General features: G+C 46.5%; 4 protein-coding genes and 1 long non-coding RNA gene across 7 annotated transcripts in view; 4 read left to right on the forward strand and 1 right to left on the reverse strand.

Moving 5' to 3' along the window:
* The first annotated feature begins 6,235 nt into the window (after window positions 1–6,235).
* LOC119180349 (transmembrane protein 114) lies at window positions 6,236–150,624 on the forward strand. The gene is made up of 5 exons (XM_037431536.2): window positions 6,236–6,896; window positions 117,430–117,537; window positions 137,968–138,105; window positions 148,849–148,946; window positions 150,223–150,624. The coding sequence occupies exons 1-5, from the start codon at window positions 6,656–6,658 to the stop codon at window positions 150,487–150,489; spliced, it is 852 nt and encodes a 283-aa protein (XP_037287433.1). The 5' UTR covers window positions 6,236–6,655; the 3' UTR covers window positions 150,490–150,624.
* A 10,784-nt stretch (window positions 150,625–161,408) lies between these two features.
* Window positions 161,409–179,738, reverse strand: LOC119179559 (uncharacterized). 2 transcript variants are annotated; one of them, XM_037430663.2, is made up of 5 exons: window positions 179,471–179,728; window positions 178,974–179,055; window positions 172,296–172,414; window positions 166,721–166,786; window positions 161,409–163,239 (listed from the first exon to the last, which is right to left on the reverse strand). In XM_037430663.2, the coding sequence occupies exons 1-5, from the start codon at window positions 179,535–179,537 to the stop codon at window positions 163,187–163,189; spliced, it is 387 nt and encodes a 128-aa protein (XP_037286560.2). In that variant the 5' UTR covers window positions 179,538–179,728; the 3' UTR covers window positions 161,409–163,186. The 2 variants fall into 2 exon arrangements, with proteins under 2 accessions (XP_037286560.2, XP_037286561.2); XM_037430664.2 differs by lacking the exon at window positions 166,721–166,786 and having other exon boundaries at window positions 179,471–179,738.
* Window positions 179,739–180,255: 517 nt separating this feature from the next.
* Alr (Evr1_Alr domain-containing protein Alr) lies at window positions 180,256–192,789 on the forward strand. Of its 2 annotated transcripts, none has more exons than XM_075868799.1 (3): window positions 180,256–180,398; window positions 182,762–182,973; window positions 192,392–192,789. In XM_075868799.1, exons 1-3 carry the CDS (start codon window positions 180,258–180,260, stop codon window positions 192,552–192,554), a joined length of 516 nt encoding a protein of 171 aa, XP_075724914.1. In that variant the 5' UTR covers window positions 180,256–180,257; the 3' UTR covers window positions 192,555–192,789. The 2 variants fall into 2 exon arrangements, with proteins under 2 accessions (XP_075724914.1, XP_037286614.2); XM_037430717.2 differs by having other exon boundaries at window positions 182,774–182,973.
* Window positions 192,790–216,355: 23,566 nt separating this feature from the next.
* On the forward strand, window positions 216,356–218,581 carry LOC142766830 (uncharacterized). The gene is made up of 2 exons (XR_012884608.1): window positions 216,356–216,679; window positions 217,090–218,581. It is a non-coding gene; the product is annotated as an uncharacterized LOC142766830 (long non-coding RNA).
* A 48,032-nt stretch (window positions 218,582–266,613) lies between these two features.
* The window catches only part of LOC119179352 (somatostatin receptor type 2), a 152,982-nt gene continuing 131,237 nt past the window's right edge, over window positions 266,614–288,358 (forward strand). Inside the window, exon 1 of the mRNA XM_075868801.1 lies at window positions 266,614–268,035. Within this exon, the coding sequence (XP_075724916.1) occupies window positions 266,914–268,035 (1,122 nt within the window). The 5' untranslated portion in view covers window positions 266,614–266,913. The remainder of the gene's footprint in view (window positions 268,036–288,358) is intronic.

Below are 288,358 nucleotides of genomic sequence, written 5' to 3' on the forward strand. Positions count from 1 at the left end.
GGGACACCCAACGGACTTGGACACTTTTGTTTCAATGTGTCATGTATGTAGTGCTTTGGCATCTGTTTCTTATTGTGCTTGTTGTATAGACGCTCGTTCCATAGTATTGTTGCGTCCCACGATAGAATAAACTTTTTTATAAACACATGAGCGATCGCCGTGGCTTATTTCTAAAGGACGGCCCACCGCTCTCCGATAGTTGAGTACGAAGAACTCGAAATCGTTAAACACCTTTTTTCTAAACACCAGCAGGCCTCATGAAGACTGATACCCACGGGAAGGCTTTCAGCTCTCCTATATTAGAGTACCTGGTACTCTAAATCCGTACCCACTTTTTTTAAACACACACAAAAAAACAGGAGGACCATGAATTCTTTCCTGCGGGCAGAGTTTCTTTTTTATGTTTAGTTTCTTTTTGCCGTCCCGCTAAAGAAAACTCAAAGCTCCACCCTAAACGGTACCCTACACAGATGTGTGTTTAGGAACCTTCAGCAGTTAACGATTTAGAGTACTTGGTACTCTACTATGGGAGAGCCTAAAGCCGTCCCGTTGTCCACCCGGTGTGGAACCGAAGGACATGGCCTTGGAGCACGGATAGGGGGGGGGGGGGGTAGGAAAGTGGGTAACGATTTAGAATACCAAGTACTCTACTATGGGAAAGCATTGGGGGTGTGTAGAAAAAGGGGGCAACGATTTAGAGCACGAAGTACTCTACTATGGAAGAGCTTTAAGCCGTCCCGAGTTGGAAAGCATGGAAGAAAATTGCTTGCACCCAACGGGTGCTTCAGTGCCTGACCTGTAAAGATATTGTGTACGGAAAAGTGAAGCTGGCTTCCTTCAAATCGGTGGTATCATTATGATCACACATGTTGGAGCCGCTGGTTTTTGATAAAAAAGAAACGTTGATTTCCTGTGCGATTGCCGCACAGACGTCTAAGTTATCTATGTCAAACGTAACGTTTCAAGCAAGGACGTCAAACTTTTAGTCATGATCTCACGTATTGTTAATGTTAGCAGCAGAAAAACGTACTTTTCGTTGCTAGGGAAACGACGCAGCCCGACTCTATCAGACGACTGGCTCGTGAGCTGCAGCTTTGGGATTGGCACTTGTACTTTTATTGGTACATAAATTCCTAGGGGAGAAGCTCCTTGTGCCGTGGGTTGTGCGTCCGCGATGTATGTAGTAGTAGTAGTAGTAGTAGTAGTAGTAGTAGTAGTAGTAGTAGTTGATAGTCGTCATCGTAGAAGTAGGTAGCCACCTCTCGTTTAGTCCTTGGAATGTCTGCTGGATGGTGGTACTTCTACATGATGTTACATGATGGAGAGGTGCGAGACGGCTGTATTTGGAGTGTTCACTAGATGGACGGACCAATGAACGCAGGGACGCACAGACGGGCGGAAGCGCGGAAGCACTGACGGACGCTTCGCCTTACTGATCACATATTCCTGGGTATGCTCTGATTTTTATTCTTATGTAGGTTGTAACCGACAATCACGTGTTCTTGCTCAGCCTCTAAGATCGGACGCACGCAGCGCGGGCTGTCCGCACCTCCACTGGGTTTGCATGGCCTCCGTGATTACTTCCCTTTTTGTAACGAAGGAACGTCGCGTGATGACGTCACCATGTGACGTCACGCCACAAGCACGCCACAGTGACGTTCCGAAATCTTGTCATGTGACGGAAAAGGTGACGTCATCGCGCGATGCCTTTTCGCATCACTGGTGCGGACTCCGCCGATGCGGGGTGCCTTTCAATTTTCGAGTCTGATCGGACATCGTCAGGGTTGTATGCAGTAATTTTCTGCGGAGGGAGAGTCGGGGCACCTGCTTGATCTAAATGGGGGCCAGCGAATGGTCATTCGGGGTTTATTGTACAAGGTGAAACAAACTATTTTTTTTGGGGGGGGGCGGAGTGTCACCCCTTGGCTACGCCACTGTACATCATTGATGCATTCGCGGTACCGCGGGCTTCTGTTTCACCGCTTTGAAGCTGCCCAATGCGTGTATGAGGTAGCTAGGTTGCCATCAAGCTGCTCAATACACTTTTTTCCCAGTCATCCTCGCAGCCTTGTAGTCAATACACTCAATTCAATTAAATCTAAGGATTTCGTCTTAACCCTTGCGGCTCTGGTGGTGTCAACTGACGCAATCACACTAAATGTCCCCCAACAGCTCGGAAACGAAATCAAACGCGCATAATAAACTCGGAGAACACCAAAGGCCAGGCAAATAACAAGCCCCAAAGGTGGCTCCCCCCACCCCCCAGAACACGAAACTGCGAACGAAGGTGAAACCGCTGGCATATTGGCATATGAGAGCCGTACTCACCTTGGAGTGCGAACCTATACACGAGAGAGGGCGCTGCCTTCTCTGCAAGGAAAGAATTCGGTTGGGTGGGGCCGGCCGTCCGAACACTGAACTTGACCAAACAAGGTGTGTGTCCTTTTGTAAGTACGTGCCCGTGTAATGCAGTTTTTAAATGCGAAGCATTTCTGAGCAATCTTCAGTGACTTTGGGCCTATCTATCTATCTATCTATCTATCTATCTATCTATCTATCTATCTATCTATCTATCTATCTATCTATCTATATAGCCGCCTATACGACTTTCAGCTCTCCTGTCCATTTGGATAATGGTATCAATACCAAACTTCGTATGATATACTATGACTGTGAGACGACCATATTTGACTAGTCATAACATGAAGATCATGATATGTATGTCATCAACGTCATGCTTTACAACTCATGGTCTTGCTGCTCTCGCGGTGGCTTCGTTCACATGACATGTTGCGAAACTGACATGGCATGATATGATTGCATGGCAAACACAAGCGAAATACCCGAACGTGAAAATTATCACATGCGTGCCATGTAGCAACATGACTACATGCCACGCTCATAATGCGCTCGCATCCATTTCGCTATCGTCACACATACAAAATTTGGTATTACGGTACGTGAATGGATGACGAAGGTATGAGACTGGTGCAAACACGATAATCATGAGATGTGTGTCATGTAACGACATGACTACATGCAACACTCATGACGCACTCACGGCCGTTTCGCTAGCTGCACATGTACCAAACTCGGTGTTACGCGACGCGAATGGACGCCATCGGTAAATGACACATCTAAACATGAAAAACATGACTTGCGTGTCATGTAACAACATGACCCCATGCCGCACTCATGATGCGCTCGCGGCAGTTTCGGTAGTGCTTCACATTTGCCAAATTTGGTATTACGTGACGTCAATGTATGACTAAGGTATGCGACTGGTGCGAACGTGACAATCATGAGGTGCGTGTCATGTGACAACATGACTATACATGCCAAAGTCAAGGCGCCAATACACTTCGACGTGACGCGCCACGCGTGCGCGCCGGCGTTCGTTTCGTCGCGTCACGCCGGCGTTGCCACGCCAGGCGCCAGTCCTGCCATATTGCTTCGACGCATGCGTATTTCAGCGCGTCCGGCGTCCCTCCGTCACGAAAAGAGGGAGACGCAGTGCTGTCTGGGTAACGCGTCGGCACGAAATGCAGCATGTCGCATTTCGCGCCGGTCGCGCATGGCGTGAGACTGTAGAGTTCTCGCGTTTTGCAAACGTTTGGTTTCGCTGTGCCTGGCGTGCGCGCGCGTCATCGTCACGTTGGAGTATATTGGGCCCTTCGTGAAGCACTCGCGGCCGTTTCGCTATAGCTCCACATATGACACATTTGGTGTTACGTGACGTCAATAGATGACGAATGTATATGACTGCAGTGCAAACATGATAATCATAACGCGCGTGTGATGCAAGAACGTGACAACATACCAAATTCACAACGCGCACGCGGCCGTTTCGTTAGCTTCCCACGTACTAAATTTGGCATCTCGTCTTTCTTGTCCCCTTCCCTAATCCCCCAGCGTAGGGTAGCCAACCGGATGCCTTTCTGGTTATAAGCTCCCTGCCTTCTCCCTTTTGTTGCTTCCTCGTCACTAAATTTAGCATCTCGTCGCGTGAATAGATGACGAAGGTAAAGGACACATCCAAACTTGATAATCATGACAAGTCGTGTACGGCATAATTTACCTCTACTTCGTAACGTTGTGTGGATTTTAAAGTGACATATCAACCTTCCTCATTCGTGCTTCGCATATCGTCGATTCACACTGTACGTGGGATCTGCCAATTTTTTTTATTATGTTCTTACTTTCGTGTAGACCTCGATTATTTCGAACTAGCGAATCAGTTTAAAAATAGACAACACCCGATTACAGTGGCTGCCCTATAAAGTAGACAGAGAGATGGCCACCCCCGTAGCTCATTGGTAGGACACCGGATGCGCTATTCGGAGGTTTCCTGCTCGGTTCCTGTCAGCAAGAAGTTGTCTTTTCGTCAACCTTTCTTTCTTCGCACTTACACTACAATTACTTCCAACAACATCTTCTATAATTTAATTGCCATCTGTTAGTTCTCATTAAAGGGACACTAAAGGGAAACAATGAGTTGTTTTACATTGATAAACTAAACTCAGACAACCCTAATGTCATACGTTCCACTGTCATAAGTTCATTATTAGCGGAGAAAATCAAGGTTAAAATTTCATTTTTTTTAAATTTCGCACCGTAATCTCCGCGCGTGACGTAAGAAATTCCACAATGCATTTTTCGTAATTAATCGACATTAGCTCTATTAACTTTTCTAAGACCTCGTATGATAAGTCTATGGCACCCAAAGATTACAATGTGTTTCAATTTTATGGATTAGAAGCTACGTATGGCCGAGTAGACCCCTTCAAAATTGATGACGTCACATTGCGGGAATCTCAAGATGGTGTCACCAAGCGCAGTTTCTTTTTCTCGCGTTTTCTCACTTACGAAGTGTCGTGTCACGGAGTAGTGTTTTCGGGATTGCGAAAATGTACTTTGCCAATACGATAAAAGGCGTTTTGCTCTTTAGTGTCCTTTTAACATTACATTGCCACTGCCGCAATGCATGCGGGTGTGGCAATACGCTCACAATCCGCCACTACGTACCACTGCGCAAAAGGTAGTGACGCAATGCAAGGTAATGAAGCAAGGTACACGAAAGGGCTTCAACTTGCAACAAGGTTAGAAGTTCTTGTGTATACAATCAGGTGCGCAGATACATTTGAACAGAACAATGACGTACAATGTCACAAATTGTACTACTGCCCAACGTAGGGTTAACGACCTGTCAGTGATACAAAACATTTCGCTTCGCATTGACGAAATAGGCATCCATTAGTTCCCGTGTCGCGGTTTTCTCGCTTGTTCAGAGCACGAGATTAAACGTAAGATCCGGTCCACACATGCACGATTCACAGTGCATATGTACACGATCACCGATATAAAATTTGACGTAATCCTCGTGCAGCCGCTACATCGCACTGGACAGGCTTGCATGATGTCATTGCGAAGAGATCAGCAAGAACAGGGGCGCGGCATCACGTCCCGCTCTAGCAAAGCCATGTGCCTTCCTTCTCCCCCGAATTCTTCAGCTTTTTCCGCCACCTGTACACACACGCCGCAGAGATGCCGCCGGTGCGCACCAGGTGGCAACACCTGACTTTGAAAACAGACGACCGAAAGCAGCAGACGACGTCGTGCGGCGTAGCAGAAGGCGTCCAGAAGACGGACAGAAAGTTTGAGTGAGAGAGAAAGATGGCCGCTCGGGCATTCTCCTCTCCTGCCCTGCAGAAGAGTGACCTGAGAAGGTATTTTCTGCCTCCCCCTTTACTATCCCCCACCTCGTGAAGCCAACTGCGACGTTACCTCCCCTTGCACCCCCTCACTATACTCCCCCCCCCCCCCCTAACCTCCTTGATGCCGCCGCCAGGGTTACTCTCTCTCTTGCAAATACCCTCGTGTTTTCCTTCCTCCTCCCCGAGCCGTACACCATTCCTTCCCCCTTCTTCCACAGGGGAGCGTACAGCCTCCTACGCTATGAACGAGGAAACCTGCCCCAACCGACGCCTCCTCTCCACCGAAATCCGGCCCAAGCACGGGCGACGCCACAGCGGTGAGTCTCGTTCCGCTAGTAGCGTGGTGGCCTGCCAACCCTTGGGAACAAGTGTCTGTGCGTGTGAGGTTACTCCGGCTGAGAGTGAAGAAGACAAGGTTGCTTCCAAGCGAGCGAGGTTCGAAAACCGAGTGTCGAAGCCGCCGAATAGCTCGGCGTTGCCTGCCAGCGAGGGCAGGCTACCACCGGGCACCCCGACCACCATCGAAAATTCTTGTCTCCTTTGTGTGTGTGTGTGAGTGGGGGAGCACGACGTCGACACCAGCGCTGCGGCGAAATTACGAACGACTGTACGACGGGAGCTAGCAGCAGGTGCTCGCCGCAAAGCGGATGTCGTTGTAATTAAATCCTTCGTAAACCAACTACCTCAACGTCCGCGCAAGCGAACTACGACCGTCTGTCTCAGGGTCCTGTTGTTGTGTTGCGTGTCTTCCGAGAATCGGGGCGAAGCGTTCCGCTACTTCTGCTCTGCATCTGTTGCCATAAGTGCCTTCTGCTTCTTCGCCTTCTGCTAGACACCCCGCTAGCAGACGTGCAACAGACGTCGTCTGCAGCAAGCCGTGTATTTAGTGTGCTTCCGTAACAGTGTGTTTCACCCCGCTAAATAGACCCTTCGAGACCACAATGGCCTGTTCAGCGGTGACCCTGTCGATATCGACCATTACGGCCGTACTGGCACTGGCATGCCTGTCCATTTCGTTCGGCACGGATAACTGGCTTGAGACGCGCGTCAACCGGACAGCCATCAGACAGACGCTGCAGAAGGACACCGATGAGTACAGGGCGTACGAGACGAGAGTGGAGTACTTCAGCCGGGACACGGGACTCTTCAGAATATGCTTCCCAGAGAAGAAGCCTAAAGGACGTGAGTAATTGTCGTTTCTTTTGTCGCGAGACCAAGAAGTCATCAGTTCATATAAAGTATTTTTGGCAAGGGCCCCACCGTTTCATGACGTGCATAACGGCTGCCAGTAGTAGCCGTATTAATGCCCAAAGGGTTATTAGTAGCGTCAAGTACAAAGTCATAGGTACACTTCGAACAAAACAGCTGCTTGTGGAAGCCTTATTTATGACCGAGCGGTAAAAATAAAATCCGGATGTTTTTTTTACAGGTGTACTTAGTTCAATGACCACCACAATGGCTGCTAGTAGTGGTCACATTAATAACGCAGTGGCAAAATAAAAACCAGGGTGTATTGTACACATTTAGTGACCAGAAAAAATGGCGCCTTGTAGCCATTTTAATGACCAAATGGTTAGCAGTACTGTGTTGTACGGGCCCGTGCTTCAATGGCCGCAAATATCACTACTTGTAGCTGTCTCCATGGCTCAATGACTTGCAATAATTTGCTTTGCATGCATACAGTTCAAATAACTGCTAGTAGAACCCATTATTATAACCAATTAAACAGACGGAAGCAGCACTTTATGTATGTCTACAGTTTGATAGCCAAACAAAATTTCTAGTAGTAGCTACTTCAATAACAAAGCGGTTACAAGAAAATCGGCGTTTGTTGTACAGCTACCTAGTTCCGTGACCGGCTAAACGGCTGCAAGTAGCCGTTTAATGACCAAGCGCTTAGCATCAGAGTATTGTGGGCACCCATAGTACCTTGATCAGCAGAATAGCTACCAGTGGCAGCCTTTTTAATGACCTGAACTGGTTGTAAGTAAATCGAGGTGTGTTGTACAAATACGCACTTCATTGACCGTCAAAATGGCTGCTAGTAGTAGCTATTTTAATGACCAAACTATTTGCAGTAGTGTCTTGTAAAATCGTGTATATCAATGTCCGTCGATGTAACTACTAGTACTAATCACTGCAACGAGCAAATGGCCAACAGTAACGTTTCACAGGCCTACAGTTACGCCAACAACCAAATGGCTGCAAGTAATAGTAATTCCATTTACCAGAAGATTCACTGTCACGTCTCCTACAGGCCTCTAGTTCCATACACGGGGCTGTGAAGCCCCAGAAAGAGCGTGCATTTCAAAAAGCAGCGTGATACCTGAAATAGCAACAGCAGTCAGGTATGAAAATAGGCCTGTCAAATTTGACGCGTGCAGCTGCATTTTGATAATATGGAATTCTTTCGCTTGCCAGGCTGTGTTATGCAAGCTCCCATGACGAGCACACATGTTTTGAACGATACTGTGCCGACGCAAAATTAAAAAAAAATGAAAGCTATAATATGCGCGCTGTTGCTTCGATAGCCTGCAATCTTTCACTTCGTGATGTCAGTGTGACGTGTGCTTTTCACAAGAACTGAAAAGACGAATTAAAAAACAAACAAAAAAACAGCGACATATTCGAGCACTGGACAACTATCTTTGTCAACTGATTACTTGGAATATATTTGCCAAGCTTGCAGAGACGATAAATTTTTTTCTGTATCAATAAAATATCATTTCCCGATACCAATGGCGCAACTTTGTAAGCGAAAAAACGCAAAAAAAGAAAAAAAAAGGCTTGGGGCGACGCCTCTGCGTGGTTCTCGCACTAACTGGCAGTGACGTCATAGACTGTGACGGCATACGTTGCGGACATGTATGGATAAGAAAATGGGGGCAAAGTATCACACAAAAAGTTTGGACATCAAGATCTGTGACGTCACACTGACATTCGGGTGCTAAAGTTTTGGTGCCGCGGGAGATTTAAAAAAAAAGCATTAACCATCAATTTCTCTTTTAATCGTGAACCTATTGTGGCAAAATTTGAGAAAGCAGTTATCTAAGAATCATCCGAGATTATCCTTCCGAAATATTTTGTTTCGCGTGTGTATATGCATCAGAGGTATATAACAGCCGCATCTTAAGGTACTTATCTACGGAGCAGAAACCTGGAGGATTACAAAGAGGGTTCAACTTAAGTTCAGCACGACGCAGCGAGCAAAATAAATGAAAATGATAGGTGTAACCCTAATGGTCAAGAAGAGAGCAGAGTGTGTCAGGGAACAAACGGGTGTTAAGGACATCATAGTCGAAATCAAGAAGAAGAAATGGTCATCGGCAGAGCACGTAGCGCGAGGGCAAGGTAGCCGCTGGTCATGTTAGGATCACAGACTGGATTCCAAGAGGAGGCAAGCGGGTGACGGGGATACAGAAAGTTCGATGGGCAAATGAGATTAGGAAGTTTGCGGATGGCCGCAGCAAGCACAGGACCAAATGGACTGGCGGAAGATGGGAGAGACCTTTGTCCTGCAGTGGACGTAGTCAGGCTGATGATAATGGATATACAAACATGCGAACGAACATACATAAATGTAGGTTGAACGCCATGTTGTCCAATCGGCCATTTTGCTAACTTCGGTTGGCCCATAGGGTTTACCCGGCCTATCTGATTGTCTTAAAATGCCGCCATCACGCAGTAGGACAACATGGCGGAATTTAACAGCGTCCAGAATTGAACTCGTGCCTTCGCTGAGTAATTGCCACAAGAAAATAAAAACAACACGTATGCACGGGTCACGTGACAGTCACCCGCGTATGCTTGACTCTGGATTCAGTTCAAGTGCCTTGTACTTCCAGAACAGGTCCCCAAGCTTTTGCGTATAAGCTTTAATTTTTTCAAATCAGGCCTCAGAGGATTAATGACTCTTACGTCGGTGGTTCGGCTCGACCTTCCGGATTTTGGCTAGCTGGCGAAAGCCGTATATACTGCGCCGGGGGTTGTCGAACCGCTTCTAATCGCCAACGCGTCGAACTCGTTTCCCAATCGTATTTGTTTGTCTGTGGTTTTGCCTCGTAAAACAAAACTGGAGCGCAGCTGTCTGGCGCCTTTACCGACGCCGTATAGGCGCCGCGGGGAACCGTTTGGATCGGGTCGACCCGTTAACTAATAAGGAGCTGCGACGGCGTGATCACGTGACTAGCGTTCTGAAGAAATTTCAGCGCTGCACAACACAACACGCGAACGACAAAGAGGACAGGGACTGGCGCTGACTTCCAAATGTGCCAGTTTATTGAAGAAACCGTGCTATGCTACGCTGTCTCGATAGGTCGAGGGTCGCTGTCCCGAAGAAGCCCAGGTGCATGCAGTCGCCAGCAATCCTAAAACGAACGCTCTATAGCGTGTGCTGAAGCAGTTTGATTGACCCTAGCGCCGCGTAGCTTGGGGCTCTGTTGCCTAAGTGTTAGCCATGCATGCCAACGTACTTTCATAGCATACTGAGGTGATGTCTCGGTGATTAAGGGTAACTAACTGGATTCCCAGAGAAGGGAAGCGAGTTAGGGGGAGACAGAAGGTTAGGTGGGCAGATGAGATTAAGAAGTTTGCGGGTATAAATTGGCAGCAGCAAGCACAGGACCGGGTTAACTGGCGGAACATGGGAGAGACCTTTGTCCTGCAGTGGACGTAGTCAGGCTAATGGTGATGATGATGATGAGGAGGTGATGTCCCGGCAGTGGCGCCCAACGCTTCGCAGCTAGCATGCCAAAGCAGTCTATATATAGGTGGCGCGTCAGAGCGTTCGTGTTAAGCTTGCTGACGACTGTATACGTGTAAAAGCGGAGAGGAGGAGAGGTGTCATGGCGCCCGCGATAATCACTCAGACAACTAAGAGTCACCAGGAAATCATATCTAGAAACATCACATACGTCACGCGATTTTTCGTGCCTGCTCGCATGTTCGACTAATTGCGAAGTGAGCAACTAACCCGACTAGCAGGTCGCTCTACTTGTTGGTCCCGCAATTAGGGGCAATAATAATTTGTGGGGCTTTACGTATACCGAGACAGCGATATGATCGCGAGAGGCACCGCAGTGGAGGGTTCCGGAAATTTCGACCGTCGGGTGTACTTTAACGTGCACCAACATCGCACAGTTGGTATTGGCACGGGCCGCCATCCATTTCGTTTCCACCGATATGCGACCGCCGTAGCCGGCATCGAACCCAAAACCTTCGGTTCGACAGCCGAGCGCCGTAAAAGCAGCTGCTCCAGCGTGGCGTAGACGGCTGTCTTGATACAGACGATGAATGGATCATCATCATCATCAGCCTGACTACGTCCACTGCAGGACAAAGGCCTCTTTCATGTTCCACCAGTTAACCCGGTCCTGTGCTTGCTGCTGCCAATTTACACCCGCAAACTTCTTAATCTCATCTGCCCACCTAACCTTCTGTCTCCCCCTAACCCGCTTGCCTTCTCTGGGAATCCAGTTAGTTACCCTTAATGACAAGCGATTATCCTGTCTACGCGCTACATGCCCGGCTCATGTCCATTTCCTCTTCTTGATTTCAGCTATGATATCCTTAACCCTCGTTTGTTCCCTAATCCACTCCGCTCTCTTCTTGTCTTTTAAGGTTGCACCTATACCATTTTACATTGCACGTTGCATCGTCCTCATTTCAAGCTCAACTCTCTTTGTAAGTCTCCAGGTTTCTGCTCCGTATAGCTAAGCACCGGCAAGATGCAGCTGTTATATACCTTCCTCTTGGGGGATAATGGCAATATAACTGTCATAATTTGAGACTGCTTGCCAAACGTGGTCCACCCCATTCTTCTAGTTACTCCACTCTTGTGGTTCGGCTCCGCGGCTATATTACCTGTACTAAGTAGACAAAGTCTTTTACAAATTTAAAAGTGCACTATTACCTACCCGGAAAGCGCTGATCTCCTCCGAGGATGAATGGATAAAGAAGTTTTATTAATTGCCGTTGAAAATTAACAATTTTAACTACTAATGTGTGATGAGATTGTCGTTAATTAGCCATGGTTACCTCACATCTAGCCTAACGGTTACGCTACTCGGTCGCCCACCACAAGGTCGCGGGATCGAATCCAGACTGTGGCGGCCGCATTTTCCACGGAGGCGAAAGTTATCGAGGCCCTCGCATAAGTAGGATTGGGTACACGTTAACGGAGGCTTCTCAGTTAACTGCGTTAAGCACTGCGGTGTCCCCCATAACCATATCGCGGTATCGGGACGTCATACACAACTTATTATTATTATTATTATTATTATTATTATTATTATTATTATTATTATTATTATTATTATTATTATTATTATTATTATTATTATTATGTCATATCGTTATAGCTTCACAGCACAGAACTTACACAACAGACGAGGATATATATATACGCGACACGTACAATCGCTAACTTGCATGTCAACGTTGAGGACGTCAGGTGGAAATTAGCACTTATTTTATCTTTCATGCATTTTTGTCTGCAATGCAATTTCCGTGCTATGGAGGTAATAATTAGGCATTTTAACCACTTGTTTTTGAAGTGTATGCTACAAGCTAGAAGTGTATACAATCAGACGCCTTTGTAACTCTCTGCGTTTTCTGCGTACGTATATGTTGTTGAGATAACGACACCACTTTGCAACTCCTTGAATCCTGGTGGAAAAAGTAAATAAGTGAAGAGATAACAAAGTACCTCAATAAAGAACATACAGACGAACAAGTAATATAATATGTAACCTAACTAATAAAGCGAAAGGCAGACGAAATGGGACACACCGAACTTTAAAAAATGGCGGGGCGATGATTTTAGGGATCGACATGCTCATGGGCGGTCGTAACGAACGTATACTTAGTTAACGTGTACCTCTGAGCATGCCGACCTTTCAGAAACTTTGAACTTATGCAGAACACCTACCATAGATCTAGGACTTCCTAATGGTGACACAATGAGAAAAGTCAGGACGAGCGAGAACGAAGGTGCTCGTCCTGCCTTCGCGCTCGTCCCTTCGCACTCAAACTTGCGGCTATGCTACCGCTTCAACGCGACCAGATTTTGAATACTTTTGAATGAGAGAGTACACAACTGACGCTTAATGATGATAAGTGCCCAGTCTACCGATTCCTCGCGCAGACGCAAGAGAAACCGCGAGTCGATTAGGCTTAGATGTCGCTTTCTTTCTCGGTGTTCTCCGCGAGTGATTGCATTTATGGGCGAAACGAGCAGACGACAGATCCGGGCAGGTGCACTTTCTGTATTTGCTGTTATCTCTTTATCGAGCAGACGACGCCGGGAATTCCGCGTATTCGAAGCCTCGGATCACGTCGTCTGTTTCCACGAATCTCCGAAGCCATTCTCGCAATATCTCGCCCGCAGTGCGAAATAAAAAGAAAAGGGAAGAAAGAAAGTAATGAGGGCCTGACGATCGCTCTCGTGCGTGAGATGATGTAGGTATTTCGAGATTTATTATGGGAGTGGGCATGGAGAATCATTTTACAGTTATTCGCCCCTTTCTTACCTTATTACTGATCAACATTATTTGCACAAATGCAAAAATGTACTAAATTATAGAGAGGAAAACATACACAAAACACAGTAATTGGGTGATGTTTAACCAAATAGCTAATTATCAAGGTTTGCTAGAATTTCACGTGCTATACCTGCATTAGGTAAATGGCATTTGGTCTGTTTCCGCTGACATAATGACAGTAGTAAAAGTTATGAAACGAAATTTTTCTGTGCCAGAAAGTTGTTTAAAGATGTAGAGATCGAAGCTTAAACGACATCGGAATTCGCTCAGAATTCTATATATGCTATACCATAATATACATTGCAAAGCTATGCTTGGCTATCCTGACAATAGATAGCGGAGCAGATACGATGCTATTCTGACATTCAAATCGGTGTGTACCGCTCGTCTGTTGCCTTATTTATTGTGGACCACTGGTGAGTAGTGAATTTGCCCAGTTCTTGTGGTACATTCCCGTTTACGATGATTGTAGCTTGTTTGGGGGTGGGGGGGAGGTAATCACTAAACTATAACAGCTACACAGGAACGCAAGTAGCGTCACCAGCATCACCCTTAATTCGGGCATCACCGTGATCCTTTCGTTTTATTTATTACCTTTTATATAATTATTCACCCTCCTCTTCTTTGCCTCTTAGTCGTGTGACATGCGTGAAGTCCGTGCTATGCTCTACTGCAACTTTGAAAACGACGATGAAACAAGGCAGACTGAAACAGCTTCTATGTAATATATGTGTTAATATTAAGTTCCTCCGATATAGGGATGCCGAGATTTTGTGAAAGTGCCACTTTAGCCTGCTAATCCGGCCAGCGTTATTGGACAAACTAAAATTCGTGCCCAGTCAGCGCATATTCGTCGTGCATTCGTGCATAAGCGGAGCGGGCCAAGGTAGACGTGAGAGATTTTCGGTCGGCATGGCGACGAGGAAGTGGCCGCCGCTCCCCTCCCTCCGACACGCTCCAAAAGTAAGGCCCGCCACGCGAAACTTGTTCTTCAAGATTAGAAAAGGATGGGCCCAAAGCGGGCACACCACGTGCGCTTCTTCCTCTTCGGTGAACGAACAACCGCTATGTACGATGCCCTCGGGTTGCAGCGCGGCAGCGGCCGAGTGTCATGGCGGCGCTTTCTCTGCCCGCGCTACGACGCGAAAGAAGCGGCAGACGACGTCTCCGTTTTTGCGTCGTCTGCTCCGTGCCCGTTTCTGCCGTCTGTTCAAAGTTGTTGCAGATACTTAGCATTCGCAGGAACAGAAGCGAATCGGATGCTGCCGTTATTTCGGTCATCTGGCGCATAACAGCGAGCAGGCGACCGCTTTCTGTCTCGTCTGCTCAAGTCGACTGTTCTTACATAGGCTATGTCGTCTGTCAAACGTTGCTACGACGCCACATTTCGTTCCCTACGCGAACTAAATGTCGTATTTCCGGTCGTCTGCTCACTGCATGCTCTTTCGGACACTGCGGGTAGCGTGTGCAAGAATAAGAACACGTCGTATGCTGGTGTTATGTCGTCTGTTGCATGACCTCTGCTGAAGAGGAAGTAGGCGACCGCTCTCTTTCGTATACTTCACACAATTACAGTCTGAGAAATAAATGTCGGTTCCGCCCATCGCTGTCCGTCACTTGTTTAGACCTAATGTTCCACAAGTTTGAGCACGATGCACTCTACAATATGAGAGCAAGAAGCTGTTCCAGTTTCAGTAATAAATGAAATACCGAGATGGGATGTCACGTGTGTATAGAAAAGTGCTTTACGATTCAAAGAGTTTGGTACCCTACTATGGGGCAGTGAAAAGCCGTCCCATTATAGTGCCTAGAATATACTTCTAGGCCCTATAGTCCCATGTAACCGCACACAAAGTTGTGTTCAGAAACAGTGTTCAACGATTTCGAGTACCTCGTACTCAACAACGGGAGAGCAGTGAGCCGTCCCGATGGTAAAAATCGTGTCAATGATGTGCTTTAGGCATAACTTTAACACGCTTACAAGTGTTTGTTAGAAAAAGTGGGTAGCGATTTAGTGCACAGCTACACTGCGATGGGAGAGCATAGAGCCGTCAGGGGGGGGGCGGTTAGAAATAGGAGGTAACGATTTAGAGTACAGGGTACTCTACTATGGGAGAGCTTAAAGCCGTCCCGAGCGTCAACACAACCAACACAACATTTGCTAACACCTTCTACGCCCTAGTACGTTTATGACAATTGACTTATTCGGACAGGCTCATGACTGTGTCACGGGTTTTCGACCTTAAACTCTAACGTGTTGGTAAACTTCTTCAAGGATTCTGACATAAGTGCTCAGCCAAATGTATTGTTTCAAGTAGTAGCGACGAACCTTTTAACCTCTAATATGCGTGGCGCTTACACTAGTTTTGAAAAAAAAAAATGTTAGTTTGAGCGGTAGCGACATCTTTTAGATGCGAAGGGCGCCACGGTTATATACGCGGAGGATGGAAGCAAGCAAAATAGCTTGTTTTGCCCTGCGCATCGCGACTGGGCGATGGAGGGGTGGGGATTGGATTGGATAAACTTTATTTGGTCCTCCAAAACACAGATCACTGTGTTGCAGGCAGCTCCCACGTGGGGACTGAGATGCCAAGCTCTTCAGCCGCCTCGCGGGCTTGGTGGACAGCCCAGAGCTGATCTGCCAAGGACGAGCTGCGGATTGCCGCCTCCCATCTGGCAGAAGTGATGTTCGATAACTGAGCGAATTTGGTGCACTGCCAGAGCATGTGTTCTAATGAAGCTATTTCCCCACAATGTGGACAAAGATTACTTGGGTATAGGTCAGGGTACATGATGTGTAACATTTTCAAAGTAGGGTACATCCGCGTTTGCAAAAGCCTTAAAGTAAGTGCTTGGGGCCGGGTTAGATTTTTGTGAGGTGGAGGGAAAATCCTTCTAGACGGATAGAAATGTTTAGTGAGCTCGTTATATGTCGTAATAATTTCCCGGTTATCCCCTTCACCGGTAGAACGCATCCCCAGGGAGGCGCGGTTGGAGAGTTCTCGCGCCGCCTCGTGTGCTGCTTCATTGAGATTGGGAGGGGAATCGTTGATTTGCCCAAGGTGAGCTGGGAACCAACTCAGAAGATGATGCGTTATGTTCTTGCCTTGCAGTATTCTCAGCGTTAAGGGGTGGGGATGATGATGTGATTTTAAATGAAAAAAAGAGAGAAGTGAGCCCCGTAACTGTCTCTCTGGGGCAGGGCACGTCAACTCACGAGGGATGGGGGTAGAGAAGAGAATTAAAAGATATGATTAAAAGGTAAAGAGATAGAGAGAGAGGAAGGAGGGAGCGAGGCGCAGGGACAGCGAACGACGGAAGTAAGAAGAAGACAGGAAAGATGGACACGGTTGCAGGAGTCCGAGGACGGGGCACCACTGGCGAGAGTTCTTGTCGGCGTCAGGAGATGGAGTAGGGCCAGCCTAGTCGGCCAAAGCTACGCTGATGTCGGAGATCGCGAGGGCACAACCGGTCGGCACGAAATCCAGTGAGCGAGTCCGGGTGATAGAGAAACTTTATTTACACCTAATGCGGAGCATTCAAAATGGTTGGGCCCCTATTCCAGGGCTCTACTGGCCCTTACCATCATCTCTGCCCGTTGGACCAGCCAACGCTGATCATCAGAGGCCGAGCTGGACTGCATAAGAACCTCACAACAATGTAACGTGCGGCATCACGCAGAATCTCAACAAACAAATACACGGACTTACACAGGCTACATGTATTCTACCTCACAGCATACAGAGATACATGTCCATGGGGCGGGGCCACACCAAATCCGTTACACATTACGTGGGAGTGTACACTTCACAATGAAGAACACCACGACATGAACACCACAGAGGAACAATGAAAGGCACTGCTGTCCAGCGCGACTGGGTGACATTTTTTTCCATCTAGGTTGCAACCGAGTGTAGTCGTCTGTACCATGGATTGTCCACCAAGCATTGCTATGACGCTAAGCCTGTAGTGCCTAGAAGTATATATTGGGCACTATACTATGACAGAAAAGCTACCATATCATCTGCTGCTGTTTTCTATGCGAAGAAAATGCCATCTGCTGTTTGAAGATCGCATCGTCGTTTCAGTCATCAGTATATTTGTCGTCTGTTTCGTGCTCGTCTGCTAACGTTGTTTCTGTCCACGACGGGAAAGCAAGACGATCGTATGCTACTGTCCCTGAGGCGAAAATAAATGACGTCTGCTAACAAAAATTGGGACGCCATTGTGGTACCGAGAAAGCAGACGATCCGTCGTCGTTGTGCGGTGCGTAATTATGCCCTACACACCGAGAATTGACACATTTAAAAACACTTTTCTTGTCAGAACGATTGTCGACTGGAACTGTCTTGCCGCCGATTTCTTTGAGAATGTAGACACAGTTGAATCTTTTGTTGGTAACTTAGAATTGTCATTGTATGATGTAGTTCCCACTCTGTAACAGCCCGACAGGGCTTACAGTATTGTGAATAAATAAAAATAAATAAAGGTACAAATGCTGTCCGCTTGTGTCCAACAGGTTACGTCATCTGCTCGGCGGCAGCGTTTCGCCACGACGAGAGCGGCGCTATTGTGTATGCTGTTTTAGAAATCAAGCTTACGTAGACGCTGCTAATTGGACGAGTGTTTGTGAAGGTTCGGGAGTTCAGCGAATCGCGACGTTGGCGTTGTGGTGGCGAGGAGACGAAGAATTACGGTTGCACAAACGGTTTACTCGAGTATAGTTCGCTCCCTTTCTGTATTATAGTTTTCAGAAAGAAATGACCACAGAGCAGTTGAAAGTCGAATTCGAAACTATGTCTCGTCTGTGTGATCACAAAACGAGGCGATCTATTTAGAGATTGGTTTGAATCCGGTTTAACAAAAACACCTCAAATACACCTGCTAAAATAAACATCGCGTTCGACTGCTGACCTGAAGGTCGTAAGATCGAATGCCGACTGTAGCGGCCACACTTTGATAGATGATAAATGTTATAAGCCCGTGTGCTTAGACTTCAAGTTGTAATACGTGCACGACAACCAACCCATGGTGCATGGTCGAAATTTCCTGCGCACCACGGAATCTCTGATAATATCGTGGTTTCGGGAACTAAAACTCTCACAAGTATAGTATTGCTGAGCCGCAACACAGTGATCTGTGTTTTGGAGGACCAAATGAAAGTTTATCCAGTCCAATCCAAAGTTCGGAGTCGAACGAACTACGAGACACTGCGTTATTTACCGACAAACGAAAACAGAGCTGTGCGGAAACTTGTATAGCACCCGGGGACTGCCTGCACGCCTTGAAGACGAGGAATGACCTTTTCTCTTCTTCCTTACCACAGCGTATACAGTTGCACGTTCCAGACAACCATCTATCTTGCTAGTAGCCAAAAACATGTCGAAGGAAATGGCCCAACTGAAATATACTACAGCGGATAGGATTCGGGCACTTCGTATGATTTTGTCTGCGGTTCCCCGTTGGCAGCAGACGGCGCCAAACAGACGGATATTTTGCTGCGTTGATAAGACAGCGCCATCTACTTGCTTTCACCAAGTGTATCGTCTACTTATCCGGCTCGCTGTTCGGCCTGAATTGCGGATCCAATTTGGGCTTTTGAAGTAACGGCTCATTTTGAATGTGACTGGTTCTGTTCCTGTGTGTATTGCTATTTTCATGCGAAGAGTACAAGAAACAAAAAAAAGGCAACGTCTTCTGAGCTATAAGTGGAAAGACAAACCAGTAATGCTGCAGGATGTACAAATCGCCATACAAAATTGTATACGTCATATATCGAGCGACACCTCGCGGGCCAAGGATTTTTTTCATTTCATCGTTCCACCTTCCCCTGAACGTCTGTCTGCCTTAATGAAGACGAAATGTATGCAACACAGAAATCTTCAACAACTTGGAAATTTGCATATTTCACGCGGAGTTCGAATTTGTTCCCACCGCTGAATATGGTCGGTAACAACAGAAGACAATATATGAGCTTCGCATAGCTAAGGTTCGCCTGGTCTTCCCACCCGTGAATTTGCATAAACTATCCATCCTCAAAGGAACGTTTACTCCACCCAATACAGGCAAGTTTTTGGTGCGCTTATCACACTGCACACTTATAAAATACGTAAATATAACCTTTACACATGCAAAACGCCGTCTTACAAGGAATGTGGGTGTTAAAAAAAGTATTTAACGACTTAGAGTACTACGTACTCTACTATTGAAGCCGTCACATCAACGACGATCTTGGCACTAGCTTTCTACATGCATTCTAGCATGTCAACGACCTATTACGACATTTAATACGCCTAGCTACAAAATATAACAACATCAAACACTTCTGATGAGTTTTAAATTGATCACCATACCGACCCACGTTTGTGTCACTGCTTCTGGGTAGAAAACTTTAGGATCCTCGTAAAGTTCGTCGGAGATTCTGACCTTGTTACGAAACCAAATTTATTATTTATAGGCAGTAGCGACGAAGCTTTAGTTCGTAATACGAGTAGTATTTACTATTTACACGAGCTGAGAAAATAGTACTTATGATTTGCGCAGAAACAAGCTAGCACGACTATGTTTAACGGGTGAAGACAGGGGTCAATAGCAGTTTATGCTTATGTTGTAACATAGCCTAGGAGGCTATGGTTGTAACCAAGCAGGTTTGGATGTAACCGACAACAGCGTCCTCTATCCGCCGTCGCAACGACAACGTTGATTTCACCCGATTTCGTTCGAATCGTGGAGTTGTATGCCAATCATTTCTTGGAATACTTGGCGATTGCCGACGTCACGTTAGTGTACGGTTAACGGGTGAAGCTGCGCTCAGGAATGCTCGTCCGCGCTAACGGATGCAGCGCGTTTCCCGTGTCCGTCTACGCGTTTTGCGTGACGCCTAGCTAAGCTCGGTCGACAACGCGATGAGGGAGAGATGTGTCGTTCAAACCGCCAGTGACGCTACGGCAGCTGGGAGCAGACGACGCCGCTCGCGCTGCTGCCAGACGACGAAGCGCGTGTGTGCTCTTCTTGCACGGTTCACTGAACTCGCGCCTGCCTCCGCCGCTTGGGGCGCTTCTCTCCTTTCAGGCGTTTGCAAGCAGACGAACGCCTCTGTTCTCTGGCGTGCTATTCTGGAGAGCGTGGAATTCTGCCGTGTTGTTAGATTCCGCAGTTAGTCTATTCTGGTTGGTCCAGATGGCAGCTGCGGCATGTATAATTGGCTTACAATTCCGCTATTAGGAAATTAGGCAATATGGCGGTATTCGACAGTGCTCAGAATCATCATCATCATCATCAGCCTGTCTACGTCCACTGCAGGACAAAGGCCTCTCCCATGTTCCGCCAGTTAACCCGGTCCTGTGCTTGCTGTTGCCAATTTATACCCGCAAACTTCTTAATCTCATCTGCCCACCTAACCTTCTGTCTCCCCCTACCCCGCTTCCCTTCTCTGGGAATCCAGTTGGTTACCCTTAATGACCAGCGGTTATCCTGTCTACGTGCTACATGCCCGACCCATGTCCATTTCCTCTTCTTTATTGCAGCTATGATATCCTTAACTCCCGTTTGTCCCCTAATCCACTCTGCTCTCTTCTTGTCTCTTAAGGTTACACCTACCATTTTTCTTTCCATTGCTCGCTGCGTCGTCCTCAATTTAAGTTGAACCCTCTTTGTGAGTCTCCAGGTTTCTGCTCCGTAGCTAAGTACCGGCAAGATACAGCTGTTATATACCTTCCTCTTGAGGGACAGTGGCAATCTACTTGTCATAATTTGAGAGTGCCTGCCGAATGTGCTCCACCCCATTCTTATTCTTCTAGTTACTTCAAGCTCGTGGTTAGGCTCTGCGGTTATTACCTGCCCTAAGTAGACATAGTCTTTTACAACTTCAAGTGCACTATTACCTATCGCAAAGCGCTGCTCCTTTCCGAGGTTGTTGTACATTACTTTCGTTTTCTGCAGATTAATTTTAAGACCCATCTTTCTGCTCTCCTTGTCTAACTCCGTAATCATGAGTTGCAATTCGTCCCCTGAGCTACTCAGCAATGCAATGTCATCGGAGAAGCGCAGGTCACTGAGGTACTCTCCATTAACTCTTATCCCTAACTGTTCCCATTCTAGGCTTCTGAAAACGTCCTGTAAGCACGCAGTGAATAGCATTGGGGAGATTGTGTCCCCCTGCCTTACACCCTTCTTTATTGGTATTCTGTTGTTTTTTTTATGAAGCACTATGGTAGCAGTTGATCCCCTGTAGACTTCTTCCAGAATGTTTATATATATTTCATCTACGCCCTGATTCCGCAGTGTCTGCATGACGGCTGATATTTCTACTGAATCAAACGCCTTCTCGTAATCTATGAAGGCTATGTATAGTGGTTGGTTATACTCTGAGCATTTCTCTATTACCTGATTGATAGTATGAATGTGGTCAATTTTTGAGTAGCCTGTTCTAAATCCTGCTTGTTCCTTTGGTTGATTGAATTCTAATGTTTTCTTTACTCTGCTAGCAATTACCTTTGTAAACAGCTTGTATACTACAGAGAGCAAGCTGATCGGCCTGTAATTCTTAAAGTCCTTGTCATCTCCTTTCTTATGTATTAAGATGATGTTAGCGTTCTTCCAAGACTCTGGTACTTTTCCCGTCAGGAGACACCTCGTAAATAGAGTGGCTAGTTTTTCTAACACAATCTGTCCTCCATCTTTCAGGAGATCTGATGTTACTTGATCCTCACCAGCAGCTTTGCCTCTGTGCATGCTCTCCAAAGCTTTTCTGACTTCTTCTATCATTACCGGTGGGGTGTCGTCTGGGTTACTGCTAGTTCTTATAGTATTAAGGTCGTGGTTGTCTCGGCTACTGTACAGATCTCTGTAAAACTCCTCCGCTATGCTCAGAATAGCAACCGTCAAGCCATGTATTACAGCGCTGTATGACTACAGTCGGTTACAACCTGATTGATTGATTGATTGATTGGTTGATTGATTGATTGATTGATTGATATGTGAGGTTTAACGTCCCAAAACCCCCATATGATTATGAGAGACGCCGTAGTGGAGGGCACCGGAAATTTCGACCACCTGGGGTTTTTTAGCGTGCACCCAAATCTGAGCACACGGGACTACAACATTTCCGCCTCCATCGGAAATGCAGCCGCCGAAGCCGGGATTCGATCCCGCGACATGCGGCTCAGCAGCCGAGTACCTTAGCCACTAGACCACCGCGGCGGGGCTCGGTTACAACCTAAAATTTAACGTGAGGTCTTCCACAGCTGCTGCTTTCCCACTACGCGAAAATTTTCACAGACATTCAACCCCACCAAGAGAATTCGCTTATTTTCGTGACGTCAAGGACGTACAAAATGGCCCCAACATGACGGCTTAGATGACGTTGGGAGGCACAATAACTACGCGGCTATGAGCCGGATTCGGTGTCATAACGATGTCGCCAGAACATTTTTCGGCCTCTTAGCACGAAGAACCAAGGAACCAGCGTGCGATGCACTGAAAATACAAACGTGACATTGCAGTATTTGCGTCCAACCATGTCGGTGCTTTAACGTGGCTATTTTAGGGACGTCATTGCAAGTCATCTAAGGACGGTTACAAACTAAGAATAAATGCAAACTCCGCCCACAGCTGTTGCTGTCTTACCCTGAGAAACTCTGCACAGATGCCCCATGCAATCGCATTCACTCATTCCCGTGATGTCAATAGCCAATGGTGAATTTTGGGCATGTGATTTTTCCCGAACCAAGACGTGTTCTTTTTGCTGGCTTTCGGCCAAAAGCTTGGGATTGCTGGCAAACTTCAGCAAATATTCCGACATGACTGCTCGGGGAAGCGCAAAATTTGAGAAGGCGAACTTTAGATTTTAATAATGCGCGTAGTACTGGCATCCGCAACAACAAAAAATTACGTATTATTGCATCAAAAAACACCTGACACAGCTATATTGCACAGATCAATGGCAGAAACGCTGCAGATCCGGGGACGGAACTTTCTTTTTTTTTCTTTGGTTGTAAGAGACTATATGAACCCGTGTATTTTTCCTGCCCGTCAACAAAAGCGTATAATGTCCACCAAAAGTTGGGCAAGTAGTACTCATCACCAGTGCTCTGACCATCAGTTCTTTTTTTAACTTGCATCTTGTCATAAGCGGGTGTTTTTGTATTTCGGTAGTACGCCGCCATGACACGGAATCAAACCCATGCCTTCTATAGTTTAGGAGCGAGAAGCCATGCAAGACGTATAATCTTGAAAACAATGGAAGCGGAAAAATAACTCGGCAAACGCAGCCGAAAAGTTCCGTGCATATGGTGCACACAACACTTCACGCGAAATATGTACTTATTTTTCGCCATACTTCCGTATCATTCGTCGTTTACGGATAGGTTGGGAATGTATCGAACGCGGGGTGTTGTGGGAACTAAGTGCTTCCGAATCGTTCGAAAACGACAGAGTTTCGTAATATATTGAAAATTAGGCTACAGAACAATATGTATTGGCGCATGTAAGCGACACTACCACAGCAGAATTCCAGGGAGATGTAGAGAAGAAAAAAATACCGGGCATACGTCACAAATTTGATCAGTGAATTTGTCTGCCGATGCCATGTGCCCTTGGATGACGGCGTCGTTCTCAGCGATGACGTCACTCGTTGTCTGCTTCGTGCTGTCTGTGCCGTCTGCTTTTGCTGCGACGCTGTTGCAGTATATAGGGGAATCGTCTGCTTATCGTCTGCAGTGTTCCGGATTGTCGTCTGCTTGCAATTGCGACTCCTTTGCAACAGAGCTAGAAGTGTCTGCTTGACGTCTGTTTCGGTCTGTATGTCGTCTGCTTGCATTACTGCGACACCACTGCATATATAAGGCAGACGATCATACTTTTGGGCATATATACTGAGCTCCTGCGAACCTAGTCACCTGTTGGCGCTGCAATATTGCGAGGTCCCTGAACGACGGGCATAGCCGGTACTCTACAGGGGGAAAATGGGGGGGGGGGGCATATTGCACGCAAGAGAGCGATCATTGATCGGAAGGCCCGGTACTCGAGTTTTCAATTTCGAGAGCGTGTAATATGATCGTTGAACGGCACACATTGTTCGAGTTCCGACGGCTGAAAAGGCCCACGTCGAAACAAAACACGGGACGCCGGCGTTCCTGTGATGTAAGCTTCTGGAGCACGTCATGTGCGACCGTAATTACGAAACTGTGGCAAAAAAACTACAAAACTGGCAAGGTGAAAGCGCAGACCGACATGGAGGCAGACAACCTTTCAACGACAATGGGGCCTGCTAGCAACCGTGGCAGCTTCTAATACGTTTCTGAACTCCAAAAGCGTGCAATGGCTATAGGCGTCGACTAATCACGTCTCGCCGACAGCGCGCTCAGTATTATAGAGCCAAAACGAACGGCCGCATCAGCCAATCAGAGGAGAGAACAGAACAACGGGGCGCTCCACCGTGTTATCTCTGCGCACGAAGCCCATGATGTCGGTCCGACAAATGATCGAAACGCCAAGAGCGAGCGGTAGGTTTTATAACTCCAGAAAAAAAATATGTTTTTGAACCTCCCTCCTAGGTTTTTATTCTTCCATCAAGTAAACAACGTTTGGACGTAGAGAAAAAAAATAAAGAAAACACGTTTGTTGGGCGAAACCTTCGCGAAGCCAGCAGAGTCCACCCAACACGCGACTTTATGCGCCGAGATCACGCAGGAAATGAGATCTGCGGGTATACTTCGTGACTTGTTGATCGGCAACTTTCATTCGAAAAAGTGCGGGCGAAGTTCTGTCACTTCACGGAGCAGGTTCCTAAGCAGAACCTAAATGAGTGTACGAACATCCACCACGCCATTTCACGTTTTCTGTTGGACAGTAGGTTTCAATGATACTGCTGAGTACTCATCTCTCCATGACAATAATTCAAAGTAATTCTGAGATTGTGGGACCCGTGATCTCGGAGGCCGTGATGTTAAAAGCCGATCGTATTGCTCGACCAATCGTCGCTGTTTTGCGAACTGTATTCCAGCTCACCAGTTGCATCACTTCGGTGCAGCTAATTAAGACTGGTGTCAACCAATCAGCGGCGGGCACTTCGCCGCTGATTGGTCGACACCAGTCTTAATTAGCTGCACTGAAGTGATGCAACTGGTGAGCTGGAATACAGTTCGCAAAACAGCGGCGATTGGTCGAGATAGCGCCCGCCGCTGATTGGTCGACACCAGCCTTAATTAGCTGCACTGAAGTGATGTAGCTGGTGAGCTGGAATACAGTTCGCAAAACAGCGGCGATTGGTCGAGATAGCGCCTGCCGCTGATTGGTCGACACCAGCCTTAATTAGCTGCACTGAAGTGATGTAACTGGTGAGCTGGAATACAGTTCGCAAAACAGCGACGATTGGTCGAGCGATGCGATCGGCTTTTAACATCACGGCCTCCGAGATCACGGGTACCACAATCTCAGAAGCCGTGCGCACTAATCAGGTAGCGCTAATATTCCTGCACGCGGTGTCAGTATAGTATACACCACTCGACATCGCCATCATTTCAGATATTCCTCTGGCAGCTTTCGCAACGCTGCCCGCAACTGAGCGATTAAAAAAAAATGACTTCGATCCGCTCAGTCAGCATAGTGACCCGTTGAACCACTAATCAACGCGCAAGACTGTTACGTCCGGTGAAGGGCGTGGCCTCTTTAGAAGCTGGCGTCCAATCTCGCAAGCGGGAGGACATGTTACGCCAATGATTGACAGGGGCTTTGCGGTATAGTATACAAGAACGCGGCCAAAGGCCGAGCAGGTCTTGAGATGAATGAAGCCGAGGCACGTCAGAGGGTGCGCCTCACGTTATACTGTGCGAAAATAAAAAAAATAACAAGAAAGATACGGCAAAGCTAGTTACCTGGAGAAAGCTCCGAAAAAAAGAAAAACGGAACAAGCAGAAGTCACGTAGGAGAACCTACATTGTGAAATTTTTACCTGAATGGTTCGGAACAAATCCGGGACACACAGCTGTCCCAAGGGATTACGTGGGACTCGGCACACTGCATCGAAAAAAAAAAACATTCCTGCAAAATCCGGGACGGTTGGTAAACCTAGCCCCAGTAGCGCTTTAGCGACGTACTGAGGCAGTCTCGTGTAAGACTATGCGAAAAAAATAAGAAAAAAAATAATGAAAAGACACTGCAAAGCTTGTAACTTGAAGAAAGCGATCTTAAATAAATGGACAGACGAAACGACCACATAACACTCAAATATCGCGCGATAATACAGCCTCGACATCGCCGAAGACGCCATGTTGCAGACATGTTTCGCGTCTGTAACAACACGCGCAACGTGTCAGCGACAACCTAACAATAATAACAATAATAACAATAACCATCACTGTCCCACTAGGACGGCATTCGCATAGGAGTCCCAATCGCCAACTCACGTGACGTCAAACACTTGAGTAATTTTCGTTTGAAAACATAATCGAAACAAAACGCATAAGTTCACCGTTTCCCTGCTCCCCTGATTGATTGATTGATTGATATGTGGGGTTTAACGTCCCAAAACCACCATATGATTATGAGAGACGCCGTAGTGGAGGGCTCCGTAAATTTCGACCACCTGGGGTTCTTTAACGTGCACCCAAATCTGAGCACACGGGCCTACAACATTTCCGCCTCCATCGGAAACGCAGCCGCCGCAGCCGGGATTCGAACCCGCGACGTGCGGGTCAGCAGCCGAGTACCTTAGCCACTAGACCACCGCGGCGGGGCTTCCTGCTCCCCTGAAGGAACTCGCTTATCGAGGGTGCCGCACCCCAGGAAATAAATCCTGGTGCCACCCCTCGGGACTTGTAATTTGTGTAGCAGGTGTTGTATTCCAGAGGACGACATCGATTAAACATAGCAAAAACAGACGCCATCGTTCAGTGGAATACTGCAATACACGAAATCAAGTGCTGAATTTCGCCTATATTATTGAACGCGTCACTGGTTATGCTATCGGCTGCTATTCGCTCCGCAACAATACATAGCTGACTGGTCGTCGAAATAGCTTGTATATATATCTGCGTGGCGTCACGGCATAAGGTCGCAGCGGTGGAGGGCAGAGGAATGAACCACGGCGAACGTGAGAAGAAAGAGAGAAAAAAAAAGATAAGTTGAAAGAAGGCGGTAAACTTGACCCAGATGGGAAAAAAAATCGAGAATCGCTTCTCGAAAAAGAAGCTCCGTTTCGATTGTTCTCTTCCTCGTTGAGAGGGAAGGAAGTCCGATTTGCTGCGTACGAAACAGGCCCCCTCCCCTTCTGGTCCGGCCTCGGTGGCTCGGCCGGACCAGAAGGGGAGGGGGCCTGTTTTTTAGGCGAAACTTTTCTTTTATCTAAATGGACGACTCTGTGACATCACAGATCGTGGAAATCTGCGACGACATAGCGTCAGTGTGACGTCACAGAACGCGACGTTATGTAATGACTCATAACGCTTGGTGAAAAATGGGCTGATCTCGGAGGCAATGTAAAACAATTACAACGCCCACCGATCTCGGGGGCACTCAGAAACGCGCTTAGTTGAAGAAACCTTTCGGAGGGTGGCGCGGGAGTTTCAATACATCGAATTTGAAGAAAAGGAATCAGAAGTCATAACATAGTACATATAATGCAGTTGAAATGATGCAGTACACATAATCGTCATGATCTGCCTGACTGCATTCACTGCAGGGATAATGCATCTCATATGCTCCACCAATAAACCGGGTCCTGTGCTTGCCGCTGTAACGTTGTACTCGGAAACTTCTTCATCTCATCGGCACAACTAACTCTCTGTTTCCCTCTGGTACTCAGTGCACATAATACGTTACGCGATTCGAAGGCTGTGTGTTCGGATTCCACCGAGATCTTTCGTCCTCTTTCAATCGGGGGTGCAGTCAAGGGGTTGGCAAACCGAAAACGTTCCCCAAGACACCCATTTTTTTTTTCGCCATGGCATACATAGCGTAATATAACCATTTGCCCGCCCGGTCCATTCTTTAGGTAATAAAAGATCTGTCCTCCCCCCCCCCCTCCCGCCACCCCGAAAAACATTTCTGCCTACGCACTGCTTTCAACTTATTTCAGTTTGTTATATACAGTTCTGTTTCCTTAGTTGTGTAAGATATAGTACAAACACATGTGGCTATAAGATTCCTCGACCTTGATGTTTTTTGTTTACACCGTCTCGGCCCATGGCCTCCGAGATAGCCGGCGCGGGGCGGGAAACCCGCCGCGCGCGCCATCACGGAGGCCATGCACGGTTATTACTCTTCTCGCTGTTGTAGAGGAACATTGTAGAGGGCGCTTAGAACGGCGCTCGCTTTGCTCACTGTTTCATTTAATGGTTTCGTCTTTTTTTTGTAGTTTCCTTACTCGCTTGGTGTAATTCCGCAGACGCGCTGAGAATGCATTGTCTTACGTGGAGGCTACCGGAAACGCATTTACTTCGCGGCATTGTAAAGGTCGTTTTGGTTAGTTTGGGGTGAGCTTGAGTAGACTTCTTTCTTTCTTTCTTTCTTTCTTTCTTTCTTTCTTTTTTGTTTTTTTTTCAGCGTACGCTTAGGCTTCCTTGATCGCTGCATTCCGCTAGAGATTTTGAAAAAGGGGACCTCTTTTTTAGAATATTAAAATTATCTGCTCGTGCGCTTCTAGTTTTCGATTAATATGCCCTCGCGCTTCCAATGGCTAGCATCCTGGCGAGCTCTCTGTAGTTAACGAAGGGACCGCCCCGGAATGCCGTTTGGTCCCAGGCTCGATTCCCGGACCAAGAGAAATATTCCGTCAACTGAGTAGATTTCTTTCTGACAAATGTGAGAAAAAGGATTCGTCGTACGAATCCTTGTGGACTCGTACGACGAACTAGCGAGTCAGTTTCCTCTCATGAGTGCATTCTAGCGTAACCAGCTGTTTCACGATGTATCAGCATTGTCGACGACAGGAAATTATGTAAAAAAAAACAATCAAACATGCGGTACTTTGTTTGGTTGTCACTAGAGTGCATTGGTTGCCTAATTCAGGGAACCGCGTTTCTTTTTTTCTCTCTAACGAAGAAACAAAGTGCCACATCGGCGATGGCAGCTCTTGAAGTCGGTATGTACGGTGGCGCGCCCTAGCAGGTGGCGACCCGCTTCCGCAACTCCGTTCGTGGCTTCTGTGCCAGCGCCGAGCCTTTGTTTTCTCGTCGCTCACCCTCCCGCCACTCGTTAACAAAGAAAAAAAAAAACGCGACCCGCTCCTCCCAAAGCTTGCCCCCGTTTTCCTACAGCCGTGCCGAGCTAGGCCTAACACAGCGATACACAAAGCGCAGGAATTTGCATACGCTCACTCTCGCTTCATCTGGCTTTTTCACCTCGTCGCAGACGACGATTGGCTAACCGTGGGCGGTATGCATACGCTCGGCTTTTCACGTCGTCCGCTTTCGCCGTCCCGTGCGTTATTATCGTCTGCTACTGCAGAGCCAGACTCTGTCGTCTGCTAGCTGGTTCCCCTACGTGTCGTCTGCTACGGCCGAGTCAGTTCGTTGTTCGAATATGTTTCGACACAAGCGCCGACATTGTTCCGATGCAGTTACTTACATAAAGGGACAACAGATGCAGTGTTGAAAGGGGCAAGAAGTCTGTGATTTAAACGCAGTTTCCCGGGCCCAACCTGAATCAACACCCTATAGCTAGTCTAGAGGGTGTTGCCTGAACTCGCTACAGCCGAGTTGACTTCGTCTGCTAGTTGGCCCTGTGCGTTATTGTCGTCTGCTCCAGTCTGCACCCTGCTCACGTTTTCATCGCCTTCGTGTGCAGCCGTGAGCCACTTTCGCCGTTTGTCGCCTGCAACAGCACTGTCTCGTGCGTTAACATTATTCTTTCGGCGTCGTCTGTCGTCTGCTACAGTCGATTGCAACCTAAGAATACACTCAAAAACTCCACCTGCAACCTTCACGTTGGCAAATGTCTATGTTTTTCCTAATAAAGAATTTCTCTTTCTCTCTCTGCAACCATCATGCCCCACGAAGAGATAATTCGCACAGACGCCTTATTCGTCGTCTGCTACTAAATTGCGCACCGTCTCCTGCTACTTGCGTGGTTGCGTGCCAACGTCTGCTACTATTGCGCGATGGCGTCTGGCAACACTGCGCGGCTCGTCTGCTTCTCTCGCTCGCTTGTTGTCTGCAACGGGAGCCGGCTGCAGCAAACGCTCTCATTATTATTTTTTTTTTTGTAAGCCTTCCGCCGCGAGCGTTGCTGTGGGTGTGTTGGTTCGAGGCAAACTAAGGCGTGGAATGAAAAAGCGGCTGCGGTGAGATAACAAAACAAACCCACTGCGAAAGAAAAGAACGAGACAAACACGGAAGAAAGTCGCGACTTTCGCTTCGGCTTCGAAGCGCTTCCCAGCGGGAGTTCTCTTAGTCTATACCGTTATTCCAAGTTATGCGGTTAGATAAGGCATTGTTTGGCGGAGGCGGTTGGCGCTGGCGAGTACGCAGGTCCTGTTTCGTTTAAGTTCTTTTTTTTTCACACATCAGCGTCGTCGCGCGCCTTTTTTGCATGTGCATAGGGAATGGCGCAGCTTTCACTGAAATCATCTGTTATCGGCACCGAAAGAGTGTTTGATCAGATACCGCGCTGCACGTTCACCGTTTGCACAAATAACTCGAGAAAGGAGATAAGAAGTAAATAAGGGAAGCACTTACGAGAATTCGAAGTGCTTTCAAGGAACACGGCATTCTGCTTCGCGGAGATTGGTTTCTCGAAAAATTGTCAGCGACCAATTTTTTGTTGCCGTCTGTCGCCAACATTGATTTAAACAAAAAAAAACGTCCGCAAGAAATTGTTGTGTTGTTGTTGGGAAGCGATAGATACAGAACCAGCCCAGGCGATAGAAGAAGTGGAACTGTTTTTTTTTGTATTCTACAAATACAGATTTGGGAGCGCAACGTAGGTGGCGCTAGTTGTTCTTTGTTTGAAGGGCGATGCATAGATGGCAGCACTAGAAGAATAGCTGGATTACTGCACGCATATGTAACAGAAATAAAGGCAACAAAGTGATGAACACACACACACACACACACACACACACACACACACACACACACACACACACACACACACACACACACACACACACACACACACACACACACACCTTTCTACGTCGAAAGATAAGACTGATTGTTGGCCTAGTTGGTACTTGCTTACTGACATGATTTGGCCGCAAATAATACGCACACAAAGTAAAGAAACACTCAACGACAAGCCGCTTGTGCTTGTGGTTGAGTGTTTCTTTACTTTGTGTGTGTATTATTTGCAGCCAAATCATGTCAGTAAGAAAGCTAAGACACCCAAAAGTGTAATGCGAGTGTGTTACGCATTCACCGCAGCTCACCTGCGGACTGGAACTTACTGATACGGTTCACCTGCCTCCTTTACGGAGCCCTGCAGCTGCTTAAATATGCAGTATTGCCTTTATCAAGGATGCGATATATTAATGTGCTAAGATTATGTGCCGTATACGCATGAACTGTTGAAACTAATGAATAAATTAAAAGCTGCGCTCCTCTCGTAAGTCACCGCCGAACTCAGTACCAGTGCCTCAACCCCCCCGCCCTTTTTTTTTTCGTGTTTAGGCATTTACCTACAATTATTTTGTTACATTTATTTTGTTTATGAATAGCGCACATCATCGGTAAAGCGGCGTTCCTTAATTGGTGTCGTGTAATCCATGTACCGGATTATAGATCGAACGCATTAAGGACATTATCAGATGTTGTTGTTGCTGCTGTTGTTTTTTTTTTTTTTTGAGGGGGGAAGGGGCAGAAGGTTACATCAGAAATCCATGATGTCATTATGAGACACGCCGTAGATGAGGGCTCCGTAGTTTTTGACCATCTGGTGTTATTTTACGTGCACTGAGATCGCACAGTATTACACGGGCTTCTACTATTTCGCCTCCGTTCAAATGCGACCATCGCAGCACGAACCGAACCCTCGACCTTCGCTGTCAGCAGCCGAACACCCTAAGCGCCATATAACTGTTACGCCATATAACTATTACGCCATATAACTGTCGAACAGTGTAGGTTAATGTGTGGGTATTACAGTTCAGCCGACACCACGACGCGAATACGAGAGACACCGTATAGTGGAAGGCTCCAAAAATTTCGACAACCTGGTGATACTTAGCGCGCACCCCTATCGAAACGATCCGTGCGCGATGTTCAATAATTCCGTGTGTTTCCGTAAGAATCTTACGGAAATATATGGAAAATATAAGGGAAACAAATGTATTCATACGGAAACATATGGATATATTGAACATCGCATACGGATCGTTTCGATAGGGACCTAAGTCGGTGCGCACGAAATAGCGTTTTTCGTATCCATCTAAATGAGGTTGGGACTCGATCCCGCGACTTTTCGGTCAGCAGTCGGGGCACCGTAATGTGTAGGCTATAAGATAGTAAGGTGTAATTACGTTTGAACTTACTCGCTCGAAATGGTTATGTTACATCGCTAAATTACCGGCCCACGGAAGCAAGTAACTTCATCAGTCATTGCAGCTGGCAGAAAACTGTAATTACCGTTATTTCTTTACCCCTGAAGCCTCAGCATATGTCGGCGTCATCGAAAAGGCAGCGGCTTATATTCGAGTAAACGCGGTTCTATCGAGGAGCTGCTCCAGCGGTCTCTCTTTTTTTTCCTATTGTTACGCAGCTACGCAGCGCTGTTATTTCACGCTCCTATATCAAAGTGGATGTCAATTCCACGTTTTATTAACGATTTTTATTTTTCAAGAAAGGGCTTCATTAAATGAGGCTTTCGTCTACGAATGCATTCGCACGCTTCGGAAGATAACGTGCGGACTCTCCCTCTTTCCTCCCTCTCTCCCCCCCTCTCTCTCTTTCTCGGTCTTTGTAATCTCTGGAGACAATTTAATTTTTTATTACAATCCAATTTCTTCTGAAAAGCTCGGATCTCGATGAGGCCCAATCAATTTCTTCAATGCGGCAGGAATCGAGCGTGAAGAGCCCAAGACCGGAATAGGAAGAAAAAACAAAAAAAAAAACAGGGGAAGTGAAAATCGAATTGTTGCTAATCAATTTTTTTTTCCGTGCACGCATTGACTCTAATCTTTCTATCTCGCATTCGATTCCTTCTTTTCGGGAAAGGCCTTGCTTGCACGTTTCTATCAAACGCATTTCCGTGCACCCGGCATGAATAAATAAACTAAGTCTAGCAAGCGTATACATCAGGATCGAAAACCTTATTTCAGTAGACTGGAGTTGACTATATATTATAGATGACGTCGTCTCTTCTGACTGCGCAACGTGACATGTGGAGAACATTCCGGAACAAAATCATGCTCCTCTTATCTCTTGTTTAAAAGCTATTCAGGAGAAGATTCCCTACCAGGGTGAAAAAAAAAAAAGGGGGTGGGGCGGAGCCAGTGCTTGGCGTGCGCTGCTTGACCTTGTCTTGTCTTGTCGCCTAGATGATCATGGCTCGTACCCACAAGGGGGATGATTGGCCACACTGTACCTTATAGTGGAAATCTTTAATACAACGCCTGCTAATAAATAGGGAAGTTAGATAAGAACAATTACTTTCTTTCTTTTCTTCTTTCTTTCTTTCAACCTGTTAACTAATGGCCAATAATCCACGGCATCGATTCCTTGCGCATAGCACGGCGTTTCGTTGTTGGCACAATCACTCAAGCATTCCATGCTCACACACACACACACACACACACACACACACACACACATATATATATATATATATATATATATATATATATATATATATATATATATATAGAGAGAGAGAGAGAGAGAGAGAGAGAGAACGAGGAGGTATGCACATTATTAAATTAATGAGAAAACGGAACGGGTGAAGAAACCCGTTCGCACGACTGGTTTTCCGTTTATGCCAAAGCGAAGTTAATATGCACAGCAAAAAAAAAAATACATGCACGAGAAAGAAAAACAGGCGAGAACGTTTGACGACCTATAGCTCGTAGAGATGTCTTGAAACCGTGCCAAAAGTTTACATGCACGTATTTCCTGCGTGCGTATTGCGTGTTTCTCGCGTATATCGCCCAGAGTGGTCATACGTTCCAGTTAGGCCTAACAGCGCGCCTCGTACGAAACTGAGGAAGTCGTTGTTCGCGTTCCCTGCGAGCAGACGGCAGATCGACCACTTCGCACGTTGCCGTCTGTTCGTGACGTCACACTGCGATGGCACGTCACCGGAAAGCCGCCGCCCCGTCGGTAACAAAACCAAAAATGTTTTTTTTTAGGGGCGAAGCTCCTTAGGGCGTGGGCTGTGCGTCCCCTGTAGCCTGTATCAGAGTCATTGAAGGACTCTGCCTGTATGTAGCCACCTCTAGTTTAGTTCTTGCTGTGTTCACTAGATGGCTGTACCGTCCCCTGTATGTAGCCACCTCTAGTTTAGTTCTTGCGGTGTTCACTAGATGGCGGTACCGTCTCCTGTATGTAGCCACCTCTCGTTTAGTTCTTGTCGTGTTTACTAGATGGTGGTACTTGTAGCTGATGATGAAAAGATGCAAGATGTTATAAACTAGAAAGCGGTACTTGTAGTTGATGAAAGACGCGAGATTTTATAAAATAGGAATGATGTCACATATGGCGCGTGTCATTGGTTGAAGGCAATCGTTCAATTTATTGCGGCGACGTACGCTAGGGGGAGCGATGTAATAAAATCGAGTGGGCAAAATGTACAGAGGATTCATGGTTTACCAGGTTTACCTCCGGAGCTTCGCCCACTCATCATCATTCACTTCGTGGATATGGCGGAATTTTTTTTTTTAGGCGACAGCATTAAAAATATGTTCACCGAACTCCCAAGCACCAGATTACTCTTGTTAGGGTTCTGTGGACGTATAACGAACTGCTATTCCGTGTTCCTTATTCGGTTATGGCCCCCATTGGCGCTCCCTGATTGGTCGTTAAACCTGTCAGTCAAGTGACGAGCCAGAAGACCCAAATCGTGGTGACGTCAAAATTGCAAGCAAGCGCGCATTATGCAAAAATAAACGCTCCCTGATTGGTCGTTCAACCTGTCAATCAAGTGACGATTCGGAAGCCCAAATTGTGATGACGTCAAAATGACAAGTATGCACGGAAAAAAAGAAACGGAATCGGTGCCGCGCTACGGCGGAACAGCCAGCGCTGGACATTACTGTTTTTACCTAAAGCGAGAATCCTATAATGTTATAAAATTCACGTCAATACTGCTTTCAAGAAATGCGGCTGATTTTATTCTGAACTCTATAACTGTCGGGTGTGCGAAGTATTAGGTGCAGATGCAGTGCTCCGGGAACAGCAACCGACAGTTATTTATGGCATTAAAAGCGTATGAAGTTGAGCGTACTGGTGCGCGATCAACATAAGAAAAACCAACTAAAGATACATTGCAATAGAAACACCACTCGACCAAAGAGGACTAGCGCTGACCAAGGAGAATTAAAAAAATTGCTGGAGTGGAAATGATTGCGCAGAAGTGAAGCCGTTCCTCTGGCAAGATGGCGGCTGTAGCGGCCATCTTACTAGGGGCATGGTACCTTATCACCGTTCAGCGATTAAAAACGAAGCGTTTCCCTTGCACGCCAAACGAGTTTAATGTGGGAACTTTTTGGGGTCACATAGTGCTCCAAGTGCGTCTTACAGTGACTAGTTTTGTTTAGTGAGCCTCTAATTGGAGGCAATGATATTTGAATATTGAGTCATCGATACTCCTTTCTGGGTGTTATTTCGTCGGGAACAACTATCTTTTAGTATAGAACTAACGTAGCATTTACATAACAAACGAAAGCCACTTTATCTTTAAGTGGGCACTATCAGAAAAGAGAATAATTCCGCCAGCTTGGCAGTGGCAAAAGGTGGCTTCACTTCTGCTGGCAAGGCATTGCGGGAGCTTCCACTCCAGCAATTTTTCTTTAATCCTCTTTGGCGCTGACCAACACCGACTGAGCTTGTTTTTGCTTCACAAGTAGAATGTTTGCTTTTTGTTTTTGTTCTGCGCCATGATATCCGATGCTAGTCCACATTAAGACAACTTTTAGCCAACTCTAGCCTACAGTAAAACATCCGTGGTGCACGGGCACTGATGATGTGATTAATAATAATATCAGCGTTCGTCATAATAATATCGTGGTTATTATTATTATTATTATTATTATTATTATTATTATTATTATTATTATTATTATTATTATTATTATTATTATTATTATTATTATTATGTGGGACATTGCCAAAACAACGGCTTCATTATGAGGCCGCGCCGCACAGTGAGGAGTCCGGCTTAATTTCATCCACCTGGGGTTTTCGAAAGTGCCCGTATGTGCGTGCACACGGGTGTTTTTGTTGTCTTTCCCCCTCACATAAATTCGATTGCCGTGACTGGGATTCGAATTTCGCGCCATCGAGCACATAGCAGCGCGGCAGCGTACAGTTGCTATTCTGCTGCCACACGTGAACGCAACGCTTACGCGACACAATTAATTTTCTTTCCTCGCTCGTTTTTCTTTGCGAAACAGACGCGCGATGAAATTGTTATCTTCCTCCGCGATAGCACGCGGGCCTCGCCTATACTGTGATTTTTGTTATTTGTTTCCCCAAGTTGGCTTTGTTAATCCGAGGAGTGTCGCACATCTCTACTTAACATACGGAAAACGCGTTGCAGTTGCTACCAGAGCGTGATGATTCACAACTCTTTCCTATAGGCTCGTTCGTTACGTCACGTGGTTTCGCGAGTTACGTAACGCCGCAGTTGCCAAGGGAAGCTGCATCCGCTCGTTGCCTTATTATAACAGCGTCATGGGTCGTTTCATTTGCGTTCTCGAGTAACTCGCCGCGTGGAACCATTATTGTAACACCTTTCCATCCACCCCTTCTTCCCCCCGCTCTATTTCTCAGAACCACGTGAGGACAATATGCTTCTCCTCGGCCTTTGCGCCACACTCACTTGCGCCATGTGCTTCCACCACGGTGTAAGATGGCTTCCACCGCGGTGTTAGATTGCTTCCGCCACGGTGTAAGGGGGCTTCCACCACGGTGTAAGATGGTTTCCACCACGGTGTAAGATAGCTTCCACCGTGGTGTAAGATGGCTTCCACCGCGGTGTTAGATTGCTTCCGCCACGGTGTAAGGTGGCTTCCACCACGGTGTAAGATGGTTTCCACCACGGTGTAAGATAGCTTCCACCGTGGTGTAAGATGGCTTCCACCACGGTGCAAGATTGCTTCCACCATGGTGTAAGATGATTTCCACCGCGGTGTAAGATGACTTCCACCACGGTGTAAGATTGCCACCACCACGGTGTAAGATTGCTTCCACCACGGTGTAGGATGGCTTCCACCGTGGTGTAAGATAGCTTCCGCCATGGTGTAAGATGGCTTCCACCACGGTGTAAGGTTGCTTCCACCATGGTGTAAGGTTGCTTCCACCACGGTGTAAGATGACTTCCACCACGGTGTAAGAATGCTTCCACCACAGTGTATGATTTTTTTCTACCGTGGTGTAAGATGTCTTCCACCACAGTGTAAGAATGCTTCCACCACAGTGTAAGATTTCTTCCATCACGGTGTAAGATTGCTTCCACCACGGTGTAAGATGACTTCAACCACGGTGTAAGAATGCTTCCACCACGGTGTAAGATTTCTTCCACCACCACGGTGTAAGATGACTTCAACCACGGTGTAAGAATGCTTCCAGCACGGTGTAAGATTTCTTCCACCGCGGTGTAAGATGGCTTCCACCACGGTGTAAGATGGCTTCCACCACGGTGTAAGATGGCTTCCACCACGGTGTAAGATGGCTTCCACCACGGTGTAAGAATGCTTCCATCACGGTGTAAGATTGCTTCCATCACGGTGTAAGATTGCTTCCACCACGGTGTAAGATGACTTCAACCACGGTGTAAGAATGCTTCCACCACGGTGTAAGATTTCTTCCACCACCACGGTGTAAGATGACTTCAACCACGGTGTAAGAATGCTTCCACCACGGTGTAAGATTTCTTCCACCACCACGGTGTAAGATGACTTCAACCACGGTGTAAGAATGCTTCCACCACGGTGTAAGATTTCTTCCACCGCGGTGTAAGATGGCTTCCACCACGGTGTAAGATGGCTTCCACCACGGTGTAAGATGGCTTCCACCACGGTGTAAGATGGCTTCCACCACGGTGTAAGATGGCTTCCACCACGGTGTAAGAATGCTTCCATCACGGTGTAAGAGTGCTTCCACCACAGTGTATGATGACTTCAACCACGGTGTAAGAATGCTTCCACCACGGTGTAAGATTTCTTCCACCGCAGTGTAAGATGGCTTCCACCACGGTGTATGATGACTTCAACCACGGTGTAAGAATTCTTCCACCGCGGTGTAAGATGGCTTCCACCACGGTGTAAGATGGCTTCCACCAAAGTCTGGAGCTGCAGCCGGCGCTTTCCGGATCTCGCAAGCGTCGGCGAAAAATATGTCAGAAGTGTTAGCTCCATTGCCGAACGACACGTGTGTCACGATGTAATTGAAAAAATCTGCAAAAACGAGTTAAAAGCGAGTCAAAGGTGGGGTATGTAGTGTGAGTGATGAAGCGCCACGTTAGTTTACAACGTCATAAGATAAGGAAAAAAAGTCAGTCCCGCCCACGCTTATCGCTGTCGAATTTCGCCGTCTTGTGCAAATATCCATCCTGTATAAATCTTGTCGTAAAAACCATCTCGTTAGCTCAGAGGGCTGGGATTGCCGTGACTCTACCGTAGATACCGTAGCGGCCCTCTAGCTCAGAGGGCCGCTACGGTATCTTTCGCTTCCATTACAGAATGAAATACCGCGACGCCACACTCATTTATCGAAGTATAATATTGTAGCCTAATTCTGTAAACTTGAATTGTGGCTGGTCGAGTGTTTTAGAAGATGGATATGTTTATTTGAAAGTCATCAATGACAACTCTTACAATAAAAACCCTACTTGTTGACGAGAAAACCCATACTTATACGGGCGAATCGTACAGCACGAAGAAAAATAAATCGGTCATCTTTGAGACTGCCGCGAATTTTTTTCGAACTTTCTCAGCGGTAGTCCCTGTGTATAACTCTTCCGATTCGACGTAAATGTTGGAGGTACGCAACCACTTAATGGAATGCAGAAGCGTCAGGTAAGGGGGCAGGAAGTGGCTAGGCGGGGCCAGTCCTCGCCGCCTTGTACTTGCGCAAGAAGATGACCTTGCCCCACCATGCCACATGCCGTAGAAACCCTCATTTGAGGCTGACTTTTTTTTTTCGTTCAAGACACGCAAATAACGCCGCAGTTAATCTGCGTAAAAACAACCTCCAAACACTCGTAAAGTTATTTAAAAATGATTGGATTATATTGTGTTCTTCGCTACTAATGCATAGTTAATCCGGCTTGACTCCCAACTCATTCCAAAAGTGAATGCATTTCATTCTGGTGCAATTTCATTCATTCGTTTATCCATTCAAACCTTCTTATATTTTTTTTTACAAAGTGTCTCACAATGGTGACTTTAAACCTGAAATATGACGTATTCGTCGGGATACGTAGACCAGACATCAAAGAGGAATTTGGCAAACTATGCTATGAGTAAGAAATGTGTGGCCACTGCGGCTGATGCAGCGAGCACAGATTCATATTACGTCAGCGACTGGAACGCCCTTCCTATAGCTGCGTGTCCTTTTATCTACTTTTCTTTTACTATTCTTTGAACGAGCCATTCCGATCCACTGAAAGAAGCCGTTTATTCCTTCTCGTACGTGCCCCCTCGCATACCAAGCGGTGCCCACCCCTCGGTTAAATACCTGCCGGCCGAGCCGCATGCCAAACCAGGAAGCGTCCGCGCATGCGCACATACGTCGCGATGTGCGTACACGTCACAGACCCCGGAATACCGGATCTCTCCGCGATGCTTGCGGCTGTGGGACGCAACAGGGCCTTGTGCTTCTCGGTAATATCTGCGTCGTCTGCTCCGAGGCGATCCAGACGAAATGACGATGCGGAGCACGCGGAACGTAAATAACGAAGAAGCCAAGATGGCGGCTCGGGAAGGACGCGGACGGCAAGGGTGGCGGGAAGAGGCGAGGGGCTTCGGCAGCGCGCGCCCTTTAAGCAGCCATAGAAATGTCAGCTAAAAAAAAGTTTCGTTCGTCTTCTCGTCTGTTCGCTCGGACCGGTGAAGATGCGTAGAACGAGCGTTTGGAGATGGGATCTTCTATATGCGGAAGCCTTTGCTAGGAAGGGGAGCTTGTGCTCATCGCGACGACAGAGTATAGTCCCCCTTTTTGTTAGCTACAGCTGCACCAAGTGTGGTATGTGCTGCAGACGCGTAGCCAGGGAGGGAAAGGGGACTAGCCCTTACGAAGTTTGGATGGAGGTGTGTTTTACCGAGGAGATTTATAAAGAATAAGTGTTTACAAGACCTTCAACAGGTGCCCCCTCCCCCGAAAAGACTTCCTGACTACGGTCCTGCGTATGTGTTGTGTATTTAGCAGTTCTTTCGCCGAAAACAATAAAGTAATTTCCAAGCTTGTTGAACACAGAAAAACCGTAATTCGAATGGGCTTACGCTCAAAGAATTCGGCATCTATCTATCTATCTATCTATCTATCTATCTATCTATCTATCTATCTATCTATCTATCTATCTATCTATCTATCTATCTATCTATCTATCTATCTATCTATCTATCTATCTATCTATCTATCTATCTATCTGTCTGTCTGTCTGTCTGTCTGTCTGTCTGTCTGTCTGTCTGTCTGTCTGTCTGTCTGTCTGTCTGTCTGTCTGTCTGTCTGTCTGTCTGTCTGTAAAACCAATAGAGAAAGTGTTTCACTTTTACTTAGAATTCATAACCGAACTAAGCACACAAAGTGGTGTCCAAACCCACGAACATGTATATCAACTTCACATCAAAAGCGATTCAAAGCTAGCGAGCAAACGCCTCTCGTAGACAGGCTGAGCCATTAGTAACTTTGGCGTCGAGAGTAAGCACGCAAGCACACGTACGCGCATGCATGAGCACATCAAACACACCAGCGCGCGCACACACACACGCGCACGCACGCACGTGACAGCACAACAAAGAGACGTTGGCCGCATTGAAGCCACGAAGCTTCTAATCGAAACTGATGGGCGAGCTAGCTTCAAGGTCCGCCTTGGCGTTTCGACGGCGTATTCCCGTTCTCCGTTCAAAGTCGTCCTGTCCAAATGGACCCTTGTACGAACGCCCCCCCCCCCCCCCCCCACGGGCTGACGTCCAAGAGCCGCAATTATGGTTTGCGACGTGAACTTGGGGCGCGCAGAGAAACAAACCATTGCCTTATCGTGTGTGGTACAGGAGGAAAAGGGGTCGTGTTGTCTAAAGGGAAATGAAAGTTGTTTTGCGTCTATAGGATCTCGCGTGCCAGCGTTCTCCATGCGAAAGTCATGCAAATGAGGGACTTTGTGCCCGGTGGTGCTAGGTTGCTTCAGCGTTTCACATTGCGCAAGTTGTTATTAGAGGAGAGTGCCCACAGACGACTTTACTTAAGACATACCGGTGCCGCCATCTTGAGGTGCTAAACGAATGTTTTCTCACTTCTCTATACCGCGAGGTGAATTTATAAGACCACGAAACGTTGAAAGTGCCAACCCAGCCGTTTTCATACGTATGCACCTATACCCTATAGCACTGTTGTAATAACATGTGGGGTTTATCGTCAAAAAAAAAATAATCACAGCATACCCACGGAGTGAATGATGATGAATGGGGCTGAGCGTCCATCCATCCGTCCGTGCGTTCGTCTGTGCGTTAGTAAAAATATTCTTCGGAAATCTTTGTATGGCAGTCTTTTTCGGGGCAGCTTCGTACACTTTTTCGTTTCGCGAAATACCAGTATGGCCTGGTACCCAGTGAAAAGAAGGAGACCGAAAGGGTCTCGAAACGTAGGCGAGATTTTCAATTTAACTTGAAAAAATACAGATTAAACGTGACTTGATTCGCATCAATGTAACACGATAACACATGCATATCACTATTCATCACAATTCGTCCCGTTATCACTCGAACTAGCAGATAAAACTGACCGCAATGTCGATAATCAGCAGAACTCTTAGTTATGAACGTTTCTGCCAGTCTATCTGGTAGTACAAGTCTACGGCGCAATGTGTCGCTACAAGCATTTATCTAGTGAATTGTCCAGTTCTCTAAAGGATTTACTGCGCGTAATACTTCCATTCAAGGATCACCTTGGGTACACCCACAGAGACGGATTACCCATCACAGGTCAGCAAGCTCAATCATCAGTTGTCGACTCAGACTCAGTCTGAGCCGCGAGTCTCGGTCCGAGTTAGTCCAGCTGGCTTTTATTTTGGCGGCTCATATTAGGCGGTCCGGGTGAGCACGGTTGGCCATAATATTCGTGAGTCTGAGTCTGAGTGAGGCTCATAGAAGAAAAAAAATTCGTGAGTCTGAGTCCGAGCGAGTAGGTTCGAGGAAAGTTTTCGTGATCGACTCCGAGTGAGTCCAGCTTTCGTCTGTGATTCTTAAAAGAGAGAGAATAAGGTAAAAGTGAGCACCGTAACTGTCTGCATCGTAGTGCGACACCTCAACAGTAGCTCACGAGGGATGGGGTTAAGGAGGGATTAAAAGGGTATGTATATATGACATATATATGTCAATGTATATATGAGAGCGCTATCGTTCAATAAACGTTTTTCGACGCACATGACCCGTGCAAGCCACATGGTGTCAGAAGTGGTCGGACCGCAGCCGATGCACGCAGCCGGCGAACGAACAGCGGACGAGTAGCAAGCCAACAGGGGCGGCTCGAAGGTCCCAACCAGCTACAAGCATGCAGAACGGGGAACAGCGCCAGCAGGCCAGCGGACCAGTCACCACGCTATTGCCACCGCCGAAAGCCCTGGACACCACAGGAGACGTATGGCGAAGCTGGAAGACATGGCGGCAAGAGTTCGAGCTCTTCGCAACGGCAACATACCTGAACCAGCAACCGAAAGAGGTACAGGCAGCCACCTTTCTTATGATTATCGGAGAGGACGCACGCAAGACGTACAGCACTCTTGATTTTGCAACTGACGAAGAGAAGTCGGACGTAGAAGTACTGAAAATGAAGTTTGAGGCATTTTACAAACCAGCTCTAAACTTAGCCTACCATGAGTTCCGCTTTGGAAAGTGCGACCAAAAGGACGGTGAAAGTTTCAATGACTGGCTGACAGACCTCAGAGTGCTAGCAAAAAGCTGCGAGTTTGGGCAGCTTGAAGAGCGTATGCTGAGAAGCCGTATTATTCTCGGAATTAGAGATAAAAAGCTGCAAGAAAAGCTAATCTCCGAAAATGCTTCTTTCACGAAGACCGTAGAAATGTGTCGCTCTCGTGAACATGGCAAAGAACAGTGTGAAGAGATACAGGCGCGCCCGAAAAGCGATTACGCAGCCGAGATGAACGCGCTATCTGAAGCGAAAGGTCAGCGTTGTACAAAGTGCGCAAAGGTTCATCAGACCGACCGTGTGTGCCCAGCAAAGGGACGCACGTGCAGGAAATGCGGTGGCAGAAATCACTTTGCGATAGCCTGCAAGAAGATGCAAAAAAGATTTCACTCGAAAGAGCACGCAGTAGCATCTGTCGATGCAGAAGAAGGCGATTTCTGGTTAGAAACGCTATCGCATGCCCGTGGGAAAGACGACCGCTGGACGGCTACCGTTGAGATAGAAGGAAAGCCTATTTTTTGCAAGTTAGACACAGGCGCAACATGCTCGGTTATAGCACGCAGCCAGCTGCAGAAAATAACAAACAAGCAGCCACTTGATTGCAACGTTGTTTTAAACACATTTTTTGGCTTCCAGAAAAAAGCGACGAAACAAGTTCGTCTTGAAGTGGCAACGAGAGAAAGCAAGATTCTGACAGAGTTTTTCGTCGTGGATGACGAAATCGCCGTGACCTTGAGCGGTACAGTTGCCGAAGAGCTTGGCTTGCTCCAACGTGTCTGCTCTGTCGACCAAATAGAGCTTTACGGCACTGCCAAGCCTTACGAAGACGTGTTTGAAGGTCTGGGTCAACTGGAGGGTATTGTCTACCATCTAAAGCTCAAGCCCGGGTCCCAGGGAGTAGTGAAACCAGCACGGCGGATTCCAATAGCATTGCAAAGCAAGGTGAAAGCTGAGCTCGACCGCATGGAGACTGCTGGAGTCATCGTGAAAGTGACCGAGCCGACAGAGTGGGCCAGCAACATGGTCGTTGTTACAAAAGGAGAGAAGGTACGCATTTGTCTTGATCCTTCCGACCTAAACAAAGCTCTGCTTCGCGAGCACTATCCAATGCCAACATTGGAAGACATAGCACCTTCGATAAGTGGGGCCCAGTACTTTACAACTTTGGACGCAGCCTCCGGTTTCTGGCAAATCAAGCTGGATAAAGAAAGCTCTAAGATTTGCACTATGTGCACTCCATACGGCCGTTATAGATTTTTGCGCATGCCCTTTGGAATCTCGTCGGCGCCGGAAATATTTCAGCGGGCCATGCACCGCGTGCTAGAAGGCCTCGAAGGCGTAGCGGTTGTCATGGACGACATTCTAGTGTGGGGCCGATCCAGAGAGCAGCATGATGCAAACCTTGAACACGTCCTACGACGTTGCCGAGAGTACAAACTGAAATTGAACAGAAAGAAATGCCGTTTTTTACAGGAGTCCGTCCGGTACTTGGGACACGTTTTGACGCGCGACGGCCTGAGCCTGGATCCACAACGGCTAGAAGACATCTTGCAAGTCCAGACGCCAAGCAACCAGAAAGAGCTGCAGACGTTCCTGGGCATGGTAAATTTTGTCTCTCGCTTTATTCCGAATATGTCGGACCTAACAGCACCACTTCGAGAATTACTAAAGAAGAATGTCGCGTGGCTTTGGGAGGACCGCCAAGATGCAAGCTTCAAGGCTCTGAAGGAAGCGCTTGCGACAGCCCCTGTACTAAGCTACTACGAGAAGGGGAAACCAATCAGGCTGTCGGTAGATGCCAGTCAGAACGGAGTTGGCGCAGTGATCATACAGGACGGGCATCCACTAGCGTATTCGTCGCGTTCCTTGACAGAAACACAGCAAAGGTATGCCCAGATCGAAAAGGAGATGCTGGCAATTGTCCACGGCTGTGAAAGATTCCGCGACTATCTTTTCGGGCAGCCTGAAGTTGTGGTAGAATCCGATCACAAGCCACTAGAAATTATATTTAAGAAGCCGTTATGCCAATGTCCTCTAAGGCTTCAGCGCATGCGCCTCAGCTTGCAGAGGTACCCGATAGTCGTCAAATACACACCTGGAAAACAGCTGTTTGTTGCTGACGCTTTATCACGGTCCCCGAGCCAAGCAATATTGAAAGAACAGCGCCTGAATTATCAGTTGAACACCATTGCTTGCCTGCAGGTTTCAGACAGACGGCTGAGCCAAGTTCTACAAGAGACCGACCAGGACCCTGTGATGGTGAAACTTCGACAGTACGCAAGCAGTCAGTGGCCGGAGAGCAAAGCTGACGTCAGCAGCGAGCTACGATGCTACTGGAGCTTCCGCGACGAGCTGCATACGCAAGATGGCCTAGTATTCAGGAGCAACCGCCTCATCATTCCGGCCAAGATGCGCAGCGAAGTTCTTGCCTGCCTTCATGCAGCGCATGGGGGAGCAGAAAAAATGAAAGCACGTGCTCGAGCTGTACTTTTTTGGCCTTCTATAAACAGCGATCTAGAAGAAGTTGCTCGACGCTGTGAGACCTGCCAAAAGCACAAGCCACGAAATCTGCGCTTGCCATTGATGAACCATGAAATTCCTAGCCTACCCTGGGAAGTTGTGGGAGCCGACATATGCTATCACAATGCTACCGAGTACTTGGTGGTTGTTGACTTTTATTCTTTCTTTTTCGAAATCAGGCCCGTGAAGACGACAGCCGACAAGGTGATTGCTGCCTTCGCAGACATATTCGCCACTCATGGCTTCCCGCAGCGCCTATGCACGGACAATGGACCGCCATTCAGCAGCCAGGACTTTCGTGAATTTGTCGGTAAGATTAGCTTGCACCATGTTCGCTCCAGCCCCTATCACCCTCGATCAAACGGAATGGCTGAACGTGCGGTGCAAGAAGCCAAAAAATTGCTGAAGAGGTATCGGTACGGCACAGTGGATTTTTGTGCTGCATTGCTTGAATGGAGAAACACTCCTCGCGATTCCTATTTGAAATCTCCAATGCAGAGACTCATGGGCCGAAATGCGAGGACGCTGCTGCCAGTCACGGAAACCCACCTGCGACCGCAGACCATACCGCCGGAGGAGGTTCAACGGCGGCTCCACGTTATCAGAAGTAGACAACGTTCCTTCTACAACAGGGGTACAAGGCCGCTACCAGGACTTCCTGAGGGCTCCCGCGTCACAGTGTACAACGTACCATCAAAGACCTGGTCCCCTGCTACGGTTGTCAAGCCTGCCAACAGTCCGAGAGCCTACATTGTTGAGACCGAAGATGGGCTCCAGTTGCAGCGCACCAGAGAACATCTCCGTCTGGCCCCCACTCCACTGGTGCCCCCCCACACAAGAACATCAAGCTGACGTGGGCCCCGCCGAGCCACAACTACGCAGAAGCGAACGCAATCGCCGGCCACCGCAAAGATACCCCATGCCGGAACTTTAGTCTTTTTGTTTGTTTAAGAAGGGAGATGTGACAGTCATGCACACGCGCGCTAGACTGGCGGCAACGCCCCTCGGCATAGAATGTATATATGAGAGCGCTATCGTTCAATAAACGTTTTTCGACGCACATGACCCGTGCAAGCCACAGGGAGGATTAAAGGTATAGAAATAGAGAGAGGCGCAGGGACATAGAGACCACATACGGAAGTAAGAAGATAGGAAAGATATGCTGCGCACAGTTGCAGGAGTCCGAGGACGGAGCAACACTCGGCGAGAGCTCTTGTCGGCGTCAGGAGATGGCGTGGGGCGAGCCAGTTGGCCATAGCTGCGATGTCGTCGGAGATCCCGGGGGCACAACCGGTCGGCACGAAATCCAGAGAGCGAGTGTCGTTCAGCTGAGGAAATGTGGCAGCTTGAGCTAGTTCGTGTGGCATGACGATAGTTATAGCACGAGAACAAAACGACGACACAGAGACAAGAAGGACACGGAGGAGCTGAGGAAAGCTTTAGCTAGTAACGAGTGTTGAAGATTGGGCGAGTTGGTTCGCCGTAATTGAACTGGTATAGCGCATTACTGGTATAGCGCATTCCCCGTAATGCGCTATACCAGTTCATTTAGCTAGTAAGAGTCCGAGTGAGTTCAAAGCAAAGAACATACTTCTTGAATGAACCTAAGTGGGCTCACTTTATCTGGCGACCAATTAGTTCATGAATGGCAGGGGCTGCCGTGAGGGGGCGGCGACGTGCTCGACGCGCCATCTCTGTTCTTTCGAGGAGCGCGCAGCGGCCATTACGAGTGTACACTCAATGACAAGGCGCAGGACCTTGAACTGAAATGAAAGGAACGCGCGCCGGCCGCGGTGACTCTCGAAGCGACGAGCAGCCACTGAGGAAGCCGCGGTAGAGCGACGAGGCCATAACGACTGCGCATGCGCGCGAGTATGATACTGCATCAAACCGGCCGATGAGTAACGTTGGATGCACTGCGAGGTGTGCAGGAGGCCACATCGAAGGTATACACGGAATCGTGTCTTCCGCGAGGTCGGTGATGAGTAACTGTGTGCAGCAGCAAAAAGAGAGAAAGAGAGGGAGAAAAAAGAAAGAAGGGTGGGGAGTTCGATGATGAGTGCAGCAGCAAAAAGAGAGAGAGAAAGAAGGGTGAGGTAGATGAGAGAGAGGCGGTGCTGAATGACAAGGCAAAACTTAGTAACAAAAAGTCCACAGTGGAAAAAAAAAGAAGAGAGTGGAAAGACTAAATGAGACCAGCGCTATTCTTGTGATCTTTCTGTGGTGATATTTATTTTTCTTCCCTTTTTAAACTATGCAGAAGTACCAGCAAGCTCAATTTCATACTCTTTTGTAGTACATACTTTACCGGAGAATGATGTAGCACTGAGCGAGAGGGAGAGGGAAAAGGACAGGGGGGATTATTTACACATGTACGTGGATGGGTAAAACAGGTTCCGAAATATGTACACGGGCAAAATGAGCACAGGTAGATAGGCATAAAACGAGGGCTTCCAGCGCTGTTTACTGATGTATGTACGTGCGTACGTACGTACGTACGTACGTACGTATGTATGTATGTATGTATGTATGTATGTATGTATGTATGTATGTATGTATGTATGTATGTATGTATGTATGTACGTATGCATGTATGTATGCATGTGTGTATGTATGTGTGTATGCATGTGTGTATGTATGTGTGTATGTATGTATGTATGTATGTATGTATGTATGTATGTATGTATGTATGTATGTATGTATGTATGTATGTATGTATGTATGTATGTATGTATGTATGTATGTATGTACGTATGCATGTATGTATCCATTATACATGTATGTATGCATGTATGTATGTATGTATGTACGTATGCATGTATGTATGTATGTATGCATGTATGTATGTATGTATGCATGTAAGTATGTATGTATGTACGTGCGTATGCATGCATGCATGCATGTATGTATGTATGTATGTATGTATGCATGTATGCATGTATGTATGTATGCATGTATGTATGTATGTATGTATGTATGTATGTATGTATGTATGTATGTATGTATGTATGTATGTATGTATGTATGTATGTGTGTATGTATGTATGTATGTATGTACGTATGCATGTATGTATCCATTATACATGTATGTATGCATGTATGTATGTATGTATGTACGTATGCATGTATGTATGTATGTATGCATGTATGTATGTATGTATGCATGTAAGTATGTATGTATGTACGTGCGTATGCATGCATGCATGCATGTATGTATGTATGTATGTATGTATGTATGTATGTATGCATGTATGTATGTATGTATGTATGCATGTATGTATGTATGTATGTATGTATGTATGTATGCATGTATGTATGTATGTATGTATGTATGTATGTATGCATGTATGCATGTATGTATGTACGTGCGTATGCATGCATGCATGTATTCATGTATGTATGTATGTAGGTGAATTACAGCTTCCCCAGAATACGAGATAATTAACTCTGTGTTATTTCGTATTGCGGTCCTGTAGCATGGGCTGTTTTTCCAATTGGCCCACTGTAGTGCGCCCCTGAGAAACACTAAGCTTCAATAAGGTGTTTCCCAGTCCAGTCCAGCAAAGCTCTCTATTGCTCGTATGAGCTTCGCGGTGATCCAATCTCTTTCTCGCGGACCCCTCTGTTCTGTAAACACTTACGGCCCGTATAGTGCGCTCGTATATTTGCCGTACAGGTGAGAGCGAATACATTAGCATAATCTCCGTGGCTGACCTTTTGACAATCTTTCCGTTGAGATATCTCCATCGCTATTGTCCCTAGACCGGATTTACATCAGCGAGCCCTTGTTCACAGGTACAGACACCTTTGTTTTCCTTCTTGCTTGCTTTCATTTTAATGTCCGCGCTTGTACAGCTTTACCATCAATGCACTGGTCACGTCCCCTCAAGCTTTTCCCGTGGAAATATTTTTGTTACAGTTACGGCTGTAGACAGAAAAAGACCGTGTTAACATTTCCTCCGACCCCCTTTTTCCCCACTTTTTTTTGTGTATTCAAGGCACCTCTCCGAGGCCTTCCTTTATCCGAGTTTGATTAAAAAGGAATCAAGAATCAAGCTTCTTTGAATCGGTCAGATGCAGCGTTTTCTGCTACGCAGGCCTGCGTGAGCAACCTCGCTGGGATACATACATACATACATACATACATACATACATACATACGTACATACATACATACATACATACGTACATACATACATACTTGCATACATACATACATACATACATATGTACGTACATGCATATACATACGTACATACATACATGCATACATACATACGTACATACGTACATACATACATACATACATACATACATACATACATACATACATACATACATACATACATACATACATACATACGTACATACGTACATACATACATACATACATACCGGAAAATATCACAGAAAACACTGGAACTACATTTAGATGTTATAGATTATAAAGACAATTGGCAAGCACATACAAGTTCCATCATAACGCTACATTTTCTAGCGGAGAGGTACCCTTTGCAATGCAATGTTTCCCTTTCGTATCGGTACACCACAAGTCATCCGTGAATAATACACGAATTAGGTATTTCCACTCACATTGCTGTCGACTCTAATAACACACACACGCACACACTCACTCAATAACCCGGGCCTATTTACAAGAGCGCGAAATGAAACTTCAGCAAATGTTTCTTCCAGCTTTATTACCGAGCGAAATGCGTGGTAGCAAAGCAAGAGGTAAAAAGAAATTAAGGGGCTCCACGTGCACCTCGTTTGCAAGGCGGGATAACATAGGATTGTGCCTTTCCGTTTAAATGAAGTGGGGGCCAACTGTATGTAGGACGGAGAGGTACACCTTATGCAAATGTATACGCATAAGACGACTCGCCGAATGGATATTATTCCACCCTCCGAAGCGCAAACACGAGAGAGAGCCCGTCAAATTGAAATACCTGGAGTGTGGTGTTGAAGGCTTTATTTGGAGTGAAAAGAAGGTGTTATCGTACGCTGCTTCAATGTGCTATTTTTTTTTCTTCAGACGTGTGAACAAACACGGAAAAATGAAGCAAAAGTGGCGAACGTGACCCAGATATCGCCAGGTCCTTTTCTTTACTGGAGCGGAAAAATCAAACAGCTTCTCGGCGGCGACGGTCAGTATTAGGGATTTCGAGTCCGTCCTAGATTTCCCACTTCAGGGGCACCATTCTCATTTTGTCGACCGATAGAGCGGCGCCCGCAGTGTCTGAAGCCGCCGCGGGCTGTCACGTGAAGCCGGGACGATAAGTAAACTCGCGAAAGACACGGTTTCTTTCGTGTGCCATCGCATTGGTGCGAACAAAAAAAAAAACCTAATATTTTGTGCAGTTTTCGAGCTATTTTCATGCCGCTTTTCTCCCTACTTTCCCGTCACTGATACTTGAAACGTCTTTGACTCTGCTTTGTTGTCGACGTGTTTAGCTTTCTTGTGCTGCCCATAAGGTAGCAGTAGTTGTGATAGTGGTAGTAGTGCTGGTAGTAATACAGCAGTATAGTGTACTAAGGGTATTGGTAGCAGTATTAGCAGTAGTCCTGGTGGCAGTAGTTGTATAACAGTACCAGAACTAGAGTAGTAGTAGTAGTAGTAGAAACAGTAATACCAGTAATTGTGTATCAGTAGTACCAGGGATGATGGTAGCGGTACTAGTATAAGTGTAGTTGTTGAGGGAGTACTAGTAGAGGTATTGTACTGGTAGTACTAGGGATGGTGTTAGTGCTAGTAGTAGTAGTAGTAATAGTAGTAGTAATAGAAGCAGTAGTAGAGCGGCGCTGTAGTAGTACTAGGGATGGGGGAGAGAGAGAGAGAAACGAGAAAAGAGGAAGGCAGGGAGGTTAACCAGATGCTAGTATCCGGTATGCTACCCTACACTGGGGTTGGGGAATAGGGGGTTGAAAGAGAAAGGGGGAGTTAAAAAAAATAAATAAGAGAAAAACACCGACACACACGCACACACAAAATCAGTTCACTCAGAGGCGTTCCGACAGGCCAGTAGTTCGTAAGAAGCCCAGTAGCGCTTGCACGGCTTTCTTCTGTGACGATGAGTCGTGACGATGGCGCAATATCCTTTCTTCTGACAGCGGCTGGTCATCTAACCTGTTTAGTTTATTAGAAAGGTGTTGTCTCTCCAGGTTGTATTTCGGGCAGTCACACAGTATATGTCGAATTGTTTCTTCATCTCCGCAGTGTGCACAGTCGGCGGTGTCGGCCATACCTATGCGGAACGCGTATGCACGGGTAAACGCGACTCCCAACCATAGTCTGCACAGAGCAGTAGCGTCGCCTCGTCGAATTTTTGTTGGAAGCTGCATGCTTAACGTTGGATCAAGGGATCGTAATCTTGCATGCGTAAAGAGAGGCTCATTCCAAAGAGCCATGGAGCGTTGGCGAGCAAGCATGCGGAGCCTCCTAGCAGCGTCCGTTCTTGATAAAGGTATTGACTGGTCGTTGTCTTCTGTATGGGCTGAACGGGCTGCTTGATCAGCTCGTTCGTTACCGATAATTCCACAGTGGCTTGGCAACCACTGAAATATAACGTGGTGCCCTTTCTCTGCTAGTAGTAGTAGTAGTAGTAGTAGTAGTAGTAGTAGTAGTAGTAGTAGTAGTAGCAGTAGTAGTAGTTCAGTGTCTACGGCGCTCTACTAATGGAGGCTATACGGTAGATCCGCGTTGGCAGAGTGGTGTTAGTGTGCCTTAGCACCAGTTGGTCGAAATTTCCTGAGCCTTCCACTATGGCGTGTCTCATAGTCATATTATGGTAGTAGCACCTGAGGCTGCAGGTATTATTATTATTATTATTATTATTATTATTATTATTATTATTATTATTATTATTATTATTATTATTATTATTATTATTATTTTCCACTTTGGGCACCATTTTATTTTGTCGAGTAGCGTGGGCAGTGTCTGTAGCTGTCGCGGGCTCTCAAATAAAAACCTCGCTGAGAAAGTAAACGGGCTAAAAAAAGCAAAACAACAATAACAACAAAAAAACTCGTTTAATTCGTGTGCCCCCGCATCGGTGCGGACAAAAACACTCGGCCATATACACATTGTAACTGCATGACTGCGCGCAAGTCGAGCGGTTCGAAATTACCACCGCTCGAGAGGATATTCGGACAGGGTTCGCAGTCATGCGAATAGCCCAACTGTAGTTATGGGCTAGCTGTTTACCTAGTGCAGACGAGTTTAATTGAAATCTGCAAGGTTAAAGGAACTCTAATAATAATAATAATAATAATAATAATAATAATAATAATAATAATAATAATAATAATAATAATAATAATAATAATAATAATCAGGCGTTTTACGTCCTAAAAATACGATATGATTATGAGAGACGGCATAGTGGAAGGCTCTAAAAATTTTGACCACCTGTTTTTTTTTTTTTAACGTGCACTGAAATCGTGCAGTACATGGGCCTCTACCATTTATTTCGCCCCCCCCCCCCCAAAAAAAAAATGCGACCACCGCGGCCTGGATCAAACTGTCGGGTATAATTGAGCACCCTAGCCACTGTTCTACCAAGGCGGACTCTAAAGTTAAACAGTGAGTTAGTTTGTGCTGATGAATTAGACACTGAAAACCCTGGTGTAGCTAACTGGTCCACCGTGGGTTATTAAGGCGGGAGCCTCGGGTGCCTAATCATATGCCGAAAATTCACTGGCGTCGGCGATGTCAACACGGGCGATGCAAAAAAAAAAAAAGGAAGTTTCCACGTGATGAGGTCACCGTATTGCCACATTCCTCCCTCAAATTTTGTTATCGCCCCGTTGCACTGTAAGTAATGTTCAGCGCAAACCGCGCCTGCAGTGTTCGAGAAGCTTGGGGACTGTAGTAGATCGTTTTGTTAAGATTACGCGTCCAGGGTGAACGTTACATCTTATTCTGGAACTTACGTGGCCACTAGCGATAACGCTAGAATACTCGACGGCACATGCATAAATGTCGACGCGCTTCACCGCTTATCAGTTGATCGACAGCCGACGCTCCGTTCGCCGCTATCAGTGCCAGTGCGTATCGCTGTAATCTGACTTTCCGTCCACCGGTCACACGTCAGGCCAAATAAGGCTGTGTTCTAATTATAAGGCAGCATGTAGACAGTCTACGCAGACTGCTTTGAAGACCACACCGACCCCATGCTGTCCGAGAATCGGAACACTTCTGGACGGCTTTTGCGCAACGATGCGCCACCTCGCGTCGAGAAGAAAAAGCTAAAAGAAACAAACGTAACAGTTGTAATTTCTGGCTTATTTCGTGTTAAAATCAAAAACGAATAATCGTTACTCACATTGAGTGTCTGGGAAAGCGTCTGCTTGTGTGCAGACGGCCATTCTGGCGAGATTTTCATCTATATGAGCGATTCGCTGAGCCGCCATCTTGTTTAGACAGCAAAATAGTCTGCATCGTATTTGTCTACGATGCGGTCTTCTCGGAGCTGTCTACTTTGCCGGCTACGTTAGAATTGGAATGGGACTTAAGATGGCCGCCGTCCATTTAGCTGTCTATTTAGCCGTCTTCGGTGAGTATTGGAACACAGCCTAAGCAGTTTCATCTTGTATCTACTGTCTGCTCCCTTCGTCGACGTCACTACCCCGTGACAATACGATGTGGTGATGTTATGGTGACGCGACGTGACATCATAACTTCATCGCTGACAATGTCACTTGGTGAGGAAGGGTGGACGTGATCACGGAGGCAATATAAGATGAGGCAGAGAGTTTGCTATGTCTCTGATCCTGAAGGCAGTGCTAAACCTGCGTTGCCTTTGTCACTAGTTCCACTTTTGTATTTCCCGCCGATATCTGCGATAATGATGTCGTGGATTTCAAGGCGTCTTTTCATGTTTTAGCTTAGTATCTTAAAAGAAATTTACTGAAACTTCGTGTGTTATGTCTGACTAGCCACCTCGGAAAATATTGCAAGCACATTTTCTTTTTCGATTAGAGAATACATATACGCCAAAATCTGTGACGTCATGGTGTCTAGTGCAAGAACCTCTAGGTGGCGTCGCCACGCTCGTTTCCTTTATGCGCATTTATTTTCAGTTTACCAATAATCTTCTCGAATCAAGCGTGACGATTTAAATATCACGAAAAAGATACTTTAATACTACGAGAGAACGTCGCAGTTTAGCTACACTGATTCATTTTGCCGTGTGCTCAATGGTTTCAACACGTAGAGTAAAAAACGCGCTCAAAGTCTGCAATTTAATCGAGAAAGGACTTCATTCGTGTGAACGAAATTTGAAAATAGTACCCCCCTCTAAGCCTGAGCTATGCGCGCGCGCTACTACTGCTGGTCTATTCTAAAAAAAGGGCCTTTGTTTACCGAAGTTTTTTTGATACGAAGCAGTTCAGTTTTCCAGCGAACGTGGAAGCGACTGCACGCAGTGGCCTATAGCTTCTCTAAGAGTCGTCGGATTTCGGAAGACGAGCGCATTTTGTTGCATCTGCAGCGAATACCCCTTCATATGTAAGCAAGCCCCCCCCCCCCTCGCCCCCACACCTCCACCAAACTTTTCCGAGGTTTGTTTTCACGGACTCGTTTCCCTTCCACAGATCAGGCACTTTTCGTGAGACACTTCAGTGAAGCCCATATTGTGCGCATTTACATTTTTTTTATATATAATGTGCAGAGAAGCCCTGCGCACGTGCCCACATAGAACCAATCACTACCGTCTCGCAGTTTGTTTAGAGCCAATCATTTACCACAGAGGTAGAGCATGATGGCATGAGCCGCTGCTTCCAATGAGGGAGGTGCCGGGTTCGATACCGTCCCGGTGCCGGCCGAAGGCCACCGGATTCAAAGGCAGAAGGATGGTGTACCCGAACATGAAGCCAATGTTACCCACTTAAGCGATTTTCCGCACCTATCAAAAGGAGAGTAGCGGCGTTTCTATTTATTCTCACTAACAGTGAACATCCATTACAATCCAACAGAACATCGCGACGGACCACAACATCCACAGACACAGCAGTATTGTTACTCACAGATTGAGAAAAGTTTTATTTACTTCAAACACGAGACAATTACAGCACTACTGGTCAATAGCATTGCGCATACAAAAGTGGATCTAATTACAATTCAACACATACTACGTGACGGAACATGCTTATTTCCTATAACACTCAAGCTTGTACAACAGACACGTTTTTCATGCAACTTAACAATGCTAGCTTGTGACAACAACAAAAAAAAACTCACAGATATGTTCACATATGGAACACAACATACTGCAGAAGAGGAATAGACAAATTGAATATAGATAGTTCGAAGTTAACGATGTCGATGTAGCTGGTCGTACCAGACGGTTCGTGACCTCTAATGTAGGCCTCGTTAAAGGCGACGTTTTACGCTTCCTCCTTTCCACTCGACGCTCGCTTCGTTCTTCGACGTTTCGTTCTCGCGGCGACGTATGTCCTTCGCTTCGCTACCTTTATTCATGTCCCAATGCATCTCAATTGTTCATTGTGTTCTTTCAAAATGTGCCAGCTTCAATTTGCCCAGTCCACGCCGTGGTCTCGTGTGGAGATGCTAAGCTGTCGCGTCTACGAGACGGGCAAAAGAAAATAATTTCGCGACGATGTCATATGGTGACGTCTTTATGAGATGTACGACGATGACCACGTGACACTACAAGCCACCGAAATTTGTGACGGCGCCATGACCAGATGTTACGTTGTTGTTACGGCGAAGGGCGCCTATAACTGGAAAGAAGAGCTCGAAAGTTGTACTGCACGCATCACTCGAAGTACGATTGTAACGGCGAGCCCGGTCATCGGTCTTCGATAATCTCAATGACGCCATCGGGGGCGTTACGTGATGAGGTCATCGCATGACATAATCGATTGTTCAAAATTGGGCCGATCACGTATAGGCAATATTAAACAACGCCTGTTTCAAAAAAGCCTCCAATGGCTCCGATCTCGAAAGCAGTGCAAAAGCACGTTAGGCTTGATGAGGAGGGCTCAGTACAGTCCACTGGGTAGAAAAAGATGGCTTGGGTCTTCCTGTCGTCTCGTGCAAATGCACGAGAAACCATGTGTCTTATCCCTGGACTCCTTCAGTACAATATTAGCGTAAGAATCGCTTCTAACCAGGGACTTCTCCGAGGTGTCCGGGCTTTTCGTTAACGAAGCCAATCCGAATCCGACACATCCCAGCATTCCCACGCTTACAACAGCGTGACAATGTCTGTGGGTACCACCATAGTCCTCTCTGGTCTGTTGTTACCGTGCGTGATTCCCCCCCGCCCCCCCCCCCCCAAAAAAAAACTGCAAATTGCACTGCCAATGCCATGACGTCGGCTTTTGTACTCCGCTGCAACATCCCAGAAAGAAAAGGATCATCCTTTTCGTAAAAAACAAAGGGTTTATATGCAATAATAAGAAGCTCGAAGTGTCGAATGCTAAACAGAGATCGGGCAGCGGCCGTCTTAACACCGATTCTAATTACGATGGGTTGGGGATCGCAGCCTACTCGCGTGTATATACATACGAAGAACTTAAAAATAGCGTAGAAGGAGGGGCAACATTTCCTCAGGCTGGCCACGTAATTGAATGTTTTATGTAGGTTTAATTAGCGAGACCACCCAAGTTCAAGGCGAATCATCGTGGTCAACTTGTAGCTTTTTACCCCGCCGCGGTGGTCTAGTGGCTAAGGTACTCGGCTGCTGACCCGCAGGTCGCGGGTTCAAATCCCGGCTGCGGCGGCTGCATTTCCGATGGAGGTGGAAATGTTGTAGGCCCGTGTGCTCAGATTTGGATGCACGTTAAAGAACCCCAGGTGGTCGAAATTTCCGGAGCCCTCCACTACGGCGTCTCTCATAATCATATGGTGGTTTTGGGACGTTAAACCCCACATATCAATCGATGCGAGACACGACATGCATATCAGACGCCTTAAGCAGCACTAAAGTTGCTCCCGCTCGTCCGCTCGTCAGTCAAGGCAAGGTAGCGTGTATATCTGCAGAGAGCAGCGACCGGTAAATACAGGCGCAAGAGACACATATCTGCTGTTCGTTAGTTGCAGCTTTACAGAAGCCACGGATGCGGGAGCACGACTAGATTACTTGCTGCGCTGATGTTGCTTGTTTCTCTGACGTCACGACGCGAAACGTGACGCAGCACCGAAAGGTAATGCACGCCGCTTTCGGTCGCGAACCCTGGCAGACAGAAGAACCGTGCGAAGCAGACGACGTGGTGGCGTTGTGTCGTCTGTTTGCTGAAACCTGGAACAGCGGCAGACAACACCGTCTGCCACTGCTCCCACTAGGTTGCAACGTCAGAAAAAAAAAAAGTCAGCTTCTCCCACAGAGAATTCACATAAGTACTTAGCATCTTTTCAAACGCGAAGCATTTCTTGGCGTACTGCAGGCATGCTTATGAGCATCTATCTATCTATCTATCTATCTATCTATCTATCTATCTATCTATCTATCTATCTATCTATCTATCTATCTATCTATCTATCTATCTATCTATCTATCTGTCTGTCTGTCTGTCTGTCTGTCTGTCTGTCTGTCCGTCTGTCCGTCTGTCCGTCTGTCCGTCTGTCCGTCCGTCCGTCCGTCCGTCCGTCCGTCCGTCTGTCTGTCTGTCTGTCTGTCTGTCTGTCTGTCTGTCTGTCTGTCTGTCTGTCTGTCTACGTTTGGGAGCTCTTGTAGTTACCCCCTTAACTTGGAGTAAACCAAAATTAGTGTCGGAGGGTAAGATGGTTTGACGAATATGACTCACTGGCCATGACATGAATAACGTCCCTTACGTCGGATAAGTTGCCAAACCCTTTCCTCTAGACGTGTGTCACATACCCGCGAGCGGTTATGAGTTGCAGTGCTGCAGGCTATCATTTTATAAACATTACATATGTACTCATAAGGATATATCCATCACGTCGGGTTAACATCAACTGTAGTCGGGTGTCATCCGCTGAAGTTGATTTATGTAGCAGTGACCAGGGCTACCATCCTCGCGGGCACCAGCGCTTCATATCAGCTTACCGCTTCTGGTGTTGGTAATATCCATGTTTCTGTTGGCATCATTTGTAAACTGTAAAATAACTGGTTAAATAAAACATATGTGGCTATTTAACGTACGTATGTGCGTGGATTTGTACATATCTATCGCGCCACTTCGTAATGTTTCGCACAATAAGAAATTGACAGTCACTTTTCATTTGCACGCATCGCATAACGTCGATTCCCAGGGCACGTGGAACTTGCCGAATTGCTGCTTCAAAAAGGTTATTTGTAGAAAACAAAGATATCATAACATTCTAGTAATAAGGGCACATACACTTCGGCCCATCTATGTGTTAAAAAAAAAATAGTTGGTTGACTATTTGGAGCACTAAAAAAAGCTTAGTTAGGCTTAGCTTCTTTGTTTATGGGCTTCGCATCCAAGCAAGTTGCCTAACTATGTGTTTAGAATAAGTGGTTAACGATTTTAGAGTACTAACAACTATACTATGGGAGAGCATAAAGCCATCCCGTAACTATGTGTGATTAGAAAAAGTCGTAAACGATTTAGGGTACTAGGTACTATATGTTTATAAACAAATGTGTAGCGATTTTGAGTACTTCGTACTCAACTATGGGGGAGCACTGAGCCGTCCCGCCAAAAGAAAACTATGCCAACATTGTTATGACTTTCATGTATCGTCAAGCGCTCCAATAGTGTTTTAGACAGTTGGCTTTACCACAGAGACTCGTGTTTGTGTCGATAGTTTCAGGTCGACAACTCGGACGTCCCGGTGAAATTCGCCCGTGATTTGGACATTGATGCTCAGCCCAGCGTGATGTTTTCGGTGGTCATGACGAACCTTTAACTCATTATATGCGTAGAGTTTACAGTAACCGAGAAAAAACTTCTTATACGAAGCACATTTCGGGGCTAGTCGGTGGTACGTTCTTAACAAATCATCGCACTACATTAGACTAGGACAAGACAGAGGACTACATAACTGCAGCACGGGCCCCGACCTGTTATGTACTCCCCTGTCTTGTCCTCGTCTAATGTAGCACTGCGATATGTTCGGGAGCATGGGCAAATAAATTTGCATACTCAGTCTCGCTCGTCACTTGCATTGTACACTCACGAGTCACCACACATTCATGTTATGGCAATTAAGATACAACATTTACTTACCACGTGGCGTCGCCGAAGCTTTACTGATGGCACTTGCTTACGAAAGTTTGGATACGTGCGCAGCTTCAACCCGCAGTTCCCGCGTTTTCTCGTTTCGGCGTTCCAATAAAATGGCATTGGCGTTGAAAACGGGCGTGCACCCCCGACGTCAGCCAGGCGTCGGTGACGCTACCCGATAAGGAAATGTATCTTGCCATAAGGCAGAGAAGGTGCCGTGATATGTGCCCTGGTTGCTGGGCGCGATAAGGTGTGCATGTTTCTTTGCACATGCTTCCTGCGGCATGGGGCTGTGTATGCATGCATGTTTCACTTCTGAATAAAATTTCTTAGTTGGAAGTTAGCGCTTGTTCTCAATTTTATATCCCGTCTGTTCGTCCAGTTTTCTTTTTTTTTTTGTGCTTGCTATACCTTAGATTTTTACCAGTCGGCCCAGCTATCTACGCTTGTCCTGAAATATTTACACAAGTAAATTTGGCGCTGCGACCGTTAATCCACCGTGGGAATTATGGGTATAGTGCGCGGTTTTGCCTAGTGTACCTGCGCGCGGATTCTAACGCACTTGCGACTTGGATTGGATTGGATAAACTTTTATTTGGTCCTCCAAAACACAGATCACTGTTTTGCGGGCCGCTCCCACGTGGGGACTGAGATGCCAAGCTCTTCAGCCGCCTCGCGTGCTTGGTGCTTTGCGTAATGTTATACTTTGGTTTTTGTTTCTCATAAAAGAACAGCTGGTTGTGAAAAATCGTGAGCTGATTTGAATTGGTCAGCTTAAAGGTGTCCAGGTGGTGAAGGAGGACTGCTGAACTCTGCCTAACTTGGTGTCACAACAAAACGACTTACGACAAAACTCACGACAAAACGACAAAAAAAAACTAAGCTTATGGGCAAATCCATGCACTACCCATCATTCGCGCATTGCTTGAAACGCCATGCGTTGCAGATCCAATAGAGTTTCCCACAATACTTACTAGAAGGAACTCTGGCGCTAGTGTCTATGGTAGCTGCAACGCGCAGCGCTTCAGCGAGCATTAGAATGATGGGTAGTGCACACATTTGTCTAATATTCGTACTTCTGGCCTGCCTTTGGCTCCGTGTGTGTTCGTGTGGCTTGGAGCTGTTTTCTTATGAAACAAGTATTAGCAAATGTTCAGCGGTTGCGCTTCACCATTTTAAGTTTTTTAAGACTTACTTTCCAAATTGGCTTACGAAGTTCAAAAGCATTCAATCTTTCTTTCAAAACAAAACCGAAACACAGCAATAAACGAAGCCGCAAGTACGATTCGCCGCCCGCAAGTACGAAGACTAGGCAAATGTGTGTACTACCCATCATACCTTTCCTTCCGTGATTCCCATGGTCGCTGAACGATCGCAGCGCCAGAGTGCCCTCTAGTTAATTTTGAGAAACTCTATGGCAGTTCCCGTAGACACTAGCGCCAGATTTCCCCCTAGTGTATTACTACGAAACTACACGGCCCTCCCCCACGTTTAAGCCGGCTCATTGGTGTACACGTGTGTGTGGTAACTACGATCTTTTTTTTTTCTCCTATTTTTTTTTTGTCCGTGCTTGTTCAGCAGAGCTCGTGTCATCTACCTGCACGCTTAGACGACCGCCTCGTGCGTTGGCGTGTTTTGTCTTCTAGACACGATCTCTCGCCGTCTTTCGTTTCTCTCTTTGTCGACCCTTGCGTGACACCCTCCTGGACGCCGGTGGCGCAGAGATCGCGCAACTCGTTCTCACGATTCGTAGCTGCTTGCCTTCTTTTCAGTGCGATATTCTCCTTCGTCACTTGTTCTTCTCTTTTTCAGGCAGGGCGTTCTCCTTCCGCTCGCTGTGGCCACGTATTTCCTTCTCTCTCTCTTGTTCTCCTGTCCTGTCGCTAAGCGTGAGCAAACTTAACGCGCCACAAAAAGCTCGTTACGTCACACCTAACTGACGTAGCTGCGACGATGAGCCATAGGTAGAAGTTGTGGTGCTTTGTTGCACACGTAACGAAAGGAAGGCGAGAGAAAAAAAAAACGGAATCGAACAGAACTGAGGTTTGTTGTCTACGTGAGACACTACGCGGACTCCGAGACGTGTTGCGACGCACGATTTTTGCCTTTGGTGGCCTCCGCAGTCAATGTTGCTGCTGCAACAGCAGCGGATTGGCAACAACGGCCCACACATCGTCATTATTCAGCTATCAGCGGCTAACAGTCGCAAATATTAGGTCACCATTATCTAGAATTGGCCAACATTGGGCATTAGATAAACAACACTAGTCGTCGCTAGGCAACATTTAGCCGATATTTGTTATCCGAATATGTTAAACAGTGCTGGTTATACACCAGTAAACGTAGAAGGCAAGGACACAACTAGTGATATTTTACGTAAAAAAAATTGCAATATCTATGCTAAGGGGAGGGAGTGAAGTTCGAGCCATGATGGCTGGAGAGAGAGAGAAATAATTAAAAGGAAGAGACAGGGAGGTTAACCTAGACGAACTGGTTTGCTACCCTGTACGGGGGTGGGGAAAAGGGTCGGAAAGATGATAGCTATAGAGAGATATAAAATAAATTAGAAAAAAAACACATGCACACACATTAAGGGAGTTCCAATCACAGTCGTTTGGACAGGCCGGTTGAACGCAAGAAGCGCATGAGCGCCTTCACAGCTGGAACTGTTCGTTGTGCGTATCGACCATCAAATAACCAAGCAAAGAATCCTATGAAGTATTGGGATCTCAACGAGCACATAGTTTTTTTTTTTCTTATTCGATCGCTGTGTTACTACCCAGGTATATTGGTGTTCTAATGAAGAAAATCGTAGGACTGCCGTAATACCACGTAGGCAATGAATGCATGTCCGTATATAGGGTCACACGAACTATCGCTATGATAATTGCCCTAGTATTTTTAACCCCCGGAAGTCCTGGTTTAGGCTGCTGGTACAGGTCCTTTGTCGCTCTACACGTTGATTAGCACCTAGGCACGTAGCAGAGTCCCACGTGACCTTTTTAAACTTAGCCAACGTTTTAGAAGCACGCAGTAACGCTTAATTCGCGTAACTAAGTCAACAGCGCCGTCTGCTACCGTTCCCAGGAGCAGACGACGGGTGAGTGTTTTCCTCATTCGTACGTCATAACTTGCCGCAGCGCTTCCGCAACATGACACCGGTTTCGTGATGCACTGCAAACGTGTAACAGCTTTTTTTTTGTTTTTTTGAGTTCGTGCACCACGCGTTGGTAAAGAACGATGGCCGGACGACAGAAGCGCGCACGTCATCACAACGTGCTGTGTGTAATGCACCTTTCCGCATACGTCATTCTGCACCAGCCGCAGACGGTCATGATACCTTGTCTGACATGTTTATGTTCTTCTGGTGTTTGTTTTCAGCTTGACAAGCCTGTCAGGAGAATACGTTACGCACGATAACGGCACGACACCTGACTTCTGTAAGCGCCCCTGCTGGGGCTGTTGCTAAAAAAAAAAAAAGCTAACTGTAGGGTGTGCATAGGTGACCGACAAAGTTACAGGTTGTCGAGGGAGCTGCTGTATATGGCATCAGAACTGCACGCGTAATTTAAAGCGTCGTGCACGTTCTATGGGGTTCCAGAAGACGCTTCTGGGCCATCATGAGGTTGGATATGTGGGGTTTAACGTCCGAAAATCACCATATGATTATGGGAGAGAGAGAGAGAGAGAGAAAACATGTCTTTATTCATAAAGGCATAGAAAAGGAGGGTGTGGGAGGAACCTTTAGTCCGGGGTCCCTTGGACGACTCCAGCGACGATTCGAGCCCATGTGATTATGAGAGACGCCGTATTGGAGGGCTCCGGAAATTTCGACCACCCAGTGTTCTTCAACGCGCACCCAACTCTGAGCACACGGGCCTACAGCATTTCCAGCTCCAACGAAAATGTAACCACCGCAGCCGGGATTCGATCCCGCGACCTGCGGACATCATAAATTTTATTTTTTATTATTTTTTTCCTAAGTAGAATTGAGCTGCCTCAGAGCATGCTAACTGTTGACGTTCTGACTGTGTCAGGTGCCAGAGTGATTGACCTGCGAACGCATTGGTCTCGGGCACGAATCCCTGACCAGCACGAATTTTTCGTCTGCTAAGCGGCTATATGAGCCTTTCTTTTATTTCAGGAATCTGCGTGGATTTTCTTTCTGGTAGAGCGGTAAAAGCTTTCGGGACAATCTTATCTCCTCTTGGAAATACGGTAGACTTCACAAAACAAGACTGGGAAAATACGTACACCCCCCCCCACCCCTATAACTCTTTCAGCACCTACTAATGCAAATACGACTAATTAACAGCGTAATTAAACAACTCTCACCTCAGCACCACCAACAACTCCCTCCCCCATCCGCTCCCAGCGTCGTATAATCCACGCATACCGTCTTTCCATCTTTACGCTGCGATCTCCAGCATGTCATTAAGCAACGCCGCAAGAAGGGCCCTCCTTAATCTCTTAATCTCGCTAATCTCTAATCCGCTCCGGTGAACGCGCGGTAGGTAGTTCTTGCAAGACCCGAGTTTTTTTCTTGCGTTTTGCAACTCTTTAGCGCGAGTACACTGCGAGGCCGTTCTGAGCTCCTACTTTCAGAGCTTCAAAGCGGATGTTCACACGTTCATTCATTCGTGTAGTATTGCAAAGTTCTTCCCGACAGCAAACCATGCGGACCGATGCCATCCGATTCGCGCGCCCTCTGTGGCACGCCGGCGGAACGAGCGAGATTAAAACTTTTCGCTCGCTGCGCCGCGGGGCTGGAACCGCGCTCAAATACGTGCAGCGCGCCCAGAGACACGGAGCTGTGAGCGGATCAGTCTCTTCGCGCCTGCTATGTGTTTATGGTTCGGGCTGATGATTTGTTTTTTTTTTTCATATTTTATACCTCACAATAAACAATGTTCGTGCTAACGCGCAACCGAAAGTTGGTAAACCTATAGAGTTTCCTAGAGAAAAATTTTTTCCCCGCGCCGTCAAGGATTGGAACGACCTTCCCTGCTCCATTGTTTCGACCACCTGCCCGCATCATCCATCGCGACAAATGTTACAAATCACCACCTTTGCTGCGAAAATTAACGTGTTCAAATGTTCTCTTTTCCCGTGTATCCACGCCTTATGTAATACCCCCCAGCGGGGTCCTTGAGAAAATAAAAATGAATGAATGAATGAATGAATGAATGAACGAACGAATGAACGAATAAATGAATGAATGAATGAACGAATGAATAAATGAAAAACTGGTGCCATTGGCTATTGGTGCTGCAACACACGGCACTTAAGCCAGCATAGAAATAATGGGTAATGCGCAAATTCGTCTAATTTTAAATCTTTCGGCTTCATTTGGTTTCGCGTGCCTTATAGAGACGCTTTGTCACGAAACGACAATCAACAAGTATGTTCAGCTGTTGCACTTCACCGCCTTAATCTTTTAAAATCACCAATTCAAATCGGGCCGCGCAGATCACAACGATCCGTTCTTTTATTCGAAACGAAACCAAAAATCACCAATAAACAAAGCCATGCCACAAGTGCCTTCCAAGCCAGCAAGCACGAAGGCTGGGAAGATTTGTGTACTTACCCATTGTTCCCACGGTCTCTGAACGATCACAGTTCCAGAGTATCCCACAGGTAATTTTAGGAATGTCTACGGTTAAAACGACCAGAGAAATTTAAAATAAGTTCCCAAGCCCTCTTGGTTAGGTAACCGAAAAAGGTCTGAAAGATGTGTCCTGCTACCCGGTTTCCGCTCGCACTGTAAGTGTTTCATTATCGGTAAACGTAAATAATCAACTTAGTATATTAGTTGAAGGTTCCTTGTTACCACCTAAAGCATTATGTTTGGCCGACAGCGAAGTCAGAATCTCCGATGAAAGTCGCCATACACGTTCGAGTTACCGTCCTAACACCGGCGACACAAATGTGTTTGCGTGTGCCAACGTGAACTACTGGACGAACTGTGAAAGTGCTCGAAGCCATAAAAATGACGGTTAGAAGGGCAAGAGTAGGGGCTAGTTGGTTGAACATTGTTGAGACTCACACCGCGCTGGAATTAAACACACAAATAAAAGACACACTGAAGCACAGGTAGGACACACACGAGCGCGAACTAACAACTGTTTATTCGATGGAAATGTTACACACACATATAAAGGTTGACAGGAAAGAAAAAAGAAAAAGAAAGAGCGTGAACATGCGCACTGCCCACCAAGATAAAGCACCCATCAGTGCTAATCAAATCCAGCCTTGTCAACTATCTAAAATGTCTACGTAAAAAAGTATATTCATTGTTTGATAAATGAATAGATGGCACACTAACACACCTGTCCTCACCAAACCTGCGCATCATGAAAGCTTCAATAATTTCTCTTTCCCTTTTGTCTTCTGATCTGGATAAAACAATGGTCTTTTCAAAGTTCGGCTTACAATGACACTTCATGCAATGGGTAGCTAAGTTACTGGGGTGACTGATTTGCTTGCAGTTATAATCATGCTCGCGTAAACGTGAGTTAAGGCACCTACCAGTTTGCCCAACGTACCAATTTCCGCAAGGCAAAGGAGTACCATATACAACATTTGTTTCACATGGAACAAATTTGTTAACATGCCTAACCGAACATATGTGGTTGTTCCCTTGGTTGCCGCTGTTTACTTGGTGACAAAGTGAAATTAATTTGTGAGGTGCCGTAAAGGTCATGGGTATGCCATGCCTACTTGCAATTCTTTTCAGTCCATGCGAAATGCCGTGAACGTAAGGCATAACAATAGGCCTCTCCTCTGGCTTCTCTTTTATTCCTACGTTCGTGTTGTGCGTGCTGCCGATGGTTTTTAAGAGCCTCTCGGCCAAGGCTGTGATTAAGGCATCAGGGTAATCACTGTCCCTAAGTCTATCAATCTGCTTCATCAAACTACGCGCTACCATGTGGTCACACGACTTTTGGCAGCTGTTTAACATGCACGCATATGCGACACTTCTTTTCACAAGCTTGGAGTGACCCGAGCTGTAGCTTAACAAACTTTTATCACCTCTAACGTCATATTCCCAGCACATGTGTCCCTCACCTTGCGAAATCATGATGTCTAAAAACTTTATGCCAGAACTTTATGCTCGTTCACGGCATTTCGCATGGACTGAAAAGAATTGCAAGTAGGCATGGCATACCCATGACCTTTACGGCACCTCACAAATTAATTTCACTTTGTCACCAAGTAAACAGCGGCAACCAAGGGAACAACCACATATGTTCGGTTAGGCATGTTAACAAATTTGTTCCATGTGAAACAAATGTTGTATATGGTACTCCTTTGCCTTGCGGAAATTGGTACGTTGGGCAAACTGGTAGGTGCCTTAACTCACGTTTACGCGAGCATGATTATAACTGCAAGCAAATCAGTCACCCCAGTAACTTAGCTACCCATTGCATGAAGTGTCATTGTAAGCCGAACTTTGAAAAGACCATTGTTTTATCCAGATCAGAAGACAAAAGGGAAAGAGAAATTATTGAAGCTTTCATGATGCGCAGGTTTGGTGAGGACAGGTGTGTTAGTGTGCCATCTATTCATTTATCAAACAATGAATATACTTTTTTACGTAGACATTTTAGATAGTTGACAAGGCTGGATTTGATTAGCACTGATGGGTGCTTTATCTTGGTGGGCAGTGCGCATGTTCACGCTCTTTCTTTTTCTTTTTTCTTTCCTGTCAACCTTTATATGTGTGTGTAACATTTCCATCGAATAAACAGTTGTTAGTTCGCGCTCGTGTGTGTCCTACCTGTGCTTCAGTGTGTCTTTTATTTGTGTGTTTAATTCCAGCGCGGTGTGAGTCTCAACAACATAAAAATGACTAGGCTGTTTTCAGTCACAGTTCACGCGAATCGGCTGTACACGGCGTAATTTTCATCAACAGGACCTCGTCAAATGTGGGGCCTACGGGACGGCTCTATGCTCTCTGAGAGTATATAGTACCTATAGTACTCCAAATCGTAACCCATTTTTTCTAACTGTGTTTTGTCTATGAATGTTAGTCATTAGTAACGTGCATTAAGGACAGACTTGGACATTTTCGTTCCAAAGATGTATTGTATGCTGTGCTTTGTCATTTGTTTGTTGTTCTGCTTGTTGCACATACACTGGTTTCATGGGTTCGTATCATGCCACGATAGAATTTTTTTAACACACAATGTTTGTATGTACATGCGTGTGTGCTCCTTAAAATTACTGGTATGTTATGACATTCTCGTTCTTTGTACATAGTATAAATAACCCTTTGCTAAACAGCACTGTTTGATTGATATGTGGGATTTAACGTCCCAAAACCACCATGTGATTATGAGAGAAGCCGTAGTGGAGGGCTCCGGTAATTTCGACCACCTGGGGTTCTTTAACGTGCACCCAAATCTGAGCACACGGGCCTACAACATTTCCGCCTCCATCGGAAATGCAGCCGCCGCAGCAGGGATTCGATTCCACGACCTGCGGGTCAGCAGGCGAGTACCTTAGCCACTAGACCACCGCGGCGGGGCTAAAGAGCACTGTTTGTCGTGGCATATAGATGCGCTGATGCGTATGTGCCCTTCATTACTGGCATGTTATGAAATTTTCTTTTCTACGTAGTGTCAACAAACTTTTTCTAAACAGCACTGTTTAGTGTGTGTGTGATAGCGTCTCTCATAATCAAATGGTGGTTTTGGGGACGTTAAACCCCACAAATCAATCAGTGTGTGTGTGATAGGACAATGTCCGGCACAGCTACACATAGCTCTCCCACAGTGTAATTACTCCGAATCGCTTACATTTCTTTTTCTGACCTCTGTACCGATGCGTATGTGTCTCTTATTACTGTGGCGTTAAGAATGTATGTGTTTTGTGCATGGCCCAAAGAAACTTTTTTTCTAAAGAGCACTTCAGCAAGTTTTGCGTGCGATAAATATTGATCTGTGTGCATGAAACATGTATTTCTCTTGGAATCGATGTATGTGCACTCTGAGTTTGTTATCCGGCCATGACGTTTAACAACATCAATATTCCATCTTGCTGGCGAGTTCCGTCAGGAAGGAAAACAATAGGTTTTTTTGAGAATAGTCGCCTTCTTTTGGTTGCTTATTGCGTGACAGGAAGCATTACCATTGTTTTAGAGGCCGCCTCGTGCTCCTACATACACGTCTTCGCGGCCACAGTAGTGGTTTATACATATATAGGGTCTCGCTGACAAGCTACGTTTAATCGCTGCGACTAGTACACACGAGTGGGGTTGCTAACTGCTTTTAAGCCTATACTTTCGATACTTCAGTACGGTTTCGTACCGGCATTTTTTTTATTAATGACACCATGAGCATTTTATGGCTTGACTTGTGTTAAGTCGCGGTATCACCCACGGAGTTAACCAATGCGAGATATGTTTTCACTGAAACCGAAGTGATTACCACTGGTAAAACGAGGAATTATGCTAAAGCCGACGAGATGGCTTGTCTTACATCTGTCGAAGTATCTTAGCCTGTTGAAGATATTCAACATACAGCTGTTCTTAACTGTAAGTGAGGGATTGGTGTCAGCAAGTAACTGCAGTTACTTGCTGTTACTTGTAAGCAAATAAAAAAATATTAAGTGAATTAAGGTAATTGAGGCAACATAGAGGCAACATTCCTAAGTAAAGAGCAAGTCAGCTGCGTATGTGAAAAAGCTAACATAAATAAGTTCAGCGTATGAACGAGGATTCCCGATATGTCTTGCAGCGTCGTCTGCGAGCAGACGACGCCGCAAGATTGCAGACGATTGTCGTCGTCTGCTCGCACACGACAACCAGACGCGCGTGCTGACACCTCGAAGCATTCGCCGCTGCCGTCGCCAACCCAAATGATCTCAACGCTATGCTTAGCCTTTAGCTGCCCTGCACGTATCTAAAGTAACGCAATTATTTCAAGAAACAGGTAATTAAGAACCTGTTAACAAGCGCGCACTGACCAGCACTGCGCGGAAGCACACTGCACAACCGTTATCACTTAGTTCCATGATTTGAACACCGCGAGTCTAGCCTTGCTCTGCGCTGCTCGCTATAACCACCGCGACAACGTTTGTATATACATAATAAAAAAAAACAACTCGGTGGCGACAGGAACCTTATATTTTGTTTACTCTGTCCGCCTGCCATGCGTTTCAAGCATGGCGCGCGTGTTGTAGACAGCGTTCATCCAACTATACGACCGCCGGCCTCCTTGGGCAAGGCAGCGTTCAAAACTCGCGGCGACAGTTCACTGAACTGGAAGATTACTACGCGCTGGTAGTGCGCCTTCCGCGTGCTGCATGTAGTGCGTGCCTCTCTTTTGAGCGTATAGTTTGGGACTGTACGGAGCACGGTCTGGAGGAATTTCGTTAGCGGGCTACTAAACTACAGCGGACTTTGAGCGTTGAGGCGCGAGACAGACTATGGCGAATAACGGGGAGGAGGAAAGAGATTGCGGAATTAAGTGCTGAGCGCTCTCTTTCTGATGGCAACGCGTTCCACGGCGCGCGCGTCGTTATCGATCGTTAGGCCTACAAAAAAAGGCGTTCTTTCTTTTTTTAAACCTCTTTCGTTCCTGCTCAGCCGTGCGAGATACAGTTTCCCGAGGGCCCGACAATGTGGGGACTTATCTGCGTTAGCTCAGTCGAAAGCTTCCCAATGGATTTGTTCTCGACATAGTTGGTGACACGTGTAGAAGATATTTAAATGACTTTACACTGCTTAGGACGGGCAGATGGTGATATATATTGCTGTCACTTCTTTCTTTCTTTCATTCTTTTCTTTCTTTCATTCTTTCCTTTCTTTCTTTCTTTCTTTCTTTCTTTCTTTCTTTTTTCCTCCAATTGTTCGAAGCAATAGTTGCAGATAGCAATCTGCAAAGCCAACGCCCCTCTATATATGTGCACGGTCGTAACGTGCAGCCGTCATTGAAACTTTACCGACCATTAGGTGTGAGGGGACTTGGAATCGGCCTGCAGTTTGTGAACGTATTCGGAGGAACTTCGCAGTACATGTTGCGCGTTTTATAGAATGGCGAAAATCTGAATTCAAGGCTATAGCTACCGAAGCAGAGAGAATGCCGAGCTGCTTGTGTCACGTGGTTTGTGTCTCGTGGTATTTAAACATTCGACGCTGATCGTATGCCTTCCATATGACCATAACTTTAGCGGCGTCTTTGCGCCATGAATGAGTGGATGAAACCAGCTTTATATACAATGTGCTCTCGCTTGTTCTTTTTAGCACAGTGGTGAATATACAAGCAACACATCAGATGTATTGATGTTTAGCTTATATTAGCATCATATTACGGCAGCACGTATACGCTATCTGCAAGTGGTGCAATCGTTTACAACCTAAGAGAAATATGTAAGGTCCGCTCACAGAAACGCAGCGCTCCAGTACATCACCTGTGAAATTAGGGCTAGCTAGTTTGCGCTTGATCCGTAAAGTCTTTGTTTTTTAAAGGCTAATGCAAATACTAAGCGTATTATGAGTTAAAGGTTCTTCGTTACTGCCTAAAACATTACGTTTTGCAGAGTCGCGATGCCAGAATCGATGAAGAAGTTCACCTGGACGTTCCGACCTGAAGCCAACGACACCAGTGTCTGTTTGTATGGGGAATCAAACTATCTGAATCGCTTATTTCCGTGACGTATGTGCTTGACGTCACGGAAATGAGGAAGTGCTATTGAAGGAAGCACTTAGGCATATTTTCTGAGGAAGGGAGAGCAATGGATGTGGTCGGAGCACACATTTGCTCTTCAGTTGAAATAGAGTTAAGTTCAAGACGCTTCAAGTTCACCGCATGCAAGTACTGTTTCATTTTAGGCAGATATAGAATAATAGTATGTGCAAGACAGCGTTCGTTCAGTGGGCTATTTTCATCGTTTAAGGTACATAGGAGGATAGCGTATGACGCATAGTAGTGGTGATAAAATCGAAGCTTCGCTTACCCTATTTTAAAACTGCCTTTTACCCCGAGCAGACGACATGACGCACTACAGAAGCAGAGGAAAAAAAAAGAATACACCACGCTCCCTGCCTATAGCTGATGATACGACTCGCTAGAAGCAGACGACAAAAATTTTTTTTTCTTCTGTTTGGATAGCAGGCACTTCTGCGTTGAGTAAGGCTTAGGTTCTTTGACAGATAAGTGCGTCAACGGCGTTGATGAGTTCAAAGGCACACTCGCACACGTACAAAACACAAAAACCTAAAAGATTGAGCGAGACCGGCTTTCACCTAAACCGATAACAGGACAATACTGTAGCGAATACGCGCGGGCCGGCTAAAAGCAAAGAAAAGAAAGAAAAACGTCAGTTGTGTTTCTTTCGGGCAACTGGCTATCTCTCTTTTCCGCAATCATGTCGTCTGCTGCTCCGTTCGGAGGTTCCCTTTCGATGCATTCTTTTGTGGCGTTTTTTTTTATTGTATTCCAGTTTTTCCTGAATTCTGTTTGTTCTGTATTTCTCGAATAAACGCTCTATTTTCGAGCACGTATTCCATATCGATTCAAATAACACTAAACGATGTAACCAAATAAGTGCTGTATCATATTTAGATAAACTTAGAACTGGAAGAGAAATAAAAATTACCGTGTTTCGTCCGGCGATTCTAGCGATGTCATTGACCGGAAGTTTTAGTCGTGGTAGGCGTCCCATCTTCTGCCGTAGACGAATACGTAGACGACAAGCCATTATTACGATGAATACCTCCATCTTGTGTCGTGTGCGTGTGCCTGTGATTGAGCGAGAGTGAGTGAGTTAGTTCGTAGGTGTGCTTAGGTTTAGGCGTAAGGGGGGTCACGTTGGGCTAAGTTTCATCGCGAGAACGGGAGACGGTGCATATACATAAGTGGGCAACAGTACAGTAACGTCACCAGCATGAAAGGGAACTCTAAGATTACCTTCAAATGGTCATGGAGGCTAATCGCAGCTGGAAGTACAGTCGCATACAATATGAAAGGGAACGCTAATACCTTCAAAAGGTCACAGAGGCTGATTGCAGGTGAAAGTACAGTCTCGTGCCATGTGAAAGGAAACACTAAGATGACCTTAAAAAGGCCCCAGAGACAAATCGCAGGTCAAAGTACAGTCGCGTACAATATGAATGCAAACATTTAAGTTTACCTTCAAGAGAGTACAGAGGCTTAACGAAGGGAGCAAGCACAAAAGTGTTTATAACAGTGAATGTTCAAGTGGCACACCAACGCTTGCAGATTAGTGCGGTAGATTGGCATGCACGCGTTCTCACCAATATCTGCGTAAAAACTTCGTGTTCACTTTCATACTACTTCCAACTGTACCCACTGGCCTTTATGAAAGAAACGGGTGAATTAAAAAAAAAGCGATAACCAGGATACTAGACTAAAATAGATAATATAACGACTCATTCTAAGGAACAGGCTGGGTAGCTACTTGTCGCTACCTCGTTTCAAAGTGGAAGCTTTATTAAGAACCATTATCGTCATCACCATCATTTGATTTTCTACGAAATCGGTAAGCTGCAGTTCCCTGTACCTTACGGCGTGTTTCCCAACTCGGTACGTGATTGGGACAGCCCCTTTAGGAGCGTAAGATAAGTACATGCTGGAACGCCAGCGGTCATAAAGTTGTGCTTCTTCCTCAAACGTTGTGCTGCAATCGACAAGCATTAAAAACCTGATTGGTGCCCCCCCCCCCCCCAAAAAAAAAAAAGAGTCGCTCGAGCAATGGCTCGAATATTGTGTGCTGTTCTGTTAATAGACTCTCACAACTTTCCTGTATACGATCATTGCTCGCATCAAAGACATGGTCTCAAGTGAAGTAGCAAAGTAAGACGTGATACGAGACCGAAAACGTGTCTTCATATTCATCTAGAAAGCTTCCTTTTTTCGGTAACCTTCAGTGTCGTCAATAAACTGAAGAAACGTGCTATACTTTCCTCCTGCGGGCGTTGAGTGCTCCGGAATTTAGCGTTCGATATATTTCCTTTATTTTATAGCGGCGCGACATTGAGCGGACGCGCGTGAAGGGTACAGCGAACTTTCCGTGTTGCACAGGGAGCATGCAAAGAAAAAAAAAGTGGACGAATTGACGCTAAAAGCGCGCCAAACTAGAATAGAAGTGATGTTAATTTTAAGCACTAATGGTTGCAATTTATAAACAGATTACCAGCAAGAACGAACTTTCCATGGTGCTACCAGAGACTTTGTGTTTGTGTGTGTGTGTGTTTTTTTTGCTCATTGTTTGTTCAAGCTGCTTAGCAATGAATATGTATGCAGATGCGTTCTTTATCTCACCCACTATATTTATCGCGATAATGATGTTTCCTTAAGTCATTTGCGGGATCGAATCCCGGCTGCGGCGGCTGCATTTTCGATGGAAGCGAACATGATGTAGACCCGTGTGCTCAGATTTGGGTGCAGGTTATGAAGAGCCCCAGGTAATCAAAATTTCCGGAGCCCTCAACTATGACGTCCCTTAAAACTATACGGAGGTTTTGGGACGTTAAATCCCACATATCAATCAATCTTTAGGTGATTTCATTATCATTTGCTGTTCGGTTCCTTTCTTTATATTTGTGATGTTTATATGCCCGATCATAATTTGCTGATTGTGACCCTCTGTATAAAATACTGTCCTCTTAATTGCGTCTAAGTAGTGTATGACATTTTTTTTGGTACCAGATTGTGTTTCGGAGCAAAAGCGTCAAACAGTATAGTCTTATCACGCCCGGGTCACCACTTGTAGGCTTACGCCGCAGGAGTCTGAACGACATCGACGCCATCAACGACATTCAACGACGTCTATTGTCGTTCAGACGACATCAACGTCTCAACGACAATCGACGCCAGCAGGGAACGCGAGCCTTTGCTGTTGTTGTTGTTGCCTTTGCTTCATGTGCCGCTGACAAGCGCCATCTTTATTTTTTTTTTCGTTTCCTGTCGCGCGCTCTCCGTTTTGCACGCCATCCAAATGAGGGCGCTACAGTCTTTTGTTTCTGCTCCGTTTTTGTGTTTAGAAAAAGTTTATTTTCTCATAGGACGCAACAAAGCTAAGGGACAAGCGTCTGTATAACAGGCACAATAACAAACAAAAGACAAAGCACAACATACATTACACATTTAAACAAGTGTCCAAGTCCGTAGGATGTCCATCGTTCATAGTACTAATAACTGTACATACACTACATAAATGCACTAATCACAATATGAACAATGTACATGATGATATATGTGCAGAATTTACAAGACTTGGTGAAGATGTTAGAAAATATGTACAACAGGTATCAATATTCATAAAAGTTACATAACTTACAGCGTTAGAATGAGGTGCATATATAGAAGAGCTCACACCAATATGGGACATACACAAACACATAAAATAGTAAACACATACTGATTACATGCACCAATCAGACATTAACAGGTGACCTGGCTATAGGAACCAGGCCAAGTGGAAGACTAATCGAACGCGTCTGTCAACTACGGACAGAAAGCGGCACGACCATTGTCGCAGAAATTCTTCCTCCCCAAGGAAGAACAATTCCTCCGACAGAAACGATAAGAGTTCACAGTAGAGGCGTTCCAGAATCGGAAAAAGAGCACGACGACGATGACCTGCCGCAACAGCTTCGCACCTATTACGCCATAAACAAAAGGCTCCCGCAGCTATTAGAAGGCGTGCAAAGCGACTACGCGAGCAGCGACCAGATGTTACAAAGCGATTAACACCTAGGCCACGAAAACTAGCGTTAACTGACTTCCAAAACACCTTTGCGATGACACATTGCTTCAGCATATGCTGGTTAGACTCCTGTAACGGGCAGTTAGGACAAGTGGAAGATGGGACCATGCGCCACCTCTCCAATCTGTCCCGTGTTGGGAGTACTCTCCATCCAAGACGCCACATAAAGTCACGGAGGTGACCAGGCAAAAACGATGCCGTTATCGCGCTCCACGAGACATGTCTCGATCGTGCTAGACGGGCTGGAGGAACCAGAGGAAGCAGAAGAGCCGCCGTTGTATCTACAATGCGGCTTTCAAGAATGTCCACATCGGGACAAACCTGCTGCGCGTGTCGATAAAATGCTACTGCCGTTGAGTAAAATGCAGGCACGTTAAGTGTTCGCGGTGCAGAATTAAGCCGTGCATCAGGTAGTAAATAGCGTAGTTTGGTGCCTAAGAAATAACAGGCAAGATCACGCGCGGGGCACTGATCACCATGCAACAACCGAAGTAAGAATCGTAGGGCAAGCAGCCGGCAGCGAACAGAGACGGATGGGAATGCGAAGCCACCGCAGTTTCTCGATTGCCCAAGAGCTGCTCGGCAAACCAGCTCTGTTCCACCCGACCAGAAAAAGGAGCCAATGAGGGATTGCAACGACCTGGTGATTCGTAATGGGGGCTGTAAGACGTGAGATATGTACCATGCACGGCCGCAAAACACCGTCTGTGCTAAATACCTTCTTTCGAGCATCGGTAAATCATACTCTTGTGCTTCCCGGACGTGTCGTTTTACATCTTCGACTACTGAATTCCACAAGGAGGCTGATATGCCGTGGCAAGTATAATCAAGCCCCAGAATACAAATAGAGTCACTTTTCTGAAGACCGAAAAAGGAACTTAGACATGCGTCTGGAGAACCAATGAATAAATATCGACATTTGGAAAAATTTAAAGCGGCACCTAAAATCATGCCATACGTCGTAAAAAGTCGTAGGCTACGGGATAAACTGTCCTCATTCTTTAAATACAACGTGATGTCATCAGCAAATGCTGTCACTGTCACGGTACCACTACCTGGAAGAGGAAGGCCTCTAACATAAGGGTCAGCGATTAGCGATTGAAGGAATGGTTCGAGGCTGAGTACAAAAAGTGCAGGGGATAAAGGACACCCCTGGCGAACACCACGGGTAACCGGAAATGGCGCACTCTCTAAACCATCAAGAAACAACGTGCTGCGTATATTTCGGTATGCGTTTCTGAGAAGCTCAACGAAGTTTTGTGAGAAGCCAAATGCTGCCATTACGCTAAATATAAAGCTATGTTCGAGGCGATCGAATGTTTTTTTCTTGGTCAAGTGAAACCAAGAGTCCCTGAGCTGATCTTGTTAACGTGTACGCAACTATATCGCGCGTAACAAAGAAAATACTGTGGATTTCCCTTCCAGTAATAGAGCACGCCTGATGATGACCTATTAAGGAGGGCATCAAGCTTCTCAAACGCCGAGTGATAATTGCCGCGAAAGTTTTATAATCAACGTTGAGGAGCGTTATTGGTCACCACTCCTCTGGGCGAACTGACGATGGGTCATGTTTAGGTATTAAAACAATTCGACCATCGCGAAAGCTATCAGGAAAATCAAAGTTCTCAAAACAGCGGCAAATAACAGAGGTGAAAAGAGCACCAATGTCGTTCCAAAACGTTAAATAAAACTCAACAGGCAACCCATCGGGCCCGGGGGCCGAGCCACGCTTCATGGAAGACAGTGCCTCTTTCACTTCGTCAGCTGACGGACTTGTGCACAGTTGTTCAGCGACTTCAGATGAAATTTGAGGTAGCCTACTTAACATTGTGGCTGTCTCGGTGGTACCGCGATGTGATGACATTGTCGTACGAGCCATGTTGGCAAAGTGAGCTAGGAAAATTGATTGATCACGTGTCGGCGGCAACGCAGTGTGTAAGAATCTGGCCGCCGGAGTTCCTAGTCGACTCGACGGGTTGAGAAGCGAGAGAACCTCAGGGTGAGCACATGGATTACGTCTGCAACGCCAAGCAGCCGCCGTCAATTACGAAGCTGCAATGAGGCGTTGAAAACGACCCCTTAACTCTCGCTGCCATGCGCGCATCAAGGTAGTTAGTCGATCAACCCGAAGAGCAATACGCAGCTTTGTGGCAGTGTCCGCTAGTTCTTCGGACGTACGGCGTCTAAGGGCCCGCCCTGCTACTGAGCAGTGTAAACGCCACTGTGTCTTGAGCGCGTCCCACACCTCCGGACCGCATCCCAAGAGAGAGGCCCGCAAGCTTCTAGATAAACTGGAGCGTGTAGGCGCGTCGTGCAGAATGCGGATGTCAAGACGCCAAGGTTTCACTGATGATGAAAAGGGAAAGTGAGCCTCGAGCGTCACTGGTCGGTGGTCTGATATATAAACAGGCGATGATGGTAATGTTACTACATCAGAGTGCGATACGTAAGAAGCTAGCGCGCTTGGCACATAGAAACGATCCAAACGACTAGACGACGTGCTACGCCGCCAAGTCCAGGTATACTGTGGTCCATGCACTAGTCTGTACGTATCTATCAAAGAGAAATGTTGCACTAGGCGACGCAGCTCTCGCGCGTTCCAATCAGAGCGACCCCATCCTGGGCCTTGCACGTCAGCTCGCGTGTCTAATACACAATTAAAGTCTCCAGTGAGTATTACATGGCGACCGTCTAGAAAATACACGTCCAGGTCACGGAAAAAATCGTTAGACATCGCTGCTTGAGCTGGCCCATAAATACACAAAACACGCAGTTTGAAGGATGATAGGACGCAGTCAAAAGCCAATACCCGTCCGAACGCGTCATAGAAAACATGATGATTTCGCAGAAGAGCGCGGTTAAAAATAATAATTCCAGAAGTGTGTTTAGAAAAAGTAGTTAACGTTTTAGAGCACTGTATGCTCTACTATGGGAGAGCTGTGCGCCGCCCCGCAACTCAGGGAGCCAGTCTCCTAGTACGAACAAGAAGTCAGGTTTCAACAAGCTTGTTTTTAGAAAGAAATCAGGTTTTAACAAGCTTGACGAAGGATAGAGACAGAGCTCGCGACCTCCAATGTGGATCCCGTTCAAAGCGAAGTTTCTCGCTTCCCCATTTCCACCGATTGCAAGTTTTTTTCTTCGACGCTTCGCTGTGATCACGGCGTGCGCCTTTCGCTCCGTTCTTTTTATTCACTTCGCGGCAACGAATGCATAATAATCGTTCATCGAGATCTTTCGAAAGCGTCAGCTGCAGTTTCGTCGAGTCGAGATACGAAGGTATCGTTATAGACAATTACAGCTGAGCCCCTCTCAGATGTAGCGTTCAGTCTCGGGAACTGCGTTTTATAGGGCGAAGCGCAGCGGTATCCATTGTCACGGCTACATTATATTGAGCAACGCTCGGGTAACGCACGGTATAATCGAGACATACGTCTCTCTCTCTCTCTCTCTCTCTCTCTCTATCTATCTATCTATCTATCTATCTATCTATCTATCTATCTATCTATCTATCTATCTATCTATCTTTCTTTCTCTTGCTCTCTCTCTCTCTCTCACACACACACACATACACACACACACACACACACACACACACACACACACACACACACACACACACAAACGTTTAAAGTAGACTACAGCATCAATCACAACTGTGACTGAACCATATAAGATGTCTATACAAGCGCAAACCCTTTATACTAGTTAGCAACTTCAACGTGCACATCATATACGTCGCTTTGTCGTCGACTCTTTATGTCACCTAATTTACGTCATATTGGGCAGCGCTCGGGCAACATGTGTGAAACGCGAAAATGTGTTTGACTGTATACACTAATATCGATCATTATTGCGACTAATATCAGTCATAAGTTAACATTATCAAACACCCCAAAGCACAGATCATTCATACCAGTCGGCGACTTCAATGTAGACATGATGGGCTTCAAGGCGCATCATGCGCATCATCAATGATGGGCTTCGCCCACTCGCTATCATTGATTTCCTGAAGATGCGTGGATGTTTTTTTTTTTTCAACTAACAAAAAAACTTTTACGTTGTTAAAGGGACACCATTTCTCGAAGGCCAATTGAGTCTGCCATGGGAAATCCCCCGCATACGTGAAACCTCATGTAATAATCACTTTAAAAAAATGAAAAGGGTTAGGCATTGCCGGTACATGCTAACACTAAAAAAAAAAAGAAAGTGACAGGCTGTTGGCCTTAACGATATTCAGCGGCTAAGTCACGTTGAGAACGTCGTTGGAAATGAACGCATTCCACGACGCGAAAGGAGGCCTGTTTAGCAGAGTCGTTCCCCAGCAGCGCCCAAAGCCGTCGACCTTCGAGGCGCGGCAAGTATCGGTCGGTCACGCTCCGTTTTATTTCTTTATTATTAGTGTTATTGCCGCTACACCGCTTTGCAGAGAGCACACGCAAGCAGACCCGCCCAGTCGTAGGCGGCCATTGTTTCTTTCGTGTTCTTGCGCAAGTGACCAACCAATAAAGGAATGTACGGCTGCGGTGTATAGCGGTTGCGCGTACGAAGCTTTCATGGTAATCGTAAATATAATTAGCCTGATTATAGCAGAGGCCCATCTACCTTTAATCAATTAGATTCCCGTGGTTTATGGCACCACGTTATAGACACAAAACTTTTTTAGCTCATCTGGCCACCTGCGTTCCCCTCGCGCGTTCGCCTTCTCGTATAGCATGGCCTCAGAGATCAGCTCTGCGCCACCGGCAAATCTCGGAGGCAATGCTCGTACAATCCAGGTACCCGCCACGGTGCTCTCTAGTGGCTATAGGGTGCCCGAATGCTCACCCACAGGTCGCATTATCAAATTATTATTATTATTATTATTATTATTTTGCTATCATCTGCTGAATATTTGCTATCATTCGCTGATTATTTGCTATTATTACCGCTATGAATTAATATTGCTTTTGTTTTGTAGCCGTAATTTCTATAGCGTTTGGTATTCATTATTTTATATGCTGCTGTTGTGTTAAAACTTACTATGTTCACTTGTTTTGATGAATTCATGACGCCTGTGTCATGAAGATTTCCCTTATAACTGTGTTTTTATTTTCCAGCGTATATTACAGTCATAGACTTAAATACCATGCCAGTTTTTTTGTTGTTTGTTGTCTTTTTTTTTTTTTTTTTTTTGTTCATTTCTTGCTTTTACTCTTCTTATGTAGCTCCTTTAGCTTTCCTGTAAATTTTATACATGTATTTTTTTTTTTTTTTTTTCTCATACTGCCCACGTTATTCAACTTACACATGTTCTAGTATTAGGAGGTCCCCCCGTCAGTTCCTGAAACTATGGGACCTCCGAATGTATTACTTACTACTAAAGATGTTACATTGTATCCAAAGAAGCTGAATAAATTGATTGATTGATTGATTGATTGATTGATATTATTATTATTATTATTATTATTATTATTATTATTATTATTGGAATCCAGTCGGTTGCACTTAAAGAATAACCAGCGCTTATCTTGCCTTGAAGCCGCATGCCTTGCCCATGCCCATTTCTTCTTGATTTCGACTTTTTTAACACCACTTTTTATTCCTTGATTCACTCTGCTCTCTTCTTGTACTTCGCACCTATCACCTATGTTACACCCATCATGTATACGTTCAACACCTGTTTTACACCTGTCATGTATACATGCAGATAACGACAAAGCCATAACTGAGCCGTATTGTGAGACGATCACATCCGGGACAGTGCCCCCCATGCGTGACGTAGCACGTCGCTCGTCCAATGACCGAAGCGACTATACTTTGCCCGCCTTTGCTCTTCCAGCTTATCATAGCGCATTGAAAGCGGTACCGTGGCGATCTCTTCAACTCGGAGTATGCCAACAGTTCGGTGGTTCTGTGGTGCGTCGACTAAATTTATGACGGTTGCGATCACCTATGCGACAATCTCTGCTTAACAGAGTCAAACTTTTTTTTTCTTGTTTCGTCTCGTTTCCTTCACGAAGCGCCCTTGTGCTTCCAACGTTTCTCCTTCCATAGGGAACCTCATTGAATATGTAGCCAAATACTCACAAGTAACTAACAAAACGCCGAGCAACTCAAATCTGGTTGTCGATAGGTGATGATTACTTAGTTGAAATAATAATAATAATAATAATAATAATAATAATAATAATAATAATAATAATTCGGCAGATCTCACATACCGTGGGAATCGATAACATGCGAAGCATGTGGATGCAAGATCAATGTGTTTAAATTTTTTATTGAGTGAGCCTTTATGAATTGGCGCCCAATATATGCAAAAATGCACGCACACACGTACGGTAGACAGCGACACATGCTGTATATTAACAGTTGTTTAGAGCTGCGTAACGATGTCAACAGCAACATGACTATTAGCAAGTCCATAAGCGATAACTTGACATGAAGCGCTGGTGCTCGCGAGGATGTTTGCCCTGGACACAGGTACATTAATGAACTTCAGAGCATGGCACCTAACTACAATTGACGTTAACCCGACGTGACGGCTGTATCACAGGGGTACATATGTAATGTTTTAAAAAAAAATTAGATAGTCAGCACTGCAACCAACATTGACGTTTTACAAACATTCGGGTCTATTTAAAAAGTACGACGGGATGATCGGCCACTTTCTGCGCAGGCGCTATCACAGCACCGTCCACATATCTCGACTGTCCACAAGGCAGTGGAAACCATCTTGTGTGTGTGTGTGTGTGTGTGTGTGTGTGTGTGTGTGTGTGTGTGTGTGTGAGAGAGAGAGAGAGAGAGAGAGAGAGAGAGAGAGAGGGGTCGACGGGTTTTTGTGAAGGCCGATGACTTGCGGTGGAGTTCCGATGTACAGGGGTAAGCTCAATAAGAGATACAAGATGAAGGTGACATACAGTAGCATACAGGCCTACTTCTGCAGGAAGGAGTAGACAATGTGGGAGCACCAGTCCAACGTTGCCAACTATAGTTTGGCAAAATCGTCCTTAGGTGGTTCGCTGGTTCATAAAAATTATGGCGGAGCAGCGCAAACTACACTGAAATTAAACACACAGCACACAGCGCTGACTATCAACCGTATACTTGGTCAGTAATTTCTACAGCGTGTTTCAACGTCCCGTATTTCACGCTCTTTAATTACTAAGTTCTTGGCACTCCTAAATGCTGACAAGTTAGCGTCGGCGCGCCTTACTAAATAGCGTCGCACTACTGCAACTCACTAACCGAAAAAAAACAAAAAAGAACAAAGAGTCTTGCGTCTCCGACGTAGCAGGCGCTCTTAGCAGACTCTTTCAAAATGGCGTCGCTCGGCCATATCAAACAACGGCTTCACCGCACTTCTTTCAAGTTGACGTTTTATTCGGATGAACGCGCGCAGCCCTGCAGGGACTTTCCTCAAGGGCGCGTCTGTGGGCACGCGTTCGTTCCATCTAGCCGCGTACATCGCGCAGAGGCAGCGCCCGGCCCTACCTCTGGAGGAGGCGTGACGCCTACGACCTCCAAGAAGGCATCCTCTCTTCCATTTCCTCTAGCTCATGCATATATCTCGCTTGCGAGAGTGCACGTATGGCGGTGTTCCTTCACAGGCCGTAACGACTCCACCCTGACACGCAGCGCCACCTTTCCCTTCGCGCGGGGATCCGTGCGATGCGGCCAAAGTATCCGCGGCTCGCCCACATTTTTTTTTAAGCGGCAACATTATGCACCCCTAGACGCTCCCCCGCACAGTACAACGGCGAGGTCTGCCCGCCCTAAATCTCGTTTAGTTCGGTGCAGTATCGTGGAGTGCAGAAACCGACGCGTTCAGCGAGCCTCCTATATATGACTCGACGCATGCCGATTCGCGGTGCTGCTCTGCGAAGTCTTGTGTGCGTGCGCACTCGGGTTATCATCCGCTGCCGTCGACCCGTGTGCAGACTTAAGGTCTAATGCGGCAGACGACAGTGCGTCGTGTTCCTTCCACGCAGTCGAAATAAGACAGCAGACGACAGTGCAGATCACATTTTACACGTGCTGGTAAGAAGCAGACGACGCAGCCTTGCATATTGCATGGCCTTACATAACGCAGTACACTGTGACGTTAACGCAGTACACTATAACCTCAATACACTCGTCTTCTGCTGTTAACGAACGCAGGTACACGTGTCGAGCAGACGACAGTGCACTGCCATTCCGTAATGCAATTCGAGAGAAGTTAGCGAGTGCACTGACTTTTCACTCAGGCTGTCGAGAAGAAACAGGCGACATTGAATTTCATGTTTTACAACCATAGTTATTGTACTTCTGTTGTGAACGTGCACATGCGGACGTGTGTGAGTCGCCCGGGCTACGCGTGCAGACGACAATACCCCGTGTTTCTCTCGTGCAGTCGACGTGAACAGTGCTTTGACGTGTCACTTCTGCTGTTGAGAAAAAGCAGGGGACTTTGAATTGCACGTTGTACGACCGTTGTGCTTGTAGCACTTACGTTGCCAACAAGTATACGAGCAGACGCGTCGGAGTCAACCGGGCTTGTCTTAAGCAGACGACAATGCATACGACATAAACGGTGCACTGACGTTCCACTTCTGCTGTTGAGAAGTGTGAGCAGACGACAGTATACTGTGCACTTTTCAAGCACAATATAGTGCGTTGGTCTTCTGCTGTCAGCAAGCATCAAGCAAACGTTTGATTCAAGGCGCTCGACATACGTAGGATTGTCACAACGCAATTGTTTACCGAATTAACACAAGAGATCTTGAAGCTCAAGCTTTTTCGACGCTTGACTTGCGCGCGTGCAAAGTTCGGCACTATTTTACGCCGCGCAATACCATACAGACGCTACGTGCACAGCACTGCACTGATTTAATAACTGAGACGGCCTGCGCACGCCCTCCCGTGGAGCTCGCGCTCTGCGGCTGGCTTCGTGCTTAGGTATTCCGGATCACGTCGCGACCTTCGGCGGAGGTTTATCGAGCGCTCTAATTGCATCAGGCGTGTATGCGGCCACACGAACAAGCAATCAAGGTGAGACAAAAGAAATAACGGAAGATCTCGTACACAACGTGACCTTCCTATTTTGAGCACACGGGTACAGCCGTTACTATACATGCCGCCGATACCCAGCTCTAGTTCAACGCTGTGTAAATACGCGTTCCTGTTTCGACGACCTCGTTTTCGAAACACAAAGGTCGGAAAAGTGTGCCCCATGTTTTGTTTTTTTTTTCAGAAAATTACAGTTTTAAGCTTTCTATGCAAATGACAGAGTAGGCCTCATAACCTCAACGGCAGCCTTTATATTAACATTTACACACTGCAGAAACACCGGACAACATCAGCGAATGATGAGAGACTTACCGCTTCTAAAACTATGCAATCAGAACATACCCAAACGAGCTTTAGATTTATCCAGTGCAAGCTACGGTTTCTTCATTCTTCACGGCGTAATTTTCGTTTACGCGACCTCATGTCATGTGAGGCCCACGGGATGGCTTTATGCTCTCGCATGGTAGAGTACAAAGTACTCTAAATTATTAACCACTTTAAACACATTTGGTGTCGAAGTGAGACTACGAAGGCTCGTTTAAGGTATGCACACTTTAGCGCAAACGCTAAACGGCTCCGTAAGCCAAGGTACCACAGCGCACTCCCGAACAAGAGTGCTATAACCGCTGGCAACATTGGCGTGACCGTATATAATGGGTTTGCGTATATATTGGTCTCTCTGTTCGACAAAAGCAATGCTATGTGCAATTTCGTTGCCTTATAGTGCAATTAATAAAGCTGCGCATGTCCACATACGTTCTTGCGACAGAATGTCACTTTGATGGGATTCACCTGAAAGTATTTTTCGCAATGGTGCAGTGGTATTTTTCGACTGCGTGTCTGTGGTCAAGCCTAACGGGAAAGTAGTCTAGCAACTGCACCTTTAACGACGAAAAACTGACCGTCTTAACCGAGCGAGATCTGGGTTAGCACGAATGAGCCGTACGTTCTGCTTAGCCGCGGCGAATATTAGTTCGCAGTTCATAACCGCCCGAGGGCGCAACCAACGTTTAAAACGTTGGGCGCAACACACGCAGTCACGATAACGTCGGCTCCCCTCTCCCAGGACCGTCGTAGCGCGCGAAGCTAATCGCGAGCACTAGTTATGCGAACACCTGTAAAAAAATCTGTGTCACTGCGCGCCCGAAGCCAGAAAACGTGATCGTTCCGCGTCAGCGCTTTCAATACACCCACATCCACGCTCTGCAGAAGGAAACAGAAGCATGTCGTCTGCTTCTTGTTTTTGTCGGCCGTCTGCCCGTATAAACATGTCTGCCACTTCTCTCGGTCGTCTGCTACTGCGATGATTATGCAGACGACGCCGACATGGAGAGCCCGCTGAGACGCTGTAACTGCAAGGCCGGTCCATTACGGTCGCCGCCGGCGTTGCGTGCACTAGCCTCGAGAAGTTCGTGACCGTGACGCCAGGATGCGCTGCGTGAAGTGGGGTGGCGCAATAGGTTCTTGTTTCAGTTTTGAAACGAAACAGAAAAAAAAAACGAAGAAATATGCAACGGGCGTATATGCATACGTAAGTATAGTGTAGAAGCTGTGCCCGAACTGAACGTGTGGGCTTCGCAGAGCGGCGGGGGCGGTCTTGTTGTGGATTGCGGCGGGAAACGAAACCGTGGAAAAGTAGGCCTAGCAACGCCTCCTTCGTCGTAGCCGCATTGCTCGATGGAACGATGACCGGCTGGTGTTGCTTGGTTCGCATGCTGCGTGCTGGTGCTGGGCCTCGTTTTGCGAAATTCGAACAGTCGAAGTCGCTTTTTTTGTTTCTATCTCCCAGTTTTGAAGGTCACAGAGGAAAAAAAATGACCTTCGCTTCGGTCGCGAGGTGGGTGGGAGGGAAAAGACACTCTTTGAAAAGAAAACGAAAAAAAAAGAGAGCGACTTTTGCGACCTGAATGCTTTAAGATGTTTCTTGGGGAGCACGCCGGGAGCTAGGGGGGTTACAGAGGGGGCGTCGTTCTCTTTTTACGATCTGTCTAATCAAGCAATTGTGTACTCCTCTTGTGTGCGCTTAAATCGATCGCAGGTCACGTGATTTTGTGCTTGTCTCCAGCTTGTAGGCCAACAACGTCCGCAGAAAAGCTGACGCTTGACACTGAAGTTAGAAGTGGCAACACATAACATAGCAAAGAGAGGAGTTTTTTATCATACACTTACAAGCAACATGTGTACTTTATGAGAGTACAGCGAGTGGTTTCTTGGTCGCTAGTCTCAGTGCTTATTTGAAACTTTGATCTTGTATTGGTGTTACGCAGCATAAATTTATATATGGATTACCGAGCCATATATGGCATACGCGGTCATATATGGAAAGGCTGACGTATATATTATGCAAACTAATGCTCGATCAGAATTCGGGTGGTTGCACTCCGCCGCAGAACGCCTTGTAAATATATCTAAAGCTGGATATGGAAGAAAGCAAAAAAATGCGGCAGACTCCACACATCGATGGCATCGATGTTATGCGAAGCAAGCGGCAAGTTGGCTTACCTATCACGCATTCTTTGACTTTGAGCTAACAGTTCTTCTTGAATTTTTCGAGTTTGTCTACACGATGCGCGTAGGGCAAGTGAACCGTACTTCATTTCCAAGGGTAAGGTTCGAATTCCAGTGACAAATAAGCTTTTATGTCCACATTGATTCATTCATCACAATTTGCGTCGTAATTATTACGTCACCGTCAAAAACAACAAATATAATATACACTATGATTTTTTCTTGGCTTAGTTGATACTTCAATTCATTTGGTTGTCCCTAACGAAAGGCCCTTTAAGAAAACTCGTACGAAAATAAAATGTATTTCACGCGGAAAGGGAGGAGGGAGATTGTATGTGTGTGATGAGTTCATCCGGGCAACCTCTGTGGATTCCATTGCACACACACACACACATATCACGTGTCTCCCGCTCCGCCGTATTTCGCGCGTAGGCAAACGCAAGGAAATGAGCTCTAACTTCCACACCGAATCTCGCAGTACTACAGCGACCTACGCTGCATTCTGTCTCCTTCCGTAATTCCACACATGTCCGAGCGCCCAGAACGTGCGGAGTCCGTAAAACGATCGTATACGGAAATAGAATGCACTTCCGCTGCCTCGGTGGTCCGGAAATATGCCGAACACGTGAGCTCGTTGTGCATGATTGATGGAATCGTATATAGCCAGCGGTGTCGACACGACCACAAATAGAAACGGGGCCACGGTAACTGAGCGGTCGGACTGAGTCGGTGGTTGCAGATGGCGGCGTGCTCGTAAGGCAAAAGCCTCACCGCATCAAACGCGAGATTTGATTGACGGCGTGCAGCGACCAAGCGGCTCCAGTACGAGCGACGCAAAAAAAGAAGAAATTATCACGTGATGACGTCAATGTCACGCGTCGCTTTGTCGCACCACCATGTGGCGTCATCATAACGTCACCGTCACGCGACTGTTTTTCGCACCATCACGTGACGTCATCATGACGTCAACTTCACGCGACGATTTTTCGCTTCACCGTGTGACGTCACCATGATGTCACCGTCACGCGACGGTTTTTCGCATCACTATATGGCATCATCATGGCGACAGAGAGCGTCAACATTTGTAGTACCATTATGACCTCGAGTGGCGCAACGTCCCATGCTGACGTCATCTCACGACATCATCAAGTTTGTTCCAGTCACAGAGGGAATGCAAAACCAGGGAAGGTGCTTCCCGATCAAGGAGGCAGTGCAACAGCAAGTGAGGCGCAGAAAGCTTTCCAAGCGTGGCGGGTGAATACAGTATATGGCAATGATATATGGCAGTATGTGGAATACAGTATCGGCAATAACGAATACAGTAAAACGTACTGCATGCGGCTACGCTGTGTGTGGTATTGCATGCGATGACAACATGCGATGACATCATGCGACAGCGTACGACAGTTCGGCCCCCCACCAAAAAAAAACCCGCACTTCGAATCCCCCTTTTTTCCACGCCCACGCCGAGGTGCCCCTTAATGCCGTGTGGCCCCAGCATTAACGGCGTGATCGAAATAATGAAGACAGGCCACCGGCTCAATCGACGTGTACGGTAGGTCCTTCGATACCCCATCACGATTGGCTGCTGACCTCATTGTTCAAATCGTCTCTCGAAACACACAGCCAGCCAACCCCCCCCTCTTAAAGGCTGTTACAGACTCTCACCGTTCCTCCCTCACGGTACGATCAGCCACGTCTCGTACCAGTTTACATGTAGCGTAGATGAGCACCGCTACACGCGAGGCTCCCGTCGGTCAAGGCGGTGAATAGATGGCGCCGTGTGCCAGGATAGAGACGGGGTGTATAGCCGCGCCTCCCGTTGTCTATGTTACGCGTGCGTGCATGGTCGTTGAAGCCTCGTTCGTGACCGAATCGGCCGCGTAAGTGTATCGAGCCGAGCCGCCTAATCGCCCGCTTCTCTCTAGAACAGCGGCGGCGGGACGCGGTTGGCTGGCTAGCTTCGGCCCTGTTCTCGAGCTGCACTGCGCTATTATACGGGTATACGCGCACGGACCTCCGTGGGACGGCCCGTGGAGGTAACCTGTGGACGAGGCGGTTTTTTTTTTCAGACGTCTCGCGGGCCTCGGTGTAGTACCCTAATTTAAATGGGGCACTAAAGACAAAATCATTTCTATTGCATATCAGAATCACACTCGTGAGGCGTCAGTTATGCAGGAAGACGTCTTCTAGACGTCCTGCGTACCCCCAGTGCAGGATCACATCAATAGAGCTGATAATTACTGCTGTATCGCGAAATAACTCTCCTACAACGTCTGATAAGACCACGGTATAAGTGGATAAGACAGAAGAGGCATTCTAGATGTATTTTAGGCGTCTCCCGTGCCTCAATGCAGTATTGTGTTCGAAATAGATTTGTTATTTATTTATTTACTCGACATTACCATTCTGCTACGTAACTTGAACAAGAAATAGAATTCTGGACCTATTCTAGACGTATTGAGCTTCTCGCTGCAGTATCGACCTCTTCTAGAATTTCTATACAGGCCACTAAAGCGATAATAATGTATACTTTATCCGAGAGTTACCCTTTTACAGCGTTACGTATGATAGGCGCCCCGCGTGTCTCACTGCAGTATCTTTACTCTTATAGGTGCTCAAGAGAAAAAAAAATCACTTTAATTCTGTTTAAAAATGACAGACTGTACTATATAGTCGGTACTGCACAATTCATACAGTAGCGCAAATAATCACACGGACAGCGACAGATAAAGAAGTCTTGTTCTTTACGCTATTGCTTCATATCTCGACATGTGTTCTTTCCCAGGAAATAAATGAAATCTCAATGATTACCGATGTACTGTGATCATATTTATATTTGGACTATGCAGCCGAAAACTATGCAGCCGAAAACATGCACATTGCGCAGCGTTGCGAACCTCTGTCGTCTGTTATTAGTTGTCATGTTCTTGGTCGCCTTCTCTTAAACGTCTGCTTTTGGTCGATACACTTAGTCGACTGCTTTTAGTCGTCTCTTTTCAGCCGTCTGTCTTTAGTCGTCTGTTTTTAGTCGTCTGCTCCGCGCTTGTTTGTAAACAAACGGACAGCACCTCGGAGAGCCCGGTTTTATATAAGCAGTTTCGCCTAACGCGTCTTGCGAACACGAAGTCACCATGCAAACGCGATTGCGCCGGCATCGCGAGCACATGTCGTTTACTCCGAACGTTGACAAATGTATCCGACGAGGACTGCTTCGTACAAAGCGCTCGTTAGCGATGGCCACCAAAGTGCCTCCATCGAGTCTATGACGTCGACGCCACCTCCCCCCTCCCTCTCACTTCCTTTACCCGTCATAATAGTATTACAAACAGTGCGCACTGCTACTGTTGGCGATCGAGGCGACCCCTAGAACACCAATGTGTAAAGCAGCGCCACCTCGCGCTAAGTACGTGACCGTTCGGTCGATCAAAATATCTCCCCCCCCCCCACTCTAATTGGGGAATGCGGTCCCGGTTCCGCGATGTCCACTGCTACAGGCTGGCTCCGTAATTAGTGGAGCAAGTTAGTATGTTTTTTTTTTCAAGCATTCCTGGCATGGCGGTTTTGCGTCCAAGTACTCTTTCATATCTTGTTCGTTCGCGAGTCTTTCGTCGTTTATACGCAGCAATATTGAGAGGCGAACCGGTTGCTTACACTTCCTGAGAGATCGATATAATTATGCGTTGGAATCGGGGGCACGGTACCATTATTCAACCGCAATGAACTTCGCGTGTAACGAAGTGAGTGCTTATCATAGCTGATTATGTTGATATTATGTTCAGCGTCGAATCCTCGCTATAACGAAATAGCATCGGGACCATAAATAAGTTGGCTATATACAATATTGGCTTTAACGTCAGAGATAAAAATGGGCACTAGCAAAGCGACAATTTTGCTCCTGCAAAAAAAAAACAGATACGATAACACGTTATTATAGGCTTCAAACCTACCATAAACAAAGTGATCCTTACCTTTCTTTGGGGGCGAATTCAAGGACAGTTGAAGTTCTAATTACAGCAAAACAAACTTAGTTTAAACAAAACAGGTCTGCGTTCACAGCTATTTTGAAGAAGGATGTTACTTTCGTCTGGCGGCTGTGTGACCTTCGCAGCAAGAAGGAACGTTGTTTAACGTAATAACAAGACATCTGGTGTTTAAAGTCTCAAAACCACGAGATCATTATGAGAGAAAGCATTGTGGAACGCTCCGAAAAAATTTCGACCGTCCACTGTTCTTTAACGTGGCCTGACATCGCATAGTGCACGGAGACCTGCCGTTTCGCCTCCACCGAAATTCGGCTGGTATCGAACCCGAGACCTTCGAGTCAGCAGCAGAGCACCGTAACCACTGATCACGTGGTTTACGTTTGCATAGCTTAGTGCATTGCTGACTTTCGCCATGGAGTGAGACGGATAGTGTGACACAGTGCGGATTTAGGAGCGAAGCTCCTCAAGCCGTGACTCGTGCGCCTCCTGGATGTAGTGGCCACCTCTCGTTTTAATCCTTGGATTGTCCGCCGGATGGCGGTACTTGTATATGATGAATATGTGATGAAAAGATGCGAAATGGCAGTGTGCTTAACATTCACTTGTAAAAGTGAATTTTAAGCACTCCACCCCTCCCCCCCTCCTTCTGGCATGCTTAAATTCACTAGTAAAGCTCCAGTGGTCTCGCAGCTTGCGGTCCATTGTGTCTCTCTGTCGTAAACGCACGCTTTAGAGTACTAGTTCAGTATGTACACCAGAAGGCTCTTTCCTCGGTGTATTCCGGATAAGGGAACAACCTGGAGATTGCTATTGGTGCTAGTGCTCTAGTGAAGGTCGTAATAGAGAGCTTTAGAATCGGCGCCCCAAGAAGCTTGGTGACACGGGAAGTTTGCGACCCGCCAGGGCGCATGCGCAGAACCAAGCCAATCTTGTGCTCTTGCGTTCGTGTTGACCCAAGGCCCCCAAAAATGGCAGCATATCCACGGAGTAAATGATGGAGAGTGGGGCGAAGCATTCGTCCGTCCATTCGTTCTTGCTTCCGTCCGTCCATGCGTGCGTCTGAGTGACCATCCGTCCGTGCGTCCATTCGCCCGTCCGTGCGTGCGTCTGTTCGAGCGTCCGCGCGTCCATCTGTGCGTCCGAACCTGCGTTCGTCCATGCATCCGCTCCTGCGTCCGTCCATGCGTCCATCCGTCCGTGCAGCCATGCGTGCGTCCGTCCATGCATCTGCCTGTGTGTCCGTTCGTCCATCTGTTCAACACTTCAAATGCTACCATCTCGCATCTTTTCATCATATATTCCTCATATAGAAGCACCGCCATCCAGCGGATATTCCAAGGACTGAACGAGAGAAGGCACACGCACACTTTCTTACGGCTTGCGCTTCGTGTCTACTTCCCACCTTTAACCACCTCGAGTTCACGGTATAAACTAGTTCACTGTATTCATGCCGCTGAGGCCCAACGCTCGCTAAACCTTTCTGAAACCAAGGAGGTTACGCCCAGCGAGTATAACGTAGCAACCCTTTCTTGTCAGATAGTGCTCAATGTACAATGCCAATGGCTGCTAAGGAGGAATGAGAGACAGGAGAATTCGGCTTTTAGTTAACGCGCACGCTGCGAATTTTTTATTGGTCAACAACGCACAGAACAAATCTCCCACCAGCACTACCTTGGTGATCAAAATGTAAAACTGGTTACACACTACTATTACGACTACGAGGAACGAACGGTTGCCGCTATAAGGAGCTTCGCCCCTAAAATCGAAAACTAGCGTGGGTCCCCAAGGCGTCCTGCGTGGCCATCAAAACGATGCAGACACAGCGGTGTCCACGACGCAGTATAACCCGCGCGTCGCATAATTCGAATTTCGCCGTTTGTGGCGCTCCGTGCGTTTGACCCGGTTCTCAAACAGTGGTGCTCCTCCGAACGCAGCTTGGGGCCCCGGCGTCTTGAGTACCCTATTGCTAAACGGTGTTCCAGTAGCGTAGAGAGTCCTCACCTTTCTTCGGCTCAGAAAGTAGTCAAAGCTGTCTGGTGCTTTTTGAGGACTACAGGCCTACGTGACAACCTTTAACTCTTGTGTAGTGCCACCGCTGGATACGCGCCAGCCGATAGACAGACAATCCTTTTTTTCTCTCTCTCTCTTTCTCTTCTCTTTCCCCCCTCTCTCATCTTTATGCCCCCTTCCCATTCCCCCAGCGTAGGGTAGCAAACCGGGCATGTGCGTGGTTAACCTCCCTGCCTTCTCTCTTGTTGTTCATCCCCCATCCCCTACTGTTAAACTATCCAATGTCATCTTTGACTGGCCGTCTAGGAGTGCCCTCCTCAGAGATAGAGAGAGAGTTTGCGCCTTCTCGTTTCAACCGCCTCTCTCTCTTTCCCTTTCAGTAGAGCGCTCGGAAAGGACCAGTCAAAGATGGCACAATATGTGGCAGACCAAGACCACCACGCTCTGCGAGCCGATTCAGGCAAATAGACTGTGTTACGAAAAGTGTTTGAACGTTTTCGAGTACCTCGTACTCACATATGGAAGAGCAGAAGATTAGCACGCACTTTCTAGTGTGTGTTTAGAAAAAAAAAGCGATAACGAAATAGCGTAATTTGTACTACTCGACTACAGGAAAGCAAAAAGCCGTTCCGGAACATGACATGTGTGTTTAAGTGGTTAACGGTTAAGATTGATTGATTGATAGGTGGGGTTTAACGTCCCAAAACCACCATATGATTATGAGAGACGCCGTAGTGGGGGGCTCCAGTGATTCAGACCACCGGGGGTTCTTCAACGTGCGCCCAAATCTGAGCACACGGGCCTACAACATTTCCGGCTCCATCAGAAATGCAGCCGCCGTAGCCGGGATTCGATCCCGCTACCTGCGGGTCATCAGCCGAGTATCTTAGCCACTAGACCACCGTGGCGGGGTGGTTAATGATTAAGAGTATAGTTGGTACTCTACTTTGATGAGTAGAAATGTGTTTTAAAAAAAATGGGTAACAATAATGCACTAGGTGGTCTACTATGGGAGAGCTTAAAGCCGTCCCGTGAGCATCACGTTGTTTAAGAGAATTTCATTTCTGAAAAAAAAATCACACATACACAGAAGACATTTATGTGTTACAATGTTCGTCCTCACGACATGCTAATATATCTCAATATACATTCAAGTGCACAACAGGAATTGTTTGTACTTGTAAACAGAAATTCTAACGTGCATACAGATAACTATGCTCAGGGGTACCGTTACGGCCATGCCGATCAATAATGCTGCGAGGAGGGCGATTCTTAAGAGCGAAAGGAAGAGAAAAGTGAGCCCCGTAACTGTCTGCTTCAGTGAGCGACACGTCAACAGTAGCTCACAAGGGATGGGAGTGAGGAGGGATAAAAGGGGTAGGAGTAAAGGTGTAGAAAAGAGGAAGAGAGGTGAGGTGGTAAGCCAGAAGGAGCGACAACAAACTGAGTGGATAGGAGGGATAGGAAAGATGGAAGTATGGTCACTGGAGTCCGAGCACGGGGCACACTTGCGAGAGCTCTTGTCGGCGTCGGTAGATGGCGTAGAGCAAGTCGAGTCAGTCAGAGCTACACTGTCGTCGAAGGTCGTCGGCGTCAGCAGGTGACGTAGGGCGAGCTCAGTCAGCCAGAGCTACGCTGACGCCGGAGATGGCGAGCGCACAACTGTGTTAAGAAAAAGTGGTTAACGATTTAGAGTACTTGGTACTCTGTGTTTAGAAGAAGTGGTTAACGATTTCGAGTACTTAGTACTCGACAATGGGAGAGCCTAAGGCCGTCCCAGAACAAGCATTGAAGATCGCTACGACCACGTTTATCATGGCCGTTAAGAGGCCGAGAAGCGATACTGGTCGGCACGGAATCCAGCAAACTGCGTTGATAACATGCAGAAACTCGCCACACCTTCCAGATACCACTCCGAAGGATCTTCGGAAATGTAACAGCTATATCAAGCGATATCGTTAGCATATTTTATTTATTTACTAATCAATTCGGTTTTTATCAAGCAACATAACGAAATGTTCGATAAACGCATGTGGCCTTTATCTGAAACTTCGTATATTGTTCTAGGCTGAAATAAAACAAATGTATATACGGCTACTACAGCGCTCCGCTGAAAATGCTCAACTATAGTCGAGAAACTCCCATAAAAAATGGCAGCATATCCACGGAGTGAATGATGGGGAGTGGGGCAAAGCATTCGTCCGTCCATTCGTTCTTGCTTCCGCCCGTCCATGCGTCCGTCTGTGCGACCGTCCACGCGTCCATCCACCCGTCCGTGCGTGCGTCTGTTCGTGCGTCCGTCCCTGCGTTCGTTCATGCAGCCGCCCCTGCGTCCGTTTATGCGTCCATCCATGCATCTGTCTGTGTGTCCATTCGTTTATCTATTCAACACTTCAAGTACCACTATCTCGCATCTTTTCATCATATATTCCCCATATAGAAGCACCGCCATCCAACGGACATACCGAGGACTAAACGAGAGGTGGCACACGCACACTTTGTTACGGCTTGCGCTTCGGGTCTACTTCCCACTTTTAACCAACTCGAGTTCATGGTATATACTAGTTCACTGTATTCATGGCACTGTGGCTCAACGCTCGCTAAACCTTTGTAAATTTAAGGAGGTTACACCCAGAGAGTATAACGTAGCAATAACCCTTTCTGGTCAGACAGTGCTCAATGTACATGCCAATGGCTGCTAATGGGGAATGAGAGACAGGAGCATTCGGCTTTTAGTTGACGCGCACGCTGCAAACGTTTTATTGTTCATCAAAGCACAGGAGAAATCTCCCACCGGCACCACCTTGCAGGTCAAGATGTAACACTGGTTACACACTACGACAACGACTACGACAACGAGGGACGAACGAATGCCACATTAAGGAGTTTCGCCCCTAAAAAAAAAAGAGGGAGAGAGCAGGTTACGCTAGCCGCGCAAAGCTTAATGAACCGCGAAGCTTGGGCTGATGCTCGGGTTTTCCTCGCCGTTGACCGTGCCAGAGGACCGGGTACTGTGTGATGTCGGGGCACGTTAAAGAACACCTCATTGCCGCAATTTCTGGAGCCCACTAATACGGCATCCCTCATAATCATGTCGTACTTTCGTACCTTAGAACTCCACACAGATTTATTATTATTATTATTATTATTATTATTATTATTATTATTATTATTATTATTATTATTATTATTATTATTATTATTATTATTATTATTATTATTATTATTGCGTTAAACGCCCTTCCGTTTTATAGCGAAGTCGTCGTCACCAGCGCACGATCAAGACGCAATCGCGGCAATCGTGCAAAAGAACTTGTTGTTAAGCTAGTTGGTACAACATTTCTAAAAGTCAATTCGAGCGCGAACACCCGACACGGTCATTCACCACACGCGCCTTGCTCGCAACCACAGCGCCAGCGGCTCCATTCCCAATAAATTGGCCCCGCTGCAACACACGCGACGCGAAATGGAACCAGTCGCGGCCACTGAAGCTGCCCTCAAGGGAGGCTTGGTTGATTTCTCTCGCGCTTGGCCGAAAATGCGAAATGCTTCAGAGGCACGCGTGTACTTGGATGCAATGCCAGATGCACGGTAAAGACCACCTGACTGTGTATATCGTGAAAGGTGTATATATATATATATATATATATATATATATATATATATATATATATATATATATATATATATATATATATATATATATATATATATATATATATATATATATATATATCATCGATCGCGTTATTCTAAGCTCGTAGGTTCAATTCCTGCTCACGGCAAGTTATTTTTTCACCCGTTTTCTTTCTTCTTATTTACATCACATTGATTCTAATAACTTTCCCTACACATTCCTTGGCATGATTGTCTGTTGAATCTCAATAATATTGTATCAAAACACGTAAATACGAGCCCTTAGGTATACACTTCTTTCCCACATATATATATTGTGTGTGTGTGTGTGTGTGTGTGTGTGTTGTGTGTGTGTGTGCAGGTTGTGGTTGTACAGTAGTGACTAACAGAACGAATGAAGTAACCACACCATAGTTCTATCAGTCACAACAGCCCCAGCGTGGTCTATATTTCCGATGGCCTGACTGTGCCATTTTTTCAGAATCATGCCGTGGTTTTGCAACGTGAAACTTGGGATGTCAATGTTACTATTAAATGGTTGGTCTGACTCACTTTGTGGTGTTCACAACATTCCGATTACAACTTTCGCGTAATGAAATGTGCCAGATTAGCGCTAAGTAATGTGCGTAATTTTGTTTCAACGTGTTCGGTTTGTGCGGCATTGACGTAATCAGTACTATGGTGGTTCGCACCAGAGGTATAGTGAGTTAGGGATGGGAGGCGTTGACCCCCCCTTCCCGGAATGACATTACTATGTAAATATAATGACAGCACTGTGAAACTAAAGTTATTACCGTGTAACTACAGTCATTTGATAACTAATGTCACCCCCTCCCCTTTCGGTTGGTCAAGTCCACACATGTTTCGAAGTGGATAAAAACAAAAATGAGGATGAAGCGTAGGAGTGTATATGTGTATATATGCGATTGTTTTTTATATATTTCCTATTTGAACCAATTAAGTGGAAAGGGGTAGCCGTCGCTAAGTAACGGTGACAAAAACTCCTTCGTTTATTTTTTATTTCAATAAAAAAACAGAAGCTTCTCAATATTGTATTTATTTATTTAGTTAGTTATTTATTACCCCCCTTTGGTTCCTGTTATTGCGGAAGTAAAGATGACGAGTAAACAGTTCTTAGAAATGTGATGTCAGGGGCCTTCGGCCACCACAATTACCGAAAAAACCTGCATCGCCATTACTGACCATAAGGCATATTTCGTGCCACTCCCTGAACGATATGGGGTGAGGTGCTGCCTCGTGTGCGCGCTTATGAAACGGGCTTGGGGGGGGGGGGGACACACGCAGTCACTGTGACGTTAATCGGTAACGTCGCAGCACGCTTGCGTAAAAGAAGGCGCCGTCAGACTTTCGGCCTGATTGCAGTCACCAAAAGTGAAAACGGAACATGAAAAAAACAAAAAAAACCGCGAATCTCCACGAAGTGAGTGATGACGAGTTGGCGGGGCTAGGTCCCAAGATCCATAATGTCTGCATTTACGTCCCGACTAGTATAAAAGGTTTGTGCTTCTAGATGTGTTATGCTTTTTCGTCACAATTACGACTCATACTAGTCTAGTCTTAAGCATTCCTATTCGTTACTCGCATCTACCATTTTTCCTGTGACGGACGACACGGCTAGGCCTAAAGAAGCTTTGCCCCTAAAACTGCCAAACAAAGCTGTAACGAGACGCGCGTCATCATTGATATGGGTTTAAGCAATGTCTCCTAGATTTCCTGGGCCTGCCGGATGAGCGCGAAACGCCGGTCATCTATGGCGGCGCTGCGTACGTAGGGGTAAGGGTCTTTGTACTTGGCCTTTTAGATCGGCAGTTTTGGCGTTCGATACTAATTTCAGAGGACGCCTGGTAATAAAAAATTGCGTGTTGAATGACGGCGTCACTTACGCAGGGTTATTCATAAATAGGCTTACGCCTTTTTAAAACTTTTTTACGTTATTTTTGTTGCATATAAGCTCCCAAAACTTAAAAACCTATTTAAAGAGACCCCTATTTGAGTAGCGCCACCACCGTAGTTCTGACGACCGCCGTTTCCCAAGTGACCGCCGATAATCCGGCAGGCACGGGAAATCTAGGAGGCGTTGGTTTAAGGTGTTGATAAGTCGCGTACCTTTTTCGTCTCGCTGTACGCATTCACGCGCGCGCTTGTGTTGCTGTGTGCGGCCGCCGCTGGCTGCGAGGGGTGGCCGTCAAACAAGGTCACCTCGATTCCTTGCGAGCCGACGACCAAGCCGACCAGGGGGCGCTTGGCTGGTGTACGCAGCCCCAGGCGTCGAAAGAAAGACTCACGAGAGACGGCGTGCACGGATTCGGGGGAAATAAAAATGGAGAAATACCGTGTATCCTCGCGTAAGAGACGCGTGTTGCTTTTTCCGTGAAGGCACGAGAATTCGACATCGTGGGAGGCGTGACAATGGTCGCGACAGTGCATGCAAATGCGATAGTCGCGACAGTGGGGCAACGACAACAACAACAACAAAATCCATCAGAGAGACACTAGAGCGAAACAATGACTCGGTTTCGATTGATAAACTGCGCTCTCAGAATTATAACGTCGTAAGTTTCATTGTCACAAGTTCATTATTAGCGGACAAAGTCGAGGTTGAAGATTCAATTTTAAATTTCGCGCTGAAATCTCCGCGCATGACGTCACTTATTTCTAACTGTATTTTTGTACTTTCGCGACAGTGATTTGATGGAGGTTTCTTAAACATCGAATGTTAGGGCTATGGCACCCACAGATGACAATGCGCTTCAATTGTGTAGCTAGTGGGTGCCTTAAAAATTCATGACGTCAAGGTGTGACGTCCATTTATGACATCAAGTGAGGGAATCGCAAGGTGGCGTCTCCAGTCGTACCTTCTTTTCGCGCGTTTTCACGCTTAGCAAGCGTCGCGTCGCGGTAAGAACGGTGTTTTCGGGATGGCGAAATTGGAGACTTTACTAATACGCCAAAAATAGCATTTGCTGTTTAGTGCCCCTTTAGGGCTCGACGAAGTCTGTCGTTCAAATTCGACACGCCAACAGCAGCATGAAATCATCAGTCATTAGACAATCTCGAAGCATATCTTTGAAGATAATGTTGATTTGCGTTTTAGAACACAGAAAAGAAAATATTTATAGAGACGAACCACGTAAACGTAAAAGACTGCTAGCGGGGGTAAGTATGTTATCATTCCGTAAGCATAGTTTGAACGTTTGAAAGAGATTTTGCAGTCGGCAGTTGTCCGTCGGCTGTGTAAGCACCAGTGCTTAAAAAATTAATTACGTCAAATAATAATAATAATAATAATAATAATAATAATAATAATAATAATAATAATAATTCCTGGTGTCTTAGATCCCAAAACCACGATACGATCACGAGAGACACCGTATTGAAAAGCTAATAATGATTATTGTTAAAGTAGTTAGCTAATAAACACGTTATTATCAGGGAAATATATTGATTCTGCCAATACGACATCAGGTAACTATCAGTCGCAACAGTGGCTCAGTAGTCACAGTCAGGGGAGGAATAAGAAGTTCGTTCTATTGGGAGGGGGCGGGGGTTGAGAACTCTGATTGCGTGTGTATTTGCACGGGCGCATGTAACTTAAAACTCGAAACCTCAGCCCTATTCCATCAAAATATCAAACAAATGAAAAAAAAGATTACCCGATACCTAAAAAAAGCAGTAACAGAACCGAGCGCGGGGTTATGTACGCATGAATGCGGTACATTCTCTACCTAGTCACTGTCGACCAAGACATTTGAGAGCACGGCCGGTTCGGAGAAGAAATTCCTTTCTTCACTTTTTTTCTCTCTCTTTTTCTCGCTCTTTTTTCTTACATTTTTTTCGATTCCTCCTCCTCCTGTTTTTTGTTCGTAGTTAAAACTCAAGAAGAGGACTTCGTCAGCGCACAGCTACAGAGCCCGTACCTCCGTTTTGGTTAAAAAACAAGCAAACAAAGAAAAATAATGTACAACACACATACAAGCACGTGCGTGTGTGAAGGGGTGGATGTTCCTGACGCTGACTGCGCTTACAAGAAGCTCCCGCTCGAATGTGATGCCCCTAGCAACCATCTCTGATGACGGGCTACCAGCGTACCGTTCTTTCTCTTACATACTCCTCCTGCGCACCACACTACCCTTTAATCGTCCGTTTTCTTTCGGGTGTTCCTCTCCTCAAGACTTGACGGGCTCTTTCACATTCTTCGCCCTGTATCCTGTGGATTCTGAGCGAGAGCAACGGGCAGCTTCGCGCCGTTCTTCCTCCTTCTTCAACTGTGCGCCGACACGATTCTGAGACATCGCTAAAAGGGGCTTTTTTTTTTCGTTTTCTTGGTATGCAGTGTTAACGCCCTCCATACTGCGGAGTCAGCCAGCGCATGTAAGATGGTTTCTTTGATTTCAAAGTTTTCGTCGCTTGAACATGAGCGAGTCAGAACCACCGGAGCGGACCATATTCCGACGAGTCGACACATTTCCACTGATATTGCCAACTCTACGTCCCGCAAACGGCCTAAAGCACAAAAATCGCTGTCGGGGTCGCTGGAGATAATGCACGCATCGCTGTTTACGTGTATCACGAGCGTGAGGTAGATCTGTCGTTAGTACGTCGCGAATCATGCTGTCTTCCCGTGAGTACAACAACCTGGGGAAAAGCGAAAGATATGGGAAAAGGTGTCTCAGTTCCACTAAGTGAAACCTGGAAGGGGTGGAGCATGCAGCGTTTTGAGATAGTTTTTTTAATTTTTATTCTTTAGAAAGTGGTGCGAAGCCTGAAAGCGGGCATATAGGCAAAGGTGTTGCCACTTCACTAACGTTGTCGGTAAAGTTCGTCGGAATGCAGCTTACCCTAAGGTGCTCCACCTTCCCTACACGCTCTACATGTCCGGTTCCTTCCCTACATGCCCGGTTCTTCTCTAGATGCCCGGTTTCTTCCCTTGCCCTATACGGCATATACGTATCGTAGGAAAGGGTGTTTCTGCTACACTATAGCGTCGTCGGCTATTTTTTTGCCTAACTGTTGCCTTGTTCATCTTTAGTGTGTTTGCTTGCTATAGTTGCACACAGGATTGCAAGGTACAGCAACAGTACGGAAAATAAAGCGAACGTTCGGAGTTGAGAAAACGTAGACGCCGTAAAACGACAGCCTCGAATGGCAAGCGTTCTCTTTCTATACCTTCACCAGTAAACTACTAAGGCATAACAGTCCACTAAGGCATAACAAAATATCTGGGGTATTTAGGTCCCAAAGCCCCCTTGTGAATATAAGAGGCCCCGTAGCGGGTGGGCTCCGGAAATTTTGACCATCTGGTGTTCATTGACGTGCACTCAAATCGAAAAGTACACGGGCCACTACCATTTCGCCTCCAATTAAACGCGACCGCCTCGGCCGGAATCGAACCCACGACCTTCTGGTCCGTAGCCGGGCACCTCACAACCGTTATACGTCACCGCGGCGGACAGTCTACTATCGATGTCAGTGAGTCTCGTAGTACGATACGCGCAGTGGTGTGTATACTATGAGCTGTAATATATGCAGGAACAAGGAAGGAAAGTAGGGAGGAAAAGAACGGCAGGGAGGTTAACCAGCCTCTCTAGGTAGCCGGTTTGCTACCCTGCGCATGGGAGGGGGATGGGTGAGATGAAAGATAGAGAGCAGAGAGGGAAAAGAGATAAGCACAGCACAATCGGCAGCACACGCGCGCGCACACTCAGTCATAGGCCAGTCTTGTCTTTCGCGGTGTGTGACATAGCTGTTACAGCCGCTTGTTCCAAGTCCGTGTCGCGTAGGAAAAAAAGTTGGAAGAAAGTTTAAGCGGAAAGACAGGGAGGTTAGCCAGTTCTTAGACCGGCTGGCTACCCTGTGCTGGGGAAAGGGGTGAGGGGAATCAAAGATTTTAAAAAGAAATGTTGCCAAGAGAGAGAGAGAAATTACAAAAAACTTGCGACAAAGGAAAGGCAACATCGAAGAATATAAGACACTAAAGTCTGTCTCTGAGACCATTTGTCCGCAAAAAGCGCAGCAAAGCTTTCAAAGCCTTCTGGGCTGAGGATGGGCTCGGCCAATGACCCGGAATCCTTTGTTCCGACAAAGGCCGATCGTCCAGTCTATCCAGAGCTGCAGTGAGTTCTTGTCGCGTAGGAATTTCAACGGAGCTTTTGTCGCCTTCTGTTGCAGTGTCTAATAGAAGCATAGTTCGCGGACGTATACGTAGGGCACGAACGCTTGCCTTTATCCCATATATGCCCACTCCGTTTATGGCTGCGCCGATCTCTGCCCTTCCTTGAGGCTATACGAGTGGAGGAACCGCACGGATACGGCAAAAAGGCAGTCTATAACTGCGTTATACGACCGCAATAAAAGAGAGCTCGCATTCCTCGAGTCGGAGAATGCGGGATTATTATTCTCGCCGAAATGCTTTCTCTTCTTCGCGACCCGTGGATAGAATGTGAGGGGCGAAGAATGGGATAGAATGTGCTATGGGATAGAATGCACGACCAGTATGGCACCATATATGTGCGTCAGCCTTACGAACGTTTCGGTTGGAGGGCCTGCAATTAGTGAGATTGACGAAACGTTGGTAAAGCTTGTTTCGCACGTTTATCGTCTCTTTTCGAATTTCTTTCCACACACACACACACACACACACACACACACACACACACACACACGCGCGCGCGCGCATATATATATATATATATATATATATATATATATATATATATATATATATATATATATATATATATATATATATATATATATATATATATATATATATATATATATATATATATATATATATATACATTTCACTCTATTTAGTATGTACTTGTTTTTCAGTTGTTGCGTGTAATTGCAAGGAAAAGTTGTTGTACAAACGTATTCCCTTTGTTTCCTCCGTGTTCCCTTTCTTCGCCCGTCTTGTTTGGTCTACGGACTGCAGTATGTACTAAACGAAAAAAAAATATCTGAAAGATCACTCCTTGTTAAACAACGACATTCAACACGACACGACACGCGCACTTTCATCTCCGAAGCGCACTGAAGGGTGGAGCGTATATAGCTACCGTTGGTTCGTATTTAGGACTCGGCGCGCTATATTTGTGCGTTGCACATGTGAGTGATTGCTCGTAAAACCGGGTCACCATGCGTCGTTTCGGGCGGTATACCGCGCCGTGCTGCTTTCCTCGTCAACCGAGAATATATCTATACTACTTGACTGCACATCCTGTCGATGTGTGGTAAACTTCCTGCACAAGGCCTAATTCCCTCGACATTTAAACACACACACACACACACACACACACACACACACACACACACACACACACACACACACACACACACACACACACACACACACACACACACACACACACACACATATATATATATATATATATATATATATATATATATATATATATATATATATATATATATATATAGAGAGAGAGAGAGAGAGAGAGAGAGAGAGAGAGAGAGAGAGAGAGACGTTGCGAGGAAGGAAGCGCACTGGCTCCGTAGTAAAAACGGAAGCGAAAAAGCACGACTACACATACGTTTCGGCTGGTGGGCCAGCCTTCGTCAGTGTGACACTGACGAAGGCTGGCCCACCAGCCGAAACTCGGGCGACATCGGCCTTACTCGGGCGACATCGGGCCAATGGTCAGGCCGATGTCGCCCGAGTAACCGACTACGGTTCGCCTAGAGGAAGAGTGGTGCGCTGCTGTGTACGCACACTACGCTTGTAGCACACACTATATGACATGAGGAAGCTTCGGTTTAATACGCCTATAGCAACGTTTTTTTTTGCTCTTTCTCGTCCTGACGTCACGCTTTTAGCGGAGGAAGGAAACACTTCGAGAAAAATACGGGACGATGGCAGATGCTTAGTGCGCTAAACGACTCTGTTAGACATAATCTGGGGTCGATATGGTTCGTTGAAGACCGCAAACCCTGACGAAGACCGGTCCACCGGTCGAAACCGTCGGAAATGAAATTGAGGCAACCGCTTAGTTGTGTCTCTTTCCTGTCTCTCTCTCTCTCTCTCTCTCTCTCTATATATATATATATATATATACATATATATATATATATATATATATATATATATATATATACCATGTAGTAAGATGAGAGGGGAAAAAAACTGCAGTGTCTACTCGGATCAAAGGTGACGTTTTTTCATATAACACAAACTGTACAATTTCATTTTTTCAAAATTGATTGCTCTCGTAGTCTGTATTTTGATTTGAACAATGCTTTTTTACATTAATGTGGCTCCACTACTTTATATCAAATATTGTTCTTCACATTTAACCCGATCAAAAAACAAAAAAAACAGGAAAATGTTCTAAAAAAGTGGGGTGGTGGGTTATTATGCGGGGGTTACATACAGGTTTTCTTTCTCTCTTTGTAAAGTTATAGTTAAGGGTGCAAGTTGTAGGAGGCTAAGGGCGGGTTATGTGCGATAAAATACGAGAATCGCTGAGGTTTGGCGTCCCGAAACTACACCACAAATGCTACCATTTCGGCTCCATTGAAATGCAGCCGCCGCGGCTAAGCATTCAAACCCGCGACCTCCGGATTGAGCGTTCGCCATACCCTTTAGTCCAGCGTGGCGAGTCACTGTACATCGCATTAAGATGAGTTTCTATTCTGTTCTGTTTTAACTGTTTTTCTGTGAAGATTTTGAGGTACTTATTGCCTCGGCTACTCCATATCACAAAGTCCTGCAGCGAAAAATAAGATAATAATACAGAACGGTACCTAAAATTAACAATACGGAAAAAACATAATAGCACACTGAAACCAGTTCAAATAGCATACCAATACACAGTTTTCTTAGCGCAGTTCACACAGTCATAAAAGTTTCCTTTGTTTTTATATTTCAAGATGAATTCTACGGTTATTTAGCACTCACCCTGACGCTACAGTGTGGTTCCTGTGAATTTCTCACTAAATAGCTTTGAGAGCTGACACATGAACGTTGTATGCTTTCTGCCAATGAATTTCTATGCGTTACAAAGCTACGTAAGACGTGAACATGCTTGTGAAATATCTGCACACGATGTTACGTCATCGGCACCTACATCCGGAAAAAGTTCTTCCGGAACACCAAGTAACGTTCAAGTAGCAAACGGCGTCCACGGGGCCGATTACCATCGATTTCGCGAACAGCGACTCGCTCCTCGTCGACCATGCATTCTATCGAACGCACTTCCGCGTACAAAGCGCCAACCGACAGCTTCGAGTTCTTTCGTCCTTAAACAACGGCTGCCAACTCTGAAAGAGACGGGAGCACTTGTCACCCGGATGTCACGCCTAGAGGTCGCGCGGTGTCGCATCGAACGTTTCGTATAAAGACTTAAACGTCTCCCCTGACACCTCTGATCCATTTGTCTCACAAGGCCCAGTTTTCACGGTTTTTATTATTTGGAATAGTTTCCTTTTTTTTTCTATTGGTAACCTGTACGAGGCGCCACCAAACGGTGCTTTCGTCCTGTCTCCATTTCAAAGCAATGTGCTACTTGGACTCGTTCTTGTTCATTGAGTATAGCCCTTATAGCCAATGCAGGAAATCTGCGAAGCAGTGGGTGAACTTTTTTTTCCCTTTATTTTCTGTAGTGTATCGTTCCTCTACGCCTAAGTTACTCGCGTTTTCAAACTCGCTTTATCTTTTCTTCACTTCTCTCTGAGACAGACGTCTTCAAAATACATAAAGAAACGAAAGAGAAGAAAGGCATTACGTGACACAGAGAACGGGGGAAAAAAAATCGAAGAACGCTTTCCCTTCAAGTCTGCTACTAACAGGACCCGGATGTACCTGTCTGATGACCCCCCCCCCTCCTTTTGATCCTCTAATCCTCCCTTTTCGGTGTCGGGCCAGACAGTTCTCGTAGCAGCCGTCACTTACACCTACAAAGCAAAAAAAAAAAAAACACTACATTCACCCGACTGCATCACAAGCGCTCGAACCGCCCTCTAGCGTAACATCCTACGCAAAATCCCTCAACGTAACTGCAAAACGCAACGAGCGGACAAAAATAGAGTACACAGTAAACAATGAAGCTTAGATAAGAGAGAAGTCCTTAGTTGTCATCACGGAGCGATTAAGTTCCCAGAACCCTACGCGACGAAAAAGAATGAAAGAAACCCGTCTCCATGGATCTCTCCCTCTCTACACGAAACTCGATTCTTCGCCTCTTTGGCTGTTCGCGAGTACCACGCTTCGCTGCGGAGATGGCGCTGAAGAACACGCGAATTCGAGCGTTCTTTTCCTCGCTTCCCAACGTGCTCGAAGTGTGTGCGTGTTTTATCTATTTTCGAACCATTTATGTTTTTCGTCCGCTTCTTTTTATTTCGTCGTCTGCTTACACCCTCGAACCAGCTGCACATGGCATCGTCTGTCCGTTGCATACGTCGTCGTCTGCTTTCATGTTTGTTCTCGAAACGTCGTCTGCTACACAGTACATCGCTGTGCACACCGCCGCGCTCTTCTTCATTCAGGCGAAGAAGTGAGGCCACCGCGTCGCATAATAACGGGGCCTGGTCTCCGAGTGGCGTTGGGGGAGGCACCGGTCACTAAAAAGGCAGGGCGAGAAAAACAATAAACGAACGAAATAAAGAACCACCTCGACATCAAAGGAGCTCGGGCTAAGAAAGAGGGACGTCGGTGTGCCGTTCCATTGTCCTTGGTGCTAGTTTCATTCCGCGGCGCTCAGCGACGCGTGCAATGTTTCGCCCGCAACGCGGCGCTGCGCTCACTTACGGCATCTCGCGCGAGACGAAAAAGACACAAAAGAAAGGGAAAGGGGAACGCTTATGTACGATGCCGAGCTAAGCCTAACGTGGAGGAGGTGACGCCTAACCTTCTTGTCTCTCCTCCTCTCCTTGTCACACATCTCTCATTGTTATTAACGCCGCGTTTTGGTTTACTCTTTTCCGCCATAAATGGAGGGGGCGTTACTCTTCTACCTTACATACCTCTTGACTGCGCAGCTATGTTTTCTGGGTCGTTTGTGTGTATCTTTTTTTTTCTTAGCGAAAAAAAAAAAGTAGGTTTTTTGCGATGGTGGGTCTATTGCCCGTTTTTCGAGGTTCCATTCGGTAAGCCGTAATTTCATCCGCACCTGCGTGTTTGCGGGTGTTCGTGGAAACCCCATTCCGAGTGGCCCTGAATTTTTTTTCGGCGCTTTCAAGCGCCTCTGTACACATAGCGCACTTATTTTAGTTCCACGAGTTTATATATAGAGTCGGTCAGGTTCTAAAGTCAGGAAAGCCGAAAGGGGTGGTAATGTATAAAAAAAAGGAGCATAGACACGCACAGAAACAAAATAAAGAGAAGACGGTTAGATGTATGGCAGTACGAACTGGATGGAAAAAACCTATTCTGGAGAAATCGTCTGCTTATTCTTATTTTCGGTCGTCTGTTCTGTGGGGCGCAAATAGTGATACGGCGTCGTCTGCTCTTAAAAGCCGTCAGCCAGTTCGAACACGAATGAAGCGACTCCGTACGGACGTTAGGAGAGGCGCAAATTACATGGGAGCGCGTACGGCTTATATTTGCCAGCGTTGAAGCGCGTTTGACGGAGGAAAACAAAAAGAAATAATAACTGTGCCTATGTATAAACCGAAAGTTTGATTTTGTGTTTTCTTATTTCAAGGCTATAAAAAGGGCACGCGCTGTAAAAAAGGGGTTGAATTCCTGAGGTCGAACTTTTTTTCTATTTTCGCTTGAGGCTCACTCAGCTTTGGCCACGCCAAACGGTGACTTGTTTTCACTATTCTCTTTTTACTTTTTTAGGCTTAGAGCGCTTTGAGCTCCGCAAACGGTGCCTTTAAGCCTATGTCAAGGCTTTCAGGCCAACCTCTTTACTTGATGACCGGGTGCTGGAGTTCGCTTTCGTGGTCACGGTGTAGAAGACTATATTTCTCGCGTCTCAAGGCATGCGTGTTTTTTTCTTTTTTTCTCTATCTTCGTTTTTCTGTGAACAGCGGAGCAATAGAGAACCGGGTACTTCTCCCAAAAAAGGCGGGCAATTTGGCACACAATAGACCAAGAATTACCCCTCCCCCTCCCCTTTTTTTTTGCGTACGTTTCAAGTGAAAAATGGACTCCGCACTTATATACTACCAGAGCACGTTGTTATCAGAGGCGACCATTGTATCACAAACGCGGCTTTGACGCACTCTTTGTTTAATTTGTGTACTTGTTTGAATACGTGTGTTTTGCTTCGGTTCATCATCAGTGTCGAAAAAATTATGTAAAAACAAAACAAAAACAGGACAAAGATATGTTCTGACACAACACATCCGGGGATGTGTTCTGACAGATAACCCCGTGTTACGACCGCTTCTGAAAAATCACGAACGTTTCTAATAATTCGCAACTTTCACCACATAGAGAGGGCGCTGGTGCAAGCTCAACATGGCTGTCGTTTTGGGGGATCGTGCAGCCGTCGCGCCGGCAGCCGCCCCCCGGTGTGCCCGTCACTTCGACCTGCGTAGTACTTTTGGCTGCAGCCACCGTGTTGTTAAGGCTTTACTGGGAAGGTGATTGACTCTAGCATGTATTATATCGCACACTGCGTGTTGAGAAACGCGTGTGCGGCGTATATTGAAGGAAGAGAAGTTTCGAACGCCAGGCACATCGTCTGCTGCGGTGTACAGCTTTGTGAACGCTGCTCGTGCCACGTGCTCGTGCAAAGCAGGAAACCTCGCCATTGACTGCACGGCGTCTGCACAGCGGAATCCAACATATTTTGTGATTCCTTCTAGCTCAGCAAGCAAACAATAAATATTAAATCGTTGCTACTACGACTCGCGGTAACTGTCTGACTTCACAACAACCGTAGTATAAATTGCCAGCGCTGCCCCGCCGCGGTGGTCTAGTGGCTAAGGTACTCGGCTCCTGACCCGCAGGTCGCGGGTTCAAATCCCGGCTGCGGCGGCTGCCTTTCCGATGGAGGCGGAAATGTACTAGGCCCTTGTGCTCAGATTTGGGTGCACGTTAAAGAACCCCAGGTGGTCGTAATTTCCGGAGCCCTCCACTACGGCGTCTCTCATAATTATATGGTGGTTTTGGGACGTTAAACCCCACAAATCAATCAATAAATTGCCAGCGAGAAAACATAAAACACCAGAGAGCCGCCAAAGTGAGGCCGGCTGAACGATGGCATGAGCTGTCTGCGTGGACATGCCCCAAACGACAGTTTACGACGGATGCCGCATGGCGACGCCACCATCTATGAAAGTTGCGATTACCTCGAACTTTTACCCAAAACAGGGATACGATTTTGAATGAGAGACGCCGTATAATGGAGGGCTCCGGAAATTTCGACCACCTGGTGTTCTTTAGCGTGCACTCACATCTCACAGTGTAGACGAATCCTCTGCACTTTCGCCTCTATCGAAATGAGAGCACCGCAGCCGGTATCGAACCCGCGTCCTTCGGGTCATCGGCCCAGCACCGTGTAGCCACTTCTTCACCGCGACGGGCAACGTGGGCGTTTGTTGTGTGCGAACATTGTTGTCCATATTTATGGACATTTCCATGCCTAAAATATGAATTACTCAATGGCTATTGCCAATTACAGGATGCCAATTATCATCTGACAGCCCCGCCGCGGTGGTTTAGTGGCTAAGGTAATCGACTGCTGACCCGCAGGTCGCGGGATCGAATCTCGGCTGCGGCGGCTGCATTTTCGATGGAGGCGGAAATGCTGTGTAGGCCCGTTTGCTCAGATTTGGGTGCTCGTTGAAGAACCCCAGGTGGTCGAAATTTCCGGAGCCCTCCACTACACGGCGTCTGTCTCATAATCATATGGTGGTTTTCGGCCGTTAAACCCCACAAATCAATCAAGTATTATGTGACAGGAGTAGCCGAGGCCGTACCTAGCCAGTGGCCACCACCCAAATCTTTAAACATGCTTAATAATAAAAGAGGACACTCGTTCGTATAAAGGGACAAAGAAACAAGAAGATACGAGAATCATAAATATAATTCGCCTCGGTGCTTACGGAAGTGGAGCAGCAAGCTATGGCGAGAACACTTGCTATAGTTGCAATGCACGCTAAACTTTTTATTTCCGGTGGCTGGCACGCTTCCGCAATTTTTTCTTCTCCTCCGCATGCGGTGATGGGCGACCGTGAATGCGTGGCAAGGTGACGGTATGTCTTGAAGAAAGTTTTTTTTTATTTCTTTATTTGCGGTGGGAAAGGAGAGAAGGGAGGGGGGACTGAGCGGGGGAGACACGTTACCCGCAGCGAGGGGACAAGTTCAAGTTCGTGAGCGTGCTCTCAGTCGGCGCATTCAATTCGATCGTCTCATCGTCGTGCTCCGATATTACGCGCACGAAACTGGTTCGATTCGCCGCCGGAAGCTGCACGATTTTCGATTTTCGAGGTCAGTTCGAGGCCGCCGCATCTGTAAACCGAACAGCACCACTCGTGTCGTGCGTATACAAAGGTCAGTTACGATTAATGATGCGTTGTGGCCGGTTGTTAGTTAATTACGTGTTAAATATGAAGCCGATGTGTATACGTGTGCGTTACTGGTGTGTGCATGCGTTTACTATGTCACTGATTATGCAGACGCCCCGCCGCGGTGGTCTATAGTGGCTAAGGTACTCGGCTGCTGACCCGCAGGTCACGGGTTCGATTCCCGGCTGCGACGGCTGCATTTCCGATGGAGGCGGAAATGTTGTAGGCCCGTGTACTCAGATTTGGGTGCACGTTAAAGAACCCCAGGTGGTTGAAATTACCGGAGCCCTCCACTACGGCGTCTCTCATAATCGAATGGTGGTTTTGGGACGTTAAACCCCACAAATCAATCAATCAATCAAGTGATTATGCAGACAGTGTTAGTCACGAGAAGGTCAAGACTTCGTCAGGTTTTTCAGTTTTGGGTCTTTGCCACCTGCAGGGGAATTTCGTATGTTTTATGCAAATAAACAATGTTCAATTTTTCATCACATCTACTGAATTGCTTCCAGAAAGAAAACAGTAGTAAAAAGTTGTTCATTCGAGGAAATGTATACAGGAGTACCGAATAGCTTGTATAGACTGAAATGAATTGAAGAATAAGAAGGCGGTTAGCGCATTTGGTTGGCATTCTCAAATCATGAGTGGTATAGTGCACCACTATCCCTAAAGAGAAAGGTATATGACAGCTGCATCTTACCGGTGCCTACGTATGCAGAGCAGAGACGTGGAGGCTTACATATAAAAAGGGTTCAGCTAAAGTTGCGGACGACGCAGCGGGTCGTGACAAAGGAAAATGATGGGGGCTAACGTTACGAGACAGGAAGAGAGCAGAGTGGGTCAGCGAACACAAAGGGGTTAAAGATATGGTATGGTAGAAACCAAGGAGAAAAAACGGACATGAGCAGGTCATATGCTGGGTAGGCAAGGTAACAACTGATCATTAAGAGTGACAGACTGGATGCCGAAAAGCGGACGAGCGTGAGGAGTGACAGACGTTACGAGAGAAGACGAGAAACGTGGCGGTAGAATAGCACAGGACCGGGTTGATTGGAGGAACATGGAAGATGATGGTGATAAGGAAAAAGGTGCAAGGGAGTTTAATAGTGACGCCAGGTAGTAGGCAGACAGCCTGTATACGGACAAAAATACTCGAACGGTGCAGCGTCCACTGCTGGTGCACGCACACGCTCGCGCTATAGAGGTCGTCCCACTGGTCATTTACCTTGCGAATCGACCACTACAAAAGGGGAGGAAACTGAAAATTTGTAGTGATGTGGCCGCACTTTGCCTATTTCTTGATCCCAGCCAATTATTCTGTTCTGGTTTAGGCGAGGAAAAAAAACGATATCCAGGCTACATTGGATTGTATTGATATGGCTGTACCCTTTAGATCGGCATGAAGGCTCTAGGGCGCCACCTCTCGGGCTGTTGACATGAGAGCATCTCCCGAAAGTGCACTGCTGAGGCTTATAACGTCAGCTTTTGTACTTTTGTGCAATAGTTATGAGAGGAGGCTATCCTTCCTCCTCCGTACAAAACACCTATAGACCCATTCCACGTTTGTAAACACAGGTAGGCCGACGTCGACATTATGGGTGAAATTATAGCGACGTCTGCACGTAACTTTCGTCATAAGCACTGGGGGCTGCGATGTGCGCAAACAAACACAAAACTACGTTGTGAGACGCGACTCACGTCCAACCGCGACGCAGCTCGTCGGCATACCGTTTTTTTTACTCGTTCCGTGACTGAATAACACCACACGCACCATTGAAAACCCAGCAGAAACTGCGGTATGCAGAACGTCTTTTGCCTACCACGACAGCGCCACAGCATTTTTGTGATGTAAATACGGTGGAATTAGTCTATAGGCAGACCTTTATATAGATTGAGCAAACAGCTTGACTTCGTGCCCGCACAAGGACTTCCGGGTCACACGATCTCGTGCAAGCGGACCGACAGCGACAAAGAAAAAAAAAAAGCGGCTGTGCCCTTGGACCAACAACAGTGGAGTTACTGCGAACAACGTATATACTAATATAGCGCCCGTGTGGTATAGTATGTGTGAATGTGGTACACAGTGTGTGCAGTTTCGCAGCGTCGAAGGTCGCTCGCCGCGGGCGCTTTTTCACGGGCGTGCGAACGAACGTGGCCACAAGCTGAGTAAGACACGCCTTATTAAACACGCCTCTCAGTGTCCCATTGTGTGCCGCGTCGCGCTCGCCTAACCACGTCGCTTTCTCTCTCTCTTTCTTTCGCGAGGTGGCGTCGCAGGCACCCACCACAACATAAAGAAAGAGTGAACTTAAACAGTATAGGCATAAGATAGGCAGCGGCACACACCGTGATAGCAAAGCGCATCGCAACCTTGAAGTTACTTTGTTATACAGGCCACATCGGGTAATGATTCCGTTCTATCCGTCTAAAGGGCACACACCGCAAAGCATATTGTGACGACGCGAGATTGACGAGCACACAAAGCGCCTCAAACAAATACGATTTATCGATCGCAGGAAACGGACTGCAACGACTTCTTCGTCTTTTGCCCTCGACCAAAGGCACTCGCGCTGCTTTGTTGTCCTCACCACTGGCACATACGCGCGGTATTATTCCCCCTTTAAAAAAAAAAAAAAACATCGGCCCGATGTTAAACGTTTGAGAAGCAAGGCGAAACCAAAACTGCACAGTTAGTCAATGAAAGTAGGGCTTCATCCGAAGCACGTGGACAATTTCTGGTGAATGTCTGCGCCGCTTTGAACACTGCACGCCGTCCGGAACAACCTCGTAGTTGACGAACCTCGTAGTTGACGTCACTAATGCGTCGCACAACCTTGTAGGGTCCGAAGTATCTTCGCAACAGCTTTTCGGAGAGCCCACGCTGACGAATAGGTGTCCAGACCCATACTTTGTCGTCCACGTTGTATATGACGGGTCTGTGCCGGAGGTTGTAATACTTGGCATCGTCGTCTTGCTGTTTGGTGATTCGAAACCTGGCAAGTTGTCTAGCTTCTTCTGCTAGCTGGGTAGTAAAGGTGACCTATTTTAAAACTTACGCAGCGCATAGCATACTTGCAAAGTTGTAAATATCTCAATTGGTCCAAGCTGCCGCACTTCTGGTTATAAAGGTCACATCGATGAAAAGAGCACACGCTGTGCATAGCATACACGATGAGTTCGTTTAGTGCGCGCCACCTTCAAGGCTCGTCATTGTGTGAAACGAAAATAAACAGCGTAAAAAATTGGCTGTGACTTCGACTCCGTTATGCCTGGGTGTGCGTAGCGAGAGGTACGATTAATCTTGTGGTTCAGCTGTGTTCTGTGTACGGTTACGCCTTTCGAAGCGTGCGGCTCGTTCTTCCTCCGTCTCTTCGGCTCGCTGCCTTTACTCTTGGTTTCGTTCGGACGACGAAACCTGATTCATTTTAGTCTCTTCGACTCACTTTCCGTGTCTGCCGACGATTACCACCGAGTCGCCCATTTCATGCATACGATTCAGTGCCGGCTTCGCTTCTGTGTTGCACTAGGTGGCGCTGCCAGCTGCGGCTGTTGCTAGGCAACGTCTAAAGTCGCGGTGCGGCCACCGGCCACAGCGAAACGGCGAGATCACGGCCAATGTCGCCACAACAAGGGGGACGAACAAGAAACGAGAAACACGACATCGGGTTTTGCCGACTCCGCCTCTGACGTCATGCCAGGTGGCGCTGCCAGCTGCGGCGGTTGCTTGGCAACGTCTGAAGTCGCGGTGCGGCCACCGGCCACAGCGAAACGGCGAGATCACGGCCAATGTTGCCACAACAATAGGGACGAACAAGAAGCGAAAAACTCGACATCGCACTGTTTGTTTCGTTCACGGATGGAAGCACGCGAAATCACCCAACGAACCATTGTGACGCAATACATTCGTGACACAAGCCACTTCGTCGTAACGGTCACGCCACGCTTTCAGTATGATTGATTGATTGATTTGTGGGGTTTAACGTCCCAAAACCACTATTTGATTATGAGAGACGCCGTAGTGGAGGGCTCCGGAAATTTTGACCACCTGGGGTTCTTTAACGTGCACCCAAATCTGAGTACATGGGCTTACAGCATTTCCGCCTCCATCGGAAATGCAGCCGCCACAGCCGGGATTTGATCCCGCGACCTGCGGGTCAGCAGCCGAGCACCTTTGCCACTAGACCACCGTGGCGGGGCGCTTTCAGTATGGCCTGGATGTAAGGAATACTTTGCGAAGCAGGTGGCTCTCCTGATACCGCCGAACACATCTCGCGCGTCTGCCATCGATATATCACGCAAACTGATGGCCACGGGGCTTCTGTACTTGAAATCTACGGAGCAACAAGTATCAGAAAAAAGTTCTGTTGGCAACTCCACCTCGTCATCAGGCGGAACCGAACACATTTTCGCGCGAGGCTGACCTCGACAAGAGACTGTAAATGATTTTTAGACATTCAAAAGGTTGCTTCTCCGCCACCTTTGTCCTCCTCATAAGCACCACTTTCTCTCCCCTCTTGGTCGTCTCCTCCCCACTCCTAACCCTGAGTGGCAGGTTGGAAAGCTGAATCAGGCAGACTTCTCAGATTGTCTACAACGACAGACCTCTGCCTCAGTAGTTAGTGTCCCTCTACATGCCAATGACATTTTCTACAAATGGCAAACGTTTCTGAGCGCTCGATGTACTTTGCTGAGAGCTTCACGTAACTGCCTGTGAGTTGTTTAGAGCGTAGTGTGGACTATTGACAGAGGTACACGTATTTCCTGGAAGAGGGGCAGTAAGTTGTTACGAATCATAGCCTCAAATATAAAATTTTTCTTTTAGAACAGGGTTGCCAGATGATACCGAGCAAGAAAGTCAATACTCATCACAAAAGAAGCAGAAACATGGCAAGTTTTCTGTTATTGAAAATATTTTTAATAATAGTTTCAAAAATCACTAAAAAGGGCTTTTCCATGAAACGGTTCTCCGCGAATATAGACGGCGACATCAGCGTGGACATTATGAACCTTAGGACGCAGCTTTTTCGTCGTCTACTCTTTGTGTCACTTATGTCACTCAACTTGCGTTACAAGGGGAACGCTCGGGTAATGTACGTTTGATTACTCACTTATACGATACTCAGAGCTTCGCCCACTCCTTCACTTCGAGGAGGTGCACAGTTTTTTTATTTATCTTTTTTTTGCGAGCGCATCGAGGGAGGAGGTTTTAAATAAATTTAACCACCTCGGTACCAATAAGCCTTCTGTCTCTCTGTCTCTCTCTCTCGTTGTAAGGCTATTTAATTGTAGAGCCGTTCGAACGTATACACATAATTTCAATTCGTCGAAAATGACTGCTCATAATTTTCGGAAAGTTGGTGGATGTTATTTCATGATCGGTGATGGATGAATGGAAGTTGGATGATGGATTGGATGGACAGTGGGCGTATTGGATACGGGTTAATGGATTTGGAGCGGTGAACTAGGTCGCATGGATGAGCTGGATGAATGACAGCATGGAGTGTATTGGATTGGACGAGGACACTTCCTTTGTGGAGTATGTATAGTAAACTTTCCACACTCTTACCGATCTGAGTACTGATGAAGCGTTTGTTCTCTGAGATGTGGTCAACCATGTACACGTGGAATGGATGGATAAAGCGGCTCACGTGGCATAAAGAATAGATAGATGGTTGGACCTCAAGACTCAATACATAGAGAACAGCCCACGTAACAGTGCGTGAAGAGGCCATGGTTCTGATTGCATTCACAGTATACACCGATTTCGTTGTTGCGAAGTAGCCCTTTCGGTATATTGTTCAGTGGCTAACGGATTGTTCCTGTCTTGTATTCACAGTGGAGACCTTCATGTCCCCGGTGCAGACGGATTGCGTCAACGTCAACTACTACATCCCCGAGAACGAGGAGTCGGACGGATTCTCGGAGCAGCGCTGGGAACGACTCCGTGAGTATAGCTTGATTCAACTGAATTCAAAGCGATTCAAATCAAATCATTTTCGTACACCTTTAACTACCATGTGTTTCTGTTTGATTCGCTGTAAAATAACCTCTTGTTCCCTCCGGTCACACAAATCACATTTGATTAGCGTTATATACCCACCTAACGATTATTTGAATGCGTGCGTTACGTTAATTCGCACTAAATCACATTTAATTTACGTTTGGTTAACGTTAACTATCACCAAGGCAACACGTGACTTTTGGTACCATTCAGGTTATCACCGGCGGATTTTCTAGCACCTGATAAATATCTCTCTCGCTTTGAAAAGAGAATAGTTTGGGAATCAGACTTCCGTACTACAGCCCACACTTTAAATCCTGTTTTAGAAGCAGCTTTAACGTCTCATTTCGTATGCAAATAAAATACACCGCGCCTACGCATCGTTCCCGGGTGCCCGCGAGACGTCATTTGCCGTTAGATACCCGGTATAGGTGGGTTCAAGTGACTGGTCATAGCCAAAAAACTGCCACAGTCGCATTTAAATTAAAACAACGTGGGTTGCTCGACTGCAGTTAAACATTTATTACCGCTAAATTCCGAACAAGCACCCGCCTCCCTTCTTCGGGAGATTTTCAAATAAGCGTCCTCTTCATAGCTACCGCCATTTTCACTGTTTAATTCAGTGTTGAATCAACTTATCCAACATAACATTTCTTTGAAAGCATGAGTGCGCATTCTTTATATTTAGCGACTCTTCCGCCGCGGGTGGGGGAGGGAGGCGGGTAGAAGAGAAGTTTCTCGGTAGTTTACGGTGTGTGGACTGTGCATACGCGCTATAGGCACTCGACAGTGGACCAGAGTGCGCGACGAATCTTTTTGGGCCGCCTCGGAATTGTTGGTACCGACCGGAAATGAAACTCTCGCTAAACACATTGAGACGCCAATGCGTGCACGGCCGTTTTTGGGGCGCGTTGTCAAAGAAGGCTTTCTAGGCGCTTACATACTCAGCCGCGGCCCTTACATAATCAGCTCGGAACTAAAAAAACAAAATAATATGCACGTGCAAGTTCGGTTTTGCTGCGCCTACTCGCTAGGCTGTGTGTTCTCAACGTTACTAGATACTTTTTGTTCTGGCGCTACCATCAGATCTCGTAAACTGCGTTGCCGGGTGCCTATAGGAATAGCTAAACAACTGCTGCCTACGCAAGGCGAGAGAAGAGAACTATAGTTCGGGATTTCACGGTATAGATGTGCACTGTGCATGTCCGTGTTTTGTGACGCTATTCGCGGTTTAGATACTCGCTCCGTTTGTCGATTGAAATGGCTTACAGGCAGCTAAACAACTGCTGTAATACGCATTAAAAAACAAAGAGTTAGAACAACGCGGGTCACTCCACTGCTTGACAGTTACATAGCGAAACGCGCGACGAGGTCGCGTCGCCCAAATTCCCGCGCTCCGCCGCGACCTCGCGCGTCACAATGCGGCAGTCGCGAGGCCTCCCCTTTTAATAGTGTCGTCCATTCGGGAGCGATTGTTCGTTTCGACGAGGCAGCATCGATGCCAGCGGGCAGAACAAAAGAACCATTTGACGGTGCTGCCTGTGTGGACGAGGCCTCGTATCCTTGACGCGTACAAGGCAGATGGATGTAAGGAAAAAAATAAATAAATAAAGGAAAGCTGCCGACCTATTTTGCATCCCCCCCCCCACAAATGCACTTCGTATAGAGACGATTCGATTGTTGGTTGGTCGGTTTGTTCCAGGCGCAACCCACACCGGCCGATCGGCCATGAATCAGGCGGATGTATGTTGTCGTATACAGAAATTATACGTAACTACGAGAAACGAATATGTTCAGGAGTTTAGAAAGTAACTTACTAGTGATAGAAACAGGAAACAACCATGGCGATGCCAAGGAAATTGAAGAACTTTATTATTAAATATATGTTCTTGCTTATTTTTGTTAGTCCGAGAGAGCCATAACTATATTTGCGATGCTTGGTTCCGTTTTTTTCATTTCACTTAGCATTACGTGTGTTTGAAAACCGTGATCATTTCTTTAATAAGCCTTCTTTTTTATTCTTGTTTACTCATTGTAGTATTGCTTTAATGGCACCTTTTCAGTCAGTTTTCCTGCCAGCATAAAACATGATAAAATCATTTTTCGAGCTAAGCTATGAAAAAAAAAGCACACCTGTAGTCTAGTAATGCGAGTACTAACTAAACTATATATAATAACATTTTAAAACAGAAGGCTTCAGCGAAGTCTGCCGTATTTTTACGCATGTACTATTAGCACTAGCAAACATTCACTGTCTGTTCCTGTGACAGTGTAATGAAATAATATAAATATACATGGCTCTTGCTATTCTACGCTGAGCCGGTGAAATCTTTGCGCTGTATTACGCATAGCTTAAAAAAATTGCGGCTAATTAGGTGTACAAGTCCCCAAGAGGTACGTAGCCTGGCATCGCCTAAACGTGGTAATTTCGGCAAATTGAATAATTAACGAACATGAAAATAAATTCTTCTAACTGCGCACCTGTGCAGTCCTAGACTTTGATGCCTTGCGCTGCCACTAACGCCTTCAACTTGTATCAACCCAATCGAGATGTAGCTTTGACCCCTTCATTGCACAAGCCGTAATATTTGACGCATGACTCGGGTATGACAACTTGCGCGCTTCACTCGCATTGCGTGACAAACCAGCCATTCAAAGCACTCGTATTTCAAAATACATGGAATTTAAAACAATACGTTTTCTGCTTCTCTTTTTGTTGGTTGAGGAAATGACCCTACTATAGCCAAGAAATAGCCTGAAAAAAAAATAGCTCGGAATGAACCGTAGGCTTCAGCCTTGTAAATATACAACAGCGGTTTAGTTAAGGTTTATAAAGAATAGGCTTAGTTCAGAAGATGCACGCAGTAAGTTATCCCCCCCCCCCACGCACACACGTATTTTCTCAGTCTTTTTTTTTTGTCTAAAAAGAAACAATCAGCCTGAACCGACCTATTAGAACGCTCAACCGGCCTGAAATCGTCTCTTACGCGGACGCCATGACCTGCGTGAAAATTCAGTAAATGAGCAAACGAAATACACATGATTACTTCTCGTGAAACAAAAGGATTAGCAATTAAGCAGATGAAGGGACGCAGCCGCTCGAGGCGCGGCAGCTAATGACCGCGTAATTAATTTACCCGTTACGCGGGAATCTGCCTAGCTTCCGCCCCCGGATACGCAATCGCGGGTTGAGGGCCGTAGGGGGCGCTGATAGCAGCTATGTAGGCCTAGCTTCTGCTGCAGCCTCGCGTCCGCATTCCTCCCAAGCACGCTTTCTTATTTCTTTTTTTTTTCATCGCAGTGTGTCTCCGTAAGTCCTCCTGCTCCCACTTTCGCTGGTTGCACGCATGCAACCACGTAAAGAGAAGCCGAACACGACACTGTGACCCGTTGCGCCGCTCAGTGGCCTCGTTTTCGCCATTATAAGACCTGCCGGCATGCAGCGCCCTCGCGCGGTCGCCGTGACAACTGCGTACCCCCCTCTCGTCTGCGTCATTCCCCCGAAGGTGACATTCTCGTAGCCGCGTTGTTTTCCTGCAATACTCATTAGAGGCAACTACGACGCCGCGATTGTTGAACCAACATGGGAATGATGGGCGGTATACATGAATTCGCCTAGTCTTTGTATTTGCGGCTTTGAACACACTTTTAAATTTTATTATCATTATGGGATAACCCATAATGTAGACAGGATAACCGCTGGTCATCAAGGGATACTAACTGGATTCCCAGAGAAGGGAAGCGGGTTGGGGGGAGACAAAAGGTTAGGTGGGCAGATGAGATTAAGAAGTTTGCGGGTGTAAATTGGCAGCAGCAAGCACAAGACCGGGTTAACTGGCGGAACATGGGAGAGGCCTTTGTCCTGCAGTGGACGTAGTCAGGCTGATGATGATGATCATTATGGGAGAAGTGCCATGGGGTCTGGGCGTGTCATGTTCTCGTCACAGTCCCATCGTGAAATGGTACGCGTCACAAAACTTGGGTTAGTGCCAGAACTCGTCACCGGTTTATGTTATGCATATCTTCAGTTCAAGGTTCGTCGATCACAGTCTAAAGCATTACGTCTGGCTTAGCACAGGATGCCCCACGAAATTCACCAAGGCGCCCAAGTTTCTTAGCTCGTGCTCAGATTCGGGCGCACGTTAAAAAACCCCAAATGGTCGAAATTTCCGGAGCCCTCCACAACGGCGTCTCTCATAATCATATCGTGGGTTTGGTGCGTTAAACCCCGCATATCAATCAATCAAGTTTCTTATCTAAAACGAGATACGCAAACACGTGTGCCTACGGTAAACTCATCTATTTGAAACACGACTTCTCGAAAACATACATGCAAAAAATGACGATGAATGCGCGTTCGTCGACTGGTGGCAGGTAAAGCAATAGACCATTTTGTCAAAATTGTAAAGTTAGCTTTCATGCTATTCAGTTTGAACAACTTGTCACTTAGTGTAAATAGCCTGTTCAAGCGGGGTTTGCTTACGCAGTGACGTGGAAAATGTTCAGTCACCTTTCTTGATATGGACATTCACAGTAGACAAGTCCCAGCACGTCCAGCTATAGGACTGCGTCTACGCCTGAAGCACGACAGGTGCCGCCATTACTTGTGCAAACATGCAGTGAAGAGAAGCGCACTGGCGAATATTGAAAAAGGGTCCATTCTGTGGTAAACATCGGCGCACAATGCAAGCTTCTTCGGTTTTCAAACAGTTGAGCTGAAACAGCCCTCTGTGTACATGCCCATTTGCCACATTTTTGTTTCGGATAAAAGAGTGGCTCGTTGCGAACAGCGGTCGAGGGGGGCGAAGTGGAATTGCTGAACGTTAGCTGCACTTCGTTAACTTCGTCTTGTGACAAAGCGGCTATACAGGCCGCACGGGGCCAAAGGGGTCGTACAGAACGAAGTTTTTTTTTTTCTTACAAATCTACGACGAAGTAGTAGCCACTCTTCCCACGGTGGCTGGAACACCTTCTCGCGTAATACTAGGGAAACACAGCGCTCTTTGCAGATAATGTAGTTTCAGAACAATGCGCCGGAGGCAAATCTGTAATAAAACAATAGGAGTAACCTTTGACAAGAACAAAAAAAATCGCAGCATATCCACGGAGTGAATGATGATTGGTGCGGCGCAGCGTTCGTCAGTCTGTTTGTCCATTCGTTCTTGCGTCCGCCTATCCGTGTGATCCTTGGTGCATCCGTCCGTTTGTTCATTCGTCTGTCTGTCCATCCATCTCTTTTTGCGGCCATCCCTCTGTCTGTCCATCCGTCCGTGCGCCCCTCTGTCTGTCCGTCCGTGCGTGTGTCAGTCCGTTCGTCCGTCCATATGTCTAGAAAAAAGTCCAAGCACAGCCATCTCACATCTTTTCATCATGTATTCATCATATACAAGTGCCCCCATCCAGCAGACATTGTAAGGACCGCTATTTCGGGTATGTGCCACTGGTGGTTACGTACTACGAGGGACGCACAAGCCACGCCATAAGGAGCTTCGCCCCTAAAAACCAATACTCAACAATCAACAGAGCCACTAGTACGTTCCAAGCAGTAAGTACGAAGTCGAGGCAAGTCTATGTACCACTCATACGCAGCGCCACACTTCCCTGTTTTAAATACCAACGCAACAGCGTTAAAGAGCTCGTTTCGCAAAAATTCCCGCGTCAGTGTTGGCGTCTTTGCATGGTTGTGATCGAAAAATCATCATCATGTGCGTGACCGAAAAATCGAGAAGTATGCAAATAAAACAAATGATACAAATTACGGGTCCAAGTGGAGGTCGAACCAGGGTCGTTTTCGTTGCAAGCGGTACACATTCTACCACACAGCCACTTGTCTGCTTGGGAATTCAGTGAAAAGAACTTCCTCTGCTTGGAAATGCAGTGAAAGTAACTTTCAAGCTTTAAAAACAACGAGCTCAAACGAACTCGAACTCAACTAATCGTACTCTGCGACGGCCGTTAGGGATAATAGGTGCGCTTGCTGTACCTTACTCGATCTTGTATAGTTGAACAGTGTATATGCTTCACGATGCAACATGAGATATTGCAGCAATGATAGTACAAGTGTCCATTGCCTGCGGCCGTCAGAAAATGTGATTATCACGATGTCTTCATGGTTTAAAGCCCCTCGCTCACTAGAAGAGGCACACACGTTACAGCGCGTATTGCGTTAGGGCCACGCTATAGTGGGTGCATGGCAAGTTCGAAATGGTTTCATGCACAAAGTGTATGAAGCACGTAGTAAACATCGCTAATTTTTCTACGAAACTCTGTCTAGCAGACGACGATGAAGAGAATACAGACGGCGGTTTGAGGACTATAACAGACGATGCGAAACGGACGGCTAACGGACAATAGGCAGGTCAGAATAACCGATAAGCGGGAGGTTAGAAGAACGAATGAATGAACTGACGACGGTTATGGGACTAGCAGACGACGAAGAAGCACCAAGAAGACGACAAAAACTATGTGCAGGGGCCAGAAGTACATAAAAGAAAAACATACACACAAGATATAGACGAACGAGTGTATGAACAAATGGCGATTAACCCGAACTAGCAGTCGAACAATATGAAGGTGCAGATGGACCACACCCAAAAGCTGGATGGGTATACATCCACAATGCAGCAACTACCGAGTTTTGCGTACTTAAGATGTGTGGCTCGGCTTTCCACTCGACAAACTGTGGGATACTCTGCGAAGGCCGTTAGGGAGAATAGGTGCGCTTACTGTACATTACTCGATCTTGCATAGTTGAACAGAATGCACAATTATTGTTTGCCGTATGGTAACAACACAGTGAACATAGTATTAGGTAATTTGGCAGATAATTAATTGATTTTGATTCAGATTACGTGGAGACAACATTTATGTTATGACAGCGCGCCATAGGTACTGTTTAAAGAGCGCCGGCAAGCAGCCAACGTTATATAGCCGGTACTTATCGTGCCCAAATGCACACAAATTTCGAATTCGGTTAGTCATACCTTGTTACAGAATGTATGCGTAAGGAACCGACCTATAAAGTCTTCAGAAAGTTCTAGGTATAATATTTTAATTTACATTAGGAGAAAATACGGGAATAATATCTTGTGCGTTTGGTCCCTCAATACAAAGGTAGTAGATAGGATGTGTTTACGAACTTTTCCAGTTGAATTCTCGGCGTAATCGATAATATTATCACGACGAAGGAAGCCAGGCACACGTCAGTCATTACGCCTTTTGTTAATATCACATCTTTATTAGGCTGCCATTATCATCTGGCTGCGTTTTGTAATTGAGTCATTTGAATTGATAAAGACTTCCGAGTTATTTCCCTGAAGCATTCTTCGGTTAGAGTTCATCATTTATATGGGTATAGCGCACGACAAAAAAAAAAAAAGAGAGAGACACACATACACAGCGCTGTGTGTGTCTCTCTCTTTTTGTGTCCTTGTCTTGGTGCGCTATACCCATATAAATGATGAACCTTAACCAAAGTAGCCCGGCAATGCACCTTAGCAAATTTAGGTTAGAGATCATCGACGAGACTGTCGCATACAGGCCATGGTCACATTTGTCTAAATAGCGACAATAAAATTGACACAGATTACTAAAACGAAGTAGTACGGCTCTTACAATATATAGTATGCCTCAAGTAAGTCTTCATCACAATAATAAAGAAGAAGAAAAATATACCGCAATAGGTAATCAAGCAAAGTAAGCAGACAAAGACGGGTAAATGTCAAGCAGATGTAAAAAAAGGCACGAAAGCAATACGCAGAGATAAAAACGCAGATGATAAGCAGACGAAAAAATGACAAACGTAAGCAGACGACAACACGCAAAGGCGTTGCAGGCCACGTCAACGATGTCCACACGATGGCGTGCTTTATTGTCGGTGGCGAAGGCGCACAACGCGGGAACAGAGGCAGCAGCCCCAAAGGCCAGCGAGGTGAAACATTCAGCATGCGACAACAATGGCCGATATAATACCACTGGCGCAATAAAAGCCGCGAAGCCTTCCTCCCTCCTGGTTTCTTGTTTCGAGAGTCTTCGCCGAGTGCCGCCACAGTCGCATCGCACGTACGTCGTCGTGCGCTCACGCAGAACAGACGACGAAAAAACGAAACGGGCAGACAACTCAATAACCGGACGAGACAATGTTGGTACTATAGCAGCCGACGCTATAGACAGCGTCAGCCATAACTTATCCAGCAGTATAGCTATTTCCAGTAGCACGCGAGTACATAAAACGTTGCATTCGGTCAGAAATATAACGCTGTGTAACACTAGGTGGGCGGACGATGCAAAAGAACACTGAGTCCGAAGGAAAAAAGACCCAACAAGCGTCCGCAGCGCCGGCTGTGGTTTTCCACAGCAGCGTGCCCATTGTCTTGTGCTATCCGTTATACAGTCATCCAGGAGTATAAAGGCCCTTCGGGAAAACGCTAAACAAATGAGGACACGCGATAACAAGGAAAAGAAACTGAGACGAGGCGAAACCCTCCCGAGTCTTTTGAGTCACGTTGTCCCCTGGCGCATACTGAGTTGGATATGTAAGCTATTGTATACCGTCTTCCTCCTACTTGTACTTCCTCTTGTTTTCCGTAGAATCAACAGCGTAACGACGGAAGAAGCGACGGCACGCCGACCCTATATTGACCGTTACGCCCCATTCGGTGATCCCACGTCGCTTGCGCCTAAGCCTAAACGGCTCGACGCGCGCAGGTTTTAGCGACAAGACCAATGAGGCGGTGCTTTGGGGAAGAAGAAACACCACCATCGCGAAAAAACACACATGCTTGCTCACCTGCGCGACGCGACCCGAAGCTGCAGCGAAACGATCAAATTCCCCCTCCCCCGCTCTCTCCTCCCCGAATCCCCCGCTAACCGCTTTCAGCTGGCACGATCCTCATTCACCGCCCGTTGAAAGCGAACAAAAAAAGAAATACATAAAAGATCGCCCGACTCTGTGGTCCGTAGAGAAGGTCGACTCTGGGTCACCGAAGGTTATTGCTGCGTCGTTCCCATCTAACGGCGCTCTTTTTTTTTTATCTATCTCTCTTTTTGTACTCATCCCGTTCATCGCGCCATCCTTCCTCGCATTCACTGTATCTCTCATTCTCGTACGCTAACAGCCTCTCCAGAATAACGCCGATTCCGGCAAACCGCTGGAACGTGCGTCGCTACCGGAAAAGTTTAACCCTGCGTCGTCGCCGTCATTAGGGCTAACTTGTTGCACGACGCATACCACGAAAGATCCCATTAATAGTATGATAGCATATAGATGGCGCTTCGGCAACCTCGAAAACAGCTTTCTTCCCTCTCTTTCCCTCTCGTTTTTCAGAGTTCACGTGGGTGTGTAACGTAAAAGTCCCTCAACGTATTCCAAACGTCGACCCCCAACTCCCACCTCGCCGTTTCCGTCACGGTCGCCATTAGGCTTAGTTCGAGATCTCGGTATCGAGACCCACAGCATCCGTAAACTCGATACGCCTTCCGTTTCCTTCCTCTTCCATTGCGTTGTTGCTTTTTAATCCGCAAAAGCGAAGATGGGTTTTTCCCGGCCGCTTCTATATTTCGCGCACGTGCGCCGGCATATACAATAAACCCTGGGTATGCGCATGCGCAGAGTTCAACTGCGGGATTGGATCTTTCGGAGCGTGTCTCGGCCATCATCGCTGGCCCGTAACGTGCGGCCGGAGATTATACACGCGCCGCATACGGTGGCAGCCCGACGCTAGGGGGCAGCACAGATGGAGGATGTGTGCGTATCGTATACGGCAAACTACTTCTTTTCAGGATCGCCTGATGCGCGCCATTTTTTTTTTTTCATTTTCCTCGTCCTAGGTCGTTTTTTTTTCACTTCTCGCTCTTTTTTTTTTTTTTTGAAGAAATTGTCGAGAGTTCGAGAAGTGAACGAGTACACAAGAACGAGCGAACTCATAATATTAAAAAAAAAAACATCGTATGCGGAGAAGCTAACACCCCCTTTCACGTGACTGTGTGAGAGGCTGGAAGACGACGCGACGTTTGTATTTGTTTGTTTGTTTTCGTTACAGGTGTGGTTTTCCGTCCGTAAATAGATTACACGCATCGCGGAACAGCTGGAGGATCATGACGAGGGCACACTTCGACGCGAGGAAGCAACCACCCAAAAAAAGATTACAAATAAAGAAATGTACGCACGTTCGCGATACAGAAAACTTCCTTAACGACATTCATGGCGATTTGTTCTCAGGCGCGCGCGCGCCGGCCTTAACTGATAATGACGTATCGGTCGCCTGGTCCACCTGTATACGTGACTCCAGCAATTCATGCGGCACCTAGCGGCAATATAGAGAAGCTGCGTACTGAAGTCTAAACAGTCCAAGTGCCAGTCGTATGCGGTATAGAAGCACGGTAGGATGGTGCAGCCCGTGAAAAAATAAACGAACGACCAAGCAGATTTCTTCTTTCCAGGTGAGGCATCAGTGTTAACTTGTTGACTCGAACCTATTAAATGCCCATTGTATCCAGTGACTAAATGCCGCTGCGGCGCCCGAAGTATGCAAACGAATTTCGCAGAGACGCGGCGCGCCGTGTGCATTACACACACAACGCGACCACTTCAAGAACGCCACTCGCGCTTGCGGGACCACTGGTGCCGACTAAAATAAGATGCTCCGCGTCAACAACCAGCTCCCTTTCTACGAAGCAGCACGAACTGCAATCACACTGCAGAAAACTCACTATTTGTGTTAGCGACAGACGACAGAGGACGGGGTGACCTCCGTGAATCCGCCATGCTGCTACTCCGCAGTGCCATCTCATGTTCATTTGAGTTGCGAATACGTGCGCGTCACAATTCTGGACTACGACACGGCGAGCAAAGAAGGCACAAAGATGGAGTTCCTTGCGAGGTGCCAGCCTCTGTCCGTGTAACGAATACCGCTTCGCAACTCGGGTTGTACGGTTTACGAGCGTCCGGATGCATCAGTATACGTCTCTCCATACATCACCGCCATGCACTTACCGGATCTTTCCTCCCAGACTTGTTGGAGGAAAGCTTTAAGGAAAATGTGACATACATTTTGGACTCATTATGTCAGCTTGGAGTGGTTATAATGTGGCGTCTTCTGCAAGCTGCGTGTCACGTGCGGTTTTCGTTTCTTTTTTCTGTTATTTTCTTTTGTTATTGTGTTAACCCGCGATGCACTCAAATCCGTGCCGGTTGCATCGATGGTATGTTAGTGCACATCTTTTTTTTTTTTGCGGTTAACTCATAAGGCGGAAACTGTGGAAAATCGGCGATGCGAAGCTCGCTCAAAACTAGCGTCTCCTGTTATGCTCGTTTCCACCGGTATGGTGCCGGAAATACACATTGGGTTCGAAATACGCCCGCTAAATGTAAACAGCAGTATTCGTCGTACTATATATATGGGCGTAAGTAAAAACCAGCGTCGCCGCGGTGGTCTAGTGGCTAAGGCACTCGGCTGCTGACCCGCAGGGCGCGGGTTCGAATCCCGGCTGCGGCGGCTGCATTTCCGATGGAGGCGGAAATGTTGTAGGCCCGTGTGCTCAGATTTGGGTGCACGTTAAAGAACCCCAGGTGGTCTAAATTTCCGGAGCCCTCCACTACGGCGTCTCTCATAATCATATCGTGGTTTTGGGACGTTAAACCCCACATATCAATCAGTAAAAACCAGCGCCATGTCCTTACACCTCGGAACAGACTCGACGAACAATCATCATTAAAACACATTGTGTCCATCTTACGCAATGAACTTGCGAAGGATCCAGTTTGATCCATTGTGCGATTCTAATCAGGTAATACGACAATATTCTGTCACTCGTGCCAGGAAGATAACGTTGTGTAGAATCTTTTTTTCTCGTTTTCCTTATTTTTCGCACTTGTATTGAAATCGCGTGGGACATGTTATCAAAGGATGCATACACAGCTATCATATATATATATATATATATATATATATATATATATATATATATATATATATATATATATATATATATATATATATGGTGACTCCGCTCACTATATATACATATATATATTATTCAGTGGGAAAGTTCAGTGGGTCTGGTACGTATAAGAAAAGAAGCTGGTACACGTACGAGAAAGCAAGCAGTTTCTTTATAGTTTCTTTGTATATTTTGTATATCTGACGAAGGCCGTGCCACGGCCGAAACATAAATATATAAAGAAACTGCTTGCTTTCTCGTACGTGTACCGGCTTCTTATATATATATATATATATATATATATATATATATATATATATATATATATATATATATATATATATATATATATATATATATATGAACTGGGAATGCCCCGCCAAAGTGGTCTAGTGGCTAAAGTACTCGGCTGCTGACCCGCAGGTCGCGGGATTGAATCCCGGCTGCGGCGGCTACATTTCCAATGTAGGCGTAAATGCTGTAGGCCCGTGTGCTCAGATATGGGTGCACGTTAAAGAACCCCGGGTAGTCGAAATTTCCGGAGCCCTCCACTACGGCGTCTCTCATAATCATAGAGTGGTTTTGGGACGTTAAACCCCACGAATCAATTAGTACTATTATACATTCAGTTATGGGATATTTTGTGTGTTTAGAACAATTTGTTCCCCGACTTAGAGATCTGTGTACTCTATGGCAGAGTAGTGAAGCATGTTTAGAAAAATGTTAAACGATGTAGAGTAGGCTGTACTCTACCACTGGAGGGCATTGCGCTGTCCCAATGTCAACAAGCAGTTGCCTCGAAGACAAACGGCGACGACCAAACGTAATATCACAGCATCAGAGCACTAAGCTGTGTGTTTACAAAGAGGCAGTTAACGTACGATTTGGAGTAGGGTCTTGGTACCCCACTATACATGGGAGCGCCGAAAGCCGTCCCATGGGCCCAAGGAGGTTTATTAACACTATGTACAGAGCATAAATTGTGTCCGACGAATCAGTACTCGGGAATACATTCGCATTTCCACAGTTTTACATCACATCATCACAACACAAGAACAAACAATATCAATATGCTTAGAAATACAAAAAGGGGGTGGGGAGGTTTGACGATTCATAGTACTTGGTATACTCTACTATGGGAGAGCAAAAAGCCGTCTCACAGAGCATGCAGAAATCACTCAATCAAGCATTTTTCGTCTGCTTTGTTTAGAAAAAAGAGTTATTGCTACTAACGTCAATAACACTCAACAGAACATTTCGTTCTTTGACATACTCTAACGATGATGACAAAACAGAATCAAACACCTACAAAATTGCTCATAAAATTCGTCTCGGTGGTTTGTAATGCGAGTCTCTTACATTTTCGCACAGCACAGTTGAATGACCAAGGTACAGCGGGAATATTTTTGCGTGTGCAAACAAAATCATTTAAGACAACATTCTGGTTTCTCAGCGTGCTTATTTTCATCCTGCGGCAGCGTTGATTCTCTAGGTCAATTTTGATGAAGCGGAAGTCTGCATTACAAAAACCAGGTGTGAGTTCAAATTAATTTGAGTTTGTGATAAGAATACACCGACCGAGAAAAAGTCACCGCTTTTTCGAATGAATGAATGCATTCGAAAAGTAAACCATGAGCTTTAGAATAGCGCACCGCAAGCCCTTGCGGTGCGGTCGTAGTCACTGCGCATGCGTCGTAACGCGAGCAGCCGTTCGCGGCCCGCCCGCAAAAAAATAAAAAATAGCGGGCGCGTGTGCGGTCCGCAAACGCTGGTTTCGAGGCTACAGTGTCGCTGCGATCGTGCGTTGCGGTTTGAAGGAGGGCAAACGCTATTCTAAAACTTATATGACGCCGCTATGCCCGCAACGCTCGCAAACGTTATTCTAAAACTCCCTAACGATGAGGAGGGGGCGAAGTACCGGAGGGTCATAGGGTAACCGTGAAGGGTCACTTGAGCATGCAAATGAATGACGACACGTGCGTACAGTATATACAATGTTGATTTATCGGTCGTATAGGATGCGGCGATGGCGTAGTGGTTAGAGCAGATGCGGCGATGGCGTAGTGGTTAGAGCATCCGCCTCGCATGCAAGAGGTCCGTGGTTCAAATCCCGGTACCGCGCGGTTCCCAACCGGATTAAAAAAAAAATCCGCGTGTTGATGGAACTGCATTAAGAGGCCTGGGGTGCGGCCTCACCGGCAAACACCGCCGAGAACGCACTCCCTCACCAGAGAAGGATTGGCCACCCTGGTGCAGTATCTGGCCACTACCTCCCACATGCTTACGTCAAATATGATATTGATGAGGAGACTTCGTGTATATAAAAAATCGTTCACGATTTAGATTACTATGTGCTCTACGGTGGGAGAGCCCCCAGCTCGAGCAGGTTGACTACGATTTTGACTAAACTTTTTACCCCCAGAGCAAACCAAGCACACACTGCGATCGTCATCGCCGGCAAACTGTCGCTGCGGCACACGCAATGGCGCTGCTCCGAGACTGTCAGTTTTGAATGTTGACGATTTTCGTCAAGTTGTTGTCAAACCACAGGCGATCGCATATACCCCTTCAGATGTGCCCGAAACTCCGGTGAATGAAATCGCTCTTGAATCGAGCATTGGCGCCACCAACCTCAGGTAGCGAACGCTTCGGGCCGTTCCACGCGCTTTCCGCACAGCCGCAACGCACGCGCTGGGACTCTTGCCGCATGCAAGCGAGGGCCAAACACGTAGAGTTTCCTTATATGCACTAGATGGAACTCTGGCGCTAGTGTATGAGGGTGCTGCGACGCACGGTACTTCAGCGAGCATGGGAATGATGGGTAGTACACGGATTTGTCCAACCTTCGTACTTCTGGCCTGCTTTTGGCTCCGTGTGTGTTCGTGTGGCTTGGAACTGTTTTCCCACAAAACAAAAAAAAAATCAGCAAATGTTCAGCGGTTGCGCTTAACCACCTTATTCTTTTAGGCTTACCTTTCCAATTCGGGCCACGACGTTCCAAAGGGTTGAAAGTTTCTTTCAGAACAAAACCGAAACAGAGCAATCAACGAAGCCGCAAGTACGATTCGCCGCCCGCAAGTATATACGAAGACCAGGCCAATGTGTGTACTACCCATCATTCTCATGGTCGCTGAACGATCGCAGCGACAGAGTCCCCTCTAGTTAATTTGAGGAAACTCTATGGACAAACAAGCCAATTGGCGACGCTCTTTCAATCTCCGTTTGGGTGCGGCAGGTGTGCCGGCACGTGCGTTGCGGCTGTGCGGGAAGCGCGTGTAACGGCCCTTCCGGCGTTTTGCCGCCGCTTCCCGCACTCTCGCCGCCTCCGGGTCCGCTAGCACACCGTTTATAGAACTTGTTCAATAAACGTTGCGCTATAGCCGACGTCGCCGTGCTGCTGCAGCTTCGCGCGCCCTAGACTGCGGGTCCTCTTGTCTGCGACGCCGTGCTGCTGCAACTTCGCGAACCCCCAGCCCCGGGTCTGCTTGCCGGCGTTGCCGCTTTGATGCAGGTTCTCGCGCCTTTACACTCCGGAGTCGGCGTCACCGTGCTGCAGCAGCCAGCCGTTGGAATGTGGGCATTCGGGCTGCGGCTAGCCCGGAACCCCTCAAGAAAGAGGCGGAGACAGACCAGGAACCATTTTCACTGTGTCGAACCCGCTACCAGCGGCTGGTAACCACGTGCCACGAGTGTACCTGCGATCGTCGTTCTCCTCTTGCAGCCACGATCGGCACTCTCGTGGCACCCGCTTTCAGCGCGTGCAAATCAGAACTACGGACAACTCACGGACAAGGGCCGACCCTGAGGTGCTTCGCCCCTAAAAGAAAGCTGTCGACCTTTAAGCGATTCTTATGCAAATGCACGAGGAAGCCTGCGAGTTTTTAAACCTACCAAGTAGGTTTTCAGGGGACGAAGCAGCTGGGCGACGATGCTCGGCCGTCCACGATCTCCGGTGGATGTCACGGGAAGATGCGTAAATGTGTAACACACACAAAAAAGTTTACAAAATACACTAATATCAATTTCAATTGTGGCAGAACAATATAAAATATCTAGAAGCACAAACGCTTTATAGGAGTCGGCGACTTCAACGTATACTATAGACATTATGGACTTTAGGACCTAACTTAGTCTTCTGTCACTTCATGTCACTCAACGTACATTATACGGGATAACGCTCCAGTAAAGTGAGGTTACTCACCCGTACTTCGCCCACGTGTCATGATTCACTTCGTCGAGATGTGTGGATTATTTTGTTTCGATGCACACACGCGACGCCATTTTGGCAAGGGAGATGCGGTCACGGAGAGGCGGGCGGTTCTAATGGAACGATTTGCGCACATGCAAGACTTCGCGTACACCGTGCGCCACGGTTGCGGAAGCGAGCTCCGCTTCAGCGAGGTCGGCTCCGTCGTCTACCGTCCGTGCACCACCGAAATCGAGAATGACGCTTGCAGTGTCGCCTAGCTGCTTCGTCACGGATTTTGTTTTCGTTGGTCCAGGGTTTAATGACATAGAGGGCTGTGGGTGTAATACATACGGTAGCCGCCTTGTCATATAGGTGAGCACTCCGGTACGCGATTTTTTTTTTACATCCGGTCTCGGCGCTGACCGGTTCTCACCGGTTAATGCGATGACACGCGCGCAGCAGTGGAATCGCTACAAGCGTTGCCGTGCGATATAGTTGCGTTGTGGTAGACCGTCTCTGTTGTGGCTTATGCGACACGGCGAAGCATAACGACGACGGCTACTTCGACTGTCCAGAGAGCGCCGCGGAAATAGTACGTAATCGTCTTGGTACAGAAGCGCCAAGTACACGCGTGGGACAAATGCGGGTGGGCGGGTAATGGTTTTTTGTTTGGCCCCGGGTGAACTCGTCCGCAAAAAAGGCTAAGCTTCCTTTACACCTCACACACCCCTCCAGCCTTCCGGAATGCGAATCTTAGGTCGGTTCGGTTACCCGTATGTATCTACATGTGTACAGTTGGCTAAATGATTAACTATCGTGCATGAGTGGCAGTTTTTGTTTCTGTGTATTTTTTTGACCGAATTAAGTTTCAAAAAAAGGTGATGACAAGTGTATGCTCACAGAACACACGTCCACGAAGCATTTTTTTGTAACTTCGTTCCATAATATGAAGCTCACAGACAAAACAGTGGCCGCTGTGCACAATAGTTGAAGTTCTGGCCTGATGTGACGTGTGAGCTCATGGAATGTACGAAGCGTAAATTTTTGGTCATTCATAAACAACGAGTTTCACACATTTAGGGCCGTCTAGCAGTCCCAGTTTGCTGTACGTACTGTCGTTGTCGGCAAGTTACTATTTTTAGACCGCAATACCCTTATTTCCCACTGTAATCAATCATGTGAAAGCGACACTAAAAAGCAATGGTCTGATTTGCATTGATAAACTGTTCTCTGAGAATTCTAATGCCATAAGTTTCAGCAACATAAGTTCAGTATTACCGTACATAATTGTGGAAGTTTTGTTTAAATTTTGCGCTCAAATGTCCGCGCGCGGTGACGAAAATTAATTTCAACATGTATTTGTCGTTCTTTTTTATTCGCAATGTTGGCTCGATGAAATTTTCTGAAACTTCGTATGCTAGGTGGTGAAGATAGTGGGACTGCGTGATTTTCGCTCAGCTTCGTCTGAAGACAAAGCCACCGCTGCAGACCACACGAGTACCCGAAAAGAACGAGGCTTACGCAAATCAATAAGCTATCCATCACTCCCATCCTGTCCGAAGCGCCATTCGTTGCAACTCCCACAGACACCAGCGCCAGATTTCGCCCTTCGTAAACTATCATGAAACATATCGATGCACGCCACCGGAATCGAAGTCGAAGGGCAACACTTGTGTACCTTCGATGAGAGGGTAAAAAAAAAAAGGCGAAATTCGTTCTGCGTGACTCGGCAGCGGCGGCGGCGGGAGGGAGCAACGTTAGGAGAGAGGGAGGGATGCGAGATGTACGTTTTAGATAACGCGCGTATACGCTGTGAGAAACAATTCGCGCGTGCGCAGTGCGAATTTTCTTTTTTTTTTCTCCCATCGGCCCACCACCACCGTTCTCCCATCGCCATCGCGCGCACTACAAGTCCACCTATCAAGCGAATGGAGTACCTGTACAACAACGCGAACATCGTGGCCTCGTAGAGAAACGAAAATACAGGAGCAAGTGATGAGCTGCGTTGTATGCATATGCTACACCATGGAGAACGCAGCAGGGAGCACAAGCGGCACGCAGTCTACATGCAAAGCGAAAAAAAAAGACAATGCAATCCGTTCTCCGTTCTCGCTTTTTTATTTATATACATTTCTTTCTCGCTTGCTTCGTCCCTTTGTGTTCACACTAGTTGCATGCGGCGCGGATGTTAAAGAAGTTGCACGTCACGCCACGGTGCAGCCGCAATTCTGCCGGAACGCCCGCTTGCTAACCTTGACTGCATTAAGCTCGGATTCTCTTAATCCCAGTTGCCTGCACGAACCTATTACAGCAAGAGCACGGCGCAATCAGTTCCTTATGGTACACCGAATAGCACTCGTTTTACGTGGCGCGCACACCCTGCTGCAAGATAAAGTGAAACACTCAATGTAAAAAAATTCCGCCATATCCACGAAGTGAATGATGATGAGTGGGCGAAGCTCCGGAGGTAAACCTGGTAAACCATGAATCCTCTGTACATTTTGCCCACTCGATTTTATTATACGCTCCCCCTAGCGTACGTCGCCGCACTAAATCGAACGATTGCCTTCAACCAATGACACGCGCCATATGTCACATCATTCCTATTTTATAAGATCTCGCGTCTTTCATCAACTACAAGTACCGCTTTCTAGTTTATAACATCTTGCATCTTTTCATCATCAGCTACAAGTACCACCATCTAGTAAACACTACAAGAACTAAACGAGAGGTGGCTACATACAGGAGACGGTACCGCCCTCTAGTGAACACTGCAAGAACTAAACTAGAGGTGGCTACATACAGGGGACGCACAGCCCACGCCCTAAGGAGCTTCGCCCCTAAAAGATGACATTGGTGATTGATATGTGAGGTTTAACGTCCCAAAAAATCACCATATAATTATGAAAGACGCCGTAGTGGAGGGCTCCAGAAATTTCGACCACCTGGGTGTTCTTTAACGTGCACCCAAATCTGAGCACACGGGCCTACAACATTTGAGATGACATAGGTACACGCCCACAATTCACGCACATTTGTTAACCCGTTCAGCGCTAAACATGTACACTGTCGCCCTTTATCAAAGAAAACACGTGATCCTACGCTCTGCGGTGGCTGCCTACAGGACCATCGCCAACCGACTGGAAAAGAAGAGACGTCGGCCTTTGGCGTCATCTATTGGCAAAGAAAATAACGAGTTACGACCGCTGGACAAGCGCTGCGAGATATTGCAGGCAGCCGTTGTAGAGAGCTGGTCATGCGATCGCGTGTTCCCTTTCATAAAGAACCACAGTGTACGTAATGAAGCCTATAGCATCAACCGCTCAACGAAAGCGTAACAAAGCACAACGATATCCCAAATAATGTCCCGAGAATCTCCTAATCACAGTCGCATGTCTTGAACTGCGACTGAAAATATCTTGCTTCGCAAGCAGCACTAATGATGACATCGCAAAATCAATAAGGCCACCTAGTGCTGAGCCAATGTCATGTCACTGATCTATAGAATTTGTTTTTTGAATTAATTTCAGGTCACCGGCTCTTCGATTATTTGATGTTATTAAAAGTGATTTAACGATGTTTTCTTCTAGTAGCAACGTGTACAGCTAATCGAGTATGATTTTGTATAAACAAGTTATCGTTTTTTTGTAATTGTGCCTTCCCTGCTAAACATCTGTGTGTATTTCATGTTATGATAGACCATATCCTTTTTATTGCTACAATCTTGTTTGTCTTGAACACTTGTGCTAGTTTGATGTAAACCCACTGGAATATTTAACTGCAGAGTTTGTTTATTTTTGTTGCGGTTCCGGTTGCTATGTGTATACGTTGTGTTTTCCTTTTTTTTTCATAATGTAAAGAGCTTCATTTTCTACAGCCTGTCCTGTATAGGCGTCAAAATATCCACAGTTTTCAATAAATAAATGATTAAATAAATAAATAAAGAAGTAACTAGCTAACTAACTAATCTGTGGGGTTTAACGTCCTAAAACCACGCTATGATTCTGAGAGACGCCGTATAGTGGAGGGCTACGGAAATTTGGACTACCTGGGGTTCTTTAACGTGCGCTCACATCGCACAGCAGAAGGGCCTCAACCACTTTGCCTATGCATTTCTTGGAATCACGGTGCGTTATTAAGAAATCATTGCGAATGAATTCAAGCAGCGCCGTGTATCGTCGCATCCGTTGTGCCGACGCGTACACATACTCACCCGCCTGTTTCGTTTCTTCCGGGTGACGCAGACATGGCCCGCTCCGTGGTGGCGCTGTTCATCATCTCGTTCTTCTTCGCCTTCCTCTCCTTCTTCACGGGCATCGCCGGCTGCTGGAAGAGGTCAAACAGCAACATCATCGCCACCGGTCTGCTGCAGATACTCGCAGGTGAGGCTGACGTCCCCCCCCAAAAACAAATATCCCCACCACCACCACCACCACTCTACTGTGTGGTGAGGTTTTAGCCCCCTCGCCATAAATGTGCAGCCAGCGAGGATCAGGCAAGCACAATTTTCGGCTACTGCAATTTTACTTTTTTTGCGTCTACGCCACCGCCCTGGTGGGACGAGGGTTAGAGGGCGGTGAGAGAGAGAGAGAAAGAAAGAGATAGAGAAGAAAGACAGGGAGGTTGACTAAGCTTGGCTCGGTTGGCTACACTACTGGAGGGCGGTGGCTCACTTGAGAGATGGTGCCCCAGCTCGCATGTTCTGCTTGCACATAAATGCACAGTAATAGGGCACTCCTTTTTTTTTACTATACGTTCTTATATATCAATACGGATAAGAGCCAGTAGTCAGTTCCAACCAATATCACCCGCTGCCGGTGTGCTGTGAATACAAAGCATCCTGATATTCGCTAGAACTGAGTACTGTCTCCTATCCGTTTTTACATAAATAATCCAGTAAAACAGACGCACGCCACCTACTGTATACATTTGACTCCTTGCGTTATAAGGACTTTATAAACTGCAACTATTACCCTTAAGAAATTTCTTCGCCAGATATTCTCTTTAGCTTTACGATGAAGTAATCACTTTAAGTTTGCGATGGAGTAATCAACGAATCAAATTATCGATTGATCACGACTGTGTCGATGTAGACGTTCCTATATAAAGTGCATAAGGCACCCAAGCCCACATTTTCTCGTATTTATCTTTTAGGGGCAAAGCTCCTTATGGCGTGGCTTGTGCGTCCCTCGTAGTACGTAACCACCAGTGGCGCATACCCGAAATAGCAGTCCTTACAATGTCTGCTGCATGGGGGCACTTGTATATGATGAATACATGATGAAAAGATGTGAGATGGCTGTGCTTGGAGTTTTCTCTAGACATATGGACGGACGAACGGACGGATGCACCAAGGATCACACAGATAGGCGGACGCAAGAACGAATGGACAGACAGACTGACGAACGCTGCGCCCCACCAATCATCATTCACTCCGTGGATATGCTGTGATTGTTTTTTTATTACTGACACACCTCCGTTTTCTTTTCTTTTTTTTTTCTACAATCACGGCGTGCAAGCCATAAAGAACTGGGTCGGCAGCACAGATATTTCATTCGTTCACGGACAAGCGAAATCGCGTAGCTCGGGCGTCCCTCGGTGTGCCCGTATATACGGAACACGTTTCACAATTCGGCGCGCATTTCACCCCAAAAGACCTTCGCCACACACACACACCGCCCATATACGCAGACGCAAGTAAAATAAGAGCGTTGCGTAAACAATCGCGTGGTTGCGCATATACACACGTACACTTTATAATCTAATACAAGACACACAAACGCGGCGTTTCGGTATCGGATTTTCATTCGTCTTGCGTCGGCCTTGTATTATGCCTCACCCAGTCATGGCACCCTTTGGCAGCGCGCACTTTGGCAAACGCTGTAAGCTGTAAGGTATGTGTGTTGTTGTGTGCACTGTATATAGGTATATACGCGTTGTGTGTTTTGTGTTTAGTTTGTGATATGTTTTTGCACAATGTGTGTTCCTGCGATGCACAGAAATACGGAGACCAGCTGCTTTGCGGCTTGAAGCGCATATATCGAGCCTACTGGTAACGCGGGTGGCTCATATTGACTTCGAAGACTTTGTAAGGAATCGATTCAGATCGTCTCGCGCTCGTTCGTGGAATACGCGTTGCTATGCCATGCACGCCTCTCTCTCTCTCTCTCTGTCACATTTTTACCGGCGTGTTACGCGCATAACTGCACTGCTTTACGCAAGCCTCGCCAGAATGTCTGGGAACTTTACCGATTCATTACGGCGAAGGCTTTCGATGCCTTACCAGACATAAAAAAACTGACCATCAATGCCGGCGTCAACAAGGGTGACGCAAAATGAATGAATGAAATGAACTTTATTGGGACCAGGCTCTTTGTACTACAGCCCTAAGGTGGTTGGCGTCCTCAGTCTAGGTAGCCATGGTTCCCTGCCACAGCTCGAGCCCGGTTCACCAACCTTAGCTGGTCGGCAGGGTCTTGCGTCACCAGCAAAGCCTCCCACTGGTCTTCTAATGCTTCCTCTTTATCCGTTTCTTTATCTTCGTTTGCACTTCGCGGTGATGACAATGGTATGATCCGATTGTTGCGACACTCCAGCACCATGTGGCGCAGAGTGTTGCGCGTGTCTGGAAGGCAAAACTTACAGTCCCGCCCGAACGTTCCTGGATACATAGCGTGCATCAATGTTACGCGCGGGAAAGTTCCGGTTTGTAGTCTTCGCATGATTGCGTCAAAACAAGACGTCATGACGATGTCTCACATATCGCCTACATCATCATACCATCCTGACTACGCCTATGCAATGCAGGGCAAAAGCCTCTCCCGTGTTCCGCTAATCAACTCGGTTCTGTACGTGTTTTCTGCTGCCATGTTATAGCAGCAAACTTTTAACTCTCGTCTGCTCACCTAGTTTTCTGTCTCCCCCTAACGCGCTGACTCGCCTTTTCTTGAAATCCGGTCAGTTACTCCTGTAATGACCAGCAGTCATTCTGCATATACGCGTTACGTGCACAGCTCAGGTCCATTTCCCCGGACCGTGTCCGTCACCAACATATGAGGCGTCATTTCACGACGTCACGCAACGTCACGCCATATGATCTCAGCTCACCAACATTTGAGACGTCATTGTGACGTCGTACAAGGCGACGACAATTTATGATGTCATCATAAATTGTCATCACTGTCGCTTGGTCAAAGGAGGATCCATCACAGATTTGATGATTGATATGTGGGGCTTAACGTCCCAAAAGCACCATATGATTATCAGAGAGGCCGTAGTGGAGGGCTCCGGAAATTTCGACCACCTGGGTTTTTTTAACGTGCACCCAAATCTGAGCGCACGGGCCCACAACATTTACGCCTCCATCGGAAATGCAGCCGCCACAGCCGGGATTCGATCCCGCGACCTGCGGGTCAACAGCCGAGTACCTTAGCCACTAGACCACCACGGTGGGGCGATCCATCACGGAGACCGGGCGAAAACTTGCGTGATTCCTCCGATCACGGAGGCCGTACAAAACCACGTTAGGTGCAGAAACCTTTCGAAGAAAAAGAGAAAGGAGGGAACAAGGTTTTCCGATAATAATTTGTTTATTATTTAATAAATATAAAATAAAAAAATAAAGTTGCACACACAACGGAAACGCTTGAGTTCATTTTGGGACTAACGCGACCACAGCAACGATGACGCTGGAATCTTCGATGACACACTTTTAAGTATGCCGACGCGCCTAGCCATGCATCCGATCAGTTCTTATCGACGACTGTGTGCACCAATATCGTTGCAATCAGAGTTGCTTGGACGGACAGACTATACTTAAAAAGTCCCGAGAGACGGGACTAGCGCAGTGGGCTTGTCCCACATTGACAAGCATGCTAAGCCTGACCGCTGCATCGTGGGATTTATGGACGCGTACCACGGCTGACCCCTCTTGTTGGGTCTTCCGATGGCCGAGTTGGCTTTGACCGCTGTCCAGTAACGAGGGGCATCGCCAGAGGATATGCTCCAAGTTATAGCTGCTTCCCCAAAACGGGGGCACGAGCTGCTGTAGTGTTACCGCCGTTTCCTAGAAACGTCCCCTCACTCAACGCTTCCCCTTGACTTGAAAAAGTCGATGCGAGTGCCCTCTATTGGCCGACCAAGTCACTGCATATCGGCAATAATCTGCAGCGATTCTCGAGAAGCGCAGTGTCAGTTTAGGGCGAGCGGTGGCGCAGTGCTCAACTCAGTCAAGTGAAGGACGAAATTCGAGTCGAGGAGCGTTTGTGAATACGGGGGATAGTATCGGCGTATAAAGCTTGCGAAATAAAACCTAATCTGGGTTTTTCTTCCGGGCACGAGTTCACACAGTACCGGGATTTCCCTTTAATCGGCTTAAGTACTCCCTGTCTTCATCGTGACGATCACGTGACCGCACGTATGTAGTACATGCGTAGCAAGCGAAACGGGCGCTTTGAGTGCAAGTACATTCTGCTGAAAGCACTACTTTATGAAGCCGCAATGCTGATCTCAACGTAGCGTGTACAATAAGAACAGAAAACTATACAGTGCGGCAACAAGCCAACACGCAAGCTAACAGACAACGTGAAAGCCAACAAACAAGCAAACAGACAACGTGATTTGAGATGGCGGTGGAGGCACGAACTGTGAAGAAGTGTTGGGAGTCCGTGTCATCCGGATTTTCTATAGATGAACGGGAAAAGAAGAAAATTTTGCGAAGCAATTCTTACCAATTGTCAACAGCAACAAAACACGAATATAAATGAACATGAATAAACAAGAAAAATGACAAACAAACGACCAGAGAATCCGATTTGCGTTGAAAGCATTCGCGAAAGACTTGGTGTTCGTGTTACCCGGGGTTTCAAAAAGAAAATGGCGGAAATTGCGCGAAGCAGTCACTTAGCGATATACGTGAACGCAACACTAAAAGAAGCAAACGAACAGAAAAAAAAAACGAATTGAAATTTAGGCAATAACGCGAGTGCTCACAGGAGTCAGTATTTCCCGGCGCTTTCAGAAAAAAAAAACGAAAAAAAAACAAGGCTAGTACGAGAAACGAGAACTACGCAAAAATAAAAATAAAAGAAACAGCTCAATGGTAAATCGGGGACACGTAGAGGGAAAAAAAAAAAGCCAATGAAGTAAGGAGCAAACAAACAACGCTACAGGCGGCTCGAAGGCAGAGGCACGAGCGCTCGCCTAAAGTTTGGGGCTCGTATTATCCGGTAATTCGAGAAAAAACGCGCAACAAAAACGAAAACTACGCGCAAAAGACAATCGGTGCTGTAAAGCGCGCGTTCGCATTACATAGACGCCTGCGCCGCCCTTCCAGGTTTTTCTTTTTTTTTTCCCCAGTTTTGCTTCGCCAAGAAGCCGGTTCAGGTGCGTTTCTCCGCTCTTGTTTTATGTATTATTTTCTTCCTTCTTTCTTTTTTTCTTTTACTTTTTTGTAATCGTCGGGAACTCAAAACGCGCGATCACCTTGACATTTCTGAAAGACGGCGTGAGCTGCAAGGCCCGCTACACGGGGGCCTGAGGAGAGGCATGCGTATACCGAAACGATCGTTGTTAGTTGCGTGCAACATTCACTCGCTCGTATACGGACGCGCGAGTTTAATGTAAAAGACGACGCGATTGACAATGTAGTATGAACATAGTCGGTATATACGAGTCGAGGTTTGGTTCGTGAGTTGCGTGCAGTGCTCGCGTATGTGTTCATAGTGAAAAGAAGAAAGTATACTTGGCAGAATCGTGTGCCTAGAGGTATTCGAGGTGAGACAGTGTTCCGTGTATTGGTTCGTGCGTTGGCAGACATCCTAAAATTGTCGTCCGTTCACCTGTGACGTCCACCCGCCTTCCAGAGGCAACGTCGTAGTTAAAACACAAATCAATAATCCGGCCCCGCCACCTATAGGAACAAAGAAAAAAAATAAGCCAGAGAGTATGGGGTGGAGCAGCAACCGCGGGCACTGCTAACTAATCGGCTCACGTAAGAGGCCCCCTGTTTCAACAGTGTATCGAGAAAACGAATCACAAAGCCTCACACCCGTAAAGCAGAAGGTGGCAGCTGAAAGCAAAGAGCTACACCCACGCCATAGCGATGCATAGAATGCTTTAGCATAAAAGCAGCAGTAATTTTTTTAAAGTACAAAAGAAAAGAAACCATGTCGCCTGCTGCTAGTTCACTGCAGTTTACACCAGTGTGACAGCGGCCACGCTGGAACGCGCTGGAACCGTTCCAAAGAGGTCGTCGTATCAAAGCTCTTTCCAACAGAACGCAATACAATAAATTAGCAGTGCACGTAGAATAAAAACGATGGTGTCAGAAGAACGCTAGGCAACACAACTTTAGCTATCTATAACAGAATAAAGATCTTTTTTTTTTTTCCTCAAATAGAGATATTGATGATAAACTGTCACAATGTTCGCTTGATTGACATAGTTTCGCATTCTACGATTTCACTCTGGTGAACACTTCCGTTTTTGCTGTTGATGTATGCATAACCAAAAAGCGGTTCGGCATGCGCACTTGCCAAACTATATCCAGTCTCAAGTCAGGTAAATGAAGGGCCATCTAGACTCCTGCCGTTGCCGAAAACTGGCCTGCTCATCATCATCACGATCTCCTAACCTTTAAATGCCCCTATTGGGTTATTCTATAAATAGGAGCGCACACAAAGAAGAAAAAAAACAACAAGCTAAACAAGGAAATAGTCAAGAATATACCAAGTATAATCAAAGTAATGTTTAGAAGGCAACACGAAGGGAAATGCACATACAGTCCCATACAGACAGGGACAACCAATGCAACATAGCAAAGCCGATACCGCGCAGGATCAGCCAAGTGTCGTCTGCTTGAGATATCACACACACAAAAAAAAACAACGTGAGTTATGCTCATTTGCTGTCATTCCCACTAACATAAGAGTCAATACCATAGCGTCGTTGCCAGCTGCAGCTTCCGCCGCGGTGGTGAAGCGGTTAAGGTAGCTAAGGTGCTATGCTGCTGACGCGAAGGTTGCGAATTCGGCCCCGGCAGCGTCAGTCGGATTTGGGTTGAAAGACAATGCTATAGATCGAGGCCCGTGCTGGTTAAAAAACACTATATGGTAAAAATTTCCGAACCTTTCCACTACGACGTCTCTCATAACCACATTGCGGTTTTGGAGTGTAAAACCCCAGATAATGTCAGCTTCAGTTATCGCCATAAAACCTGTCGTCTGTTCATTAGATAAACACGAACACGACAAGACCGACACGTCTGCTAAATGCCGTCTGTATCTTCAGCTGTCGCTCAAAAATGTGTCATCTGTCCATGCGCTCGCAGTTTACACTGAGTGTACATACAACAGCTACAGCCAACTCCGAAAATAGGTCGTTCTCTATTCAGCTGCAGTCAGTTGTCACATGCAGTGCCAGCCAAACATGCAGTGACAGCCAAATGCCGCCTTTCCGGCTGTCCATATCGTCCGATCAGCTGCTGCGGTTCGCACTAATATCACAAAACCGATACCGCAGCGTCAGCTATGCGTCGTCAGCATCAGCCATCGCCGAAAAAAAAAAAAAAACTCATTTGGTTCCATCGCGCATATCACATCCTCAGCCATCGCCGAAACGCTGTCGTCTGCTGGCTGCACCCAACTGCGCATGCGCGCACATCACGCGTAACGAAGCCGTGACAGGCGCAGCGGCCAGACGTCTGCGTAAGCGCTGTTTTTGTTCAACCGGCATCGAGGCCAACGCTGACGCCCCCGAGCGGGCCTTTTGGGCGCAGCGCAAAGGGCCGACGCATGCGGGGTTTTTTAGCACGCCGGAACAATGCGACGCTCGCCAGGGTGTTGTGAAGTGATTCGAGCAGAAAAAACACAAGGGGTAGAGGGAAACTTTGAATAAAACGACGGAAGGGCGGTCGGTTGCAGGCATCCGTGCTTGTAATTCGCACGCGCGGCTCGTGCGTTACGTGCACAACAGCCGCTGCACAAGGTCGGTTGCCGAGGAACGCCTCAGGTACAGACGTAATTGGACGTGATGTAGTACGAATGTCGGAACGACTTCGTAGCGACGTACATCAGCGCTCAGCCTTGCTTTTTAGGCTTAAGTGAACGACGCAATCGTCTGCACACGATTCGCCTCAAAGCAGACGAATGACGGCGGGCGGAATTGCAGAGCGAAGAGAGTCTCAAATGTATCTGACCAACGAATGCTGTAGTTGGTGTTAATATTTCTATGCATTATACGTTGAAGTCGATCATTTATCAAAAGCGTATCATTGAAGTCAATCATTTACCAAAAAAGTATCACGAGGACTAACGCGGAGCACTCCGGAACTGCTCGAAGTGCACTGTTCCGTTTCGGAGCTGCTTGGATAAACTGGTTCCACAGGGGTTACGTGTCATTCACGTGAACACGCATAAAGGTAGTTCTACGCAGCTATCTCGCTTATTATTAAACCGTACGTACCGACTAACGCGGCGGGAATCAAACCGTGAGTAATAAGAACAGACCTATAGTATACGACAAGCTCTCCTCGTTTCTTCAAAGGGGTCATGACATGGTCACCCAACAATTGACGGTTTTAGGCAAAAAACGAAAAGTGGAGAGACAAATATGCTTGCATGTTGAGAAACTTAAAGCGCTCAAAATTAATTCCTAGCCCCCCCCCCCCCTCGTTGTGCTGCACCTCGTGATAATAACGACAGGGAATGATAACTCAAACTTCATAATTTAACTTTGCATGTGACCACTTCCAACACGGTAGCCAGACAACTGATCTATACCACTCGAAATTTTTTATTTTTTTATTTTACGGCTTTCTAGACCTTAGATGTGTTCCACATGCCTCTTTCATTCTTTTCCCATTCGACGAACACAGACCGACGCCGTTAGCAGCGGGATGCGCAACGGAGTTTGTCCTTCGCACGGCGCGGAGCTCCCTAGTCTATTCTATACGCGGCGATGGATGGATGGATGGATGTGGCTGTACCCTTTAGATCGGGCGGCGGCTAACGCCACCTAGCCGCAATACTTAGTAAACTAACCATTAGAGTTATCTTTTTTTTTCCTATAAACAGTGAGGTTGAGGATTCGTACTTTGCAGTGAAGGGTTTAATTTTCACCCGTGCCTTGACTTTAGCCACCAATCAGATAACCTCCTTCTAGTTAAGTCTACCCGCTTAAAGTCTATATTGCCCTCACTGTCCCTAAACCCCAGTGCTTTGAAAAACTCTGCGACATCATCCTGAACTATAGGGTGAAGCCCTTTACAGAACATTATCAAGTGTTCGGCAGTTTCTTCTTCCTCTCCACACGCACTGCATACCGTGTCTACCCCTTTGTATTTGGCCCGATATGTCTTGGTTCGCAATACTCCCGCCCTGCCCTCAAACAGTAGAGAACTACCCCGAGTATTATCATAGATCCTTTCCTTGGCAATTTTCTGCTTAAATGTTCGATAGATCTCTAGTGCGGACTTCTTAATCATGCCCATTCTCCACATGTCAGTCTCCGTTTCCTTCACTTTCCTCTTAACCGATAGTTCTTTTTGGTTTGGCCACCTGCTGTTTTCTAAGTATTTACCAGTCAACTTCCTGGCTCGCTTCCTCCATTTTGTATCGACATTCTTCATGTACAAGTAGCTGAAAACCTTCCTAGCCCAACGCTCCTCCCCCATTTCTCTCAATCGCTTCTCAAATTTTATCTTGCTGCTAGCTTCCCTGCCCTCAAATGATGTCCATCCCATATCACCTTGTACTCCCTGATTTGGCGTATTCCCGTGAGCTCCTAAAGCAAGCCTACCTATTCCACGTTGCTTAATTTCTAATCTTGCTTGAACTTCTGACCTCATGCACAAGACCGCATCGGCGAGCGTGCGAGTCGGAGCGCCCTCTGGTTTATTTCGCGATAACGATTGTCTCGTCGAAGCGGAACGGTGGTGCGCAGCGAACCAACGCGGTGCGCGACGCTTGGCGTAAACGCACTACATTTCGGCGGATGGGTGTGTCTTCTAAATTGAGTGCACGCCCCCTTTTACCTGTGCGTTCCGGTTTGTTTGTGCACATTGGGGGTGGACAGGTGTCCGTCGCTCAGCAGGAGTCCCTGACACGCGGGCACGGTGCCAGTCGAAAGCTCACTCCCTTTTTTTTTCTCCTTTTGTCGTGCCAACGTGTGGTACACCAGCACGGGACCAACCATGGATCAGTGTAAACACAATCCCGGCTTCGCTGTCGGCAATCACCAGCTGCGAATGCAGCTTTGTGCGCCAACAAAAGAATGTGCCACGTTCGCAGCTATGAGCCACGGGTGGGTCGGGCCGTATACAGATTCATAACAGCACACTAGAGAGAAAAATTGCGCTAGTGTCTATGGGGGCTTCAACAAACAGCACTTGAGTCAGCGTCAGGATGATGGGCAGTACACGGACTTGCCTAAGCTTTATTCTTTCGGCTCCGTGGGAAAGGGACAATAAAGTCAACTATTAAGTCGAAGTTGATTGTTGAAACGGCGGTTTAGAAACCTCGTAGTGTTACTTTTGTGCCAAGGAAGGGCCTATTTTGAAGAAAAAAAAAACGCGTTTTAGTGCTCCGCATCGGATTAGCGCACTTCAAATTGCCCGCCTCAAGAAGCGGACCGAACGGACCGACTCACGTCACTGTTGCCATGCGCAACGTTGCCCGGCTTTACTGCGCTAGCAGCAGCAGACCGAAAGCAGAGGGAGCCACAGCTGCAACAACGGCCATTTATCAATTTCCCGCCATTGGCTCTGAGATTGCCGACACTTTTGTTGCAACTGCGCCCCACTAGATGGCACCACCTGTTCCGTGTAACCACACGAAAAATGAGTTTTTGAACGACTCGCACCAATCCCCATAGTAACGTCCGGCGGTTCTTTTAAATGCGAAGCACTTCTTAGCGAACTTCGGCGACTTTGAGCGAGAGAACAGCATCACTGTTGAATCAAAATGCGAAAGTATATATGTTTCTTCCCTAGTAAAGAAGGAAGAGCCGGTCAAAATGTATTGAGCTTGTTCGTTCCGATTCCCCAACCATTGTCTGTTGTTTGTGGTGGAGTAATTGTTACCATCTCGAATCGCAACGACTCATTTTTTTTTTCTTTCTTCTTACAGCCTTGACAGTGGCGGGTGCGATGGGACTGTGGCACGGTGTTGAGTACTACGACTTCAAGAAGCTTCACGACAGCCAGTCCGTCTACTCCTGGCCAGCCGTGAGTCCTCTACTTTCTGTCATTCTCACGAAGTCACAAAGGTAGTCATCATGAAGAAACTACAAAGAAAAAATATCTGAACTCTGTTAGTAAATCACCTTTCTGCAAGAGCAGAAAGAGATCCCCTTAATGCCTAAAGATATTTGATATATAAGCGAGAAAATGCGCAAAGTAAGTAACTGAAAGGCAGGCGGCAATGCATTCCCGCCCGAGCGAGCTGTTCCGTCATGGATAATGGCACCTCCTGCTTGGGCTTACTCTACTACTTGGTACTATAGGGACGAGACCCGTCACTGTAAGACCAACTGTACAACAAAAAAGATAGAACCGTTACGATGCACGTGCGATTTCTGGCCGTTTCTCTATGACGCGTTGAAAACACGTACTGTGCATTAAGACTGAACGCAGCCACAAATTGCTGGGAAATGCTGTCGTTTCAGACCTGTATTCAAGCCTCAATATAACAAACTCAGATATAATGAAATACCGGTTATAACAAAATAATTGAAAAATCGTTTTGCAATACATATAGTGTTACCAATATATCTTTATAACAAATTTTCGGATATATCGAACGTATTTTGCTGCAAGATGCAACATTGTTATAATGAGGTTTGAGTGTTAGTTGGTTACAACATAAAAAAAAGACACTTCCGCCCACAATACCACAATGCGCTACACTCACCTGTGCAAGACAGTCGTGCTAGCTAGTTTCTGCTCGAACACCAAGGAATAGTTCTTGATACCACACATATTAAGAAATACATGTTCATTGTCACTACCTGAATCATTGCGTTTCGCTAAGCAGCAGTGTCAGAATCACTGGTGAAGTTTACCAAGACGTTCATGTCTCGAACGTGAAACGAGCAATGCAAACTGGTGTCTGTTCGAGAAAGCCAACTATCTAAAATACTCGAGAACTGCTTGATATCATGGAAATGTACCACTGCTATTGTATGAAGCAGGGGCATAACCTAAATTTTCTTCGGAAAGGTGAAGGGGGTGGTCACCTCCTTGAAATGGCGATTTTCGCGCTGTATGCCGTGGCGGGAAAATTTTCGGTGGGGGGGGGGGGGGGCTTTGGGTGCCATTTCCTGGTAACATTCATGGGATGAAGCATTTATGCAAACTTTGTGTGGAAAGGACAGCAATGGCTGTGTAAACTTACATTTTTTCCTAATCTGTTACTGACTACAATGGTCTCTATATTTTTGGCACCGTCTGTACACACAGCTGAGATGCTATTTTTCCTCCATCATCTTCTCCCTCTGTCCAGATCCTGCGGCGCAAGGGAGTAACCGACTTCGCCTACGGCTGGTCGTACATGCTTGCCTGGGCCGGAGTGGGCACCAGCCTGCTCACGGGCATTCTCTTCCTGGCATCGGCGCGCTGCCTGAGGCGCGAGAAGAAGGCCGACCAGGCCAAGAACATGCAGTACCTGATGCCCGTCTACCCCGACAAGAGACAGCCGTACGGCTACGCCGCCTATCCAGGACCATACGCCTACCACCACGGCTCGCAGTACGGGCCGTACGGATACTGAGACGCATCCCCCATCACACAACTCTTTTTCTCGACGTGTGCGCACAAACAAAAACACCTCACCACCACGAGAACACACCGCCAGGTGGCTCTGCTGTCGCCACGGATGGCAGTGACGTCATCGCTCCAGCTGTACCAGACGAAACAGCTGTTTTAACAAAGTGAAATTAACAGAAATGATGTAGGACACAAAGAGGCAGGCAAGGATAAGTGCATGTCCTTCTCTGCATCGTCTTTATGTACTGCTTCGTTTGCACTAATTGCACTTCGTTAAGATGCAAGATTAACTAGCCCAGCAATCTGTACAACTGGAGAAATGCCTAAGAGGGCTCGTTCATATTTATAACGCGGCGGTTAATGCAAACCTCCGGTTAGGTGGTGTCTAAAGGGCCTGTCCATTCGGAGCTATGCGCAGGTTGTCCCAAGCAAGAGCCAGAAATCTCAGAGGCTATGCTTTTGTATACTGCAAACGTAGGATCCGATCACAGGGTCAGTAGGGGGGCGGGGGCGGACATAGACGTCAGAGTCTCCCGATTCTGCCCTCACAACTTCCGCTTCCGTTATGTTGTAAACCCCTCCCTTTGATAATTCTGATACTTAGCTACAGCTGGAAAGAACCACAACCCTGTGTGTGTGTGGTTTGGCTTCCCGGGAAGCGTATACAGGTGCAAAGCATTGTGCCAATCACACTTAGTGTAGGAACTGACGAAAGCGCCACAATTGCGTGCTGTTTCTTTCCAACCTGATGAGTTGAAGGCGAGGCCTAACGTCTTCGCCACGCTTAGGGAAAAGGAAATGTAATGAGTACCACAGCGTTGTTTTTTATCGCACTAGGCGTAGCGTTTTTCGAGGCTTCAGAAGACAATGTTCGTGGAAGCACCATAGCTGCGCATTTTGGTACCTCGAAGCACGGATAGTTTTTTTGGCACTCGTGGATGTCAGCCTGTTTCTCAAGCCAAGGAGCAACACTGTACAATATTTGCACGCCTAGCTTATCCAGGCCGAGATAGTACAGGCATTAGGCTTAGCGTCTAAAACATTGTCAGGCTTAACATTAGATGGGAAGAAAGAATTGTACAGTCACATCGGCTCAGGAAAACAGGCGTCAGGCTTAGCATCGGAGACGATATAGTTAGACAAAAAATTCATCACACAGCCGTTACTTCGACAATTTGGCGAATGTTACTCCAGCACAGATAGCCTTACCCGAAAAAGATAGCGATCGCATATGTAAAATGTAGCCAGTAAATAGAATGAGATAATGGTAAGAGTACAACGTGATCGAAAATTTAATTTGTGTTTTGTTTTTATTTGCTACTGTTACAAGTAGTACGAATAGTGGAGAGTTGAAGGTGTTTTGTACGTCACAGCGGCTGGGAAAAAAATAGATTACTACAACTTCTTATTTTCAGGCAGGAAAAAAAAATAAGTGGCCTGGCAAAGTACTTTTTGCATGAATTACTTAACATGAATTTAATTTCACGGCTGGCGGCTGCATCGCGATGTAAGATATCTTCCCGCGCAGCGACTTTGCCACCCTTTTTTCTGTACATAGAACTTCAACTTTTTTACACTCTAATCATTTTACTTTCTGTCCCTGCTGGGTCCTCCATCTATCGCCTGGCTTAAGCGTTCATTATTATTTTTTATATACGAGGCATGTTTAAAGCAGAGTTATTGCCGCCTATTAACTCTAGCTTAAGGGAAAACACATCAGCGTCATCTCGCGAACAGAGCAACTACCCAATCGGGCAACCGGCACGTGACGATCTTGGAAGCTTGATCGTTGTGAATCTTGCTCTATATCATGTGACGTGCAACTGACGTCACATCCTTTGACACTGACCGTGGGCATGTGCTAGGCTCCGTCACAAGTCGTTAACATAATTTGCTAAGACTATACGTGGACGCTGATCCAGACTTAGGCCAAGGTGACCTGTAACGTGTACCAATGTTACTAACAGTGTCGTACAGTTAAATTAACTGTGGTTGCTCACAAGTTATTTCGGAATGACACGTGCAGTCACTGGAATTCCCAGCATGCGAGGGTGAACAAGTTTGCGCTCCTTGTTGGCGTAGCAAGTGCCGACGTATCAGCCAGCCTTGTGACATTCCAATTTCCAAACGTGCGCCAGTGTCAACCAATCAAAGCTGTGTGCTTCAGTCAATGGCGCGTATGTAACGAGATCATTTGATAGAACCAAACAACCAAAATGAATTATTCATCGTTACTAGCTACTGCGTGCAGGGGTGTGGTTAAGTATCTACTACATGTGACCCGGTACACAGGACTAACATGTCGTTCCACTGGAGAGTTTCTCAGAAAGTGCTGGTTTCGAGAAGACCCATATGTTTCATGAAATTTTATTTTTGTTTTCACCTTTCTTCGTGCCAACATCAAAACAAGATCTGTCACCGCTAGTTCTCTTAGATTCCACATCTATTTACTTAGTTTTTTGTTTGTTTGAATGACAGGAACTATGAAGTAGCTGATTTAGGCTTCACGTTCTCTCGTTTAGGCATCAGGTTTCTCTTCCCCAAGTCAGCCGCTTCAGATGTTCTGTCAAACTGAACAACACCTCTACAGCGCTTCCTGTTATGTGTTATAATTTAATTCAGAGGTAATAAAAACACATCAAGGACTACGGGGATCCATCTAACAGTGCGCCCGGGCACAGTGATACTCATGAGTGCACTTCATGGGGCCACCTCGAGGGAAAAACCAGCAGCTTCCGGTAGTTCCCCGAGCCTACTACTATGCACCAAACCCTGTGTGCGCGGTTCAAACACCAGTGTAGAGTGTTCGCTTTGCAGGTCCCGAGGACGTTTACTCACCACTAGGGTTCGGTGTTCCAATCTATATATATATGTACACATATATTTGTTTTTTTTTCTTTCCAACAAAAGTTTCACGAGGGTGTTCACGTCAGGGGCTGCACACGTTTTGATTGATCTGCGCGCATCGCTCAACACAGCAGCAGATGACAAACATAGGAACACGGAAAACGACAGATTTCCGTGTGTGTTGTGTGGCGCTGTTGACGGGGCTATATAGGTAGTACACATTTTACACTTTTTTTGTGCGGTGTGTGCTTAACTAACAAGAATGGATGGTTAGCTATGTAGCAGTTTCGCCTGGAGTGTTTAACCAAAAAGCAGTCGAGGTGCTTTAGAGAACGATCAACCATTAGCAGAAATTCACACACACGAGTTGTGCAGATGATCAAATGATTAGGAATGCTCCCAGTCGTAGGTTGTGCAGATGACAGAAAATTAGAAGTTAACAGAATGAGAAATAAACCGGAATAATTTGTACACAATAAGTGATGCCAAACAACACAACAGAGAAAAAAGTGTTACAGTGGGAAAGTATATTGTCTAAGCGTACCGGTTAGGCTACAAAAAATTGCTGATACAATTATATGAAACAATGTGCTGTGCAGAACTGCGTTACGGCTTGATGCTGTAGGCATCCTTTTTTTTTTTGTACTCGAGCGAGTCATGTAATGAGTGTGCTTGTAGAATGGTTTTGAAATAAAATAGATGTGAACAATCAGCAATAAACGTCTGTTTTTTTTTGTGCTGCAAAAGGCATGTGCCGAATGACATAAAGGAAATAAAAAGGTAAGTGCTTTCGGTACAATCCATATGTAATATTGCATACTGCATGTTCACCCAGTCGAAATTGAAGGAAGTAGGAGAAACAGTGCTGGTTCCCAACTCTTTTTTTCACTGCGACCTTGAACGGTAAAGCGCGTTGAACTGTTTACAAATGTGTATTCTTTACAGTGGACATTATGCATACTTTCCCACTAGTATGTATCATTAGTCTAAATAAGAGCATATTGATTTTGAGACAACCCCCCTCCCTCACAAAAGAAATAATGAAGAGTATTGCGGTGTCTCAAATGCATGTGGCATATATTTATTACTACGTAAAAAGATAGAGAAAAGCCCGCTCTAATGGAGCTCCTGTGTAGCGATTGCTGAAGTTCTAAATAGTCTAAATCAAGCGCTAAGTGCAGCTCAGCTAGTGTGAAACCAGAGGAAGTGTGTAAACGCGGGCATCAAGCGATTCCCTAGCAATCACGCGTGATGATGACAATGGTGGTGGACTGTTCCTTTGCATCGGGGGACGCATTCAGTGTCCTGGGCTCAACAATAAAGAAAAATTAAAATCACATCGGAATGAGAAAAAAACACTACAAGGGCAGGAGACGCGCACATTGGCCGAGGCGGTGGCGCACTCCCACGAGCGGCGCGAGTATCAGCCGGACGCTTGAGAACCGCTTTCCTCGATCTTGGTGAAAACATTGCGACTAATTCTGGCTCAATTGTGCAGTTAATATTCTAGAGCTTTGTAGTTTATTTTGCACTGGTCTTGAGCAATTGTTAGCTTCCTTTCATGACTGCGTTGTCTTTCGCGTGACCACGCGACAAGGTATACAGTGCATGAACAAGCCAAACCCCCAGAGTGCTATGCACTAAAAACTTCCGGTTTTGACGGCGAGAAGGCGGTATGATAGTGACTATGAACAGTCTCACACATGCTCAATACTTGTGGAATTGGCGACTTGTGACGTATAAAAGCAGCAGCTCTGTCGGCTGTTATCAGTTGCGCATGCTGCTCTTGAATAAGCGATAAATGAATTGTCATCCGGCAGCGGATCCAACAGGCGATTTCGGCCGCTCGCATAAGGCCCAGTTTTCAAAGCGTGCGAACTGCGTTGACTCTTGCGATAACGTTCATCGTGTATAGTGTATCTGGCTTGCAAGTGGTTGGCGACAAAAACTTCAAAAAATCTAAGTAGAATGTTTTCTACGCAAACGAAAAAAAAGCCCCTTTTCCGACGCCTCAAAACCATGTCCAAACTCGTCGAGTATCTTAAAGTATCATTAAGTTTAGTACGCTAAATGTCGTACAATTGCCATTATGGGGCTGATGACTCATTCTGTCGATTGATTCATTGTTTCAGTTCATTGTCTTTTAAAGAGACGTTAAACAAAACAGCAATTTTGTGCAAGGAAACTATTATTTTGCGATTTCACAATACCAAAATCATCACGCTTGTCGACAAACCATGATTAATAGGCAAGATAACGCGCGCAAGACAAATGCGAAAAGTGACGTCAACATGACGTTCCCGCATCAATCGCTGTGACGTCATAGATTTTAAAGGCGTCCACTAGAGGGCCTATGCAGTTACTAAACGGTAAAATTAAATACGCTGTCCTCGAAGTTTATAGAGCCATGGCCACTCTAGAGCCTTGGCAAACAAAGTTTATGAAGATTTCGTCGAGCAAGTGAACATAAATAATGATAAGTGAGCATGAATAAATGATTGCGACATCCTTGACGTCATTTGCAAAAATTGTGGCGCAAAATTTAAGAATGAAAACTTGAGCTTTATTTCTCACCTCTAATTAATCTGTAATGATGAAATTAACGACAATGCAGTCTTTATTAGAGAATAAAAAACCCCCAGTTTTGCCGCCAGGGCGAAGCCATGAATGCAATAGCAACAACTCGAAATGTAACGCTGAGAACAGCTAGCGGATCGTAACGTGTAGCGCGCTGCTCGCGCACAAATCAGGCACGAAAACAACACACACAGGACGAGAGATAACTAACAACGTTTACAGCTCGACGCTTAACGCGCTGTTTAAGCAAACATGACGCACGAGACATGAGTGCGAACTAACGAGTGTCCGAGTTCTTACTTCGCTGTGTTTGAAAAGCGCGCTCTTTTCGCAAACGGGGCCGGCCCAGCGAGCGAAGTCAGATTTGTGACCCAGGAAATTCGCGCAATCTTTGTGGTAAAAGCACACGATGCTCCCCATCGAAGGATAAGCGCGCGCGCACAAGCACCTACCCCTCCCCCCCACCCCCAGGACAAAGTACGCGCGTTGGCCCATCCCGACGAGCCGGGTGCCAAGCGCGGACGGCTTTCAGGGGCGAAGCTCCTCTTAGTCTAACCTTGTTATCTGTCGCGCGTAACCGAATGAAGAGACGAGAAAGAAAAGAAGCCGAAAAAAAAATGGACGACCAATTTTCGTCTTATTTCCTACATGGCGTTACTCTGCCGCAACTCTCCGATCGGTTGCTGCGCCCGCTTCGCCTGAGTGCGCGAACGAGTACTCTTTCAGTCTCCAGAATAGTCGCCGTACGTGGCGGATCCTTGGTGGCAGGGGCGGCGCCAGGATGTTTTTACTGGGGGGCAACCACGAAAAGTGAGTTCCTCCGGGGGGGGGGGGGGGGGGCAAGCCGTCGGTTGCTAGCTCTGCGTCTACTAGGTTTTCAATATATGCTTCCGGGCACTTGGGTGGGCATAGGGGGGCAGGCGAGAATTTTGGGAGGGCTCCAGCCTACCCTTGCCCCCCCCCCTGGCGCCGCCCCTGCTTGGTTGGGCATGGAAGAAGCAGAGTGGCGGGCGCATTGAAGACGCTTGCGCTCGGCTTCCTTAGCTCGCGTCTCGTCGGTGTTACCCGCGCGCCATCTGCATTCTCGAACGCATGCACGGATGGACGTTTTGCCCCACTCATCATCATTCACTCCGTGAATACGCCGTGATTTTTTTCTTTCTTGAATTGTCATACATATAAATACGTATACCTATACAATGCATGACGGCGGCAAAAACCAGCCGACCGTTCATATAATTACTATCGCCATAAAACGGCGCTAAAGACGGGAGGAGAAGAGGGCACATACATGGCGCTGGCGTTTATAGTAGACATTTTCGGGTTTCGGTGTATTGTTGTTAACTTTGGTGTGCGTGCCGTGTTTCCGTCGAACATTCAGTAGATAGACCGCACTTTTGTCGTCGTTTTTTATCTGTCCGTGCTTTATTTGCGCAGACTGTCATGACCAATTTTCCAACTCGCCATCTGCTTACCGTTTATAGTAGAAGTTGTCAGTCTAACTTGATTCACTGTTTCGATTGATATGTGGCGTTTAAGGTCCCAAAATTACCGTATGATTATGAGAGACGCCGTAGTGGAGAGCTGCGGAAATTTCGACCACCTGGGGTTCTTTAACGTGCACCCAAATCTGAGCACACAGGCTTACATCTCCGCCTTCATCGGAAATGCAGCCGCCGCAGCCGGGGTTCGATCCCGCGAACTGGGGGTCAGCAGCCGAGCACCTTAACTACTAGACCACCGCGGCGGGGCAATTCACTGTTTTGCTTTAGTGTCTATTCAAGAAAAGATTTTGGCTTGCGCACACAAGCTGTGAAATACGGAAGGTTCCGGCGACCGTAGGAATTTATTAAAGACCGCTTAAGTTCTCCGAATAAGGCGGGCAGTGGCACGCCGCCTTCGGTATGCTGAACGGAAAAACCAGCTCGCTGGATGCGCGCCAAAAAGAGGTCCTATCGAGGACGGTCAAGGTAAGCTGGCAGCCTCCAAGCGATCCGTTCGGCCGATGACACAATGCGCGTGTTTGTACAGCTGCTGCCCAACGTGTTGCAATGTGACGCTGGATGGGCGGCGCCTCGGCGCAGGGATGACATCGGCACGCGAAAAGTGCCCGCTGCTACAACTTTCACCATCGCATTTTACAAACTCAATAGCTCTATCGCGAAAAATCTCGGCGTCATCGGTTGCGAGCGTATCCAGGCCTTCAGTCTAGAAAGCAGGCGTTCGAACAGGGATTCACGCTAGGTACTTGCAGCTGTCTCGAAAGCAAAAGAGCAAATAATTTAATAAGTAAAGCAAAGGCGAAGCATGCGCAATGCAGAATTTTAATTCATTATTTACGATTTCATTTCATAAACTTAATTTCAGTTCGACGTTTTTTTTTTTTTGATACATATCCCACTAATTTAAGAATCCTGCCACCCGGTTCGAAGGCCAATCCCCATTTGTGGGTCAGTAACAGTAGAAGGTGAAATAATCAACACTAGGGAACGAGAAGTGCGACGGGTGTTGAAATTAGAGTGTTGATTTAATTTTTTCATCTATTACTTAAAAAAACAGCTTCATAGTTGGTACATTTGAGTCAGCATCAAAATTTCTTTCTAAAATGCGGCTGGTGGGTGCTTACCAGTCCTACCAGCCGATCTTGCTCGCGCATTTCACAGCCAGATCAGCAGCCTTGGTGACGTCGCATTACAGGAGCATGTCGTTCTGCGAATGGGTGGTTGAAAACGTGTTCGGCAATAGTCGCAGCAACCTGCAGCGATTCGCAGATTTAAAGCGTTGTAATAAATTAGACAGCTCACGCGGAGAGCTCAAATTCGTCTGCAAACGACCCTTAAGACTTCGTCTACCGGCCCAATGTGTTTGAAAAATCGTCAAAACCATTTCAGTGCCCCATTAGGTTGACGTCGCGAGGCATATATTTTCGCGGCACAAGTTCTAGGCTATATGAACCATTGATATATATGATAATGGTGCGCGCACACGAGTTCATCTCCCAAGTTACCTCGGCTTCACTGTATCGCGTCAGTACTATTTCAAACAGTGAGTGATGGGTTGGGTGATTGAAGTTACTCCCCCTCGAAACTTTTGCCACTTTGCACGATACATTCACACTTGCATTTACACATTCACAAAGATAACGTACTGCTCATGGCTCCCCCCCCCCCCTCCAAAAAAAAAAGAGATAATCTACTAGAGTGTAAAACACATAAAAAAGTGATAAAGAATTGTCGTTTTTGAGATCATAAGTTTTTAGCGCATGACAATGGAGGGTTTTTCATCTGTTTGTCTGTTGTTTTCGAATTTCGTGAGCATATATACGTACGCACCTCGAAATAAAATTTTGTTGGAAGTAAGCGCTCCCTTCTGTCCCTTCTCTTGTCCTATGTTTCTAACGCGCTACGTCGATTAATAGAGATAATCTAGTTCTCGAATTGTATTTTCGATATCACCCTCGAATACACCAACCAAATCGCACGAAAGCGTCACTGACCGTGGCAAGGCCCTTGAGTTCTTCATCCAACGCCGCCACTGCAGCTGCACCGAGAAGCCAAATAAGGATTCACCGCAGTGACGTCAGCCGAGCCGAAACGTCGCGCATGGCGGCGCCACTGGGCCGAGCGGCACGTCACTGCGGTGGTCTCTTGCAAATAGCGTTGAAGTCAAAATAGTCCGCACCGAATCGCGGCAGTGTAACTTAAAGGGACACTAAATGCAAATGACAATTTGCCAGTGAAAGCTTGATATATGACGCCTAAAACAGCAGTGCCTTTCTCACCATGAAATTAGGCTAAATGTATAACACGACGTGTGCCACAAGTGGACATTCGCGAAATCGATCCCTACGAAGTGAGAGCGTCCTACTACAATTAATCGCCAGTAATCAAACTAGCTACAATAAAATAAGAACTTTCATGTGCATCGAGAGACATACTAAAACACTGCTTGACCGTTTGTTTTATTTATAGGAAAAAAAAAACACTTATCGTTCCTATGGGGAATGGCGCGAATGGTTCAAAATTTGTTTCCGGTTGGTTAGGCTGGATAAGTGGTGCCATCTAGCGGGGATCAGTCAACCCAAAGCAAGCAGAACCATGACCTCCAAGACTGCAGAAAATTGTTGAATGGCCATTGTTGCTACTGTGCCTCCTGCTACTTTGGCTCTGCTGCTGCTGGTTTCAGCGGCCGCGTAGTAAAGGCAGGCAAAATTGGGCACGGAAACAATGACGTCCCAGAGTCCACTTGCGTGGGCGACTTGAAGTGCGGTAACGCGATGCGGACCATTAAACGCCATTTTGGTTCGATAATAAGCACTTCATTGGCACGAAAATAGCACTACGAAGTTTCTGGACCACTATCAAATATAAACGTTGACTTAATATTTGCATTTAGTGTCGCTTACCAGCAGTTACGAATGACAATATTGCAGCCATCTCTTGAACAAAGGCTAAACGACTGAGACCAAGGAAGAAGACAGGATGAGGTCTACTCCCAGCTGAATTTTATTTTGCAACCGTTCCGACACCTGACCGGTTTATTAAGAAATAAGAAGGCCCGGAGTGCCTTTTTCACTCCCAAAGCCAATCAGGCTTCAAAACGTCGAGTTTTCTAAAATTTTTCGGTTGAATTTTCTTTTTCTCAAGTTTGCAACCCAACCAGGCAGACTGCTGCTGCTTGTTCACCTTTGGTTATCGGAATGAATGTTCAATGGGTGCAGTATATGGATATTACTTGCACCTTGACTGATGTCTTATCTAGGGCACACTGAGCGTCAGATTATGTGAGCAAAAAATAATAATGAAAGTGATGAAAGCACAACTTTACACTAATGAAAACACGGAATTGTGGTTGAGGATTTTCAATAGACACAGTAATAGAAGTATGTACATAGCCATCGCATGATTATATCAAATAAAGATGGAAATTGAACTGATACAAAGAAAGTGTCATGCAGGAGTCTGTAAACAGCCCGATGACGTGGCACAACCATTCCCAAACATGCCCAGGTAATATTTTATGTTCTGCCAGTGAGCTACCTTTGAGCTGGAAGTCAGTCAATTCGTTATTCATTTTTCTCCATGCACAACTTTTCTCAAACACGAATAGTGTATGAACAAATATGAGACCAAAAAAAAAAGAAAGTTTGAAAAGACAAAAGAACACACAGGACCAGTGCCGATGCTGAACATAGACCATACGCAAAAGAATGTGGAAACGTTGGCTAGGGTGAGAAAGGACCAAGACATCCAAGCTGTCGCAAGGAAGTTCTGCAGCACCAAATGAGATGTAGAAGACCGTTTTTCTGTGAACACTTATGTGTCGTGCACCTTCTGTATATGTTTGTTCGGCGATGAACATGAATGTGTGCTACAGAGTCATTGAATGTTCATTCAAGCATTTTGTAGAAGACACGGAGCACACCTGTGTGGCTGCCAGCCTGGCTGGCATACTCTTTTTCGTGTTGCCCATGCGAAAGCAGAAAAATACCTCTAGGCATTGGCAGCGAATTGCGAAGGGCTTTTTATTACATTCCAGACCGTCATGATTTCAGCTCTGTTGATGCTGCAAGGACGTATAGCACGGGCACTTTGTTCCCCCGAGTAAAGACCTATAAAAATGGGCAAATCAGGGACAAATAACTGCCCACGCCTTATAATTGCACCAACTTATAAGACCAACAGCTTAAATTACAAAAGAGTGGCTAAATAACAGCCTCATGTCGTTGCCACACATCTGCATAGGACAGCGGCAAAAGCCTGCTGGACGCCACAAAAATAAAATGCACCCACAAGTACCATGTCTTGCAAGCTAAACGGTAGTCGCGACACAATGATGTCCAAGATTTCAGCGACAACAAAGGCGTCGATTGTGTTGTAACAATAAGAAATATAAATACTGTACACAATTTATACACTGCCTCCCTCAAGAAACCTCGGTACTGCATTGGACAGCGCTACAACCGAACAGCGCTGCATGTAGATTTGCGCTATTGCTGTCAGGAAAGCACACCGTGGCCGTTTTTGGCTGCAGATAGTGCAATGCACTGTGCTGCATTTACAAGACAAAGAGCTTGGCTTCGTGCTTGTGGCCGCAGGTGAACACAGCGGCCTGTCAACACAACATGTATCCTCAGGATGAAATCCTTGATCCTTGTCGAGAGGTTCAAATGTTGAGGCATTGTTGACGATCAACACACCTCCACGTGTGCCAGTTCCCCTAAATGTTCCAACATTCTTGGGCGTTTATACGCATGTTCCATCACAGAGGAGCACTGGTCGCACGGCACAAATTTTGTCCACAATGTCAACAAGGTCAGTACACTTCAACTTCAGCAACAAGCCTCCCAAAATCTTGTTAAAATATACAAAGAAAGCAAGCATAACTATGTACAGTAAATATATCTGAAAAAAATAAAAAAAACGTGGGCCGGCACTTGACGGAAGCCAACAGGAGTGTAAAAATTGCTTACCGTTCAGCACTGGCAATTAGGTACATTAAGAAAAGTCAATATAATGTGTTTTAAAACCATTCCATTCTTCAATCAAGACGTATAGACGTATGCTAGTAGCCTCAGGTTGGTCAATGTGACCAAGATTGATCAAAAAGCAAAAAGCGCCAGAAAAAAAAAAAAACTTCCAGTCCTGGAACTCTGCTCACATGACGCGAAAAAATCGCATTAGGAGCGAAAATACTTTTTCCATTTTAGTTTTGAAAACAGTCCATGCACAATAAAACCATATGAACTGTAGAAACGTAATTTTCCAGTCTTGATTTGAGAACAGTCACTTGTAAATGTGTGACGTAAGATTAAAAGGCAAAAAGTGCCGAAAAAAAAAAACAAACAAAACATGCAGAGCCCTGGAGCTCGATTCACATGAGGGGAAAAAAATATTAGGTGCAAAAATGCCTTTTTACATTTTCAATTAGAAAATAGTCCTTACGCAATAAAACCATATCGATCTCCGAGACGTCATTTTCCAGGCTTGATTTGAGAACAGTCACTCATAAATATGTACATCCGGCCATTTCATGGCGGGTGCCGTCATTACAAAGTTTTTTCTTTCAACAGGGCGGCATAGCCACAGGTTCAATGCATCCTGGCTGCTAGACATGTCGAAAGACATAATATGAAGACTTGTTATAGAAGGCTGGGATGTTCGCACTTCACCGAGGACATGGGGTTTCAGTGAAGCAAAGGGATCCGCGCTTTGGCAACTTCTTTGGCCACACGCACCACGCATCGACACCCGTGCTGCCGTCACCTGCTCTGCAAACTACCGGCGCGTCTCGTCGGGCTCTTTTTCCTGGTAGTAGACGACACTGCGATCTGTACGGGTGCAAAGAGAACGTCACCAGTGCCCAAAAGACAACCACTGGCGGTTAGTTTATACACACAGCCGCCAGTCATGTTATCATTATTCACGTTTATTAATGCGGAATAAGACACACAACTACCGCTGTAGACACCATTCACTGTTTTCATAACATCAGTTTCAGAAAACATGCAAACGGATACAGAGAACACATGGTTAACAGAGAAATACTATATATGAAGTTGAATAAATATATATAAAAGATTACTGAGGTCAACTAAAGAGGTTAAATGGGTCATGACAAAATTTTGTGGCTGCAATAGCCTTCACAATCATGCACGTAAAGCTGTGTATATCACCTACCAAACCTGAACAGCGAACCCAGCTTGGAAGGTAACACATGAATTTTGAAGTTTGCATGCCTGATCGCACAATGATCTAAGGAAGACTTCAAACTACCGCAATGTAAACACTGTGACCACCGCACTCCAACATGCCGAGCTAAGTAATGACATCATAGTCACCATTAAGCTCTTGCTGTGTTCGGCATTATTCAGAGTTCAGAGGCTGCTCGTGAGTCCTTGCCCGCAATGAAAGTGTGGAAGCCTCAAGAAAGCCTGCTGCTAGGTGGTGATTACGTTAATGGCAATGACTGGGTGCTGCACACGCCACAGACAAGAGACCATGCAGGCAGTCCATAAGTAGGTCGAAGCTATGTGTGCCGCATAAAATGTTAGACAACGTTAGTTAAATGCATAAGCTTGTCGTTCTCAGAGCTTTCCCAAGCCAAAACTGACACTAGCTAGCATAAACGAACATTAAATAATTATATGTTGCGCACTGCAGCAAGCGACGTGCCCTAGTATGTTTCATACGCCTCCAGCAATATATTGCAGCGAAAGAAAAAATGTCACAAAAAATTTGCATAGGTCCTATCTTATGCTAAAATCCCACGGCCAGAAAATAGGTGCAAAGGTAAAAATTTGAACGTGTTTATTTTTATGCGTGCCTTTTACTACTGAGTGGGCTTTGGCTCTAAAAGAATGAGATACAACCGTTTTTTTTTACCTACGACACATCGAGGCCTGTGCAGAAGCCTTAAAATTCATGACAGCCCGTCTCAAACTGTAGAGTGAACTTCCCGGTTGAGGCATCGTTTGATCTGTGTCACCTATGATGCTAGGCAATGTGACAAGTTTGTCCAATATATCTCGAGCTAATTTCTTATTCACTGTTCTTGAAATGTGGACAAGAGCCCACCGTAAGCTCAGTAAAGTGCCCTTTATGAGGTTACTACCGTAATACTTTTCAAATGTAAGGAAGATGCCAGCACCACAGAGCTATCAGTCGTCAAAAAATTTTGATAAACAAAAAAACATAACTGTTGCTACATCGTCGAAATGCCAACTTGAACCGAACCTTAGAACGCAGCCAAATGTGGCACATGTATAACGGCCGACGCTCAGTTCGCCCCTATCGGTGCCAGTGTGTATCGCTGTAATCCCACTTTCCGTTTATGGGCCACAAGCTCGGCTGAATAAACCGTTTATTCTTGGACCATCAGTCTGCTCCCTCCGTTGACGTCACGACTCCGTAACAACACAATCATACCTAGCCGAATTAGGCACGGAACTTTGGCTGGGAAACCTGCACAATGTTCTTTTGCTAAGCTAGAGAAGAATTGAGGTCCTGAACTGGACATTCTGCAGAAGCACCAGCAAGTTAATGTGAAGTGCGCTTACACTCCTTCACAGTTAGAATAACAGAGAGATGAGGTTAGTATGTATTAATTACAAAAGAAACAAAGCACGAAAACAGGCACACAAGAAGAAAGTCGGGTATTTGTGGCGTCCCCAGGTCCCCCGTCACTCAAGTTTGCGAAAATGACACAAGGTATTTATGCATTTAGGAAGGAGACAGAAGCTGCGAGAGTCTGCATTTGGCGATTCTCGTAACACAGACGCAGGCATGCACAAGACATGCCACACAAAACACCATGCTGCGTCAGTGTTTCGCATGCATGCATTTCTGAAGCCACGAGTCCTCGAGAAGTTGCTCTGCTCTGTTGCCGCACTTGCAGAAACATCTCGCTGCCTGCGACACTGCACGCAGTGTCATACATTTAATGGTGTGCACTGCCAAGACCCAAATCAACAAGTTAAACCCTGAAAGAGCTTTGACATTTTCAGAAGTATTCTTTTTGAAATTGTCATAGTAAGAAAAACTTGGTAGGGAATATTTCTCCTATAACAAGCAAGTTTTCGCAGTTTTTTTAATAAAGAACCTGGAAGGTTAGATTAGCTAATGGAATTACGTTGTTAATCACTCGAAGACCGGCCACCAGCTAATAAACTATAAAAAAATGCTGTCAGATATTCTCAGTGTTCGGAGAATGCTTCCGTCATTCGCACAACATTAATCATTCTGACGAAGAAAACATTCTTCATCAGATGGATGAGAAAGCTGTTGAGAAAAAAGAGAAATGAGAAAGCTGATGGATGAGAAAATAATTTGGCTGGGATTATCAGAGAAAAAAAAGGGGAAGTTGGGGGCTCCAACGGTAGCAATAAATAGAGACTGCCCAAAACTACAGTGAATGCATGTGCGTTGCACTGTTTGCTTTCTGCTTATCCAGAAACTGTTTTACCGACTGCATGATGTGCTACCCAGCAGATCATCTTTACATAAAAATGAGGCCAGTACATTACTCAGTGAAGACGCTAATCAAGTGGCTTTTCAATTCCAGTATTTGTAGACGAGTGTTCAACGATTCTTCCAACTACTACTACCAAATCTAGTCACTTCTGTAGCTTTTGTCCCTGAATAGAGCCAGAGGAAATGGTTAACGCACTCCAAATTAGGCTGCAACAAGGGCTAGTTGGTACAACTTCACGTTGTTACATGCGGCCAGAAAAGGCAAGGACTTGAAAGAAACTTGAAGAGCATAATTATGCCTCTGCAGATGACCCGTCCAGGCCTCTGGAGACCCCACTGCGCAGAATGTGAATGCGCGCTGGTGTTTTAAGACACGAAAGTAGCAGCGCGCTCTAGTGGTCAGATAGAGAAGAAAAATTACTGAGGCATTTCATGTGCACGTCAGAGCAGAGTGCATTGGCACACCTTACATAGCACTTTCCCAGAAAGCAACCAACCTTGTTTAATAGGCAACCATGCTGTGAGGTGCATAATACAAGACGCATGCCGGTGGTGATTTTCGGCTCAGGAGGGTGATACACTATCGTCGACCATTTTAGATTGCCGACCTTTGCTTCATTTTTCACGTCCTTCCCCCCCCCCCCCTTTTTTTCAAGCCTGTACAAAAATCTTTCCCAGCTTGATTTAAAGTGAGTTGTAGGTTTACACAGCACCCAGCATTGTGTTTCAGTTTTTTTCTGATCTTGCTATTACGGTGACACATTAGAAGGTGAAACAATGCTCTACCACAGTACGCTGAAGCCGCAATAATCATGGTTGATCACATAGGCGAATGCTTACGGTTTCCATCGTAGGCTGCAGTGGCTTGTTGAGACAGCTCTAGCTCGTTGCAGGTTCGCTTCCACACTACAAGAAATGAACAGAGCGGCGTCATCGGCATGTTGCTCAGCTGTGGTTACATGCAAATTCAGGCCGAGCACTTATTCCAACTGGGTGTTATACCGAGCATTGTGCATTGCCACATTACTGTGGCCAGGACGGGGGTCGGTGCGCCGTCAGGCATTCAGTTACCTTTTCGTCACCCCTTCCCACTCCACCACTGGATGATCGATGCATGTTTTCAATCGTGAATAAACTTCAACCCCAGCAAAAAAGCCATCTGTGTGTGAGGCTTAACGTCCCAAAACCACCATATGATTATGAGAGACGCCATACTGAAGCGCTCCGAAAATTTCGACCACTTGGGGTTCTTTAACGTGCATCCAAATTGTAGCACACGGGTCTACAGCATTTTTGCCGCCGTCGAAAATGCAGCCACCACAGCCGGAATTCGAATCCGCGACCTACGGGTCAGCAGCAGAGTACCTTAGCCATTAGACCACCGCGGCGGGGCAAGAAAGATGAATCTAGATTACACACTAGAAACAGCAAAATTTAATTGGCAACTTACCCATCTGAAATGTGCTTAGCACAGTTTATTTTTTTTTTCTAGTATGCTTTGCTACAAGAAGCAACAAATTTTCACACGTAACTACCATACTATTGAGATTTTTTAGGAAGTTTAGCCATGCAACTCGCAACTGACAATGAAATTCAATTCTGTTGCCCTGGGGTGCACCAAGCTTCAAACAGCTTAGTTTTCAGCCAGTAATCGTTCCATGACATTGAACGGTTGTTGATTGTTTTAGGGTCTTCACTGTTTTTTCAATTTTGGTTTTCTATAGCGCAAATGTTCGCTCTTCTCAATTTTGTCACTTCGCCGTTTCCGTATGTGTTTCAACTTTTGAATGTGCACGTTTCTGCTGCTCTTTTTGTTTTCTCTTTACTGGGCATTGCACACTATTTAAGCTACCATTTTAGTCTTTGAATAGAGGCTTATCACATGCATTTTGTTGGAATAAACATTCTTTAATTCATTCATAGTCAAACTGTCACCTTGTTGGTCTATTTACCATCAAGTAATCACGGAACTACTTTTTGCTGTTCCAGTACATGGTCTCGCAGCACGTCAAAGTGATGAAGATGCTCAGCAGATGAGGCCATAAATTTCATGTGGTAAACAAATACTGCATTCACTAAAATCAGAACGCAACCAGGTTCTAGGAAACAGAGTGATGACATGCACCTACGTTGACTTTAAAAAACACCCATAGACAGGTACATTTTGCCTTAATAAAATGGCAAATTATTTTTTTCTGACTGTCTTTCTTCCCTCTACCTTTGCTGCCTTTAAGGTCACTTCCGGATATTTCTCCATTCTGTGCCTAATCACGAGCTGTCACCTTATTGACAGGGCTGAGCAAGAAATACTTTAACCTTAACATTAGGTCTGCATATTTCCTAACTTTTGGCAACAGAAGGTTTCCCTGCTTCAAATGGAGCTTAAAATGTCTCCCTTGTTTGTGGAAATTGCAGGCCTTGAAAGATATCATGCATCTGCCTTCCGTGCACAGGATAATACCTCAATCACACTGGAAAATTCAGCGTCAATTTTGAGCGAGTGCATTTACACAACCAGGGTCTAAATTTAGCTATACTGTAAGAAATAGAAGTGTACTTTGGAAATTATGGTGACTGGTGGCTACTTCAGTATCCCAAGAAAAATTTGTTCTTCTGGCCAATGTTTTTGAAGTGATAATAAGTTATATCTATAAGATGCCCTTAAGGTAAACTTTACATACAAAAATGGCAGCTGCGGCCATGGTACAGCGTGCGTTGGGCGTGCCCCTGGCAGCCATGGCTGCAAACTGCCGAGAGGCGAGAAAGTAGTTTTTTGTGGTATCGTACGGTTTAAAAATGCAAAAAAATATTCCCAATAACCCAAACGGTAGTTTAAAAAATGACACAAACTCAGCTTTGTCTAGTGACATCTATTCTCGAGCCACTGGAGACTAGACACTCTGTCCCAGCGAAGAGAGTTTCATGAACACGCTTGCCTGCAAGTGAGTTTTGCGGCGAGTGTCACTAAGCCTTCCCGCGTGACAGCGTTTGAAAGACACTCGCAGCAAAGCGCACTCCCCCAATATGCACTTGCGTTTCCCTGCGCGACAGGGCAATAAGTTTTTAGATAACACTGTGGTGTTATTTCGGGACTCTGACAATGACTCTAGATGAATCATCGAGGCCACTGAGATGAAGAAGGATGATTTCATCCCCTCAATTGCCTTGACAAACAAGGAACTGCACTTTTCAGAGTGTGTACATGATGCAGTCGCGTAATCCGAGCCTTGGCACTTTTGCATGATGCCTAACATAGTCTTCCCTTTGACCCTTGCCGGCGCATGTGCTCTGGACGAGTGTTAGCGCGAATGAACTCTGCACAGCGATAGCACGACCTTTTTCGATTGTTCTTTCAATCTTGTCTATTTTTCATGCTTTTTCTTTCTGGTGGCTACACCTATATATTAATTCTTTTCTTGAATAAAAATTCCGTTGCAAGTAGCGCTTGTCCCATGTCCTTCGCTCGTCTTATGCATGTGCCTTTAGTGCTTACAAAAGTTAAAGGGAATAAGCACCCTCTGACACGAGAATTTCGCACTAAAAGTGGCGCACCTCCATTTGCACTTTGTGCTGGTTACAGTCACATGTGAAATGCACCTACGTAATGTTGCAACAAAACGTGGTCTGTTGCCAACTCGATAGTCGCACTTAAATTTCAGTGCTCAATTCTAAAGCACAGATCATTTTTGAACTTGGTTGAAAAAAAAAAACTGTTATGCAAATATGGTATACAATACCCTTATAAGAGACTAGACATGGTAACAAGCTTGAAGTGTGAACCCACTCAGTGTATGTGTGTGCTTAGCAAATGTGCGAAGAACCCAACTGTGTATATAATGCAGTGGCAGGTATAACAAATGCTGAAGAACATGAATGCTTTCACCCCAATAAATTACCAACAACTAAAATGCACCGTGGCAGAGTGCAAAGCAGCCTCACCGAACTGCTTGATATGTACAAGCGAGGGTATGAAACACTAGCAAGACCAGCTTCATGCATAGGTAGTTTCTTGCCCATTGGTTTTTTCTTGTTTCCTGCCTTCGGACTGCATACTACACAGCCCCTTCAAGCGCAAATTACGATGAACTGTCAACAAATGTCTGAACTTTGCACGACATTCTAAGATGTTCGATATTACATTCGGGTGCAGCGTCCACATATGTGGACCCTGCACCTGAAGAGGATAAGGGAAAAAAAAAAGAAACACATTAGGCCAACTCACTGAGTACTATCTTACACCAATCTTTGCTGCACTAAGATGCGCCGAACTAGTGTGGCAAAGCAGACTTGTAAAAAGTGACTGCACAACTTCTAAAGTTGGCTTTCCCTCTTTGCTTGAACGCCTCGCAGTGAAGTGTGTGACAGTATACAATTGGAAAACAAAAGCACTCACAAAACTTTTGCTGTTGTTTTTTATATTGCAATAGGTGGTCAATGACCCAGTGTAGTCATGATTGGAGAGCTTACTTGCACAAGCACACGATGGTCAATAATCTGGAGATTGTTTCGTATTGCACTTTTGGTTCCACAGAGCGCCGAATGATGCAAGGCCCACAGTGGTTTTGATAGAGAGGGTGCTACACAAACTTCAGCTTTCCTGCAGCCAAGTTCATATATAGGGCAGATGAAGCGATGTATTAATGTCCGTTTAAGTGAGCATCGCAATAAAGTGTCTAAAGAAGCAGATAGGCATCTCACGGCGCACCGTCCAGACTGTGGTAGTGAACCATTTCTAGGTAACACCACGGTATTGTATCGAGACTCGGGCATCGATTCCAGATTGATTGTCGAGGCCGCTGAAATGAAGAGGAATAATTTAGTTGTGGTTGGCACTCCCTCGATCACCTTGACAAGCAGGGAACTTCACTTTTTCGAGTGAGCGCATGGTGTAGTCATGAAGTGCGTGCCTTGGATCTTTTGCAGACACTATCGGTGTGACATCTAATAGTCTTCACTTAGACCCTTGCCTGCACATACGCTCTTGACAGCGATAGTATGTCTTTTAGTTCGGCTGTTCATCTCACCTTGTCTAGTTTTCCTCTTTTGCCTTTCTGGTGGCTACACCTATATATTTGGTGTTACCTTCCACTGAAATTTCAGTTCAAAGGAGCACTTGTCCAGTGTACTTCTTTCGTCTCACGTACCTGTCTTTCACCCTTAAGATAGTTTTATATATTAAATTGCGTCTTACATTTACCTTAATTTCCTCAGTTACCAATGAACTGCTGTGCCCAATATTGACATTTTAGACCCATGATTTTCAAATGGGTGTACACGACTCCCAGAATGTCCACGAAAGTTTTTCTGGGGGACTGCAAAACCCATGCTCAGAGGAAAAAGAAAAAATGTTTTTTTAAAAGCCAGACTCTGTCTCCTGACATTCTGATTTTTTTGGCATTCTTCACCACTTAGTGCTATTGTATTGATAGCTGTAAGCTTTTGTACTAGTTTTCTACGATATACACGTAGACCGCTTTTTTGCAGGCTAGCATAACATAAACGCAAATGCAGCCACAAACAGGTTCAATGTGGCTGCAGACCATACAACTAATTGGTAAGCCAATGAGATCAAATTGGATAGGGTCATAAGATTGACTGTTCTTTGTCAGGTAGAAATACAAGGCACCTGATTCACGCTGCATGCCGTTTCAATTTATGGCCGCACTTTCTCCAGGTGCAAGAGGTCTCCCAATTAACTTCCACCAGTCCACAAGGTGCCCCCAAAACATCCATGACTGAGAACGATTATTTTAGACAATCTCAACACGGACAACTCATTCCAACTCAAATCGTAACTAACCTTCAGTGTCTCTTGAATAGAGCAAGGGCTCACTAATTCAACACCCATTAATCAGGGAAACCGTATGACTCAGATGAGCTACCTGGTTCCTACAAGCATACGTATTTCTCAACGGTATCAGACGCCCGTTGATTCGAACTGATTTCGCCACAGCCTGGCTAGTTCGGAGGACTCTTGAAGCACAAAGGCAAGCATGGATTGCCGCAAGTGTGCAATGCAGAGGGAGGCACGAAAACGACATTCCCGGACTGCCCAACCAACAAGGCACAGTCTGCAATGCCACTGTCATCAGAACGAACCATATGATAACAAGGGTAATGACAATTCAGGTAAGGGGGGACAGGCAGGCACTGGTCGCGATCACACTGTGAACAAAGTCACGAACGGCGAGAATCGCCGCTTTTACACTGCTCTTATGCCAACTAAGAAATGCATTTATGTATTCATCAAGAAAGCGAAGGCGATTTGACAGAACAGATATTTGCTTATTATACTCTTGGCACTTTTAATGTAGAATTCGGCTAATTTAGAAACATCCCGCTCCCGCGGAATCCAAATCGACAGATGTTGTTTAACCTTTTCTATGCTGCTTCAGCATAAAAAGCAGATGCTTACGGGTGTGCAGGTAGCTGGCCACTTGCTCGTGGTTCTGCGAGGCAATGTCCGGTGTCTCGCCCCTGGCACCACTCTGCGACCGCCGCCCGTTGGCTTGGCTGTAGGGCGGCCGTGACGCGCTGCAACGGGAATGAGAAGACATTCAGACAAACGAACAGCCACCCACCAGTGGAGCTGTCTCTCAACACTTATATGGCCTAGTAACTTACAGAGGTGGTGCTAACAATTACGGTTGACCATTACACAAGCACAAGCGGGGTTCCGAAAATTAAATTGAAGGGCTTTTTTTTTTGTTTTATAAACTCAATATTGCTGTCATTAGCTTCTGACATTACTAATTACACTACAAGCTCAAATGAACATCCTTCATATAAGCACTATTTGCAACAGTATAAGCAATATCATAAGCGTGGGTTTGTACAACATACATACCCACAGTACTTTTATGTATATTACAGTTTTCAGAAGCAATGTACTCCCTCTTGCTCTGACTTGCTGCCTAAATTTTTTTTACCCTTTGTGTACTTTCACCATGCTAAAATTCCATTGAAGATTAAACTATCTGTAAATAATAATAAAGAAAACAAATGATCATAGGGGGTGCTATAGCGAACGTTTATGAATGAAATCTGCGCACTTGGGGTTCATTACAGTGCCCCTAAATTTAAGCACACAGGAGTTTTTGTGCTGTGCACTTACTGGAATGCAGTCCCAATCATAGAAAGCCAAACCTATTCGCAAGTTCCGTAGACTGTCACGCCACCCCGTGACCCCCAGCATAATTTTTTCAAAGAGTATCAAAGTAGCGGCAGGGCATCGGCGCTCATAGCATGTGCATATACATCTTGGCTGGCGTTGGGCCTTCACTAGAACGCTTCTGTTGTAGTTTCCGGGCCCACAAAGATCGTTACACAGTCTGCAATTCCGAAAAGGGTGCGCTTTCAGATACAGTGAAGTAACAACCGAGATGCTTATTCACATTCATTTGTACCTGTGAGTACGTTTCGTGGGTCATTTGTGCGTTAAAAACGCCGGGCACGTTTCGATCTGCTTGCCATTCGGCACGTGACCTTCAAATTTGTTGCTATCGCGTTCATTGTTTCGCCTTTGCGACAAAGCGACGACTTTTTTCAGAAATAAGTAAAAAATATCGGCAATACAATAACTTAAAGAAATCTCACATCGGTAAGTATCAGCTTAAACCTGAGGAGGCGAAAGGAAATACAGAATGTTATAACACTGTTTGGGGTTTTGCATGACAAACCACGTAACGACAGTGAGGCGCGCCTTTAGTGGAGGCAACGTGTATGGACATCAATCACCACAACAAGTGATGTGTTTGGCATTCAGGACCTTTAAGACTTCAACGAGGCATCGTGTCAGAGTTTCTGAAGCATCTAGGTGGCACATACTATGCTACTGCAAAAAGGGTAGAGCATCGCGAAGCAAGAAAACAAAAAACACTGCAGTGCAGGTCGCACATGTTCTCAGCGACTCCGATACTCCCTGTGGGCGCTATATTGAATCGTCCTGCGCGCCCCCTATAGGCGACGAAACTTGCCAACACTAAGCAGAATGAGACAAAAGCCACTGAACCACCAAGGCAGGTCAATGACAAAACACAAGCGAAGCAAGCAAGTGTAACTCGCATTTCAGTGGCAACAATTTCGGCAAACAACGGGGACCAAATTAAAAGAAGAATTGTAGAAGCATGCAGTACGCTGTCGGGATTTTGGCGCACACATGGGCTCCCTGTTCATAGCACCCGCAAACAGGCAAGTAGCATTTCTGGTGAAACAAAGATAAATTTATTTGCCAAGTGTCGCATGTTACCCATAAAGCGCTGTGTAAGCATGACTTTCCAGGAGACACTTGTATTTTCTTCATTGCTAGCGTTCATATTTGCTTATTGGTAGTTTGCCCAGAGCGATTCTCCTGTGTTTTTCCCATCCCCATTTCAGTTTTTTGGTTTCGTTAAATCAGGCGTTCGATGCGCTCAATCTGCATAGTTCCTGTTTGCAGTCTTTTTTAGCTTTGCAGTGCTGCCTTAATCAGCCATCATCGAACAAAAGAACTAGGCGTCAACAGAATTGTCACAGCCATAACAGCTCTACACAGTTAGGCTTCAATGGCAGTCTAAAATTGCAACGAAACATTATACCCAAACAAGTAGTCTGCGACAAAAACGTGGCTATTGCGACGTGTTTTTCAGCATCTGGGACGGGCAGTGGTTCAGATTACGCACCAAACCGGTGCCCGACTCATCCTAAACTATGTTGCCCTGAAAACAATTCAGTACTGTGTACTAGACAGTTGCAGGTTGAGGAACTTAGGTGGCACAAATATGAATCCATTCCTGGAATAATAAACTTCTGGTCAGTCTATGAACTGAACTTATATGCAGTTGAGTTGCGTGGAGGACCAGGCAATAGCAACTGCAATTAGTAGCTTGGCTCGAACCTGACCGCTTCATACACAGGTAACGACTAATGCATTATGGTATGCATGAGCAGCCAAGGATCAATAAACAAACAGTCTTAAGGTATAACAAACTCGGTTGATCAAACAACCATGAACCTTTTACATGAGTATATACAGTCATACAAATGTATGGAGATCATTTAAAGACAACAGATATACCGTAATTACTCGAATCTAACGCGCACCTTTTTTCAGGTTAAGCCAGTTCATAAATCGCATGCGCGTTAGAATCGAGTACGAACAAAAAAATTACGATCAATCTATTGCCATCGGCAAATCCAAAATGGCCGCCCCCTACGTGCGTCGGCATGGCGCGTCGGCCATTTCGGCCTATGTGTTTCCCATGTGCGGTACTTCGTACTTGTGCTGAGGAGTTCGTCATCTAGTAGTGCATTAGCATCGACGGCGTCGAAGGGCCGACTCCAAAAACTCGAGCGCACCACGATGCCGCTTTTAAAAGAAAAGTCATCGCGTGTGCAGAAACGGACGAAAATCGGGCCGCATCGCGGTCGTTCGGAGTTCCCGAAACGTGCGTGCGGAACCGGCGGAAACAAAAGCAGAAGATTGTCGACAGCAAAGCTTCACGCAAAGGCTTCAGTGGACCACAGCAGGGTCGGTTTCCGCAAATTAAAGAGCTGCTCGGCGAGTATGTGCTTGAGCAGCGAGCAGCACAGCGGCCCGGGACGACAGAACTGCTCCAAGTGCGGGCTATGCAATCTTAGAAAAAGGTCTAATGCGGAGCCAGTGTAAAGCGAGCAGGTGCTGGCTAACTAACTTTATGAAGAGGAAAGGCTTTTACCTCCGAAGGGGAACATGCATATGCGAAAAGTTTTGCGGAGGGGTACGATGAAAAGCTTCACAGTTTTCAGAGGTTCGTTCTAAACTTGCGGCGCAACAACGGCTACCTGCTAGGGCAAATCGGGAATGCCCATCAGACGCCTCTTTACTTCGACATGCCTGGCACCACAACCGTCGAGAAGAAGGGGGCGAAGCAAGTTCGCGTGCTGACATCGGTCCACGGTAAAACTACAGTGACGGCAATGCTCTGTTACACGTCAGATGGTCAAAAGCTTCGCCCGTACTTCATATTTAAATGGAAGACGCTCCCTAAAGGAGTCGTTTTTTCGAGTGGTGTGATCGTGCGGGCCAGCGAGAAAAATGGGTGCGCGTTGCAATCGATGTCTCACCTTTTTTTTTTTTTCGCGGTGAAAATCGGGTGTGCGTTACAATCGAGGGCGCGGTAGAATCGAGTAAATACGGTAGTTCGATCTGCTCTTAGTGCATATCATTTAATAATATCGAGAAAACCACGACATTTGGGTCGCTGTAGGTTTTTCTACTTATGTTGTTCCAGTTTTCTGGTTGATAATGTCATGTTCATTTCCTGAAGTTCTGTTATCACCCCGTTACACTTCAGCGCCAACCACGCCTAGGATGTTCAAAAAGCTTTGAGGCTTTAGTAGATAGTTTTCTTAAGATTACGCCCCCTTCGTGAACATTACAGGTTATTCTGGAACATACGTCGCCGCTAGCAATAACACTAGAACATTTGATGGCAACGGTATAAATGCAGACACGCTTCCCCGCTTGTCAGTTGATCGACGGCGGACGCTCTGTTCCTCGCTATCAGTGTCTTACTTTCCTTTTGCGTGGTTCCGCGTTCGGCCCGAATAAACGGTTGCTTCTTTGACGTGGAGTCTGCCGCCTTCGTTCAGGTCACGACCCCGTGACATTATGATGCTGCAAAGAATGCAGATATATTAGAGCTTTTTTTTCTTTTCTTCAATCTTGCCTAAGTGACAAAGCTTACATTGGTATAAAAATATAATTCTCGGCTTTGATATCGTAGGACCGGTGTGACTGAGAAACAGTGGCCTCGCTATGAGGCAGACTGTCCTTTTTATGCAGTACTGCCAGTTTGTGCGTGCTCTCCGGTAATGTCATTTCCCAGACCAGAATTACGTGCTGAACCAAGGAAAAAATGACTGAGTTATGTAGAGGGAGATCAACAGCAAGGAGAACACACCATGCCAATTGCTCTTGACCGTTCACCAAGCGTTCTATTTGGGGCATCCCACTACACGTTTGGAGGAGTCTAGGTCATGTAATGTGAAAGACGACCATACTGCTACGATATTATTCAAATAACAGGGAAGTCCTTCTGCATTACAAACGTGAAATAAACGACAGGACAAATTGAATTGTATGCAATGGGAGTGCACATTAAATCAAACTATAAGAGTGCCGCTGAGCAGCAGAGTGATTTCAGGTGAGAACAGCCGATCCCGGCCTGTAAGTAAATACGCTTGACAGAACCCACCAAGCTTTCACAGTGAGGGCGGTGCTTATCGGACACCCGTTATCTCTTATCGCCCGATGTTGTAGGACAAAAAAACTGCAGCGATTTCAAGGATAACACAGCCAATTCAACGCGACAGCGAATACGCATGACAGAAACTGGCACAACCAAAGCTCTCGCAGAAGAGACGCGGCTTATCGAAAGCCCTCCTTATATCTGTTATCACCCTACACTGTAGGAAACGAAACTATGCGCACGTCATAAACAATCAACCACAGATACTGCGTGCGGATCCGAGGTTGCACGTTATAACGAAAACAAAGAAAATATTCAAGGAAATACACGTCTGACCTCATTGTGTATCGCAAACATAACACTCGCCGGTCCGTCATTACACATAAAAACAGTTGATCCGATACATCGTTCAGTCACGAGGCGAGGCGAGCGAAGCAGCGGGTAAAAACATCGCCAATCACGTTCTAGCAGAACGGGTTTTCCCGTTCACGAGCGAGAGTCGACCTAGATTTCCGTAGCCGGACGCAACTAGGCGCAGAACTTGGTTAAGTTTGTAGTAGTGGCGAGGAAGAAACCATTAAAAACGAAAACGCAAGTTCGAAGATATGGTATGGCGCTGGTAAGCGTTCCGAACACTGCTACTGACAGGCGAGTCGAAACGGCTTCACCGGTACGAACTTCCAGCGGCCGTCAAAGGACCCGTCAGGTTATGTGACGTCAAAAAAAAAAAAAAAAAAACTTAGAGAATACGCGACGGAGCTATGATCGGACAGACGACGGCGGTTGCAAGGCCGACAGCAGCACATTTTTGTGCACGATAATCCCTCTCTCCATGACCATGCAAACACCCACTCGTTCTATCCCCGCTTTCTTCGCCTGTTCGTCAGGTGCACCGAGGAGGAACCGGCCCTAAAGGAACATCTTGTAACTGGCGCAAGGCTAGAAACATGAAAATGGAGGAGGAAAACGGACTGCTTGGCAGTAGAGTCAACGTCTAAAGTTTGGAGACCGCAACGTCAGAAAAAACAAAGCCTAATATTGCCGTTTTCTCATCGCACGGAGCCTCAAAATCAGAGTTCCGAACCGTTCTCGAAACGAGCTAACAACAGGTTGCACCAAGTTCGACCGCACATACGTACGCAATTGTGAGAAACTTTTGACGGTTTTTCGCGGACATATATTATAGTGGTCTCTTTTAGAACTTCTGATGCCACCTGCACGTAATTCACGAAGCAGCGCTAATAATCGAACGGTCGGCGAATGAGCTAGACGGAATACAGCGCTGAACTAATTGTTTTCAACGGAAGAAAAATGAACTTAGGGGCTGCTTTTGTTTTACGGGCCATAACGTTAATGATTCGTTTAACTAATCATTTTATTGGAAAGTGGGTATCATTTATTGAATCATTTTAGTAATCATTTTATTGGAAAGCGGCGTATCCGTGCCGCTGTCAACGCAGGCGTCAAGGTGACGGATCGGTTTATCACAAAGGAATCAATAAAAAAAAATGTATAGAAATCAAACGAGGCGGCTCGGCTTTCACTTTCAAGCTGGCGACGTTTACGTCATCCGCTTGAAGCGAGCCCTCTGGAACACGTCACACGAGTCAAACAAAAGAAAGGACACGCTAAGGAGGCGTGACAGCTAGCGATATCCCTTTAGGCCTGATACCCTCCCCTCCGCGCGCGCGAAGGGGAACGGCGTGCTATGTGTCACGTCCACTGGATGGCAATCGCAGGTTCGGGAGTCGAGCCAACGACCTCCGTCGCACAAGAACGACGCCTTTCCTTACTAGCACACGCACTACCGAATTCCGACAACGTCCGACTGTCATCGGGAAAAACAAAAAACAAAACAGGAGAACGAGCGAGAAGTAACTCACCTCATATCGGCCGCTCGCTGAAAATTCGGCCCCCGTTGTTGTAGCGGCTGCTCTGGGTTTCCCGCCTTCTGAGGGTTGACGCCTGCGAAAAAGTCGGGGGGCCAAACGCTAAAACACACCCGCCGATGTGGTCAGAATGGAAGTACTCGCGGACTTATGTTTCGAGACGATAACACTGCTAACACAGTCGCTAGCCGTTTTTCATTCAAAGACCGCAAACACTCACTGAACGAAAAAGACACGCTCACGGCTTGTAGATCGTTGCAGACGCTCTTTCCGTACGAACTTTTCCCTTTGTGCAGACTCGGGAGCGAAATTCCTAGAGCATGGGCTACGCGCGGTACGTGTGGAAAAAACTGGATCGCCCCACAACCAACAACGCCAGAGAGGCGAGAGAACTGTCCGAGTTCGTTTTTTTTTTTTCGTTTAAAAAAAGATACCGCACGATTTCGAGTCGTGCGTGCCTCTCGACTGGGAAAGGAAGTAGTTCAACTCACCCGAAGAAGCTCGGGCCCTCAGCAGGGGAGCATTGTTCGCGGCTACACCTTTGGAGACGGCAAACATGCTAAGGAACTTCGTCTGCCTCCTGTTGTTTTTTTCACAGAGATTGAAGCGCACTTTCACGACCACGGTTCGTCATTCTCACGATGTAGCCGTGAGGCTGAATTTGCAATGGGCGAGCTGGAAGCGGTAAATCTACGGCGGCGGCAGCGGATCCTCCATTCACCAAAGCCGCGGTAGCCTTTTTTCTCTTTCGCCGCGCTGTCAAACAACCACAACAGTTGCAGCAGCGTCACAGATTGTGTCTCTCAAAGCTGCCGCCAACGAGCCACTTCGGCGCTGCAATCGGTAGCGACTGCAACAAGCCGTTCGCTCATGACGCGCACTTGAGAGCTTGTATAACGCAAAAAAGCATAGCCTCCAAGCTTCGCAATTGCTTTTAAACAGAAATGGTTATTTAGTTGTAAACTTATATGCCGCTACTGACCGTCAACAAAGTGAAATTTGCACAAGAAATAAAATATTCCGTACATAAAAGTGAGGTTTTAAAGCAACACGACAAACGGCTTGCTAATTAGTATAGATTCTAGATTTTGTCCAACACAAAACAACCATAGGTGTTTCATTTATATATACATATCTTAAATTTAGCAACGTTTTCAACAACTTGTAGTACAGAAAAGTACTTTTTTTTTAGATCCATACTTTTTTACATCCAGAAAATAATCCCTGAATTTATACTAAAGACGATACTAAGTTGAGACAAGACGGAAGTAAGTCAAGATGGCGGCGCCCACAGCGACCGAAGAGAGTTACGACGAGGATTACGATTATCGCGGCGGTAGAAGAAAGAAGCCCTGCAGAGCGTGTTCGGATTTCAAGGCTTGGGCCAAGAGCAAAGGCGGAAGCCCTTCCAAGCCAGCGGTACGTTTCAACTGCGTCGTTTCGCGGTCGCTGCGTGCTGGTACGATGCATCACTTCGCTTCGGGGTGATGTAACTACGGTTGATACGAGCGTAACGACGTAAAACTCAAGTTTACGTATCGCACCGTACGGTATTTGTTGTCTACTAGGCTTAACTTTAGTCTGTGATTACGTATTTGCGTAAGCAATTTTTTAGAAAACTCGGCCCCGCTCTTGTGGAGTGGTCGGTAGCACATGTTTCGCGTCGTCTGCTACGGAAATGCATTCCTGGAAAGTTACCGAGTTGCACGGACGATACGTATGCATTGTATCTCATTGATCACCGCGAACTTGTTTCTGTCACGCTTCCGTTTGAAATGCACTCAGTTGGCTTGTTCAAAAAGCCGTTTTTGGAGCTGGGTGGCTTATCATAGGCGCGAAAGCAGGACACGGATTAACGCTTTGCAAGGTTGCCCACCAGGAGTGGAACAGACTGAATCAGCAGGAATAATTTGCGTATTCGCGAGCTAGCTATGCGGGCGTGAAATAAACATTATCCTGTGCTGCGTAAAACAAAATCGACGAAAATCGCGGCCATAACAACGTAATGTCATCAACGTAGTAATATCAAGTAAATGATAAATGCCTGCGTATGTGACAAATTCAGTCATGTGCTATGTGTTGAGTCGAGACTGTTCTGGAGGCTGTGATAAAAAAAAATGAGCTCGGGTGCTTTCGTTTACAGCTGCGCATGTTTTCACTGTAGAAATAACTACCTTATTTTTCCACCTATTCTTCGAATTTGAACGATTTCTTATTATGCTTGAAATATTTTTCAAGAATGCGAAAACTTCCACTTGTTCCTGGCTTATTTGCTCAAGTTGCGCCGTTTTCTTTAACAGCAAAGTTCGTTTCTTGTTCTAAAGTCGGCCTATAACAACTTTGGTCACAGTGGCCGCATGTTTTGGCATCACTGAAGCGTAGATATGCAGCGCTTCAGTGGTAACATGAAAGGCAACTCCGGCTGCGAGAACACCTCAAAGGAAGGGTCTGGGCAGATTTTTTTTTTTTAGGGGGGGGGGGCATTTTTTTTGAAATCGTCATTTTTTTATTTGTATGGCATGGTGAAAGAAATTCGGGAGGGGGGGGGAAGAAGGGCATGAGCTTGGTGTGCCACGCCCTAGCTACTCAATGACCCGAACCTACGGCGTTGAATCCCTTCGCGAACGAAGATGTATATGCCCGGGGTGCTATTCTGGACATTGTCGAATTCCGCCATGTTGTCGGATTTCCTCCATTGATCAATGCTAATTGGCCAAGTGGGCTGCTACGACCTTTCTGATTGGCCTAAAATGTCGCCGTTACGAAGTTTGACAATACGGCGGAATTCGGCAGCGGCCAGAATAGCACCACCGTAGATCTATATGGGCGCTGCGAACGCTTGGTTTCAGCGCCACTTCCACTCTCCGAAGTTTCGGACATCCGTGTCGTGCCTGCGACTGGCTGTGATTAAACTCTCTCTTCACTCAGAATCAGCGTATAAATAACCTATCGTCGCCTCGCTAAAGCATAGCAACGGCCCAGGGAGAGGAATTAAGGAAAATTTTGAAGGCTCGTTTATTTGTTTGACACAATTTTAATAAAATACTAGCAGATATTAAAAGCCAAGGAACCTGGCTAAAGCTTAGCTACAGCCTAGAAGCAAGGTTAGACTTCAGAATTTCTCAGCATCGCGGTTTGATTGATTGAGTGATTCTGGAAAGAAGGAAAGAAGGCACCTAATTTTCTGTCTGCCTCTCGGGCGACACGGCGCAGTGCCTACGCGGTTTCAAAGACCTGACCACAAACGAACCGGTTGCGGCGTGTGGCTTTTTTTTTTGACTCGGGACCCGCGAAAGTGTTCAACACTGCGTAACCGCTCGCCCTCTCTCTCCTTGGGGAGAGGGTCCTTTTAGGAGGGTGTAAACTTGGGCTTGTTGGTTGGCCATTGCTTGCAATCTGGCCCGTACAAGACGTAGATAACAGCATAGAGCTGACATTACCAACATTTTTGCTAGGTGGTTCTCGTCGACATGTACTAGCTGTCGTGCGCAATAATATAGTTTAACAAAATGTTCATAGCGCATGTTTGTGCTCTTGTCTACGTCTTGTACGCGCCACAGTGTACGAGTAATCTTATTAGGCTTCTTTGGGGGACGATGGTTTGCCCGCCTGAAGCAACTCTATGGTCACTTAGAAGTGTGGCAGCTTGGGCTAGTTGGTATGGCATGACGATAGTTACAGCGCGAGAACAAAACGACGACACAGAGACAAGAAGGACGTGTCCTTCTTGTCTCTGTGTCCTCGTTTTGTTCTGGCGCTATCACTATCGTCTATGGTCACAGGACCCTCTGCAGGTGGCTGAAGCCGGCGCGACGCCCGAGTGTCCACCCGACCGGTCCGAACTGGGCCGGTGCACGTGGTCCCTTCTGCACTCGGTGGCCGCCTACTATCCCAAGAGGCCCAGCGCGGAGCAGCAGAGGGACGCCGAGCAGTTCTTCCGGCTGTTCGCCAGGCTCTACCCGTGCAAGGAATGTGCGCAAGACTTCCGGACAGAGTGAGTCTGCCGTGAACAGAGAGAGTGGCGCTTGTTTTACTCAGTTGACTGTTACGCTAGTTTAATTTATTTGCTGTAACTAAAAGTTGAACTACTTTTATAAGAAACCCGCCACGTATACGACGGTCTATGGTGGCTAAGGCACTCGGCTGCTGACCCGCAGGTCGCGGGATTGAATCTCGGCGGCGAAAATGCTTTTAAAGGGACCCACGAGGGATATTTATGGTACCCGTCTTTTTTTCTTTTTCTTCAGTGCAACGGAAGGCTTACCGGTCAGACCTTGTAATCGCGGAATGGTAACGCGGAAAACACCGTAGAACATTTATAATCAGATTTTTTTTCGATTTGTGGCGATTATGCAGTCGACATGCTGCAAACAGTTGATGTGATCGCGATAGATATTATACGCCAGTGTAACGCCAGCAGTGATTAAAAGTGAAGACCTACGTACAAACGCGCAATGTTGTGTTTATCAAGCCTGCAGTCTCGCCACTACTGCTTTCTAGCGTGCTCAATTATTTTACAAGAGCTACAGCATTTTCCAGGGGCTCCTTATGCAAGTACTTTTGGTCATAGAGTTTCCTAAAATGGACTCTGTCGCTGCAATCATTCAGCGACCATGGGAATGATGGTTAGTACACACATTTGCCTAGAATTCGTACTTGCGAGTGGTGAATCGTACTTGCGGCTCCGTGTATTGCCGTGTTTCGGTTTTGTTTTGAAAGAAAGATTCAGCCCTTTTGAACTTCGTGGCCTGATTTGGAAATGTGAGTATAAAGGAATATGGTGGTGAAGCGCATTGCTGAACATTTGCATATTTTTGATTCGTTAAAAAACAGCTTCTAGCCACACGAACACACACGGAGCCAAAAGCAGGCCAGAAGTTAGGAGATTAGACAAATGTGTGTACTACCCATCATTCCCATGCTCGCTGAGGCGCCGTGCGTTGCAGCTCCCATAGACACTAGCGCCAGAGTTCCCTCTATAGTGTATATTAGGAAACCCTATGCTTCTGGTCGCGCACAGGTCGTTCTTTCGACTTAAGCCAAGTCGAGCTTAGCGAAGTGTACGAAAATGACACGCATGCCTTTACAAGTGATCGACAATTCACCCATATTGCCCCACGGCGTGGTGCTCTAGTAGCTAAGGTACTCGGCTGCCGACCCGACGGTCGCGGGATCGAATCCCGGCTGCGGCGGCTGCATTTCCGATGGAGGCGGAAATCGTGTATAGGCCCGTGTGCTCAGATTTGGATGCACGTTAAAGAAACCCCAGGTGGTCGAAATTTCCGGAGCCCTCCGCTACGGCGTCTCTCGTAATCATATGGTGGTTTTGGGACGTTAAACCCCACACATCAATCAATTCTTTCCACCGGAATTTAATCAACCTTTTAGGGCAGTTGTGGTTTTAGAAATAGGTGCACGTTGAAGGACCTCAGGAGGACGAAATCTCCGGAGCCCTCCACTACGGCATCTCTCATATAATCGTATGGTAGTATTTGGATGTTGAACACCAAATATTATTATTATTATTATTATTATTATTATTATTATTATTATTATTATTATTTAATAAAGAACTACGCGCATATAAAAAGTAGTTAACAGCTAATCGACATGAATCCAAAACGACGTGTCTCTTGCAATTTACAGGGAAAAAAAAGTAACAAGAGAGGGTGATGCCACCATTTTTGTGCGTCGCGCGTCGTTCTTTGCTGCAAGCGTTTCTTGTATATAGGTTCAGGAAGCACGATACATGCACCAATTGATTCAGTTATTCTCGGGAAATAAATTATATCGCCTTTTTTGTTTTATTGTCGAACATTTTCGGTTTCTGGGCGCAGAATCGGGCTGTGACGTTGCATTGTATAAGCTCGGCCGGGAGGCCATTCAAGGCTGTGAAGCGCGTCGGGCACATTATCGTCTACTCTCGCTGCATGGCTTCCTTGTTATTACACGGGCAAACTAACCTCAGTTAGGACGACCTGCGTTTGTATTTGTAACCGCGAAAGTGACTCTCTTGGCGACCGAAATGAGGGATAACTTTTTGCGCAAACTAAGTCACGTGATCACAGAGCCTCGCGATCAAAAGTATAAACGCTTACTAAGGTTACTCGTAACTGAGGTTAGCGTGCCCGTGTAACAAGGGAGGGGGCGCTGAAGTCAGACCCATACATTGACGTAATAAAGTAGGGGGGTGTCCTGCGATGAACCTTTTTTTCTCCCTGAAACCTGCGCACGTCTACGCTCACCGCAGATCTGGTGTGACGTCAGTGCAACTTTCGCTGGCCTTCCAAAAGAGCTACGACAGTTCTGGACCGTGCGATATTCTAAACGTTTGCTGTTTTCAACCGTTCGTGTAGATTGTTCTAGTATACAGAGAAAACCCACAAGAGGCCTGTGTTAGCCTCGAAATTTGATGGCACCCTCCCCCCTCCCCCTTTTAGAAGCACTCGGTATCTTAAAGAGGTGGTGCCACCAAATTTCGAGGCTATCCCAAGCTTGTCGTGGATTTCCTCTGTATACAAGAACTCTCCGCACAAAGGGTCGGGCCCTACAAACACGTACATCATCATCATCATCATCATCATCATCATCATCATCATCATCATCATCATCATCAGCCTGACTACGTCCACTGCAGGACAAAGGCCTCTCCCATGTTCCGCCAGTTAACCCGGTCCTGTGATTGCTGCTGCCAATTCGTACCCACAAACTTCTTCATCTCATCTGCCCTCCTAACCTTCTGTCTCCCCCTAACCCGCTTCCCTTCTCTGGGAATCCAGTCAGTTACCCTTAATGTCCAGCGGTTATCCTGTCTACGCGCTACATGCCCGGCCCATGTCCATTTCTTGTTCTTGATTTCAGCTATGATATCCTTAACCCCCGCTTGTTCCCTAATCCACTCTGCTCTCTTCTTGTCTCTTAAGGTTACACCTACCATTTTTCTTTCCATTGCTCGCTGCGTCGTGCTCAATTTAAGCTGAACCCTCTTTGTAAGTCTCCAGGTTTCTGCTCCGTAGCTAAGTACTGGCAAGATACAGCTGTTGACGCATGCATGCATACGTCAAACACGTACAATATATTTCAATTCACTTCTAAAAGTGTAGCCGAATGCTCACTCTCGCGATCTAGACCCATCGCTTGCGCAGCAGCACTGACGTTTCAGAATAGCAGAAGCAACGGCAGTTGTCGTGACGTCACACCAGGTCCGTAGTGACGCGAGTGACCTCCCCCATCTCCGAAACGAGCGTACCCGCAACGTACCAGCAATGCATCGGTTGCTGTATAGCTCGCAGAGTTTCGATCGCTTCTTGGCTAAGTGCTATACGCATCGAAACCTGCGAAGGCGTTCTGTTTTGCTGGCGCTTGTGTGGCACCTGTGTGTGAGAGCTGCTGACGAAATTCGGCACGATTCGCGTCACAGCCTTGAGTGATCATGTGGCCAAGCCACCTATGTATCGACGTCACTTCCCAACTCGGCGCCGCGAAACCGAAAATGGTCCACATAAGTAGAGCAATACCGAAGTATTTAGCGGAAATGCACGAATCTTGGTGCGGGCATCATGCTTCTTGGAGCTGAAGGGAACGCTTACAGCGAAGAACGCGCATGCCACAAATTTGGTGGCACCACCCCTTTAATCATCGCACTGATGAGGATACAAAGGTTGAAAGTTCATCACCATGCACTTTGAACGTAATATCAATGCGAATCAAGAACGCATGCAAAGCAGTCCATTAGGAGCGTGTGTGACCCGTTCACGCACATCCCCAAAGTAAAAAAAACAAAGAGATATGTCAGTAATTAAGCAACTTAATTAAGTAAAGATGGGAAAGCATGGAACAACACTTGGCTTTCGTGATTTCTCCTGGACTAAGGAGCATATTACCGAGTTTTCCTACAATATCTTCTACAGGGAACTCTGGCACTGTAGTGTCTATGGGAGCTGCGACGCATGGCACTTCAGGCATCACGGGAATGATGGATTCGTCTGATCCGTCTAAGCCTCGTTCTTCCGGCTTTGTTTGGCTCCGCATGGCCTACGGCCTTTTTGTGGCTTGACCAAGTTCAGCAAACGTTCAGCAGTTCTGTATACACTTCACTATACCTTGACCATTTAGGCTATAACCGATTCGAACCGGGTCACGAAGTTTACAGCGATACGTTCCGCTGTCCTAAACAAACACCAAAAACAAAAGAATAAACGAAGCCACAAGTGGGCCCGAACACGCGCTAGCACGAAGACTACGCAAATCCGTGCGTCATATAGTTTCTCAATATTCACTAGAGGGAACTCTGGCGCTTGTGTCTGTGGGTGCTGCAACGCACGGCACTTCAGCGAGCATGGGAATGATGGGTAGTACACACATTTGTCTAATTTTCGTACTTCTGGCCTGCTTCTGGCTCCGTGTGTGTTCGTGTGGCTTGAAGCTGTTTTTTTTTTCAGAAAAACATAAATTAGCAAATGTTCACCGTTTGCACTTCACAACCCTATTCTTTTAGGCCTACCATTTCGAATCAAGTCACTAAGTTGAAAAGGGTTTGTTTTTTCTTTCAATACAAAACTGAAACACAGCAATAAACGAAGCCGCAAGTACGATTCGCCACCCGCAAGTACGAATACTATAGGCAAATGTGTGTACTATCCATCATTTCCATGGTCGCTGAACGATCGCAGCGCCAGAGTGCCCTTTAGTTAAGTTTGGGAAACTCTATGATACCCACCACTGCCATCGGTCGGTGAACAATCGCAGCGCCCTCTGGTAAATACTGTAAGAAAATCTACAGGGAACATATCAGGTTTCGCTGGTATGTTGTTTCGTGGGTGGAAACTCGGTCACATTAGAATAGTGGTATAATTAAGCGCTTGCGGCAGTGCGCTTCGCTTACCGAGACTTCCGGCATTAGCGAATGAAGCCCAGACGAGCTTTCAGCCGAAGCTCTCGGCTAACGTGCACTGTATGCTGCTATAGAATGGATCTTAATGTTTGCGTAACGCGCATGCGGGTATAGACGCATACGGAAGAATGCAGGTTCTATGGAATGCACATATATACGGGTACGCGCATACCTAAGCTTAGTGTGCCGTATTCCGCCTGTATGCCAAGTAGGAGAAACTTTATCTGCTGAGAGTACCTATATAAGTCGCATTAGAAACGATGAAGTCGTTTATACGAGTACGCCTGCATACTCCACAGGTATAATTAGGCTTGTCAGGTTTATAGTTTCTTTTCTAATATAGTGCTAGGGAGAGACAGGACGTTTTGAAGAAATATAATTTATCGGCAACTGGTCAGCCGAACTTGTGTGAAACCCTCATCCTATGTGAAGGGCTTACGAACAAATCTGTTCATAAGCGCTCTGACAAAGACCGGTCCACTGGTCGAAACCGTTGTAAAATAAAATTACGACAATATATATATATATATATATATATATATATATATATATATATATATATATATATATATATATATATATATATATATATATATATATAAGAACTTGAAGGGAAGGCACGACAGGTCCGGGTATTTTCTATATTGAAATAACTTGCAGATAGCACATAAGAAAAGGATAGTATTTACTAACGTTTCGGCCGTGGCACGGCCGACGAAGGCCGTGCCACGGCCGAAACGTTAGTAAATACTATCCTTTTCTTATGTGCTATCTGCAAGTTATTTCAATATATATATATATATATATATATATATATATATATATATATATATATATATATATATATATATATATATATATTCATATATATATATATATATATATATATATATATATATATATATATATATATATATTCATATATATATATATATATATATGAAGGCATAGTGGTGAAGTGGCCGTAGCGTTGCAAGCATAGTGAAGTAGATCCTCCGTGAAAAGTCACAACGTGGTTAGTTTCTTTGCACCACGTTTCAGCCAGACTCTGGCTTTATATATATATATATATATATATATATATATATATATATATATATATATATATATATATATATATATATATATCGTTGGGTGACATTATGCAACGCCTCCCCCTCATCCCCCCCACCGCTCTTGCCATCTTGACTGTCCCAGCCCTCGACCGGGACTTCATATCGTCACTGCGACTCGCTAGTTGAGTCGAGATCGATTGAAACCCCCATGTATTTACAATAATCATCTATGCACACAGATTAAGTACGCATCGATGTACTGTTCTCGAGCTCTGCCCTTGTTATTCAAGTAGGAGCAACAACCATTCCGCGGATCGCAAACAAAGTGCCTGCTGTGCGCACCGCGCAATCTGCTATGCGCATATCTTTCTATACATTTCCCGCATGGAGCCCCGTATAGGGGCGTTATATAGTTCACCAAACTTGGGTGAACCGAAACGCCGCCTTGCTGCCCGCATCCTGTGAGTCTCGTCCGTTAGGCCGATTCCAGCTCGCTTCAGTTGCCTGCCGCGAGGCGGCGACAGCAAATGATTTCGCAAAAGTTCCGGGCGTGGCGCCTTCGTGCGTTGTGTACGCAATTCAAGTCAGGTTCGTTTTTCATTTCACAACACAGATGGAAGGGAGGAGGTACAAGCTGCTTAAAGGGACACTGCACAGGATCAAAGCCTTTCTTTCGATTAACGAACTGCACTCTGACAACTCTAATGCCATTAGTTTCACTATCCTAAGTTTGTTATCAGCGGAGAAAATGAAGGTGATTTCGAAAAAAAAAAGTGTTCGTGGGCGTCAAGTACACCACAAAATGAGCTCAACTGAAGACTGCTTTATTAGACGGAAGGTTCAATTCATCCAAACATCATCGCAGTTTCCTCTTTCCCAGTCTCTAGTCGACACTAATAAAAAAAAATCACAGCATATCCACGGAGTGAATAATGATGAGTGGGGCGAAGCGTCCGTCCGTCCGTCCGCCTTTCTCTCTCTCTCTCTTTGTGTGTGTACGTCTGTCTGTCCGTCCGTCCGTCCGTCCGTCCGTCTGTTTGTCCGTCCGTCCGTCTGTTTGTCCGTCCGTCCGTCTGTCCGTCCGTCTGGCTGTCTGTCCGTCCGTCTGTCCGTCTGTCTGTCTGTTCGTCTATCTCTCTGTCCGTCCGTCTGTCTGTTCGTCCGTCTGTCTGTCCGTCCGCCCGTCTGTCCGTCCGCCCGTCTGTCCGTCCGTCTGTCTGTCTGTCCGTCTGCCCGTCCGTGCATGCGTTCAGTCCGCTTTTTCCACGGTGCCTTGCCGCGTCCGCCCTTTCCCGTAGCGAAAAAAAATGGCGGCAATATCAGGAGACGACTGCTGGTCTCGGAGGCCTTCGGTCTACTAATTCAAGTTCTCCCGGCCCCTACCACGCTTTACCAAAACGCCCGAGGGCAGCACAAGAAAACGGGAAAGGCGGGTTCTTCTGATACGGTTATGGCTACTTAATATTAAGAGCGAAGCTCTTTGGTCCTTCACAATGTCCGACCGTCGTTGCCGAGGCTCGCCGTCGTCCCTAGTCGAAGCGCAGCTGCGAAACATCTGTGTGCAATACTGTCTACAGAGCGTACATATCGCGCATGTGGTTTCAAAATAACGATGCTCTATATCGTTTATCGTCTCGTCAATGGAGCTTCGCTCCATCATCAGCATTCACGTTGCGGATCTTCAGCCATTTTTTGCCCTTCGGTATCGAAGCTTTAGTTTCACGATTGTTTTTTTTTTTTTCAGCGATGCGTCAGCAACCCATTCAAGTTATTGGATCGATTGGGTTTCGGGGTATAGTTTCGCTCCGCGATTGTCTCTAAACACCTTTTGGCGCACGTACAAACGTACAAAACACCTTGCTCCGTATTGCAGCTTAAGTGATCCTGTAGGTCTGCCTGTGTTCGCCATAGCTCGCGGCGAAAGTTGCGTGCAGCGGAGCTCCCTCTCCACTTTCGGGGATAAAGCTACCTCGCACGGAAGCGGCGATCTCGCATGCCGAATCAGCCTGTCGGGATTCGCTCGCGGGATTTCAAGCTGGACGGTCGTGCCCTCGCGATCTCCGACGCCAGCGTAGCTCCCGCCGACTGGTTCGCCCTCCGCGGTCTCCTGACGCCGTGCAGCATAGTGGCGCCCCGCCCTTGGACTGCTTCAACCGGATCCCCACTTTCCTATCTCCTTCTTCTTCCCGTCGCTTGCCTGTCTACTTCTCCGTCTATTTCCTTCTATTCTTTTTATCCCTCCTTCTCCCCACCCCTATAAGGCACTGCGCCGTGTCGCGTGAAGGCAGACAGAAATTAGGTGCCTTTTTCCTCTTTCTTCTAACCACTACCACCAAATCAGCCTGTCCCGTAGGGTTCGCTTGTCCCGTTTTAAACCTCGCCGTATAGCATTTCGTCGTCGTTGTGGTTTCGGGTGCTCGCGTTCGGAAGATTGTTCGAGGCGGAGTGGAGTACGGTCTTCCCCGGTTGAACCATTAGGCAGATTGGCTTGGCCTGTCTCGTTGGTGACTTGGTGCCTACCAGTTTGATGCTGCAGGAAGGGTACGAAAGGGAGAAGTGGGCGGCAGCTGACAGGGTGCTTCCTTACGATCAAATGGAAAGCTATTCGGTTTTGGAGGAGCGGCTCTTTTCGGGTAAACATCGAAAAAGTTTACCCTGAATGACTGGGAGACCACTAACTGAAGTGACAGCTGTGAACGTTTCGGCGTTTCTCAGCTACATGACGCAGGTTCGGATTCCAGTCACAGTGGCCGTATTTAGATGGGGGTGATCAAATAAATGTAAGAATACACGAGTACTCAGCTCTCATCACCATGAGTGATCATCAGCAACCCATTACTAACTTTACTGCCAAACGAAGGCTTCATCCAATGATGTCAAACCCACTCTCACCTGCTCTAGCCGATTCCATTTTACGCCTCCGAATAATTTGATTCGGTCGCTCCGGCTAACCCTTTGACGTCCTCTGCCGCGCTTCCAATCCCTCGGTATCCACTCTGAAGCTCTAAGTGACCACGGGTCATCTCTATACTTCTCGCGGCGTGGCCTTCCCGGGTCCATGGTTTGTCTCCTAATATATAACAAAAGATATGTTTGTTTCGACCATGACAGAGGTAGCGCTGCCCACAGCAAAATTAATCTTTCTGTTCGCCCGCCGCTTCGCGTGACCAGAAAACTAAGCTGCTACTGATGCGAACACCTAGATAATAATCTATTGGTTGGTCGCAAACTCCGCTGTTAGTCTGCCTTGCACTAATAATGATAGCTACATGTTTACATTGCATTTATCTAGCTAAGAAAGATTATTCTTATTAGTCTTGTTAATGTCATGACGACTGAGCGCGTGCAGATTACAACCGAGATAGGCCGGTCACGAACTCTGCCGTTAATCCAGCCGTGCAATAATAGTGCAACCTACATTTTTACATAACACTTTTACATTATCTTAACTGCATTGCACGCAGGCTCGAATCCAGCCCTCCCCGTGTGACGAGCCGGGCGGAGCTGGCACAGTGGCTCTGCGAACAGCACAATGTTGTCAACCGGAAGCTGGGCAAACCCGAGTTCGACTGTTCCCGAGTCGACGAAAGGTGGCGCCGCGGTTGGGACGACGGATCGTGCTCCTGATTGGTGGACGCTGACGACGACGAACTCCAGACCCGCAGCCCTTCCATTCCGAACAGTTGTGACGTGCCGACGAAAGTTGTGACGTGTTTAGGCACTGTTTTCGAGTGTGTGTAGATAACGGAGGACCTCATAGCACAGCCTAATGCAGTGACGTCATTTTCGTCGAACCGATTGACCTGCTATAGCGCTAGTAGTTATGCGAGTATCGTTGAATATAAACACGGATAAAAATTTATCCCCGCTTTTCGATGTCGTTATGGCGTTGTACCGTGCACAAGAACATCGTGCGCCGTTGTACCATAGTTTAGGGCAAACCCCCCAAAAAATTTAAGGTGAAAGCCCCTTATATGACTCATCCAACGTAAGAATGGCTGTAGCGTCAGCAGCATCAGCTCGAGTGATCCAAAACAAAAACAATGCCACGTGAAACGCAACCGCTTGCACCATGTCATATATCTCGACAATTTCTAACGTAATAACGTCACTGTGATGTCACATAGTATTCCATCACATGATGACGTATCACATGACGTCGTCGCTAGGTTAAATGTAGGCTGATCACGGAGGCTGGTACCAAAACAAGTAAGGGAAATCTGCCGCTAGTGGACGAGGGAGCTGCGACGCATGACGCTACAGCTGGCGATAGTTATAGCGCGAGAACAAAACGACGACACAGACACAAGAAGGACACGAAGGAGACGAGCGCTCGTGTCCTTGTCTCTGTGCCGTCATTTTGTTCTCGCGCTATAACTATCGTCACGCCATACCAACTAGCCCAAGATAGCACACTTCTAAGCTACGGCTGTGTTACGAATGAGTTGGGTCGGCTTAAAGGGGCTCTGAAACACTTTTTCAAGTAATCATGGAATAAATTTACCGGAAGAGCTTATTGCTTCACGAATTGAACGCCGCAAAGATTTTAAGAATCCGTCCAGTACGAGCGGAGTTACAAGGTTTGTCGCACGCTGCAATTGCATTCTATCTTCTCTCGTCCCGACGAAAGCGCTGGAAGCTAAGCAGGGAGGGATGGCAGGGCCATAGAGAAATCGACAAGCACTGCTGACTGGGTGAATTGGTGCATGATAAAATGATATTGCTGTAGCGCAGCTCAGTTTGAGCGTGAAGGAAAGATACTAAGCAGTCAAGAAGGAGTAAGACAGACGACAGTGTGAGCGCTAACTTCCAACTTTTTCTCCTTCTTGAGTGCATAGTATCTTTCCTTCACGCTCAAACTGAGCTGCGCTACAGCAATATCATTTTCCACAGAAAAACGTCACGCGAGCCCCGTGACATTGAGCACTTTTTTTTTTCTTCTTCGAATGTGCTGCTTCTTCAGTGTGATCGCTTGCGCACGCGTGGACAAATAGCGGCCTCCCGCGGCGACCTCGGTAAGGAGTGAGCGCGCCATGTTCAAATCAGCCAATGGCTGATAGATGGACTTGCTACGTGTGATTTTTTGGGTATATTGCATGATTTGTCGAGAGAAAAGAAAGCAATTTTTAGATAACTTTGATAATCCCTGCCAACGCGTTTGCGCCAAAGTGTACTGCAAGTGGCGCGCCCTGAATATACGTCATAGCAACAGCCGCCAGATGGACGTGTTTTCGAGTCACACGCTGCTCGAAGGCTGGTTACCGAAAACAAAAATATTAACACCATTACCAGACCTCCATGAAGGTGATACTTCGTTATGTGGGTCTTACAAGAACAGCCCCGCAGTAAAGAGAAACTAGCGACAAATGCTCATACCGCTGACCACCGTTCCACTGGTCTGCTTTTGAAGGAGTAATTCGTGCACCGTTTAGGCGGAAGTCTGAGCCAGCTTAATGAGACGAATAGAGAACTACTTCAAAAAATATTTGCGAAAGAATGTAAGAGTCTTTGATTTCATACAGGCACACATTTTAGAGCAGCGCGAAAGCACATGACAAAGAAGACCACTGGACAAGGCACCACCACCGCCTTGTCCTATAACTTTTTCTGTCATGTGCGGAAGGACGACGAAGTGATTGCTTAGCAGATCGCAGTTTCAGTAGGTGCTCTCTTTTTTCACCTAATTTTAAGTGAACTTCGCGATTATCACATCCGTGTCCGTCGGTGATGGACGTGGACCCCCACGGACGTCCGCCAGTTACGGCGGCGTCGGCGGTGGCCGCATCCAGGAAGCGTACGGGACTCTACAGCGACTACGACAGCGAGGGCACTCTTGGTTACTCAATGAGCAGCGAAGAGCCTTCTGACGACGACGATTTTAAGCTGGTGCTGAGCCGTAAAGCGAAGAGGCGGAACGTCAGAACATCTTCGTCATCGAGTACGTTGAATGACAGAGTGCCAAGGAGACCCGTGACAAACACTATCCTTTTTGTCCCTGAGGTACCGGATGGTAACATGAAGCGCCTCAACAGGCAATCTGTTTCGGTGATGCTGGAAGGACTCGTGCCAAACGAGATCACAGACATCAGAGTGAACACGCGTAAGAACGTATTGGCCATCGACGTTTTGCATGCTGCGGCACTTAATGTACTGCGCAACGTCAACGAGTTGGGGGGAATGAAAGTTCGCTCCTACATTCCTGTGAGCTCTAACGTCGTCACTGGAGTCATCTACGATGTGGATACTGCCATTCCCAGCTCCGACTTCGATGTTCTGGTCAAACCGGTAAATGAAGCCAGCGTCATCGCAAAAGTTGTCCGTTTGGGAAACTCACGCTGCTTGAAGATCATGTTCAAGGGCGACACTCTTCCTTCACACGTAAAGGTGGGCCATTTTCGGCATTCTGTGCGACCTTTCATACCGAAGCCCTTACAGTGTTATAAGTGCATGAAGATGGGCCACGTGAGAAGCGTATGCGAAAATAGGACTGTGTGTCCTCGTTGCGCGGAAGCCCATTCTGTGGATGACTGCGAAGCAACTACCCTCAAATGCTCGAATTGTCATGGGTCACATGAAGCTTCGTCAAAACAATGCCCCAAAATCCGAAGAGAAATAGCGGTATTGAAACAAATGGTCAGAGACAATTCGTCGCATCGAGAGGCTGCCAGGACCGTCCGAAAGAGGCGTCACCGTCGCCGCAGTTCATCAAAGAATGCCGCAGACGCTGCATCGAAAGCACCTCTCCACCACCCTTCTCTTCCACCGCCCTTGCCTCCCAGACCTAAGGCGGCCAGCGCGGTCAACAAACCAACAAGCAGCACTGTTGCAGATGAATCAGTTTGGCCTTCATTGCCGAAATCACAGCCACCTGCAAATCCCAAGCGCACATCGACAGTCACATCACTCCAGCCAGCCGCTGACAAGCTGCCTGAGGAGGACACAGAAGTCATCAGAATGTTCCGAACACTGCTGGATGCCATGCGAAAGCTGTGCAGCAGCCTGAAGTCTCCACTCGCTCAGAGTGCACTACAAGTACTGGATGCTCTAAGTCCAGTATTTGCAAGTCTCGAGTAGCAACCATGGCTCGACCAATTTTCTCCTTCCGCAACGAGGTCCGACAAGCGTCGATAATGCAGTGGAACGCGAGAGGCCTGAGATCCCGCATCTCTTCGTTCCGTCAGTATATATTCATGAATCGTATTCCTATGATAGTTATATGTGAACCAAACGTGCAACAACCTCCTAAACTATCAGGGTATGAATCTTTCGTTTCTTCAACGTGCGAGGAACGCAGCAAGGTGGTTGTTTACATTCGCACAGATTTCACATATGTGCATCATGCAGTTCAACCGCATGATGACAATCAATATGTCTGCTTACGTGTTAACAAGGAAAAAGTGTCATTCACACTCATTGGTGTCTACATATCACCATCCGGACGATTTGAACAAGAGCGACTACGAGACATACTGACAACAACTACGGGCCCGTGGGTTATAACTGGAGACTTCAACGCACATCACTTAATCTGGGGTAGTTCGACGATCAACGCTAAAGGAAGAAACCTCGTGTCATTCGCTTCCAAGCATGACCTATGTTTCTTAAATGATGGCAGTCCTACATACCTGCGGGGCCTTACGTACAGCAGTTGCCTCGATTTGACTCTGGTATCCAGAAACTTCCGGTCGCAAGTGCACTGGTTTTCAGACATCGAAACGTATGGGAGTGACCACATTCCAACTTATATGCGAATAAGGGGTCTTAATAACTCCTTTCCTAAGACCACAATACGAAGAATTGATTGGTCCAAGTTTCAGCGACTCATGGAAAATACATGCCGTGAAGACCCTGACCAGAACTTGGAGGATGTCATCAAAGAGGCAATGAGGGAAGCTTCCTGTCTCCTCCCGTTCACCGGCAAGCGCTCAGATTTCGACGTTGAACTGGAAAAACTGTGCGCGCTTCGCCGCAGGGCGGAAAGAAGATACAGGCGGACGAAAGCAATATGCGACTTGAGGCTGGCACGACGCATACAGAAAAAAGTCCAACGACGTTTAGACAAACTTGCACAGGAACGCTGGAAATCATTCTGCGATTCATTGGATCCCCGAAAGCCGTTGTCACGCATCTGGAGCACTATTCGTGGCCTGCGCTCGGCTCCCCAACAAAGACATCCTTTCATGGCTTTAGCCCTACATTCAGGCCACACCCAACTTGAAGTGGCAAATGAGTTTTGTACGCGAATCGCCGGTGTGTCCGCCTTGTCTGCTGGCACCATTAGGAGTGTTATCCCTGAACCCCGCATCTACGAAATGGACAATCTTTTCACTATAGAAGAACTTGACGCATCTTTGGCGGCTTCCCGACGATCATCTTCACCAGGACCCGATGGCATCACCTACGCCGCTCTAGCCAACCTTCAACAGGAGGCAAGGGGACAGTTGTTAAGCTATTACAACCACTCATGGCTGGCGGGCAATGTTCCCCAGGATTGGAAGATAAGTCGACTTGTGCCACTGCTCAAAGCAGGAAAGTCACCATTTGATCTGACATCATTTCGCCCTGTTGCCCTCGCAAGTTGCGTAGGAAAAGTCATGGAAAGGATGATACTTACACGCCTAGAATGGTACCTTGAGCGCTACAACGTATACCCAAACTGCATGACGGGTTTTCGGCGAGGTAGGTCATCTCTTGACAACGTGATTGATCTCACAACATTTATCCAGCAACAGAAGAGCCTCAAGCGCATACCACTGGCACTCTTCCTCGACGTCAAAGGGGCTTATGATAACGTAACACATAAAGCCATCCTAGACTCGTTGGAAGCTGTTGGAATCGGTGGTCGGATGTTCCAATGGATCCAGGATTATTTGACAAGAAGGTCCTTTTTTGTACAAACCTCAGATGGACCTACCACCAATTACTATATCTCCCGTGGCGTCCCTCAGGGCGCCGTATTAAGTCCCACTTTATTTAACCTCGTGATGGTAGGACTTCGTGAAATTTTGCCAAGTACCATCCTCATATCCATATATGCTGACGATATTTGTCTATGGACTTCGGCTGTAACTCGTCTACAAGTACGTGCAAGAGTCCAGCAGGCTGCCACCTTGACATGCTCATATCTCCGCAAGCAAGGTCTTTCCGTCTCAACGGAGAAATGTGCATTGGTTGCGTTTACCCGCAGAGCCATGACACAATACCCCGTTACCATCAATGGACAAAATATTCCATACCAGAAGAACCATCGCTTCCTGGGTGTGATTATTGACAGGGACCTTTCGTGGAGTGCCCACTGCAATTACCTGAAGAGAAGGCTGACTTCCATTGTCCATATAATGCGGTTCCTCTGCGGAAAATCTTGGGGCGCATCGATAAGGTCAATGATGCAGCTATACAGAGCACTGTTTCTGGGATTTTTGCGCTACAGCTTGCCGTTACTGGCAAGTACGTGCAAGACGAACATCCGCACTCTCGAAAGTCTGCAAGGACAAGCACTACGCGTGTGCTTAGGATTGCCGCGATGCACCTCAACCTACGGGGCAATTATGATCGCAAGAGAGCATCCAATTCGAACATACATCACCACTGACAATTTGAGAGCCCACATAAGACACCTCTGCCGAGTTCCTGGTCACCATGTTGCAGTGTTGCCACTTCAAAGACCACACGCGATCTTTTCAAAGATTATTTCTGCCCATAGAGAATGCCTCCCTTTTGGCTTCACTCCCGCAACAAGACCAGCGTCACCCCCGTGGTGCCTACAACAACCACAGGTGTGCCTCACTATTCCGGGAATAACGAACAAGAGCCATCATTCAACAGTGGTCCTACGACAGGTGACATTGTCGCTACTCAACGAAAAATACGGCCAGAGGACCCACATTTACACCGATGGATCGGTCTCGGCTGACAGCTCCACAGGTGCTGTTGTCATCCCGGCGTACCAGGTCACTATAAAGCTCAAACTGTCGCATAGGACAACATCCACAGCAGCGGAGCTTGCCGCCTTACGTGCTGCTATACTTTATATCGCGGAAGCCCGACCTCAAAAATGGGCTGTGTTCTGTGACTCCAAGGCATCCCTTCAGAGCTTACAATCAGCTTTACGACAGCGGGAGCATCAACAGCTAGTGAATGAAATAAGAGAAGTGATTCACGAAGTTTTATCGAAAGGACATGACTTGGTGTTCCAGTGGTTACCGGGACATTGTGGTATTGTTGGTAATGACCTTGCTGATAATGCTGCCCGATCCGCCCACGCGGACGCCCAGACAACCCCAATTCCATTGTAGAGAACCGACGCTGCAAGGGGCCTTCACTCGTTCGCAAACAACATGTCGGAAACTTGGCTGAGTGACCCCAGTGTCAGGAACCGCCGCCTACACAAATTGGACCCATCGAAAAAGCTTCAAGTTCCATCGGACCTCTCCCGCCAGGATGCAACTTTACTGTGCCGCCTGTGGTTAGGAGTAGCTTTTACAAAGGCGTACTCCTTTCGCATAGGAATGGCGGATAGCTCCCGATGTGATTCGTGCGACACTGACGAGACAATAGAACATCTACTGTGTTCATGTGAACGTTTTGCGAGCGAACGCAATTTGCTACGCGAAACGTTGGAGACACTAGACAGTAGACCTCTTTCCGAAGAGAAGATACTTGGCTCATAGCTCTACGCGTCGCTGGCCAGCAAAGCGACGCGGGCACTGCTAAGTTTTCTGAAGACGACCGGACTACGCGACCGCTTATAAGCGTGCAATGGACAAGGTCCCACCAACATACACGTTGCCCTTCACTTCTCTCTCTCTTCTCCTTTAATCCCCTCACCCCTTCCCCCAGTGCAGGGTAGCAAACCGGACGTGCGTCTGGTTGACCTCCCTGCCTTTCATTTCTTCCCTTCCTCCTCCTCCTCCCTCCTCCTGTCATGTGCGGCAATTTTTTTTGCGCTCCTTTAGAATATGATAAAAATGTTAAGCGAAATGCATGAAGGAATGCGCTTTCCGTGTCAGAACCTTATGGTGTTGGTAGCACGCAAAGGCCACAGTATCTAAAAAATAGAACATAGTTGCGTTTACATTTTGCTCAATGCTTTTGTAACTTTTTGCACCATAGGTGGGCAAAAAAAATTTGCTCTGAGGGCGCGCTCCCAGTGCCATGCAGGCAATTGCAGAAACAGACGTGTGCACCGGGGGGGAGGCTTAAAGTCCACCCCGTACATTTACCTAAAAGGAAAGTGAGGAGGGGCGTTAAGAAAAACCTCCGCCCCCCGCTCAACTGACAGGTGGAGACGTCTGGCATGGAGGGAGGATTAGCAGCGTAGCGTTTTGGGCTAGTTGGTATGTCATAGCAACGCCTTCTAGAAAAACTATGCCTGGAACCTTGCTCTCTTTCCAATTGGGAGCTTTCTGGCAGCACAAAATCTCGGAGGCCATGCCTACTGTTGCGTGTTGCGACCGTTGGCCGCGTGGAACCGCTCGACTCCGTACCGCTCTGTCACGTGACATCACAGCTGCTCGGAGGCAACTGTGAAATCATTGCTGCCACAGTTGATTGCTGCGTTCGCAAGGGGTGGCTGCCAAAGGCGTTCGCCTCCGTACCGGAGGGGGAGGGTAAACTCCGAGGGTAGGGCGGGGGCGTTCGCGGCTCACGTTCTAGGCATAATTTTTCTAGGAGGTATTGGTCATAGTTTATAGCGCACGAAATAGACACGGACAGAGAAAGACGTGACTCGCACGCACAGGCGCTAACTTGCAGCTATGTTTATTCCGGAGACGGGTAACCCCGTGTCATCGTGATGGTTGTACAGCGACGCTGCCAATGTGTGTGTGGTTTTCCGTTCCCGGAATAAACGTTGTTGCTAGTTAGCGCCGGCAGTTGTCACGTCTTTCTCTGTCCGTGTCTATTTCGTGCGCTATAAACTTACGTATGGACGGAGGGGGCACGTGATGGGTCGACTGAGAACAAAAAGACGGTGGCGCACACGCCTTCGCGTTCTCCTATCGACGAATGCGGAGAGAACATGTGTGAGTTTTGTTATTAAAAGGGCTAACAACGATTCTATAAGGTGCCTGTTTTAGGGCGCGAAGCTCCTAAAGCCGTGGGTCTGCGCATGCTTGTCTCTCAGTCGTGCTAGTGACCGCCTAGTTGTATGACTCACTCAGCAGGTGGCGCTGGTCTGGACGGACGGATGGACAGACGCACGGACAGGCGGACGGATGATTCACGGTTTACCGATAAAACCCTCCGAAACTTCGCCTCACTGATCATCATTCAGTCTGTGGATATGCTGTAATTTTTTTTTTGCTTTCTTCCTTTTTATGTTTTTTCTAGCGAAAACGACATCTTATTCGTTAGTGAGTCGGATCCTAATACTGGAAAACGCCGCGAAACATTAGCCGTCGGAATTTTTTTATCTGCAGCAAATATGAAGTCCTGTGCTCACCAATTGCAAACAGTGAGCGCGCGGGCGGTTCGTGTCCGAGCGCGGTGCTTTACTGCGCATGCGTGAACTCCTCGCGCATGCGCCATGGCTCGATTTGGTCCAGTGGCGGCCGCGATGGCAGCGCCGCTTTGCACCGTGCTACTCCTATTCGGGAAAGGGGTTTTTGCGCTGTAACGTAACGATTGAGCACCAAGTTGCCTAGTTTACTGTCCTCACAGAGTTGTTTCTACTAGTCTTCTCTGTGACATCCACTCGCGCGCATTTCACAACGTCATATCCGTGACGGAAATACGTCCTTGAAGTGCCGGAGGACCGCGGCATAAAACTCATTCGTATTGAAATCATCACCGGATGACGTCTCATATGACATCATTGTGACGTCATATTTTAACAAAATTTGTGCCTTCAATATAGCATCACCAGACGTGACGTCACACGGTGACGTGACGTGTGAGGTGGTGACGTCGCCACACTACAATGTGATATGGGCACGTCACATGGCGTCACCACATTACACTGTAGCTTAGTCATAGGTGCGCCAATCGGAGGTGCAGCGCAAAACCACGTTAGCAACAAAGGGCTTTCGAAGGGCGGGGCAGCAATTATACATCAACTGTGAAAAAAAAAAGAGGTGCCTTGTGCCTTTGAGTTATCTTAGGCGAATGCAAAGCCGACCCTGTGAGTTTTTTTGTTAATCAGAAAATGTGTATGCCGGTTTTCACCACGGCTTCGCTGAAGACGGATATGACTGTAAATACACGCCAAGAGTTTGCAAAGAAGAAAAAAAAATGAAAATGCTAGAATCCGCCTTGTGTAATCGGCCCAGCAAACTCTCAAATCGCAGCGCGCGGCGCTAACCACTACGCCACGGAACCACTATGCCCCGCCGCGGTGGTCTAGTGGCTAAGCTACTCGGCTGCTGACCTGCAGGCCGCGGTATCGAATCCAGGTTGCGGCGGCTGCATTTCCGATGGAGACCGAACTGTTGTAGGCCCGTGTGCTCAGATTTGGGTGCACGTTAAAGAACCCCAGGTGGTCGGGATTTCCGGAGCCCTCCACTACGGCGTCTCTCATAATCATATGGTGGTTTTGCGACGTTAAACCACACATATCAATCAATCAAATCAATTGTGACAGTTGTTCGCGCTTGTCCTGTTTATACTTGCGCGCTCTATTCGTGCGTCTTTCCTTCCGGTTGAACGGCGGGCTTTAAGGGTCGAGCTATGACAGTAAGTCCGCGCTCTACCTGTGTAGGCTAATTTCGTTGCGTGCTTCCTTTCCTGCTTCAGGGGTGCGCTAAGGGTTTCTGGCTGCTTGCCGTTCTTAAAGGCCAACTCTGGCAATTTCTCGACCAGGTGAAGGTTATGTTGTTTCTATATTCCCGAGACAGCCTTGTTACGTGCCCAACAGCGTAAATGCTGAGGAAATTTGAACATAATTTTGAATAAGCAAAAAAGTGCAATACCGAAACCCAACCGAGCGCCCTGTCTGCGTAAGACGTACTATTTGGTACAGCCGGAGGCCGTACGCTGGTTCTGCCGGCGCGGAGTGTGAAAACTGTGAAAGTCAGTCCAGCGAAGCACCCGCCAAACACCACAGAGGAAGGAACAAAGCATTCCCGTGCTATACCCATGCCAAATACCACCACGATCACCTTGTGGAAAGCACAATAAACGCTGTAGCGGCCAAAGCAGCGACGCCATCGGCTGCGTCACTTCCGTTGACATGCCAAACATGACGTCACACAGTCAGTGTTGCCAATAATTCTGGCAAGTGAGGTCACATTTTCGAGGCAATCTTTAGAATTCATTTGCAAACGATCAGTGCATAACTCAAACCTGTGATTTGGCATAAAGGACGAAAATGTGCAAAGGAACATACCCAGCGAATTCCATTGAGATCCATTGACTTCGAAAAATCGCCGGGGTTGGCCTTTAACCTGACTTTGCACTCTGCTTCTGTTGCCGAAACAATGCACGAAAAACGCTCAGCCGCCTCTGCAAAGACACGTTTCACTTTCGTGTTATGCCGATTCCTATATAGGAGGATCAGCGACGTCTTTTTTTTATGACCACCAGAAAGAAGGCGATCCGATCAAATCCAGTTTTACTTCGTGTAAAACACTTAACCACGAAATAAACGGAGTGAAAAAAAAAACGTAAACATTGTAAGAAAGCTTAAGGGCTAGCCCTCCGTCACGCGGTGAATCCTCCGTTAACATCCTTGCAAGACGCCCAAGATCTCCCGCAGATCTCATCAGAAGATAAGTGCTAGAACAGGGGAAAGTGCGACAAGCACCGCACCTTCTTTGCCATCTTGTTTCCTGATTCATTTTACTACACGTTACTCTCTAAGTCTATCCCTGATGTTCTTTTTCTTCATCTCCTCCCTCTAGAACACGGTGGTTCGTCCCCCGCTACGTGCATGTCCAGCGTCGAGCGCAGGAGACGGCAAGAAGTGCTCCTTACACTCGGGTGAGGCATAATTAAGCTGTCCCCGCTGCCGGCCGCTTCCGCGCCCGTAATTAAGGAGCACCTGTACTCTACGACGGACACACACGCGAACGCACATACGGCGGTGGTGCAAGGACTACACGTACCGACGGGTGGTTCGGCCCAGTGGGCAGCGAACCGGCCGCTTGCCAACCTGATTTTTGGAGACTGAGGACCCAGAGGAGGCGAAAGAGGGAATCCTTGGTATGCGAGCGTTTGTGCACGTGCGAAGCCCGCGTGTGGCTTTGCATTTGACCGTTAGTGAGGTGCGCCTCGTTTTATGATTCACGTAGGCACTCTCGAAGTGTCTTTGACATCGGCGTTGTCGTCGCCGTCATGTTCCGTATATAAGCCAAATAACATGATGATTGAATACCGAGTTGCCTATAGTTTACTGTGCTCACAAAATTTTTTCCTTCTAGGTTTCTCTTTGACATCCACTCGCGCGCATATCACAACGTCATATCCGTGACGAAAATACGTCCTTGAACTGCCGGAGGACCGTGGCATAAGACTCCTTCGTTTCGAAATCATCGCGGGATGACGTCCCACATGACATCACTATGGCGTCATATTTTAACAAACGTTGTGCCGTCAATGTAGCATCGCCTGACGTGACGTCACATGGTGGCGTGACGTGTTGGGTGGTGACGTCACCACACTACTATATCATAAGGGGACGTCACATGCGGTCACCACATGACATTGTAGCTTAGTCAAAGGTGTTTTTTTTCTGACCACCAGAAAGAAGGCGGTTTTATCAAATCCAGTTTTACTTCGTGTGAAACAATAAAATTGATGACACCAATGAGGCATCGAATATTGTACTCGTCTGTAGAAGAACGCGGGCGACTGAGCGGGTATGAAGCTATGGATGGCACATGTGATAACATCATGCGATACATGCTATTGCTGCTCAAGCAGAGAGAAAACAACACTCCACCCGTGTTGAAGGGGCATGAATGAATGTCAGGGGAGTGCAGGGAGGCACAATCACTTGAGCAGCAACTGTGAAATTTGAACGTAAGGGCGCCGTTGGGATCACTGGTGCGCGTGCTATCTATAGAGGCAGGCTTCACCAAACGCAACGTGTACTCCTTTACGTGGCTTGCTCTCGACGCCCAAATTTTGTTTGTAAACCACCAGCGTTCTATAGTTACTCTAGATCAGATCTTAAAAAAAAAACTTAGCGGATGGCTTCCTGAAAAGCGGAAACGGGCCGAATCTGTACATTGTCAAAAACGATGCTGAGACAGTGCAAAGCTCGGATAAACAAAAATGACTGCCGACAATGAAAAACGTCAAGGTGAAGCAAGTTAACATTATAGAGACCTTGTATTCTATGAGCGCCAGAGTGTCGGAAGAAGCTGGCACCTACATGAAACGGTCGATTTTTTTTCTCTGGGTAACTTACGCGGAATGCGAAAATTAACACAACTGAGAGGTAAAGGGCACAATATCATGCGATGTCAGCTTGTAAAGAAACAACCGGTCAGCGCCATTTTGTCGGCAATAAAGTTATGGCAAGGATAATAATATAGCAGTGCTACAACAAGATTTAGAGTCATTTCAAGCGAAATAGCGACCCTACATACATGCTTATGTACTTGTTCTGGTACAACAACAACAACAACAACAACAACAACAACAACAACAATAATAATAATAATAATAATAATAATAATAATAATAATAATAATAATAATAATAATAATAATAATAATAATAATAATAATAATAATAATAATAATAATAAGCAGCTGCCATTTGTTCCGGTCACACAACTCAATTTGAGGTACATTAGTCCGACCATCCACGCGTTGAAATGCACACGAAACGAGCGATGCACACAGCAGCACGACGTCCAGCACTATTAATTCATCCCTCGAATATCGGGAAAAGGCCGTCCAACGAATCGAGGAAAGAATGTTTTTTTTTATGATTTGATGAAAAGGAGCAAAATCCGTGGGCTATTATTCATTCTAATCAAGACGGCGCAGGATGGGTACTTCGAAGAAAAAAAAAACAAATATACAAAGTGTAAGGAGTTCAAACAAAGCCCCCGAGAGTGTTTTATATAATTTTCATTTTCTTTTGTTCGTTCATCTTCGATGAACAGCCGCCAGGGGAATATGTCACTGTATGCCGATAAATATATTTCTATAACTTCATTTTTTTTTAGTTTTCAAGTCCGATGCGAGGACGGTAAGGAACAATTGCCGTCAATCCTTTTTTTGCTTCAAATAGTATCTTTAGGCTTTATTTTTGTTTATCCGACGCTCTATCAAGTGAGCCTCTAAAGGTGAAGAATTGGATTGAGGCCACCCGCGAATAAAAATAAAAACAGAAGCCCGGGGATAAATATAATTCGAGAGGATACGCTCGGAACCAGGGAACACGTCTTGAGCCAGCGGGTCATTAATTTGGCCGTCCCTTTTTCAACGTCGACTAGCTATCGTACCTGTCTTGGATATTTTTCTTCTTCGCCTCTTGTCTATCCACAAGGCATTTTCTTTTTTACTTTACGTCGGCTGGCTATCGTACTTCTCATGGCTGTTTTACCTTTTTTTCTTTCCTCCGTCTGTTCGCGCCGTCAAAGCCTTTATTTCACGTCGACCAGCTACCGTACTTGTCTTGGCTAGCATTTTTTTTGTTTACTTCCTCCCTTGTTCGCTAAAGGCTTTACATGTTTTACCACTGTAGTTTTACTTTACCTCGAGTACCTATCATGCTTGCGTCGGCTGTTTTCTATTCCTTCTCTTCTCTATTCACGGCGTTACGTCCTACAGTTTACATCTTATATATGTCCTAAAATTTTGGCTATTTTATACCTCTTCTCGAGTCTGTTTACGGCATCATATGCTATATTTTACGTCGGCAAGCTATGATGCGTGTCTCGGCTATCCTGAATTTCTTCCTACGTCTATTCACTGCGTTATATCCTTCATTTCACGTCGACAACCTATCGCGCTTGCCTCTGCTATTTTTTTGTTTTTGTTCCACCATTGGTTCACGGCATTATGGGTTTTATTTTACGTCGTGATAGTGTGCTACAATCACGGCGTAGTGGGTTCCGGAGAAGGCGCACTCCATGGGATCGCTTGAAGCGACGAGTGTTCACTGGTGGCGCTGCGGTAGCATGAACTGTCAGCAAGGCCGCTGTGTGCGGAATGGGGCAGCACTAGAAATGGGGTAATCAGAAGCCACAGATGTGGCTATTTCGCGCAAATCATTAACGAGGAAAGTGTTCAAGGAGAGCGCCAACTTTCTACTGCTTATTCCAAAATTACTGCAGCGCAATAGATATGCAAAGCAATTGCGCGGAAAGCTATGGGCACACATTGAACAGGTAACGATTGATTGATATGTGGGGTTTAACGTGCCAAAACCACCATATGATTATGAGAGACGCCGTAGTGAAGAGCTCTGTAAATTTCGACCACCTGGGGCTCTTTAACGTGCACCCAAATCTGAGCACACGGGCCTACAGCATTTCCGCCACCATAGGAAAGGCAGCCGCCGCAGCCGGGATTCGATACCGCGGCCTGTGGGTCAGCAGCCGAGTACCTCAGCCACTAGATCACCGCGGCGGGGCGAATAAGTAACGCTAAGTGCAATGGAATACGTAGGTATATTTATGTGCTAAAGGAAAGGTGCACATCGTTCGGATAACGTCTCAATCACAACCTGCGATCCAAGAACGTGCTCTGAAGAAAGGGACAAGTAAGTGTGACTAATAATGAACCTCGTGCTTCTATGTGATATGCCTGCAACAGTTCTCGAGCAGGGTGGTGTCCCTGCTTTTTTCCCCCATTCCTCACATATGTGTGAATTGCGGTGGGCCGGCAAATGTGCCCCTTCTTTACATAATTCAGTGAGAACCCGTGTTTCCGCGCACGCTCCCGTGTCTCGCCGGCATTTGCACACTTCCTGTCGCAGGACAGCTGAAATTCGTAGACAACGCCGGTGGCACATTTTCTGCTCGAGTTCACGTGCTTCTTGCCACAGCTAGAGTACCTCGATGCTGCCTCCTCCGCTCGGAGTGAAGACAACTGCGTCGTCTGCCACGGCGGCCGCCATTATCGCTCCCGCTGTATATACCGATTTAGCGGCTGCGGGAAGTGGCTTACTATAGCTTAACGAGGATGGTTGTGGCACTCAGGAACGCGACATGCAGGCATGTCTGGCAGAAAAAAAGAGCGCCACGTGAGTCCTACAGCTGGCCAAAGACGCTGCAGGCACTGCAATGTCTTCTCGGAATCGAAAGGCAGCTGTTCAATGTCTTATGTCACCCTTTCGCCATTGACCTAATGAACAGTTAATAGCTGAAATAAGGCTTATCCATCACCCAGCAATCGAGAAACAGCACAGCATAGTGTATCAGTGGATACCAGGTCATTGCGGTATATATGGCAATGACCGCGCAGATGAGGCCGCTAGATCTGCACACGACGGTACCAAATACACAGCCATCAAGAACCGACGCAGCTACAAGACTTCGTTTGCTTGTACGTGACCTCACACTGGTTCAGTGGAACTCAATAGACTTCACAAACACGTGCCTGCATAACTTGGATTCCGATCTGCAGCTTCGTCTTCCCTCAAAGATAGGTCCAGGTGAGGATACTGTTCTATGCCGCCTGTGGCTTGGCGAGGCCTTCACAAAAACATATTATTATCTCATTGGAATGGTCAGCTCTTCTACGTGCGCTTACTGCAGCTGCGAAGAAACCATCGCGCACCTTCTGTGTGAGTGCACCCATTTCAACGCGCAAAGACAAGAACTCACTGCAGCTCTGGATAGACTGGGCAATTGGCCTTCGTCGGAACAAAGGATTCTGGGTCACTGGCCGAGCCCATCCTCAACCTTTCAGGCTTTGAAAGCTTTGCTGCGCTTTTTGCGGACAACTGGCCTCAGAGACAGACTTTAGTGTCTTATACTTTTTGATGTTGCCTTTCCTCTGTCGCATTTTTTTGTAATCTCTCTCTCTCTCTCTCCTCGCAAAATTTATTTTTTACATCTTTTATTCTCCTCACCGCTTTCCCCAGCACAAGGTAGCCAGCTGGTCTAAGAACTGGCTAACCTCCCTGTCTTTTCACTTAAACTTTCTTCCTCCTCTTCCTCCACAATGGCGAAGAAAACAGTACAGAAGGTGGCAGTGCCCTGAGCGGGGCGCTTGCATCGAGGCACCCTAGCCACCGCCACTTTTCTTGTTCCCTTCATTTAGTATACGTGGGCAAAGGCAGCGATAGCTTGCGTGGCACGATAAAAAACAAACAATTGGAACAACGTGCCTGTTTGCAACGTTCTTGAGGTTGATGGAACGCGCTGCACATATATACAGTACGACTTCAGGTCTCACCGTTCTCCGCTCTTGCTCGGCCCCCGTACTGCGGTGTTCACATTTGAACTTTAGTTGAACCGAGGTCAACCGATCTAACTGGTTTTGAAAAAAAAAACCTTCAGAGTGCGCGGCAACACGGGCAGTAGCTAAAAGGTAAAGGGGGGCCACATTCGCCAGCCCGTGCACTGCAAATCACACAAGTGCAGGCCGTATCCATGGGAGTAAAACTTAAATTCTTGGGGAAAAGCAGGAACATTACAGTTCAAAAATTGCTGGAAGTTTTTCACAGAAAATCAAGAGGTTCATTAGGAATTCGTGAAACTTATTTATTCAAATTGCAGACAGAGAGCACGTTCATATCTCGTGTCTATATGTCAGCAGCGTCCTTTTGCGTCACGTTTAAAATTAAGCTGAAACCACTCGGCATGCAAGGTGTTCCGTATGGAACGATGAAAACTGAAGTTGGAGTTCCACATTTTTTTTTTCAATATCTTGCATGCGATCCTGCTGCAAGACCAATCTCGGCAACACTGAAAAAAAGCGGCTGTTGCCTGTTGACCAACCAATAAACTCAGTAGCGTTTGCTGCGGAAGGTATACTGATCGTCGAACATAGCGCACGCAATAGAATGCGTACGACAGCTGAGCTGAATTTTCAATTTCGGCATGTCAGCATCGCTATCGAGGCATCTGATGCGTACACACAGTGCCATTGTCGTTACGATGTTGTAGCATGCAGGACGATTTCGCAAGCCGCTAGCGCATCTACGTATGTCCAGTTGCCCAGGACATTCCGGCGAGCAGCGGCAACTATTTACGGGTCACGCAGCGAAATACAGAGCGACGATTCCATGCTGCGTTGCAGGGCGTGCCGCCAGTTCCATACCAAGGTCCCTAGATGAAACAAGTTTCTTGTTTCATCTAGGGACCTTATTCCATACTGCACTGTTGGCCCCAGAGAGTTTCCCACAATACTTACTAGAGGGAACTCTGGCGCTAGTGTCTAAGGGAGCTGCAACACACGGCACTTAAACGAGCATGGCAATGATGGGTAGTACACACATTTGTCTAATTTTCGTACTTCTAACCTGCTTCTGGCTCCGTGTGTGTTCGCGTGGCTTGGAGCTGTTTTTTCACGAAAGCATAAATTAGCAAATGTTCACCGTTTGCACTTCACAACCTTATTCTTTTAAGCTTACCATTTCGAATCAAGTCCCTAAGTTCAAAAGGTTTCGTTTTTTTTTCCTTTAAAACAAAAGCGAAACACAGCAATAAAACGAAGCCGCAAGTACGATTCGCCGCCCGCAAGTACGAAGACTAGGCAAATGTGTGTACCACCCATCAATCCCATGGTCGCTGAACGATCGCAGCGCCAGAGTGCCCCCTAGTTAATTTTGAGAAACTCTATAGTATATATGGTCGGTCCCTCTGGTGGCGCCATCTCGTGCCGGCCCGTCAACGGCAGAAGCCTCGCTTGCGATAGCTCGCTTAATCTACTACCCAGTATTCACCTTTTCATAAACGCCTCCCTGGGCGCCGCCATAGCCCTCCTTGGGCTGTGCGAATCGGCGCGTCCCCTCGAAAATGCACTGACAACGCTGCGCCCTTAGCCGTTGTACTCCTGCGCACAGCCCATCACGGCGGCGTTTTTTTTCCTTCCTGTGAAAAGGTGGATATAGTCTAGTTCACCGTAACGTCGTCCAGCTATGCCTGTCTCGGCTATCCTTTCTTTTAGCTGCGCTTCCGTCTCGTCTAGAGGCGCTTTTTTACTTCCAGCGAAATGTCAGAGACGAGTGGACCGCAGGCCCGAGTCCCGGGTGAAACTCTCCGTTCGCCAGCCGGCTCTGACCACACACTCGAAGATTCGATAAGAGAGGCGAGGCGTGCGTCGGTAAACTAGAAAGAGAAATTATTTGAGGGCCGAAGTTGGGGAAAGTAAACTTTGCGGCGGATTTTTCCCAGAGGGAACTAACTGGCGATGTGTGCGAACCGGATTTGATGGAGCGTGGAAGCAGGAGCGTATAGGAGTAAACACGAGTCATTTTATGACCTTGTCGAAAGCAAAGTGTAACGTTGGTTGAAAGAGCGGGCGTCAAACAGTTGTTACTTTAGTATGAATTAGCGCGTTTGCAGTTACTCCATGCTAGTGATTATTGTATAATAATAATAATAATAATAATAATAATAATAATAATAATAATAATAATAATAATAATAATAATAATAATAATAATAATAATAATAATAATAATAATAATAATAATAATAATAATAATAATAATAATGGTATAGGAGTTTTCTTCATTGCGCATCCATGGAGGCACACGTGCATCGGGTGTTTCGTATCCGTCGAAATACAGCCGCCGCGGCCGGGTTTTCGATACTGCTACTTTGCGCGATTCACGCCTAAAACGTGATCCGGAGGGCGCTGGGAAGTTTGGCAACGCCGGCCGAAATGAAGGCTACGAGAAGGTCCATTCGAACTCGGGTCACCTGCGTGCCAGCCCCAGCATTCTATACCACAGAGTTACGCCGGGTGCTTCGAACTGCTCGGCGGAACTTTGACCCTTCATTTCGGGAAAGAAATCGCATTGTGGTGCGTAATGACGTGTTTATAGAACAGCAAAAGGAACAGCCAAGCGTCGCACCGTGCGAATTGCGCAGCGAGTGGGTCCCATTACAGTAGCGCTAAGCTTCCTTTATTCGTCGTTAAGACAGAGCATCGAAAACTGCACGAAATTCCTTTCAAGCGCGTAGCGGGTACCGCGCTTCACCGAAGAATGACGAAGGATGGCACAGTGAATATCTATATACAAAAGTTATGGCGATTTATGGCGTGTAGTTGGTACCCCGCAAGTGTGCTTGTATCATTTACCGAAGGCATGTTTAAAAGATGCTCTGAAAGGGCACTCTTCCAGCTTTCGCTGTGACCATAGAGTTTCCTAATGTACACTAGAGGGAACTCTGGCGCTAGTGTCTGTGGGAGCTGCAACGCACGGCGCTTCAGCGAGCGTGGGACTAATGGGTAGTACACGCGTTTGTCTTGTCTTCCTACTTCTGGCCTGCTTTTGGCTTCGTGTGTGTGTTCGTGTGGCTTGGAGCTGTTTTCTTACGAAACAAAAAAATCAGCATATGTTCAGCAGTTGCGCTTCACCACCTTAATCTTTTACGCTTACCTTTTCAAATCTGGTCACGAAGTCCAAAAGGGTTGAATCTTTCAAAACAACACCGTAACTAGCAATAAACGAAGTCGCAAGTGCGATTCGCCGCCCGCAAGTACGAAGACCAGGCAAGTGTGTGTACTACTCATCATTCCCATGGTCACTGAACGATCGCAGCGACAGAGTCCCCTCGATAGGTAATTTTAGGAAACTCTAAGGCCGTAACAGTGCTGCGCGTTCCGTGCAGGCCTTGCGTTTATTTTTATTTTTTGCCCCACTTTGTTTCTCTTTTCCGGCTGAGTTTACAGCAGCGTAAGACACGGGATGTGCTTAGTATAGAGAGGACGCCTCAACGGTAAACGGGAATTCGTACACACACCACAAAAGGTTGCTCAAACCAACGGCTTCTTAGCGTTAGACTTCCCAGCGTTTTTGTGTTGGTTTACAGTTTCTCTTACTGCCATCGGCTGAGTTACCGAAAAGCTTTCCCTTTTTTTTTACTGTATATGTATTTTTTCGACTAGCTCGCGCGGGTGCCTTCACCGTGAAAAAGCAGTTTCCATTAGCTGAGTATATACTACACTGTTGGTTCCTCGTTGCCCGGTTTGTTTGCCGTCGTTCGACGAAGTCGAAAACACGACTTAAGTATGAAACGAAAAAAAAAAAACACGCACGCACGCACGACTTGCGATTAACTTGCCAAACAGCGCTTCGACAATGCATTAGATTAGGGCCAATCTGCATCAGTGTAGTTCGCTAGTTCGCTGGTTTACCTTTACCTTCGTTCAAAGAAATTGCGTACTTTTTCTGTTTGTTTTCTTGAAGGTTTTGAGCTTGTTTCTACAGTCTTTTTTCATCACTCCCAAGAAGCAGTTTTTTTTTCTCGGATAATTCAATTTCATGTGACCGGGGAAGCGCCCAGCGCAAACTCATTCCCTGCTCCTTGCGCAGCTCGTTCGTTGCAGGAAAATATTGAAACGTTGCGAAGCATTTTTTGTATGTTGGGAGGAAGATGGAGTGTAAGGCAAGGCATGGCAGCATTCTCTCGAGCTATGGAAATATTATGTAGCGAGTTTCAACAAGAAGCCACGACAGCCAGTAACAGTCATTTTTGTTCGCATTATTACGAATTTACTGACGAAAGGAAATCGTAACTTAACGGACGTCCCTGGGTGGGCTCAATTCACCGTCGTTTGTTAAGAGAATATATATGTATTCGAACATACGCCACTATATAGGAACCGTTTGCACTCGCGGATGTGGCATCGTAACAAATGCGATATTATGCATTTCTCGCGTCACCCAAAACGTGCTTAACACGAATAAGCACACAGCAACTTAACTCGGGGGCGGAGGCCCCGCGACAGCTAGAGGAAGACCGCGAAACACTAACCCCCGTATTCACAAACGCTCCTTGACTCGCTCGCTGGATTCCATGCCGACCGGTTGTGCCCTCGCGATCTCCGACGTCAGTGTAGTTCTGGCCGACTGGGCCCGCCCTACGTCATCTTTTGACGCCGACCTCTGACGACAATGTAGCTCTGACGCACTGGACTTGCTCTGCGCCATCTGCTGGCGCCGACAAGAGTTATCGCAAGTGGTGCCCCGTCCTCGGACTCCTGTGATCGTGTTTCCACCTTTCCCATCTCTCCTATCGCCTCGATATGTCGTCGTTTTCACGCTTTCACGCTTACCTCATCTCTCTTTCTCTCTCTCTACACCTTTATTCCTATCCTTTTAATCCCTCCTCACCTCCATCCCTTGTGAGCTACTGTTGAGGTGTCGCTCCCTGAAGCAGACAGTTACGGGGCTCACTTTTCTTTTCCTTCTTACAACATAACCTTCCTCCTCCCTCGACTTTCACCCTTCACTTGACAGAGTTGAGCACCGCACCACCACTCAGCTGAGAATGAAGTTGCGCTAGCCAAGAATCGCAGCAGATTATCGCTGATATGCAGTGACTTTCCGTGCCTAAAGATGGCACTTCCATCGGTTTTCTCAAGTGAAGGTGAAGCTTTAAAGGGACGTTCTAGAATACGGGGGTAAAGCTTTTCGTTCCGCGCACCAGGCATGGATTCACCATACAGAGCAACCATCGTATATTCACAACGGCAAAGAGAGAGCTACCAAAGTTTAATGCGATCACATTAAAGAGCTCATTTCGCAGAAATTATTGTGTAAGCGTCATTAGTTCGTGAGCGAAAATTTCGAGATAGACGCAAGTAAATGAATAATGAAATACCGTCTGGTTGGGAACTGAACCTCCGCCTTGTGCGTGGCCTGCAGTAGTTAGTTTACAATGAAACCACGTCTGTGCTTGACAGAGCTTCATAAAATAAGCTCTAAGTATGTCATGTAGCGTGCAGCCTCCTGAAAGCGTGTAATTTTGCGTGGTAGAGGCGAAGAATATGACCACGTGTCAGAACGAGCGAATTGCACAACGAGTGGTATGGGTTTTAAGCTGCGTACCCATTACAGAGTGCTTTGAGGCGTTAAACCCTACAAATCAATGAATGAATCAATCAGTCAATCAATCAAGCAATCAATCAATCAATCAAATAATACTAAGTGTGCAGATGCGCAGACATGCGTGGAATATTACGGGCGAGTAGAAGGTTACTTCACCAATTAGCTAAAAGGAATAATTACGGCGTTGTGGTCACTTAGCAACTGTTCAGCAAGTAGACATTCTAGGGGACCGAGTATAGTTTTACAATAGCGTACGCTAAATTCGTGTCGATAGCAGTAACCTGCTATTTTCGTCATTGAACGGATTCCGCAAGAAGTTAGCGTACGATGCATTTGCTTTAGCGCGAACCACTCTTAAGTTGCCCTAAGAGCCCCCCCCCCCCTTTTTTTTAACTCTCCGGGTAACTGTACTGCAAGTAGATTTGACGAGTAGTCACTGTACGCTGTAAATGATAATTTTCGTGGAGTAAGTGAACGCGTACTATTCCATTGGTATTCGTCATTCTTCAAAGAAAAACGTGGTACCCGCTAAAAATGTGTAAGACTTAATGTGCACATTGTTGATCTCCTTTCTTTTACGCTTCGTTTTTATTTCACTCTCTCTCACTCTCTCGATGCTGCGACTGACGGCAGTAAAGAATTTAAATGGGCCTCTTGTAATGGGTTGGAAGCACTCTACAACCCACTCGTAACGCAATTCGTCATCTGTAACGACCGGTTGTTATTTTACTCTTTTGAAACGCTCTTTAAATTATACGCATGGTAACGCGATTCCTTATTCGACGTGAAGCCTACGTAGGGTCAAATTGTAATGAAGCCACAACTTTAGCTCTGAGGATGCGCAAAGCGCCCGGGTCTGAATCGCAATCAGTCCTGGATATATCTGTATTTATTTCCTTTTATTTTTCTTAATTCACGTGATAGCGGTAACGGAAACCCGTGGCAGGGGCAGACAAATACGGCGCCGGAGTCAACCCTTGTAGTCTCATATAAACTTTTAGCGTAAAATAGAAGTGCTGCTGTGCCACATACTCGACCACGTTCAAAGTTGGAGCTGTCCGGACGGCAAATGAGATGAGCGTAGCGGGGAGTGAATCCAGCGTAGCAAAACTGACATTGCTTCAGCTTATTCTAGCTGGGAGTCGAAATGTCGTTTCATGATATTTTTTTACCCCAGACGCCGATATCGATGGTCCGGCTGAGACAAATATAAAGTCGTTGTGCAATTTCTCATGAGCGATCTATTCGGTAAGTTCAAATCATTTTGCGAGAACGGTATTTTCACGTCAAAGGGAGCGTTATGCATAGCAACAGAATACAGCAAACATGAGATCCAGACGCGAGAAAAACACCCGCTAAAGCCGCGTTCACACAGACCGCGCATGCGAAAGCGGACGCGGATCATCCGCAACAGCGGAAACCCCGTGGCCGCTTGCCCGGATCGCGCCCGGACTGATTTTCTCGGCGCGCTACAGCGTCACCCCCGGAAAATCTTTTCAGGCCTGCGCCCAGCAATCTGACGTCATTTCCGGCCGGCCGACTCTCGGGGATGTCGCAGCGGCAGCGAGCGCAGCGCGGCGGCAGTGGTGACGGTTCGGCGGCGTGGTGTTGACGGTGTTTCGCGTTTGTTGCTTTCCGTTGTTGTTTTGCGGCAATTTCCTTTCCGTGCGTGATGCTGGAGTGATGCGACAATGCCGAATAAGTGTTGTGTACCCGGATGCACCGGCAACTACAAAACAGGAAAGAAGATACAAGTGTTTTCCTTCCCTAAAGACGCCGACGCTCTCAAACAATGGCTACGCGCCATTCCTAGGAAGGACTTCGTGCCGACTTCGTGCACTAAGGTAAGAATTTGAGATGCTCCTGTTCTTAGCTTGTCGTTGCTTGTTCGGGTAGAAATCACCTATGATGGGAAATACTTGAGCGTGTGGCCGCCGGGCCTCGCGAAGCGCTGACGCCAGCAGCGTTCGCAGCAAGGATGGTCAGCTGCGCTTTGTTCACTAACAGTGCCGTGGTGTCGTCCATTCTTGCAAGCTCTCGGTGGAAGCGCTTCGTGGAGTGCGGTGACATCACGCTCCCGCGTTTCCTTTCATGTTGCTTGTACCGCTTAGCGCAGCGCTTTTATTTAGATGCTTGCGAAACGTAGGTAGACTTTGTTTTAGCTACACGGACTGTAAACACGGTCATGCAAACGGGAGCGCATTTTTTTCTTTTGAGAAGTGGCGTCTCAGACGTTCTTGAAACGTTTGTGCAGGTGTGCGCGGATCATTGCGACGCTTCATGCATCGAGAAGACGACATCGTACACGGATCCAAGGACAGGGAGAGTTATTGAAGTTGCACTCCCAGTACCACGGTTGCGTCCTGGATCTGTCCCAACGGTATTTCCCGGCTGTCCGTCCTACCTATCAGTACGAGACCAGAGCACGAGAGAAACCCCTGTCGCCAAGAGGAGCCGACAAGAAGCCTCCCAACGCGCCCGTGCTGTAGAAGAGTCGCTGGCGTCATATGAAGCGGAGCAAGAACGAGACCGGTTTTCGTCCCTCGAAGAACCAAGGGCTCGCCTGCAAGGGGTGTCAGTGTCTGTGGACTGTGATTCAGTGTGTGTGGACTGTGTCAGTGTGTGTGGTGTCAGTGTGTGTGGACTGTGTCAGTGAAGTGGACTGTGATTCATAAAGAAGAGTGCTGCATGTTTTTGAACATTATCGACTATCGTGAATCTTGTTTGAATGCGTCATTGACCGTGTTTGCAAACCTTGAAGTCTTTGCCTGCTATCAAGGTTCACCAATCAAGAACCTTGGTAGCGCTGTTGTACCAGACTCAGTTCAAAAAGTAAGTTCCTTGTTGGAAATTTTGAACAACCTGTCGATGCTGTCTGAGGAGCGCTGCACTTATCGCCACCTGGCTCAAGCAATACATTCCCTTCTGGACGAATTGGAAGCCAGCATTGATGAAGGCAAGAAAGAGACGGTGAACTTTATGAAGGAGCAGCTACTACTCCTTTCTGCAAAGCTCTTCACATTTATTCTTGTGAAACTGCACAGAGTGTATTTGATTGCATGTCATGACTTGATTTCCTTGGTATACTTCTGCCTTATGTAAAATGAGCCTTGTTTCCAGTTTTGTATCTCTTTACAAGTTGTTAGCTTTTAAAAGTGGTGTACTTTTTTCTTTTTTTTTAATTCGAACTGCCTCGGTGCCTACTGTAGCAGTTGTACAGTCCGTTTTGGTACCTAAGCTGTGTACACTTTCCTTGTGCACTCTGTGTACAGACATGTTGTGAACTGTGATTTGTTTTTTCTTAGATTTTTGTTTGATTTTTTCCTTAGGACATGCACCTACCTGTGGCAGTACAATTACTTTTCTTTCTGTCATTTATCATGCTGTGGACCACAATTTAGTCACCAGTGTTCTTATGTATTGTATTTTTTGGCAAGTGTTTGAACCTGATACCTTGTGTTGCTACTGCTACTATGATAAACGAATGGTATGTTTTCCTCTAACCTACAATTTAAATGAAAGTGTGCTTTTTCTGTTCCAAAGCTCGGGGATGTTTTTGCTGTTACAATCTGTTTTGTTTTGAGTTTTATATGGCAAGATATTGTGTTTTGTACTTTTAACATATTTTCAGCATTAAGGGCAACATCTTGTGTTGCCTGTCGTCTGCCTGGACCGAGAACAATGCGCACTGTGATATTTGTACAGACGGCGTCTGGCTGTGATAAATAAATATGCATTATTCCATTCATGATATTCATTATTTCTTGATACCTTGATAAGTTCCCCAACCGCGGTGGCTCAGTGGCTAAGGCGTAGCGCTGCTGAGCACTAGGGCGCGGTTTCGATACCCGGCTGCGGCGGCCGCATTTCTGATGGAGGCGAACAGCGAAAACGCCCGTGTGTACGAGATTTCGGCACACAATAAAGTAAAGATTCCCAGGTAGTCAAACTTGATCCTGAGCCCTCCCCTACGGCGCGCTTCATCGCCTGCGTTGCGTCGGCGCGTTAAACCATACAATCAATCGATACCTTGATAAATCGTGCGGACATGGTGTCATGGCACCTCGCCCGAGTCGGTAGGCGTGAAGGGCTCTCGCGGCAAGCGCTCGCGGCTGGCGCAGCCACCCAGCGAAGGGCGGCCGGCCGGCCGGCGCGATGTGACGTCGTCGACGTCACGTCACGTGACGCGCAGGCCTGAAAAGCTTCCGGGGGTGACGGCTACAGTTGGCCGCTGCGGCCGCAGCCAATCAGGGTTCGAGGCGAGTGCGCTCAGTATCACGTAGTGCCACGAGATGGCGGCACACTCACCGTGGATTGCTCCACAGTCACGGCGGAGCGTGCAGAAGGCAACGCGCTTCATCCGATGGCGTCATCCATTGGTGGATTCAGAGTGACCCACAAACTCTGCGCTGGAGCACTCCACTCTGGTGGAGGGCAACAGAATGGAATCTACCGATGTTATCGAGTTTCATATATTATACACTAGAGGAAACTCTGGCGCTAGCGTCTATGGCAGCTGCAACGCACGGCGCCTCAGGGAGCATGGGAATGATAAGTAGTACACACATTTGTCTAATATTCGTACTTCTGACCTGCTTTTGGCTCCATGTGTGTTCGTGTGGCTTGAAGGTGTTTTCTCACGAAACAAAAATCAGCAAATGTTCAGTGGTTGCGATTCACCGCCTAATTTTTTTTTAAACTTACCTTTCCGAATCGGGGCGCAAAGTTCAAAAGGGTTGAATGTTTCTTTCAAAACAAAACCGAAACACAGCATTAAACGAAGCCGCAAGTAGGATTCGCTGCCCGCAAGAAGTACGAAGACTAGGCAAATGTGTGTACTACCCATCATTCCCATGGTCGCTGAACGATCGCAGCGACAGAGTCCCCCCTCTAGTTAATTTTAGGACACTCTATGACCAATGTGACACACGAGCAAATGGCAGGGTCGGAAGAGAACTCGATGCACGCGTCTCCCTTCTTGTTTGAGTGGGCACGCTGGGCACAGCAGCGCTACGGTAGCAAAACGTGAGCTCCGACGCGAGGCGCCACTGACGCGACCGGCGTCCGTTGGCGCGCCCAGAGTTGGCACCGTGTCAAGGCGCACGGTACTTGCGACTTCCGGTCGAATCCGCCAATTTTGGCGGAGTAGAAAAAGTTTCTCCGTGGAGTGGATCTCGCGACGGAGCTGTTCCAGGTCTGGAACATAAGAAGGAGCAATGGAACGTAAGAAGGAGCACTCTCAATCCACCAGTAGAATAGACTTGCTCCGCATGGAGCAGAAGAAATCATTACCGGAAGAGCTCCGAATCTGCCAATGGCACCATGAGCCATAAAATGGGAGGGATAAGGGCCAAACCTCATAGGCGCGAAAATGCACGCGACAGCGACGAGCGACGCGACGTAGATCGTCTTCGCGCGATCAGTCGCTAGCGCTTGCAAACCTCATTCACGCGACGGCTTCGGCGAGCTAACTCCACGGTTGCTGGCATGAGGCAGTCTACTCGCACCAAAAAAACCGCGTAGTGAGCGGTATGCAATTTAAAAATAAGGTATATTGTTGTGTAATGGAACGGAAAGTGTTTATGAATGCCTTGCAGCACTTTTTTATATGCGCATGCGTAATAAACGTTGCGTTATTTCTTGTTGCGCATACGTGACTCGGGCAGGGTCACGTGCACCTATGTAGTCTTCGTCTTTTCCGGTTTTTCGCTATTGGCTGCTTGAGCCCAGCACTTCCGGGCGATGAGCGACGGTTTCCAAATCTGGAGAACCGAGCGATCGCGCGAAAACGAGCACGCGACACGTCGCGCGAACGCCCTGTTTCGTCGCTCATAGCGTCGCTTGTCGCTGTCGCGTGCATTTTCGCGCATATGACGTTTGCTCTTAACGCCCAGCGTTCACAAGCCGGGCTCCTCTGAAGCAGCTTGCTCCTTTGTGTTCGTGCTCATTTGCCATGCTGCCCCTGTTTCATTTCCTCTTTTTTTTTATTGGTGGGCTCGCGAACAAAAACGAAAATGGACAGTTCGCAAGTTGGCTTACTTGTGAGGCTTGTTTTACAACCAAGAACTCTCGCCCACAGATTGCTTTTCTCGCTCATTGTGCATCGAAAGCGCGCGAGCACAACATAATGAGGAAGAAAAACAGTATGTGAATGAGAGTTTTTTGGTTGGAAAGCAAACCTTACAGAAAAGCTGATTTGCAGATTATTGCAAGCTGTCCATTGACTGGCGCAAGCTAACTTCTTCCATCGCCACTCCCGCCCCGCCGCGGTGGTCTAGTGGCTAAGGTACTCGGCTGCTGACCCGCAGGGCGCGGGTTCGAATCCCGGCGGCGGCGGCTGCATTTCCGATGGAGGCGGAAATGTTGTAGGCCCGTGTGCTCAGATTTGGGTGCACGTTAAAGAACCCCAGGTGGTCGAAATTTCCGGAGCCCTCCACTACGGCGTCTCTCATAATCATAGAGTGGTTTTGGGACGTTAAACCCCACATATCAATCAATCCATCGCCACTCCCCCCCCCTCGTTCTCAGTATGGAGGGCTCACTTCTTAAAATGCCCCTGTTTAATTTTCTATGGCTGAGTTTAAAGCTTTTTACGTGGTGACACTCCCTGCTACTCCCCCCTCCCCCCCCCCCCCCGATGATCTGAACCACGACGTGCCTTTGCGGCCTCTCCACTTTGAACATCACATTGCCCGCTTGCGTGCACCGCAAGTGGGTAGAAATGCGCAAGAACACCTGATTTGGACGTGACGAGCACGTATATACGCAACCGGGAAAGGAGATAAACGGCACAGAACATCAAGTCCATCTCACTTGATTTTTGATGCTTTCTAACGAATTCTTTTTCTGTTCATACTGTAATTGACTGATATGTGGGGTTTAACGTCCCGAAACCACCACATGATTATGAGAGACGCCGTAGTGAAGGGCTCCGGAAATTTCGACCACCTGGGGTTCTTTAACGTGCGCCCAAATCTGAGCACACGGGCCTAAAGCATTTCCGCCTCAATCGGAAATGCAGCCGCCACCGCAGCCGGGATTCGAAACTTAGCTACTAGAACACCATGGCGGGGTTTGTTCTTACTGGACACCTTCGCTTTTTGAATTTTTAACCGATGGTCCTGTTTGTAGTTACTGACTTTGGGACCCTCGACTGCACTATTTTTTGTACCGATTAGTATAAGTTGAACTTCAGTAAACTGAAACTGATGCTTTTCATGTCGCATTTTATCACGCTTCATTCTACAGCGTTAATATATGCAACTGGCCCAAACTTCTACTTTTCTAAAAAGCACACACGCACAAGAAAAAAAGCAAATAAAGACAAGGTAAGCACAAAAGAAACATGGGCGAATCAGCGTTCCACATTTCATACAACTTTCATCACTTGCGGTGGAAATAGCTTAGATCTTTTGTAGCGTTAGCTACACTGGCCTCGCTGAGCCAATTTCGCGTGGCACTGGTCTGCGCATGCGCAATGATACTCCACCGCCGCCGCGCGCTGCTCGCCGCCGGTGTGCGCGCAATTCGATGCGCTGCGCCGATGATTAGTGGTGTCATGCACCGGAGCCGGCACCTCCCTCGCACTCGGCCGCGGCCGCGCGCGACTCGCCGCCGCCGGTGTGCGCTTTCCAGAGGAGTGCCGTCATAGCCTTGGTAGACATATGGACGCCGACGCGCGCGCCTTCCCTGTGAAGTCGTCATCTGACACTGCGCTGGAGCCGCTTGATAGCGCCTCTGACTGGCGTTTGCCACTGTGGTATGGCCATGGAGAAGAAGAGTGCAAATGCTGCTCAACGGTGCAGTAGAGCGGAGAAGCTTAACTCATCGGATCCCGAAGTAGTTGCCCGGCAAAAGAAATATACATGTGCCACATAATACGTATACCGTGTGTGTGTCATTGGAACAGCTGTAAGCATGATATCTGGAAAGCAAAGAACAATCAGCTGAACCTTTGCTAACGCTACGTATATCCTGGCATAGCTGAGCTAAGCCACTGCCATATTTTTTTTCTTATTAGAAAGGCCATTCGAGCTGAATAAAAGGCTGTTTCAGTCCGCTGTTCGGTGCACGCGCACACTACGTTGCAAACTTGCCCCACCACGTGTAAATCGGAGAGCCGCGAAGATTCGAACGCCTCGCCTCGGCGAGGATAAGTTTTTGAGGGCTGCGGTTTTTGAAACCGCACGGCGTTTCATTAATCAGACGCACACAGGGACTGCCGGAACCCTTCGCCGTTGGCCACCGCGACGTTGTTGGCAACGATGGCGGCGCTTCGTGCCGGGAGCTTCGTTATAATTCGCGCGAGTTTCCCCTCGAGTATCTTTGTTCGCCACGTCGCAGAAAACTTCGAGTATACAGAAGGGGTGTATGTAATACGTATATATCAACCCGCTGGTTGCCTCGTTATGAGTGCCGCACGGTGGCGTTTCGGCTGTCGGGGGGTTTCCGTGATGATGAACGATACGCGCGTTTACTAAAGCCCACTGTTCTTATACGCTTTCCGGCTGCTAATGGTTGCAGTCAGTCGTGCGACAACGAGGGCGCGCGCTTTGTTCGGGGGGAAGCGCATTGTCTTAGGGTGCGCGCGACGTGGGAAGTGTGCAAGAATTTTCGAGGTAAAACGAGCGCCACACACATACACACACACACACACACACACACACACACACACACACACACACACACACACACACACACACACACACACACACACACATATATATATATATATATATATATATATATATATATATATATATATATATATATATATATATATATATATATGTGTGTGTGTGTGTGTGTGTGTGTGTGTGTGTGTGTGTGGATAAGCCCGCGTGCGCGCTTCTAAAAAATGACTACGAGTGGGCAAAACAGGCAGGTTCTAAGGTCCGTGTACACGTTGAAGTAGCGGACTGTACACTGTACTATCAAGGGTCTGCGTTTTTATTATCCTGACACATTTATTGGCGTTGTTCGTAGTAGTAAACCTCATTTTATTCACATACACACATATGTCTCGACTATATCAAGCAGGTGCGTAGCCAGGGGGTGACACACCAGGCACAAGCCCGCCCCCTTTCCCTCCGGAATTTTTTTTTCGCCATTGCATGGCGAGCGAAAAATGACCATTTTAAGGGGGTGCTCGAATGAAGAAGTATGACATCAACACTTACGAGGCTGCCCCGCATGAGACCTGCAAGGGGGTCATCCGTAAGATTGACGCATCGGAGAGCCAGACGGAGCTGGAGAGGAGCATCCTTACTGAAAGAAACCCCACGGCTCTGGGAGTCAGACGTATTAAGAACACTGAGACGGTGGTTATTGTCTTCGATGGCTACAAAGTTCCCAACTTCATTTATTTCGGCACAGCGCTGGTCAGATGCTCGCTTTACCATCGGCAGCATGACTGCTGCTATGCCTGTGGCAGACTCGGGCACAGGGCGGACGTCTGTCCGACACCGGACGAAGCTGTGTGCAAGAGGTGCGGAATCAACAACCCTGATGAGAACCATCAATGTTCCCCGACCTGTGGATTCTGTGGTGGCCCACACGCCACGACGGATAAAAGTTGCCAGCAAAGGTTTCAGCTTCCATTTATTGTGCGAAGGCGGCGAAGAGAGCGCCGTGCGGAATCAGAGCGTCGTAGTCAGCAAACGGTACCTGCTAACGCCGACGAGGGTGTGAGCCAGCCTGCACACCGCAACTCCAGTTCAAACAGTCGTTCTGCTGCAACTGGGGTGGACAGCCGTGACTCATCGCAACAGGCAAGCAGTCGGTCCAGATCCAGATCTCGGTCCAGAAGTCGCTCCCAAGGCCAGCGAAAGGGAACTTCGTCTAAAGGCCGAGCCAAGTCCCGGTCCAGAGATCGTCGTCGGTCCCAATCCAGAGGCCCATCGCACTCGAGGAGCCAGTCCAGGGACCCGCATGGCACAGTCCGTTTCCAAAGCCCACCCCAACCGGAGATGCAGGGTGGCTCCTGGGCTGACCGGGTGCGCAGCGGAGGAGGTGAAAAGGTAACGGGGGGCACTGCGCCAGAGCATGGTCTAGCGGAGCTAAATCAGCTTAGGAAGGAGAATGCCGAAATGCGCAGCATTATTGAGTCGCTGAGAGCCGAAATGGCTGAGCTTAGACGTGTCAGTACATCTCAAGCTACTCTGGCATCTGCTTCTCCGTGTGTAGGTTCTCCCTCTCCTCAACCCATAGAGGTTCCCATGGTCGTGGAAGCGGGCCCCTCGGGTAACCCAGCCAAGCGTAAGGCTGCGACTTCAGCCGAGAATGTGCAGGCTAGAGCTAAATCTGAAATTAAGGAGACTCTAAATTCAATTTGCCTTGAGATTCACAAACTCAATGAGCGTTTCTCGGCGGTCGATCAACGTCTCACAGTTATGGATCAGAAAATAGATATTCAACATGCCAGAATTCAATGTGTGGAGAATCAATTACAGAAAGCCGGCCTTATGGTGCAGAGCCCCAATATCAGGGGAGCAGCTAGGATTCACCCGGATTTCTTTCCAGAGGGAACGCCTTTATCGGCGCCCATTCCCATGAGTATCCCCAGTTCGAATAGTACAGCTGCTTCTGTACAGAACCTGACGGCAGGGTCAGGGAGCACCTCCAATGATCAAGATGGCCTCGCACGCTGAATTTCGTATATGGCAATGGAACTGCAGGGGGATCCTTAGCAAAAGGGGCACCCTGCAGCAATTTGTCCGCTCTCACAACGAGAAGCCGCAAGTGATCCTACTGCAGGAGACGCTGTCTGATAGTGTAACCCTCCCGGGGTACAAGGCACATGCAGTTAAAGGGGAAGGCAGAGGGATTGCCACGTTAGTCAGCAACAAGTTCACCTTTGTGACACATGATCTAGGGGTAAGACCTAATAAAACGGAGCTCTCCTTAGTTGAGGTCATTCCGAGTTCTTCCAACCTTTCCAGCATTTTTATACTGAACATATATAGTAGCCCTAGTGATCATAGGCAGCGTTTTAGGACGATCATAGCTAAGGCAACCAGATTGGCTGGGCCCTCTCCTCTGGTTGTGGCGGGGGATTTTAACTCGCCTTTCCGGGCGTGGAACTACCCGTATGATTCCGCTAAAGGCAGGAGCTTGTGGCAGGAGACGGGAGATGCGGATCTCTCGTTAATTACGGACCCGATGTTTCCTACTAGGCGCGGCACATCCACCACCAGGGACTCCACCCCGGACCTAGCTTTCGTGAAAAATGCTGGCTCGGTAGGTTGGGAAAATCTTCTGACGGATTTAGGAAGTGATCATTATATTACAGTTACTAAATTACAGATGGAGGCAAAATCTAAAAGAAAGTTTACTTACGTGGATTGGGATAAATTTCGGGAGTCACGCAGCGCTCGAGCGGAACAAGGGGAAATCCCGGACTCTCTGGGGCAATGGACAGAGATGCTGCTGCAGGACGTTAGGGCGGTTACCAGAACCATTGAGACAGAGGTACAGACAGACAAAATGGACAGTCGGCTTGCGCATTTACTGGAGGCAAAGCAGTCGCTATTGGCCAGATGGAAGGGTCAGAGACTTAATCGTAGGCTTCGGAAAAAGATAGCAGAGTTAAATACACAAATTGAAGAACATTGCAAAAACTTGTCGAGGCAGCAGTGGGATGAAATTTGTAATTCAGTCGATGGACAAATGCGAACCAGAGGTAAATGGAATCTTTTAAAACACTTGCTTGACGAGTCGGGCACTAAATCTAATCAGAGGGGGGTCCTTGCTAGAATACTTCATCTTGCTCAAAAATCCTCCTCGGGCGCGGAGCTATTGGGGCAGCTTGCTGAGAAGTATCTACCGCTAGCAGTTGATTCCATGCAAGCCTATCCGGGGTATATGGGAACACCTTGTGCCCATTTGGATGAACCCTTCACCATCAGCGATGTGCGACGTGCCCTGCACGAACTCAATGGCCGATCGGCACCGGGTCCAGATAGGGTCACCAACAAAGCGCTTCGGAATTTGGAAGATGACTCTGTTGAATTTCTTACTGATGAGATTAATAGGATTTGGAAGGGAGGTGACATCCCGGAACAATGGAAGTTGGCCAAGGTGATCCTCATTCCCAAGCCCGGTAAAGCACCAAGTTTGGACAATCTGCGCCCCATCTCTCTCACGTCATGCGTGGGAAAGGTGGTGGAACACGTTGTCCAGAACCGAATCGCGGACTACATAGAGCACAATGATCTCTTCCCTCACTACCTTATTGGCTTTAGGCCAGGCCTCTGTACGCAGGATGCTATGAAACTCATTAAGTGTCAAATTTTAGATAATCATACCAGAGACACCAGGGCGATCCTAGGCTTGGATATAAAAAAAGCGTTTGATAATGTCCGCCATGATTCTATTTTAGATGCGATCTCAAGTCTCAACCTAGGTTCCTCATTTCATGCGTTTGTCAGATCCTTCCTGTGTGGTCGAAAAGCCATACTTAAAGTTGGAGATCTAGAATCGGATGTGCAAGCGCTGGGAAATAGGGGCACCCCGCAGGGATCTGTTCTATCACCCTTACTTTTTAACATCGTCATGGCTGGTCTCTCGAGGCAGCTTTCTGGAATTTCAGATGTTGGTCATACAATCTATGCCGATGATATCACCATTTGGTGTAGAGGAGGAAGTGATGGCACTGTAGAGGCGGCCCTGCAAGAGGCCATCGACACTACCGAGAGTTTTCTGGAAGACACAGGCCTTTCTTGCTCTCCGGAAAAGTCTGAGCTTCTCCTCTATAAACCGGTCAGGAGGGGCCGTCGACCGCGAGGCTGGGTGCCGCCCCTAGAGAATGACATCCACTTACGTACCAAAAGTGGACGATCAATCCCCAAAGTCGCTTCCATTCGGATCTTAGGTATGACGCTAGAAGCAACGGGCACCAACACCATCACGATTAAAAGGTTGGAAAAAAAGACAGACAGTGTTATTAGGCTCATAAGACGGGTGGCTAACCGAAGGACAGGACTATCAGAGGACAACTTGGTCAGGCTTATACATGCTTTTCTGCTGTGTCATTTTGCATATGTGGCGGCAATGCATGTCTGGAAGAGAATGGAAAGGGACAAGCTTAATGCAATGATCAGGAGAGCTGTAAAGAATGCCCTTGGGCTCCCCAACTACACCCACACCAATCGTCTCCTGCAGTTGGGAATTCATAATACATTGGAGGAAATTGCGGAAGCACAAGAAAGAACACAGGTAATTAGGCTGTCTGGCTCAAAAGCGGGGAGGATGATTCTCGCAGAAATGGGTATTCCACCAGCTCAGATTGAGGCTCTGTACCAAGGGTTGACGAGGGATCAGAAGGAAAACATCATTGTCTCGCCTGCCCCGCGGAACATGCATCCACAACGTAATGTTGGAAGGAGGAGAGCGCGCGCTCGGGCCCTTCTTCGCCAAGTTGCGGATCTTGACGGGGGTGCCTGTTTCGTGGACGCGGCGCAATATGATGGCCAGAGAGACCGATTCACGGTAGTGGCAATCAACCACAAAGGAATTACAATTAATGCGGCGTCGGTATGCGCCAGAACTGCCAATGCAGCTGAGCAGGTTGCCATCGCCTTGGCTCTTTTAGATCAGCGTAATGAACACATATTTAGCGATTCTAGAGCTGCCATTCGTGCCTTCAGTGTTGGAGCTGTGTGCAAAGAGGCCAAAAACATACTCGGTGATAAGTTGCTTACAACCCATACCATTACATGGTTCCCAGCTCATATGGGAAACATGGACGGAGGGATCATAAATCTCAATGAGTTGGCCCACTCCAGGGCGCGAGGGTTAGCTGTCCGCGGCCATGGAGGACCTTTGGGTCGAACTGGAGATTTCGTAAACAGGGATCCGCCAACTACATATAATGAAATAACCCAACATTTCGCTATGGATAGGAGAATCTTTCCACCTCCACATGCGAAGCTAAATAGAGCGCAGGCGCTTACATTGCGATTACTTCAAACAGAAACGTACCCTAACCCTGCCTTTCTTCACAAGCTTTATCCTGATGTTTATTTAACCAACTCGTGTACAAAATGTGGCGGTTTAGCCACCTTACACCACATGCTCTGGGAGTGCCCTTCGGTACGTGGCACCGATACAGCATCGTCCAGAAAGTGGGACTCCGCTCTCCGGAGTCCAGACATAACATCGCAACTTTGGGCTGTCCAGAGGGCCCACGATGCGGCGCTAGGGCTCGGCCTTACTGTCCCATCGTGGGAGCGGCCCGCCGTGTGCTAGGGCGCACGCCTTCGGACTTGTCAATAAAGTTTTTCCAAACCAAACCAAGGGGGTGCTCCTCCCGAAATCAAAGTTGTGCCCCCCCCCCCTTCCAAGTGCTCTTTATACATTTTGTTGACACCAGACATTGAGCATCGACGACAAATCCAGACCCTAAGCTCGACATAATAAGTACGTTGAAGTCGCCAGCTGTACTACAGATTCTTTGTGCTTTTAGGTATTTAACATTGTTCTGCCACAATTACGATGGATATTAGTCTATTGTTACACATTTTATTGTCTCACATCCACGCACCTACACGGCACTGACACGGACGTGTACGGACAAGCCTCGACCCTTAGGCGCTTAGCCCTTAAAGGTGCCCAGTTTGTCGACGTTTCGAACGGAGACCAATCTTCTTTTAAGACAAAAATTACAGGGTTTCGATGCACTTCCATATCGTGGTTCTCCGAACAGAGAGAGGGGGGTGGGGAGAAGAGAGAATAAAAAAATGGAGAAAAAAAAGAGGCCCCGGACGTGCGTGCTTCACTACAAATGTCGTCGAAAGACGACAGTCTTCTGTGTGGAGAGAGAGAGACTACAACCTTTATTTGAAATTATATCCTGCGCGAGAACATCGGTGAACGCCATACTGGAGGCGCTGCGTTAAAGTCACAGTAACTCTACAAAAACATCTGTACAATGCATGGCCACGGCTACAGGTGGCAGCACCGTATCGTTTTTAGCAAAGCGTAGGAACCGCCCGCCTTTTCGTGCACAGCGTCGCCTTGTCCGCCCAGCGTAATAAGCACTGCGGTGTTTAAAATTACGTACCTACGCATTTTTTTAAATATAGAAACACACCATCAACTATTGGCAGGTTGATATTGCCACGATAGTTCCTCAAGTTTTTTTTTTTCTTATCGACCCGTTCCACTGTACGTAATTGTTAGCCCAAACCACGCCCGCAGCCTCGGGACTGTAGTAGATCATTTCGTTAAGATAACGCCCACTTCGCCAACATTACAGATTATTTTGGAACCTACGTGGACGCCAACGATAACGCTAGAATATTTATACGTGTATAAATGCCGACGACACGTGTATAAATGCCGACGCGCTTTACCGCTTGTCAGTTGATCGACTGCCGACGTTCTGTTTGCCGCTGCCAGTGCCAGGGTACTGCTGTAATCTCTCTTTTCACGTGGCCACAAGTTTGGCTGAATAAACAATATATTCGGACATTCCAGTCTGCTTCCTTCGTCCGCGTCAGGACCCCGAGACAATATCGCGCTTCAGATATGCTATTTGCTTTTTTATCGACAATGTGCGTAAGTATGAACGTAGACAGCGGATCAAGAAGGGTGGGAGCAAGTGGTTGAGCTTTGAACTTCGCCCTAGCAGCTGAATCGATTCGCTTGACAGACAGGCAGACAGACAGCCACAGACCGAAATTTCTGGGCGTTGAAGTATCCCAAAAAAAAGACTATCGTTTTTAACAAAAACAAAAAGAAGAATAAATGAGTTGCCAAAGGTCCACGTGCACATACTTGGACATTCCCACAACACGCTTTTCTTGTACCCACAAAAAAGAGAGATTTTTTTATTTGTCGGTACAGGAATCAATAAAACACGTGCTGTGCGAATGTCAGAGTATGTACACGTTGACCGTTGGCGACGCATTTTTCTTGTTTATTTTTACTTCCGCCTGTTTTTTTTCTTATACCTTTTTTTGTTTTATCTTCCATTTCTCTCTCCCTCTCTGCCCTGAGAACGACGACAGGAAAACCCGTAGAATCCTGGTACGTTTCGTCTTGATGAAGATCGGTCTCCGGTCGAAACGTCGATAAATAAACAGCACTTTTTTCTTTCTTTTTCTTTTGAAGCATAAGCCTTGGTCGTATTTTAGAAGAAATTCTCGCTGGACGAGTTGGTGCACAACTGTGACGGAAATCACGGCGCATTCGATCCGCCGAACACGGGAGGGAAAAAGAAAGAGCAAACAAAAGAGTGAAATTCTAAGAGTGGAACGCACTGTTTTCGTTTACTCTGGCTTTTTCTGTTTCTTTGTTTTCCACTCCTGTGCTCGTCCGATCGAATGCGCAACGATTCGCGTCACGGTTTTTTTCTATTTGTTTATGGCAACCGAAGACATACTTTTTGTAAGCTACGCAGTATATATATATATATATATATATATATACATATATATATATATATATATATATATATATATATATATATATATATATATATATATATATATATATATATATATATATATATATATATATATATATATATATATATATATATATAGACACGACAGTGAACGAGCAAGAAAACGTATATTTAATAACATAGATATCATAATGCGGGGCAAAAAAAATAAGCTACCAGAACGTACCAGAAACCGTGTAGTACCCTCGTAAACGAGTTCGCATACGGGTATTGTAAATAAACAAACAAATGAATTTATAGAGCCGGAAGTAAGCGTAATTACTAAATAAACAAATTTGTAAATTAGAAGCCAGAGTACCTCTCGGTGCTCATACCATTAAAAAATTCATCATTAACTTTCATTATTATGCCCCCGTGTCACTTCCTTTTATTTTATTTTATGGCCAATTAAACATACAGCACACAAGTCCTCCATCGCTATTTTCGCAATCTCGAAGGCAAGTGATTCGTATAGACGTTCTCGACTGAGTGGTCGTAATGCGCCGCGTACTATAGCAATGACATCTTCAGCTCAGGGTCATATTCTCGCAGTCTTTACTTCTTCCTTTATTGGAATCTTTCCACGCTTTTCATGAAGCCTGATTAAATTTTTGTTCTTGATTTTTCGACGTCGTTTCTGTTCTCCTTCACGTCATCTTAGCCGTGATTATAACGGTCCACCATTCTCCCCGTGCCGGCGAGTTTGTGCCGCAGATTATAGCCGACGCCCGACCGGTCATTTGAAGTGCCCGCGAAGGATGTTTCGGAGTACGCAGTCAACTATGGCGCCATCGACAGGTAACGACAGAGCGGCGTTTCGCGAGGACCGATTTTTGATTTTGTGGGGTTTAACGTCCCAAAACCGCCATATGAATATGAGAGACGCCGTATAGTGGAGGGCTCCGGAAATTTCGACCACGTGGGGTTTTTTAACGTGCACCCAAATCTAGCGAGGACCGAACAAACCTGTACCCAATCGCTGCTGCACGTAATCGGGAGGACTGTGTCGGAAAAGAAAAGAAAGAAATACAGACAGACAGATGACAACATAGATAGATGAACGGAGAAATGATGGATAAAGGCACGCGCATCAATGGGGCCGGTTGATTGGTTAAGCAGTGAGTTATGACGCAGGCGTTGTCAACAGTGATATTAATATTTCTTTCCCATTTTCGGAAGGAATCCTCCCTTCGTCGGGGGATGAACTTTATGATATGTATACCAATGTTGACAACGCCTCGGTTGTGTTATAATCCGCATACATACATACATACATACATACATACATACATACATACATACATAAATAAACGTAGTCAGACAGGCAGACAGACGGATATATATATATATATATATATATATATATATATATATATATATATATATATATATATATATAGATAGATAGATAGATAGATAGATAGATAGATAAGAAAGAAAAAATAACGAATGTCTGGAACAACCTATAGCAACAAAGAGAATGTCCTGTTCTTTCCGTTAATTACTTCCTTTCGTACATGACAGACCACGCGTTGTACCGGGAGCACTGTTTGTAGCGTGTTTTGCTTAGGAGGTGTTAACGGAAGGTTCCATAATTACGGAGTACCTCAACGGCACGTTCCAATCTTGTGCTTCTCTTCGAAAGTGGCAGACAGTGGGGGCGTATAGGGCGGCACCTTTCGAGACGCTGTTCTTGGTTATAGAGGTTCCCGAAGTAAAAACTAACGGCGAAACCATTTTAGGTTAGCCCACGCACTCGGCAAATATACCGCGTGTCCTTGCAGGACGTCGAGTGATTAGATTTTTTTTTTCTCCTAGGTCGAGGCTGCCCATCACAGCAAATAGATCAGGCGTTGTACAGGGTATGATTCGTAAGCCCGTTCAAAGGCATTCGCTAAAGGCTTCTTTGATTGCGGAGTAACTCAACGCATTTTATCCCTCTTGAATCTTTCTTAAAAAAACTGAAGGACAAGAAAACGGGGCAGATGATTTAGAATTTCGTTTCGTTCAGTTATTTTTTTTTTCTCAATCAATGTCGGCAGACGGAAATTCCACCGGGGTCCCACCTGCATATTCTACATACCGACGGTGTGTGATTGAACAGTTACCGATGTTAAATGATTGAAAGATGTTATTCCGCATCGAGTAATTCAGTACTTTAGACGCACTAGCGAGTGAATTCGATGATCAATTTTTTTTTGGCGCGGCACCAATCACGTGGGCAAACGGGGTCGGCAAAGCAATCAGCGTGTTGTGCACCTACGTGCATTGCTAAGAAGTGTAACAGCTTTTTATGCCAAGCATATCAATAGGATTCAGACGTAACTTCGGGGAGCACATCAATTTATGTGTTGACATGAATGAAATAAGTGATCTTAAGAGCCATAAATTAGGAATAAATAAAAAAAATATGCGTATAGCTGCCGCCAAACGAGCTTTGCATATAAATATGCATGGGAGGTAGCATCGGTGACAAGGACGACAAAGCTGCCCATTTTTCGGACACGTTCGGAAATTTGGACACTTTCACGGGATCGCCACAAGCTCCATAGAGCAAATGTGCGACAAAGCCTGAAGTTTAGGACGCCTAAACTCTTTGAAACCTCATTTTTTTCCGCTCAAAGTGCACATCTTAACAAAAGGTGGCCACCACCGCTGCCACTCCGCAGTGGATTTCAAAAGTCAGCTTTGCCGTTATGCTGTCCATTTATGCAGTGAAGCGTATCACAAAGCTGAAGGGGCGCTGGGGTACGTTGGGGTTGTGGGTGAGAGTTTAGCAGCTTTAATTGCTCGTTTTTCCTCTATCTATTCAAGAATACCGCTTTAAATTGACTTCTGGCACAGACGTCCAACAGGCAAAACTCATTATTAAAACCTACGGCACGCCATGTGGGAATCACTGTAAGCGGATTATTTCGCCGTACAGCAGTGATATTCTGCACTACGCCTAAGAATTCCCCTTTCGAGACATGAAACTCCCCCCCCCCCCCATAAGCTTACATAATCCCCAGCATATCTTCCTGGACAGAAGTTATAATATGCGTGCGCCTCTTCACACAGAGACATACGATTGATTGATATGTGGGGTTTAACGTCCCGAAACCACCATATGATTATGAGACACGCCGTAGCGGAGGGCTCCGGAAACTCCGACCACCCGGGGTTCTTTAACATGCACCCAAATCTGAGCACACGGGCCTACAACATTTCCGCCTCCATCGGAAATGCAGCCGCCGCAGCCGGGATCCGATCCCGCGACCTGCGGGTCAGCAGCCGAGTACCTTAGCCACTAGACCACCGCGGCGGGGCCACACCCAAACTTAGACACGCACGAACACATAAATGCTTGTGTGTGAAATGTTTGCAACTGTGGAAATCAAGGCTACAGCAACAAAAGCACGGTTTTTTTTAACACATACGCTGTAACTACATCGTAAATAGTGGGATCAGAGTCCACATCAGCACTGAGCTACATGGCACCAGAACAATCGCAGGAGCCGAAGGCGCACTCCAACCGCAATAAGTCAGTCCTCATTGTTGAATTAGACGATTTCCGAAATTCCCTGCCGTATATTTCCCCTTTTCCCTTTTATCCGTGATGATGGCTGAATATTCCCCGAAAAAGGGAAAATTCCCTGCACGAGACATCACTGCCATACAGAACGTACAAAAGCTTCGCATTGCTATAAATAATACGTTGTTAAAACCAGTCTCAGTGTTATAAGTAGTTTCGATTGTATTTACGAGTCCAAGCACGAACTATTGAAAATTATCTACGCGCCTCAACGAAGCGATTCACTACGAGTGGGCGAAGCTCTGAGTATTGTGTCGGTGAGTGTCATATTGTGTCATACGTTACCCAAGTGTTGCTCCATATTATGTAGATTGAGTGACATGAAGTGTCATTAAGTGACATAACGAGTCGATGACAAAGCCAAGTCTCAAAGTTTCAAAATGTGCACGTTGAAGTCGCCGACTAGTATGAAGGGTTAGTGTTTGTAGGTGTTTTATATTGTTCTGTTGCAGTTACCATTGACGTGCGCCTATTTTCAAACCTTTTTTCAGACATACTCTTAGGGCGTTTTCTTTTTCTTGAAATCTTCTGTTTCAAAAAAATTCTTTTATTGCTTTATTTTACGAGAAACAAAAGGATGTTGAGGCTGAATGAATATAACCTGACAAAGGACCCAACACCTCTGTACACAGTTCAACAAATATTTGTGCAGTAATCAACCCTCACTAAAAACACACAAAAAACAAAACAGCTTTCTCGGCATGCAGACCATGAAGAAAAAAAAAAGAAGCAATAGAAAAATTAAATCGCATAAATATATTCATGGTACATTGAATCTTGATTTAAGTATACACAACTGGTACCTAACGTAATTAATAATCACCCAGGCAACAGTTTAGTCTGGAACATCGGAGACATGCGATGCATGACAATTTTGTGGTTGATACAATATATTCAGTACAAAGTTTTATCGCCGCAAATTCCGACTGACGGGCGGTGTTTAAATTTTAGTGTTTTTTGCGGCGTTGTGGCCTTCTATTTTGTTCTAGCCGAGCACACGGATGCCACACGGACTGACAAACATCGTACTTTAGGTGCTTCACCCCTAAAAAAAAGCCAGAACTAATGGAGACTACCCAGGTGACATGAGTTTTTTTGGTCTCCTTTTTCCCCAACTGACCGATCGTGACACATTAATATCGACAGGTGACGGTAATACAGACTTGTTGTTAGTCACCACCCATCGCGTCTATACTGTGCTCGCTTCGTTCTCGTGTCTTCGCGCTGCCACTTACTAACGGGTGACAACAAGATCAAGGCATCGAATCACTGCGTTCCAGATTACGCATAACTGCCAAGCATTGCCTCACGTTCAACGTGACAACGAGGTGAAAATATCTCATTGGGCCTTTCCTTTTCCGTCCTGCCGCGCCGTTTTTATTCGGTTCCACCGTCGCCTCTAGAGGTCGCCAGCGGCGGTAATGCGGTGGCGAGAAACACTCCGAGAGCCGACGCCTAATCGCAAATCACCGGCGCGAAGAAGTTTCGTCGATTCAATTTGGACTGGCCCAAGCTTCAGCCGTCCGTCGTCCTCTGCAGTCGATTCCGCGAATACAATTTGCCCCCCGTCTACCGTGTGAACTCGTGTAAAAGCCACACGTTTGTACTTCAGCGAATTCGGTTATCAGATCAAAAGGGTGTCGTATACTTGGCCGCCGTCACCACCACCGGTGTCTGTAACCTATGTCGCGCAATATAAGAAATTAAGTAAGAAAAATGTCTGCGATGGAACGGTGTTCGAGCCTGCAGGTCCTCATCGTGGCAGCGCAGTGTTCTACCACTGAGCTATATACGCCGGTGCTTGGAACTCCGTTGCAAAGTGACCCTTACACAGGCTTCGTGTCATGTAAGGAGTCGCGTTAACGCATGTAATACGGTGTTTTAAAACAGTATACCGCAACAACAAGACGTCACACATTGCCCATTGCGTATACGAGTGGGTCACTAATTCCTCCGCTCCATTACAAAAAGCCTGAGACGTAATCCTTCATCGTCGTCAGCCACAGCATCAATGACGCGCTCGTAACACTTTACAAGTGTGTAGCAGGTACCATGATTCTCCATATAATGACGGAAAATGGCATAGTGGACGCTATGACGTAGAAGGTACCGTGCAAGAGTGCTTGTGGCAGTTGCCTGAAAAATGTATAAACATAGAACGCGCTGCACAGTCACATCGAAAGCTGGAAGAGCGGCCTTCCATAGCCCTTTTTTTTTTAAACACTCTTGGTGTAACTGGTACACACACACACACTTGCAGGGTACCCACTAGACAATAAATCATCGTAACTGTTGTGTAGCGAGGAAGCATTCGCTATATACCGTTCTACGTCATTCTTCGAAGAAGTCTGGTACCCGCTAAGCTCTTGCAAGGAATTTCGTGCGATTTTCCGACGCTGTGGCCGACGACGATCAAGAATTGTGCCTTCAAGCTTTCGTTCAGGGTTGGAGCAGTGGACGACCCACTCGCTGCGCTATTCGCATCGTGCGACACCTGGTGGTTCCTTCGCTGTTCCAAAGCGCCGTATTGCACGCATTAATGCGTTTCCTTTCCCGACATGAAAACCTGCCTGTGGTCAGTTTACAGCTTTCCCTGTCACAGTGCTGCACTTCCAGCTCAGGCCTGGCGAATTTTCAAGGGCGGAGCTCTCGAAGCGTTTCGTAGCACTGGGTAGTGCCAACAAGCATTATACCGTTATAATTGGGAACACTGTGATGCGCCAGAAACACTTCGGCACATATCTTGTGTCTCCCCAGCATACGCACGTGAACGACAAACGCTCGTTTCTTCTACTTAACAATATCGCAGTAGGTAATTAACCGTTGAGACCGTGCGGGGCCTTTGGCCATACACCAACAGTGCAATTGTTGTCGTGAGAGCAGTTATAACCTTTTTGGAAGCAACTGGACTATATGCGCGGCTATAGAATTTGTCTCAGCTAGAAAGAATTCCACATACTCACCTCTCTATCTGACCATCGTCATCCACTAGTCTTTCTTCTCCCCTCTCCCCTCCCCAAGTCTAGAGAAGCAGGCTAGAGCAAGCTATCGCTCAGGCCGACCTCTCTGCCTTTCTGTAAATAAACCTCTTTCTCTATCTATCTATCTATCTATCTATCTATCTATCTATCTATCTATCTATCTATCTATCTATCTATCTATCTATCTATCTACCTATCTATCTATCTATCTATCTATCTATCTATCTATCTATCTATCTATCTATCTATCTATCTATCTATCTATCTATCTATCTATCTATCTATCTATCTATCTATCTATCTATCTATCTATCATTCTATCTATCTATCTATCTATCTATCTATCTATCTATCTATCTATCTATTTATCTATCTATCTATCTATCTATCTATCTATCTATATACCTATCTATCTATCTATCTATCTATCTATCTATCTATCTATCTATCTATCTATCTATCTATCTATCTATCTATCTATCTATCTATCTATCTATCTCTTTATCGTTATCACGAACCGGTACGCGCTTACCTCGTCCTCTTCACTTCAAGCTTCACCTTATGCCACACGTGCGCCGGATTTTCCGCCACGGAATGAAATATCTATACGATGAGCGGGGCCGTGACGCTACTTCAGGTCACGTGACATCACGTAAAAGCGAGTCACGCGACTAAAAAATAGCGTGACATCAAGTAATAACTGGTCACGTCTCAAAAATCACAACATCGCGTAACAGGTAGTCAGGTGACACGTCTATAGCCAAATCTAGCTATATAGTTTTTACTAGTCGCTAACATAACCTTGGCGCATTACTAGGAAAACAAAGCTATGTCGAACACTGTTTCTCCACTGATAGTTCAGGCTCTGCACCACTATAGTACAGGTTGGTTACTGTTTTTTAACATATAAGAGCAGTTCACCTAACCATTCGCTGTCTTCATAATGATATGTCGGGCTTAACGTTCCAAAACCACCATATCGTTGTGAGAGACGCCGCAGTGGAGGGCTCCGGAAATTTAGACCATATGGTTAACGCTCCCTGACATATCGCTCAGTACATGGGCCTCTACGACTTCTACTCCCCCGAAATGCGACCGCACCGGCAAAAAAAAAAGTTGTGCCTATAAACGTACAGGAAAAACAACCTGTAAACGATTATATCCGTATAAACACACCCTAGAAGTCCCTACAATCTCATCCCCACCATAGCCGGTGACAGCCATTTTGCCACGGCGCGCGTGACGTCATGTGTGACGTCACGAGCTCAGTCGTCGTCTTCTGCCAAAGGATCAGCTGCTATGTACTTTTCAGTTTCAATGTCAAACTCAACAAAGCTGAAACATCTCGATTGTCTGTGGGGCTGACCAAGCAGCAATTAGGTCATTTGTGAGGTGGCGTCACAAGCTGACGTCATCACACGTCATCCTTGCATGGCCAAAAGTTCACCGATCACGGAGGCCATGCAAAACAACGATAGGTAAAGACAGCTCTCGGAGGCTGGCGGGGCGAGATAAATACATTGACTGAAAAGAGACAAAAGATTCATCAAAAACAAATGTGACCACCAGTTTCCAGCGAAACCACTGTTACTTCCAGCACCTTCGCTATTCTTCCCGGCTTGTCAACTATTGTTTGAACCACATCCACTATTACTTCCATCGTATCCAGCGACGAATCCGGCTTCAACAAGCCCAAAATTTTAAGGGCAAAGCACTTTAGGGGCTAGCATTGTCAGGCGATGTACTGGCGTTCCCAATCGTATCACAACACCTGCTGCACCGCTGTGAAAAAACCACTTGCGCCAACCGTCTGTCCGTCCTTCATACTAGTCGGCGACTTCAACGTAGACATTGTAGACTTTAGGACGTAACTTCACCCTCTCGTCATCATCGCCTTCATGGAGATGCATGGAGTTTTTTTTTAGGGGTGAAGCTCCTTAGTGTGCGACTGTCCGCCGTAGCCGTCGTAGCCATCCACTAGTACTCGGAATGCTCACTAGATGGCACTGCCGTGCTCGCTCCCATCATCAGCTCGTACATGCGGCAGCAACAGGAGAGCGGTGGGCACGCGTTCACGGTCGAAGTGCTCACCTGGCGTTCATGCGCGGTGCACCCAACATGGTGCAATACAGGCAAGAACGCCGCACGGAATTCTCCGCCATGATTCACCAGCTGGGCAAACAGCACGCGTTGCTCACGCTTTCTGCCGCGGAAGTATACTGCGACAGGCTCCTCGAAACTGTGGAACGGATTCGAGTGGGATTAACGGTTTACCAATGTACCTCCGGAGTTCACCCACTCATCATTATTCACTCCGTGGATATATGTTGTAATTTCTTTTCTTGATAGTCTGAATTAGTATAGTTTTTATTGCGCTAGCATTAAAATAGCTTGGGTCCGAGGACTTCAAGAGGTCACCCGAGGCACCGCCGTCATAATTGACGGAGTGTGGGAAGGGTCAGGGGTTAATCCCCTCTTCTCCCACCTCGCCCAGAGGAAACTGCCGGACTAGAAATGAAGTTTATTGACTCATTCATGCGATCGCAATCATATGGACACGCTCGGCTCATTTTTGCCGTCGCCGTCATGTTACAAATATGTTTAAAGTTTCCAGACGAAATGCGCACCGCCACTATCGCTTTAGACGGGCAAACTCAACTCGCTGTCCAAGATTAGTTGTGGTGACGCTTGTGCCGTTAGAACATCGCATGCCTTCGTCATCGCAACAGTGTAGATCTCACCAGGAACCTTGTGGACTGACGTTATGAACTTCTTGCTGAGCAACTTTCGTGCTGTGTACCTACAGGATATGCGAGTGATAGTTACTGGAGACTTCAAATTCAATGTTAAAGGGACAATAAAGGCAGCTATTAAGTAAACGTTGAATGTTGAAATAGCGGCCCAGAAATATCGTAGTGTTATTTTCGTGCCAACGAAGGGCCTATTTTGAAATAAAATCCCGTTTTGTCCGCATCTGGTTAGCCAACTTCAAATTACTCGCCTCAAGAAGCGGACCGACTGGACCGATTCATGTCACTGTTGACGTGCACAACGTTGCCCGTCTTTACTGCGGTAGTTGCAGCAAATCGAAAGCAGCGGGAGCCACAGCAGCAAGAACGGCCATTGATCAATTTCCCACCATTGGCTTCGAGATATCAGTCGTTTTTTTTTTCGTTTGAACTGCGCCCCACTAGATGGAACCACGTGTCCCGTGTAACCACGCGAGAATTGAATTTTCGAACCACTCGCGCCATATCCCATAGTAACGTCTGGCGGTTCTTTTTTCCATTAATCAAACAGAAACGAACGAGCAGCGTTTTATTGCCTCTCTTGATGTACGGAGGGTTCTTTATTTATTGCAGTTAGATCAAATACTAGTGATTAGTTGTAGGTGGTCCTTCTGACGTCATCGGTATCATTGTGAAAATGTCCTACTGCGGCGCTTGTGCTCTTGTGCATTCACTTTGATTTCTCGGTAAGTAGGACGCTGCTGTTGATAATATTGTCGTTTTGGATGTTGTCATACATTGAGCTTTCACTCTGTCGTAAATTGTTATTTGGCTTTGGTGTCCCTTTAAAGTACTTTGACGTGAAAAACAATAGCTTTTCATGCTTCTTGACGCCAAACTTGGACCTCGCCTCCCGTCGGACGTCACGCAGTCAAGTAATCCCAGCAACACCTGTATGGATACTGTGACTGCTGCATTACTGTCAATTCAAGCTTGATCGACCATGTTCACAACATTTTCGTAGGTTACCTAATCTCTTAGCCTCACTTCGTGTAACGGCCCGATGCGCTGCTGTCCCATTAACTGATTCGGCCTTGTGCGGGAACTGTGACTTTTCTTTTTTCTCCAAATTAAATGATTTCTTATTCGAGGGCGCCACTCGTACACGAGTATATGCGTACATTAGATATACGACCTCGACACTCCTGTCTCCTTACAGTCTGATAGGCACGAGGAACCAATCACTGTCAAATTTGCCGTTCGCCCACGCAAACTGTACGGTCTTACCGTGCCCTAGGGGCGTCTCTGGATTCGTCCTTACGACGAGACACGATGTCGCAGCCTTCCGCAGTGCTCCGAAGCGCTGAAGAATGTCGTTAATCGGTAGTCCCGCGTTCCTGTCGAGCCAGCGTTACGCGGGGCGACACGGCGCGATGCTCATCTTCGTTGTTTTATTCTGACAGCTACAGCGAGACAGCTGAGAACGAAACGATGAAGGAAAATAAAGAAATAAGGCCCAAAAGAAACGAACAAAGATAAGAAAGAAAGAGAAGAAGGACGTTAATACGGCGGCGAATTTCCCCAAGGGGGCGGTGCTGTCGAAGCACGCGAAGCAGTTAATAGATCGAGCTAGGCGGAGACTTGGAAGTATACGCATGCACATACGTTGTTGCTGCCTCACTGCATGGTACAGTAGTGACGGTGCTGCGCTGCAGAACCGGATGTCGCGGGTTCGAATCCCATGCTGCTACGCTCGCATTTCAATGGCGGATTAATGCTATATAGTTTAGACGAGACGAGGCTGTTAAATAAATTTGGTGAGGGTGAATATCTTCACAGCAACATATCGTCAGTCTGCCGCCGCGTTTCGGTGGTTATACGGTGTTCGAGTGTCCCCCCCCCCCCTCTCGGTGGATAAGTGGCTGGGGCCCTCCGCAGCCGACCCGAAGGTCGATCAGCCACTAATGGTGCATTCAGACGACGGACCGAATCCGGATTTGTCGTGAACGTGGACGGCTAATCCGCGGATGATCCGCCTGCAGGCGCATTCACACGACGGACGGTGTCCTAGGAGAAAACAGCCGGATTACCCTCGACAGCAGGTTCGCCACTCACCTGCGCCCGCTGAAAGCAGACCGATTTGAGAGTATTCAACATGGATGCCCGCTAGAAGCGACGCTTGACTGCGATGACTGTCGCGTTGTGACAAATGAACGAGGAGTGTTATTCTGTCAGAAGAAAAGGTAGTTGCTGGCAGAATGTTCTTTCAACACCATTGTTCTCCACTTGTAGAACTTCTGAACGCGTCTCCCATCCTTTTTTAGAAGCGGCGCGTCGCCGGTTGCAGAAGTTAGAAAATTTCACCATCATGACGGCTAAGAATCTCGCGTGTCAAACGACGGCGGCAACATTTCCCGAACCACCAAAAATAACTTCCGCGTATTTAATCACCTGAGAACAGGGCACCCCGAAAACTAAGTAAACCATGCTCAAGCGTAGATAATGCCGACCAGTCATGCAGCTATTCGCGAGCCATGGAGGACATGCCGCGAGCAGACGAAAAGTGTACTGGTTGCCACCGACCCCAAGCTATTCCGCTGAAGTACCGGCTCTCCCCCGCCAGAATCCCGATGTGAGAAACAGGTTGGGTTCATCCGTCCGCGAGCCGCGCGGACGAGTCGCGGACGAGGGGAATCGCTGATGTGAGGTCACGTGACGCGCCGTCCGCCCCGCCACATCGGGATTCGGTCCGTCGTCTGAATGCACCATTACCGAGCCACAGACCAGCCACTTACCCAGCCAAAGGCCAGCCACTTACCCAGCCACGGTCAAGATCGAACCGAGGTTCGATCTTGACCGTGGCGTCTCGTTTAGATGGAGGCGAAATGGTATACAGGACCATGGGCTGTGCGATGTCAGCGCACGCAAAGAACACCAGGGATGGTCGAAATATCTGGAGCCCTCCACTGCGGCGTCTGTCACGATCATATCATGGTTTTTGAACATAAGACCAAGGATATTATCATTACTGCGGTGTTCTAATGCGAACTCGAAGATCGCGGGTTCGAATCCCTGCCACGCAAGTCACACTTCAGTGGACGTGAGAATGCCAGATATCAGTGCATTGCGTGAGTACAGTGGACCTCGAAGGACCCAACATGGAAGAAATTTTCGGAGCCTTCAACCAGGTCATACCTCACGATCTTATCATGGTTTTGGCTTGTACAACCCCAGCTATCATTAAACTACACTGCCGTAAGAGCGGTCGGCTGAGAGCTGGACGGTGCAGCTTGTATGCGAGTAAGTACGGTTGACTTCCCACAAGATGTCGCTTTCATGCATAATCAGTTCATGCTGCGCGCATCTCGTTGTGATTGCAGCATTACCGGATAGTACGGCACCCATGTCACGGCAACCTTTCTCCGTCATTTAAAAGATACGGTCTTAGCGATCGAGTCGTATACGCATAAGGGATTGTGATTTAGGGGCGAATCTGCTGAGGGTCGAACCATGTCCCCTGTTCATGGGCGTGACACGCTATGGATATTATTGTCCGTATTGATATCCATATGGTCATCCATAAGAATACGGACATTCATATCCACATGGATACCATATGGACATCCATGTGGATGTCCACATGACTATTCATGAGTACATAACCCCATATTCACATTGTGATTAATAAATATTTTGTATATACTGTACACACGTGTTGTCACTTCTTTGAATGATCGAGTGGGCAATTTAAGGAAGTTAATGACCTCCCGGAGCTTTGCCCACTCGAATCATTCACTTCGTAGATATGCTGTGATTTTTTTTAACAGTAGTATATATATATATATATATATATATATATATATATATATATATATATATATATATATATATATATATATATATATATATATATATATATATATATATATATATATATATATATATATATATATTAATATATATAGATATATATATATATATATACTAGCTAACATCAGACACCCATTAGCCAGACCATGCCGACATAAGCCGGTACTGCACTGCATGTACGCGAGTAAATACGGTAGGCTATAGCACGAACACCATGCATCACAAGTTACCGATTACAAACAAGGAAAATCGGAGCTCGGCGGGGGAGTGTCAAGATCGCGTAAACTTATGCAGCTCTCGTATGTAATAATTGCAGGGAACAGTAAAAAAACCACGGCACTGCAGTCGTCCTTGGCGTATCGTAGGTTTCCGCAGTTGCTGTCGAAACGTGGCCCCAGGTGGCATTACTAGCGCCGTGAAGGTTTTCTTTGTCTTTCTTTGTTTTCTTTTATTATCATTTTTTTCTTCACGAACAGTTTCCGCTGGTCTCTCGTGACTTTAATTCTAGCTGTCGACTACCGGCTGTGATCGGTTTCGGTGGACCCGGAACAAACGTTGGCCCACGTAATTGGGCTGACAGAATCGCCTCACTTCACCGGCGAGATTTATACGGACGGAATCGAAACAGATTAAGGGCGGCGGAGCGGGGGGGGGGGGGAGATGGCGCAAAGAGGGCTTCAAGAACGAATTTCTCGATGTCTCGATGCGAAATACAGGAAAACACAGCATCAAAAATAATAAATGAGCAAATAAGGAGGACTTACCGCTTCGACAGCCGATAGATGCGGAAAGGAAAGGCCAGAGAAGGGGGGCTGGAGTTGGCGGAGGCTGTAATTGAGACATTGCGTTTGCTTCATTTGTGAAAGAAGCCCGCTTGCAGGAGGGAAAGAAAAGGGGGAAAGAAAGACGGAGAGGTTAATCGAGTTGCGGCCGGTTTCCTAACCTTTACGGGGAGGAAAAGGGAAGAAAAGACAAAGTCGCATGGTCTTTTACTCATTTGCCTATACGACGACTGGGAGTCGTTAATTAGCCAAATTGTCCTTCTTCTTTTCCCCCTTGGTTTTGATCCTCCAGACACTGGCCGGAGACTTCAAACAGACTGTGGTACATGGCACGGGGATGCCGAAAACTATACAGTTTCGTAAAATCAACCTGAAGGGATTCTGGCGCTGCGATCGTTCAGCGACCATAAGTATGATGGGTAGTACACGAATTTGCCTAGTCTTCATGCTTGCGGGCTTCAAACGCACTGGTGACTTTGTTTATTGGAGTGTTTTTTTTGTTTTGTTTCGTATAAAAGAACGAACAGTCTTGAACTTCGCGGCCCAGTTTGAATTGGTAAGCCTAAAGAGTTAAGGTGGCGAAGCGCAGCTGCTGAACATTTGCCGACCGTCGTTTCGTAACAAAGCGCGGCAACAGACAACTCAGAGTAAAAAGAGTCGTAAGAACGAACTTTAGACAAACCTGTGTACTACCCAACATTCCCACGCTGGCTGTAGCGCCATGCGTTGGAGCTCCCATAGACACTAGCGCCGCAGTTCCCTTCAGTGCACCTCATAGGAAACTCTATGGCCAAAACAACCGAAACGTCACACCCGTAGAAAGGCAGAGCATTCATGAAGACCCGGAAGACCCGCGGGACACGTTGCTGACGTCAGTAAATTGCTGACGTCACTAAAACGAACTCCGGCTGGTAGACATTGCTTGGGCGTCGGCTGCAAGCCGTGGCTATACTAGAATAAACTGGAAACTTCAAAAGTGGCATGTATGCTCGTTCGAAATTCTGAAGGTGTCCGTTCCACATTTCGGAAAGCACTTTACGGACAGATGTTTCGAATTCAGCGGCAGAATGCTTGATCAGGTGCAGTTCAACCTTGGGGTCTCACCAATTTGTATGGCGCTGAACAACTTCGCTCTCACTATCCATTATACAGCATAGTGCAGTAACTATTTATGCGGGAAGGGAAGGGGGCGGTTCGACAGTATACCTTATACATGTTTGCGCGTGTTTGTATGTGTGCGTGTACATATACAAATGGGAAATCGAAAAAAAAACTTTGGAAAGGAGCGTTGACAACCTTCGACTCTCACCTCTTTCTAACTGCATCCCTGATCACGCCCAGTGACGAAACGGCTCACACTTCCTTTTCAATTTTTTTTTGGAACATTCTTATCGGAACCCTTTTCGCGCGGATGCGGGTTACACGCGTGGGACGGGTAATACGCGAGGAAACACGGTTACGTACTGACCGCACAAGAAAGTCGGAGTGACAAACAACATCAGTCCGACGATGTTCTACGTCCAGCGGTGTTCACCTCACCGCCAGCAAGTATGGTGGTGGTGGTAGTGGTTAGAAGAGGAGAAAGGCACATAATTTATGCATCCCGATCGGGAGTACGGCGCAGTGCTCCAAGAAGAAGCGCGCATGTCGCGGATTCCCATAAAACTTCTCTTCGCCTCGCACACTTATCTCTTCCGCATCGTCGCGCATTGCGTCGAGGGTGCATTACGATTCCGGTCTCGTAATGCACCCGACACACGGTCGCACACTTCTTAGTGCCGAATCGTGCCACTGCATGCCGGTGTGTCGGTAGCTGCGACCGATGCGAGCCAAATGGCGAGTGATTGCGTGTGCGGTGTATGTCGTACCTGTGTAGTGGGGGGAAGATAAAAACAAAATTAATCCCCCGGCATGTTCCTCTTTCTTTCGTTCTGTAACTTCCGCGCAAACGTGTCCCCGGTATCGCAGATACCCAAACGCGTGCACGGTTGTGAGGACTCGACTGCATCTGTTGAGCACGTGCACCATCCTCGTTGTGTGTGTGCATATATACATATATATGTGTGAAGGAAGGAAGGGGGTTTCAGACCTCGATGACACACACACATTATATATATATATATATATATATATATATATATATATAACGAAAGAAGTGTTGAGATATAACAGACAATAATGCCAAGGAATGTATAGAGGAAGTTATTAGAACAAATGTAATGTAAATAAGACGAGAAAAAGTGGCTAAAAAAGTAACCTACCGTGAGCAGGAATCGAACGTACGACCTTCGAATAACGCGTTCGATGTTATATATATATATATATATATATATATATATATATATATATATATATATATATATATATATATATATATATATATATGTGTGTGTGTGTGTGTGTGTGTGTGTGTGTGTGTGTGTGTGTGTGTGTGTGTGTGTGTGTGTACCATTGCCTATAGCGTGTTCTTTCTGCCGTGTCAAGCGTGGAATCGACACGCGCAAGCAAAAAATTTTGTCCTCGCGACCTGACCTGGGCGATAATCACGTGTCAGAGTAGGTGTGAGAGTGAAGAACTCGTGGGTGGGGAGGAGAAGGGCACGAATTTATGACCCGCATGGCAGGAACGTGCGAAAACGGGCTGTACGCGCGTTCTTTGGAGGCTCCTTCACGGAATCCCGCGGGCGAGACGACCTTCCGATTGTGTTTGTCAGATAGTGGGAAGAGATAAAATGAAAATGAGGGGACGGAAAAGCACACACGGGTCTCTTTGGCCGGCGCTTCCTGGACGCCGCCGCTTTAAACTCGGCGGTTTACTTTTTGTATACGTGGAGCTCAGAGCAAACACAAACGCGTTTGCTTCTGGGAGCTCCCGAAAAGAAATCATTTCTTTACTATTTGCATTCGCTATTTGGCGAGCTGTATTGCCTGCTATATTTCGGTAGCCCGGGCAAATGTTTGATTTCAACTACTCTATACCCCACGACAAAAAATGTCTTAGCTACTGAAGAATGTTAGTTACTATATCTTTTCCTGGCTGTTTAAATAGACACCGAAGTACCTAAAAGGAAAAGACAAGGATATAGTGTCATAAGTAATTTCTTGCGGCATATTCGAAAATCAAGTAGAAAATTCGCGTAAGTCAACAAAACGAGCATTATTTTACCTAAAGACAGCAACAGGCATCACATACGGTATTGCGAGTCTCCCTGCCACCCTGTGATTTGTCGAAGCTCCGTGACGTCATCGTCGGTATTGTGAACACGGCTGGCAGCACATGTCTTTATTTATTTCAGACAAATGCATGTCTCGGATACAAGGGCAAAAGGCAGATGTCCTCTGCCTGACGGGACCCGAGTACCCGAAAGCACCACTCAGAGCATGCAATATAAAAAGAAGTACAATATAACACACTAATAATGCATGCGTAACATTGTTTTTGTACAGAGTAAATGGAGCACATACTTGTACAGTAATAAAAAAAGATTCATAACACTACAAATAACGAAACCAGAGAAAGATATGACTGCTATATACAGAACTTATCAATCTTGAGGACAGGATAGAAGGTAAGCTTTGATATATTTTTTGAAAGATTTCAGAGACAAAGATTTCTGCGCGATTTCTATAACCTGAGTATGTTTGTTGAGAAGACTGGGAATTATATAGGTAAGTGCTTGCGTTCCATAGGTGGTTCGTTCCATGTGAAGAGGCGATGTAGTTTTTTTTTCTATTGTTCTTGCTATTCAAGAAGACATATTCACTGTTATCCTTTCTAGTAAAAACAGTCTCTTACTAAGAGCATTGGGACTCTGCCTTAAGAAGTGCTGAGTTGCTACCACAACTACGGGCTGTTCAGAGAGCCCACGACGCGGCGGTAAGGCTAGGCCTCTCCGTTCCTATACGTGGGAGCGGCCCGCGACGTTGCTCTAAAGGAGTAGCATTTCTCAGGACCCAATAAACTACTGTGTCTGTCTGCTTGTCATTGTCTTCTTTATTGAAAAATGTTGCTTACTGTTGTGAATAGTGTTCTTTACCACTGCATGTGCGATTTCAGTAGCTTACTCTTGTCCTTCCTACTTAATGTGTCGATTAGCGGCGCGTTTGCTACTGAATAGCATTGTTTACTGAAGATATTGATATTTAAATGCATTTTTAATACTTTGAAAACATTGTTTACTGTTTTGTTTGCTATTTTCGGTTTTTGCTCGGTCACTGCTCCTGGGCTTTAGTGCGGGTGGATTGACTTTATTCAGAAAGAGTCATTTTTCATTCAGTCTTTTTATAACCGACACAGTTCATGTCCGGCCCCGGCGCGGTGGTCTAGTGGCTAAGGTACTCGGCTGCTGACCCGCAGGTCGCGGGTTCTAATCCCGGCTGCGGCGGCTACATTTCCGATGGAGGCGGAAATGTTGTAGGCCTGTGTGCTCAAATTTGGGTGCACGTTAAAGAACCCCAGGTGGACGAAATTTCCGCAGCCCTCCACTACGGCGTCTCTCATAATCAAATGGTGGTTTCGGGACGTTAAACCCCATATATCAATCAAATCAAATCAACAGTTCATGTCCGAATAACCTAAACATGTGAAGAACGTCTGAATAACCTAAATATGTTAGGCTCGAGTTTGTGTAAATAAAAAAAAAGAAAGTAGGCATTGAGGCGCACCACACCGATCTCAAAGGAATTACTTTCATTCAGTCATTAAAATGTTACGCTGCAAGACATTGTACAGAAGGAAATGGCAAAGCTGTAGGCTGCAAGGGGATATTGTGTATCATTGAAAAAGAACGAAGCAAATCAGGTTAAAACAACTTGCTAACAGGTAAAACAGGATAAGTGATAACACAGGACAACGAAGGAACTGAAACGTAATATTGAAACACACTGAAACTACATCTTGCGTGAAACGAAACGACCAAAGCGAGCTATTTTAATATAAATGTAGGTGCAGCAAACTAAATGCAATGTAGTAACGTATAAAAATGGTTGAAATAAGAAAGACAATGTCCATACACTGAAAGTGAACGTATCTGTTAAAAACACATTTTATAAGAAAGAGGGAGAAACTAAATTTGTCTTCCATTAAACAAACAATTTCGTCGGCATGAGACTTCAAATATTTGTTTTCGCTGTAGAGATCATAATGTTTAATATCGACCACAGAATATTTCGTCCAAACATTCCAATTTCTAATAGAAGCTTGGTGAAATATAGAACGGTATGACCTTCTTTCTCTTTATTTTTCTATTTTATTATTCTTTATTTTGTTTTTCTTGTTACCGTGTATGTTTTTCAGTATTTATATCATAATGGTAGAACAGCGGGCTCTAACGTTATCTGATCTTTCATGTCGTCTACATACAAATAAAATAATAATGAGCGAAAAAAAAGGTTGTTAAGTTTGCAATGGTTCAGTCTAAAACCAATGCTAACAGCTTTTTGTTTGCAGTTGTGTGGGTGTGTGCGTGCGTGCGTCTGTTAAATGATTATAACTAACATATCTCATTATGATCAGCTAGGAATCGGAAGTAAGCACCAATAATTTTAAGGTATGAAAGTTTCAATATCAAAGTTTGATTAAAAGTAGCCCGCCCCCCTTCTAAATAAACATCAGAAGAGAGCAACCCAGCGCACTAAACCGATAGAAGTGTACATATATATTAGAAATATATTTGTCGTAAAGAACTATTTTCAAGTAAATTCAATCTTCAGACAGAATTCCGCAGCAACAGCCGTATATTTCTTCACTTCACAATGTTTCCTATTGACCGCAGGGTCTTTTACCCAGGCCTGAAACTCCGTGAGGATAAAGTTCGTTTGAAAAAAGAAATGAGAAAAAAATGTGGGGAGATAAAACAGTGCAAGTTGAAGCTGGTTCGCTTCGAGAACAATGGTAAACAGTTTTTGTGTGTGTGTGTGTGCTAAATGAAATTCAACCAATATTAGTCATCATGATCACCTGAAGAATGGAAGTAAGCTCCCGAAAGCTATATATATGAAAATTTATGTGAAAGCATGACGAAAAGAAATAAGAAATAATACCCAGACTTGTGCATAGCCTGATGAATGTGCGGAGAGTACGTACTAGTTTTTAAAAACAGAACAATTTTCTGTTCAATTAAAACTTTGATCGGTAAAGGGTCTCATTTTTTTTTCTACCATTCGCGACGTTTCGTGTCGACCGAAGAGGTTTTCGTCAGAACACAAATAAAATTGTAGGCATTTTAAAGTCACAAAACAACAACATGTTTGTGAAAGACGACGCAGAGGATGGCTTCGGAACTTCACACCCTTCCGCACTCCTTACAATACTATACTTTACTATACTATTTATTTTTATTTATTTCGAAATTCGCACCGTCTCTTCAATCCTTTGAGTGTCCAAAATTTAAAAGGTTCAACCAGCGCTTTTAACAAATCTTTTCTCCCGTTGACAATTGAGGATTGGAGACGGCTTCCAAATGCAATAGCCAACGAACGTAATACTCTGAAATTTAGAACCTCACTCGAAACTCATTTTACAACCGCACCATCGTAATTTCTTTGTGTAGCCAGTTGCCTTTCTCTCATTTTTATGCCTCTTTGAATCATGCTATTAGTTGCATAACGAGTTCTGTTATTATTATTGCCCTGTAATTCTAATTCTTGAATTGTATCCTACTTTATGTTCTTAGTCTGTAACTGCATTTGTGTATCCTTGTTCGACCCCCCCCCCTTATGTAATACCCCATCAGGTGCCCTTAAGAGAAAATAAATGATGTTGCTGCTGCTAATGATGATGACGATGATTAATTTGAATTACCTGCAGCGCCCGAAAGCATTACTGTAAGGGCGAACACACAAGGTAAGGTATTCCGGCACAAAAAAGTAACCATGATAATCAGATTAAGACACAAATAGAAAAAAAGAGTAGCTAGGAGTGTGACAGTATGTCTCGGAAAGATGCTTCAGTGCGAAAGTCAACAATCTCCTGTGGAAGCTCAATCAGCAGGGAGATTGTGTGAAAAAAAAAAGGAGTGTTGGTAGAAGTTTGTGTTGCAATTTATTATTACAGGGTCGTCACTTCTGTTAGGTAAGAAATGGGGAGGTAAAAGGTAAGGATCTTCAATGTTTAACAAGCCGTGAAAAAAATTTCGAGAAGCATTTCTAATCTAACGTTTCTAACCAAATATTTTTAGAAAAAAACATTTGTGTACTATGCAATACTATACTGTTATATAATACTGCACTATATATGGCTTTGCTACGGTTCCACTTCACGTGGCGCAGCTATACGATACTATACTATATAATATTATACTGTACTACATATGACTATGCTGCGGTTCCACTTCACGGTGCGCAGCTGCGCCAATTTCTGAGCTGTCGTCGGGCACAGCTAGAACTCAGATAGCTGAGCCGCTTGGATGCGTAGTCGTGCAGGTGCCGCGTAGCGGCAGTTGACACGTCGAGCTAATTTTTTTTTTTCGCTGCGCTTGCGAGTCTTCGATCGCGTTCGTCGCGACGGCTTAATTAAGAGCTTCTCCCAGAGCAGTAGCAGCGGAGTGATGCCCACGAAGTGCTGTTGAGCCGGGCAACCGTTTCGACTGCGGAAGTATAAGGTGGAATTGTTGGCCAGACGGAGGGACATTTGAATCGGGATGATGAGGAGCGGGAGGAAGCGGATGGACGGACCTATGGAGGGACGCACGGAAGGACGCACGGAAGTGCGAACGGACTGAGGGACGCTTCGCCCCACTCATCATCATTGACTGCGTGGGTATGCTGTGGCACTATTTCTATTGACATGCAATGCGATGCAATGCAACTAACTGGCTACTATGACGACTACGACTACACGGGACGTACGACCCACGGCTAAGGAGAATTGCCCCTAAAAAAAAAAACAAAAAAACAATCGTCCATATCCTGTGTGAGTGCACCCGTTTCAGTGCGCCAAGACAAGAAATTACCAGTGCACTAGATAGACTGGACCATCTGGAGATAGACTGCATGTCGCAACAAAGGACCGGACGCTGGCCGAGTCCGTTCTCCGACCGAAAGGCTTGGAATTTGCTATGACGTCTTCTTTTTGTATTTTGGGGAGGGGGCTAACTGGTCTTAGCGATACACTTTAAGCAGTGGGGTATTCTGTTTTCCTTTACTTTTCGTTCTCTTGCTGTCTTTTCTTTTCTTTTTTGTAACATCTTTTTTTTCTGGCACCTTTCACCCCCTCTTGCACCCTTCCCCAGAACAGGGTAGCCAGTCGGTCTAACAGGTGTATAAGAACTGGCTAACCTCCCTGTCCTTTCACTTGTTTCGTTCTTTCTCCTCTATTGAGCCAACCATAGGCGCGCACACGAGGGGGGTAGGGGAGGCGCCCCCTCCGATCACCCGAGAGGGGGCACGAAGTCAGCCCCATACATTAACATACCTGGGGGGAGAGGTGCTGCGACGAACCTATATTTTATCAAATATTTTTATCGTCGAATATATTTATCATTGCTATAACTTCAAACTTTTTCATACAAATAAATAACGATACGAAGCGTTACGACACATTTTTTTTTCTTTCTGGAACAGGTACGGAGCGGAACTTTTCGCGGTGGAAGGAAAGTAATACCGAAACAAAAAAATACCCGCGTATCTGAATGATTCACTGCAAAAGACGTAGAAAAACGATAGCCTTCACTCCACAGGCACTGCTTGACATGTGGACGCCATCTGCCAGTAATGTCGGGAAACGAAACCAAGGAACTGAAACGCCGAGGCACTGGCAGGTGGCGGCACCGTGTCGTTTTAGCAAAGCGCAGAAAACACGCACTTCTCCGTTCATAGCGGCACGTTGACAAAACAGCGGAAGAAACACTGCGGTCCTTAGAACTGCGTATCTGTGCACTTTCTAAATGAAGACACGCACTACCTTATACTCACGCTCATGATGTTGTACCGCGGATTGGTATTTCATAATAACTGATGTTGTACATACACCGCAAAACCACGATATGATTATGAAGGACGCCGTAGTGGAAGGCTCCGGAAAATTCGACCATCTTGTGTTATTTCACGGCCGGTCTAGAAGTGCGCGCTCGCGTGCGTCCAGAGAGAGAGAGAGAGAGAGAGAGAGGAGAGAAGAGGGACAGAGCTCTTTATTGAAAAGCAGAGAATTTATCCGGCGCGTGTGTGTCGCTGGCTTGCTACTCTGCGTGAGGAAAGGGCTGGGGACTGAAAAGAAAGAAGAGAGAGAGAGAGAGAAAATATTAAGAATTAAGCAGCTGTGGTTCTTTAAAGGTGCACCGAGATGGCACAGTAGACGCGCATCACGGAGGCCACTTACATCGTAATGCGACCGCCACGATCGGGATCGAGTCGACGACCTTCGGTTATAGCAGACCAGGACCATGACCGCTGCACCACTGCGGCGAAAGTTAATGCGTGCCATGGCATCAAACGTGAAATCAATGATGTCGTGCCTTACTTGATAGGCTTCTTTGTTACTCGATTAGTTGCCTAGAAATTAATACTTAGATACCTTTATTGTTTATGAGCGCCGCAGTAAATTCAATGCCTATGCCCCGCCGCGGTGGTCTAGTGGCTAAGGTACTCGGCTGCTGACCCGCAGGGCGCGGGTTCGAAGCCCGGCTGCGGCGGCTGCATTTCCGATGGAGGCGGAAATGTTGTAGGCCCGTGTGCTCAGATTTGGGTGCACGTTAAAGAACCCTAGGTGGTCTAAATTTCCGGAGCCTTCCCCTACGGCGTCTCTCATAATCATATAGAGGTTTTGGGACGTTAAACCCCACATATCAATCAATTCAATGCCTACAAAAACGTCTAGGGTAAAGAATAGTTTTTTCTCGCTTTGAAAAAAAAATATTTATTGAAAATGTTGCCACATATGTCGTTTCGCAGATACCCCAAAAAATAATCAGACACCAAAAAAGTCACAGCTTTGCCGCAAAGGCGAAGCAATGAACGCGATAGCGATAAATTGGATGGTCACGCGCAGAATGGAAAGCAGATCGAAATGTACGTGCCCCGCGTTTCTCACGCGCAAATGACGCACGAGACATACACACAGGTAAAAACGCACGCCAATGAGCGTTTCAGTTGTTAACTTCGCTGTGTCTGAAAAGCGCGCGATTTTCGAAAACGGAGACTGCAATGATTGCAGTGACCTTTGTGCGCCCAGTAAGTATACAACAGAGTCGTTCCAGGTAAAGAACTAGGGCAGTCAAGACGTACGAATCCTCCCCGCGAGATGAGGGCGCGCGAGGGAGTGTCACCCCCCTCCCCTCAGCGGGGCAAAGTGCGCGCGGGAAATTAGAGCTCACGCGGCCGCGCCATGTGGCGACGCAAAAGATGAAAGATAGCGACAAAAGATGGCGCAAGGAGCGCGCGTCGCCATGTGGCGACGCGCGCTCATTGCGTCATCTTTCTGGTAATGCTGATGACGTGAGAACTCCCCCCAAGTTCCGTTAGCAGAGGCAAGTTGTAGATATAAATAGATTTTTGCCGTTTGAACGTTAAAGGACGGGCTCTTCGGTGGCTTTTGAGGTGGATAGCCATCTGAATTTACGACGAGCTAGACTTTAGACCAGACTGGTACTCCATCTTAGAGAACTGTTTGACCTCATCCCTCTTTCTTGTTTGCATAACACGATGTGAAGAGCTCTCCATGCGAGAAACTCACGTTGTGTTAGCCATTGAGTGTTTATGAGTAACGCTTGAGCGCTTATTTTCGCGATTCGATTGCACTTTTGTTCACTAGATTTTTCTTTATTGCGCAGATACTTTATTATATACCATGAAAAAAAAACGGCTCTTCGGTGGCTGAGTAACGCCTCGCATTCACGACGCTGAGGTCCCACGTTCGATTCCGCGCGCCGGAGTCTTTTTCTGGAATTTTTTCTTTCTTTCTTTTTTGGATTTTTCTACCCCCCTCTCTCTCTTTCTCTCTCTCTCTCTCTCTCTCTCTCTCTCTCTCTCTCTCTCTCTATATATATATATATATATATATATATATATATATATATATGAGATCTAACAGACAGTAATGCCAAGGAATGTACAGGGGAAATTATTAGAACCAATGGAATGTAAATAAGAAGAAAGAAAAGTGGATGAAAAAATAACCAGCCGCCCACAGCTGGTTATTTTTTCATCCACTTTTCTTTTTTCTTATTTACATTCAATTGGTTCTAATAATTTCCCCTGTACATTCCTTGGCATTACTGTCTGTTAGATCTCATTATTATTGTGTTAAAACACGGAAAAACAAGCCTTTGGTATACACTTTTTTCCATTATATATATATATATATATATATATATATATATATATATATATATATATATATATATATATATATATATATATATATATATATATATATAAAGTACATCTGAGAATGCTTCCTTGTGATCCCTTAGTTGTTGTTTCTGTTATTACAGCGATAGCAATTATACGGACACTCTCGGATAAATTTTGCTGCCGGCGTCGATGTTACTTATAGAGTCTCCATATAATTGCTATCGCAATAATAAAAGACACAACAACCACGTGATCACAAGGAAGCGCTTTGTGTCCATATGTGCGGGCGTGCATGCGTGAATGGTTGTTTTTGTGGAACACTCCACGGATGCAATTTTCAAACGGTGCCACTTTAATCACGAGCTTTTTGACGCATATCGACAGACCCACCGTTCCACCATCACTGCTTCATAATCGAATCAACAAAATTTTGTCCTACTAGCTGATTTATCTCCTAATAATGGACTGATTCAATTAGGAAGCGCAAGTCAGTAGTAAAAACAGAACACTTGAGGGCATATCACTGAAAGAGTAATCCCGTTTGGCCATACCTCGAAGAACGTATTTCTTTCACGACAACTCCTCGAGAGGCGAAACTCGCAAATAGTGTAAAATCATACACGCACTTTTTTAAGTAATTATGTTACTTTTATTGAAAATTGTGGGTCACGTCTTCACGCTCAGGGTCAAATAAACGAAGTCTCCGAAAAAGACTTATGTGTAGAAATTTATAAATCGTATATTGCACATTAAATTATGTGTAAAATAGCGTTACATATCTTAAGACTCCTATAACACTAAAGAAAAAGAACGGTTTTATACGTAGAATTATAGAAATCGGATGTTGTTCATTAAATTACATGTGAAATCACATAAGAGTTTCTTTAAATAAAAGCATACTATTCCATGAAAAATATAGAAATATAGGGGGAAAACATAGAAACACACACACACACACACACACACACACACACACACACACATATATATATATATATATATATATATATATATATATATATATATATATATATATATTCATTTGATGAAGGGGGTTAGTCATTCAAATATGTTTTTTTTTCAATGCGTATATAGTTCAAAAATAAAAGCGGCTTTATACATGGAAATAAATAAAATGTATATTCTGCATCACTTTCAACGTAAGATGGTATCACGTGATTTTTTTTCTACATAATGTAAGTGTACTTTTTGAAGGAGAACGGTAGGACAGGCTTCAATTTGATAAAGTGGTGGGTCATTGTATGTATGTATGTATGTATGTATATATATATATATATATATATATATATATATATATATATATATATATATATATATATATATATATATATATATATATATATATATATATATATATATATATATATATATATATATATATATATATATATATATATATATATATATATATATATATATTATAAAAAAATACGCACGCATGAGGAAACAAAATGAAATGAGGCAGGGATTGTTAAAAAGTACAGCGCGGGAATGATTGTACTTATAGAAGCGAAAAAGCAAAAAAAAACAATACAAAGTACCAAAAGAAAAAAAAAAGAATGAGATAAAGCGGCACGATTTCAAGCAGCCCTCAATCCAATCCATTCTCATCTCATCAATTTTGCAGTTCACAAATTCGTGCCTGATCGCGGAGTGCAGACTGCTAAGCGAGAGAGTTGCCTGTCGGGCCCGAGTGTTGAAGAATATTAACGATCCACGAAGGTTTTTTTCGATTCGATAATTTCGAAATTCCGCTTCTTCGCAGAACGCGATCGCGAAGCATACAGATCGTATTTGTCCACGCGTAACGAAAGAAAAAACAAAAACAAAAGCGAAACCACTTTCACAAAATTAAGGCGTAATTACGCGTTGATTTCGATGTGAGGTATCTTACGTGTTTCTGTTTGCTTCGTGAACAATCGGAAACTATGAGATCAGCACGAATTATCATTCAAAACACGTCGCTTGTCTCGAAGACCAAATGTTTATCGACGCGTCCTCGCATTCATTATAGAAGAGGCCCCGATGTGGACGAAAGAAACAATGTGAGAGATTCTGCAGCGCAAGAAAGACACAGACGGAACAAACGACGAGGAATTCCTTTCATTTTTTTTCTCTCTCTCTTCTTGATGGACACAAGCCTTATGAAAACGAAGAGATAATGTAGCCGAGCAAAGCATGGAAAAAGATATTAGTATTCTGGTAACTCAATTGCAGTAATGATATGAGTGCGAAGAAATTGAAGAGGGGCCAAAAGACAATGTGTATATCATCATCATCATCATTATCTGCCCCGCCGCGGTGGTCTAGTGGCTAAGGTACTCAGCCGCTGACCCGCAGGTTACAGAATCGAATCCCGGCTGCGGCGATTGCATTTTCGATGGAGGCGAAAATGGTCTAGGCCAGTGTGCTGAAATTAGAGTGCACGTTAAAGAACCCCAGGTGGTCGAAATTTCCCGAGTCCTCCACTACGGCGTCTATCCTAATCTAATGGTTGTTTTGGGACGTTAAACCCCACACAATCATCATCATCATCATCATCCTGACTACGTCCACTACTTTATTTATTTATTTATTGCATACTGCCAGCCACCTCTTGGTGGCCAAGGCAGGAGTGATACAAACTTTCATACTTGCAGCCACTTATAACACTATTCTTCACGGCGCAGAAATAAAATCACCACATAACAGGTTTGCGTGGAACATGAATACTCGGGTTACAGGAGCAACACAAGAGCGGTATCAAAAATACAATCCAAATTTTTGTTCCTAACACGAAGTGAAAAAACTACAGGACAAATGTCTTTCCCATGTTCTGCCAGTCAACTCGGTCCTGTGCTTGCTACTGCTACTTTATACCCGCAAACTTTCTAATCCCCTTTGCCCATTTAACTTCCACTCTCCCCCTAACCCGCTTGCCTACTCTGGGAATCCAGTCAGTTACCTTTAATGACCAGTGGTTATCCTGCCTATGCGCTACGTGGCTGGCCCATGTCCATTTTTTTCTTCTTGATTTCAACTATGATGTCCTTAACACCCGTTTGTTCCCTGACCTTCTCTGCTCTCTCCGTGTCTCTTAAGGTTAGACTTATCATTTTCCTTTCCATCGCTCGCTGTGTCGTCCTCAAATTAAGATGAACACGCTTTGAAGCCTCCAGGTTTCTGCTCCGTAGGCAAGTACTGGCAAGATGCAGCTGTTATATACTTTCGTCTTGAGGGTTTGTGGCACATTAGCGATTCATGATTTGAGAATGCTTGCCGAATGTGCTCCACTCCGCAAGTATTTCGCGAATACGTTCTGTATTAAGGAAGTTATAGGGGTTGGAACACCGGTTCCAGCTGGATTCAAATTTTGGCGCGGCCTTGCCACCCTCCTATCTCACAGGGAGGGGAGGGCGTAGGCCGTCGTCGCGACTGGTTTAGACCAATCGACAATCGTCGAGCTACGTGCTACGTCAAGTTGCCGATCGGTGGCATTGCGAGACTTCGCGTAAAACGAGGATTGGTCAGCCGTAGAAAAAAGAGCGCGGGAATTATTTTTCAAAATGGAGTCTCTGCGCGGCGCGCAGCGCTGTTATGTTCTGACAACGTGATCACTACGGTTTACTCTACGAATTGCCGAGCTTCTCGGAGGGTTGTAAAAAAAATGCTGGAGCATGTGGACTGGTCCTTTCATTGAACTTTGGAAACAGCGTAGCCTGCGTGTGTGGGGCTGCGTGTGTTACGTGGTTATCGGTTCACATATCGTAATCATCACGCAGCACTTGGACTATACCACGTCAGCCTGAACAGACATGCAAACGTCTCTAGCATTTCATTAAAACGTTTCACTCTCTTTATCTTAGCCAGGAGCAGCTTCGTTCACATCCGCGCAGTTTCGCGAAGATGATTTCGGGGTTTCGCAATGCTGAAACCGCTCCTCTGCTCCGAGAACAAACGTTAACAATATCGAAAAATCCCCATTCCTACACCGCACATCCCTAATTACATCTTGAGCAACGAAGTTCACCCCCCTTTTTCGTTACCGTCGCGCCCGAGTGACGACGTTAACACGGGCGACGGCTTTCTTTTTCTTTTCTCGGTCGTTCATCTTATTCACATTCAACGAGAGTCGAAGGGGACGGCTTGGCGAATCCGAAACGCGAAAGCAAGAAAGAAAAAAAGAAAGAACGCAAGAAATGAAGATAGAAAAAGGAAAGAAAGAAAGAATGAAAGAAAGAAAGAAAGGAAGGAAGAAAAAAAGAAAGAAAGGAAGGAAGAAAAAAAGAAAGAAAGAAGGAAAGAAAGAAAGAAAGAAAGAAAGAAAGAAAGAAAGAAAGAAAGAAAGAAAGAAAGAAAGAAAGAGGCCGAGACGTCGCAATTAGCATTCACCTGAGCGTATCGAAGCGGCTACGAAAAAAAAAAAAAACTCCCTTCGACTGCGGTGCGGACTCTCTGGGAAAGGTCATCAGACGGCGAAAGGGATTTACGAATTTAAATTCGTGAAACGAACCCGAATCCGGCGTCACGAGTGGGGGATTTCAATAAGAAGGGATTTTTTTTGGTACGATTTTTAAAATCAATTAACGCGTTGCCCTCAGCTGTGCGCAACCTGTTGCTGTAGATGAATCATTGTTCGCGCTGGAGCTGCACACGTGAGAACGTTTTTTTTTTAGGTGTATGAGTATAGGCTCGCCGACTCGCGTTCATTTTCATACTTCCTCCCTCATTCAGGTTCGTATCTAACGATTAGGTTATTAAAGTGAAAGCCTGTATACATGCATCGTCAAACTCGCAAAATACCGTCGGCGTCGTCGGCGTCAACCGGAACGATGCAACAAGAAATATCACGCAATGACGTCACCAAATGACGTGAAAAGTGCTAAAATTCGTGAAGTCATCATCAGAGGCCAGATTTATAGGCACTAGAAATCGTGTTTATGACGCCGAAAACAGGCATGCAAAACATGGTTTTAGGCAACCAAAATCACAAATATACGAACAATAAAATTTTAATTTCACAAAAATTCAAATTTTCGACGCCATACATGCGGTGGCTGTGTGCACGGCGGGAAAGCAAGCTTAACTGTTTTAGTTTATGATAGTACAAAGGCGCCTACATGGTTCAGCATAGCCTTGCAGTTTTTTTTCCCGCACGGTTTGCAGAGCGCAGTCTCTACTTTTATTGTCCAGCGCGGTGAGTTAAATGACCACCATCTAAATAAACACCGTCCTGGATCTCTTTTCGACATGGGTGAGGAGGCTAGCACAGAAGCAAATAGCCAGACCGCTAATAAGACAGAAGGGTTCTTTTAGCCTCGTATTCATCGGGTAAAATCGCACAGGGTCAATTTCTCCTCCGTCTCTGAACACCTTGACGGGACCCCTCAACAGGATTGAGCGTTTGGAGCAGGTGAGAGAAATGCGTGCACTGGGCGATCGCGATCTGGTCTGCCAAAATTTGCAACGCTATAGATAGGCGGCCCATAAATTGGTGAGACGTCAGACGGCACGCTGTTTGCCCTTCATCTCACGAGCGTGTGCCCCGACATGGCGGAGGTGTTGTATACAACAAGGAATCGTCCCGCGTACTACTAAATACTCCCCGACACTGCGAGAATTATTCTAGGCAACACACGCAATTTGCGCAGTCTGTTACTTGAATAAGGTATCATCATCATCATCATCATCATCATCATCATCATCATCATCAGCCTGACTACGTCCGCTGCAGGACAAAGGCCTCTCCCATGTTCCGCCAGTTAACCCGGTCCTGTGCTTGCTGCTGCCAATTTATACCCGCAAACTTCTTAACCTCATCTGCCCACCTAACCTTTTGTCTCCCCCTAACCCGCTTCCCTTCTCTGGGAATCCAGTCAGTTACCCTTAATGACCAGCGGTTATCCTGTCTACGCGTTACATGCCCTGCCCATGTCCATTTCTTCTTCTTGATTTCAGCTATGATATCCTTAACCCCCGTTTGTTCCCTAATCCACTCTGCTCTCTTCTTGTCTCTTGAGGTTACACCTACCATTTTTCTTTCCATTGCTCGCTGCGTCGTCCTCAATTTAAGCTGAACCCTCTTTGTAAGTCTCCAGGTTTCTGCTCCGTAGCTAAGTACCGGCAAGATACAGCTGTTATATACCTTCCTCTTGAGGGATAGTGGCAATCTACCTGTCATAATTTGAGAGTGCTTGCCGAATGTGCTCCACCCCATTCTTATTCTTCTAGTCACTTTAATCTCGTGGTTCGGCTCTGCGGTTATTACCTGCCCTAAGTAGACATAGTATTTTACAACTTCAAGTGCACTATTACCTATCTCGAAGCGCTGCTCCTTGCCGAGGTTGTTGTACATTACTTTCGTTTTCTGCAGATTAATTTTAAGACCCACCTTTCTGCTCTCCTTGTCTAACTCCGTAATCATGAGTTGCAATTCGGGGGACGAATAAGGTATAAAGGCTGACAAAAATATTAAAACACGCAAACAGAATCTGAGCACGTTATTTATTTTTTTCTTTTAACGTCGTATCGAGCGAGATACGCCCCCACTTAGTCTGTGTTTGTGTTCCAGCCATTATCGCATCGTGAAGGTGCCATTCCTGACGATGTTCGGCGTGTTTTTGGTGCACCGATGCCTTAAGAGCAGTTCCAGAGGTGCAGCGCCGTGTATCGCGGTAAGGATACATGGGGTGTGTTCCAATACTCGCCGCAGAAGGCTAAACAGACAGTTAACTGGATGGCGGCCATATTAGGTCCCCTTCCAATTTTCACGCGGCCGGCGAAATAGAGAGCCTCGAGATGACGACATCGGAGACAAAAAACGATGCGGGCTGCTTCACTGTCCAAACAATATGGCCGCTCAGCGAAGTTCTCGGAAAGCTTGAACCTCGACGGTATGCGCGTGGTACGGTTGTCTGCGCACAAGCAGACGCTTGCTTTTCTTTGCTCTTATTGCGAGCCACGTTCAATTTTTCGTAGATTCGATCGCGAAAGAAGAAATAACGAAGTCCGCCTGTTTTATTTAGCGTTCTCTTCTCCACAATAGGCGGTATAACGTCTCGTAGATATCCTGTATACGTACGCACAATCATTCGGACAGCGTGGCATCGATGCTGTCTTCTAAGGTGTCAGCATAGACTGCCTACGAGGCTGTCCATAATAGACCCTTTTCAAAAAACGTAAAGCCAGCTTTTCCCGCTATGCAGTTTCAACAAGTAATGGCGGCTTGTAATTTAGTGCAAATAGCCTGTTCAACCGCAGTTTGCTTACACGATCACGTGGACAATGTTTACTCGATCACCTCTCTTGATACAACGCAGATAGCAGACAAGCCCCCGCACATTGAGCTAGGACCGCGTGCCCGCTTGAAGCACGACAGGTGCCGCCATCTCTTGTTCAAACCTGCAGTGCAAGAAAGTGCACTAGCGGATTAAGAAAAGGGTCAATTTGGAACACACTCATGATCCATGCCAGCCACTCCAAACGTGCGCTTGTAGAGAGATCAGCCCCACAGAAACAGGCAGTGCAATACAGGTAAAACGGTGCAGTGGAGCACAAAACGAAAACCACGTGCACATGATATTTTTTGGAACTATATGTATAGACTCTATACTTTCGCCTGATGACGCTCCATAGTTTCGCATTCGTTTTTTGTCCTTCTGTGGCAGCACAGAAGCGCCTCCTGTTCCATACACGTGCGAGCAGATGCCGGAGAGATGCCGAGAAGACGACGCAACGCGTATGAATACCCGCGTCCAAAATAGGCATCCGTAGGCACAATAAAAAACACTGCAGCCCCGCCGTGGTGGTCTAGTGGCTAAGGTGCTCGGCTGCTGACCCGCAGGTCACGGGATCGAATCCCGGATGCACGCGGCTGCATTCCCGACGGAGGGGGAAATGCTGTAGGCCCGTGTGCTCAGATTTGGGTGCACGTTTAAAGAACCCCAGGCGGTTGAAATATTCGTAGCCCTCCACTACGGCGTCTCACCTAATCATATGATGGTTTTGGAACGTTAAACCCCACATATCAATCAATCAATCAATCAATCAATCAATCGATCAATCAATGAATCAATCAATGAATCAACCACCGTGGGCCCATCACGAAGGCATTGCAAAACACCTTAAGGTTTCGAAAGCTTCCAATGCCTCCAACCTCCGAGGCCGTGCAAAACCACGTTCTGTGCGGAAAGCTTTCACAGCGAAAGAGATATGGATCAATGCGTCGGCTGAAGATAAAGAACGACTTCTTTCGCCTGCGAGTCGTGTAAGGCTATTGCAAAGGAGGCCACGCGATCATTTTTAGCAACAAAAAAACAAACAAAAGAAATTGAAAGACCAGGCATTACACAACGGTAAAATGTAAGAGCTATGGTACAGCATAGGCTGCGGCAACGTCATAACTAAGGATTTACGTTGAAATACGTTCGTGTTATACATATTCGAACGGAGCTAAATGATAAGACAACATAGTGCATAAATATTATTTTAAGAGATCTTACGGTTGGCAAAAAACTTTCTTCTATGTAAGTAATCTAACATTTCGACTGCACACTGTATTTGCCCTAATCAACGCTCCATTTCTCAGTGGGGCTACTTTGCAAGCGGGATGAATGCGCTCGCATAATCACCATCACCGGAGCCGTACATCAACCAAACAGCCGAGCTAACTTGCTAACCAACCAAACAATTAGCTGTATGTCTAAACACCTGCTGCTAAAGAGCTAAGTAACTCTCTATCTGGTTTTCAACTAAATATCCTGATATATATCTAGTTAGCCACGTAAACACGAAAAACTTGCTAGCTAACCTTAAGAGAAATATATGTCTATCAAACTGATTAACTGGCTGGCTAAGTAGCTAACATATTAAATTCACCAACAGGACAGCGAGCTTTATTAATACCTTGCAAGCTTAAGAAACGTAACCAACGAGTTGACTGCAAGAATAACCAACTAGCCAGCTATGTGGTTAATTGGTCAATCACCAACAGAACAGTCAATTCTACAACTGCCTTGCTAGATAGCTAACGAAACTAACGAGACAATTGACTATGAAACTAACCAACTTCAGCTAGCTAAGTGGTAACTTGCGAATCACGTAAACAGCCAGGTTTACCATTCGGATACTAACCCACAAACAGAACAAAAGAAAACAGAGGACTGAATGACTTGCCAACTTACTAGCCAACAAACGAACAGTCTTCATGTAGCATAGCCTCCAACACCTCGGCTTCGTCACTAATGTCTCCTGTTTATCCCGCTCACGTCTTCGCGAGCCAATGCACAATAAACTAGATAGTCAAATACACAATTACTTCGCTACAAAAACAATACTTCTACAATAACTAACCTAACCAACTGACCGACTAGCTCACAAAGCGGATAACTTACTAATGACCAACTATATAGCCAGCCGTACAATTATCTCGCTAACCGACGAACAATCTAAGTGACTAGCCGAACGGCTTACCAAGTAAACAAACAGCTTTCGTTTAGGATAGCTTCTAACGCTGCACTGCGGCCGGCGCGGTCAACACCTCTTCAGCATTTCTAAAAGGGATGATCTCGCATCCTCCTTAATCTCGGAGAGTGCGAAGAAGAAGAAGAGGCGATCGCGCGCGCCTTTTTTCGCCACACGCGAACCTTTAATTTTTTTTTATCGTGCCGGTTTCGTTCGTTTCTCCTTCTTTCTGTTGGTTCCACTCACCTCTCCACCAGCGCCGCGCCTGTAGCGACACGAGACGGCAAGGGCGGCAAGCTGCAGAGGCGAGCCAGCTCGCAGCATCATCACCACCTCGCGCTCCACGGCGCCGCACACAACATCCCGGCGCTGCCGCCGACGACTCGAACGCCGACGCCGGGAGGAGTTCGCGCGACGCCGCCGATACGGCAGCTGCGCCTCCGAAAGAAAACGCCGTCTACTAGGAGGCGGACCTCCGGGCGCTCTCCTCAGCCAGTGTCAGTGCGTGCGTGTGTCGTACGTTAACTCGCGTCGAGTTTTTTCACGTCGCGTCGAGGACGTTCACAACGTCTTCGACGTAGTGTTCGAGTGAGCGAAGTGGTCGCGGACGTAGCGACGGGACCACCGGCTGTCTTGCGGATAGAAGACACACAAGAAGCCCGGGAAGGTTGTTTTTGTTCTTTGAGTTAGCGCGCGACGCCGGTGATCGGCGGCGCCATGTTGGCCCGGAGCTGGAACGGATCGATGCCCGGAGACCGGCAGTCGACGGCGCAGCAGCCCGGATCGCTTCGGAGCGCGCGCCGACGCCGGGCGTGGTTTAACGTTGACGTCGGAGACGTCGAACGCCGCTGACCGATAAAAAAAAGTCTCCTCCGCGGCTCTCTGCTCCTTTTTCTCTGGGCCTGTTGTGTAAACGGGATTAAAAGGAAGAAACCAAGAGATAGAATGAATGAAACACTGTTGTGCCGCGCAGCCGCCAACGGATCGGCAAGTCCGCGGGCCCTGGCGGCCCTGGTACCGCCAAACTGCAGCGCCCCGGCCACGGCGGCCGAAGAACCGTTCTTCACCAGCCACCCCGAGTTCGTCGTCGAGTTCTCCAAACTCCTCTACGGTCTGGTCTGCCTCGTCGGCCTGTGCGGCAACTCGCTGGTGATCTACGTGGTGCTACGCTTCTCCAAGATGCAGACGGTCACCAACATGTACATCTTCAACCTGGCCCTGGCCGACGAAATGTTCCTGGTGGGGCTGCCCTTCTTCATAGCCACCATGGTGTTCAAGTACTGGCCGTTCGGCGCTGCCATGTGCAAGGTGTACATGACGACCACGTCCATAAACCAGTTCACCTCGAGTCTACTGCTCACCGTGATGTCGGCCGACCGGTACGTCGCAGTGTGCCACCCCATATCCTCGCCTCGGTATAGGACTCCCTTCATCGCCAAGTTCGTCTGCCTGACGGCGTGGACGGTGTCCGCTCTCCTGATGGTGCCGGTGTACATGTACGCCAGCGTGGTGGACGCCGGTCCCGTCAAGTCGTGCACCATCGTGTGGCCCGAGTCGGTCGTCATGAACGGCCAGGCGGCGTTCACCCTGTACTCCTTCACGCTGGGCTTCGCCATACCGCTGCTCCTGATCCTCCTTTTCTACGTGCTCGTCATACTCAGGCTGAGCCGCGTCGGCCCTCGCTCACGCCACCGCGCCAAGCACCGCCGGGTCACCTATCTCGTGCTGACCGTCATCACCGTCTACGTCATCTGCTGGCTGCCCTACTGGGCGGGACAGCTGTACATCAGCTGCCTGGGCGCGGCGCAGGCCACCGCATTCACGGTCACCATATTCCTGCTCAGCCAGTTGCTGTCGTACGCCAATTCGGCCGTCAATCCCATACTGTACGCCTTCCTCAGCGACAACTTCAAGAAGTCCTTCGCCAAGGCGTTCACCTGCGCCGCGGTCGCGGGCGTCCGCGGTTCCGGTCGCGGCAGGGAGCAGCCGCAAGAGGACAGCCTCTTTCCGCGCTCCTCGGCGGCCCCTGGTGGCGGCGGCGGAAACACTCAGGCCACGGTCAGCAAGGTGAGTCCGCTAAGTCAAGTTCTCTTCGGCATCGGGGACATCGGGGATCGAGAACATCCCCTCTGCCAGACACTTGTCTCGCCACACAGTGTACATGCGGGATGGTGAACATCTTGTTCATCGGTCGCTCATCTTGGCATTGTGAACATACGGGGATATTCGGGACTGCACATTCGGGTTCGTCAACTCCGACCTCGACACAAGCAGGCGCGTTTACAGCCGGAACCACTTATGACAATGCTAGAGTGCCACGAAAATTTCATTCTTATAGCCAGCAGTTGCTACAAACAGTTTGCACGAAAAAAAATCCTAAATAGGAGATAGCAGGATGTTTTGAGAAAACTATATAATATCGCATGGGATATGCCAATAATACACACAAGTGACAAGGATAACAATGCTGACGCTTTTTCGAACGTGATCAAAAATTCGGACGCTTTCATAGGAGCACCACAAGGCCCATACGGCCTGTGAATCACGTCTGAGGTATCGGACGCCTAAAATCTTCCAAGACCCAACTGCTCATTCAAACAGCACGCCCGGAAGTGTATGAACGGCAGCCACCACCGCGCTGTAGCAGATTTCAAAAGTGGGCATTGCCGCACTGCCACAACACTAGGCTGTGATGTATTTATGAGCGTCAAATGAAACCAGAACAGCGGCAAGCCTTCATGATGGTATATAATGCACGCCGTCAATGTATCACCATGGACAGGCACGCATATATACGCAAAGCTGTCGAACAGGATGTGATCGCCTATCAATGGTGATAACCGGAACGGCGCTCAGTATACCATCGCGAAAGCTGTTCGGGTTTCACTTGACGCAGATAGTACACACTGCGGATCCGAAGGGAAACCGGGGAACGTATGTGTTGCGGGTGGGCGTTCAGCAGTTGCATTTTTGGTTTTTTTCTTTTTTTTCCCGAGAACTTCACGTGTCATCACCTTTCGACACGGACACCCAACAGCCAAAATCCATCGTTATCGCCGATAACGTGACATGTGGACATATTGCAGTAAGCGGGTTATTTCACCATAGAAAGCATTATAAAAAGGTGACGGTGAAGCAGCGTCTCATCGTTATAGCCGATATATTGTTCAGGTATCATTCTAAGTTGGTTCGCCTCACCTTTTTTTAGGCTATTTCCAATAAACGTGTTGATATACATGTTGGAGGCATATGCGAGTAGAAGCCGCCGTAAAGTAGGCAAACCTCGCATGTCCATCGTATAGAGAGGGCAGCTCAGAGCAGAACACACACAGTGCGGTGATTAGGCACAAGATCAATACGTTGATTGATTTCTGGGGTGTAACGTCCCAAAACCACTATATGATTATGAGAGACGCCGTAGTGGAGGTCTCCAGAAATTTCGACCACCCGGGGTTCTTTAACGTGCACCCAAATCTGAGTACGCGGGCCTACAACATTTCCGCCTCCATCGGAAATGCAGCCGCCGCAGACGGGATTTTGATCCCGCGACCTGCGGGTCAGCAGCCGAGTACCTTGGCCACTAGACCACTGCGGTGGGGCCAAGATCAATACAGTTTTACAATGACAAGTAGCGATAAACAGTACACAATGCGATAAAAAAAGCTATGACACTACATGAGGCAACTATGGTCGCTACATATATAAAAAAGGGTGCCATTTCAGACTACACAACATTGCGCCATAAAAAAAAATACCACATGTTTTTAATAGAAGCAAAGATGTGGCTACATTTTCTTGCACGATTGCAAACTTATTCGAGTTTGGCAACGTGTAACCAAGGATTCGAAATCCATAAATCGTGTGCTCTTGCGAAACACAACAGCGTTGCGCAGCATCGAGTCGGGTGAATTTGCGGGATTTCAGGGTGAGTTTGCCATGTCTCTAAGCACAATACTGTTTCCGTTTTACTTGAATTCAGTAGTGTTAAAGAATAGGGAACGTTCTGTTTCTTTTTTTTCCCCATACTTTCATGATATGGCATTTTGATAAAGTGAACGAACGCGTTATGTGAAAGGTATGCTGGTTCAGCGTTGGTAGCGTAATAGGAACAAGGCTGCGGCGTTGTCGTTTTAAGGCCAAACCTCATAAGCGCGAAAATGCACGCGACAGCGACAAGCGACGCGACGTAGATCGGCGTCGCGCGATCAGTCGCTAGCGCAGGCAAGCATCATTCACGCGACGGCTTCGGCGAGCGAATTCCACTGTTGCTGGCATGAGGCCGTCAACTCGCACCAAGAAAACCGCGTAGCGAGCGGTATGCAATTTAAAAATAAGATATATTGTTGTGTAATGAAACGGAAAGTGTTTATGAGTGCCTTGCAGCACTTTTTTATATGCACATGCGTAATAAACATTGCGTTATTTCTTGTTGCGCATACGTGACTCGGGCAGGGTCACGTGCACCTATGTAGTCTGTCTTTTCCGGTATTTCGGTAAGGGCTGCTTGAGCCCAACACTTCCGGGCGATGAGCGACGGTTTCCAAATCTGGAGAACCGAGCGATCGCGCGAACACGAGCACGCGACACGTCGCGCGAACGCCCTGTTTCGTCGTTCATAGCGTCGCTCGTCGCGTGCATTTTCGCGCTTATGTAGTTTGGCCCTTACAGCGAAAGCTGTTATGAGATCACAACTCAAGTCACGCGTGGCGCTGTAGTTTTCCGCCACCGGTGTCCGTAACCACATCGCACGAAAACAAAAAAACTTAGTACTAATGACACAGTGGGGCTCCAACCCGGGTCCGCTGGGTGGCAGCCCAGTATTATACCAGTGAGACACGCCGGCAAACTTGCTTTAGGCAGGTTTGATGTCCGGAAAGCAATGGCGTTAGTACGGCTTATAATGCGTTTTTTTTAAACAGCGAAAGAACAACCAGTCGACGAACAATGTGAATAGAGCAACGAGTCGGTCGTCCAACGCTCCAACTCATTACAAAAGCTCGTTCTTGTTCAGTATTACCTGTGGTGCATACCCACTTCAGCCATATATATAATTGCTCATCGTCGTCAGCCGCTGCATGAACAATTGACACGAAATTCCTTGCAAGTGTTTAGCGTATACCACGCTTCTCAGATGAATGACAAAAAATAGCATAGCGAATGCCGGCCTACTACCTTAAAATTTCTATTAATAATGCCGTAGTGGGTATCAAGCAAGTGTGCTTGTAGCAGTTACCCAATGAGTGTTTAGAAAAGGCTCTGAAAGGCCGCTCTTCTAGCTTTCGCTGTGACTGTGCTGCGCCTTCCGCGAAGGCCTTTCGTTTTCTTTATTTTTCCTACGGCAACTTACGCGCAAGAGGTCTCTGTATTTCGCGTAGCCCAGCGATGAAGGCATGGGGGTGAAGGCACAAGACTATACTTCCCCCCCCCCCCGAAATGTTTTCGACGTAGCCGGGGGGGGGGGGGGTGGCGTTCCTTCTGATGTTTCGGTGGCGGTGTGCACGGCTCTCTGATTTTTTTTTTTTCAGCACGACACACAGAGCGAAAAACAACAATTTCAAAGACTTCACGCCCCCCCCCCCTTCTCCTCCCCGGAAAAAAAAATTCTGCCTACGCTCCTGCTGTAGCCAAAGGGCGCATGAAGTGGACGTTCTACGCAGAAGGCTAGATTAATTTCGCCTATCCGTCTAGCTCCCGGGGCGGCTACTCCTGCGATCACATTTGCACTGAGGAGAAGGCAGCCACATCCGTTGATTGCAGCGTAGCAAGTCGCTCCAAGGCGATTCAGTTCCACAATCATGTTTCATGAACTTACAAATGGTAATGCATGAACCAGCATAAGAACTTGTTCGCTCGACTAAATGGGTCTAGAGATGCTAAAGTTCGAAGCGGGACATGTAATTAGGAACTAATATGTAAGTATGAGGTAAACTGCTGGCCTTTCGTGCCCCCCCCCTTTACCCATTTTTTGGCTTTCGTATTTAGGTTACTCAAAACTGAAAGTTCACTGGCAGAACCAACCATCGCCCCCACGCTGATTAAGAATGACTTATGCATCAACATGCGTCGTAGCCTGCAGCTGGTCAACGAATTATCATGCTTATTCGCCGTTTGTGTCTATTGGCGCGTGTTTTTCGATTCCCAGCAAGTCGCTGCCTGCCCGAATGCTGAAAAACGATGCAACTACGCGCGCTCAGAGGAGCATGCTTCATTGCCACCGCAGGCGTAGCTGGAGAAAGGGTAGACGTTAAACCCTCCCCCAAATTTCTCAAACTTGCTTGCTCATGCATGCACACACACACACGCACAAACAAATACACGAACAAACATACATCAAGTACGGCTGAATACCCCCCCTCAAAAAAAAAAACACTTGTTGCGCCTTTGATTAAGACCTGATAACGAATCTCAGCTCCTCCCGGCGACAATTCGCATGGGTGTGTTCAGAACTAATGTTCGACAATTCGGAAGTATACTCCACTGTTGTAGAGCATAAGAAGTCCGAGTTACGAATGAAGTCCCGCGGATACGTGTGCGATGACACGGTGAGTGTTGAGAGTACGTTGTAATCGCCTCAGAGCGCCATAAGCACTCGCTTATGGGAGAGCTGTCCCAGTGGAACGACGACGTGTTAAGAACAAGTGTTCAACGATTTAGAGTACCATATTTACTCTACTATATGGGATACCTTTGAGGCTGTGTCTAACCAGATAACTTCGAACATGTGTTAAGAAAAAGTAGGTAACAATTTAGCGTGCTAACTATGGTAGAGCGTAATGCCGTCCTGTGGGTCACACTTGTTGACACCCTGTTGTCTAAAATAACGCCGTATACCAACACGCCCACAAACGTGTTTATAGTTATAGTTAACGATTATGGGTGTGTTCCAATACTCACCGTAGACGGCTAAATAGACAGCTAAATTGACGGTGGCCGTCTTAAATGCCATTCTAATTCTCATGTAGCCGGTAAAATAGACAGCTCCGAAAAGACGGCATCGTAGCCAAATGCGATGCAGGCTAATTTGCTGTCTAAACAAGATGGCGGCTCAGCGAGTCGGTCAGATGGATCGGATCTCGCCGGAATGGTCGACTGCACACAAGCAGACGCTTCCCTAGACGCTCAATGTGAGCAAAGTTTAATTGTTCCTAATTTCAACACGAAATAAGCGAAACAATACAACTGTTACGTTTGTTTATTTTAGCTTTCTCTTCTCGACGCGAGGTGGCGCATTGTCGCGTAAAAGCCGCCCAGACGCGTTGCGATTTTCGGACAGCATGGGCTCGGTGCTGTCTTCTAAGCAGTCTGCGTATACTGTCTACGTGCTGTCTAAGAATTTGAACACAGCCCTAGAGTACTGGGTACTCTGCTATGAAAGAGCATAAAGTCGTCCAGTGGGGCCTAGGGCGATCGCTGCAGCGATAAACTCACGCCAAACTTTAGCACATTTCGGAACGCCCAACCGTCATGAAATCGGATGGCTGATCGCACTGTTGTCAAAGATAACGTCGTACCAACAGCCCCGCCGCGGTGGTCTAGTGGCTAAGGTACTCGGCTGCTGACCCGCAAGGCACGGGTTCGAATTCCGGCTGCGGCGGCTGCATTTCCGATGGAGGCGGAAATGTTGTAGGCCCGTGTGCTCAGATTTGGGTGCACGTTAAAGAACCCCAGGTCGTTTAAATTTCCGGAGCCCTCCACTACGACGTCTCTCATAATCATGTATTGGTTTTGGGACGTTAAACCGCACATATCAATCATCAAATCAACGTCGTACCAACACGCAGAAGCCCACAAAAGAGTCTAGAATAATACCACTGCCACGAGGCCAACTTCTAATCGAGATCAGTGTCGATCCGGATTAACTACGATCCAGATTAGGCGCTGCTGCTTGGTCGCTTTTAATCACGATCAGGCGTGATCGGGATCAGGATTATCGTGATCCGCGCATCGCGATCTGCCTGAGAGATTGCGATTTCGCTGTCGTATGCACCCCCTGGCCGAACTTGTCGAAAGCACAGCAAAGCAGAAAATCGAGAATAGTTTGATAAAAACACTTTAAAACAGACAGGTGTTTATAAGCAAGCAAATAATAAGCTGTTTAAATTGGAACATTATCTGAAGTATTGCATATCTTAAGAATCGCATTGACCGCCAGTAGTTACGGGAGAAGCATGCAAACGAAAAGCAGTCGGCCGTTGCCTTCAGCGCTTAGTTCAACTCTTGCCCCGACGGAGCTGTTGGAACACCTCGAATCAAACTGATTATGAGTGTCGCAAGCCTTTCGACAACGTCGCATTTACGCGCACTTCGTGGTCGAATGAGGAGAGCTTTACAGTATACTTGAGCGCTGGCAGGAGCGACTGGAACAGACTTGAGGCCCCAGAAGTGAAACACTGGCACGTACAACGAGATAGACGCTCCGCTGTCACTACATACACGGCTACGAGCTCGGGTGACATCAGAAATAAAAGCGAACGTTAAGAATCTCACTCGGCAATACAGGTAAGTGCTAGGAAAATTTTATCGAGTGATGAATATATGAAATTATTATTGTAGTGGCATGCAAAGTTTTTGACGTTCGAGCGGATCTTGCACGATTAACATTGTTAATAAAGGGATCTCTATATGTGTACCGTGCGCCGAGTTTTGTCAGTAGCATGTTTTGCGGCACGCAAATGCCATATGGAGTATTTCATCTGACCCAAGCTCGAACCGGATTAGCTTGGGCCGTATAGCAGCGGTCATAATGGTGATCGCGATTAAAGCGGTGGTGTGACACCGGTATTATAGTTAACGATTCATAGTACTTGGTACTCTACTACGGGAGAGCATAGAGCCTTCCCGTGGAAAGGCATTACCAAAACTTCGAACAATTTGCAACGTCCAACAGTCACCAAGTCGGATGGTTCATTGTAGCATACATACCCACGCTTAAGTCACCGGTTTGAGGTCAGAAATTTTAACGTTTTCTTCATGTTTGACAAAGACTCTGGTATCTCTGTTCAGCCAACCGTAATGTTTTAGGTTTTAACGGCAAACCTTTAGCTACCTATATGCGTCGTACGTTTACTCCAGCCGAGAGAAAGAGTTTACGGTTTGAGCGCAGGCAAGCTAGCACGATTGTCTTTCACGGTTGGAGGGCAGCCGCGGCGTGGTTCTATGGGCGGAGGCCAGATATCTTTTTTAAAATGCGAAGCATTTTTTGGCGAACTTCGGCGACTTCGAGCGTATCTATCTATCTATCTATCTATCTATCTATCTATCTATCTATCTATCTATCTATCTATCTATCTATCTATCTATCTATCTATCTATCTATCTATCTATCTATCTATCTATCTATCTAGCCGCTTACGTTTGGGTGCCCTCGTGGTCACCTTCTTATCTTGGCGTGAACCAAAATTAGCATGAAAGAGTCAGATACTTTGACGAATATGACGCACTGGTCAAGACATGAATAATGTCACAATCCCGTCGCTTGCGTCGTCAAACACTTCCCGCCAGAGAGTGGCACATACGCACGGGCAGGTATGTGTCGCTGGCTGGTATGCGGGTATGTGTCACAGGTGATTGACACTTAACATCTACCCAGGAACGAGAGAACACACATGGACAATTTTACCGTGTGAGCGTAAAGAAATGCCCGACATCGGTAGCATCGACCCGACGAATGCAAAGAATAAATATCACGGTCCCAGCTGGAATCGAACCCAAGCATTCTGCGTTGTAATGAAGCCTTTTACCACAGAGCTAAGCCAGGTCTATAGGATCGACTTTTCAAATATACGCTAATCTTCGTGAAACGTCAGTAGTGGTTGCAGTGCTGCCTTCCCAATTTTATAAACATTGCATATGTACCCTTTCGAAACAGCCGTCACGTCGGGTTAACGTCAGTTGGGGTTATAGTTGATATGCGCTGAAGTTGATTTATGTAGCAGTGTCCAGGCCAGCATCTTCGCGAGCATCAGCTTTGATATCAGCTTCTGGTTTTGCAAATACGCAAGTTCCAGTTGGCATCGTTGCTCAAGTGCGAACAACTAATTATATAAACATCTGCAACACTTCAGCATATGTCTGTGCGTGCAATATTTGTAGATATATTTAGCGTCATTTAATGACGTGTCGCTCAATAAAGAAGTTACAACATGGCCACCTTCCCTCCGCATGCTTTGCATAACTTACCAGGTACGTGGGATCCACCGATTTTTTTTAGGTTGTAACTGACTGTAGCAGGCTGCGGTTGAGATGCAAAATTGTATAATTAAACACTAGCGGGTACTCTTCTGACAGATCTTTCATGAAACCAGCAAAAAACGTGCTTCGTCTAGAATGACTTTGCAACAGAGAGAACGTCTTTGATATACAACACACAAGTTTCCTGGTTTTCCTAGAAGTAAGTTTTGTTGGGCTAATTGGTCACGCATTGTAAAAGGGGGAAAATAACCCAAATAGACCAGGCGAACGAAGAAACACACAGAAAAAACACTGACTATCATCTCTTAGGCCTCGCTCGTGGCACCGCGCGAAGGAAGCACTGCCGAGTCACCTACATCGTGCTCAGCCCCGCTACCACCGTCTACGTCATGTACAGACCACCATATTGGTCGACATGCAGTTTCCCAATCATACTCCAGAGGTCACTGTTGTGCCAGTGTCTTCGCGCGTGGAACTTCAGCGAGCGTGGGAATCATGGGTATTAGTGCACGAATGTGTCTAATCTTCATTATTTCGGCTTCGCTTGGCTTGGCTTGGCGTGGCCTGAATTCCGCTTTGCCGCAAGACCACGATCAGCAAATGTCGACCATCTCCGTTTCCCCGCTTTGACTTCTTAAGCTCATTAATTGAAATCGGACCACGAAGTTGGCAACGGTTCGTTTTTTCAGTCGAAACGAGACCAAAACGCAGCAATAAACAAATCCACAAGTGCTTTCGAAGTCCACGAGCTCGAAGGCTAGGAATTCGAGCACTACCCACCATTCCCAAGGTGTATGAACGATCGTAGCACAAGAGTGGCCTCTACATAACTTAAGGAAACTCCGTGCAACCACCCTACCCGCAGTTAAGGCTCATTTTGTATGATGCTTCGTTTATCTCGTATATTTTGCACTGTTTCTAGCTTTTTCTTGGCTTCATTCGAGAAAATGCGCGTGGGTGCTTTCATTGTTTGTGTCACAGATGTTTTGGAGCTATTTCATGGGGTGCTTTTGTTTGTGTACAAAAGACCTTGAAGAATCGCAAGTCAGTGTTTTCTTTTCAACGAACGCTCGGAAAGAAAAGAACACATTTTTTTAGTCATGAAAAGAAAAAGGGATTTCTTTGTATAACTGTTAAGCAAAACGTTTTTTTTTTTTCAAGAGCAGGTTTCCCGACATAACTGGCGACAAAAATTTGTTTTGCTTTGTGAGTTGTGTGAACACACGCGCATGAAGTTGAAACAATGAAAATGCTCGCGGGCGGGGCAGAATCGGCTGCGATTATGAACGGTTATGAATAGGACAGATTTTGCTGGCATGTCGAGCTCGTTGCAGTTCGCGCTCATTTGTGGCAAGAGAAAGAAGCACCGCCATATGAGTAGGTCAAATGCGCTTGCAGAAAAATGTGGTCTCCTTCCTTTTTTTATGTTTAGTAATTGTTATTTCTGGAGGCCTCTCAACCTCCCACCTTTACGACTAATTTCTGATTTTACTAAATGTTTCAAAATAGTCACCCCACTTTTCTACATTTGTCCTTTTTTATCTATCTATCTATCTATCTATCTATCTATCTATCTATCTATCTATCTATCTATCTATCTATCTATCTATCTATCTATCTATCTATCTATCTGTCTGTCTGTGTCTGTCTGTGTCTGTCTGTCTGTCTGTTTGTCTGTCTCTCTGTCTGTCTGTCTGCCTGCCTGCCTGCCTGCCTGCCTGCCTGCCTGTCTGTCTGTCTGTCTGTCTGCCTGTCCGTCCGTCCGTCCGTCCGTCCGTCAGTCCATCTGTCTGTCTGTCTGTCTGTCTGTCTGTCTGTCCGTCCGTCCGTCCGTCCGTCCGTCAGTCCGTCTGTCTGTCTGTCTGTCTGTCTGTCCGTCTGTCTGTCTGTCTGTCCGTCCGTCCGTCCGTCCGTCCGTCCGTCTGTCTGTCTGTCTGTATGTCTGTCCGTCTGTCTGTCTCACGACGGTTTCTTTAAAGATGCACTTGAAACGTTGTACACACGTGCATAGTTGGTAATGTTGGCTCCACGTTTTCATAAGCTCTAACCACATTCATAAGCTCTAACCACAAAATGCGCCCATCACGGGCGATAATCAAGCCGTAAGACTTGCGTTATTAAGCTCCAGTCACTACTAAGGGCTCGTAGCCCTCAATTACTGGATCCATCATTGTTTTGTTTTTTTATCAGTTTGACTTATAGGGTATACACGCATACCGTCCGAAACATAAACTCTTAAACACTCCATATCCAATATAATCCTAGGTTATTACATACAATACGAAAGTAAAGCCGTATACTTCTGTTTTAGCGCACGCGATTGCATGCAAATATGTGAGCATTCCAGGATACCGGTGAGGTTCGTTTTTATCAGCTATAGTCGATGAAACAACTTTTTTTTTTTAAAACAGTGCTGGAGCGTGCATGTTTTGCGAAATTTTTTTCCTTGTTTTTTTTTCTGTACATTTCTGTAAGAGTTTAACCCTGACTTGCTACTAGCGGAATGTCAGCGGCGGATGCCACGTTTCTCCTTTCTTTAACACCTCCTGTCTAAAAAGAAAAAAAAACGAGTTCAGTGTCCCTTTGAGTGGCGTTTTAGTGGCACACGAGGCAACCGGGCTTCCGAGTCGGAAAAGGCGTAAACAAAGTGGTTGTCTGAAACATTTGTTACACAGTGTCGCGCTCAGATTTTTCACGGAGCTTCGAGAAAAAAAAAATGCCTCGGAGAAATATGTTTCGCGCGCATGAATCCACGCAGAATGTTCTCCTGTTTCGACCCTCTCGAGTCTTAATGCTCGTTCCGAGCAAAGCTGCTTTCTATACAATAATCGCGATGCCTTTGAAACAGGGCTAAGAAATGAACAAGAAAACAACTCGAGTCGTTACAAGACTTGAAGGGTTTTAACACGGCAGGGCCGGTTGTGAAACGTTTCTTGTTTCACTTGTCTCAGAAGGCTTGGGAAGTTTTGGAAGTAGTAGTATAAAATCTCCCCCCCCCCCTTTTTTTTTTTTGTTTACGTCGCATCGCGCTTTTTTTTTGCACTTTTTGTCATTTCTGTCTTGGTGCGCAACCTGGAAATGTTAATAGTGAAGTGAACATTTCGCGGGACTTCGCTTATAAACGTTGTCGTCATGCTCTCTGCAATGTGGCTGCCGATGACATATTTATGCTTGTACTACATAGGAGGTCTCATTCAAGTTTACACTACGGTTGCTCCTTGTGTATACATCGTTTTGTGAAGGAATAAAAATTGGACTTGATTTGATTTGATTGGATTTGATTTGAAGGGTGCGACAGCCGAAAATAGGATTAGAAGGAATATTCGTTGACACAGAATGTGGCTTTTGTAGCACGAAAAATCTAAATTTGACGCGGCTTTTTGAGAAAAAAAAAAGAATAGCACTTCATTTTATGAAACAAACCAACAAAACAAAAAACGAGCAGGGAAGAAGTTTCTGCCGGGACGAATGTTTCAGGTGCAGCGGGGTAAAACCTGGGCAAGGGCGAAACATGCAGCGTTTGGAGAGAGATTTCTTTGACGAGGCGCTACAGAGGGGGCCAATCCCGAAAACCGGGCGTGTAGAGAAAGGGTGTTTCCTCTCCACCAACGTCGCCGGATAACTGCGTCGCAATGTAGCTCAGCCCGAGGTGCCTCTTCTCCTTCTTGTTCCTTATATACCCTCGCTTCCCTACGGAATGCAGGGAAGGGCGTTTCGGTTCCACCAACGTCTTCGACCTTTTTGTTCGTTTGGGTACAACGTCAAGTTATCTTCGCGCCCACTTTACTTTCTTTACACTGAGTCAATGTAAAGAAAGTAAAGTACCATAGATGATATAAATATCATCCCCTGTATCTTCATTCGCGGTATTGTCTGCTATGTAAATAATATTGTGTCTCGCAAAGAAAATTAGCCCTTCCATTCCCCTGCTTTCCTTCATTCAAAGCAAGCGAACAGCGTGTATTTCGGGAAGCAAAAGCAATTTTATTCCTTTGTGTACGTCTTGCTTTTATATATATATATATATATATATATATATATATAAGAGTATTCATGCTAGTGTCTGTACACGTGTCACCGGCTACTCACCTTACACAACAGTAAGTGAATGAACAAACTTTATTTAAGATTAGACCGGCAGTGTCCTTCGGACGAGGTAAGGGGTGACGTGAAGCATGCATTAGCTTAGACAAATAAATTATCTTCTGAAAACTTCAGTAATTGATTAGTGCTTTTATGCTAGCTATCGATAGCACCATGTGCTTGCTAAGAGATCTTGTTAAGAAAACCTTTAAAATTTCAGCCAGAATATTCCGTGTTGACGCCCTTAGCATCGAAGCTCTTTTTTGTTGATATTTTGACCACATTGCTTCAACGATGTTTTGTGTCTCTGGCTCGCTCCAAGTCTCTGGCTAGCTGCAAGGAGTATACGCTTCATTTTTACTGGTTAAGAGCTGCGTAGGCCCCGGTAGACGTCATCGGAATTCATGACGTCACGGCGGTTAGTGCGGGAACTTCAAGGTGGCGTCGCCACCTGCGTTTTCCTTTTTTTGCGCGTATTCTCGCTTACGAAGCGCCTTGCCGCGGTAAGCGTGGTGTTTTTTACTATCGTAAAAGGGCACTTTACTAATACGAGAACATTCGGTATTCTCTTTAGTTAAGGGTGCGCATTCCGATTCGTCACATAGATACACAACCAAAAAGCACATGTCTTGCAAACCAGTGGTCAGGGTCGATCGACACACTGTGAACCCACAACCCCACGTGTGTATTTCTGCCGTTCTATTGGCCAAGTAGGGCACAAGGAGCGCGCAAAGTGTTTGTCGTCTGCTACCCCGTACTTCTGTTTCGTGACCGGACGCCATCGGCGCGTCTCGCAATCGGAACGGCGAAGTAATATGCGCTACACTAATGTAACGCCGAAACCACACAGGGCGTATACGCCACGAACACGATTATTTGCTTAACGTTATGAGGTGAGCTACAACCGCGTCCTACATAATGTATTCAAGCACGCGAGCAGCGGGCACACCAAACGAAAAAGCGTATGCTAAGTGAGCAAGCAGACGACAGGGCCCGGATACTAACAGACGAGCAGACGACCGTCAGGCGACCTACACAAACAGACGACAGTTTGGCCAGGCGCAATGAGTGTAGGCTCATGTCACGACAAGCAGACGACAGTGTTGGCCCACACAGAAAGCGTAAGGCTGTTGTAAACAGACAAGCAGACGATAGAGAGGAATCATCGTCACTTCGCGCGAATTACGTGCGATCGTGTGTCGCACGCCGTCAATCATCCAGCAGTAGAAAAACCAGGTCGTTTCCCAGAATACTATCGGGAGCGGATGAGTTCATCGCTGGAAGAATAACACGCGGGAAAGAAAAGACACATAATGGTAATTTAGCCTACCAGATGGCGCGTGGGCCTTCCAGTGGTGTTAGGGCAGACTCTGGCGCCTTGATAAAATTACCACCTGGTTTCATTGATCCACGGGGTCTCACGTTACAGAGGCTGTGGCAAGGCAATTCGTGAAGTTATGTACTTTAGCCCGCCAAATATGAGCGTTGCAGCGAAGGCTACATTACTAGACAGCGAAGCAACAAAGTAAAGCTGCGTCGCGGGAATGCAGCAAGCACAAACACGGACAATAAAGCATCTCCTATAGCAAGAGGATCATTTCATGAACAAAGACAACCGGGGAGTTTGCGCATGCGCAATAGTCGACACACGGGGCTTAGTACGTTTCACCTCTATCGAAATGCGACCTCCAGGAACCGGAGTCGAAACCGCGGTCTTCGGAACTATAAGCGTCTTCTCGCTGCAAAATCTGGGTTGTTGGAATTGCAAAAAAGTTATTCATATGACACACGAAAAATCTTTTTTTTTTCTCTTCTTCATTTCGTTTGAGTGTCCCTCTTCAGTGAGGCCACGTTACCGAAATGACCATGACAGACTTGGGATTTAAGAATAGCACAGAAAAAAAAGACAAGTAGCATAAGCAAGAGACGACGCAAGCGCTGATCGTCCTTGTCTGATAGTCCTCGTGTAGTCCTCAATTAATTGTCTCGATTTTTTGCGCTGTTTTGATATCCCAAGCTTAAACCACCAGCTAGCCCGACTTTGTATTCTAGTACAGACCACAGCAGGGCACGTATTTCATGACACGTTTGGTCTCGTCAATAATTTTTTATTACTTGCCATGGCAACGGGCTGTCGATGGGCGTACTTCTCACGGATTCCTCTCATTAGACCGCACATTCAGGGTGGGTAATCAGGAGTGTGAAAGTCAAAAGCGCGAAGTGGGGGCCAAAAGCCATTTGCGTTGCCGTTCTGTTTTTTATAACTTTTTATTTATATCTTGATTCCTCTATTTTTCTTTTTTTTTTGTTGTGGAGCCGGCTTGGTTCGCCCAAAATGACCTCGTGTAACAAGGCTAGCCAACTGACTCGAAAAAAAAAACATAGTAGTTCAAGAAGTCGTGTGTATAACAAAAAAAGGTTTTAGGTTAACCATTAAGTTAAGCGAACGGAGATAATGACTCTCAAGAGAGGAAAAAAAAACGTGGAGGGGTTTAACAAGCTATCATAGATAATCGATTTTCAACATGACGCGACGGAATGGGTTTTCACAGAAAATTGTGACGTTTAGGCTGGACGACCCTATAATGACGGTCCGTCCGATGGCAATGAAGATACTACACTAAATACAAAACAAAATTTACCCCACTTCTATACCAGTTTGCCTAGTCTCCATAAGCAGAGGAGCTGCGGTTCTCCTGTGATTGATATTCAGTGATTTTTTTTCGAGTTGTCCGTGATGACGTTAGAGTTGATATCCGCGGAAAATGACGTGTAGCGGCCTCCAGTACCACACCCCCCGTTTGTAGAGTGAACTTAGACCTTTTTAAAGCTCGAGTCACCGCCACCTTGTTTCGCTGTAAGGCCACTGCTTGGTCCTCGACCGAAACAGTTGCGCCATCTATGGGTGTGTACACGGAAACCGCAGCGTGACTGACTACCGTAATAACGATAATTGTTGGGGGTCTAACGTTCCAAAAACCACCATGTGATCAAGAGAGACGCCGTAGCGGAGAGCTCCGGAAATTTCGACCACCTGGGGTTACTTTACGGTGCAGCCAAATCAGAGCACACGTGCCCACAGCATTTTCGCCTCCATCGAAAATGCAGCCGCCGCAGCCGGGATTTGATCCCGCCACCTGCGGGACTAAGTGCCATGGACACCCGTCTGTCGTGACTCGTCAGACCCAGCTCTATAAAACAACTCCGCCGTTTAGAAAAAAAAATGGGGAGGAATCACTGCGCAATCAAAAATAAAGAATGTCTCAACTCCACAAGCGCAAAACACGAGGAGGGGCAATGCACGCATTGTACGCAGTAGTTTCCAACAGCAACATTTTTTTACTATTTACTGCTTTACTCACCAGTGCTTCAGTAACGCACATCACTTAGCAGGTAAGTTTCAAGAAAGGGTCGTTCAAATAGACGAATTTACCGTAGAGATGCACGTCTGTGTCTCCGGTTTTAGATAAAATAATAACAAGAACTAACAGACAATAGTGCCAAGGAAAGCACGAGAATGTTATAAGAAGTAACTGTAAATCAAATTTGAAGAAACAGAGTGGATGAAAAAGTCACCTTCACCGGCCAGTTCTTAGCCTGCGATTTCCAAAAACGTGTCCGATGCACTACCACTGAGCTACGGTGGCGTTCATCCTCTCGTTCACTTTATAGAGTACACTATGTGTACATATAAACGTGGGAGCTTCAGTCAGCGCCACCTGTTGTCATGGCGGCGGGTGTGGAATACTCTTCTCGACTGTTTGGCGTTACGCAGTTCATCTTATTACGAAAATGCAAGTGTTTCCAACGCTTTGCTAAGACGATACAGTGGCGGCACCTGCCCGTCGCCTTGCGTTCTACACTTTATCGCCTCCAAGACGAGCGCGCAGGGCACGCGCGCTTCGTTTTTCATGATAACTTCCAGATGGCGCTCGTGTCTCACGTGTGACGTGATTCGATGCGCTCGTTCGCCTCCGCTGCACGCTCGGGGCACTGCGACGCAGCGCGTCCACAATGCCATTCACCGATTTTCTCGCGCAGAACATCAAATAAAAGTTTTGTTCACTCTCTCCAGGCGCAAGACTATGGTCTTTCGACGACATTTGCAGTGAAACACACGGATACGGGGTCAATTTTTTTTAACGTGCACTGGCACGGCACAGTGCCTTTAACATTTCTGCGTTCATCGGAGTGCGATCGCCACGCCCGGGATTGAACTCGCTACCTTCGGTCAGCAGCTGGGCACACTAACCGCTACACCACCGCGGCGGCCTTCGTAGCAGCTATACACAAATCGCTTTCACCCAAAGTCGCAATGGATAGCGTATACATCTTCCAAAATGGAACGCACTTTTAAACACGCAGCGGTGCGTATTAACATGAAAGGTACCAAAACCCCAGTGGCACGATATTCACAAAACGGCAATGAAAGTAAACGTACTAGTTTCTTACAATATGTTATGTATATAAAAGCTGTCTTACAATAATGAAAAAAAAAGATTGAGCTCATGCTTTAGACGTTAGAAAACCACGCGAGGACTTATTATGAGCTTGTAAACTGCGGTGCATGCTTAGCGACCCTTACCATTCGTAAATAAGGACTACCCAGCACTACAAGTTCATAAGCCAAGACAAGCGATCTTATTATTTGTGTTTATACGTGATCGTCGTGTATATCACCATTACCTATAGCGACACCATGGAGCGGCCAGCCAGTGCGATAAACGAGGTCGACATCTCCGGGAATTTAATTAAAGACGATCTCCCTCTCTCTGATCGGGTCCGGATAGTCAGTGCTTGTAGCATACAAGTGATTACGTTAGGCATTACATTATACCGTCTACCCTTCACAGATATCAGAAATAGGCCGTCAAACATAGGTGTCGCGACGGGCAGGAGATGCGGGCGTTGGAGCTATACGCCAGTATATAGGAAGCTGTCGCCTTCAGTTAGGTTTACGAGCAAACTGTCGCAACTGACGCACGTGTTTGTGGCGCTTAACTTTCACTGATCCGGCATTGAGTCTGAGCTTTGTGCACTGCTAACGCGCGTTCGTTGCAGATTAAAAGAGACGGTGTTGGCGCGTCGCGACGTATTAACAATCTACCCAGATAACCGTTTATTTGAACGAACGAAAGAAAGAGGCTCGCGCCAACAAGCAACCACTGCCAAGCGCGCCATACAAAAATATCGGGGGCTAATAGTAAACGCCGTTGGACGGTGACCGGAAGCAAGACGTTCAGAGAGAGAAGTGGGAAAGGGAAATGGGAGAGGGGTTACGGTGGCGCCACGTGCGTTGGAAGTGCCGCGTCGGTGACGATGGTGGTGCCCTCTTGAGCCTAATTTAGCGCGACATTGCGTCCCCTTTTTACAGCGAAGCCGGCCCAGCGCGCGTCGCAGCCCTGTTAATGCAGGTATGTATAAAGTGTTTAGAACAGCGGCGTTTTCTATTGTTATTTTGTTCCTCTTTTTTTGCCGCACCCTATAACAGTGGTGTGTAAACAGCGAAAAAGGGCACTGCGTGGGGATGACGTGAAATGAAGCGTTGCAAACGCCAGTCGTGCGTTCATTAGTGCCGAGCAAATAAAAAAACAACAAAAAAGGTCGTTCACGACGTAAAAGGCTCCTCGCCACTACCCCCCACCCCCGCCTTTTTTTTTGCATCTTGTCGCACTCTGGCGGTAGACGATGGAGTTAGAGAGTATGGCATGGCTTAGACTTTAGAGCAAAGCTGCATTCGTTTGTTTTGCTTATTTTTTCCCTCAATATCAATGGCACGTACCCACTTTGAGGATGGTGATTGGCGCAGAATGAGTAGCTGAATGTTTTACACGTTATTAAAAAATGTTAGATTTAAAAATGAAAAAAACAATAGAAAATAAAGTGGTAATGTTACATATTACAATGAATTAGGACTACAAGTAATAGGCTTTTGAGCTCGTATATCAGACTGCCGTAAAAACCCGATTATGTCTATCTTGTGTCATCGTCGTCTTCATAAAAGTATAATAGACGTTGTACTATTAGACGCAGTAATAGTAGATTCGCCGTGTAGCAGTATAGTAATAACAGTACTGGAAGCAGTAATAGAAAAATAAGTAGTAAGTGTACTAATCGGCGTCACACAGGCCACATGACCAAAAAGGGGGTGAATGAACAAAACGAAACTGTGATGACGTTACCAAACGATGAATATGATGGTGGTGGTGGCCGAAATGGAACTATAGGTCAAAAGGCAACTGTTTTGAGCGCAGACGCAGTAGAAGATTGCCTTATCGCTATCATCATCGCCATAACGAAAGACGAGAGCATGGTTTCCTTCTCGCCACCATTTCCCGGTCTATCTGGCGCTGTCTCCTCCTCGCCACTTATTTCATCATAGAGCGAGCGGGAAATGTCAGCAGGTCGCGTTGAACCTATCAAGACATCGCTGTTTTCGCTTACACGCTGATATTTCTGCTCGCGAAGTCGAAAACGCACGAAATGAAGGGAAATCGATTGATTACACCCGATAGCCGGGGGGTGGGACAAGGTAAAACAGGCGTGACGACAAAGCGGGAAACCAGGTGATTGACGGGCGACGCCCCTCGAGCGCGAACCAATCGAGAGCTCACTACGCCATGACGTTGCGGGAGTAGACTGCTGACGTATCAGTTGCATCGACAAAAAAAGAGGAGTACGCCAGAAGAGAATAACACGCTTCTTATTCGTGTTTTCAGTGGTTGTTTAGAGGCGCTTAAAGTTACCACTGCTTTTTTTCACCTCCCTCGTAAGATGGCGCTGAGCCGTGCTGCCAATTAGGGCTGCAGAAGTTGCGTCCTTTCCCTGAACCCTCTCTCTCTCTCTCTCTCGTAAGACATTCAGCGCATTATGCCTTAAGACGAGTTTTCACCGAAGTGATAACTATAAAAAAATATTACGGCGTGTTCTGTTGCGCTATCCCTAAAGTGGCTTGCAATGTCACAGTGATCGAATCCTTCTACGTGTTTGAGTTTCATCACACCCCCGAAACATGACCTCATCGCGATCGGTTCCCGATACATTGCGTATGTCGTCAATCTCCGAGAGAGTGCTCTGGAGCTGCGGCCACTTACTTGCGAAAGAGCCGAGGAACGGGTCACCGGATGCAGGGCAGCTCCGGTGTCCCCCGAGAAAGCGAAATCGAATACATTGTCCCACATGACTGGCACCGGCTGATATAGAAGGTCGCCATCGTTACATCATACTGATCGCAGTGAGGCATTCTGGGAATTAGCCCACGCCAACTACATGTACAGTGATGGAATGGACGAATAGAAAACGCACGACTCTCTCAGGTTCAAAAAAGGCTTTTATAGTGACTTACGACCTAAGCACTGCAAAGTAGTTGCTCTGAGCGAAATGTAATTGCACTACAATGCCGTACCGTAACTAGCCCAAATTGAAGCCTGGGCCTAACCGAAAGCAAAAGCTCCCACCCAAGGACTGCGGTGCGCCTGCCCTTGTGCAAAATGCTACGTGGTTTCAGTTCTCAGCAAGAGTACATTTAAGTACTCTTAAGCATAGCAAAAAACATTTTGTTCGGAAATTAAGAGAATCATCTGATTGTGTAATTAACTATTCATAGCTTTCAACAGTTCATTGTTAGTTTTATATTAGCATTTGCCTTTCTACAACTTACGCAACTGATATAAAACTAGTAGCATTTGTCATGTACAGTTCTTTAATTTTGCGTTGTTCTAGTTTTATCACCCTCTATTGTTAATTTTCATGTCTAATTTTATCAGTAGTATTACAGCCATGTTACGTGATAATTGTGTTGTTACTGTTTATAAGCTCATTAGTCATTGCTCACAAAGTCGTACCTTATGCTGTACTTTTTTTCGTAAATACATCATTAATGTCACCATATGAGGTCCCCCCGTCAGTTTTTTTCTGAAACTTTGTCACTTCCTTCTGTACTATTCCAACCTCGTAACTGAATGTGAAATATGTAATAAACTTGACTAGAGTTGACTTGGCCTAACTGCTTTTGGGCTTTGCAGGGTCACGTCGTGGTATTGAGAAGTAAACAATATTATGCGTGTCACCCTCAACTAAATACTTCGCACACGACTATAGAAGTCCCCTCAGAAAG

Source organism: Rhipicephalus microplus, chromosome 7 (genome assembly GCF_043290135.1).
Source record: "Rhipicephalus microplus isolate Deutch F79 chromosome 7, USDA_Rmic, whole genome shotgun sequence".
NCBI lineage: Eukaryota > Metazoa > Arthropoda > Arachnida > Ixodida > Ixodidae > Rhipicephalus > Rhipicephalus microplus.

Bases quoted from the DNA above. Each gene is read 5' to 3' on its own strand.
- LOC119179559 (XM_037430663.2), bottom strand. From the start codon at position 179,537: ATGTTTGCCGTCTCCAAAGGTGTAGCCGCGAACAATGCTCCCCTGCTG. The intron at 166,787-172,295 runs GTAAGCATCTGC...CATTTCTTGTAG, and splicing joins GGCCAGCTACCTGCACACCC to TGTGGAAGCGAACCTGCAAC. The intron at 163,240-166,720 runs GTAAGCATTCGC...GCACCCGTACAG, and splicing joins TGCAGCCTACGATGGAAACC to ATCGCAGTGTCGTCTACTAC.
- Alr (XM_075868799.1), top strand. From the start codon at position 180,258: ATGGCGGCGCCCACAGCGACCGAAGAGAGTTACGACGAGGATTACGAT. The intron at 180,399-182,761 runs GTACGTTTCAAC...CTATGGTCACAG, and splicing joins GAAGCCCTTCCAAGCCAGCG to GACCCTCTGCAGGTGGCTGA. The intron at 182,974-192,391 runs GTGAGTCTGCCG...CATTGCACGCAG, and splicing joins GCGCAAGACTTCCGGACAGA to GCTCGAATCCAGCCCTCCCC.
- LOC119180349 (XM_037431536.2), top strand. From the start codon at position 6,656: ATGGCCTGTTCAGCGGTGACCCTGTCGATATCGACCATTACGGCCGTA. The intron at 117,538-137,967 runs GTGAGTATAGCT...CGGGTGACGCAG, and splicing joins GCAGCGCTGGGAACGACTCC to ACATGGCCCGCTCCGTGGTG. The intron at 138,106-148,848 runs GTGAGGCTGACG...TTCTTCTTACAG, and splicing joins TCTGCTGCAGATACTCGCAG to CCTTGACAGTGGCGGGTGCG.